The 217,407-nt window shown below is 42.9% G+C and overlaps 10 protein-coding genes and 1 pseudogene across 13 annotated transcripts; 4 read left to right on the top strand and 7 right to left on the bottom strand.

The window, feature by feature from the left end:
• Positions 1-4,191: 4,191 nt before the first annotated feature.
• On the bottom strand, positions 4,192-14,393 carry exosc10 (exosome component 10). The gene is made up of 25 exons (XM_030784056.1): positions 14,268-14,393; positions 13,964-14,100; positions 13,525-13,648; positions 12,577-12,681; positions 10,972-11,128; positions 10,737-10,845; positions 10,559-10,634; positions 10,273-10,383; positions 9,802-9,945; positions 9,128-9,318; positions 8,738-8,894; positions 8,247-8,395; positions 8,057-8,107; positions 7,697-7,808; positions 7,319-7,366; positions 7,076-7,151; positions 6,853-6,956; positions 6,608-6,697; positions 6,412-6,480; positions 6,000-6,093; positions 5,664-5,737; positions 5,327-5,564; positions 5,066-5,127; positions 4,785-4,861; positions 4,192-4,689 (listed from the first exon to the last, which is right to left on the bottom strand). Exons 1-25 carry the CDS (start codon positions 14,391-14,393, stop codon positions 4,659-4,661), a joined length of 2,712 nt encoding a protein of 903 aa, XP_030639916.1. The 3' UTR covers positions 4,192-4,658.
• An 834-nt stretch (positions 14,394-15,227) lies between these two features.
• Positions 15,228-107,741, bottom strand: mtor (mechanistic target of rapamycin kinase). 2 transcript variants are annotated; one of them, XM_030783533.1, is made up of 58 exons: positions 107,666-107,741; positions 106,474-106,628; positions 106,110-106,218; positions 105,629-105,861; positions 104,665-104,865; positions 103,996-104,130; positions 103,053-103,328; positions 102,548-102,656; positions 101,903-102,086; positions 101,390-101,518; positions 100,913-101,157; positions 100,245-100,460; positions 99,662-99,867; positions 98,787-98,909; positions 98,310-98,393; positions 97,644-97,736; positions 96,028-96,162; positions 95,504-95,633; positions 91,469-91,719; positions 90,660-90,746; positions 88,844-89,011; positions 86,340-86,452; positions 85,073-85,235; positions 84,459-84,551; positions 83,798-83,944; positions 82,137-82,279; positions 81,625-81,787; positions 80,733-80,878; positions 53,462-53,537; positions 50,269-50,408; positions 48,026-48,126; positions 44,646-44,761; positions 41,196-41,273; positions 40,201-40,308; positions 38,506-38,631; positions 36,845-36,976; positions 34,704-34,819; positions 32,171-32,288; positions 30,786-30,983; positions 29,980-30,080; positions 29,617-29,713; positions 29,216-29,314; positions 28,657-28,779; positions 26,116-26,298; positions 25,496-25,630; positions 23,897-24,071; positions 22,223-22,358; positions 20,804-20,951; positions 20,104-20,226; positions 19,758-19,840; positions 19,439-19,511; positions 18,036-18,110; positions 17,697-17,832; positions 17,407-17,472; positions 16,911-16,991; positions 15,821-15,901; positions 15,570-15,675; positions 15,228-15,474 (listed from the first exon to the last, which is right to left on the bottom strand). In XM_030783533.1, the coding sequence occupies exons 2-58, from the start codon at positions 106,591-106,593 to the stop codon at positions 15,459-15,461; spliced, it is 7,548 nt and encodes a 2,515-aa protein (XP_030639393.1). In that variant the 5' UTR covers positions 106,594-106,628; positions 107,666-107,741; the 3' UTR covers positions 15,228-15,458. The 2 variants fall into 2 exon arrangements, with proteins under 2 accessions (XP_030639393.1, XP_030639392.1); XM_030783532.1 differs by lacking the exon at positions 107,666-107,741 and having other exon boundaries at positions 106,474-106,728.
• angptl7 (angiopoietin-like 7) lies at positions 72,228-75,478 on the top strand. The gene is made up of 5 exons (XM_030783542.1): positions 72,228-72,591; positions 74,189-74,289; positions 74,436-74,630; positions 74,926-75,121; positions 75,309-75,478. Exons 1-5 carry the CDS (start codon positions 72,228-72,230, stop codon positions 75,476-75,478), a joined length of 1,026 nt encoding a protein of 341 aa, XP_030639402.1.
• A 2,990-nt stretch (positions 107,742-110,731) lies between the features above and the next one.
• qars1 (glutaminyl-tRNA synthetase 1) lies at positions 110,732-121,459 on the bottom strand. Of its 2 annotated transcripts, none has more exons than XM_030783938.1 (23): positions 121,315-121,459; positions 120,716-120,866; positions 120,482-120,591; positions 120,063-120,138; positions 119,344-119,408; positions 119,174-119,227; positions 119,028-119,085; positions 117,749-117,820; positions 117,506-117,591; positions 117,291-117,377; positions 116,472-116,571; positions 116,205-116,283; positions 115,649-115,888; positions 114,854-114,946; positions 114,110-114,247; positions 113,661-113,748; positions 113,326-113,472; positions 112,290-112,391; positions 112,018-112,110; positions 111,697-111,824; positions 111,483-111,549; positions 111,201-111,326; positions 110,732-111,084 (listed from the first exon to the last, which is right to left on the bottom strand). In XM_030783938.1, the coding sequence occupies exons 1-23, from the start codon at positions 121,423-121,425 to the stop codon at positions 111,034-111,036; spliced, it is 2,322 nt and encodes a 773-aa protein (XP_030639798.1). In that variant the 5' UTR covers positions 121,426-121,459; the 3' UTR covers positions 110,732-111,033. The 2 variants fall into 2 exon arrangements, with proteins under 2 accessions (XP_030639798.1, XP_030639799.1); XM_030783939.1 differs by having other exon boundaries at positions 120,482-120,606; positions 120,764-120,866.
• A 628-nt stretch (positions 121,460-122,087) lies between these two features.
• ogg1 (8-oxoguanine DNA glycosylase) lies at positions 122,088-126,131 on the top strand. Its single transcript, XM_030785271.1, has 8 exons — positions 122,088-122,171; positions 122,674-122,834; positions 123,157-123,521; positions 123,698-123,877; positions 124,536-124,714; positions 125,245-125,392; positions 125,771-125,820; positions 125,976-126,131. The coding sequence occupies exons 2-8, from the start codon at positions 122,725-122,727 to the stop codon at positions 126,129-126,131; spliced, it is 1,188 nt and encodes a 395-aa protein (XP_030641131.1). The 5' UTR covers positions 122,088-122,171; positions 122,674-122,724.
• Positions 126,132-131,733: 5,602 nt separating this feature from the next.
• LOC115821443 (proline-rich transmembrane protein 3) lies at positions 131,734-154,555 on the top strand. Its single transcript, XM_030785270.1, has 4 exons — positions 131,734-132,102; positions 148,356-149,100; positions 149,270-149,554; positions 152,556-154,555. The coding sequence occupies exons 1-4, from the start codon at positions 131,734-131,736 to the stop codon at positions 154,553-154,555; spliced, it is 3,399 nt and encodes a 1,132-aa protein (XP_030641130.1).
• A 3,056-nt stretch (positions 154,556-157,611) lies between these two features.
• LOC115820348 (cytosolic sulfotransferase 2) lies at positions 157,612-168,285 on the bottom strand. The gene is made up of 8 exons (XM_030783900.1): positions 168,122-168,285; positions 164,113-164,248; positions 163,371-163,499; positions 162,654-162,754; positions 161,701-161,827; positions 161,071-161,168; positions 158,861-159,035; positions 157,612-158,697 (listed from the first exon to the last, which is right to left on the bottom strand). Exons 2-8 carry the CDS (start codon positions 164,246-164,248, stop codon positions 158,585-158,587), a joined length of 879 nt encoding a protein of 292 aa, XP_030639760.1. The 5' UTR covers positions 168,122-168,285; the 3' UTR covers positions 157,612-158,584.
• A 979-nt stretch (positions 168,286-169,264) lies between these two features.
• Positions 169,265-173,459, bottom strand: LOC115820438 (cytosolic sulfotransferase 3-like; annotated as a pseudogene).
• Positions 173,460-181,405: 7,946 nt separating this feature from the next.
• LOC115820484 (cytosolic sulfotransferase 3) lies at positions 181,406-190,704 on the bottom strand. 2 transcript variants are annotated; one of them, XM_030784090.1, is made up of 8 exons: positions 190,686-190,704; positions 186,414-186,554; positions 185,750-185,878; positions 184,731-184,831; positions 182,901-183,027; positions 182,523-182,620; positions 181,671-181,845; positions 181,406-181,539 (listed from the first exon to the last, which is right to left on the bottom strand). In XM_030784090.1, exons 1-8 carry the CDS (start codon positions 190,702-190,704, stop codon positions 181,427-181,429), a joined length of 903 nt encoding a protein of 300 aa, XP_030639950.1. In that variant the 3' UTR covers positions 181,406-181,426. The 2 variants fall into 2 exon arrangements, with proteins under 2 accessions (XP_030639950.1, XP_030639949.1); XM_030784089.1 differs by lacking the exon at positions 190,686-190,704 and adding an exon at positions 187,124-187,310 and having other exon boundaries at positions 186,414-186,552.
• Positions 190,705-196,469: 5,765 nt separating this feature from the next.
• wdr46 (WD repeat domain 46) lies at positions 196,470-206,021 on the top strand. Its single transcript, XM_030783971.1, has 14 exons — positions 196,470-196,541; positions 197,292-197,477; positions 198,158-198,238; positions 198,422-198,534; positions 198,719-198,806; positions 198,912-198,973; positions 199,678-199,782; positions 199,992-200,142; positions 200,430-200,665; positions 201,140-201,293; positions 203,694-203,844; positions 204,014-204,204; positions 204,729-204,842; positions 205,049-206,021. The coding sequence occupies exons 1-14, from the start codon at positions 196,485-196,487 to the stop codon at positions 205,163-205,165; spliced, it is 1,806 nt and encodes a 601-aa protein (XP_030639831.1). The 5' UTR covers positions 196,470-196,484; the 3' UTR covers positions 205,166-206,021.
• A 1,738-nt stretch (positions 206,022-207,759) lies between these two features.
• On the bottom strand, positions 207,760-208,866 carry b3galt4 (UDP-Gal:betaGlcNAc beta 1,3-galactosyltransferase, polypeptide 4). Its single transcript, XM_030785269.1, has one exon. It carries the CDS (start codon positions 208,864-208,866, stop codon positions 207,760-207,762), a length of 1,107 nt encoding a protein of 368 aa, XP_030641129.1.
• Positions 208,867-217,407: the final 8,541 nt, after the last annotated feature.

The raw sequence follows: 217,407 nt of genomic DNA, 5'->3' as shown, positions 1-217,407 counted from the left end.
GAGTTACAAAATATACACATTTCATCAGATAGAATTTTAAATCTCCATGCAATATATGTTTTGATGGGATAAACTCTGTGAATAGTTTCATAAGAAACCTCTCACTTTATTTATTACACAGTGTTTGTTTGGTATAGTGAAAACCTTAGCTCAGTGTAGCTGTCCCAATGCTGCATTCCAATATATTTTAGCAGGAAGAGTACACTTATTCTGAGTAAGACCTTGTAAGTATTTGTTCTTGCACTTAGGATTTAAAAGTCCATTCCTTCTAAATTTAATGTAGCAATAAAATCTAGAGTGGAGGAAGGGTGTCTCCATAGTTTCTTAAAAGACTAATCATACAAAGAGGAATGGCTTCAGTTATGGTTTGAAATTGCTGCTGTGTAATAGGAACAGTAGACTTGGTTATAAAGTCTCCATAGCTATATAATTCACTCATATCAATAATAAATTGTATAACAAAGATTATGTCCTGGCTGGACAGGTTTTGGGAGAAAATTGATTTTCTTTTGTATGTTATATTCCTGTTGTTCTAAATTGTTTATGTATGTGGAGAGAAATTATGTTTGTACATGAGATTCCTAATTTGAAACAGTTGTCTATGAAAATTGGAGAATTTGATTGGGATTCTCCCAACGTCAAAAGGGCCCTTGGTTCCGTCTGAGGGGGAATCGAGGGCTGATGTCCAGTCACCGACCCCCATTCCGTCTAAAGCAGCCACCGAGGAACCCCTGCAGAGGGCTCCCCCAACACCACAGGGACTTTGTCATGGACACACGGGTTGCTGGGGACAGCTAACCAGCATTTGATTTTGCAAGCACAGAGATCTTGTCAGTGACTTCTGCTTCAACTGCAAGCTCATATGCAGAGCTGAGAGCTGAAGCTTTCTTCTCTTCATCTTGAGCTGGTCCACCTCATCTTGTACTACCTTCTGTTTCTGTGTTTGTTGTGTGTGCTCCCTCATGGTATCTCTGTCTTGCACAGCCAGCGAACTGTAATAGCTCTTTGGTTATCCCTACATTAGCTATCCCACCCACATGGTGCAGGTGGTCTACTATTACCTGCTTGGCAGTCAAGGTTCTCTCTTTTATGTTTGCGACAGTGATGTTCTTATTAACAGAAAACCCTCTTTCCACAGAAGCCCGGCCATGGGACAGCAGGATAACCTTTTGGATGTTTCCCCACCGATCTTTGAATGGATGCTCTTTGGCCAGCTGTGCTTGGAAGAAGGTGTCCAGTCTGGAGTGGGCACCAGTGTGCCACTGTGAGGCATCCTCACTCATTTTGCAGATCACAGTGAAGTCTCTGAACTGGTTGAGGCCATACTTGTTCTCTCTGATCTGTCCAGCACTGGAGATGATCCATAGTTTCTCATGTCTGGCTTCTCTGATAATTTCTGTGGATCCAGCCATGCCGAGTTTCTCACCAGTGTGCACCTCAGGGGAAATTTCTCCAGCAGCTTTGTCACAGCTGTGACAAGGAACTCCTTGGTCTCTTTTCTAACTGTGAGGTAAGGACATTTCACTCAGAAAGCTTCTTCCTTACCCTCAACTCTGAAAGTAGTTTGTCTGCAATAAATCCTGCGTTGATAAGGGAGGCATCTTTGTGATTTGCTCAATCTTTGAAGTCTTCTGAGAAGAGCTTCACTGGAGTCTTCACCCTCTTAAGTTTATCATCTGTGACAAATCTATGGAAAAGGTGCTTCAGTGTGGTGAAAAGATAATCTGCCAGGAAAGGTAGCATGGGCTTATCAGTTTGATACTTTAATAGAAAAGGCTGGCACTCTCGAGCAATGGCGAGGAAGATGTTGGCTTTTATCAAGAGCAATGGGGTCAGTGCATGCCTTTTCAACAGACTCAAAAGACTCAAAATTTTTTGGATGTGGTACTTTAGAGGCATTAACATTAGCTGCAGATGTCTGGATCTGTGGCCATATTGTAATGCCTCTTTCTAGCAGTGTGACATTTTCTAGCCATCTACGCTGACAGTACCTGAAAGGGAAAACAGTTGGACCTGTTACTTTGGCATAATCATCACGCCTGGCCTGGGAGTCCTTAGAAAGCCAATAAAGACCATTTAGAATCGGAATTCATTGCAACTGCGAAGTAGTTACCTTGTGTCGACCTGTACGATGTAGTCAAAGGCTATATAAAAATCTAAGCCTGCCATACACAGAAATAAATAATGTTAGAGTGGTCAAAAGAACGCTCACTTTCAAGTATTTGAAAGAGCCAGGGCAACGATAGCTTACTTCAGGTCAGTGATTTGATCAGTTAATTACTTAAGACAATTGTAACTTTAATTATAATTATAATAATAAAAATTACATCATCTCTGCATGGAATATTCTCCAAAGCTTGCTTAAAAAGCTATTTTTTGCAGGATTTACATCCATCTAGATTATTCTTAATTCTTTGAGAATGTTTAACAAAAGCGTGTTAAATTTCTCGCACTGTCCGTCATGTAATTCAAACTCGTCATGCACAGTAAAACGTCAATACGCCATTACTTCACACAATGAACATGCGCAGAAAGTTACAAGTGCAGAAGACAATCCGACTGAACGTTTACATGGCTAATATTTTCCTATCGATCGGATTATCAGAAATCTACACCACCTCTTTAAATCCGATTGAATTCTCGATCGGATTGGGGTATTTCATTCCGATTGTGGTGTTTACACGAGGCATTTTCATTCCAATTGAGCTTGAATCTGATTATTCATGGAATATTAGGCTCAATGCAAATGCACCTAGTGTCCCAAGTGATTGTATTGCTGCCAGCCTTAAATGCATTGTGCATTATATGTAGTCCACAGCTCCCTATGTTGGGTGTTTGGAGCCAATCTCCTCTTCGAAGTCCCGGGACAGTGTGTTGAACAGCTACCAGTTTACATTTGGTCCAACCTATGATAGCTGCAGTATTCTATGAATCCCAACATCAGCACATGCATGTCTGAGAAAATCAGAGTCAAAATACCTTGTGCTTACACAGTCTCCATCCCAAAAGCGTATGTGCACATCTAGCTGTTTTGACTTTAGGGGGCAGTTCAAACTCTCGTCAAAGAGTAGAACTAAGTCACTGGCAGATTTCATTTTTGACAAAAGCAGGGATGAGAAATGTGGTGCAATACCAAAGGTTGTCAGGTAAGCTGCCTTTTCATCCCCACAGGTGAACTTGGAGGCAATGTTGCTGTCTGGAAACATAAGATGGAAAAGGTCACCTTTCCCAGTACTGCTGTTTAGGGAGCCATACTTCTCCATGACAACGATCACCCAATACACATCTGGCCCACTCACAAAGGTCCTCATTGAGCTACTGGATGTAGCTGCAGCTATGACGCTAAAAAAGAAGGACACATTTGGCTCATTTGGTGGAGTACAAACAAAAAAACATTAACTACATAATAGCTTCACATCCAACAATTATGTATAATATATTAATCAACAGTTAGACACCAGAATACTTGCTAAATTGACATCATAGATGATAATATATGTCACATGATAATAGATCATCCGTGGTTGTGCTTGTGACCGAAGGGTTGCCGGTTCGATTCCAATTCTGAACTGGCAACCCTTTGGGCAAGGCACTTAACCCCAATGCCCCCTGGGCGCAAGGAATGCTGCCCACTGCTACTGTGTCTGGTGTGTGTTCACTACTGGTGTGTTGTATGGGTTAAGTGCAGAGGACAAATTCACTGCTCACTGTTCACAGTGTGTGTGTGTGTGTGATCACAGAGATTCACATTTATTTTAGATGGCATGTCAGTATACTATGGTGTAGCCTGGGTTAGTCGCAAAAGAGCACAGTCCACTCTGTTTACTACTGATAGATGTACAACCTGACGTGACTACAAATTGTGATCATTATCACCAAGACACACCGGAAGTACGCCAGCACCACTGTGTGCATATAGAAAATTGGCAACACTGGGAGTAGCACAGGCATAGCTAGTAAAAAAAGAGAGGCAGACGTCCATGGACCATTAAAATGGGATGACGGTTGTTAAACAGCTGTTTTCCCACATGAATGTTTTAACGTTCTCATAGTGAGGGAACCTGATCTTTTTGGACACACGTTTCTATTAACTATACTATATTTGTAAGATATGAGAAATATGAGCGTGCACAGAGAAATTAACTTCATGAAAAAGGAGGCAGGAATATTTTGTAAAACCTTTTTTTAATGAACTGGGTGTTAAGAAATTCAGAAACATGTTTCGTAACATTTTGCACAACTGCATTACCAAAAGAACAATGATTTTAATAAAGAAAAGGTTTACCTTTTTTCACTTTCTGATTTTTACCATAAAACAAAACTATTGGCAGGGACTTGGTAAATTCCACTGAAGTGATGGTTGACTTGGAGGACTTTAACAGTTTGCATCATTAGTTGGACACAAGGGGAGGCAACATCTTGGCTGGTCTGCTCCCATTAATTCTGCTGTTTCCAGCTCTGACATTAACATTAGCATCTTTGAACTATCACAGCCTGTGGAGCGCATCAGATCCTCATCAATACAACTGTTCCACAATAAAATAAAAAGAATTAACAACTGGTAAACCAGTCCTTTAACCACAGACCATTCTGGGCAAAGTGGGGGAAGCGGACCCTTGAACAGTGTGAAGTATAAAGTGTAGAGTCCAGCGTAGAGTCTATCTTTTGGGCCAGTTATGACGGAATCCTCTGAAACATGAACAAGTCAAATACTGTGAGCGAACGTGTGCCATAATAAAACACATTATAATCTGATTAAAACAAGAGATGACGCATTGTGTTACCTGTCAGACTTCCCTGTAGGCAGGTAAGACATACTCCTGTTTCCACTGGAAGTCTGCTTGTGCCCTTTTGGGTTTTTCTGCCAGAGAAACAGAGTAAAATCTTAAACACTTAAAAACAGTACAGAAGTGTATACAGTTAATCTGACTGTGGGACTGAAATCATAAATGTTCATATGAAATGTGTGAGGTCTGGCAGAACTTATCATTTGCTCATACAGACAATATAAATGTATATACATGTAGTAAATATATTAAAAATTCAGCGTAAAGTAAAACCATACCTTTCTCCTGGCATCGTGAGCTTGTCTGTTTGGATCAAACTGTGAGTTATCATTCGATTTTCCTCCTGTTAAAAAATACAGTTTAAAAAAAAAAGAGAGTTATAATTACTAAAAAAATCATTACTGTACTGTGATTTTTAATAACTAAAGTAGCAAAAAGGCTTTTGGCATGATATTGTGTTTAAATTCAACTCCAGAAAGGAAAATATCATTTCACTATTATAAAAAAAATGTCCATTTGCTAAAGGAGCCATTTCATACCAGCAAACATCTTGAAATCTGATTGGCTGTAGTCAAAGGGTTTGAAGTCTGAGGGTGGAACTTGCTGGCTGTCCTCTGGCTTTTGTGCCATTTTCTGACCCCTCTTGGTGGCTGTGGCAGACTGAACACTGTCCGATGTTTGTGCAGATTTCAGTTGTTTTTTATGTTGTTTGGGCGTGTCCCCACCTGGCTCACTCTCAACCCTCTCCCTTTTCTGTCCTCCCTTCTTTCCAGCTTCCTGCAGGTTTGAAAAATCAGTAACAGTGAGGAATTGATAGTTTTGTAACTGTTGGTCTGATGAATTATAGTGAATTGTGATGTTGATCTGTACACTCACAGTAACCTGCTCGCGAACAGTAGCCACATTCTGCAGTGACTCCTGATAGTTCTGTTTGGTCTTTTTACGCTCCTCTGAAATCGTGAGAGGAAAGAAATGACTCTACACACAATTCTCACACAATACAAATAAACAAAACATGGAATACAGCACCTGAACAAGTCATAACACAGAGTTAATATGCCACAAACAACACACCACCCCAATATTACTATATATTCATAAAATCCACACAAGAAAACAAAACTAGAAAAAGCATCCAAAGGTGAGTAAACTATTGAAAGTGTGGGGAGTGTGTGTGTGTGTAGGTGCATGTAGCTGTGTGATGGTATTGACCTCTAGCTTTCTGTGCCTCTTCTCTGGCTTTCTGTCTGGCCTGGGCCTCTCTCTGCTGCTGCTCCATGCTCTGCAACTTCCACCTGTTACTGATCTGTCCCAGACCAGAGAGGAAACAACTCAGCATAACACTTCAGTATAACAGTGCTGGACTTTATGTTTGTGTACAGGCTGAATTGTTCCAGCTCCACAAGAGGTTGCTCATAAAACTGAAACTGCTGCCTTAGTTGCTATAGTTATTGAGAATCATGACAAAACCCTTACCCTGAAACCTAAAGACTTTGACAAGTCTTCCCAAACAAATACACATTATCACAAAACTGTGATTCCATGTACGCTTTATAAAAACTAACAAGAGCCTGGACTGAAGTAGCTTCAAAAGTGCTTAAATAAATAAATTATTTTAACATACCTCATAAATCTTGGATGAGGGGTCATATTTGGCATTTTTGGAAATGTGAATATCCTTTGAAGGTAAATACTGTAAAACAAAAACAAACAAACAAACAAAAAAAGAACTGTGTATCAGTAAAACCATCTCTTAAATAATTCAACCAATCAACATGCAATGATGCAGAGCTAATCTGCTAGGCTAATGACCATCTTACCATGCGGAACGGATTCTCAAAAGACTCCATGATGCTGTTGGCTTTCTGCTGGGCCACAGTGAAATGGCCAGAGTCTTTCACCACCTCTTCCTCCTTCAACACACACAGTCCCACACCAGAATATCTCCCCAATCAATACTCCAATTCCCATTAGATACACATGTACTTACTATAACATATGTTCATAATTAGGAGGTGAATAATCAATTAAAATACAAATTAGATTGATTTAATTACAGTCTTACGTCAAACAGCATGATTTGTGGAGAGGCAAAGAGACCATTCATAGGTCCTGTTTTAATGTCAGCATCTTCATCAGAAAACAGGACTCCACGCTTGGCTGGGCTTTCTGCAGTAAGGCCAGAAACACAGTCAGGTCTTCATCATTAAGCAAAAAGCGGTTCATCAAAATATCGAAACAAAGAAAGAAACAACTGAAGAGAGAAATAAAGTGCGTTAAAGTATTACCGTGCAGGGAGAGGTCGGGGAGGTCATCCTCAGAGACGTGGGAGGAGTCATGAGGACCAAACAGGCTGCCCTCAGACTGCACAGGTTTGACAGTATTACAATTTTCATACAGTACAGTGGAATAACTCATTACACAATGTCTTTTTTCACTGCCAGAGTACAAGGGAATGTTTATGTATCAGACATTTAAGTGTCCAGTGTGTGTGAGATGTTTAAGTGTGCGATGTGTGTGAGTCAACAAACCTGTCTTTTGGGTGTCTGAGCTATCTTCTTTTCGACAAGCACTTCGGCCTAAAGACACATACACACAAAAATTATTAATGTCGGACATTTACCAAATTTTCTGGTTTTAATAAAAACAAAGGCTCAGGGGTATACCAGCCACATGCAGTCAGTCACTGGTGTTATAATGGTTAACCCCAATGCCAAAGATTCTCTGCCCCAGCTCACTCTACACGGCAAGACCATTTCATTTAAAATCATCTAACACACCTCAGTAATCTCATTAACTAATCAGAAAATCTGGCTGAGTGATGCGTGTCAGAGCCGGGTAAAACTACGTGTGCAAGCCTGACAACAGCAATCTGTCTGTGTGTATAAAATACAGAGACTGAGACTTGCCTTGAGCAGAGGGATGTCGCGAGCCTGTTTGACCAGCAGGTGGAGCTCATTGATCTGCTGCCGTACGAGTGGAGGGACAGGGTTGCAGCAGGCTAGGATGCCCTGGGGCTCTCTGTGAAGAAGACCAGTGTCTGATCAGCATCAGGACAATACACGGTGCAGGATTTAAAAGTCTTAAATCAATAAGTTCATTAAGCAAAGATGTGCTTCCAAGGGTGTCTCCAACAGTCATTAGAAAACAGGTAAGAACTCTTCACTTCTATGAACTTTACCGATATTATTGATAAGAAACTCAATGTAAGTAATCCAGATGAGAAAGAACGAAAGAACTGGAGGTAAGGAAGACTCTGATTAACTTACTTTGGCAACACCTCAGCGATCTTCATCATCATGTGGTTGGGTAAGACGTATCTGAAACACAACGTGAGGAGTTTGGGTTAGACGCCGCTGCACACAGCCCTAACCCAGAACAGTTTTCTGGTCTACAGGACTTAATCAGAGAAATAGCGGTAGAGATTTCCTTTTTATTTTATTTTTTTAACCACAGTACCCTGTGCTTTCGTCCTCTTCCCTGGCCAGTTTATCTCTCCAACCGTAAAGCAGCCTGAAGGCAGCTAGCTGCTGTGTGTTGAAGATTTTCTTCTGTTTTCTGTACAGTTCCATGTAGGAGTCCTCTGTGTAGATGGGTTTGACATATTTCTGCAGAGAGGAACATTATCCAGTCGTAAGGTACAAGAAAACAGCTAATGGGCTGCAAAATTCTACCTCTAGCTCAAGACTGCTGGATCTGTGGAATTTATTATAAACTATAAAATATTTATAAGCAATTAATTGTGATTTTCAGTGAATACTAAAAACTGAGTAGGTTACTGTAAGCGTACTTTTAAATTTTATTTAACTTCTACATGCAAACACATTGACTAGCGTTCACTAACACTACATAAATTGACTATGATTATATGAATATGAATATATGAATGCTCCCTAATCTTTGCAATAAAAAAGTGAAAAAGCCAGTGGTACAACGTGAGTAAATGGTACCTTTAGGGAAATGTCTTTGCTCTTGGTCCAGACAAGCTGTAAAAGGGCAGGCTGTCCGTTACCCGCATCAAGCAGGTCCGCCCTGAGTCTGTCATACACGTAGAGCAGATAGTGTGTATCTGCTCGGGCATACTTCAGCATCTCCTCTGGCAAAGGCCTGGAAAAAAACAAAACAAAACACAGGACCACAAAAACATCAGCACCAAAGCATCTGAGGCAATGCAGAACAGCAACAGGGTGGCACAGTTCTGCTGGATGATGTCAAATTGCCAAGAACATTCCATCAGGAACGACTGATGGATGAGGATCAGAGACAGGAGGGTAAGAGAAGAGTAGAGTAGCACAAGTGTGCTTTATAAGTATACATTACTGGACTCAGGCTGACATTACCGGATTCTCCAGTCGGCCAGCTGGTAGCGTTTGTCTGAGTCCACGTTGCAGTAGACCTTCAGAAGGTGGTCAAGAGAGTTCCTGCCCAGGTTGAGGGCCCGCGCTGCCTGATGGGTGTCAAACATGTTGACAACATAGACACTGAAGTCTTTCTGTAGCCACTCGATATCTGAATCTGCTCCATGGAAAACCTGCCAAAACATTTTAAACAGCCATTTCCATAAATGCTACAGAAAGTCTTATTCATACATTATAACACCCTACCACTGCCTGGCTCATTTCACCAGTTCATCATTTTATACTTTCATATCTGCCTCTGAGTTCCTCAACTATTTGTGTTTTTGGTGCATTGAGTACCATTTCTGATTTTAAAATAAAAAAGTAGTATTTGGATCTGATGGACCATAACTACAATTACAAAGAGAATGACTACATTTTAAATTAAAATTATACAACTGGCTTGTCAAAGTAAGTGGGAGAACTTTTCTCTCCAGGGACAATTATTAACATTTAAATTTAAATTTCAGTTCTTAGTATTTACATGAATATGCTCTCTGAACTACCAGGTTCCAGGCATCTGTTTATTTATAACACACATGCATATTACACTGCTAAATGCATGTTAACAACAACAACATCAACAATGGCGGGAAAGACAAAAGATTGTTGGTAACCTTGACAATGGTGGGGTCAGTGAAGGTCTCATTGAGGATGTACATGTTGGCACGCAGTTCCAGTGTGTCTATGATGAAGTCCTCCTCTCTGGTGGACACCTGCATCAGACAGGTGATTCCCAGGAAACTTCTGTAGGAATGATGCTGGGAAAAGAGAACAGAGAGGTAGGCTCATCACCGGAATGCTCTATGAGAGATGTGGGATGCTAAATTTAACAGACAGGCTAACTGTGCTAATGAAACTCCAGCCCCTCAAAAATCTCAAAATTACAGATTAAAGACAAAGGATAAAGAGCAAAATGCACAGGAAAATGTTCCTTTTGGTCACCCTCACAGAGCCTCCAAAAGAACCACAGCCATATACATTTGAACTAAGAAACAGATATCAATATGAGCTAAAAACTGGAACTGGCTTGCTTCTTTCCCAATACATCTGACTCATTTAATCTAGGTTCAAAAAACACTGCATACCTCCAGATCTACAGCAAATTCGGTGGTCTTGGCCAGCTTCTCATTTAAGGCCACCAGGTCCTCCAGTGTGTCAATGAAAGTACAGCTGGTCTCAGAGAGAGGTTTGTACATCTGTTTAAAAGAGTGGTAATTGGTCAAGTTGGTTTCCCATCTTTGTAGAGAAATAGTGATTGTTTTTTGGGTTTATCAGAAACAAAATACCACCCCTTACAAAAGCGGTTTATATACTCATGGCTATATATAGTACCTTGGAAATACTCCATGAAAATGTAGCACACAAACATACCTGTGGCTCTGGTTTAGCCTTCAGACTCTCTGGCATGGATAAATGGTCCAGTTCATACTGGTATGGATGACAGAACCTGTGAACAGTCATAAAAAAGAAAATTACATTTCAAATGTACAGTCCTTCACATGGACACCACGGACACTCAGCTGGGCTGGTACTATAGCTCATCCCTCACATGTCATCCATGTGCTCCTGTGTTCGCTGCTGATGGATGAAGTCAGCCAGAGCTGCCGGCACGTCCAGGTCCTCTGGCCTCTGTCTCCGCAGGTGTTTATCAGTGAAGTCTACAGACAGACAGACAGACAGACAGACAGACAGACAGACAGGGATGGGAAGCAGGCTTCATCAGATTAACATCAGTAAGACATCAGTGAGACCAAAGAGGGACTCCAGTCTAAGTGCAGACTTACACGGCTGCAGCGGTTTGATGGCATTGGGCTTGACGAAGATTTTTGAAATGAAAGGAGTGTTGGTGTTGTCGACTTTCTCCAGAAATTTCAGCTGCGGCCTCTGGATGTTTTTAGCGTGGAGCAATTGGAACGTCTCAGACCTAGAGCCAGAACTGCCCTTCTGCAAAACGAGAAAGGTTTTTTTGTAGATACTGTACTGACAAAATAAAATTTTCACCTCACTCCTGCCTCGGAAATACTTGTCAAAATTACACTGTACATGGAAAAAGTAATAATGGGATGAGAGATGAGTGTACGGGATGAGGGTACTGATGAGAGTATGGGATGAGTGTACCGACGGGATGAGTGACTGACGGGATGAGTGATGAGTGTACTGACGGGATGAGTGATGAGGGTACTGACGGGATGAGTGATGAGGGTACTGACGGGATGAGGGCACTGACGGGATGAGGGCACTGACGGGATGAGTGATGACAGTACTGACGGGATGAGTGATGAGGGTACTGACGGGATGAGGGCACTGACGGGATGAGGGCACTGACGGGATGAGTGATGACAGTACTGACGGGATGAGTGATGAGGGTACTGACGGGATGAGGGCACTGACGGGATGAGTGATGACAGTACTGACGGGATGAGTGATGAGGGCACTGACGGGATGAGGGCACTGACGGGATGAGTGATGACAGTACTGACGGGATGAGTGATGAGGGTACTGACGGGATGAGGGCACTGACGGGATGAGGGCACTGACGGGATGAGTGATGACAGTACTGACGGGATGAGTGATGACAGTACTGACGGGATGAGTGATGAGGGTACTGACGGGATGAGGGTACTGACGGGATGAGGGCACTGACGGGATGAGGGCACTGACGGGATGAGTGATGACAGTACTGACGGGATGAGTGATGAGGGTACTGACGGGATGAGGGCACTGACGGGATGAGTGATGAGGGTACTGACGGGATGAGTGATGAGGGCACTGACGGGATGAGTGATGAGGGCACTGACGGATGAGTGATGAGGGCACTGACGGGATGAGTGATGAGTGTACTGACGGGATGAGTGATGACAGTACTGACGGGATGAGTGATGAGGGTACTGACGGGATGAGTGATGAGTGTACTGACGGGATGAGTGCACTGACGGGTCGAGTGATGAGTGTACTGACGGGATGAGTGATGAGGGTACTGATGGGATGAGTGCACTGACGGGATGAGTGATGAGTGTACTGACGGGATGAGTGATGAGGGCACTGATGGGATGAGTGCACTGATGGGATGAGTGATGAGTGTACTGACGGGATGAGTGATGAGTGTACTGACGGGATGAGTGCACTGACGGGATGAGTGATGAGTGTACTGACGGGATGAGTGATGAGGGTACTGATGGGATGAGTGCACTGATGGGATGAGTGATAAGTGCACTGATGGGATGAGTGATGAGTGTACTGACGGGATGAGTGATGAGGGTACTGACGGGATGAGGGCACTGACGGGATGAGTGATGAGTGTACTGACGGGATGAATGATGAGGGTACTGACGGGATGAGTGATGAGGGTACTGACGAGATGAGGGCACTGACGGGATGAGTGTGCTGACCTTACGATTCCAGCTGGACACGACAATTTTGGGTGGCTGGTATCCTGCTGGCATCACAGGCTGTTGAGCTCTGTTCACTCCTGAAGCTTCATCCAGCAAAATACCCTAGGAGAGGCAGACATAAAAGAACAGGAAACAGTTGTGTGTCAATGACACTTTCTGGACACACCGTCTCTTTTTCAGGGCAGACACTCTCTGCATACACTGTCTCTTTTCCAGGGCAGCTGCACTAGGGTCAGAGGTCGTGGGTACTAGAGACAGAGGAAGGGCAGACACATTTCAACCAGCAGCCCACAGCAAAAACCCAATCTCCTCATTCCCCACCCAGGATTCAAACCAGCAACCTCTGGTTCCTTACATACTGCCATACTCTACTAACCCATTAACATCAACATCACTAAGGTCAGATCTGTTGGCATTGACATAAGGTGCTTTGGTCCAAAATGTCTTCAGCACCATTAAAACTCTAGTCTAACCTATTTATCACAGCTCTCAAACCAAACCAAATGGCTGTGTCTGTCTTATGGCATCAGACAAAACCAAACGGCTGTGTCTGTCTTATGGCATCAGACAAAACCAAACGGCTGTGTCTGTCTTATGGCATCAGACCAATTGGTGAACACTGATCCCATCAGTGCCATATGAGGTTTAAGGTTTAATTTGTCTGTACGATGCTGTTTTAAGGTTTAATTTGTCTGTACGATGCTGTTTTAAGGTTTAATTTGTCTGTACCATGCTGTTTTAAGGCGTAATATGTCTGCACGACACGTTGTGCAATAAACACTGTCTCAGATCAGCTTTACACAATCCCAGGCAACCAGAGCCCTGTGGACATGCCTGAAGAGATGATGCCAAAGAAAAGGTGAACTAGGCTCTAAAGGAGGCAAACATGTTAAAGGTCATTTGGAATAATACTTTGAAGGCTGCTCCCAAACAAGACATCCTTACCACTCTCTCCAAAATGGTGTCATTGGTTTCAACCACCAGGTCAAAGCGGTCCTCCAGGCCGGTCAGCTTGTTCCGGTCCCTCACGTGGGACCTGCAGCCATGGTGCTGCATGATTTGACTCATACTGTCACATAGAGAGCAGAATATTCAAATATAAAAATAAATACATATATATAAATAAATACATCTGTATAAACAGGTTAGAAAAACTGACAATCTTCTAAAAGCATGAGGGGTGGTTCTACCGGTCAGCTCAGACTGGCTGCCCTGTCAGTTGTTTTGGTGACTATAAACACCTAACCTTCAACCTGACAGTAAAGCATAAAGACTTCAAGACTAGTTGTCATGGGCGGTTTGTCATTTTGTGGGATGAACTTTTCAACACAGTACAGGCTAGATCTGATTACGCTGACAACAGGCTAAGGCATGTTACACTGACCAGGACAAGAGTCTGTCCCCTTGCGTGGCGCAGAACTCCTGGAACCCGGGGAAGCTGCGGTAAAAGTCAAATTCGTCTCCAGACTGAGGAAGACCAGCTGCTGCTTTCGTAGCAGCGACAACAGTACCCAGTCCATGCTGTTGAAAAATAGCATAGCCATCCATTATGCGGTAAAACATAAATTCAATCACTCACACTACGCTTAGCAGTATGTAGACATTAGCAGCTTTCTCCACGTTGCTGCATGCGCAGAGCTCACTTACATGTAAACAAAGGGACGTATTTACACGAGAAGTTCACGAACCTTTACAAAAGCATCCACATCCTTAAAACCAGGGCAAAACTCGGTTACTTCGGCCTCTGACCCTTCGGCTAGTGAAGAAATACTACTTTGTTTAGTGGTGCTCGCATTATTCGTAGAAGCAGCCATGTTGACTGCTACAAAGTTATCGCGAGACCTCGCGGAGAATAAAGAAATGGAAACGCCATCTCCCTGCGTCTCCTCGCCCCCTAACGAGGAAGAAGAGAATTGCACAGAGGCAAAGCGGCATAACAAATGAGACGCGTAGCGGGTCGAACACATTCGTCCTGAGAATCAGAGCTGGGGCTAGACTGACAAAAGGCTCATAAAAGGAGCTAGACAAACAAACATATTTGAATAATGTAACTGACATTTCAAAGAAGAATGAGTCTCCGGTATAGAACATTTACCGATCAGCCCTTAGCTTAAAATCAGCCCTTAGCAAAAATATAATGCAATTTCACGTAACACGAGTCTGTCGGTCTGAAAACAGATTGTTAATCACGTTCCAGTTCAGATTTCACCGCGACACAGTGAACAGTGCACACACTAACTGGTTTTGTGATGCCTTCTGCGGCATTTCCAATTTTTTCAAAGAGCAAAATTGTACACTAATTATACACTAATTTCTAGTAATGGGTGAGAGAGAGAGAGAGAGAGAGAGAGAGAGAGAGAGAGAGAGAGGGGCGGGGGGGTGGTTCTGTGATAAATTAAAAAAAAAAGTTATTAATTAAGTTACTAAGGTTTTACAGAGATCAGAAGTCAAGTTTAGAGGATTAAAGGAAGTTTGTACAGTTAAGCAAAAAGCAGAGATATGAGTTTCAGGTGCATGTTTTTATTGACAGACAATATTTGTACAAATATATAGAAGGATAACTTGTTTTGGTAATGCAGTGTAACTGTATTAATGAAATCATGACATGGACACGGCAAAATAACTTTAGTACAATTTATTCGCAAAGTTCATACAATATTCCAGATTAACACCATTATGAATCATAACTTATTTTGTGCATCAAAGAACCTTCAGTTGTGACATATTAATTATAATAAAAGTCAGACACAGGTAAAAATGTTGTCTTAATGTAACATATTTTACCCCTTAGTCTATGTAGCAGACTTTTAACAAACATGGCATAGGCAGAATACATTAGCAAACAGCAGACACCGAAGCAGGAGATCTGCAGATCCACACTACCAAAACGGACACCTGGAAAGAAAAAACAGAAAAAACCTAGTTGTTAACATTGGATTCATGCATGTGTTTCATCGTGTTTGAGTCCAGTAAAAGCTGTGGTGACTGACCATCCGATGTAGCATTGGCACAGGTTCTCATGAGACGTCGCCTGTTTGATCAGGAGCTCCACCTGGGTCGGTACGTCAAGGGTCTCATCATGAGAGAAGTCACGGCCTGAGAGAGAGGGAGAGAGAGAGAGAGAGAAAGAGAGATACTGTGACTATGTGTTATCACAGACACTGTCATAATGACAAAAGTGGCAGTCAAAACAATGCTATACCATTAGCCCTGACAGAATCAAACACAGAACAAGACTCACCGGTCAGTTTGTCTCGTACCCTGTTGATAATCTGGATTGCTTTCTTGTTCAAGGCCTCAGGCTGGACAAGACCATCTCCAACTGACAAACAAACAAAAAAAAACAGTGTTACCATAGATAATCATATACCATTCCTTCCTTCCTGGGCTGTAGTGAGAGTTTGTGCTGTGTTTAGGAGTGTGCTGTAGAGAGAGTTTGCGCTGTGAGAGTTTGTGCTGTGTGAGAGCTTGTGCTGTGTTTAGGAGCTTGTTGTAGAGAGAGTTTGTGCTGTGTTTAGGAGTTTGTTGTAGAGAGTTTGTGCTGTGTTTAGGAGTTTGCTGAAGTGAGAGTTTGTGCTGTGTTTAGGAGTTTGTTGTAGAGAGGGTTTGTGCTGTGTTTAGGAGTTTGTTGTAATGAGAGTTTGTGCTGTGTTTAGGAGTTTGTTGAAGTGAGAGTTTGTGCTGTGTTTAGGAGTTTGTTGAAGTGAGAGTTTGTGCTGTCTTTAGGAGTTTGTTGTAGAGAGAGTTTGTGCTGTGTTTAGGAGTTTGTTGAAGTGAGAGTTTGTGCTGTGTTTAGGAGTTTGTTGTAGAGAGAGTTTGTGCTGTGTTTAGGAGTTTGTTGTAATGAGAGTTTGTGCTGTGTTTAGGAGTTTGTTGAAGTGAGAGTTTGTGCTGTCTTTAGGAGTTTGTTGAAGTGAGAGTTTGTGCTGTGTTTAGGAGTTTGTTGTAATGAGAGTTTGTGCTGTGTTTAGGAGTTTGTTGTAATGAGAGTTTGTGCTGTGTTTAGGAGTTTGTTGAAGTGAGAGTTTGTGCTGTGTTTAGGAGTTGTTGAAGTGAGAGTTTGTGCTGTGTTTAGGAGTTTGTTGTAGAGAGAGTTTGTGCTGTGTTTAGGAGTTTGTTGTAGAGAGAGTTTGTGCTGTGTTTAGGAGTTTGTTCTAGAGCGTTTGTGCTGTGTTTAGGAGTTTGTTGTAGAGAGAGTTTGTGCTGTGTTTAGGAGTTTGTTGTAGAGAGAGTTTGTGCTGTGTTTAGGAGTTTGTTGTAGAGAGAGTTGTGCTGTGCATACGAGTTCATTGTAGTGAGAGTCTGTGCTGTGAACACAGATGGGGTCTTACTGAAGGAGTGAATGGACTCAGGTACAGTGGTTCCTGCTTTCTTGTGTGTGGTCTCTCCCAGGTCAATGCCATCCATGGCCTCTGCAGATGACAGTAAACCCCAGAGAAAGGCCATTAAAGGAGTCATCACAGAAAGCAGGTTTATCCTTTTTTCATATGCTTTACTAATTATTATCAAATAGACATATAACCAACTTACAATAACAAATGTTCCCTTCATTTCCCCTTACCCCCCTAACTCTTAAAACACACACATTTCTCACTATACTCACTGGTATGACATTGATATTCTGACTTGGAACTTACAAGAGCAGGATGATTTTTTTTTTACTGTGTATATTACTGGTGTTTTGATTGGTTAATGTAACAGACTACAGTATACATTACTGGTGTTTTGATTGGTTAATGCGACAGACTGCAGTGCCTGATGTAACGCTGCACACAAACTCTTCTCCTCGCTATGTCTGATGAATGACTGTGACATGTGAAGACTCACCGACCGACTGTCCGGCTGTGTATGAGTCCGTCCTAGTCCTGGAGCGTTTATTACCCTTTGTGTTAGCTGGAGGTGACAAAAAGCGCCACAAACGTTTCAAACCAAACACAAACCCTATATAAAGCTTTATGTTAACATATTCAGATAAAAGCCATCAGAGACAGGGGAAATCATTACTCCACCCTAAAACGATACTGAACATTGGACATAGAGGGGTGGGAACTCACGCTGCCCGCAGACTCAATATGTAAAAAAACATGAGCCAAACCGAATCCAAAATGACCACTCACTGTCCATTAGCCTCCAGTTGAGTAAAGGATCATAGACGAAGGCCTCTAAGACAGCCATCACGCTGTCCCTGTGCTCTCGCAGCACCTCCATCACTGTGTGACACGTAATCCTGTAGTTCCCATCCAGACCAGTGACCTGAGACACAACACACACAGACAATACTGTTAAAAAAAAAAAACATCTAATAACTTCTACTCTCCATTCTGTCTGTGTCTCTTTCCTTTAACTCCACTGAGAGGTGAAAGGTAAGTGACACGATACAGAACATCCAAATTACCATGACTGTGTTTAATCTGTGGCTACACACTGAGAGCTGAGATAGCACCGTTAAGTCTTACCTCCATGGCATTAGTCAGCATCCGGGTCAGTCGGAAAGGAATTTTCTCAGGGAATTTCTCTCTGGTCATGGCAACCTGGAGCACACAAGGGAAGGGTCAGAGTGAGATCAGTGTCCTGATTGGCTGCAGGGCATGTCTGTCCATTATGACTGTGGCTGATTCATCAGTTTAAATAATTAATCTAATCTAATCAGTTTTATTAACAGCTATGGGATGAAGTACATTGTAAAGGACAAATTGTGCTTGAATTGGCATCTGTATCAGTTAAAATCTGAGAGCGTCTGTAGTTTGGTAGAGATCAACTGTAACAACACAAACAGACAGAGCTGAGGTATAAAGAACTATGATGATTATGATGATCAGAGACTGGGATTACGACATGTCCAGAACAAGGATCACTGAGTGAAGGAAAATAAGAGAACCAGAGCTGTATTAGGCCCTGTTTACACCTTGTGTTAAGATCCAATTTTGGTGATCCGATCACAAGTGGACAGCTGGTACTGGTCTAAATGCATCCAACAGGCATTGAGGTCGCATCGAGAGCCAATCACTCAGTCCACATTCGGAGGTGGTCTGGACCGCATATGACCACATTCTTATAGCAGTGTAAATGCGAATGTGAACTCGACCACACTGAGCGACTGCCTACTCAGCTGACGCCCTCTGCTTACGCGGAGGTACGAACTCATTCACATATGTGCACATTCGCTTGCCAACGACGTCATATTTAAGTGCGACAACAGGCAACAACAACAACAACAGGCAAAATGGATATTGTTCTTCTTCTTCTTCTTCTCTTAATTTCTGACAGACTAGGCACGGAAACGTTTAACGTGAAAAAACTTAACGTGGCTTAATGTTCCAAAAACACCAAATTTCTCTTGGACATCTCTTGCCAGAAACACCTCTTGTCAAAAAATCAAAACCGAAATCCTAGGATTATGGTCGTTCTCTCATGTTAAGCATTTTCCTCTCCATGATTCTCATTATAAGGAAACAGCTTAAAGTGCCTTAATGTCCCAAAACAGCGATCAATGATCACTAAATTAGTCTGACATCTCAAATGTCATAAACACTATCTCCAATCAAAAAAGCAAAACTGAAATTCAGTGAAAGGGGTAACGTGCTGGAAATGATTTACGTGTTTATTTGCATATAGCGCGGGGAAGTGAGATCCGATCTCAAGTGCTCACTTGAGACATGGATTCTAAAGCCAGGTGTAAACGGACGTACTTAGAGCTGTCCACTTGTGATCAGTTCACCAAATTGGTTCTTAATGCAGGGTGTAAACAGGGCCTTAGTGTGACGAGTCTGAGCTGGTCCAGGCTAAGAAATGACAGAATGCTCAGAAGGATGGAAAACAATGCAAAGCAAGTCTGTTATTTACACTCTTCTTTTCTTACCTCAAAACAGTCACCAAAGTCAATGTGGAGGATCTTCCCACTGAGTCTGTCCAACATCAGATTAGACGGGTGTCTGAGTGAAAGACAACATACTTCTCATTGGTCACTTCATCCATGACAACACCAACATACAACACTATACACATACGTCAGCTAGCTACATGTAGCTAGACATGTAACTTTTAACCATTTCAAAGCTTTTATAGAGTTTCTGTGAATGTTTTAACTAAATGTCCAGCCATAATGCTCAGATTACAAACTGTATGAGAGTTTTAACTAAATGTCCAGCCAGATCAAAACACTGTATATTGGGTCTGACCTGTCTCCCAGGCCCAGGATATAGCCCACCATGGACATGACGGCTAACGAGCGAGTGTAGTTGGTTCTCCTGTCAAACCACACCTGTGAACAGACAGAACAGCAGTCTCAGAAGACAACACTGTAACTAGCTCCCATGGATGCTATTTACAATGGTTACTTTATTTTCATTTTAAACATTAAAATCTTACGCAAGTTTAACGGGTAGGCCTAACCTAAAAGGCCTACAGTGGGAACTTAAAGATGCCATTATGTTTCCATGGAGACTGATCGTTAGCTGGCAGTGTGTGTGTGTGTGTGAGAGAGAGAGAGAGAGGGGTAATGACAGCAGACAGGTGACTCCTGACCTCTGAACTTGGACTCTTGAGCCAAAGCAGCTTGGCCAGGTCGTCTCCCGCCGTGTTATTGACTGCATGCTCAAACACCTCCACCTTCTCCATCAGGGTCAGGTGGTCGTAGTCTGGGGCCATCTGAGGACCACACCACCATCAGCACACCAATGTGGAAATACACAGACAGACACAGTCTCAGTCCAACTGCATGCACTCTCATTTTTCTTTGAAAAATAGTGGAGGTGTGAGATGTAGTTTTGTTACGAGTGCTTACAAAATAAAACCAAGAATGGCTCAAGTAAAGTCAGAGTGTGAGGTGGAGGAGGACACTAAACAGAACTGAGACCAACACAAGATGAAGTGTCAAAATCATGAGAAACATGAGAGATAAATACAACACCATCAGGGGCAAAGGGTAGTGCTGGCCCCTAACATTTTAATGGCTCTCTGAAGATAATTTGCCATCTATGGAAAATCATAACAAAAACCAATGACATGGAACATTAATAAGATCCCAGCGGGGTGCTGGGACAAGACCAGTTATTTAAGACCTGGATCACTTATTAAAGTGCAAATCTGATCCAGGTCTGATGTGCACATTTGTTTTTAAGTACTCTTCTAAACTGTGTTTGGAGCCATGGTAATGAGTGGACTGTTCCAGAACGTTCCGCTGGGTCTGCGGCAAGGGCTGGTGCCTTAGCCTACGTTAGCGTACCCGCAGCATGATTCGATGCTCGATGTTGAGCAGGATCTTTTTCTTCTCCCGGTAATCTCTGATCAGGGCGTGCAACGTGTCACAGTGAGGCACCCAGCCAATCAGACCAGAGTTTGTGGACAGTGGAATCACAGCGTATCGCTGAATGCTGTAATGTTCACACAAATATAAACGTCTCATTAGATATAACCTATAACCAATGTTACAATAGAAAACAATATTACATTGAGTACTGTAAAATACACAAACACGACGCTGGAGAGAACGCATAACCTGAGAACAATGTTGAACACAGTACTGTACAATAAACATATACATGAATACACTACTGTTAAGCATGAGTACACAGGCCCATACGAACAGTTAGTTATCTTGCATCACTATTGAAAAAGTCTCAGTAAAACATAAATATCTGTTACTAACACTTCATGAGAGAGATGCTGTTCTCCCATTTAGCTCGTGTGAAACTGAGCAGTAAAGCTGTGCTAACGAGTGGAGTGAGATGTAAAGTGAGTTTGAACAGTAAAGCTCTAAAGGGTGGAGTAAAATGTAAAGTGAGTTTGAGCAGTAAAGCTCTAAGGGGTGGAGTACAATGTAAAGTGAGTTTGAACAGTAAAGCTCTAAGGGGTGGAGTGAAAGATAAAGTGAGTTTGAACAGTAAAGCTCTAAAGGGTGGAGTGAAATGTAAAGTGAGTTTGAACAGTAAAGCTCTAAGGGGTGGAGTACAATGTAAAGTGAGTTTGAACAGTAAAGCTCTAAGGGGTGGAGTGAAAGATAAAGTGAGTTTGAACAGTAAAGCTCTAAAGGGTGGAGTGAAATGTAAAGTGAGTTTGAACAGTAAAGCTCTAAGGGGTGGAGTGAAAGATAAAGTGAGTTTGAACAGTAAAGCTCTAAAGGGTGGAGTGAAATGTAAAGTGAGTTTGAACAGTAAAGCTCTAAGGGGTGGAGTACAATGTAAAGTGAGTTTGAACAGTAAAGCTCTAAAGGGTGGAGTGAAATGTAAAGTGAGTTTGAACAGTAAAGCTCTAAGGGGTGGAGTGAAAGATAAAGTGAGTTTGAACAGTAAAGCTCTAAAGGGTGGAGTTAAATGTAAAGTGAGTTTGAACAGTAAAGCTCTAAAGGGTGGAGTGAAATGTAAAGTGAGTTTGAATAGTAAAGCTCTAAAGGGTGGAGTGAAATGTAAAGTGAGTTTGAACAGTAAAGCTCTAAAGGGTGGATTGAAATGTAAAGTGAGTTTGAACAGTAAAGCTCTAACGGGTGGAGTGAAAGATAAAGTGAGTTTGAACAGTAAAGCTCTCAGGGGTGGAGTAAAATGTAAAGTGAGTTTGAACAGTAAAGCTCTAAGGGGTGGAGTGAAAGATAAAGTGAGTTTGAACAGTAAAGCTCTAAAGGGTGGAGTGAAATGTAAAGTGAGTTTGCCTGAGGTTCTTGCGTAGAGAGGCTGGGTCATTGGCGAGCAGAGTGTTGACCAGACCAAAGAGTTGCATCACCCTCTCGTCCTGCCGCAGGTCCTCATGGCCCTTCAGCAGGAACATAAACTCATGCCCATTACTGCCTGCAGGGCGCAAAAGAGAGCAACACGTCAAACACACAAACAGACAGTATGAGGGCATACACACACCTGCACAGACAGACATGCATGGACATATACACATCTATATACACGACCCACAGCACATTGCGCTCACATACATGCACGCACACATACACACACACATTCATAGACACCTTAAAACCCACTTGCACCTGCACATAAACTCTCTTTTGCACAATAAAGACCTCATTCTCACACACACTCTCTCAAACACACGCTCTATCTCGCTCTCTCACTAACACACACACACACACAGTAACACAGAGGTGCGTGTGCGCACGCGCACACACACACAGCTGACTGTTGCTGAAGCACTCAGTCCAGGCTGACGTTTATGAGACATGAGGGCTCAGGGGCACTGAATTAAACAGCTTCTCTACCTCATACAGACACATAAAACAAAAGGAAAAAGGCCCCTATTCGTCTGGGAAATGCCTTCGGCCAGTCTGGCTTTCCATGAGGTGGACATAAAAAAGGAGAACGGGAGAAAGAAAGACAAAAAGGCCCCCATCAAACTGTAGCCAACAGTCCTAGGCCAGCTCAGGTCCCAATTTCACAGTGATCCAGCTGCTAAAGTGTGTTTGGGCTGGTCACCTGCTTAAACACTATAGCAGGACTGGTGTAATGGAAGAAGGAGAGAAGAGAGAGGCTGTTGTTTGACTGAGGAGAATCGCACAGTGAACTCTCCGCGTTGCTAGGTGAGGCAAATTTTAAAAAATATATATTTGTAACTAAAACCTTTGGACCTACTGAGCAGCAGGGGGGTGCTCCACAGATGAGTCACAACAGAACCCAGTTCCAGAGCTAAGCTTCTGGATCTTTCCAGATGCCAGTCCATTAACTGTAAAATCGTCTGAAGCTGACAGAAAGTGATTAAATAAAGTCACCAAACGGGAACAGGATGTTCCAAACTCTGACGAATGTTTACATTCCCCTCCATAACCAGGGCTTTTTAAAATAAACACCCACAGGTATTTTCCTCATGAACAAATGGGAGAGGGGAAATTCTCTTGATGGAGTAGTCATAAGTAATTTTCAGAAAAAATATTAGTCCAATTTATTTGTGCTGACATCCAGGAGCAGGCTAAATGAATCCGTTTCAACATGACTCATTAAGAAAGCCCAGGAGAAGACAGAAAACTCACATGACTCATTAAGAAGATGCAGGAGAAGAGAGAAAATTCACTCTTCATATTTATATATGATATATTATCAATGTGTGGTTTCACACACACCACTGATACCATCACAGTCTCTCTCTGATTTTTTCAGGAAAACATAAAGTTTAAAACGAACAGCACTTAGTGTTCTTGCTAGCAGTGGACACACCAAACATCCAGTGTGTGTGTGTGTGTGTGTGTGTGTGTATGTACATATATATGCATGTGTATGTGTATGTATGTGTGTGAGTGCATGCGTATATATGTGTGTGTGCGTATATGAGTGTGTGTGTGACCCGTTGTGAGCGATCAGAGGGCATAGGCAGACCCCAAACTTACCCATAATGGTGAGCTTGCGTGGGCGCTGTTTGGAGGTGATGACCTGCAGAGAGGGGGCGATGGACTGGATGCGTATGATTGGCTGGTTGGGATCATACGTGCCCGGCACGGCCAGCTCCAGGTCACGACACATCAGGAGCTTGGGAGAGACATACTGGAGTTCCAGCGAGGTGAGCTGAGGACAGAGAGAGCAAACACACACACACACACACCCATTCATATACACACAGACAAACACGTTCATTCGCACATAAACTCTCACACACGTGCATAAGTAATGCTACATGAACAGTGACAAGTTCATCTGTATGCAGCTTCCTCTCTCTCTCTCTCTCTCTCTCTCTCTCTCGATTTGTCTGCCTTTGGGAGCTGTTTGACTTGGCCAGTGCAGTGTAATGCAGTGTGGAGAAGAGCAGATGAAGTGTGATGGTGCAGTAATTCAGTTCACCTGCAACAACAGACCTGACACCACACCTTGATCCACCTCTCTCTCTCTTTCTCCTCTACTGTTTCACAGCTCCGTGACATTATTTTATAACACATAAAATCACCTCTGAAGGGAATTCTGTCTGCTTTAGAGCCTTGTAAAGCAAACCACGGTATTTGTTTAACTATTTAATGGACCACAAGTTTCTATTAACACATTTGTAAGGCAGCTGTCAAATCTTCAATAGATATTCTATTACTCTTATATAACTCTATATAAGAGTATATAACTTTAAAACTGTTTCTAATACATTCATTCACATGAGTTTTACATATTACAGATTGGAGAAAGTGAATGGAGAAATGTAATGTTTTGAGCGGACAGACCTGTAGCAGTGTACTGATCAGTACTGATTAGGTTGAATAAAGGCAGACCTGTGGCAGTGTATTGATCAGTATTGATTAGGTTGAATAAAGGCAGACCTGTAGCAGTGTACTGATCAGTATTGATTAGGTTGAATAAAGGCAGACCTGTGGCAGTGTATTGATCAGTATTGATCATACTGAATAAAGACTGGTGGGAGTGTACTGATCAGTATTGATTAGGTTGAATAAAGGCAGACCTGTGGCAGTGTACTGATCAGTATTGATTAGGTTGAATAAATGCAGACCTGTGAGAGTGTATTGATCAGTATTGATTAGGTTCAATAAAGGCAGACCTGTGAGAGTGTATTGATCAGTATTGATTAGGTTGAATAAAGGCAGACCTGTAGCAGTGTACTGATCAGTATAGATTAGGTTGAATAAAGGCAGACCTGTGGCAGTGTATTGATCAGTATTGATCATACTGAATAAAGACTGGTGGGAGTGTATTGATCAGTACTGATTAGGCTGAATAAAGGAAGACCTGTGGCAGTGTACTGATCAGTATTGATTAGGTTGAATAAAGGCAGACCTGTGGCAGTGTATTGATCAGTATACATTAGGTTGAATAAAGGCAGACCTGTGAGAGTGTATTGATCAGACTGATTAAGCACAGACCTGTGGCAGTGATAAGTATTGATCAGTATTGAATACAGACAGACCTGTGGCAGTGATAAGTATTGATCAGTATTGAATACAGACAGACCTGTGGCAGTGATAAGTATTGATCAGTACTGAATACAGACAGACCTGTGGCAGTTGTTTGGAGATCCTCCTGAAGACGTGGTAATAGAGGTCCCAGGCCTGTGTCAGGTCTTTCACATTACCAGAGCGCATGTATTTCCTGCACCAGTCCTGTGCCTCCATCAGATCACGACCATACGCCTATAGAACACACACAAAGGGCTTCAGGCTCGGAAAACACACCCGCTTACTCAAAATCAAGACATTTTCTAAAGAACATGGGACTTACTCAGACACAATCGCACATAAAACACTCCTTGACTTTCCCTAACTGTGACAGGTATGAAGCACTGGACAATAGCATTGAATGTATTACTGGAGTTGGAGACCACATACATAAAACAACATCTGGACTCTTTCAAAACAAGCTAGAATGCTAAAAATAATTTACTGACAATAAAAACGGAAACACAAGGTGAGGTCTGAAACAGAAAACACGATAACACAACAAATTCACCGCCACAGGAGGAGAGAAGTTTGTACAGTTTTCAGATATAAAATGTGCAAAAAATGAGGAGACCGAAAAAAAAAAAAAACGAGTAAAGAGTGGTGCAGATGCATTTGACTTGATAGTGGAGAGGCATTGCTAGAAGAGAAGAGAAAGACAGAGACACTAGAGGATGTACCTGGTTGAAGGAGGTTTCTTTCAGCGTCTGAGGGCCTCTCTCCATCATGGCATGAAGAGGCTCCAGCACGGCAAACATGCCCTTTACGTTCCGCTCTCCAAAATACAGTCGTGACGCCTCCTCCAGTCCCTCATGCCACATCTCATGCCACAGGATAGCCACGCGGATCAGCTCCTCACTCACCTGCAAAATCACGCCCAAAAACATACGGCCAATCGGAAACCAGTACAGCAGTGTGGTCACGCAGACACACAGGGCTGCTGGGAGAATGAATTTGTCGTATAAAACGTGTTGTGATATGTTAGGGAAGATGCTGGCAAGAACAATGTGAACAAAGTCAACGCTTTGGACTCCACACTGTTCAGACCCACTGCTCTGTGCGCCTAAATCAACAACCCAAAGGTGTCCTAAAGCCTGTGACCTAAACCCAAAGGTGTCCTAATGCCTGTGACCTAAACCCAAATGTGTTATAAAGCCTGTGACCTAAACCCAAACGTGTCCTAATGTCTGTGACCTAAACCCAAAGGTGTCCTTATGCCTGTGACCTAAACCCAAACGTGTCCTAATGCCTGTGACCCAAACCCAAAGGTGTCCTAATGCCTGTGACCCAAACCCAAACGTGTCCTAATGCCTGTGAAGAGAGTAAGTGCTGTCTGCCATAAAGCATTTAGGAGTAGTTTTCGCGTGGGGTAAGTATCAGTGGTTCTCTATGGGTAAGTACCAGTGGTTTTTCTGTGGGGTAAGTATCAGTGGTTTTCTGTGGGGTAAGTATCAGTGGTTTTCTGTGGGGTAAGTATCAGTGGTTTTCTGTGGGGTAAGTGTGAGTGGTTTTCTGTGGGGTAAGTATCAGTGGTTTTCTGTGGGGTAACTGTGAGTAATTTTCTGTGGGGTAAGTATCAGTGGTTTTCTGTGGGGTAAGTGTGAGTGGTTTTCTGTGGGGTAAGTATCAGTGGTTTTCTGTGGGGTAACTGTGAGTAATTTTCTGTGGGGTAAGTATCAGTGGTTTTCTGTGGGGTAAGTATCAGTGGTTTTCTGTGGGGTAAGTATCAGTGGTTTTCTGTGGGGTAAGTGTGAGTGGTTTTCTGTGGGGTAAGTATCAGTGGTTTTCTGTGGGGTAACTGTGAGTAATTTTCTGTGGGGTAAGTATCAGTGGTTTTCTGTGGGGTAACTGTGAGTAATTTTCTGTGGGGTAAGTATCAGTGGTTTTCTGTGGGGTAAGTATCAGTGGTTTTCTGTGGGTAAGTATCAGTGGTTTTCTGCGGGGTAAGTATCAGTGGTTTTCTGTGGGTAAGTATCAGTGGTTTTCTGTGGGGTAAGTATCAGTGGTTTTCTGTGGGGTAAGTATCAGTGGTTTTCTGTGGGTAAGTATCAGTGGTTTTCTGTGGGGTAAGTATCAGTGGTTTTCTGTGGGGTAAGTATCAGTGGTTTTCTGTGGGGTAAGTGTGAGTAATTTTCTGTGGGGTAAGTATCAGTGGTTTTCTGTGGGTAAGTATCAGTGGTTTTCTGTGGGGTAACTGTGAGTTATTTTCTGTGGCGTAAGTGTGAGTGTTTTTCTGTGGGGTAAGTATCAGTGGTTTCCTGTTGGGTAAATATCAGTGGTTTTCTGTGGGGTAAGTATCAGTGGTTCTCTGTGGGTAAGTATCAGTGGTTTTCTGTGGGTAAGTATCAGTGGTTTTCTGTGGGGCAAGCGTGAGTGGTTTTCTGTGGCGTAAGTGTGAGTGTTTTTCTGTGGGGTAAGTATCAGTGGTTTCCTGTTGGGTAAATATCAGTGGTTTTCTGTGGGGTAAGTATCAGTGGTTTCCTGTTGGGTAAATATCAGTGGTTTTCTGTGGGGTAAGTATCAGTGGTTCTCTGTGGGTAAGTATCAGTGGTTTTCTGTGGGTAAGTACCAGTGGTTTTCTGTGGGGTAACTGTGAGTAATTTTCTGTGGGGTAAGTATCAGTGGTTTTCTGTGGGGTGGGTGGTTTTCTCTAAGTTAACTGTGACTGGTTTTCTGTGGGGTGGATGGTTTTCTCTAAGTTAACTGTGACTGGTTTTCTGTGGGGTGGATGGTTTTCTCTAAGTTAATTGTGACTGGTTTTCTGTGGGGCGAGTGGTTTTCTCTAAGTTAACTGTGACTGGTTTTCTGTGGGGTGAGTGGTTTTCTCTAAGTTAACTGTGAATGGTTTTCTGTGGGGTGGATGGTTTTCTCTAAGTTAACTGTGACTGGTTTTCTGTGGGGTGGATGGTTTTCTCTAAGTTAATTGTGACTGGTTTTCTGTGGGGTGAGTGGTTTTCTCTAAGTTAACTGTGACTGGTTTTCTGTGGGGTGAGTGGTTTTCTCTAAGTTAACTGTGACTGGTTTTCTGTGGGGTGAGTGGTTTTCTCTAAGTTAACTGAGACTGGTTTTCTGTGGGGTGTGTGGTTTTTTGCAGGTTAAGTGTGGGTGTTATTCTATGAGGTAAGTGAGAGTGGATTTCTGTGGGACATATTTCGGGTTTGGGGGGGGTAAGCGTGAGTGAGGCCTGTCTGTGAGGGGCAGGGCCATTGCTGTGTGCATACCATGATGGCCTGCTGGACCAGTGTGTTGCAGTGTTCACACATGTTCTTCAGGATCTTGTTGGCTGCGTTGTGGCGAGCGGTGGTTGTGGACTTGGATGCCACAGTCAGTGGGTAAATCAGAGCCTGCAACCCAGGAACCAAAAAACATCACATTACCACACATCTTTAACCACAGTCAAACATCACATTACCACACATCTTTAACCACAGTCAAACATCACATTACCACACATCTTTAACCACAGTCAAACATCACATTACCACACATCTTTAACCACAGTCAAACATCACATTACCACACATCTTTAACCACAGTCAAACATCACATTACCACACATCTTTAACCACAGTCAAACATCACATTACCACACATCTTTAACCACAGTCAAACATCCTATTAAGAAACATATTTAACCACTGTCAAACTCCAAATACCACATCTTCAACCACAGTTAAATATTGTGTGCTGGAGATTCTTACAATTCAGATATAATTTCTCTGCATGTGGTACAGCATGCATAAATGGTGCTTGTACACAGTGGTGTCATTGGGCAGTTACCTGAGGGTGGTATCGGCCAATATCGGTAAGGAGCTGATGAATGAGGCGTCCAACCAAAGCACGGGGAGTATCAATTCGGGCTATCAGCTGGGGAATTACCTGATGGAGTAGGAGAGAGAGAAGGTTCTAGAACAAGATGACACCATGTTTGTGTGTCTATGTGTGTGTGACAAAGAGAGAGAAAGCAAGGAAACCAGTAAGAGAAGAGATCAGATGAGATGAAATGAGAAGAGAAGAGACGAGACGAGAAGAGAGGAGAAGTCAACAGACAAGACAAGAAGAAGAGAGAAGAGACGAGACACGACAAGACGAGAGGAAAAGAGATGAGACGAGAACCGAAGAGAAGAGAGTGGAAGAAATGAGACCAGATGAGACCAGACGAGAGGAGAAGAGAATTTTACCTGTAGCCAGGTGTCTATCTGTATAGTTTTGATGCCCTCCACCAGTGCCTCATTGACCTCAGGCCAGTGGCCGTAGTCAAACCACAGTGTAAGCACTCTGAGGAGAGAGAAAATTTAACCACTTTCATTTCATCTTTCACTTTCTTCAGAATCAGGGAGATAATGCATAAAGCTGTTTTATTCTCCACATTCAGTCAAACATACTTCATGCACTTGGTCTATGTTATGAGACATATCCTAAGGTAAGGTCAGAGTGTTGGAAAAGAAATGTTTTGTCCATATAACATATATGCCTAATTTAGCCAGTAGGGGGCACTGTCTCCACACTGCCAGCTGAGAGCAGCAGCAGACTCTGGAGCTCACCTCAGTGTGTCCTGCAGGTTGTTTCCCCGTGACAGTGAGATAGACCTGAAGAATCCCTGGACCGCAGGAACAGTGTACAACAGCAGAGTTTTAGACAGGTCCTGTCAAACACACAGACAAACCGTCAGCCTCTAAAACAATACACACACACACACACTCGCAGGCGCGCACACACACACACACACACACACACACTCACAGGCATTCTCTGGGGAATGTCACGGAATTCCTGGGCAAACACGTCACTGATATCATAAGGATTTCTGTTTTTATCTCACCCAAAATCAATACACACCCCTACAATCTGTCAGCTGTGAGTCTGCCACACTGACAAAACGCTGCTGAGATGACGATGTGATGAAAAATAAGCCTGTGCTTTAATCACCTGTGTTTTCTTAGTTCAGTATTATTCTTAGCCACAGGGCTATTCTACCTTTTATTACACAAAGTCCTCTGTGTGGATCAGAGAGCAAACATCTCCCATACGACGAGGCCAAAAGCTTGTTTAGTCTCCTTTGGCCAAAGTCACCGCTAACACTAAACTTTCCCTGATACAGTAGCTTGACCCCCCCCCCCCCAAAAATCAGCAGACACAAAAAACTCTTTCATAACTTCTTTCTCACTGAGGTAATTGTTATTTATTAGCATTTCTGTGTTGTATTAAAGCTTTCTGCCACCTGCACGTTTAGCAATCCATCCAACCATGTGTTTCCAGTCCAAACCTAAACAAACTGAACACGGCGGATTGTGACACGGGTGTATGGATTACGGGGCAGGGGCTGGTTTTGGGAGGGGCGTGGCTTTACCTCGTTGACTTTCTTTTGTCCGGGTGAAGGCACAGGGCTGTGATCTGTACTGTCGGCCTCACTGTCGCTGTTACTGGCCTCACTGTTGCCACTGGCTCCGCTGGCGTGACGCAGTTTCTTCTTCTCGTCTCGGCCTTGGTTCTGGTGCTTATAGTGCAGCACAGCCTCAAAGTTCATCACTGCCCACGCATGCCAGGCCTGCCCCCCACACACACAACCACAGGAACCAATCAGAACACAACCACACAGTAACCAATTAGACCACCGCACCACACACACAACCACACAGTAACCAGCCAGATAACCTCTACACTAACAGTGTGTATCCTAAATCATTCCTCACCCAGGTGAATGTAACAGAGGAGAGTTAGGGGAGCTTAGATAGGAGCAGAGGACAGAACATGTTTAGCTTCATCAAAATCAACACTGACTTTAGCACCAACTGTAAGATCACTGACTGTGGATCATCTCCTCCATGTCTCACGCCGCAACAGCACAACAAATAAAAGGACTTGATACAGAGGCTAAATTTAAAGAATGTAAGAGGAGGTTTAGGATTCAGCTAGAGGGGAGTATAAGAGGAGGTTTTGGGTACAGGTGGAGGGGAGTATAAGAGGAGGTTTAGGGTACAAGTGGAGGAGAGTATAAGAGGAGGTTTAGAGTAAAGGTAGAGGGGAGTATAAAAGGAGGTTTAGAGTAAAGGTAGAGGGGAGTATAAGAGGAGGTTTAGAGTAAAGGTGGAGGGGAGTATAAGAGGAGGTTTAGAGTAAAGGTAGAGGGGAGTATAAGAGGAGGTTTAGAGTAAAGGTAGAGGGGAGTATAAAAGGAGGTTTAGAGTAAAGGTAGAGGGGAGTATAAGAGGAGGTTTTGGGTACAGGTAGAGGGGAGTATAAGAGGAGGTTTAGAGTAAAGGTGGAGGGGAGTATAAGAGGAGGTTTAGAGTAAAGGTAGAGGGGAGTATAAGAGGAGGTTTAGGGTACAGGTGGAGGGGAGTATAAGAGGAGGTTTAGAGTAAAGGTAGAGGGGAGTATAAGAGGAGGTTTAGAGTAAAGGTAGAGGGGAGTATAAGAGGAGGTTTAGAGTAAAGGTAGAGGGGAGTATAAGAGGAGGTTTAGGGTACAGGTGGAGGGGAGTATAAGAGGAGGTTTAGAGTAAAGGTAGAGGGGAGTATAAGAGGAGGTTTAGAGTAAAGGTGGAGGGGAGTATAAGAGGATGTTTAGAGTAAAGGTAGAGGGGAGTATAAGAGGAGGTTTTGGGTACAGGTAGAGGGGAGTATAAGAGGAGGTTTAGAGTAAAAGTGGAGGGGAGTATAAGAGGAGGTTTAGGATTCAGCTGGAGGGGAGTATAAGAGGAGGTTGAGAGAAAGAGGGGATGACATGTCTGACCTTGTACCAGTTGCGGTCATGTTCAGTGGAGTGACTGTAATACTGCAGCACTTTGGGAATGGTGCTCTCATTAATCCCCTGGAGACTCAACTGCCACTCACCCAACTTCAGAAAACATCTACAAACAGAGAGAGAGAGAGAGAGAGGGAGAGAGAGAGAGAGAGAGAGACAGAAAGACAAGTCAGCGCAACAAAAAGTTCTCAGTTCTTGGAAATATTTGCTTTACCGCAGTGTCAGACCAGGGTCGGCCAGGTACATGAACAGGCCTGGAAATACACCCTGACATGGCCACCTCGTGACTAGAGTAGAAGTCTAACACTCTCTTAATGAAGGTCCCACCATGCTCTGAAAAGACTACAACTCCCAGAATGCTTTAGACATGTTCATTACTGCTTTACTGCTTTCAGTGGGCAACCTGAGGATAAACATGGCTCCCAGATTTCCAGTGTTGATGATTCAGCAGCAGTGATTCAGAACAGATAAAACATTATGTAAAAGACCATTGGAGAGTTTCATGACAGGGAACTTGAGAGCTCAGTGAACTTTCAAAATGACTTGGATGTTGCACTGTGGCAGCTGATTCATCATGGTTAATAGCCATAACTAAACTTGTAGAGCATGAATTACTGAAACTTTCAGTAAGGCTGGATCCAATTACAGACACAGTAACATATTGTACTGTTGTAGAGACAGGGGTTCGTTCCCAAACCAAACTGTTCTCTTCCCATAGCCATAAATCTTTGAAGAGCCAGAATCTCTGACAGCACACTGTCAGTCAGTGTCATGCCAACAACATGGGGAAGGGCTTCTCTTCTGTCCCAAATAAAAAGACCCTCTGTCCCAGACAGACACAACTCTCTCTGACCAGACTAGTCATATTCACAAACTCCATGATGTAACCTCCCCATGCTAAACAATTATGACTACACTGCATTTTATATTCCCTCTTAATTGTTAAGCTAAACAATTCGATTGGAAGATTTCCCCAGTGAAGAAAAAGAAGAAAAAAAAGTTTCATGTCCAATATGAACCATATCCAATGTCATTTCAAGAGACACGGTTTCTGTGGTAACCCCATAACTATGTATAAACTGTTGATGGCTGGTTTTCTTGTTGCCATGTCATTGTTTTGGAGAGCTGAGGCTGGCAGGTCTTGTCATGCCTAACTGCTAAGCTCTCATCCACTGGAAACAGTTACCACTGAGACAATGATGGATTCCTCAAACACCAGGTTGCACTAAGACCAGGTGTGTGTCAGCCGTATTTAGGGGAAACTATGTCAGTTCGTCTGAAGGGAAGATGAAAAAAAAAAAAACCCTTATCAGACAGTTTTTTGTTTTTTTTTTATCCCTTGCTGGAAAACAGTTCCAGTGAGAATGAACTCATTTTTTTCTTCTTTGTCTCATAAACAGAACAGGGTTTGTGCTCAGCTGGTCTTTGTGCACTGATTTGGAAAAAAGTATTGGGAAAACATGACTGAAAAGCATTAGAAAGTCTCTCCTGCTTCTAAACTAATCTGACCAGATTTCAGAGATTTAACAACTTCACCCAATAGCATGCAGGCAACTGGGTCTGGCCTAAATGTCATGCTTCTCTCCCTTTCATTACTGTCATTTTCAACTATAAAAAAGGAGAGATTAGAATTATGAGAGTTGTGTCCTGTCTTTACAGGTACAGTGCATTGATACAGATTGCGAGAGACTGTCTTGTGCGTTGGTGCACTGATAATGCCTCAGCATCTCTTCCCCAAGTAGATGGAGCGGTGTGAAAACTGCACGTTTTGCCAGAGGGCACGGACAGGGAACGGGCAGCACGCCTGGGGTAGCATCCTTTCTTTTTTGGAAAAAAAAATATGATGTGAGCAGAGTGCATGGAAATTAAGCAAGCCCAGGACATGCCACGGCCCAGAATGGAGGCTGAGAGCGTCTGGGAGACACACCTCACTGGCCCAGGTCCTGCCGGGTCACACACAGCTGATTAGACAGTGCTCTTTAGTGAAAGTGACGAGGACAGAACCCAGCACATGGTGTGATCCAGAGCTCAATGCAAGAACACCCTGTTCCAACATGTTCTGAACATTCTGACACATCAGATCATTTTAACAGATCCATTAGAAAAATGAAATGCTCAACAGAAAAATTGGACTTGTAAAAGTGTTGCCTGCTTTTTTTCAAAAACAAAGCCAACATCAGAAGTGCTGAGACATACTGAAGGAATGATTTGTCTCCCTGATGGCTGGACTACTCTTGACCCAGGGTTGAACGCTAATTTAGTGGTGTTAATTAATCAAGAGCCAACTTCCTCCGGGGGCACAGTGTGTGTTGGTGTGAGTTTAATGCATCCAAGTGTTGGTAACTGAGATTATTTTCTGCTCCCGTACTGATGTGGGCGTGTGTGTTGGCAATGTGTGTGTGTTGGTAATGTGTGTGTGTGTGTGCGAGTGTTGGTCAGTGTGTATGTGCATGTTCATGATATGTGCGTACATTAGTGATATGTGCATGTGTGTGTGTGTGTGTGTGAGAGCGGAGCTGACCTGGCCATGAGTTTGTGGAGTTCCTGTTTGTGTTGCTGGTCCTCGGCGGCAATGGCGTGCTGGGCCTGCTGCTGCATGACCTGCACAAAGTGCTGCATGTGCTGGAAGGCGTCGATCTGAAAAACAACCAGCCTGCGTCACAGAGATCACAGAACCACCGCCTCACTTTAAACTCAGCCTGGACACTACGCCAGCAGCAACACAACAACCACTTTTTACAGAAGGGCTCTGGGGTCTGGCTATTTAGTGCTCTTTAAAATGTGTAATCAAGCCAAACTATTTAGAACAATTTACTGAAATGTTCTGGCACATTCCACATTCACCAAACTGCTTCATTACCTTTGCAATTAATAGTAACTTAAATTTTTTATAGGACTGCTCATTAGTCAGTCCAAACCATTTGTATTACAAATCGTAGAGGCCACTGGTCAACAGTGAAATTCCTCCAGCTCTTCACTGGTGATTGGACAATTAACTGAGTTGTGGTGTTTGAGTGAAATGCCACACTGTAGTGTAAGGCGCACTCTCTCCAGGAACCTGTCATTAAAGTCTGGCTCTCCTAAGTACTCCTGCGTCTGGGGTATCCCTCCAGCCACTAGTGCCCACGCACACGCATGCACGCGAATCCGCACACACACTCAAAGGCATGCGCATGCACACAGACACACATACAGGCACGCACACGCACATATTCTCTCCCTCACATAGACACACTCTCATACTTATGTAATCGCTAACAGACGTAACACTTCGTTAACGAACCCTGCTATGCAGAAGGTAAAGACTTCTCACAGAGTGGGGGGAGGGTGGGAGGGAGGGGGGGGGAGAGAGAGAAAAAAGAGAAAGAGGGAGAGAAAAAAGAGAGAAAGGTGGAGTTGGGCAAAAGAAACAGAACCTCTATTTCTCCACCGCTGGTGCTATTAACTTCATCACAGAAAGTGGAAAAAAAAGTTAAAGTCAGAAAGATCAAGAAGCAGAGAGAGAGAGAGAGAGAGAGAGAGAGAGAGAGAGAGAGAGTGATGCTGTCATTACTTTGGTATTATGTTAAACTGTTTTGGTGGCGCCTAAAAATGATTTTTGTCTTTCTTGGCTGTCCAGTGGGAGAATTTGTGCATGCGGGAAGTCTCATTCAATTCAGCTGTGTTTCTCCGAGTGTCCCCAGCCAGCACAACTCTTTCCATCTTCTCAATGAACACATGCACCATCTCCAATGTATCTCACATGTTACATAACATTAGGAAAACACTACAGCCATACAAAACCCCACTCAATTCAATGGCTCTGTTTTTACATAGTCCATTAACTAAACATCAACATAATATACTAATTGCAGCCTCATGCATTTGCCACTGCCGGACATTCTGTGTAAAGACAATGATGATCCTCATTTCCACACGTTTCTCTCTATGTTTCATAAAGTTAAAGGGATAAGAAGGTTCTACTTTTGAGTTTTGATAAACATGGAAAAAGAGGCTAAGAAGCACATCACATGCAGAGAGCATGTGCAGTCGAGCGCCAGCAAAAAACTTAGTAGGACCTCATCTACTTAAAAAACAGTGTGTGTATAAGGTTTCATCAGCACTAACATTTCATCGGCACTAAGTTTTCATTAGCACTTTGTGGTGCTTTGTGGATGTGGGGTTGGGAGACAGGCTGGTCTGTCTGGTGATTATGGTGTTGATTGTGGTGTTGATTGTGGTGTTGATTGTTGGTGTCGATTGTGGTGTTGATTGTTGGTGTTGATTGTGGTGTTGATTGTGGGGTGTTGATTGTGGGGTGTTGATTGTGGGGTGTTGATTGTGGGGTGTTGTTTGTGGTGCTGACTGTGAGGTATTGATTGTGGGGTGTGGATTATGGTGTTGATTGTGATGTGGATTGTGGTGTTGATTGTTGGTGTTGATTGTGGTGTTGATTGTGGGGTGTTGATTGTGGGGTGTTGATTGTGGGGTGTTGTTTGTGGTGCTGACTGTGAGGTATTGATTGTGGGGTGTGGATTATGGTGTTGATTGTGATGTGGATTGTGGTGTTGATTGTGGTGATGACTGTGGTGTTGACTGTGCTGTTGACTGTGGTGTTGATTGTGATGTGGATTGTGGTGTTTTGATTGTGGGGTGTTGTTGGTGGTGTTGATGGGTGCTTACCTTGCGGGTACTCTTCCACATATACTTCATGTAGGCGTAGGTGACGTGGGGGTGGGCGGTGGGTAAGGGGTGGTCCAGTTGTTTGGAAGGGTCCACTCCCAGCAGCAGCACCAGGGTCTTGTGAGCCAGGGCCTGACGAACAGAAGCAAAGACAGTTAGCCCAGAGAATTAAAGGGAGAGTTCTTAACGTTCTCTGTCTTTCTTTATTGCTTCCTTTCTTCCTGTCCTCTGTTCAGCCCATGGGAATCTTAATGACTTATAGCGACTTTCGTCTTTTTGTCTACACATTCCAGAGGTAGGCAACCCCCCTCCTCCCGGCCCCCCTGCACCCCTCCTTTATGTTCCGGAGTGTGCCAGGTACTAACAGGCCTGACTGTACAGTCCAGGAGCTCCTGGTTAATTGTAGCCAGGTGTGTTTGTCTAGGCAGTGTCTGTATAAATCGTAATTGTCTGAGACCATGCTTGCCAACTCTTTATTATCCACCTGGTCCATTAACTGATCTTATTCACAAGTGTTTGTTCTGCTTCCTGTACACCTATGACACAGAATAAACTCTACATTACAGCTAAAGACTGTTTTATATCAGAAATAAATGTTTTACTGCACTGTTTTATTGCAACATTAATGAACAGATACCAGGAAAAAACAAAAAGCCAGTATTTTTAAAAAAGGATTACAAGGATTATAGGATTTAAAAGGTTTATAAGGCATAAGAACAATGAGGGCAGTCTTTTAAAAGGCACTCATTGATGTCTGAAGCTTTACTCATCTTCCTGTCCACACACAGAGCGTTCCTGCAGGTCTCAGGGTCTGATTCTGCCCTGCATAAACAAACAGTTCAACTCAACATCTATCACAGAGCAAGTAACATGAGTCGCCCTGACCCCGGCACAGGGTCACGACCTCACAAACACTCATGCCATTCTTCAACTCTTTCATCCCTAGATTCTCTGCTGTTCTTCCAATCAATCTCCTTTAAACGGCACGTCTGCTGTCGGTCCATGAGACCAGAGCGCCTGTTTAACTGTGGGTTCATACTCCAGTGAGGTCATCTGTTTGAGAGACCAAGCTTCTGAGGGCACAGGATCAACTCTCCACTCCCACCGAATCCTGTCCAATCAGTTTCAATAATATTTACACTTTGCAGGGTTAGAGTGAGGAAGGCTCATCATAAACAGTGCTAAGTGTTTCAAGTGGTCGCTTTTATAAACAGAACAGGCACTTATCATTCATTACAGAGAGATACTGACAGAGACACACACACACAGAGACATACAGACAGAGACAGACAGAGACAGACAGAGACACACAAACAGAGACACACAGACATACAGACAGAGACAGACAGAAACACAAAAACATACAGACAGAGACACACTGACAGAGACAAACAGACAGAGACATACAGATAGAGGCACACAGATGGAGACACACACAGACACACAGACAGAGACACACAGATGGAGACACACACAGACACACAGACAAAGACATACAGATAGAGACACACAGATGGAGACACACACAGACAGAGACACACAGACAGAGACACACAGACAGAGACATACAAACAGAGCAGGAGTAGTGTGAAGACCTGCCACTGCTGGTCACAGCTGTGTGTGTGTCTGTGGACGAGCTTAGTGTGCGTTAGTCCTCTTACCAGACGGCCGCTCTTCCCACACAGGCTGGCGTACTTTAGCCAGGTGCGCATGTCTTCGTGAGGGTTGATGACCAAAGACCGAACCATGAGGATCCTCTGCCAGTCCTCCACGATTCTCTGACAGCCCTGGAGAACACACAGACCACTGCATGTCTACACTGTTTATCTGTGTTACAGCCAGCATTTACACCCTGTCTTACGCCAACACAGCCAGAGAAACGCTCTGTTCACACAGTCTGAGCTCGACCCCGGAAAACACTGTTACACATGCAGCTCTCCACTACATAGGAATTACATGGCCCATTCTGTCACACTGGCCTTTTAAATTCATGTTTATCCCCTGTGGAGGAAAAAAAACAGAATAAATGAACAAAAGATAACCATTTCTAGAGTGTTCTCTCACAGCGGCATTCATGCCTCCAGTCGACATGACAACCATTACTACAGAAGAGGGAGAAAATTTGACAAAAAAACATCATTTAACAAAAACATCAATGCCCTTCAAAAGGAAAAATACAACACGTAACACGTGTACGTATGTAACACAGGTCAGAGTTCAATCTCATGCTCTATCTGTGGCTGCATGACCTCTGCCTACAAGTCACGTGTCATGACCCTGAGTCCATACGGACTCCCTCCTCAAAACGGCACTGACAGATTTCACTGAATCCATCTTTCATTTGGAATGGCCCAGGCAGAAACCCATTGGCCGATCCCTCTGTCTGTGGGCGCTGATGGATCTCTTTTTTCGGCAGTGGCCTGAGCATGATGGGACAGGTATTCCCCGATCCGAGTTCCTTCAGAAGATGGTGTGCACAGCTCTGAGTCAGACATAAATTCATATGAAGGGATGGATGCGTTTATGACAATGGAAAAAGCCACAGGTGAAAACACTACTGTAACCTGTGGAATGTATTGGTCTCTACAGTTCAGAGCCAAGGGGATTTATACTCAACACAGGAAAGAGACATCAAAAATGTTCCCCTGTGATCTTCATGTTTGGCATCGTCAGAGGACACCACAGATGTGGTTCAGTTCCTTTTCCCCTTGAAGTCTCCACGAGAACACACCTTCAGCGATTTCTATACCTAAAATTACCACTACGTCGTTGCTCAGTTTCACACTGACAACCATAGGAGTTTGGAAGATTTGCCATATCTTCTGGTGACATAAAGCAGGTACAGTCTTTGCAGGTACAGTAAATGTTTTTCACTGACATTTAAAGGAATGAATACAGACAACACCGACTCTAAGCAACGTCCTCATGAACCACTGCCTCACAGAGCAAGGAAGTTCCTGTCAGAGATATAACTACTAATATATAATTACATATTACTACTAATATATGATTACATATAACTACTTCTGTGTAAGCCCAAGGAATAAGTCATTTCTTTATTAAAAGCGGTTTGGTAAACAGAGAGTCTTTGTGTTGCTGACTGCGCTGCAGCTGGTCTGAGTATGGTTTGAAAGGCTCTCTTGGTTATTTGGAGAGAGCTCAGACTTTGGACATCACTGACTCATTTTGCCGTTCATCCAAGCGGAACAGTGCATGCTATGGCAGCATTCTGTTCATGACAATACAGCTGTATACAATTAGAAAGTCAACAATCCACATGGCCCAGTTTGTCTCTGCTGAAAGCCACAGTCTAATGTGATCTGCCATCTCCGAAAGTGCCAAGATACCGTGTTTACCTGCAGTCTCTCCCACCACGTCTCACGGATTATGTCTCTTCTCTCAGGAACCAGTTTATACTGGATCACTTCCTCCAGTTCAGACAACATCTGACATGATACCATGGCCTGAGAGAGAGAGAGAGAGAGAGTGAGAGAGAGAGAGAGAGAGAGAGAGAGAGAGAGAGAACATGAGCACATTCTAGAGTTTTCTTACACAGTAATCTCCCACAGATTGTTGTACTTTTCCTGAAACATGCCTAAATTAACAACATTTTTGCTGTACCATATTGGTTTTGTAAACTATGTCTTCTTTTGAGTATTCATCAACACATATTTGTGAAGTTTTGTCACAACTTGAGGTTTTAAAGTAACACCAAGAGATACTTTCGCACTAAAAGCATTCTGGCTAAAACACATTGGTTGCCATGTATTTCAGCTGCAAAACGAACAACAACAAACTGTCCATTTCTCAAAAATAATTCCATTTACCACTGCATGGGATTTAGGGAGGAAAATATGCAACTGCTGTAACAATCTGGCTGCCATTGTGGCTCATCAAAGCAGATTGTAGCTGGTTTCCGTTTCTGTAATGGGAAGTGCCCCTAGCACTGACGTAACTGCAAAACGTCTCTTTCTCATCAGAACGAACATCTGTCTAGGATAGAGCCTTGTCATGTTCTTTCACCAATGGAAATTTATGGGTTTCTTACGCAAGAAGAGAAAATGACTTTCCACTGACAGCAGACGGCTAAATAAAGCCCACGTAAACACACTAAGGTGAAATTTTGTCCGTGACTAGGCTTCATCTGAGTCTGGAAAACTGGACCCAGTTGACAAGCATTGTGTAATGTTGGCTCCAGAGATGACACTCAAAAATACATTTTCTCATTTCATAGTTTTGCACTTGAGTTTGCACATTCACCCAAAAAGTTCATTACTCTGTCTGTGTGTGTGTGTGTGTGTGTGTGTGTGTGTGTGAGACAGTGTTTGATAGTATGTGACCGGACTCTTACCCCATAGGCCCGACTGTAGCTTTCTCCAGCCATGGCTGTCAATTCTGCATCCAACAGATCCCTGGCCTTGTCAATACACTGAGACAGAGAGAGAGAGAGAGAAAGAGTGAGAGAGAGTTATGACAAGCAGGAACAGTTACAGTAACAAAGAGCAGAGGACAAAAGAGAGGAAGAGAAAAGGGAAGAGAGACACACACATACAAGCACACACACATACACAAACATGCGTGTTTATCAATAGCCTTGACAGAATGTGACATTATTTAAGGCTACACAAACAGAGAGCAGGGAGGATAAGGGTGTGCGAAGGTGACAAGCGGGGCATCGGTGAACTTCATGCCAGACTTTTTCCCTCCTCTTACTGTTCTGTACCGTTCTACTCTAAACATCCCAGTGGAATAACGAGACCTGAAATGTGTTATTTCCTCTATTAAAAAACACAAGCCATCCATCAATTACTGCACATTCCCATTAAGCTTCATTTAGCTTCTCCCTGCATGGGGACAGGGCAGGCTTCCACTGAACAAAGAAATGAAGGAGTAAAGAAATGCCCCTCTCATGAGGTTACAGAACACTTGGCTCCAGCTCCTCATCCACTTTCCCTTGAGTCAGCAGCTGGTAGCTCCTTTCTAACATTGCCAAAAACAATGTGCGTGTTTGTACACACCTCTCTTACTTAACAGTCTTAACGCACAGGCCTTAATGCACATGCAATCTCTCTTTCTCTTAAAAACATGCAGACGCACGCGCGCACACACACACAAACACCCTCCTCTGTGATTTCAAGGCTGAAGGGGTGACTCCAGCGGGCAGAACATTGCATGCCCAGACTGTGCTCACACACACAGCTGCATGCCTGGGAGACACACACACACACACACACACACACACACACACACAAGGAACAACAAACACCACATCATATTTTTAAAAAATCTGTTTATGAGGTCTTATTATATAACCTCGGACTATCAGCCCAGTACAAACGTCCCTGAAAAACACCAAACAGTGCAGTGAAGCCACGGTTCCTGCAGAGCAGACAGCAGGAACACTCAGTCTCTGAGTTCTGGTTTCACAGGAATATTCTTATTCCCTGCGCCCGCACTGCAGTCATTAACTCACAGAAGAAACGGATTGGGGGTGGGGGGGGGGGGGGTGTGCGGGAGACATGTTTACTGTATGTGCTGATTAGGTGCCAGAGGCACAGCACGTGTGAGTGATGGTGGGGTGGGGGATCAGTATCCATGGATACAGTACCCGTGGATACAGTCCTGGCCTCAGGCTGACCTGCTGATGATGACAAATGAGAATTTACGGTGGAGGCATTTTTAGCGTTTTTATTTGGAGTGTTTAGGGAGCACAGAGGAGAGCATGTGTTACCAGTGTCAAGGGTGTTGTTTTAAAGGAGCTCAACAAAGACACCCCACTGTGCTCCACACAGCATGTACTTCAAGTCACAGTCAAAATGACTCAATTTCCCCTGAAGCACAACGTCCCATGTTAGTGCCCACTATGACTGAGTTTACAAGTTAATTTCTGTAGAGCCAAGCACGGCCTGTGTTGGTTGTTGACTGATAAGTAGTAAAGTTGCTAACAGTCATAATATAGGGATAACCATTCACAGTGAACATACGGGTGTGACAGTGTAGACATACACATTTACTGGGTCCAGTGTGGGACGTGTAAAGGTGTGGGTTTACTGGGTCCAGTGTGGGACATATAAAGGTGTGGGTTTACTGGGTCCAGTGTGGGACATATAAAGGTGTGGGTTTACTGGGTCCAGTGTGGGACGTATAAAGGTGTGGGTTTACTGGGTCCAGTGTGGGACGTGTAAAGGTGTGGGTTACTGGGTCCAGTGTGGGACGTATAAAGGTGTGGGTTTACTGGGTCCAGTGTGGGACGTATAAAGGTGTGGGTTTACTGGGTCCAGTGTGGGACATATAAAGGTGTGGGTTACTGGGTCCAGTGTGGGACATATAAAGGTGTGGGTTTACTGGGTCCAGTGTGGGACATATAAAGGTGTGGGTTTACTGGGTCCAGTGTGGGACGTGTAAAGGTGTGGGTTTACTGGGTCCAGTGTGGGACGTATAAAGGTGTGGGTTACTGGGTCCAGTGTGGGACGTATAAAGGTGTGGGTTTACTGGGTCCAGTGTGGGACGTATAAAGGTGTGGGTTTACTGGGTCCAGTGTGGGACATATAAAGGTGTGGGTTACTGGGTCCAGTGTGGGACATATAAAGGTGTGGGTTTACTGGGTCCAGTGTGGGACATATAAAGGTGTGGGTTTACTGGGTCCAGTGTGGGACGTATAAAGGTGTGGGTTTACTGGGTCCAGTGTGGGACATATAAAGGTGTGGGTTTACTGGGTCCAGTGTGGGACATATAAAGGTGTGGGTTTACTGGGTCCAGTGTGGGACGTATAAAGGTGTGGGTTTACTGGGTCCAGTGTGGGACGTGTAAAGGTGTGGGTTTACTGGGTCCAGTGTGGGACGTATAAAGGTGTGGGTTTACTGGGTCCAGTGTGGGACGTGTAAAGGTGTGGGTTACTGGGTCCAGTGTGGGACATATAAAGGTGTGGGTTTACTGGGTCCAGTGTGGGACATATAAAGGTGTGGGTTTACTGGGTCCAGTGTGGGACATATAAAGGTGTGAGCCAAAGCCTAAGGACAGAACCGTTCAGTGTCTTGAGTCCTTTAGGAGAATGCACTCGTTTTTGACCACATCTGGTTCTCATTGTCATTGTGACAGGAACAGGCTCACAGATGGATCGACGCCTTCCTTTTCAACTCAGACCTGCGTAGGCCTCTGGTCTGTGTTTGATTTGCCCAGTGGGGGGGTGGAAGTTGGACGGAAGAGAAAGGAGGTAGAAAGGATGCAAAGATGCAATAATTCGAGTGTAACAGTTTGACCCCTACATCATCGCCTCCGCAAGGGGGGTGGGGGGTGGGGGGTGGGGGTGGAGTCTGATGTCAGCACCGATACATGCAGATCTGTCCAATGAGAACACACACTCGTCCCCAAAAGACTATGAGCTCACTCACACAGCTGCACATTCTCTCACATACACCTACACACCTCTACACACACACACACACACACACACAGGTGACACCATACTGCATCCAAATCAAGTCAAAAAGTTTGACTCGTTCTGTGTATGGGCCAAACGTTACATGATTTAAAATTATATAACATCCGTCAGACAGCGAGGTGTGACATGAATGGATCTCCTTGTGTCAGCTCAAATCCCTCTTTTAACTCACAAGTCTTGACAACTTGCCCTTGGTTTCTGGGCAAGTTACGCACGTGGGGTGCAGTGGGAAACAGCATTACATGTGGAATCATTTTATTCCAACAGCTTACTGTCGCAGTCACTTCCTCTCCACAATGCTTCACTACGATGAACTGGCTGGCCCTTTAAGAATGATTTGACTCTAAAACTGTCACTCACCTGTTGTGCCAATGAGAAGAGGTCCTGGTGCAGTGCCAGCACCGCCCTGTAAAAGGCTCCGTCATGTGTGTCTCTGGGAATCATGCACGTGTACTCCTCCATGCTGTCCCAATGGCCTGTCAATCAAATCCATAATGCATAAAACAGCATCTTTTTAAACGTTCACCTCTCTGACAGTCAATGTCATTGCTTGGGGGCCAGAACTCTCCACTGTAAACCTCTGCTGTGTTAGGAATAGCTCAGACTGTGAAAAAGCTGGTAAAAACTAAATCGATGTTGATGCATTGTGTCAAGGATGCTAGTCCCCAGGGGTAATGTCAAACTCCATCATCAGCACCACCTTCCTCACAGGGGCCCGCAGCCTGGGAGCTCAAAGCTCCGGAACACTCTGGGATTTGTAAGGAGCTTATGAGGGATTCAGCGTGGGATTTATAAAGATCTATTTTCCGTAAAAACGCTCTGAGAGAGAGTGAGCGATGGCTCTGTGTAGACAAATACACTCAGTTAAACCAGGCCTTTTCTCACTCCTACTCATCTCCTGTCACAGTGAGTGACGGGAGGCAAGGCAAGAATTAGGATTGGCCACTGTGGGTGAAGCCTTGGCTGAAGACGCAAGCTGTGCAACCACAAGTGTGGTCAGGAGCGTGAAGGTAGTGTTCAGAAAACGTCTCTGGTTTCTGTAAGTCAGAAATGCTGGAACTGAAGTGAAACTTGGCCTGTAAGGTCAAACAGGGATGTATTTGTTTTGTTATAAATCATAAAAACACATCTAAGCCAAGCAATACACACATTCTCTTAATGATCACAGTAAATCCATACTCAGATCTGGAAATGGTGATATGTCAACTATTAAATGACTGCTATCCCTCTTTAATCTGCTCTTTAAAACACTGTTATTAATGTTAGGACATGCAGTTCTCTGTGGGTATTTTTTGTGGGTTTGGATTGGGGAGGTGGGTGGATCTACAGGGGGAAGTGCTGACAGTAAACCAGATCCACATGTCAAATTTAAATATAATAACTACACGTACACAAGACTGAGTGTTATGACACAACCAAACACTCTCTACATCACTAGTCAATCAACTCACCATAAAAATGAGCTGGTAACACAAGACCAGGGGATTCTCTATGGGGCATCCTTAATGAACAAGGTTCATGAATGTACCACAATCACTCAGGCTGATCTGTGTGTGTCTTAAGGCCTTCTCAAACTAGGCACGAAAGCGCTATGGATCAACAGTGGGCAGACCACTCACGCGAAACGATTTATCACACTAAGTAGGACGGATAGCGCATGCAAATATTTGGTTTGTGTGAAGAGAGCGAGCACAATGCAGAGACCGAGGGCAGACCGTCTCTCTGGTGGATTTCTGGTTCCCTTCAGTCAAAACAACGCTGAACAGCATGCTCGTGCGGAGAGCATGTAAAGAGCTTGGTGATGGAGGTCAGAGCTCTGTTGAGTTTGCCATTAAGACCTGACTTCCTGCAGCTGACATTGTTTATCAAACTCATTTTTGACATCGCAACTTTCGGCTGTTATTCATCCACATTTAAAAAAAATAAATAAATAAATACATGTTGAATGACAGGCTGTTTCATTGAGGAGATCTGCTGGCTACCACCTACAGGTGTTCTGCGCCTTGAATATCTGTCTGGTCTGTTTGAGTGAGCTGTGATCTACTTCCCTCGTAGGCAGGGTGAAATGTATAAATCTGGTCTGTTTGAGTGAGCTGTGATCTATTACTCTGGTCTGGCAGGGTGAAGCGTATAAATCTGGTCTGTTTGAGTGGGCTGTGATCTATTACTCTGGTCTGGCAGGGTGAAGTGTGGTGTATAAATCTTGTCTGTTCAAGAGAGCTGTGTTGGTGAGAGTGTGTTGTAGTATATTAGTGTGTTGTAGTGAGTTAGCGTGTTGTAGTGTATTAGTGTGTTGTGGTGTAATAGTGTATTGTGGTGTAATAGTGTATTGTGGTGTATTAGTAGGGGTGACCCCAAATAGTCGATTATTCGACCATTCGATCTAAGGAGCCTGATTTGACTGCCAATCTAACAGTTGAATTGTTGCAAAATGTGGTTGTGAAACAAAGTTCATTCCATTCCGGCTGTATAGGCCTGCTGTATGAAGGGGACTCGGGACTGTGATGTGCTCTGGGACAAAATGATGACTTTGTCGTGTCTGGCTCCCTCTCTTTCTCACATCTGAATTTCTTCTGACTTGCAAGGGAGCAGGGGACATTTGAATATGAAAGCAGTGTTTGAACATAAAATCGTAAGTCAGATAGAGTCGGAACAGCGCAGAATTCCATGATATGCCTAAGAAATCTACTCTGATTTAATTAAAAATAGATAAATAAGCAGAAATTAACAATCATGTCCCGAACATGCACTCCTGATAACTTATTAAAATACCTCAGGAACATTATCGAGGGTGAGCCAGGGCAATGATCGACAGATGTGGAAGTCATGCAACCAACTCCTGGACATGCTCTGATTTAAAAGGTGGATGGTGCATCCTTGATTTCAATCTCAGCTCCAGTAACACTCATTACTCTTTACGCTGATACTGCTAGTCTGCTAGTAAGACCTTGTCTTTCTGTCTATGACTGAAACATGTAAAACATGAGAGCTTGACTGGAATGCCAGAACCGTGATGTATGACTTTGTGCGCTGGTAACACAAATAATGACACAGGTGACTATTTTCATTTTATATATTTACTTACTACCGCTGATGAAGTGCAATGTAATGTTTGTTATATCTGGTGTTTGTATGTATCTCTACGTCTAAACATTTGAAATATAATGTTTGTTTAGTGATGATAATAATACAAAAATATCATTAATATAATTATATAATTATAACACGATGTGTACCATCACGTTTTTGCACCGTGATGTGTCGTGCTACGATGAATCATTACACCCTTCGTTGTGGTGTTGTAGTATGTTGGGGTGTATTAGGGTGTTGTGGTGTGTTAGGGTGTTGTGGTGTATTAGTGTTATAGTGTTGTAGTGTGCTGTGGTATATTAGTACGTTGTGGTGTATTACTGTGTTGTGGTGTATTAGTGTTATAGTGTTGTAGTGTGTTGTGGTGTATTACTGTGTTGTGGTGTATTAGTGTTATAGTGTTGTAGTGTGTTGTGGTGTATTAGTGTTATAGTGTTGTAGTGTGTTGTGGTGTGTTAGGGTGTTGTGGTGTATTAGTGTTATAGTGTTGTAGTGTGTTGTGGTGTGTTAGGGTGTTGTGGTGTATTAGTGTTATAGTGTTGTAGTGTGTTGTGGTATATTAGTACGTTGTGGTGTATTACTGTGTTGTGGTGTATTAGTGTTGTGGTGTTGTAGTGTATTACTTTGCTGTGGTGTACTGGCTTCCTTACCTAGACCCCAGGCTGCAGCTGCAGCCATGCGTGCCATCTTGGCCTGAGTCTCCTCACTGACCAGAGTCCACTCCTCACAGCACTGCTGATGTAGCTGACCCCTGGAACACAGACAGACCACAGGTTTAACCACCATGCTTTACCATCAACAAAGAATATTCATTTTACTTAGGACAGAGGAAAATTAAACAAACACACCAAAAACATGCACTGACTGGAATCTGAGTTGGGGTCCCCTCATTTTTAAAACAATTAACGTTCAAATTCAAGGTCACAGGGCATGACGACTGACAGAGATGACAACAAGCACAGTCCAATTTCTCTTCCTCATCCACTCTCATTTACAGAACAGGAGACATTTCACTGTAAAACTACTCATCCATGTGAGCCTGACTCTGATCAAACGCAGCGGCATGACATCATATCGCTGTCAGGAACGGTAAACTAATAAAACAAATGGTCCGTTCGCGGGCGACTGTACCCAGCTCATTCAGGGAAATGTGCTGGGTTGATCCAGTCAGCAGTTACAGGTTTGTGGGTTGGCGGGCCGTGCCGACCGGGGGCCAGTGTTAGCGGGGCGAGACGGCACTCACTTAAGTGCTTTCCCAGACACTTTGCGCAAATATAGTAAGTGGGGAGAAAAGAAAAACAAGGGTTCCCCTGCATCCAGCGCCTTGTGTCTATTTTAACACGCCGAGACTTAAGGAGGCAGACCGGAAATGGGACCGGCTACTGTCTCGCGCTGGCTGCCTACCGGTCCTCAGAACGGAGCCCGGCTGGAAAGCTAATAAAACCCTGGAGAAAAGAGCCATCCAACAGCCTTCCCTGCGGCACGTTTTTAACACAGGTGTGAAGAGATAAGCATGGACCCTTCTGGACTCAGGCACTGCTGTGTTCTTAAGCGCCTGTGCGTAAGGTTATTTATAGGACCCTCTGTGTGACTGAAGTAAATGCAAAAGACCGGGCTCTAAGACTGTAAACAGACATCTGTAGACTGTATTCAGTGTCATGGCCTCACAGACTCTGTCTCATGGCTCTTTTAGGAACAAGTGTCGACATAAGGTACAAACCACTGCATGTGAAACAAGTGCCCAAACATAAAACTGAGTCCTTAAAAACGATGAAAACTCACTCAGAATAATTAAATGTCTTTTCTAGAGAATGTCTTTTCTAGAGAATACTATGAAAGACGATAATGACCAAACAAATGACTGCCGTGTGTTTTCCAGTGAAGAGACATCCTGACCTGTCCTTTTTACTGAAACTCCAATGGAAAAAACCTGATTGAACTGTCAGGGTTTGCCTGTATTGAACACATCATGTCTTTTCGCTTCCCAGCACTGTTAGTTAACCACTAGTGTTACAGGATATAGTCCCCCTCTTCCTTTCTTCTGGCCCAGCCAGCGACGAACACAATGTCAGATTCCATCAGTGCAGGTTTTGGCTGCATTGTGAGCAAGTAAAGAGTGGTTCTCAGGAATGTTCCGGCACCCAACACCTTCAGCCAACCCCTCCTCCCTCGCCTGGCTCCATTAGACTCGCACCGCATGTTAATGAATCCAAACTATCATCCTTCAAATAAAAATCCTAGTTGCTTAAGCCCAGAGGAGCACGTGATTAAGAACGGGTCTGTTCTCAGAGACCACTGCAGCCACGAGCATTATCATGCTGAACAACAAACAAAAAAATCTGTTTACATTAATTGTGCCAAGCCATGATATGTCCCAGGCCATCCATGTAATGAGCCCTTCCACAGAACTGTTTGCAGATTTAAAAGAACAACAGATGAATTTTTGGCCAAAACAACAAAAATCAGGGACAAAATCATTTACCTCGACATAAAAGCTTTTTTATAAAGAGAAAACCAGGCTTTTAAGTAATGAGACTGCCTGGAGTAACGAGTGATTTGATCACTAACCGTAAATCAAAAGAACTAAAAGAACTAAAGTCAAAATAACACGATGAAAAATATGTCAGCAAAGAGAAGCAATTCCTTAACATTTTCATCTACGTGTCTGTAATGAAGAGAATGGTCAAGCTTATAAGGTATGGCCAGTTCTTCAGAGACTCAGAAATGTCACTGCCTACAAACATTTCACTGACATCTCAGCTGAGCTGTTTCAGCTGCTCAGACAAAGCATGCTGTGATACATCAGAAAAATAAACAGAGGGAGCACCTGGATATGAGGTCAATGTACTGGAGTCCAGTGTGATGTGTTTAAGAGAGCAGACAAGGCACTCACCATTCACCCAGCGCTTCCAAACAGCGCATCCGACCCAGGATGAGCTCTGGATCCTCTTTATTCATGTCTATCTTCTTATCGTAGGCCACCAAGGCATCTTCCCATTCATGCAGCTTCTCGTACCATGTCGCCTGGATCTCCTGCAGGCGACGAAGAGGAGAGGAAGAGAGAAAAGGGACAGGAAGTTTACATCCATCCCTGTTATCTTACCCTGTGACAGCATGGCTCAATGGAAACTCCCACCACAAATCAAAATCATCCCACACGGAGTCAGTGGAGTCTCATTTGATTAATGACAGGCAAACTTACGATGACAACATTCAATAACAATAGAAATATATAAATGTTTCTATTCCCCTAATACCTTCATAAGCAATACGTTCTTTTCCAAATTGGTCATGAAATACATTAAAAAGTGCCTGAAACCAAAACAATTTGATGACATGGCACATCTGTGAAGTTGTAATAAAAAACTTGATGAGAGCGGAGGCTAAGTTTCTTAATAGGACACATGGTCTGAATCATAGTCCAACGTAAGCTCGTCTTCAGTGATGACCGACCAGGAGCCCACAGCACTGATGCTGGATCAGTACACGCTTAGGGCACAGAAAAGCCAAAGCTGGAGACAAAGGAGGGTTATGATCAAAATACATGAAATAGTGATTAATAACCGGAACATATGGAGGGGCTTCACAACACATAAATGCTCTAATTTTACCACTCGGCGAGCGGTCAATCAGCGTCACTGTCAGGCCCTGTTGTAGTGAGAAAACCAAACAAGTTGGGTGATCTCTAACTGGGAGGTCCTTAGTCCCCAAGGGTCAGGTCCTGTCATCGTGTTTAAGCACAGTACCCCACGGGAAATCCAGACTTCATGACGCTCATGTGAACTCACGAGGATACTTGACAGAAACCTGCTTATTCCCCTACACAGTACATCAACATGATGCTGGATCTGTATTAAAGTCACCACTGTGTGAAGACTGGCACATAAAAAGCTCTTGGAAACACTTCATGACTCAGAGTTTGTTATATGAAGACGCACATCACACAGGATCAGAGAGCAAAGCGTGTTGTTTTCAGGAGTGAACACCACCTCATTAACCATACAGGGTCAGTTCAGTGTGTCACAGAGTCCAGACATAGACTAAAGCACTCCTTCTGGATTAAACATTTAGGAGACATTCTTGCACCTTGAATCTTTTGTAGCACCTTCATTGCAACTGTTTATACACTTCAATTCAACTTACAACTGCTTACCTCCTGGTACATAGCTTATACTATTATTTTTATTTTGTTTTACATTAATATCATTTTTACATTGTTTCTCGTTACCTTACCTGTATGTAGCTTTATATATATTTCTCTTTTTTTCTTTACTTACATTTACATTGACATTTAGCTTTATTTGAGCACAGTTACCAGAGTTGTTGCAATTCATTTCAATGCTGTTGTACTTGTACAATCAATCAAGTATGTAACAAATAAATATACTGAATCTTGAGTAGGTGAAAACACCAATCCTGCTGGTCTCTAAGGTGTTTGTCTGTGCAGTACAGATCTCTGGATAATCTCTGAAGGAACTGTAGGAGGTAATGCCACCAGATCTAGTCAAGATTGAGCCCAGATGGAGCTAATTCCACAATTAACACAGGGCCTATTTGGTAATGAGACCCCAGCAGTTCCTTAAGTCTCCCATTCGCCTGTGTAAAGGACACTCATGCGCCCCTCTACTCAGATGGCCGAGAGCTACAGTAAACTGGGTAGTTTCCTCTTCTCTGACCTCCATCACTTCTCTGATTAGGCATAATTGTCGTAAATTAATGCCTAAATTAAGCCTGTTTTGGGTAACCTCATCCTGCCTCTTGGCCTCAGAGACGGAGGCATGGCTCCTCCCCGCACCCTGCAACATCTCTCTTCACACTTCTCTTTTCAAAATGCTGCGACAGTCACTGGAAACTAGACGTGAGAGTTTTCCCGTAAACGAGAAAAGCTGCTAACGCCATGAAACAGTCAGTGGTCTAACATCAGTGGAATTCTGCTAAATGCAGACACTCAATAAAATCAATAGCAAAACCTTTAAAAAAAAAAACCCTCCAAAAAGCAGAGTTGGAATGGTGTTTCTTCTAACAGTGACGTAGGTGGGGGCTGGTTCACAGTCCTCCTGTTTTATTAAAAACACCTGTCTTTTCTTTACCTGGCAGCTAATAAACAATTCATTTTCCTGCATGTGTCAAGCTTGATGGTGATATTATGGTGACTTATTCAACCTGTTCCCACCTTGTAAAACGTCACATTAGACAAACACACACAAGGACACAAACGGAGACTGATCATAAGGTAACACAATTACATCTTACAGCTCTTTGGCATCGCAGGGGAAAGCAATCAAGTAAAACAAAGAAGTCTTGTCTACGGGCTTATGCAATGAGTGAACTGAGCCAGCTCTTCTGAGCCATCTCCAACTAAAGAACCTTACTTCATATCTGGATGGAATCTGTTTGGAGAGGTCAGGAACCTCTGAGAGTTAGAACTCAGTTTCCTGCTTTGAGGAATATGGATGAACCAGAAGGGCCAGGAAACCAAAAACACCCACTAAGAATTCCTAGGCTAAAATCCAGCAGGTCTTTATTCTTTTTAGATAATGAAACTGTGTTGTCTTTACAAATGGTGTGAGCTTTCTGTAACGGAACATTAATATGCATTACCACTTGTTCATTTAAAAAGTGTACTGTATTAATGAAATATGACACGAGAAACGGTGCTGAAGTTTCCTTTCAGACAGCCAGACGCCCCAGACAAAGGGCTCCACAAACTGAGCATTTTAAACCCTTTCACTGTTAATGTGACACAGCTCACTGCTAGTGTATAATTAAGGTCTATCTGCAAAAAGTCTTGGTGTGTTTGTTATGGGAGAAAAGGAGAAAAGAAAAAAAAGAAGAAAAAAATCAAATCTCTACAGGATTAAGACAGTCACAAAACTTGATCCTCAACCCCACGCTGAGGTCTAAAGCAGCCACATGCGGCACGTGTTTGAGAGTTAATAAAGTGTACGGAGGCATGTGTCTGAAAGGGTGCCCATCTGCCTGTTAGGAGACTGTGTCTGGATTTGACAGGGACATGTTTTGTAATGCTGTGAGATCCTTATGACCGGGAGAATGAAGGCATGGACAGTGGGAAAAAGTGCTCTTACCAGTTCGCCAAAGTGCTTCATTGCATACTCCAGAACCCCAGAAGCTGCCTCTGGCTGCTGCAGCTTGTTATTGATGCTGGAAAAGAGAAACACAGACAAAGACAAATGTTGAGGCACTTGAACGCATTATTACTCAACCTGGCAACCCTTCCCTCCCAGATTCCTGAGGAGCCTACAGTCTGCTGGACAAATGGCCGTCAGGCTCACATGGTCCTCACAATGTAAACTGGTGAGATTAAGGGAATGAGGTCTAGACAGTGCTGCCACAGTGTGAGTGATGGCACCTGGGACTGTGGAGAAACAGGAATAATATGTTGGGGGGAAAACTGAGACAGTATGTAGACTGTGCCTCTCTGGTCCGGACAGACATGACATCGCAGCGAGAAGACTAGTCCAAGCGTACCATTAGCTGTGAATGTGCATGTACTACCCTAAAGCAGGAGAAGTATGAAATCCAACATCTGCTGGGAAGTGAAGTGGGCAAAACTCAAGATTACAGATATGACCCGCAGTGAAAACTCTGAAAACAAACAGTGAACTCTAATTTGGTAAGAGTTTGATGGTTGTCAGGCTGACCATCATTGCAAGCAAAATCAATTTCATACATACTGCACATACACATATATACACACACACACGAACACATGAGTCATGAGTTGGTCTGAAATCTATCAACTTATCAATCACAAACTGGTGGTTGTCATTCTCATGACTATTATGTCTTTTCTCAACTGGAATCAATCTTATATTTAATTTCCTCAGTGAAGACCTCTGGTTTGGAGCAGCAATAAGAAGGAGCTGTAGCAACAGTGTACCCAGCAGTGGGTCTACAAGACGAACAATCCATACTCTCCTTTTCTACCAAGTCTACAGTTCCTCTAAAACAGCTCCAAAAACGTAGCATCTGGAAACGCTCCTGCAAAGCACCACTGGTTTCCTTTCACTGCAAATGCTAGATTTGCCAATCCATCTGTGAAAATACAGTATTTGCAGGAAGCTGGGGAGGGGGAGGTGTGAAATCTGATGAGGGTTATAAGTGTGGGGGTCTGTATGTCTGAAGGTTTCCCTGGGCCACTGACTGGAGATGAATATTATTGTGTAAGCGGTCACAGGCTACAGCCAATGGAGGAACCACACAACACCATGACCATTTAACATACACAAAGACAAAAACAGCACTGCTGTTCCCGCATACTTCACTTTTATTACCAAACTTCATACGCTGCACTCTTCATAACAGAATGGAGATTTTTGTACGTGAACTATTTTGTTTTATGACTTTTTTTCCCTTTTATTTGGCTCTTGCCCTTCTGTATTATTCTTCTAAAGACGCACGTGAAAAACAAATAACATCATCAGTTGTATTACTGTTACGAGAAATTGAACATTTTTTTTCACCATTTTTTCTCCTGCCCAATGATATAATCATTTACTGTTTCAGTGGAATGGCCGACCAAAGCAGCAGCACAGCTACCATGTTGTAAGGCAACTGAACGCAAGTCTGCACAAAACTACTTCAAACACAGCCATCCCTAGAGTGTTGTTTAAGTTTCCTCTATTCATGGGAACAATTAGCTATTACGATCTCCATCAGTCAGGAGAAAATTACAAATTTAACATCAAGGGCTCAATAAAAAAATGCTACTATAAGGCCGACAATGAAGAAGTTGGCTAATGATAAAACAGTGATAAATCTGCCTGGGAGAGGAGGCAGAAGTGCATCACACAGAATAACACAGACAGTTTGAAAAGCCAATAAAGACTATAAAGTCGGTGATGAAGCTGAATATTCATAAAACGGAGGCGTCTTGGGGAAACAACGTCTCAAGTTTGATTCCAACAGGCATGCCGATAGGGTTGTCAAAGAGCCTGGAGTTTACAGGAGAATAACAGAACTTCATTTGGAACCGAGATGTCAGATGAGATCATGGGAGTCAGGCATCGTGTGATTCAAGTCACAATCATCACAGTCATTTTAAACTGGACCTCACACAGACCGACCGTGGAGCCCTGCAGGAGATCTTGGATGTCTTAGGTTTACTGATATTAAGGCTCCTCTTATAGTCAGCACCAATCATTTAACACAAATTGCAACACACTCCAAATCTTCCATTAAACTACAGCTTCATTGCAAATGGATCTTTCGGCAAGAGAATAAAGTTAGAGTGAAGTTTTATATTTGATTTCCCTATTTATGTACATATATATATATATATATATATATATATATGTGTGTGTGTGTGTGTGTGTGTGTGGGTGGGTATAAGTCAGTGGTAAGTGTGGAGTGGAGCCCTGTGCTGCAGGTCCCAAATGAATTAAAAGAACACAGGTTATGTGCTGCATTAGTGAAGAACATATCTGCAATGACATGATATTCTGTATTTAGCACAGACATCCTGGATTACTTCCTATTTCTCTCAAAGACCCAGTCATATGTATCTCAGGAAAGAAGGTGACATATTCAGTGAACCATGGCAAAACTCCCACATGAGATTCCACTTTTCCCTCTTTGGAGCATGGAAATAGCTCCTCTTTCCTGGTCTTTAAGGGTCCACTGGGACGGTTTAGATGGCTTTCCTGACCCACACTGTCTCTGTCAGAGCCTTACAGACAGAAAGCCACTCTGATGGTGAGTCAGCAGACAAAAGTCTGTTAGAATATGCTGTGTTACACAACCCAATCACTGAATTAAACCCAATCTAAACCGGTCTCCATCAGTGCAACATGGGCAAAATTCAGACCATTCAGAAACCTCACACAGACAGAACTGTTCTCATTTCCCAGCTTTCTCATTTCCTGGAGCCCATTACAAGCCCTTTCTGGCATTGCATTTAAACACGGATCAAAGCTCCGGTCCAAGCAGGGGGAAAGTTCCTATGCTACACTATACAGATTAAAGACCCTCCAAAACACCACAACAGAGAAGCTTTCTGTAGCATAACGTATTCTCACTCCTTTAAACATGAACATGTGCTAATACTGCTATTTTAACTGTATCCATACAGTCAACCAGCCTGTCGCTAAGTCTGCTTCACACAGACACCAGTTTTTTTTAAGTTGAGTATGTAAGGACAATTTGGAACTGAAACTCAATGGTCAAGTGGTTCCATTCAGAAAGTTTTACGTAACAATGCTCTATAAGAATTCTGTTGAGGACCCAAAATCTACATATGCTTTTGACTTTTCAGATAGACCAGGATTCAGTTTTGACCTGACAGAGGGACTGAAGTCTCTGCCAAATAGCCCCCAGTAGCCATGGAAAGACCATTCAACTAAATGAAGGCTTAGGTAAATGAGTAAATAGTGAAAATGAGCAAATTAAGTAAATGAACACACACTCTCCCTCATTCACGTGAATGGTCTTTCTCCCAGCCCACTCGCTGCCTGTAGATGACCAGTGGGAAGACAAAAACTGCTGTTGCCTGACAGGGCTCAGGGGACCTGGCTGTGCCTCTGTCATGAGCGTCTGGAGCACAGCTCCCCCAACCCCCACCACATACACCTAAACAAAACCAGATGCTGCCCCACACAACCTGCCCTTCCAACATCCAGTCTTTCATCATCTGCAGTCAGACAGTCTTCCCCATCTGCAGTCAGACAGTCTTCCCCATCTGCAGTCAGACAGTCTTCCTCATCTGCAGTCAGCCAGTCTTCCTCATCTGCAGTCAGCCAGTCTTCCTCATCTGCAGTCAGACAGTCTTCCTCATCTGCAGTCAGACAGCAGGTCTCGTGCAGGATAACAGTCCCCTCTCATTTCATAGAGTCCAAAGCTGGAATCAATCCCCACTGTCTGCTCCCCACATCATCCTCCTCCGTCCGGGAAGATCGGCGCATTTCTTTTGATTTCATTTTATGATGAACACTTAAAAACTCTGCTGCTACTCAGAAGACTTTCGCTCATCCCTGCCTGTTCCACATCACTGGTAAAACAAACCCCACACACAACACAGTTCACTGAAAATGAGTTTAGGCACTCGTAACTTCTGTTAACCATACTGAACCAGTTAATACAAACAAACAAACAAACAAAGAAATAAAAGTTCAGGGTACAAGGGTTAAAAATATAACATCACAGCATTCTGAATCATCCAAAAAAAAAAAAAAAGTTTCAGGTTTCTCTTCACAGCTAAAATGAGGCCTGTTTCTGGTATCATGGAAGTTTCCTCTTAATTTTAATCTTTTCTCATACGGACGCCAGTGGAGCTCATCAGTCCAGCCATGACTTTACATGTCATTCTAATAAAATATGATGTTAAAATGACCATTTCTTGGACAAAGCTTACAATGCTTTCTCCCATCCTGAATAAACAAGGAGACAGCATTCTCCATGATACGCTTATATCCTTAAGGCTATGCACAAAGTAACAGAATTCCCCCCCCCCTCCCAGACTAACACTGGGAACCTGAAAGACAGCCCAAGTTAATATAAACTCCAGACAAGACTTCACAGAAGCACTGGTGACTTCTACCTTCACCAAATATTTCACTTGATCATTGGCCAGGTGAGTTGGTCAGGTGAGTTTGCCCTGAATGGAAATGGAAAGGACAGGAGATGATGAGATGATCTGACACATCTGTTTGCACTAATGGAAAATGTACACTGCAGTTTTGGAATGGTTTTTGTTGGTTCCCATTTAGCTCCACCTGGACTGAACAGTTCAACACCCCCTTGCAATTTACTAACCAATCATCAATTTTTGTTTTAAAAACGAAATTGCAAGCATGTGCCCAGAAGCGGGACAGAGCATATTTTACGGCTGGTCTTTAAGACAGGATGTACACCTGTTTTTGGCCTGTCAGGCCACGACGCTCACGCACTGAATATCAAAATATTGTTCCATCTGAATGTCAGAAACACGTTCATAGGAAGATGTTTTCAAAGAGGGGTTCAGAAACATGTTCATAGGAAGATGTTTTCAAAGAGGGGTTCAGAAACACGTTCATAGGGGGGTTCAGAAACACGTTCATAGGGGGGTTCAGAAACACGTTCATAGGGGGGTTCAGAAACACGTTCATAGGGGGGTTTAGAAACACGTTCATAGGGGGGTTCAGAAACACGTTCATAGGGGGGTTTAGAAACATGTTCATAGGGGGGTTTAGAAACACGTTCATAGGGGGGTATGTTCATAGGGGGGTTCAGAAACACGTTCGTAGGGGGGTTTAGAAACACGTTCATAGGGGGGTATGTTCAAAGGGGGGTATGTTCAAAGGGGGGTATGTTCATCGGGGGATTTGTCCATGGGGGGGGTACATTCATAGGGGGGTTTGGCACCCAAACAAGGAGCATCATGTTACTTCCATTATAACCATCTGAATCATTTAACACAGACCCTCACACCTATGTTCATCATAAATATTATGACAGAGAAGCTAAATAAATGTAAGATGAAATAACATGACAGGTAATCAACTGTAACCAGCTGTGAAGAATATCTCTTATCGCTTACAATGAAAAAAAAAAAAAACAGGCAGGGAAAAAAGATTTATGTTTACATGTGTTTACATGTATGTTTTACACCTGTATGCTCTCAGTTCAAACAGCTGTGCTAATCCAGGTGATTCTATATGAGAATAACATAATACAGTACCCTGAAGAGAACTCTTCCTCTGATACATATTACATCTTTTATCACACACACCTTAATACCAATAATTATATGTTAGAGAACCAAACCAGGAACGATTAGGGGAAACCAGTCAATCTAGTCAGAAAGAGCACTGGGGTCCAGGACACTGTTCAGGATCAGGACTCACTCTTATATATCTGATACACATACCACAGAACACACAACAGATGGAGGAGCTTTGTCAGCATACGCCTAGAGCAGCAAGAGTCCTCTTCTTTGTTTTTGCATTCATTTTATCAATCACATATTTATTCATTTATTTATTTATTTCGATACTCAAACCCTCAGTTTTCAGTGCACTCTGTCATTTCATGACAGGATCACAAATAAGTTCAGAAGATGCTGGCAGTTTCTCTTCCTGAATAAAATAAAAATTTTATCAAAGTATTAGATTTGAGTACTATATTTGACAAAGCTCTGCGCAAACTAACTGAAAGTGTTCATGGGAAATGCTCTGTGCCACACTTTGACTTCCCTCGCATGAAAAAGCAAGACCTCCATTCAATGTTAAATCCACCTTTAAATGTCCCCTTTAACAGTGAAAGTGTTGAAAATAGAAGAAAATATTCACTTGAGAAGAATGTACAGAAGAAAAAGGAAAAGATGATCAACCTGAGGAGTCTTCAAGCCTCTCTGAAAAAAAAAAAAAAAAAAAAAAATATATATATATATATATATATAGGCCTGTTTACATCCATTATGTAACAGCTTTATGTCTGTTATGGCTGAAGTTTGACACAGACATAATTCACTCATCCCATTCCACACTGTGCCAACTAATCAGCATCCATAACTAACACATTAAAGCAAAACTCTCTTTCTTTCAGCAATCAAATGCTTTCCACAGCTAAGAAACAAAGGATTATTCCAACCTGTTTTACATCACCGCAAATTAGCCTACTCATAATCGTCTGTCAAGCTATGCCTGAAAATCAGATTTAATTTGGAGCGTGGCAGGTGAAAAACTGCAGCTATTACCATCATCTCACTCGACACTAGCGCTCAGGTTATGACTATTTTCCTGTTTTTAAAATACTCTTACAGCATGTGCTATCACTAGAGGTGTGTATGTGTCCCCATTAGAGCGATTCAGAGTGTATCAATGTGCATGGCTTAAAAAATACGATTTCCACCCAAACAGGTAATGAACCAGTGTAAGGTATTCCATATTTCACAACTGGGTTTACTGATTGCAGGACCTTAATTTTGACTGCTATACAGTACAGGTTATTCGAAATTTAAGGCCAGAGAATGACAGTGGAAAACACAGACATGCTCAGCTCAAAGCCAAGTCAGAGTGTTTATCTTTATTCAGGTTTTTGGTATTGTGTTGTGGATACTGTGCGTGTGATTCAGTCTGGACTTGATGCGTTAGCTGTAGTCTTTCTACCTCTGGCCTGACCCGTTCTCCTCTGTTTAACTGACCCCATCTCACCTTGCAAATGTGCCTACAGCTTCTGCATACGGCAACACTTTTATCCAGATTCTCCTCCTCTCCATTAAAAAACAAAATTTGCTTCCAAAGTTTGGATTTCAAGCTGGTCGGCACATTAAGTATTGATTCCACAGCCAACCTTTGCAGAGGACGGACACTGAGGAAGTCTCCACGTTGTTCTCACTCAGTCTCTCACGCACACAAAATATCTTTCACTCATTCAGAGCTCACGGGTCCCCGGACTCAAAAAGTAAAGTTTCTCATTTCACATTTCATCTCATACAGATGTGACTGATCTTAGCTATTTGTAAATTAGAAACATCATTTTTTTAGTTTAGTAATTTGAAATAAGACAAAGACTTTTGAAAGCTTTTGTCAAAAATTTTGGACTCAAGTGGATACCTGGTATTCACCGATACAAACAGTCTGTCAAGCTTGCATTTAATATTCAGAAACAGAGAAAAACGAGGAATTTTAATGTGAAAAGGTTTTATGGACACAAGTGAAAAACATTACTGAGGGGAAAAGAGGGGCCCTAAGCACAGCAGTTTAAAAAAAACGCATTTTTGTTCATTCGTAAAATATTAATTAAATTTTCTGAAATATGAAAAAACTACTCAATAACAAAGAGAAATTGTAAAAGGACATGTTGGGCTTAACTGTTAAATAAACAAAAAAAATACTCAATAAGGATGAGAGATTAATCCAAAAATTAGTTAAGTAAATTTCGGGAATTTCCAGGTTCTGTTTTGGAGAAAACCTACAGTTCCTTTTTGAAAACAATGGAATTGCATGAAATTACAAAAACAGCTTCTTTGAATACAGAATTTTATTGTGAAAACCAAATCTTAACAGTCGGCTGCTTGTGAAGTCACTCGTCCAAACAAACTAAGTGGAAGTCTTAGAAAGTGCAGGTCAGGAGAGAAGTACGTGGACGCCCCTCTCGTGACGCATATGATCACAGCCTTAAGGGCAGAACCGTTTAATCGCAGCAGGTCTGAGAATAGTTCAGACTGCCAAACAAAAGTCACATATATCATCATTAGGAAAACTCGCAAAATATTTCACAATATGCGCATTTTCCAGGTAGATATACATAATGCTTCTGGGTAGTGTTGTCAAATGGCAAGTCAGGATGAGTCACATTTTTTTCTCATTTTGTATTTCACAGAATGCGTGGTCCAGTCCAGCAAATCTTGCATAATGTCGATGTGTGAGGTGACAACCTCTCACGGTTTGACACTGAGTGAAAATACCAGGGCAACAAAGCCTCCACTGCCAAAGAGGCAAGTAAATGTCACCTGTCTGACCTCATGACATAACATCCAACCACAAAGGGCTTTTTAATGACTGCTTTTAAACTCTGTTAGACCAAAGTCACTTGGACTGTGGTACTGAGGTAACAGTGTAATGGTATCGGTGATGGCTCACTGACAGGGTAAGGAGCTGGACACTGCTGCTGTACTGAAAAAACCTCCTAATGACAAACACACCAGCGGCATGCTCAGTGGAAGCAGGAGCACACACACACACACGTGTCTCACACGCCTGACCCAGCCATTACGTCTGTGCACCGCTGAGGAGGAATCCACAAACAGCCTTCATTAAAACCGCCGTCAAGTGTTCAAAGCATACCGGGGTAAATAACCAAAAGGAAAAAAAAAGTGTTTGGCCGGGTTAACAGGCTTGTAAAGTAGAAGTGGTGAAATCGTTTTCTGCGAGAGGGCATCCCAGCTGACCTTATGGCCTGTGGTCAAAGACTGGCCATGGACATGTCTCCGTTTGAAGAGACAGAGAGAGACACATACACACACACACACACACACACACACACACACACACACAACCACAAACAAACAAACAAACAAACACACACATACACACACACAGCAGCCAAGAGAAGTCTGAACAGTTGGTAACCACATGCGCTTTCAATATTTCCCTAATTACCCAAATTAAGCCGCTGGCTTCACCTTTTCTCTTTCATTGTGTCGAGTCATAAAAGCTTTGGGGAGGCCAAATGAACACACCAAAGTATGAAAGTACAGTATGCATTTAACACTGAGACACTCCCATCCTCTGGAAGCTTCTCAAACAGGAGGATCCTCCGGAGCTCTCAGAGAAGGCATTTGAGGCCACACGGAGCAGCCACAGCCAGCTCTGGAGCGCCCAGTGTTTTTGTTAGGGTCGTTTCCGATCAGACAGACAGCGTTCGCTGGAAAAATGGGCTGCACAAAGCTAGTGAACCCGTCAATGATTATGAGTAAATCCAGTCAAAACTCTCAAATGTTTGGAGAACAAAGATGAGAGGGGACCACGTATGACTACGGTCGGTCCCTCTGAGACTGTCAGACAGCGGCACATTTGTACCTCTGCCTGATTGCAATCAGTGACTGTGCTGGACAAAGGGCTGGGTCTGGGGCCAAGCGGAGCTACTTACCTAAGACACACACACACACACACCTCAGGTAGGACAGATGTCTGGTTTAGGATGATGTGATAGACGTGGTTGGGGAATAAGGTACGAGGCAGTTAGACAGTTTGGTGAGAGGCACTGCTGCAGCCCAGAGGGACAAAACTCACCTATTCTCTGAGGTTACATATCCCAGTTGAAAAGTAGTTAACTACCTACAGCCTTCTGTAATTATACACTGAACCAAACGCATTATAATGTATCTCTCTGGATTTTCCACACTTTTTGAAAACTGCCAATTTGCCAAGGCCCAGTGGGCCTCCGTGTTAAACTGACAGTCATTTTTCCCTTGTGTCTTTTGTCACATGAGTCTAAGGTAATTCACCAGGTCTGGGCAACCATCACCAGCCCGCAGCTGAATCCAGACATTTATCTGAGCTATGGCAAACACAGCACTCTCCTCTGTGCTGGAAGCAATGGAAAATTAGCAACAAAAACAAGACAAAAAAAGAATGGTACTAACAACAATAATAAAGCTTGCAAATTAAATGTTGCAATCCACACAGGAGAAAGGATTTCTACTGCCACAACCCCAGATCTGCTCAGGTCAAGGCCTTTTCACAACATGAGATTCCACATGTGTTTTAACCACCCGCAGAGATGGCTCATCTTCCAGCATCAACAAATCAAGCTATTGGCCTGTGTGTTCGTTTTTCACATACAGCCAAAGTATTACACACTTGATCATCACACAATCGGCCTGCAGGATTAGTCCATTAAGACTGGGAGAGCTGCTAGCACAGAGTGAGGGTTGTCAGGCTTATGAAAACAGCAGTTTTCCAATCCACAGTGAAAGCTCCCTCTGCCAGAGTGTTAATTCACAGAGCAGGTCGTTTTCAAACCCACGTCATTTACAGTGAAATGATGTGAAGTAAAGTGTGGTGAGTAAAGATGGTTTTGTGTTATCTTTACCTGTCTGTCTGCGGCCTCACACGGAACAGACACCATGATAAAATGATTGAGCTGAAGCATGACCCAGAACGCAAACTGATGGAAAGTCCAGCTAAGAAAACAGTTGACTGGACATGGAAGGAGGACTAGTGTAGATGACTGGGAATATAAGCATTCTGGGACCAGACCTGTCTGAAGTTCCTCTGCATGTTTTCCTTTTTAAGGTGCCTAAATGTCACAGACTAAATCAGAGACATCTGTCTCTAGTAGAGCAAACAAAATGTTTGCTCCTACATTTTGTGATTACTGACATCAGATGGGATTGGTAGACCGTTCTCTTGCCAGGTCAAGCAAATGAACACAAACCCATTTGTATTCACGAACACTTCAAATTCATAAACACACACCCCTGGCTCGTCATACACTCACAGACTTTGTTTTCGTGAAAGCTAACCCTGACCATTAGAGACTTCTCAGAAATCGGTGGTCCACATCTTTCCACTCACAGTGTCCAAAATTGCTCTCTCGTTACCAGGGCACTAAACGTCCCTGTGGTCTGTGTGTACTCACAGATGGTCTTTGAAAGAAAGGAAAAGTTCAGAGGGGGAAGGGGCTTTTCTTTCAACCCTAAAGAGGCATCACTAGTCCTTTGTTTCCGAAAAGTCCCACTCAAAGATCAACAGCACTAAAATGCCTTTTTTTCCTTTTTTTTCCCCCTGCTGCTAAGCAGATGCCTGTTGCAGTGCCGAGTGAAAACGTGTTTACCCCCTGACAGGGCCACCGACCATGTATCAGAGAAGAGATATCCACTGACAGAGAAGAGATATCCACTAACAGATGGAGGAGACATCCACTGACAGATGGAGGAGACAGCCACTGACAGAGAAGAGATATCCACTGACAGAGAAGAGATATCCACTGACAGATGGAGGAGACATCCACTGACAGAGAAGAGATATCCACTGACAGATGGAAGAGACATCCACTGACAGAGAAGAGACATCCACTGACAGAGAAGAGATATCCACTGACAGAGGAGAGACATCCACTGACAGATGGAGAGACATCCACTGACAGATGGAGGTGAATGAACCAGTTGCTACAGGCACGGCATTGTTAAACAGCATTATTAAATGTTATTATTACATACACATTATTACATATACATTAATAAATACATATTATAACAGACAAATATATATTATATTTTCAGTGTGAAAGTAGATATCCAATGTAGTGCTCTCGAACTCTCTAAAAAAACTTAACGTTATAAATATTATAAAATATTAAAAACACATGGAAATCAATAACTGTTTGTTCCTCATGCATTATCACTCCTATCCATGAACAATCACCCATAGCAGTCCAAAGGCAGTGATGTCATTTAGAGTGCTGCGTTAGTCAGCGTCCTCACCTTAAAATAACAAATTTCTTCTTTTGATTTAAAAAAAAAACCCAAAAACTTCACACTACACTAAAGAAATGAAAGGATTTTTTGAGTTTTGCAGCCATTGTATAATTTTTTACAAGTTAAATTTTTTGGTTAGAAATAGTTTTCTTTTTGTATACTTTTCCACTTTAATCAAGAACCGTTTAAAAGACAAGGGAAGGGATTCTGTGAGGAGAGGACATCAGGAGCCAATATGAGACCATTATAAATCTATTGAGTTGTGTTTTTTTCTGGCATGTCAGAATTTGAATGATGTAAGTGAGAACTTACCACAGTCTAACCAAACATCTATTAACCACTCACACAACTATTTTAACCACAGGACTATTCTAACCACACACACACACACACACACACAATTTCAAACTCACCTGCAAGTTTATGTCACTTCATTTTACATTAGACATATGGATAAAAATATTTAGCTATGTCTCCAAAGAACAATCAGGCCATAATGTGAAACACAATGCAGCAATCCCCGATGTTTCCTCACTGCTGAACCACGCTGGCGTGCAGTAATAACAACCACACAGAGAATTCAAATTCACAGACATGTGACTGATGCAGGCCCAGCGTTGTGTGTTTATGTGGTTTATTTACTCCTCTGAGCCTGCTTCAGTCTCTTTGTGTCTCTCTTCTACTGTTCCTTTTTTTTTTTTCTTTTTTTTTAACAGGGTGCATCTTTCACCTTCAGAAGGGGCCAGAAGAGGATGAAGAGGGGCCTCCACTGATGTAATGGTCATTAGAATTCAGTCCTCTATGGGGCTGTGACCTCACAGGAACTTAAAGGATGAGTGGAAGAAGGGAGAGGATGGAAGAAATGAGAGAAGCAACGTAAAAAAAACTGCATATTGATTAAATTATAGAGAAAATTAGTCTGGTGAATATCTGTTTACATATTGGACAGTTCCAATGTAGATCACGCAAAGGGTTATTCCAAATGACGACCGTTTCACTGATAAGAACTTTTGCTTTTCTTCCAGCAAGTCTTTTCTTGAAATGTGGAGAGCCAAGCTGAAAGGCTGTTTCCCACATGTCTGAATCATCAGAGAAAAGGCATAGATACAGTACTTGGCAAAGGGTCACACGAAAAGATTGTGACTAGTCTTCGTCCTGCTACATTCAAATCTTTCTTCAATTACTCTACCAATTATTAAACACCAGAGCATGACCACTATGTGAGATCAAATTTAAAAAAGGAAGAGAAAAGTTTAAAAGAACAATTTCAGAAAAATACAGAAAAAAAAGATAAAAGCTTCGCTGTTGAAAAAAGAGGCATTGTCATTTTTTTGAATAGCTACGCCAGCCACAGATAAGTAAACAAGCCCATAAAAACATTCTGTTCTCCTCTGGCTTTGTTACTCACTGAAGAGGCAAGGAAATGCCAAAGAAGACAAACGGGACTCACCTCGCTAACTTCTCTACACTAAAGGGACATATTTTTCTTTTCTCAGACAAATGTCATATACTGTCCCTTTGAAGAGAAAACCACACTTGTCTTTCTCAGAGAAGAAAAGAAAAAAAGGCTTAAGTAGGAATAGAAAAGCAGGAGAGTAAGCACTCCTGAAAAGTCCATATCTGTCTCTCTTTGAAGCACTGGTTATGTAACTGTATGGGTTGGTAACCAACAGTTTTGGCGCCCTCAGAGATCACTGGCAAGACGGGGACACAGTCAGATTTGGAGAAACCACCCCATATGACATGTGCACTCACATCAAAAGAGAAAAAAAATTATGCTTAGTTCAATTCTCAAAATAAAAATCCAAGTGGGGAATAGGTTTTCCAGAGATAACCTCTTCAAACCGGATTATGTAAAAGAGCTCAAACAGCGCTGGCTCTTAAGGAGAATAAAGTGCATTCATTGTCATGGGTGTGGATGGGCCATAAGAATGTCTGATTTGAAAAATAACTCTGAGGCCACAGGTCTGGCCAAGGGGTCATAACATCTCCCTCTCTGTTGACACTGAAAACAGCATTCCTCTCCTCAGAGACCCCTGTTCCCTCTGGCCTGAGAGAAAGACCTGTGCTGTGTCCACTCCAACCACACAGCCAAATCTCACATTCTCAGTCTATACAATCACATCAGTCACCAACGGGCCTGGCCTGACAGCTGACTGACACCCTGTCCATTAAAACCAGCCTGGCAGTCCTACCAGAGAGAGCAGGAGCAGGAGCAGAAGTCCTTTTTTTTATATTATTATTCAGCCCTGTTGAGACTGATGGTACATTCTGATCTTATAAGAGTCTGGTCCAGCCACTTCTGGATTTCTGAACAATTCCAGTCTTGGTCTGAAGTTCCGAAGCAGGAAATGGAGAGAGCCCAACAGAGTTACTGCAGATTAAAAAAAAAAGAAGAAGAAAAAAAAAGCCTTCAATAGTTCCTTGAATTGTCAGAAGCATCTTTATCAGCTTGCTTCATCGTGGCATCCAATAAAAGCAGACCCATCCATCCATCCATTTCTCCTTTGGTCCCGGGGCAGAATCTGTTCATAAAGATTACATAAGCCTCACCAATGGGTGAGGAACCCAAGAATGCTCTGGCAGCCACTCCTCATCCACTCTTCATCTCCTGAACAGTCAGAACTGAGAGCGGCAGGTTGGCTCTCCACTTAGAATATTTTCAGTTCATAAAGTCAAACTGCTTTTAGTGAAGGCATCTGGCATGAGTTACTTTGGCATGAGAGCCTTGTGGTCTGAAGCCACACCACATCTGACCACAAGTACCTTTTGGGAAGGAACATTATGTAACAGGCTGATGGAAATTAAAAAAATATTCGTTTTATGATGTTATATGTGTTCTGGTAAGAACCCGGTGGACAGTAAAATAATTATGACGTGTGTTTCGGGATGCGGCGGTGTGTTTTACGGAAGCACAGAGATCCGGAGAGAGATTCCAGAGAGGGAAGTAATGTGAGACAAAGGAACGTGAGTCTTTTCAGACGAATGTGACTCAGCACTCCGTAGGCTTTTTACACGGACACAGTAGCGTGACAGAAGCAGGCTCAGCACAGCCCCAACAATAAGCTACAGGATCACAGCAGTACCAGTGAATACAGGAAAGAGGTTTATCAACATTTCCTTGCAAAGGGTTTCTTCAAGTCTGTCTCATGGCACAGCGGAAAATCTGGGTATTGGAGAGGATATGTTTGTGGCATGGCTCTTCTACAGCTCCAAACTCGGCTGTTTATACATGTGATAACTAACCTAAGTCTGTTTTCTAAAGCCACTGAGTGTTTATTCAAGTTGTACTACTGGACGTTTGGAAAATGACATGACTTCAGGAGGGCTCCAGGGCGATGCAAGAGAGTGAAAACAGTCAGTGAATGAAGAGATAACTGTGCTTCTGCTGGTTCTGTAAGAATACTGAAAGAACTTAACAGGTCAGAATGTCATTAAGGCTTTAAAAATCCCTACCAAGCATTTTTTTATAGGTGCCTCTCTCTGCAGGTACTGTATTGTGTTGGCCCGCTGTTTACCAGTCTGTGGCGAATCTGAGTGGTACTGGAGTCTTTAGAGTAATGAAGCAGTCACAGAAAGCTCCGACCAAAGCTTCAAATGCTCGATCAGGCAACCACTGTGCACACCCACACACAAGCGCTCAGTCAGTCACACACAAACACCCACACACAAGCGCTCAGTCAGTCACACACAAACACCCGCACACAAGCGCTCAGTCAGTCACACACAAACACCCACACACAAGCGCTCAGTCAGTCACACACAAACACCCACACACAAGCGCTCAGTCAGTCACACACAAACACCCGCACACAAGCGCTCAGTCAGTCACACACAAACACCCGCACACAAGCGCTCAGTCAGTCACACACAAACACCCGCACACAAGCGCTCAGTCAGTCACACACAAACACCCGCACACAAGCGCTCAGTCAGTCATACACAAACACCCGCACACAAGCGCTCAGTCAGTCACACACAAACACCCGCACACAAGCGCTCAGTCAGTCATACACAAACACCCACACACAAGCGCTCAGTCAGTCACACACAAACACCCGCACACAAGCGCTCAGTCAGTCACACACAAACACCCACACACAAGCGCTCAGTCAGTCACACACAAACACCCGCACACAAGCGCTCAGTCAGTCACACACAAACACCCACACACAAGCGCTCAGTCAGTCACACACAAACACCTGCACACACTTGCACGCACAAACACACACACATACGCGTGTTACCCCCCAACCCCCAAGCGAGTGCGACACAAACACAAGATTATACATGCAAATTGCTAACAGTTCATCTGCTAGTGTCCAGAGGTACAGAACAGTGTTGGCTGAAACAAAACCAAAGCACATATTTAAACAGATTTCAGAGCGTCTCAGTTCCATCTCCAGGTCATTGGGGTCATTCAGAGATATCCAAACCAAGGCTATTTTTATGTCCCATGAACATGTGTGTCGATCTGGACTACAACAGATGAATCTGATGGGAGCGTGTGATGGGCACAACTGACAATTTTTTTAAATAAGTCAATGATGGATTATGGGTACCACTGTGAGCTGTGTTTACAGTAACGTATCAAGGCCAGAGCATTAACATCATGTGTCACACATACCAAAAAATCAAGAGTTAAGCCCATCCTAAACAAAATCACTCAATTTCCTCTCGCACGGCCAAGCATTGATTAGTGTTCAGTTTCATGCTTTCCCGTGTTTCCACGGTGGAGACAAACCACATAAACAAATTACAAGACATGAAAAGAGAGATATGACAGCCGTGGAACTGATATCAAAAACACATGTATGAGGATTATCACAGGACACCAAACCACACTGCCGAAAAACCATTTACCTGTTTAAAGACTCATCTCGCCTCAGGCCAAAGCCAAAGGGAGGCCAGTGTCCTTCCAAATTTTTAGCCTTTGGGAAAACTGACACGCTGAAGCAATTCCAAGCCTGACCTTTTGACACTTACGTAATAGTTGGGAGTAGGTGGACATCCCACAACAGGGCACCATTTCAGTTCCGCAACCATGGAATGGATCCATGTGGTTAGTCTGGACTCCCACACATCTCCAATGGGAACACAGCCTTAGACTTTCTATTGATAGGCTACGCAAAGAATTTATAGCAAAGCCCGCTGGTCCCCTGTGGATACACAGAGGCTGGATACAAGAGCACTCTGCGTCAGGTTTAATACAACTACATGAACCATGAGTGGATGACTGAATTTTACCCAAGACCAAAAAATGAACAGACAAATTATCTCAAACTGTAACTAAGATTTAGTCAAAAAGTACATTTCACACACTTTAGACTCTTTCAGAGCTATCAGTTCACAGTGTCTGAAAACAGTGTCCAGTGGCATGTCTCTATGTAAGAAAATCTGGCTTAGACAAACAGCTTCTCACCAGTAGTTTTCCACACTGGTGGTGAGTGCTAGGACAGAGTGTGCATGGGGTTAAAAGCGCGAGGGAAAAGAGAGAGAGAGAGAGAGAGAAAGAGAGAGAGAGAAGGAATAGCACAGAACTGAGGCAGAGCTGTAAGTGCCTGTCTGGACACCTCCACCATTCGTTGTTTCTTGGCCGTTGATAATGAAGTACTGAGGAAAAGTGTTTCCTGCCCCAACTAAAATCTCCTCCTCCTCTCGTCAAACACACACACACACAAACTGTGGCTCACTCATTCTGGCTCTCAGAGTCACACACATACAGCTGTCCTCTCTGTGGTGTGGACTCCGTGATTGTCCACAGTTTGGCTTAGACTCATTTGTGTTACTGAAGCATCTCTTGATCAGAGCAGGCTCGCGAAGCCTGCTCCCTGCCCGACATCTGTGTTCTTTTGTAGTCAACACTCCACGACACACAGGGGACCCCAGAGGCACACAGAACTATGACATCACTGGACACTCAGCACACAAAACCCAGTGTGCGATCCAACAGCTGACCCAATGTACTGACCTCAGTGATACACAGCTCAGCAGAACTACACCGATCACAACACACACCCGCAGATAAAATACATGATTTTATCATATAGCTAAATCAAGTCAGACGGACAGGTTCAAGTGTTCAAATGGTTTCCTTTATCTGTTGGATTTTCAGCTCCAAACCACAGTCATACAAAACAATAAGGCTGTTATTTTTATCTGCTAAGAAGTAAAAATTGTTTGTGTTTCTACGAACGTGAATCACCAACACTAATTACAAACATGAACTTAGAGCACAACTGACTGACTGCAGGCGAGCAATTACAAGATCAGACACAGTGAAGCATCCCACACAGAAGTGTCACTGTCAAATAAAAGGCTGTAAAAGTTGGAGGGGGTGGGCAGTACTTCCCCATTAAACCCTGACACATGACCTCTGCAGTGCTCTAAGCCGAATGTTACATTCTCTCTCAGAGAAAACAAAGTGCCTCACCACACCTGACTCAGGCTTGGCTTCTGGGTGGAACCAGCTGTGGGGGAGAGAGAGCGAGAGAGCGAGAGAGAGAGAGAAGGGGCAGAAACGCCCAGGAGTGGGGGGGGTCAGTGAGTGGATGTGAGCAGAGCCAAAAAGGGGAGGGCACACATGTAAAGATATTTAAGATGGGATCTGAGCTTGCCCTTACTCAGACAACACAGCAAGGTCGATAGAGCAACTGATCAGCTAAAAAAGAAACAGACAACAAGGAAAAGGACACGACGAAAGAAAGAAAGAAAGAAAGAAAGAAAGAAAGAAAGAAAGAAAGAAAGAAAGAAAGAAAAGAAGACAAGAAACAACCTTAAATTCGCCTAGCAACAGTCAACGCCTGAGCTCTTAACGCCAAAGACGCTAATCTCCAGAAATTCCTTCATCCCGTCGGAGAGGAAACCCTCCAGGACCCGACCACAGCTCCAACAGCATCAGAATAACCATCTCAGCTCTAAAGTCAGTCAGAATGGTGAAGAGCACAGCAGCCCCGTGTGTTGCTATCTTGTTACTGTTCCTCACAGAGACACTGGCCCAAAGACCGATGAACAAGCGTCTGGCCGCTCCACCGAAACCCGCCAAGGCTCAGTGCTGTGATGAGGTGCGCTCTCTGAAGGTACAGGTGGCTAACCTGACCAGTCTGCTGGAGGAACTGGGCAAGAAGCAGGAGGCAGACCTGAGGACCGTGGTGAAGCAGATGATGGAACTGGACCAGCAGAGTCGCCTGCAGGAAGCCCGCGTGATGGAGGCTGAGAGCAAGTACTCCGAGATCCACAATCGCGTAGAGATCATGCAGCTACAGGCCGCGCAGTCCGCCACACACACCACAACAGGTAAGACCCAAACCTCACGCCAACAAGGGACGTGTGTGTGTGCGTGCGTCTGTTCCATACTGTGAAACTTTAAACTTTGGCACACGTCTTCCTATAGGATGACTGTGTGTGTGTGTGCGTATGTGTGTGTGTGTGTGAGATTTTTTTAACGCCAAATGGCACGTGCCCCCTTATCCCTTCAGACTCAGGGCCAAAGGTCACGGGTGCAGGTTTTTGACATCTGTCACTGTTAGTCTGAAACTCAATCCACCACATCAGCGCTAAAAAATCAAGGTGACCCTAGCTTTACGTGCCTGTCTCTCTCAGATTAGCTTAGATAGAGATTAGAAAGAAAAGAATATCCCCATTAGTGCCCTTTGAAAAGAATCATCAGTTACTAGGTAACTTGTTCCTTCAGCAAAACCTTTATCAGACAGTGATTTGAAATCAAGAGAGTTGATCTGAAGGAAAGTGTAACCGATGTTCACATCCAGCATTTCAATAACTATAAAGCCTTAGTGGAGTAGATCTGTCTGTCCCCTGCCACGCTCCTGGAGTTAAAAAAAAAAAAAAAAAAATCATTCAAGTGATAATTTATAAAGTATCCCAGGCCATTCACAGATGTCTCTGATCTCCCTTGCACAGGAAAACCATGCTTTTTCTTTAGGGTGTAATAAAGACACGGCAGATAACACAGGAGAGAGGGAGATGAGTCTACAACTCAAAGACTTTGTCTGAATGATGTCATTCCTCAGAGGGTAGAGCCAAGTTAACAAACTTAAAACTGCCACTTCTTTTGGCTCAAACAAAGTTACAAACAGCCACAATGCTCAAAGCAAACAACAAGGTCTGGAATCTTTAATCTCTATATTCACCAGAACTGTGTTTGCTTCACTTACACAAAAAATTCCCAAAAGGATCCACAAGTTTTCATTTACGGAACACTGCTAACATATTTTCAGTCATCAAACACTATCATTAGGCAAAGGCTTCTCCAGTGTTGGGACATCAGTCAGCTGTAATCAGAGAGTAATGATCAGGACTTCAGTGTGTGTGTGTCCATGCTCGTCTGCTAGACACGCAGCAGCCTAAACTGTAAGCCATAATTTGTGCCCCTGCAAGGAAGAGAGCCGATAAAGCATGTCACAGTACAACCCAAGAGTTTATTTCATTCCCACGAGTAATCTGAGCCCCGTCTTTTTCAACAACCAGTAGGGAAGAAATGAAGCATGCCGTAGCGACGTATTTTATACCCAATTAGCCAGTCATCTCAGGTTTTTGACGTCTGGCTGCTTTATTTTTATGTTACTGGCACAGTGAACAAAGCACAGCTCTAAGAGGAATTTACAAATTACAGCTCCTGTAGCCAAAACAGAAAGAGGGCAGGCATGGATATGGAAAGGATATGGAGGGTTGGGTTCCAAGTCTTGATGGATTGTATTCATTTCTGTGCCGTGATCTCCAAACCCTGCTGATTAGACTCACAAACTGAGTAACCAGTTTACCATGAGCCCTGACAGGAACCAGGGCAAGTGGCCAAACCATTGTCATTTTTCATTTCCCTATTTCTCTTTCTCTCTCTGGATCTAACCTCTGTGGTGCATTCTTGCTTTTCTAGATGCCATCTATGACTGCGCATCCCTGTTTAACAAAAACTACAAGATTTCTGGAGAATACAGACTGCCAAAGGACGATTTCCTGGGAACGCCTGAGCTGTCTGTAAGTGTTAGCATTTATTGTCTGAGTCAAACGGCATCCGTCCAGCTCCACACACACTTCTCAGAGTGGATGAACCCACACACATGTCCTCAGGTGGTGTACTCATTGTCAGTTGTGCTTGTGTTCTTCCTTGCTATTCATTGCAGGTGTTCTGTGACATGGAAAACAATGGGGGAGGCTGGACTGTTATCCAGAGGAGGAAAGTGGGCCTGACAAGTTTTAACCGGGACTGGAAGCAGTATAAGCACGGTTTTGGCAACATCCGCGGAGATTTCTGGCTGGGCAATGAGCACATCTTCCGCCTAACCAGACAGCCCACAGTGTTGAGGATAGAGCTGGAGGTAAGGACATAGCAGGACTCCACATGCCAAAGCCTCAGGCTCATTCAGAACAACTCCCAGAATATGTCCAGAAAGACAGCTGATGTTTGCTTAATAAAGAACAACTGCAAGCATTAGCAGAGAAGAGTAAACTCCATAGAGAATTGTAACTGGATAGATTTAGAGCTTTATACCTCAAGCCAATACACAATGAAACTGAAAACCAAACTCCACTTTTGTTTACATTTTTTAGATTTTTTTTTTTTTAAATGTACACCGTCCTTGTGCCGTGACTGAATTTGTTGTGTGTGTTCAGGATTGGGAGGGTGAGGTGCGCTATGCTGAGTATGGCTTCTTCACTGTCAGTAATGAACTCAACAGCTACAAGCTGTTCATCGCCAACTACAGTGGAAATGCTGGAGACTCTCTGCGTTACCATAACAACACTAACTTCAGCACCAAGAACAAGGACAATGACAAGTGTGTGGATGACTGTGCCCAGCTTCGTCAAGGTAAGGGCCCAGTGGACCCAAACCCAGTTTAACATTAACAGTTCAGACCAAACCAAACCAAAATAAAAAAATTCTCCATAGAGCAAAGGCACTCCATTTTCCATCCAAAAGACTGCCAGAGAAACCCCTATCCCAGTACATCAAGCCTATATCTGTATGGGTTCTTACTGAGCTCCTTGTTTTTCAGGTGGTTACTGGTACAACTGTTGCACGGACTCCAATCTGAATGGTGTGTTCTATCGCTATGGTTCACACGCCAAGAATATGGATGGAATCACCTGGTACGCCTGGCACGGGCCAAACTACTCCCTCAAACGAGTGGAGATGAAGATAAGACCCCAGAACTTTGCTGCTTAGAGACTTTTAACCTGAAACTGCAACAGTACTCATGTTTTTCAAGAGATTTCACGCTAAAGCCTTAGCATCTAAAAGCAAATACATGCAATTGTTTTTCCCACACCCGGGAAATCTTTCTGAGAATTTTTATACGGGGAAAACTTCAGGATTGAATGTGTGACTGACGATGTCTGATTGTAAATTGTAGGTTCATTTTATATTTATCTCTTAAATATTTTATTTTCTTTAAGCTCTTACTGAAGCATTGATGCCACTGTACCATGAGACTGAGTTAACCTTTTCATTGTTTTGTTTTGTTTTGGTTTTTAAGCAAAAGGGCATATTTATCAGACATTTCACATGAACTGTTCTCACTGCCTCACCTTGTGTGAATGGTATTTGAGTCTATTTTGAAGAAAGTAAAGTTAGATTCAAGTGAATTATGTCATTTGTAAAATGTGTACAGCTCTATGAGAAACCATTGCATTGGTTGCTGAATAAAACTGTGTTTTTAAAAGGTCTATTTCTTGACAAAGAGTCACAAACAACATCTCCACATTATGACCACCACAAAACTCAACTACAAACTTATAGGTCATGTAGTTCATGCACAATTTGGTTAGAGAGTAGCACTGAAATTCTATTCTAGAGACTACAGTGGGCATGACCCTGGTGTAATGCACTTGATTTACTGACCATCAGGTTTCACCAGTTAACACACAGCCTGACCTCTGTCTGTGACCTTTACTCTCCTGGGTCACACTGACCTGCTGTTGTCCTGGTCCCATTGTTAACTACACGTAAAAACTGACCTCCAATGCCAAAGTCCCAGGCACAGTTGAATTCTCACAACTCTAACAAAGTAAAGGAACAGAGCTGACAATGCCTCCTCCACTGCCTACAAAAGCAACGCTAAAGAAACGAATGCAATAGCTCCAAACTGTTTTAAAAGTGCTTAAAATGTTCTTTGGACTACAATACAAATCTTTTGCCGAAGGACAAAAAGAAAGATAATCAAAATAAAAAGTGATTTACGCCATTTTCCAGAAAAGCGCTAAGGCTAACCAGGCTATCACACTGAAGTGAATGTGCTGAATAAGTCTCACTTTAACCTGAAGAACTAAAAAAATCAATAAAAGAGTTTATCTACATTATCATCAGAGGGAGTCATGTTGATCTTGCCAAGAAAGAAATGCTTTTTCTGCCTCCTGTGAGAAAACAAGGACAAAAGCCAAGGACAAAACATCACAACTGATATTATCAAGAAGTGTAAATTAAAGGCAACCAGGCCAACCAATGTGTGTGATATCAGCTTCACTGTAAAAACAAACCCACATGCTGCTCAGCGGTGGAACCCTGGGGGGTCCGTATGAGGTCACGGTAGCAGGATGTGTGTGGCCTGACATGACCTTTCAGTGGCGTGTTGGGTAACTCCCTAAGTCTTGATGGTTCACATGCCTGGCTTTTCAAAGCCAGTAATCACCACGTCTGTTAGGAAAAGCTTTTATTCAAACTCATTCAACACTGAACCTCCACCAGGTCATTTCCTCCAACCTCAGCCACTAATCAACTCTATAAAAAAGAAAAAAACAATCCCATTTAGAACTCTCTTTAAATAAAACAGCTTGTTATTTAGAGGCAGATTCAGCAAATGGCTATCTAGATATGCAGTCAGGGGATTACACAATCATATTTTCACCAAGTGCATCAAAGCAGAACCTATCCCACTAAACAGAAACGAGACTGGGCAGAGAGCACCCAAACCACAGTCAAGGGTTACACTGGAGAGGCCACCTTGTCGTAAAGATCACTAACCTTACTACATGTAAGGTGTCAGGGCTCCTGGGGACAGGGTGAGTGGAACTTTTTTTAAGTAATCAGTAGGTATGCATTTTGTTATCAGTGACAAAATCAGTATCTGCTATACAGAATGAAAAGAGACCAGCGGTTGATCGTCAGACAGCAGGAAAGCCATAAGGATCATTCCAACCCATAATATCATTTTAAAAGCATCACATATCGTCAGTCTGTTTAACTATCTGATCCTTTAACAGCATGAGGACTGACACATGTGTATGCAATATAAACATTTTTCTAGTGTCAAAAAAAAACCCCTCAAAGATCTATTTCGAGTTGGCCAGAGTAAGGCCTTCCATATGGTGTGTGATCCTGCTGGTTTTGCCTCTCAAAGGATGCAGAAGAAGCTGCGTCTTTAACTATTGGTTTTTAAAGATGGGACATAAAGTTAAATTTAACTGAGCCAGTTCACAAAGGTTACACACCTATCACATAACAAATCCATTAGAGCCTAATGAATAATGCACCACAGAATTAACTCAATGGGACAAAAAAACAAAAATTCACAGAGAGAGTTCAACAAGAAGGTGGCAATTTTCTGAACAAGCTCTTACACGAAAACACGACTGAACTTCCCGTTAAGCACAATCCTGACCTTGCAGACTTGATACTTTCTGCTTCACCTCCATCAAGAATACACTCCTTTCAAACTCAGTCTGTTTCAGTGGGAGATTCAGATATTGTTTTGTGTATTGGTATTCCATAAAGCTAATTCCTGTGCCTGCCCATAGGGCACATATGAAACAGATAAGAGGATCCACACACACACACACACACACACGCACACACACGCACACACACGCACACACACATGCTGGCTGTGCAGTGGCCCACAGTCTGGCTCCTGCTCAGAAGACCGCGACCTATTCCTCTAAGCATACCAGACTTTATTTGAAATTCCATTTCATGGTGCCCAGGCAATGATTTGAAGACACATCTATTATAAACAGATGGACCAGACAGGGTACCACACACACACACACACACACACACACACACACACAAGGGTGTGGTCACAGCACAGGACCTAAGCCATAGACTTAGGCACAAAAGGTAAGCCTCTGCTTACCTTCTGTCATGGGGAGCTCATAAAATGTCTCATTAAAAGAAGGAAAAAAAAAAAAAAACATCTTTTTTTTCTTTTTAAACAATCTCAATCAAATCAAAACAGTTTTGGTGTACAAAATTTTTAAATTATGTTCTAGTCAACTTTGATGAACCACAGAACTTAAATGTCTTCTACAGTCCAAACGCCAAAAAGGTATGAGACCTTCAAGGCCAAGCACTCCAGTACATCCCTGGAATCTCTACATCTCTCTTTAGTGCTCATTCACCATCTAGTGGCCAACCTGTCCATTTCTGCCATCACCATCATCATCATCATCACCATCATCACCATCCTATTCCACAACCACAGCATGCATGGCAAAAAATCCCCAGCACAGAGCAAGACATCAGTGCCATAAACTCCTTTGCCTAATCCAGCTCTCCTTCTCCATACAGTAGAAAGAGGTTCCCTAACATAACTCTCACCTGCTGTCTCTACATCCTAGCTTATGTCAGAATGAATGGTAAACATTACTGATATGGTTATCAGATATAATTCAGGATGAAACTTATTGCTGGTTTATCCAGAGGAAAGGTGGGGTTTTGGGTCAGGCCAACCGTGCTGGTGCCAGTAAGAGCATGTTATTCAGGTTAATCATAAAGACGCGTGACAGAAGGGTCTGATAATGTGTCAGAAGTGTGTGTTTTGTGAGGAACTGGCCCTGTACTGTGAGGGCTCTCTGACAGAAAGAGCCTATCACAAACCCAAGGCCCCACAGAACAACTGTTCCCGTCAGTACAAATGGAAGAAAACAGGCAAATATCCTGTTATAAATCTACAATTACACACGGCCTCTGACGCCGACCGAGAGATGACTCGTCCATGAAAGGCTCCACCAGGCAGGAGCAGACTGAACAAAACAGTGTGTTTGGTACACCAAGCATTCGGCTGGGGACTAAGCCTGTTTATGGGAAGTCCTACAGAGGTGAGAAGCAGCTGGGCACTCATCTCAAAACATCTCACTGCTGGCGTTTATCAAGGCCCGCCGCAATTGAAAACAGACGTCTGGGAGGATTCAGTAAGGCACACAATAGATGAAAGAGGGCTCAGGTCCAATTAAAAAGCCTGGAGAACAGATCTCGTTCTCTATGACCACAGCATAAAAGAAGAGTGGAAGGATCTGGAAAGGATGACAGAAGCCCTCAGACGGAGCAGGAGATGGGCAGGAGTAACACCCCACATGGAGACGGTGGCCAAGGACGTCAGCTCTAATTAAACGTGCTTTATAAAAAATGAAAATTACCATATGAAGGCCATCAAAGTTTCCACCAGGCCGTTTCCAAACCAGGCCCAATCACCACTACATGAAAAATGAGAGATTTGATGCGTGTTCCGAAGAGGTAAAAGAGTTTAACAGAGAAAATCGATCCACTTGGGAATCTCACATATTTTAAAACAAAGTGAGGAGATGTTTCAAACAACCACAGATAGGGCATCTCAACTTACCACTTTTACAGAGGAAAGATCTGAGACTGCAGCTAAAGCTGTTCAGAGAATTCTAAGCTTTTAAATTAGAAAAGAAATTGGAACTAATGTAATGTCAAAGTTACTGGTGACACGCAGGTCAGCACAAATTCAGCTTCTCAAAAGGCACAAAGCTGAACTTTTCTACTCTTGGTACGTGTGTATTCAGCCATTAAAGCAAACCAACAGAGAGCTGCTCTCAGCCTGGCAACAGGCCTAGTATCAGAGATATCACATGTCTCCAGTCTCCCCCCCAAAATCATGGGTGGCAAATGGGTAAAACCAGAAACAAGGCTTCTTTCCAGTACAATGATTTCAGTAAATTCACACACCCATAGAAACATGAAGAAGCTTTGAGGAGAACCCAACATAATCAAATCTTGAAGGAACGTCAAGGAATTTAAAACTTTCCATGGTGCAGCGGTTTAAACAGTTCTCAAAAAAGAAAGAAAGGTTTGAACAATAGATGTATTCAGGCATAACCGTCCGATGCACTGAAAATGTGGGATGCAAGGACATGAGAGACACAGTTTTCTTTCCACATCAAGGTATGCCGGTTCAGACCACCAGCGTGACCAAACACAACATGATTTCCCCATGGCAAGTCATGGCAGTGCGAGCTCTGGACGGCTTTAAACCAGGATATGAAGATAAACCTGCAGGAACTATGGTGGAAAGCATTAAAAAGGCCTTTAGGACCTGAACCTGACCTTCATCTGATCTTGATCTCTAAGACCGGAAATTATTTTGAAGCGTTTGTTCCAAATGATTTGTTTGTGTTGTATACATTGCTTATGTTAGCTTCCTACACATGCAGCCTCCGGGGCTGAAGCACTAGTCTCATACCTGATGAGAGACTCCAGAATGAGAGGAGATGGTCCCTTCTGGAACTCCAGCTCTTTGTAGTGCAGGGCTTTGGCATAGGCACGACATTTAGCTGCTCTCTCCCCCAAGAGAACGATACCATTATCATCTCTCAAAGGAAGTGGACCCTAAAATAACAGAAAGGATGTTTAAATCACTGGACATCTGAGTTTTGAATGTTAAAGCATATGAAATGTGAAAGGGTGAGGTCTTGTTACAAAATGTTAATTGCCAAATGTGCATTTGAAAGTTAAAGTGACAGAACAGCTGTCATTTTAGGAGAGCTAGAATTTTCAATGTATCCTAGGCCAATACTGCTTTTCATAAAAAATCATAAAAGTTCTATGAAGAAAAGTTGTTCAAATCAGAGAACTGATATGAAATATTAAAAAAATAACAAAAGATGATATTTTTCATACATGGATAAGTGAATTTAACCATTCCATAAAATGTGCCAGGTATGACAAAAATTCTCAATAAGTAATCTAGCCATTTCAATGAGGGGGAAAAACATCCACAGCAGAAATGGATCTCTCTCTTTGTACTCTGCTGAAAATCAATACAGCACCATATCCTCATATGTCTTAATCATTTTTCCAGAGTGCCTCTTAGTGACGAGGCAGAAAACCCCTCATATCAGAGTTCACCTCAACAGTCACAGTCTAATCACACAGGAGAATTTGCAAAAACTGGAAATTCGTAATGTCATAATGACTGTGGCAATGTGGCAGGTGTAATTTGTGTAATTAATTTCATATGATCTTGTCATTTTGATTATGCCAAAGCGTATCCCACTGATTATGTATGTTTGTTACAGAGCTAAGCGCAGAGCAAGGCCACCACTGCAGGGCTGACAGATGGACACAGCCCTGACCTTGTCACTGTGCTCCATAAACTCCGCCAGGTTCAGCAGGGTCTGGGTGACCTCTGCGATGTCCTGTGAGGTCAAAGCCAGCTCAATACTACGGATCAGCTCATCCTGCTGGTCTTCACTCAGCTCCGACCAGCACGACAGGAATGCTGCGTTGAACAGGTCTCTGAAAGAGAAAGAGAGAGAGAGAACCGCACCGCAGTTTTACATGGGTTCCTTCACTGGCTCTACTCGTGTGTTATCAGGGAGATTAAGAGTGCGTGCTGGAACACCTTGAGACAGATGCATTTAACAACAATCTTTTAATCTGCTTACTAAACACCTTAATGATACTTCAACCACTGAACTATTCAACCCCAATCTATCACCTATCCCATTCATCACCTGGCTTGAGTAACGCAAGTCTAAACAAGGTAAGAGAACAAAAGCATGACAGGTGGGCGAGACAGTCAGACAAAAGGGAGGGCAAAACGAATGACAGAGGGAGACGGAGGGTGAGAGAAGGAGGCACTCACCTGGCTAACGGAATGTACGTTTGGGCGAGGGACCAGCAGGAGCGTAAGGCAGGAGACGAAGACTCCTTTAGGAGGACCACACTCAGCCTCCTCAACCACTCCAGCCAATCATCTTTTGACACCTTTCTGGCTGCTCCCCACGCCTGAGGAGAGAAACCGACACAAGACAGGAGAACAAACCCCAGCCCTCATGTTTACTGAACAAACACCACAAGAGAAGCAAATTTCACTGATGCAAGTGGGTCTGAAAGAGTACATTTACAACAAAAATAAAGGAAAATGGTTTAAAACACTGAAAAATCGAGATATTTTCGTTCTTGAAGTTCTTTCCGAATAATTTGGGGTCATTTTTGGTTTTGATTGTATCAGTGATGTCTGTTTGACCATAGTTATGAATTGAAAGCTGAAAGTTAAAATGGGTAGGAAGAGAAATATTTGCTGAGTTACACAGAACAAAGCAGAGGGAGAAAATGGAAGGAGGGACAAAAGGGCGAATGAGTAGACGTATGATCATCAGGCTCTCTGGTGTGTCCAGTATTTCACAGGTGACGACTAAACCAGCAGTCCAGGGCAGCAGACCAACAACAGGCTACGGTCTCTCCTCATGTGAGAGTGACTAAAGGTTCGAGCAATGCGGGGAAATCAGGAGAAAAATACAATGGAAAGATTTACACGTCCTTCAGCAAACACCTGTGCAAGCGTCAGAACTCTGGATACGCTGGTCGAGCTTTCACAACTGACGACCGACTCAAGGCTGTACTGTTCATGGTCGTACAAGTTGTCATGGTTAGTAAGACCATTGACTAAACAACACTTGCGCGAATCGCACAGCCCAGCTGCGATTTCCAGCAATCCATTGAGTAACAGTGCATAAAGCTCTACCTCTGCACCGCTCTTAAGAGTTTCTCTTTAGAAACACACTGAAGTGTTTGGCTTGGCATGTCACATCCTCCTCGGCCTCACCAGCACGCAGCAAAGGAACTTTTTAATTACCTATCCACAGCATTTGATACGGTTTGGTACTTTTCACAAGCCGTCTGCTCTGTTAGTTAGGGTGTCTGGTCTCAATGTAAACCTATAATTCAGGGGGAACTTGGACAGCTTCCGAATGTTGAGTCCTGTAGCAACCGAGTTCATTCCCGAGGAAGCTGTGAATCTATCTGTGAGTATATTACGAAGAACAATAGTCTTGAAACGCTCTTAGCAGACGTAGAGAACTGTCCGTACAGTTACCTTACAAAGAGCCTTATGTCTTTTCTATGTGACTCATTTGACCTGCTTAACATAAAAATGTCATAACGCTAGGAACTACCGGAGGGAGACTGGGAGAGTTTAGAGGACACTGCTCTTGTAGTCTCGATTATTTTCAGGGACATAGTGCTCAGATTCCTAGAGAAAACTGTACAAAAATTTGCACGTCTATTTAAAAAGAAATGAAAAATAATGTGCATAGATTCCCAGTGATGCAGCTACAGAGAACTATTTTTGTACATGAAGCTGAACTGAAGCTGAGCTAGCTAAAGGACAGCCTAAAATCTAAGCTTTGCTGAGAGTGACTCAGTCGCTGTGTCTGAGAGAACCACAGTGAGCCGTGGGGATAGCAAAAGAGACGCAGAAAACACGGCGTACAGAAGATCTGGGGGCAGTGACGTGGAGCTGACCTTCTGCAGCGCCGTTGTGCTGACGTGCAGCTTCTTCATCGGGCCCGATTCCACCGGTCCGCTCACCAGCACATCACCTTGGTTACCACGCGACTGACGATGCTGAAAAATGAGGGGATCCTCTTCCTCTTCGGCCAGAGTGTACCCCTGAGAAACACACACATGCAAACGCACATCATCCCCAAAACTGGACTCAAAGCAAACTATGCATTCACAGCAAGGGGAAACGATGCAGTTTCTTCTGAAGAGCTAAATTGACCTTAGAGGATGATTCACATCTGGAACACTTCAGATCAGAGCTACAAGGAGTTACTGTAAACTCTGCATTTTGACTTTCTTTGCCGATTTGACATTAGTGAGTACCATGTGTGGGCCAGTCCATTTGTTTTCTGTGAAATAAGTAGGCCATGCGCTCTGGGCAGGCACAGTGGCCTTACTGCACACACAGAACTGGTGATTCATTTCTGGGCCCAACTCTCAGGGAACAGATACGAGCTCTTAGAAGCATCAGCCTATTTATTTTAGAGAAAACGTCAACTCTGTAGCACATCCTTCATTCCATCTCTCCGACAAATAGACATCGAACAGTGAGAGCACCTGTGGCTGAGCTGTAATGTCCCTCACAGAGGCCTGTGGGAAGGACAGAAGAGAAGACACTGACCTTGACGATTCGACAGATGAGAACATCGTAGCGTTGGTGGTTTATCCGGTGCTTCAGCATAACTTTATTCACCATGGGGATAAAAATCTGGTACTGTAAGACAAAGGAGAGATGAACTGGTTAGTCAGACCAACAGGGTGTGTGTGTGTGTGTGAACCACTTCCTCAGCTCCAGCCTGCCATGCTGTAGATGACAGAGCAGTGGCTGTCTAATTGAACCCTCTGGCTGCTTTGATCTGATGCTGGAGGCCTTATTTTCAGTGCCTATGAGCCTGTCCCATGTTCTCCGCTCCACTGAACCAGAGGTTTTGGGTGCCAGAAGATGACATCACCCCACCCCTCTATCATTACCAGCCCTCCCAGCTTAGTCCACATGGGTCTGCTCCATGAATAAGGGCTTCCATGTGAGGACAAACAGCGAATTGCAGTAAACACACTGAGACTGTCTCCAACACATGACATCATTCGTAACCTAACACCACAAATGTATGAACTCAACCATCCCCAATCTCAAACAATTTTCACCAGGGTTATGGGAATGCTGGCATTCCAATTCACAAACTGGAAAATGGTCAGTTAAAAAAGCCACTGATGGTAGTGGTTTGATGTAGGAACCTTTTTGCCAAGCTGGAAAACCAAAGAGGACAAAGTGTCCATGGCAGTGCTGCGGAGCTCCGGCGTTCCATCCAGAGTGCGCACAATGGGGTGGATGATTCTGGAAGCGTAGTCCGTGAAGTCCAGAGATTCTGTTAATCGGTCTAAGGTTTCCAAGGCAACTCTGTTAGGACACAGAAACAGAGCGAAACAAAGTGAATAAGACTAAATGAATCTCTGGCTGAAGGGTTAATGAACTGCACTGGGAACACTGGGGCTTGTAGTCAGAGTCAGGACTGATCAGGTCATTCACTGGTTTATGGATCGTGACAGCATGGCTAGCCAAAAATGACTACTCCAATCAAACATAAAGTATTGTTTACACTTCTGAATGTTTAACTGCTATATTTTGAGCTGTAAAAAAAGACTACATGCTACGAGACCACTGCAAAAATCCCTCTATTCCTAATATTCTCTTTTCCTCCAGTTTCCATCTTTGTTAAAAAAAAAACAAAACAGCTTAGCTTAAAATCACATTCATGCCCCTAGAAAGCTCCTTGCTGAATGACAGGCACATCAAATGAAAATCTGGTCTTGAAATTAGGGAAAAAAATAAAACCAAACTGATCCTGTCCAGAGACAAGAGACCAAAATCATCTGACACAACCCTTCATCCATCAGCACTCTGTGTTTTGACCATCTCTGAGATGGGGCTGTTTGGACCATCACCACAGATTTACTGTCAAGTCATCCAAGTCAGCAGATCCTGTTTTACTGAAAACCTGCTACTTGGCAAGACACTTTGCCCTGTATTGTTTGGCATGGATTTGAAACATCTGAGCAGGAAAAAGCACAGATATCCCAGTGGAATGAAAACCTGTAAAACCCAGTGGAATACGATCCTGTTACATTCTTCAGTTTCACTGCTGCGTTTTTGCTATGCTGAATCACATGGTGGTGATTGCCTGTGAGCCAAACTGTCTTAACCCACAGAGCAGTGAGTACTTTATACAAAGAGACCAGAAGAGGGCGCTATGGAGAGAGCACAGCAATAAAGAGCAGGAAAAACACATTACTTATTCATGTCAGCCCTAGGCTAAGCTAAGAGAACACATTAATAAAAAGGCTGTGTACTTCCTGAGTGAATGATAAATGACTGCACAGAGGAGAAAATGCATCCAAATGAAGAAAAAAAGGAACAGAAGTTTGGAGGAGCTTGCACATAATAGGAAGAGGAAATATCAGTGGAGTGTGAGGTGGCGGGTAGGCACAGGAGCTCTGTACTGACTTGCGAGCCTGCAAGGGGACGTCTGGAGCATCAAACAGCTTGACGATGGGAGGCAGCAGCAGGTGGAGGTAGTCGTCCAGATTGGCCCCAAACAACTGAATGGCATTGAGGAGCTAGACATTAAGGAGAGATAAACTTAGATCACTACAGGTGATCACAAGAGAAGGAGACATGTGCTTCACTGGCGATATTTCTAAATCATATTACAGGTGTCCTCTAAAAAAAATCCAGTATGAGTAACAGACTGTTCCATAACCTTCCTAACGAAAATAACCTAGACCTTTTACCCCTGAGACATGGAGACGGGCCACTCACATGTCTACGAAAACGGTGGAAGAGGTCAGTTTAGAGAAAAGCCTGGTTTGTTTTCAGATGTTCTTAAGCACTCAGCATGAAGACAGCGTAGTGTTTATCCACAAATGACTGATGACAGCGTACTGCTTACTTTTCTTTCTTTAAGTTTCCCTCAGTGGGCAACGCAGGAGCAAGAAGCCAGACCATTGCCTTTACAGGATCTATCCAGACACAAACTTCCAGCTGTGTGTCGTTAATTGTATCAGATGTCCCACTGAGAAACCACTGTGGCTGGAGGTGGAAGGGGTGGAGTGTCTGTATGATTACTGAGAAGGAGCTGAATAATTTGTGGAGAAGGCCCACGGCCCGTGTGTGTATGTGTATATGTGTGCGAGCGTGTGCGTATACGTGTGTGTGGTGTGTTTGCGTTCTGCTGACATTCGAGCAGCGCTGAGGAGAACAGGAAAACAGGAGTACAGGAGATCAGGAGATGATCTCCAGACGCTGGGCTGTGATTGAGGAAGACTGGGGGACTCTGGTATTGTTTCTGGACTTTGAAGAGAGAGGCTGGATTTTTCACTAACCTCATTCAGGCCCACGCACTCCACACTTATGAACATACTTCAGCGGCCAAAATTCACGTCTTTAAACACCACATTTGAATAAGGATACTTCTGCACAAAAAGACAAATACCTTAGTGACAGACATTCATAAAGAAGCACGAAGCCCTTTTGCTACTTTTTTTGTCATTTGTCTGTTTATGTCATAAAGCAAGACATACACCTAGAAAAATCTTGTTCTGGCAATCCATAAAGGTAACAGCAAAATCTTTCTCTCCTCAAATGCCCTCCACTGCAGTCCAAGCCTTGTGGAAAGTGAAGTGCATGAGTCAGTGGGTGTTCATTGGTCTGATTCCTATCCTCAGTGCTTTGAATTGAGGCTTCAGTATGAGCAGGACCAGGCCTGACTCAGTGTTTTGAAGTGAGGCTTCGGTATGAGCAGGACCAGGCCTGACTCAGCCCAACACAATCCCACAGAGTCCCACTACAGTTTAATAGTCTTATTGTATAATCTATTCCATTTCATTAAAACAACTGCACTCTGAGTCATATCATAAGCATGCTATACCTGCTCCGTCTGCAAATGCACTAAAGATGTTTGGGACTTTGGCCCAGGACGACTCATATAGCGGAGAATGTGTAAAAGCCTGAGCAGAAACAACATGTGTTTTCCAGCAGTCTGTCAATAAGCGCATCTCCTGCTGGATTCTCTCATCCTCCACCGCTGGGCGGGGCCACCCGGCACTGCTCAAACACACAATCACCACTACTGAAGGACATTATTCCCCAGAGATTTCCACGTCTCTGCTGGCATCCCTAAGGCTGAATTACATTAACGCTTAATGTAGAGCAGGGGATGGGACGCCTTCTTTGATTTGTAAAGTTCCCATCTGAAAATAAATGAATGCCTCTATTTGTTCAGCAGCTTCACAGATATTTCTACAGATCTGCTATCAAAAACAAAAACAAAGACACCCACTGTGAGGGGGAGAGGTAAGACATTGTGTTATGTAGATTACCTGAGCAGCGCAGAATGGAAAGGAGGTTAATATGGAAAATATGGAACATCTACTGTACCAAGCGCATTGGGGTTGAGACTGAACTGGGACTCATAAGCCCGGTTCTGAGATCATTCAGTGTGGCAGTCACGTGACCCACATGGTCAGATTTCCATATACACTAAGAATACAGGACGTGAAACAGAGGACAAGAAAACTACCACAGAACTGCTGTCTGATTCCTAAAATACGCATTTCAGGTTACAAAAAAAAACATTACTGTGTCATTTTAACACTGAACATACTGTTCTGAGGACACAGGGCAGAGCTGGAAGCAAACAGAAATAATACAGACATCAACAGCAGTCGGGTAAACCATCAAATCTGAATCACTTCATTCACGAACCTAAGATCTGTGCTCTCTAATGCAGATGATGTAAATAATAGTTGGAAAATTTGTCAGTCACTGGATTAATGGAAACCCATTACGCAATAGTTCGAGAAACACTTAAATGCAATCACATGGTGACTAACCCATATGAGTGTGCATAAGAATGAGAGGGATTATGTGTCTATATTTGTATAGGTGACCGTAGGTATACTGATCGGCCCTGGGCTCTGGGGCCAGACCGGCCGGCTCTGGGAGCTTACCTTGATGGTGACGCTGCGTCCAGTGCTGTTGTCATGCATGAAAACACGGAGCATGTGTGGGATGAGCTGAGGAAGGTAAAGTTTGAACTCTCCGCCCAAGGCTCCTACAATCTGCTCGATCAGCAGAATGATGGTGTTCTGCATAGGGTTGTTAGGGGTCCAGTACTCCTACACCAAGGAAAGAGACACTATTGTCAGTGACCTTTACTTCACCTGCAACTCAGACTTTCATTAGATCATAATTATCCAAATGACACAGATTTAGGGTCATGTAAGTTCCTTGCTTGGAGTCTGCTGTCGAATGGCCTAAAAACGATTAAAATGATTCAGGGTTTTTAGAATTTAACAGTTTATGTTGTTCCTTCACAAAATAAATCAGATTTCCTAACTGATTTGCTATTGTAAGGCTATATGATAGTCATACAACAGTAAAATACAGACAGACATTACTCTTTGTCTGATTCTGCAGTTTGGTCCATAGCAAAGTGTCACTTTTTGACCCGAATTCAGGTCATCTCAACTCAAACTGAAATCATACGTCCCTACTTTAATCCTCCCTGTCGTTATACCCGTGTAACAGGAGGTACAGACATTACCCTTCACCGAAAAATGTGCTTTTGTTCAGAACGTGGTGCATGCGTGCCCTGGATTCGTCTCTGGCCAACCGGATGTCCTGCCTGCCAAACTCTTTTAACAGTTGCAGCACTTCCAGGGGCAGAGAGAGGTCCCGTGACAGAAAACCCAAACTTTTCCAGACTGATTTAAGGCATTAAAACTGGGTCAGCCAGTGTGACGGACAGACTGACGCCCGTTTTACGTGGGTAGGGGCTGATCACAAACACACCGGTTTTCACCTTTACCCCATTCCATATAACACCATATGGCTTTAGCATGGGCAGAAAGGAAGAAAAAAACAAAAGGAAGGCAGTTGATCAATAGAAAAGACTTTCAAACTATTCGACTGCCTCCACTTCAGAGGGCGTTACTGATAAACTCTTCCCACCTGAGTGATCTGAACGGACACAGGAGATGAGGCGCCGGCTGTCACACCGCTAAGCCAGCTTCCCAGCGTCCACTGGCACAAACAGATGCCTGTGCACCTATTAGAGATAATTACTGTAACGTCCACGCAGCTGGACACTGCAAAACAGACCGTGTGTCTCACAGTTCACTGTGCTTAATGTGACATCTAGCTTTTTAATCAGGGGCGACAGGAGCGGGGAAGGTGGAAAGAGTGACTCCATCACTTCATAAAAGTGCCGGTTGCTTGGGGTTCTGGGTGCACAGTGAGGGTGTTCCATCACTGGCTCAGAGCCCTGGCCTCCATCCCTTCTGCTCTGGGACCAGTTAGGGGCTGTTAGAAGCTGCCGGCACAATTTTATACGCTCAATGGTTATTCCTGCCCTCGTCACCTTGGCAAAAGCGAAAAGAAACAATCCTTTGTTTTCATTCTCAACTTGAATGGGTACGCTGTGATTTTTCGTGTTCTCTTTCGTAAATCACCTCAGGCTCAAGCCATTCAGAGGTGATAAGTGACGTTTGGGGGAAAAAAAACAAACAGAACATTTTCTGAACACCCCAGCACACTTGAAAAGAAATGAGTGCTGTTTTTTTTTGCCAGAAAGAAATACCTCATACAACCTCCGCCACACTCTGAATGAAAACCCGTGTGTGTGTGTGTGCGTCTGTGTGCGTGCGTGTGTGTATGTGTGTAAATGGCTGGTTGGGTGGTGGGGGGTACTGGAGTCTGAAGCCAGGCCTGTGTTGTGATGATGTAAACAGTGAGAGAGAACAGAAGGTGAAGAGGGGGACTTACTCTAATCAGGGTGAAGATGTCATCCATGTACGGACGGATGTGGATCTTAACGAAGTACACCACCATCCCCATTTGCTGGAACAGAAACTGAGAGAGGGAATGAGAAAGAGAAAGAAAGAAGAGAGAGAGAGAGAGAGAGAGAGAGAGAGAAACAGGTGTAATCAAAACAACTTGATTGCAAATGAGTCACACGGAGTTCATGACACTCAGACTGAATCAGGTTTCAGGCTTGGTCTGACTGTTTACATTTGGGAGAGCAGAACTCAGTTCTAATTTCACACATCTCTGCAGTACTCTACAGGTCTGACATGCAGGCATGAGGTACAGTAACAGTACCACACCAAAACCAGACAGAAACACATGCTGCTTACTTAACCAAAGTCTCTGGCATCATACCCTCCAGGTCTACACAGTCTGAGAACAAGAGTCCGAAGACATCGTCACTTTGGTGAAAATGTGTGATGTAGACAGTTACACTAACAGCAGACAAAGAACTGAGACTCACAGTGTATGCTTGAGCTTTAAGACTTACATGCTTACATGCATCTGATTCAACTAATCAACCTTCAGAAGAGTCAGTGAGGAGAGAGAATTTCTACAGGTGAGAGTCAGGTATTCCAAAAATACAGAGTATTCTCTATAAAAACAGAAAAGTCTCCTTTATCTGGCCGAAAAAGGCTCATCTACACCTCCCTATAAAACAATTCAATTCACTAATTAAATGCATGCTCTGACACACTGGGAGAAAAGATTCAGCTAGTAGTCATTTGACTGTGTCTGAGACCAGTGATTAAAACGGGGGCTCTGACCTCTCTGATGCTGGCGTCACACATGCGTATGACGTTGAGGAAGGTGGGCATGACCTGTGGGAGGAACTGCACACACTTGAGGCCCAGGGATTTGAAGATGAAGGTGACCGCCTGCACCACCATGGTGTGGTGATTGGACAGGGAAGGGTCCCGCAGAATACGCATCAGTGTCACTATGGCAACCGCTGGGTAAAACTCATCCAGGGGCAAGTTACCCATATTCACCAACATCTCACTGGTGCTGTAGTCAGCTGGAAAACACACACATGCACACATACAAGCACACAATATTCCTCTCATTACTAATGTAAATCAACTTAAACTTTTGCCTACAGTTTTTGAAGTATGCTAAATATTCATTTGGTACTAAAAGAATGTTTATCTGTTTGATCTGGCACTAAAAGAATTTAACTAAATCTAACTTTGAATTAAATTTACAACTAGCTAATACATTTTTTTGGCTGGCTAGCAGATCTTATTTGCTATTGTTTAAGTTTAACATTATTTCTAACTGTCTTGTATCATAAGATATGCTGTTTTCACCCAGTTTTAACTACACTGCCTTGGTAAAATCCAAAAGCATGCCTGTGCTCAGGCAGCGTGTGAGGTAAATGATATCTTTTGTTATTAAACGTTGAAATATGGTTTTGTTAAAACCAGTCAAAGAGTGAGCAGGGGCCCTTATGTTCCAGGCGCCCATATTACAGCGTCTGATGTGGGGTGCAGATTCAGTGGGTGATGGCCTACTTTAAAGGGATGGGGGGGGGGGGGGGTGAAGGGGTCCTCTCTGGTTTCATTGTCCCTATACCACATTTTTTGTCTGAAAAGTTAGACACTCTCTTTCTCCTTCAACCTCTGCTTTCTCTGACCGAAAAGTCAGACAAAAATACCCAGACTGTTTCTTTTGAATCCCGTTCATAGGGTCACGCCAACGGATTTGATCGAAAGACCTATTTAACCCATTACCACTCAGTCCAAAGCTGCTACCCAATTTAATTTCTTCGTATGCTCATACTGCAGGAGATACACTCGACATGAAACGACAAACTCAATTCGTTCACTCTGCGCTTGACTAATGAAGCCCTTTAGTTAAAGCAGAGGTTCTCTGAATGAACTAATCAAGAACCACTTCTACAACTGCAACTGTGCACTTAACCCTATGTTAAACTGACTCTCTCTGGGCTTCTTGGTATTCTCATTAAACCAAGAGGTTTATCCCATAAAACAGCACCTGTATAGAATCCATTATTAAATGATAAAATTAAATATCAGCCTAAAAGCTATTTATAACATTTAGGTAGCTACACCTGCACACACATCTAGGCTTATTGCTCTCTTATTACATATAACATTCCCCACGGGTAGGTGTGTGGGTTTGAACCAGCACAGGAGCACACATCAGGTAACTCAATCAAAGCACATGAACTTTTTACATACTTTAGGGAAATAGAAACTATGTGCCGTCTGTCTGTATGTGAGCTCTGTCTGGTCCATGTGCCTTAGGAGTTCAGAGAGGCACGAAACAGGCTATTGCTCCCCAGTGAGCCCCACTCTGGATCCCACATGACCACGCCGAGATCTCCACCGCCCGGCCTGGGAGGAAGCAGAGTGGTAAAGTGGCCAGACAAAAAAAACCCCCAGTGAACAGCCATCTGAACTGTGTGCTTGTCGGACTGGATCCAGTCTTCTGTTTCCCATACCAAAACACACACAATCTCTTTCACCATCCATTCTTCATTTAAATGCCTGCTTTTCATGCCGGTTAATGAGCATGTGTTTCGGACTGTAACACTCGCATTGAGAACAGGACAAAACTACAAAAGCAGAGATTCCCAGCTCCTCAACTTACACTGGCAGACCACATCAGACACTAGGATGACGCACTGTTGGCAAGCATGTAGTGTGACAGGGGGGAGCTGTGTTACCACACTGGTGACCGTGTATTATGCTTTGTCTTGTAGACTTGAGGTGAAAACAAACTGCCCTTTGAGAAAACAGCATTAGCTGAGCGAGGACTTGGAGCCTGTGTGAAGCAGTTTCATATCGCTACAGTGGGACCAGTGACTCAGCCCACAGAACCTGAGACTGGTGGTTTTGTATCTGGGGTTGGACAAAAGAAAGGAAAGGCTGCACATTGATGAATCCTGTCAGAAATCACGGATCACATAAAGCAGCCGTGTACCATATCATCACAGCCAGAACCCAGTGGGTTTTAGTGTGCTAAAAGCAGAGCCTTTCTCCTCTTCGTTTCTCTCCGCTCACGGCTCCTTTCTCTCTGCTCACGGTTGCCTTCTCTCCGCTCACGGCTACTTTCTCTCCGCTCACGGCTACTTTCTCTCTGCTCACGGCTACTTTCTCTCCGCTTACGGCTGCCTTCTCTCCGCTCACGGCTACTTTCTCTCCGCTCACGGCTACTTTCTCTCCGCTCACGGCTGCCTTCTCTCCGCTCACGGCTGCCTTCTCTCCGCTCACGGCTGCCTTCTCTCCGCTCACGGCTACTTTCTCTCCGCTCACGGCTGCCTTCTCTCCGCTCACGGCTGCCTTCTCTCCGCTCACGGCTGCCTTCTCTCCGCTCACGGCTGCCTTCTCTCCGCTCTGAGGGAGAGCTGTTTAAGAGCAGGCCTGTAAGCAGTGGGGAGAGTCAGCAGACCCAGACAGTGTCTGCTCCAGGCTCTTTACTGTAACTTCATCCCTCAATGGGGAGAGATATCCCAGCTCCCTGTTCGCTGCCTCTTTATGGACGCACACTGGTAAAACTATCAGACTCCGTAATCCTCCGTCCTCAGACAGAGAGAGGGAGAGAGAAGACTGCCAGCCTACACGCACAGTCTGAGGACTAGAGAAGGCCTTTGATACGGAGCCCTGGTGGAATCTACAGGCTTCTAATGGAGTATGCACTTACTCTGGCTCTATGTCCAGCCAAGTCCTGCTGACCAACAGAACTACACGTTCTACATGCAGTTTGGCACAAGCACAGCCAAGTCAACGGCTGACCGATAAAAGTGAATTAAGAGATTAGGCTGGATGCTCTTAGGGGAATGACAATAAACACATTTAAAGGTCAGATATTGGATACGAGGCCTGTTAAAGGCACAGGCTGTTTTTTGCTGATCCTGTGCTCTGTCATGGGGCTGTGCAGTCAGGCAGGAGGTCACAGGGTTAAGACAGGGAGGGCAGATCACTGAAAAAAACCTGCCTTAATCAGTCATTCCCAACACACCGTTACTCTGTAATCCGACCGTTTTTCTGACGCTGGCACCTCGTCCGTCAGACATGTGGATGGAGTGTTCTGTGACAGGCTGAGTGCTCCATATGGAAGTGTGACACCTGAGGTTTGGGGTTAACACTGGAACTACACCTGGTCTAAAGCAGCACCTCTCTGACCCACACTCCAGGAGCTGTGTACACAAATCCTCAGAAGAGAGAAAGTGACAGGTCTAAGTGTGGAGGGGGTATGTGTGTGCATGTGTGTGCGCATGTGTGTGTGAGGGGAGGGAGAGAGAGAGAGAATGTGTGGATGCCACATTCCTAGTATAGGTGGGGGAGAGGCTCCAAAAAGGATTTAAAGATCAAATAAAAAACAATTGTGGGGCACTGACTATTCAAAACCTGTCATTAAAACACCACACCTAATCTCAATCTCTGACCAGCTGTCTGACCTCTGCCTCTGTTATCGCTGCCTGCCTTTGCCCTAAATCTCCCCTTTGTTCCCTTGATGCAATAATGCATTTAATATTCTTAATAATTACGTCATTAAGAGATCATTCTTTTCTTAAGTGAATGTTCTGTGGGCTTTGACAGCACAAGTCTCTCTCTGCCAAATTCTCCTCATGGACACGTCCTCACAGGCTCACAGTTCCAGGCGTCAGACAGAGGAAGTCTGAGACACAGATACAGTGTGTGTGTGAGGGCTTGTCAGAAATCCCATTATGTATTGTATGTCTATTGGAGTGCATATACACAGTTATTTCATGCGTGTGTCTATACCTACCTCACTGTAAACGTGTGTATGTAATCCTGCGTTTGTGCACTCACCAGAATCCTGGCTAGATTTGGACTCAGAGAGGCTGACAGCTGAGGCATCGCGTGATTGGTCGATCATGCCAATGTTGACCTTGTGTTTGTACGGGTCCAAGGCTCCCAGCAGCCCCAACACACGGATGGCCTGTAAGGGTATAAACAAACAGTCTCACCACTGCCCACCCAATTCACAGCAACCTCTGTTTACTTGAGCATTATGTTTTAGCCTCTTAGCCTAAGACGCGTGTAAATGGATCATTCTCATGAGTGTGAAGTGAGATTTTACCTGCAGCAGATTAAGTTTAAACCTCACAATCATTTAACTAAGATTACGACAATGCCTATTAACTGCACATAAGAGTATGTTATAATTGTTAGCATGTGTTTAAAAAAAAAAAAAAAAAAAAGAAACAAAAAGGAAAGAAAAAACAGTGCTTGCACAGCATCAAATATCAGATGTAAAGAACTTTAGTCAATAAGAGAGCCTGGAATGTACAGCAGTGAGGAAATGAAAACTGAAATATGACTGAGAAAGGCACCTCTCTCCTGATGCCCTGGTTCTGCTCCGTCTTCAGGAAGTTAAGCAGGACCTCCAGCAGAGACGGGTACTTCCTATAGGGCTCCACCACGTAGCCTGTGCTTGCCACCTGCTGGCCTAGAGTCCACAGCGCCACCTGATGGAGGAGAAAGACAAGTGTTCCATAAACAGAGAGAACCAAAAACCTACTCCAGTTTCTAAGGGAAAAACATCAGTTCAGATGAGAAGGATCTAGGAAATGAGTAAAGATGTGGCATATGGTTGTATCAGGCTCTGGAGAGCCCGATCCCATAACGAGTCAAAGGTGGATTCTGCAGAAAAGTCCATATGAAGACTTGACTATCAAGTGTTAAGGAGATCTATGAGAGTGAGTCATTAACCCATCAAAACTGAGGAAAAAATGACAGCCTGACACGACTAAGTGTCTCAGAGAACTGAAACAAGATGACTGAGCTGTGAGACAGAAGAGAAACCCACTGAGGTGAGAGGTACTGTGCGTGTGTGAATCTTCAGAAAAACAGAACCATCAAAATTCCCAGAACTTTAAAAGGTCACAGCTGATAGCTAGAGCGGGACAACACACCTTCTGTTGGGAATGAAAGACGTGTGAGGAAACGGCACATCTGTGCATCCAAAGCCGCAAATGCTCACATTTCACCACAATTCAGTCTTAAATGTCAATCTGCTGCCCCATTTTAGGCTGATAAAGCTACTGAAATGAAGCCCCTTGTTTCTGACGCTGGCCAATAGGAAAACTAGTTATCTAACGTTTCATATCTGTCATGTCCACCTACTCAACACTAATTATTTATACATGCTTCTGGACATTAAAAATATCTGGGCTTACTCAAAATAGATGGGCGTCAGAGACCAAAATTTAATCACTATAAATTAGAGAAATGAAGTGGTTTGTGGGGGCAGGGGGTGTGTGCATACTGGTTTTAAACTACAACCTGTCAGAACATTGAGAACAGACACATGGCTCTCAAAGCTCCACCTGAGCAGTCACTGGTAGTCCAGTGTGTAACATACATTTCTCTTGGTCAGTGACTGGTATGAGACCAGTCTGTTACATACCTGTCTCTTGGTCCGTGACTGGTATGAGACTAGTCTATTATGTACCTGCCTCTTGGTCCGTGACTGGTATGAGACCAGCCTGTTACATACCTGTCTCTTGGTCAGTGACTGGTATGAGACCAGCCTGTTACATACCTGTCTCTTGGTCAGTGACTGGTATGAGACCAGTCTGTTACATACCTGTCTCTTGGTCCGTGACTGGTATGAGACCAGTCTGTTACATACCTGTCTCTTGGTCAGTGACTGGTATGAGACCAGTCTGTTATGTACCTGTCTCTTGGTCAGTCACTGGTATGAGACCAGTCTGTTACATACCTGTCTCTTGGTCAGTGACTGGTATGAGACCAGTCTGTTATGTACCTGTCTGTTGGTCAGTGACTGGTATGCGATCAGTCTGTATCGTAGCTGTCTGTTGGTCAGTGATTGGTACGAAACCAGTCTGTACCATAGCTGTCTGTTGGTCAGTGACTGGTATGAGACCAGTCTGTACCGTAGCTGTCTGTTGGTCAGTGACTGGTATGAGACCAGTCTGTTACGTACCTGTCTCTTGGCCAGTGAGGAGGAGTCCTGCAGCATGTCCATGATTATGGGGAAAAGTTCATCCATCCATTTTCTCATCTCCAGACCACTCACCTAAAACACACATACATACATACACACACACACACACACACACACACGCACACACACACACACACAAGTGAATGAGACTTCATTCTCATTGTTTCTAAGCAGTATTTTTTTGTGTCTTTTTTTTTGTGAGGCTTTCTTGGCATTACACCAGTTAATCACTCAAAACACTCAAACAAATAAACTTTGGGACACTCCACTGCTTACATCCAAAGTTTATAATGTTTGTTTCACCAAACTCACCCTTACCATCCTCCTCATTCACTCACCAGTCCTCTTGTCTCTATTCACTCTCATATTCAAGTCTCGAAATCACCGTCAGTCTTTCTGTTCCACCTGTCTTACTCTCCTCTAACCTGTCTGATGCCGGCCTCTCGTCTGGCCGTCTCCGTACCTCCTGTTTCTACCCTGGCGTCTCCTGCACTCCCTCTGCGCTGGGCTGCTAGCCTGGCCCTAATCCTGACCTCCTCTCGACCTGCTGGTGCCCAGAAGGTCACCTGAACAGGGCAGCACAAAGACGTCTGTCACAGATCCCGTGTCAACGGTTCAAAGGCAGGCGTGGGAACCTTCTCTTACCTGGGCCAGCTCCCCTATCGTGGCCAAGACACTGATCACCACTCCTGGGTTTGGATCTGGATCCTTCAGCTTCAGTATGAGCGCCTAAGAAAGGGAGTGGAGACATTTACAGCCCTGGGTTAGATACGACACTATTAAGTACACAGCACAGATCAGTGGACACCAGATGATATTACTTTAGTTTAGCTCAGTGTTGTAGACATGGCACATCGCAATCTATGAGCATCACTTCAAATGTCAATGTCAGTTTGACATTTTTTGACATGTTATTACCTTAACTAGAATCCTACTGAGTTTAAAAAAACACCTTGATAGAATAAGACAAACACAACAGAAGCTGAAAAACTTTTCCTCTGACACTCTAATTAGCTTCGACACAGAGAGAGAGGTTTGTTGCCACTGATCCCTTTTGAAACCACTGATTCCTTTGAAGCCCCTGTCAGCAGTGACCCAGGGAGGAAGGGAGATGAGTGGTACCTTTAGGATGGGCTCCATGTATGGCCGGATGAGTCTGGGTGCGTTGGAGACCAGGTGGCCCAGCATCCGAGCACTCTGCTCCTTATTCCTGCCCACGCCGCTGTGTTCCAGCTCAGTCAGAATCTAAAGAGACCAACAGACAACAGCTTATAACATGCCCCTAACGGGCAACAGCTTATAACATGCCCCTAACGGACAACAGCTTATAACATGCCCCTAACGCACAACAGCTTATAACATGCCCACAACAAACAACAGCTTAAAACATGCCCCTGACGGACAACAGCTTATAACATGTCCATAACACACAATAACTTATAACATGCCCACAACAAACAACAGCTTAAAACATGCCCCTAACGGACAACAGCTTATAACATGTCCATAACACACAATAGCTTATAGCATGCCCACAACACACAACAGCTTATAACATATCAATAACACACAATAGCTTATAACATGCCCATAACAGACAACTGAGTAGACTGAAGAGTAAAGAATGACACATTCAGTTCTAATATATTGTGCTATTCCTGATCTAGCATAGCAGAGACATATCCACAGCTGAACAGATCCCTGAAGAAATCTCTCACTTACTACGTTACAGTCACAAGCATTTACTGCGCTATGTTGCAGTCACAAGCACTACTGCCACCTGCTAGTGGTTTGATGAAGCTACAACCCACGGCTGGGTAACTGTTTCGACTGCTGAGCTGCTTTTCAGTGGGTTTGATTGTTAAATGGCCAAGATGACGAGTATCTCTGGTGTCTGTCTGACAGCGTAACACTCTGACTGCTGGCTTCAGTTGTATGATCAGCCCTGCTCCTGCAGAACTAGCGGTGTTGTTGTTGTTGTTGTTGTTTTTATTTACCTGGATGAGCATTTTGCGGAGGAAGGGCATGACGAAGGCGGGGTTCATGCTGCTGAGGCGCCCGATGGTGCAGATGGCCAACTCTCTGATCTCAAACACCTCGTCGTTCAGAGCCACAAACAGGGCCTGCAGATTCTCCGCCTGGGCCAGGTGAGCATCAAATCGCTCGTCCAGGGACGCCAGCACACAGTAACGGATATCAGGGTCTGACAGGTACCATACACAAACACACGCACAATAAACACAACAAACAGCCACTTTATTAAACTGTGTGTATTTTATAGAACACCTCAACAGTGTTCACATCTATGAGCGGGTATAATGAAACATATCAATTTCCAGATCAAAAGGATAGAGAATCTACTGTTATTACATTGCACTACACAAATGAAAATAAATCAGGTGACCAACAGGGGGTATTGTGTTAATAAGTGTAATAATTAGAGAGCAGACCCACATTTCAGACTCTATACTGACACTGTAAATACCCAATCATCCTCCAAGGTGAGAACATCTCTGATGTTTCCTGTTTTAAAGGAGACTTTTGACCTCAGGTGTGGGTAAACAGGGTGAAAGGCCTCACCTGGGTCGGTGATGCCCACCACCAGCAGTTTGCTGAGGACGTCTGCCACCACCTGCACGGCCGTCTGGCTCACCACATGCCCATGGCCGCTGATCAGCTGGATGGAGGGGGTGAGGAGACGGGAGCAGGTTCTTGCCGCCTCCATACGGATCTCCTTATGCTCGCTATTCAAGAAATGATCCGCACAGTGCCTGACAAACTGTGTCAGGGAGTGACCTGGACACAGACACATGCACACACACAGATACAGACACACACGCGCATACATGCAGACACGCACACATAGGCACGCGCCAAAAAACAACACAATCCTGGTTATACAAACGCCCAAATTTCACTCACAATAGCATCACATACTAGCATCTTACTGATGATCAGAAACACAAAACTGAAATCAACTGATCTCCATCTACAGCAGCTGCACAACACCACTGACTGGTCTCTAAGTTCTCTCTATAACCAGTCAAACCTGGTCAGCTGGTCTGAGGAAAACGAGTATGGAAGCTGTTAAGACAGTTCTGCTTTGCTCTTTTCCCTGTGAATTTGATTTATTCAGTGCAGAAGTTCTCTCTGGATTCTGGCTCATAACAAAAAAAAAAAAAACAACTACAAAATAAGGGCCAAAGTTGTATAAAGTGAACACGTGCATGGTGTGAGTGACTGCTCACCCTCAAACTCGAAGCTGCCCAGCGTTCTGAGCGCCAGCGTGATGCTGCCAACGTCACTGGCCTCGGGGATGTTGGTGAGGCTGGGTGACGCCAGCTGGTGGGCCAGGCCTTTGGGCATCCCCGGGTGGCGTAAAGGTTTGTGCATCAGGACCAGGGAGAGCATCTTCAGCAGCCCATCCTGAATGTCCTTCTTCAGCTGTGGAATCTGACGACTCAGGTCGTACAGCACGGCCGTCAGCGCAGGGCTGCCACACGACAAGGCACGCACAGACACGCCGTGTTTAGTGAGCTTACCGAAGTCAGTGTGGAGGTGTGCATGGGATTTCTCACAGGAAATATCACACAAATGCAGCTTGCAAGACACAAATTCTCTTTAAAGGATTATGACCAGTTCCGTCAGATTTCATTCAGAACCCCGTTTTGGCTGTGTGTAGTCTTAATGTGTGCCTGAGCACTGTGTGGGCATGCTGTTCTTACCTGAGCCCCACTGCCAGCATGGGCTCCAGCAGCTCTTTGACATCCTGTTGGATGCTGGGGCCCATGGCCCGGGACAGCATGCTGATACATGTAAACACTGTGGCATCCACCTGCATGCTCTTCTGCCTCCTGACACATAAGAACACAAACAAACACATCAAAACATTACAAAACATCTTACACAAGCTTATATAACTTATATCATCGTAGTTCATGTTAGGACAATGCAACCAAAAGCAGCATGCATGAAGTAAAAGTTCATTTCTTCATTGCTGCGTCGGTTAAGTGAAAACAGATTTGTAAATGGGAACTGGACTTATCACACTAGCTCTGACAGCTGAGTTCCAACACACTGACATTTGCACCGTCTGTTGTAAACAAGACGTGGGCGTTAGTCCTCTTTTGGCAGACCAGCACTGTGACGGACTGACCACAGACACTGTGTGGCCCTGCCCTGGGTTAAGCAGACCCCTCTAAGAAAAAAACAAGGTTTATTAGCATGAGACTGTTTACTTGTGAGCGAAGTCTTTGGGCGGCAGAGCGGCTTTGATGATCTCCAGGATCCTGGTGAGGTAGGGCTGGATCTCCGCCCGCACGGCCACCACAAGCAGGCCCAGGGCCTGGAACGCCGCTGTCCGCTCCTTCTCCTTCTTCAGACAGCCCAGCAGATGGTTCATGGTGTCTGACAGATACTGGTCTGGGAGCGGAGAAGAGACACGCGGCCAATTACAATGACGTCCGGTCATTACCGTTTATTAAGTCGCTGTCAGCGCAGCTGTTTGTTAGAGTTTAAGGGACAGACAGAATGAAAGGGGCAAAATGAAAATAATACATTAAAAAGAGCATACAAACATGCAACCCTTCTACAGTCAGCTCACAAATTGTTCAGCCACACCTCAACATGGCGTAGGATTTTTCATTAATACATTTAGTCATTCTTTTGTGTTTCTCAAACACTAAAGAAAGGATTCACAAGGTCTTGAGGAAAAAAAAAAGATTCTGTGTCCTCAGCATAGGCAGAGCAAAAGGATGACAATGACTGAAGTCTGATGCCTTTCCAGTGGCGTGTGGTGGTAATTCTGTGTAGAGCGTGAGGCACGGGCGTGTGTGTGCTGTAATGTGACAGGTTTGCGGGGAGTTAAACGCTGCATCTTTTACCTGTGAAGGTATGAGGCTGGAAGGCAGCCAGGCGTGGCAGCAGGTTGAGAATGGTCATTTGGATCAAAGGATTCTTACTGGTCCTGTACTTCAGCACCCAGCGACACACCTACATAGACACGGGGGGGGGGGGGGGGGGAGTGAGAGAGAGAGAGAGAGAGAGAGAGAGAGAGAGAGAGAAACAGTTCCTCAGGTGGGGCAGCCACACCAGAGAGTCATCTTCAGTGTTTTGGTCCCTCATGGGATCAAAAACAGAGCTTTTATTTGGTTGGTCACTTTGGATTGAAAGGATTATTAAAAGACTGCCTTCTTTAAGCTGTAACTAATAATAGGTCTGACCACCAGGAGTATTTCACTGCCTGTTTAATCTTTCTTTCTTTTCATTTGAAGTTCTTCACATTCTCATTAGTCGAGTGATGTCTGTAATGGAGGTGTGGCTGTCTGGGAGCCCTGTAAAGGGACCATAGCAGTCAGGGTGGATGAAGCTGGGCATTCGGCTGCTCACCTGGTCAAAGCGCTCCTCCATCAGCTCTCTGCAGTAACGGCTCTCCACCAGCGTGCTTTTGGAGGGGACGGGCGTGGCTCCGAAGCTGAAGAAGCCCTGAGGCGTGCTGTATCCCAGCAGTCCTAACAGGGCGTTGGACTGGGGCGGCTGCACGGACTGGAAACTGGTGAAGGGTGTGATGTGACGTGGCTTGGTGCCAAAGCCCATCAGTTCCTTACAGTATTTATCATGGACCAGCTGCTGCTGTGTAATCTCCTCCATCTCCTCACGCATACGCTGGGTGTGGGGGTGACAGAGAGAGAGAGAGAGAGAAAGGGGGTCAGAGAGAGGATTGGACAGAGAGAGATGGGGTGAGATCAGAAGCAAATCGTCCCTGGTTTACTATCTCATTAATATTTTCATTTGTTATGCAATATTTGATTTTCATCTATATCTAAAGGTAGCTGACTAGGTTGTCGGTTTGTCCACTTCTCTTCAAATAACTTTCAATTAAATAAAGATGCATGGAAAACTTTGCACTTACACTCATGTAGCTCACTGGCATGATCTAACTGTTTATCGTACTGCATCATACATCTGCTTTAACATTAATGCTGAAAAAAGAGATTTTATCACCTTTGAGTGGCCATTTAAGGCTACAGGCTTAAGGCTACAGATACGGTGGGTTCAAACCTAATGAAAGTCTATTGTATTACACAGGTCAACACTCTAATACTTAGATTAGGTACAGCCTAAGATGATAATATCAATAAGATGATAACATTAAAAAAAAAAACAATTAGTCCAGGGCTACGGTCCATTCCAATCTTTACTGCCTGTTCTCCAGACATGCCCGAAGCCCTATTAGAGACTATATTTCACTGTTACTAGATACTGTTGATAGAACAGTGTGTGGTTGATACTAACCGTGTGTCTGAAAAACCTGACTCAGGTTGATACTCACCTCTCCCTCCATGCTACTGATCCGCACCAGTTCATTAAGAATGAGCAGAGCACCATGAACTCGGTCATCCTTATTCATGCCCTTCTCTTTAGACAGCGCCTCGTCAAAGCCCTTCTCCGCCTCCTCAAACGTTTGCTGTTGGTTTAAACACAAGCCAGTCAGCTTCCTTCACACACGCCAGGCTGAACACATTCAACTACACCAGTGAATGTGCATTAAGACCAAAGCTCCATTCTGCTGTGTGTAGTTGCATTGTGACTAAAATGGGTTACCTCAGCTGGCGTTGTAAGTTATTACAAAAGCTAAGCAGCCTACATCGATTCAGTTATACATTACAAAATCCCTAGACTGCTGATTTGCATAACTTATTTACAATGCCCTACGTGTCAGCTGCGCCACAGTACACATTTAAAATCAAAATCTTTTAAGATTTGAGATTTCATTTCTGATTGGCACCTTTACTCATACTCAAACAGAAAGATTAGACAACATTGAAGAAAAACTTGGTGAAGGATTTGAGCAGTCACTAAGTGCTTCTTGCACTGACCAAAAGCCCTCAAATCGTAATCTCTTTCTGAAACACATCAGACATGTCAGGTCAAACGTGGATCCCTGTGTTGTGTCTCCGACATGCGTGGACGTGAAGGAAGGTAGAAAATGATGACATGCCTTGTACCACTGAGGCTTCTGCATCTCTTTGGTCTCTCTCTGAGTGGTGAGGATCAGACAGGCCCTGACAGCAGACACCGCGCCCTCTCGGATGGCCTGCTTGGAATCCCACACCGCATAGAAGATGTTGTCGAAGAAAGGCTGCACCTGCTGGAAGAAAAAGGTTGGCGCGCTGACGGCCAACTCCCGCAAAACCAGCACCTGGGAGAGCAGGGGCACACAGAAATACAGAGTTTATTTTAATAAGAAGCCTGCAAGACCGGACCAGTTAAGCTCTTCTCACAGTGCACATAAAGAAACTGCCTAATCCTGCAATTCAACTTTACTGCAAGGTTTTTTCTCCAGCAACCAACAAAGTTCTGGAACATTCTGTTTACACATCCACAAAAGTGTTGTTACCACAACTCTCCTCTGTGGTAGGCAATAACCATGTAGTTAACAGTTAGTGTGTTACAGTCTGCCAGCCAAAGAGTTAGGACACTGCACCTAATATGGGGTAAACCATTTCAAAGCAGTATTTTCATAACGAGCACTTGATTTTGTCATTCCGACTAGCAGAACGGGCACATTCCCGATGTCAGATTTAGAACCTCATAATGTCCTCTGGACTAAAAGAACATTGAACTGTATCAGAGGTGAGGCATTTTGAAACACGTCAAACAGCTGGGCCAAATTTCACGGACAACTTCCTACAATCTCCACACATGTCGAATGCACTAATCATGACTGACAGTGGAGGTGTTATGTGTGGTGTCTGTGTGTATTTGCTCTGACACAGAAGGTCATCATCTGACTTCACTGACGACATCACTTCCAGATCTGAGGAGTGTAAGTCATTAGTGACATCAGGTGGTGCAGTACATGGCTGGCTCAAACAGCTTCAGACAGTACAAAGGTGTCGCTTCGACACCTTTGAGGAACAGAGTGTTGTCTTCTGTCCTGACAGTCTGGGGCTTATGCTCACCGCTGCGTGCCGTCTCCCCTCGTTCCTGTCGGCTCCCAGCCACTCCAGGGCTCGTTTCACCTCAAACTCCACATACTCTGCTGTGAAGGTGTCCCCTGCCATAGAGAGATGACCCATGGCTTTGGAGGCCATCTCCATGACAACAGGATCACTTGAGGGTAGCAGGTTGCGAAGGTAGTTGGCAAATCTGCTGATGCGAGTGGCATTGCCTCCTTCTACTCCGATCAAGCTCACTGGAAACATAGCATCAGTGTTTTAAAGAGAACAAGATTATAGGTCTGACTGTAAGACTGGACTGAAATGCATTCTTAATGGATGTTTCCATAGTCCAGGACAAGTCTTGATTGTAATCCAAGAGACTAGCCTCTGTCACAGAGCTACAGCACACAGAGCAGTCAAAGTGAGAAGAGTACAATGTTAAAAATAGTTTTACTTGTGTTAAAGGTTTTGAACTGTGGGATAACTTCAGGAGCAGACTGACCAATGGCAAGAATGCCTCCTTTTTTCTCATTCACATCTGAGCTGGAGACCATCTCAAATATGTGGTGGTTCAGCTCATCATAGAAGGTTGTCGCCTCATCTTGGCTCAGCTTGGACAAGAAAAAAATAACATTAACAGTAAGTGCCTGCTCCAGCCTGTTTAAGTGCACTTCAGTTAAATAATTTTACAGGCAACATTATTCAGCTTTTAACTAAAAAACTTTTACACAGTTGATGTGTACTGCTATTAAACTGCAGCGTGAAGGGGTGTTCAAATATTGTACCAATGCTACATTAAGGGCACTGTAACAGCTCAAGGCAATAACTGACTAAATAATAACTAAATAAATAAAGATTTTACTGACCTCTCTGAGCTCTGTAGTAACATAGTGCTGGAGGTCCTTGGCCGCTTTGGCCCGGGTGTCCTCGTTACGGCTCTTCAGGCCGCTCACGAACTGCTGCAACACGGTGGCTGTGCCGGACATGGTGGCACTGACCTGGCCGCTACCTGCTGCAGTTCCTAAAGACAAAACATGCGGCCTAACGTGTTTGACGCTCACGTATTCATACAGCAAATCCATGCTTACACGCCGGTTATAATCGTTCCTAAACGTGCTCACGCCTGATCTATGTGTTTTGTCTTCCCATTAGAGGCAGGAAATAATGTTAGATTAGAAAACGTCCAGAGTCAGATAAGGATACATAGACTGTTCAGGCAAAGTAGGGGCAGAGTTCGCGTTTGTGTATGTCTGACGGTACGATAAGAAATTTGGAAGTAAGGGATAACTAAAAGTAAACACGAAGACCGGTGTGTTCAATAGTTTGAAAACCGCTACTTTGAACAAGTCTTTAGTCTTAGCAGTTACTAACCAGCACAAAACAACGTTCCTTTGGTAGATAACAGAACATGTCCAAGTAAAGGGGAAAAACAGACAGAAATATAAGCTAAAATTAATTTCAGGGTTATTTGCTGCTCTTCCAGAAAACTGCGGTGCTGATCATGTCACGAAGGCAAAGACTGTAGTTCATGCTCGTTAACTGACAAGCAATTCATGCCTAATTTACAGCATACAAATGAGACAACTGCCAAAAACACCCATATGTGAGCCGACTACTCTCCTTTGATTGCTGTTAAATGTTTCGAGCTAACATTAACGCAACTTCACAATCGTAAATCCAGGTAACCAACAGTGCTAGCCATCTAGCTTTTGAGATCACTGTTACCCGGTTGTTGGCCGCGGCAAGCTAAAGAAGCAAGCTGTGAAGTTCTCTCACACCTGCAAGCACATAAAATGAATAAACGTGCAATACAGATATTTTATGTGACACACATTCATCAGGGACACAACACTACGGTTAATTTTGCATAAGCGCCCATGCATTTGGCCATAAGGAAATGCTAGTCTGTTGCAAATGTTAGCAGGGTGTGCTGTCTAATTTAAACTGGGTAATAGGTCGGCAAAATTATTACGAAATTTGCTATTTGTGTTCAACTATATATTTCAAACGCTGCTGATAAATCTATGTAAAAGAAGTGGTAATAGAAACTTTTCTTACTGTTAAACTATGTAATTGCTGGAGTACCCCTAGTCCTCCAGCTGTGAAGCAGCGGAAAATTTAGCTTGCATGACTGCGTGTGGAGGACAAAAGACAGAAACATACAGTTAGCCAATGGAGATTCAGATAAATTTGATTGGCAGATCCAACACCCATAGAAATTCGTTTTAAACCGGAAGAATATGGCAGAAACCTAAATGATTGGTATTACAACTGAAGACATGATGCACGTTTGTGTCTTAGAGGGTTTTTTTTTTTTTGTACGTGCTGGGAGATTCTTTAATGAAGCGCAACGTGGAATGAGTGAGGACGAAGATGTGAAAAACCAAAAGAAAAACAATATACATACGGTATGTGTTCAGGGCTTATCCAAAATAAATTTGCAAAGCTTTCGCAAAAGAAGTTTTTTGTCAGTGTCCAGTCCAAAAGTTAAGTTAGGGTTAGGTATATACATACATACAGATGTGCATGTGTATATGTATGTATGTATATATATATATATATATATATATATACACACACACACACGTGGAAATAACACATGAGGAATAATTCATTCATTCATTTTCTAAGCTGTTTATCCTAATTAGGGTCGCAGGGGGTGCTAGAGCCTATCCCAGTGCTAATTAGGACTAGCTCTCCTCAACACCTCCTGAACTCTTGCACTGTTATTGTATATGCACTATGTGGAACCACTGTGGTTTCGGTTATCACCTTCTGTGCCTCTGTATCAATCACTAATACCACATACCCTTGACCTACTTGAATCCCACATAGCATTTACCATCTAGCATTTATCTGCTCATTACACTACGCACTCTCCTGGTGTTGTCTGTTGTATTTTGTATTGTGTACTGCATACTGCAGATTGTACATTGTACTGTGTTTTTTGTTGTTGTGTCTATAGTACATATATTGCTGGTCTTGCATTGTGCATTGTATTGTATAATGGACGTCTTGTACCCACTGTTGCATTGCACACTGTATTGTATTTATTGTGTATTTATTGTGTATCCATTGCATTTTTTCTGTATTTATTGTGTATTTTGTGTACTGCACAGAGAACACCAAGAAAAATTTCAAGTACAAGTAATGTACCATGGCAAATAGAGATGATTCTGATTGGGCAAATGGCAGGAAAACACCCTGGACAGGTCACCAGTCCATCACAGGGCAGACACACAGACAAACATATTCACACCTAGGGGCAATTTAGTATCTCCAGTTTGCAGGACCTGCATGTCTTTGGACTGTGGGAGGAGACCCACACAGACACAGGGAGAACATGCAAACTCCACACAGAAAGGATATTCTAAGAAAAACATTCAGAGTGTATTTACAAATGATTGGATTTACAGGGAAAAATCTGCACATAATTTTGATAATTTTGCCCAACAAGTATCTTATTTTGTCAATAGTATGTTTATGAATCTGTGTTAGTGTAATCATACACGTTATATAATGTGAAAAATTTGGACAAAAGTACGATCGATGGCGTAACAAAATGTTTCATATTGTTGTCCCTCTCAAAAGGTTTTGTGGTATTTTGTGCAAAAAAAAAGTGCAATTATTAACATTACATAGATAGTTTCTGTCTCTCTTTCTTTGTACACAAACACTGAGTGCCACATGCTATTTCTTTGGACACAGATTTAAATCTTAGTGGTAGTCACAGATATCTTATATTTTCTCGTGAATTCATTGTAAATAGAAGCTGGACATACACATTTTTTGACTGCCTTCCTCTAGCTCCTCATAAACTTCTGTTTTTCTGTGTGTTATTATGCTGCTATTCCACACGAAACACCTGTACAGGGTATAATTGTGTTCATATAGAAGAGGCCAATAGAGAGGACCTTGCTTTCAAAAATGAGCACATTATACATAGAAACATCTAATTTTTGCAGAAGAAAAGACTTTGCTTATGAATATGAGTATGTTTATGCATACAAATATCTAAAATATCTGCAGAGGCTGCTTATGGCTTAGAGAGCCACTGAAACTGTCAATAAAGTATTGCCAAAAAAAGCTGTGTGTGACAGGGGTGATGGATGTATACTCGTTCATATCCCCATCGTGACATGTATAACTGAACATGAAACCACAGAGGAAGACATCTTCGATTAGGCCTTGCCCCAACTCCTACATGTAAGTCACATGTAACTCCTACATCTGTCACTTCCCTACACTGTGCAGAGACCAGTGCCTTGATAATGGATAATGATCCAATTATTTCTATACATCATCTTATTGTTATACTCTATACAAGCTATATTCTGTACTGTCTTACCATTGTATATGCAACTAATACACATTACTTTATGCACTTGATTCTGTGGTGGCCCACCCCATTATATTCTATTGTAAGCATCGCTGATATTCTTGTGTTTAGTGTATGTTTTATCATGACAAACAAATAAAAAGTTATCGACAAAAACAAACAAGTGGTACGGTACAACAGACCTTTGTTTAAGCAAGAGCCTTGCGACCTTGTCACTACATCCGCTGTAATTAATTTTATCTGGTATAAATGCTAAACAGTCTTAATTATTACTAATTAACATTACTTTATCTTAATTTAACATAATTAAATATTTCCATTATTAAGTATAACAGCTCTATAAGGGTTGCATAGGGCTGTTAACTCTCATTAGCAGCAAGTGTTGCAGGACAATGCAATCAGCACCACAACAGTATATACTGTTACCTTAACCTAATCCACACCAATGATTGGGTCTCAACATTTTTAGACAGTATTTAGATCAATCCTGCACAAACTGCAACTTCAGAAAAGACCAAAACTGTATATACAGTGTAAGACTGGTGTTGTATGTTTTCCTGTGAGAGTAGTGGTCTGCAGAGGAGACGAGGTGACCTGCCTCTCAGTGCATGAACTCAAACTGTAAAACCTATTGTGGTTTTACAGTAGTTCATAACAGCATGCTCTTGAATCCAAAATAATAACGGAACATTTTTCTGTAAAATACAATTATGTTTAAAATTAAAGAAAACTGAATCAGAGCCCAACAATCCAACACAAAGTTCAGTTTAGGAGAGAGGCAATTGAAGCTTTGATTAAATAAATTTTATTCCAAATTTCAAATGGATCTCCCCTCCACCATAACAAATGCCCAGAGGTATGTAAAGTGTTTATAAAAGGTGACCTGCCAGGTAAAATAAACAGCGCACCTGTGTTTGACCTGCTCAGCACACACACACCCTTCTCACATGCCTTCACAGAGAATGGGAATACATTTCATACTGATCGCAAAAAAACAGTCGCGTGAGCAGAGGTGGAGATCCAGAAACCGACACAGATATGGCTCTTTGCTCATTGGCCACATGGGCTTTACTTCTGTTTCGTCCAATCAGATCTTCCCTGGGTCCTCCTTGAGTGTCACTGTTCTGTTGAAAATGAGCTGTGTGGTAAAGGGAAGCACAAAGTTTGTTAACCGTCAGAAACAGTGTTTCATGTACTCATATGTATGCATGCGCAAAATGTGACATTGTGTGTATGTTTGATCCTGGGTTTCACCTTTTCAGCTGTACTGTCAGGATCCAAGGAGAAATAACCCAGTCGCTCAAACTGGAACTTGTCAAAGACTTTGGCCTTGGCCACTGAGAGATCCACTAAGGCACAGTCAATCACTTGCAGGGAATTCTGGGAAGGTAATAAAGATTAGTTTTGGTGTGATTTAAGTGCATGGGCAACTCACATTTTAAACCATTTATGATCCAAACTTTACATTCAAATACCATAAGCTCAGACATGAAAATGACATATATGTGTAGGTGGGGAATGTTCTAGTACACTCACAGGGTTAATGTCACTCAGGAAGCCAGCGGGGACCTCAGCTGGGTCCTCTGGGTTTTTGTGTAAGAACCTGTTTAAAAAGACATAGACAAGTGAGAAACCAACACATTTTGGCAGTCTATAGCAGAAGGCACAAGTCTTAGTGACCAAAGTGAGGTTCGCCACTGTTGCCGTCAGCACTTGTAGTACATGCACACACACACACAAACACACTCACAGTCTTTCATAAAGGCGCACTTCACACTGCAGGGGCTGGCTGACCCAGTGGATGAATGCTTTAGGTTTTTCGACAGAGTCAGAGCTGGCGCATGTCACCTCTAACTCAACCACCTTCCCACTGCCATCCTGAGAGAGAGAGAGACAGACAGAGAAAAACAGAACATGAAATAAAAGTTTAGCTTTCATCCCCCTCAGCCACCTTCCCACTGCCATCCTGAGAGAGAGAGAGAGAGAGAGAGAGAGACAGAGAAAAGAATATAAAAGTTCAGCTTTCATCCCACAGTACCAACTGAGGGACTATGCTGAGGTCAGTTCTCACCTTGATGACTCGTTGCACCGAGATGACATAACCAGCATGCCTCAAACCGACAGGCTGATCAGGTGTCAGGCGCTTGTAGCCCTTTTCTGTAACCTGCAGAGGGAGCCAAAGAGCATTGCTATGAAACACTGAAGCAGTTCTGACCAAACCTGTGATGGAAGTGTTTCTGCTCTGATTCAAAAGGTATCATTAAAATGGCTTATGCAGAATTTATTGACACTGGATCAGTGTTACTGTGACCGAGCTGTTTTAACCGCACTCGTAGTGCTCACCTCTTTAAAGTCAGTCTGCTCGATGAAGATGGTTTTTGAGAACGGAACAACATGGTTGCCCTTCGCCTCGTTAGCAGGAAAATCTGGAACTCGTACATCCCTCTGAGCAGGAAAGAACAGAGAGGTATGAGAGTGACTGTGTGTGTGTGTGTGTGTGTGTGTGTCCTCGTGCATGTATATTGGAAAGCCAGTTGTTCTCATTGTTTGAATGAGTGTGCATGTGTTTTTGAGGGAGCGTGTGCGTGTCCGTGTGCATGTGTTTTTGAAGGAGTGTGTGCGTGTCCGTGTGTGTGTGTTAGCTCTTTTCCACTAGGATGGTGCTGTTGCTGGTGCCGGTGCGGAGCCAGTGCTGCCTTGGTGCCTTTTGAGAGCCGGCCCACATTTCCACAGGTTTGGGAACTGAACGCTACGTAGCGAAAGTTTGGGTAATTTCCGCGGGAAAAAATAATGTCGGACAGAACGCATCTGCTTGCTTTTTTATAAATTTACTTTTATGCTAGGCTTCCGCACAGCGAAACACCTCAATTTTGCCCTAAAACTTTTCGCTCTGGGAGCGAAATTCACGAAAATAGTAAGCCTGTCACCTAGCTCAAAAGTTTAAATGAGTGCTCAAATGAAGCTCTACAGTGGTCTATTTGCACCAACCAGAGCCAAGAGAGAGAAAGAGTTTTTTCTACCACTCTGGGTCCGACTACGTTCATGTAACATTCTACGTTCATGGTTGCCCATACATCTTTTAATCATACGCATATTTTCATGCTACATCTAGCCGTTAGCCTACCGCTATCTTGGTCAGACTTTTTTTGTTACTCCCGCCTCTCTAGAGAACGTCACATACCAAACACATCAAACGCTCAACTGATTGGTTCTCACGTGGTTTTTATTTGCATAGCCACTGACATCAGCGGTTCCAACTTTTAGGACCAGCTATTTTACGGTGCTCTGCCAGGACCAGTATTTTTTCAGTGGAAAAGCATGGCCCTGGTGCTCGATTAGGCACGGGCACCGCATCAGTGGAAAAGGGGTGTGTGTGTACCTGTGCAGTCGGTGGTAAGTTGGTGATGGTGACTTTCAGAGGTTCGAGGACAGCCATGGCTCGGGGAGCAGTGTCGTTTAACACCTCCCTCACGCACGCCTCCAACAGGTGGGGCTCCATCGTCGTCTGAGCAACTGTCACTCCCACCTGACAGGGCGAGAGAGGGAAGAGATTTGTCTGTGAAGTGGAGTAATGTCAGCATGTGCTGCATGTCAGAAATCCCAACTCTGTTCTTTCCTTTATTCTGTTCATATCTCAGGTTATCACCCATCTCTATGAACTCTCTTTTCTCATCTTTTCTCCTCCTACTCTCTCTCTCTCTCTCTGACTCTCACCCGCGCACAGAAGTTGTTGATGGCCTGTGGAGGGAAGCCCCGCCTCCTCAGAGCAGTGAGTGTGAAGAGTCGGGGGTCGTCCCAGTCTCTGTAAACACAATCAATAACAACACAAAACCACCATATAAACAAACACAAACAGGCAAGGACATCTGAGTCATCAATGATTATACATGAATACAGGCGGGGTTGACGAGTGTGTGTTACCATGGTAACAGTCATATGGGCAAGGAGAAGCAGGGACAATAGGAAAACTGACATTGATATTGGCATTGATGCTATAGATAGTTGTGTTTCAGCTTGCATGTGTGCGAGTGAGGGGGAGCTATGGACAATTAAAGTAATATGACAAATATGATAATTATGTGTGAGTGTGTGTGAGTGTGTGTGTGTGTGTGTGCGTGAGAGAGAGAGAAAGAGAGAGAGGGGGGGGGGGTATGGAGCACTACCTGACAGCTCCAGTCTCCACCAGTTTGATGATTTTCCTCTTGGAGACGACTGTGTAAGTAAGGTTTAATCTTCCATACTCCCACTGCACAGGGCAGTACACATCCAGAGCATTACACAGCCAGAAATATGATGACCGTCTGCACAGGACAAACACACACACACAGAGTTGGTTATGACCAACTGAATACATATCTTATGACAATTCATGTTGCATCAGCCAAATCATCTCTCCCAGTGGAGGTGGTAAAATGGGTGAGGCTGTATTAGGCAGACATAATGGAAACTGAATGCTATCCCATTAGAGCTGTAGTGTTCTGACTGAAGAGCACACAGGCATCTCTCTCACTACATTGCTGTGCTCGATATTTACACCAGGGAGAGAATCTAAAGACACAAAAATCTACATGAACACTAATATCAAACACTAACACAAAACCACGTACATCAGTCTGACTAACACTGACATCGACCCACTTTAAGCTGTGTTTACACACAGTCTCTCACTTTGGTCAACACTGAATTCACTTATTGCATTATGATAAGATATGGCAACGGCGAGATCATACCTAGTCTGTGTGTTAGTGTATGGAGTAGAGGGGGTAAAGGGCGGGGCATACCCGGTCTGTGTGTTAGTGTATGGGGTAAAGGGCGGGGCATACCCGGTCTGTGTGTTAGTGTATGGGGTAAAGGGCGGGGCATACCCGGTCTGTGTGTTAGTGTATGTGGTAAAGGGTGGGGCATACCTAGCCTGGAACTCTTTGGTACAGAGCGAGTGAGTAATGTGTTCGATGGAGTCACAGAGACAGTGGGTATAGTCATACGTGGGGTATATACACCTGCAGAAGAGCAGACAGAGACAGAGAACATGATCACATAACTGACTTTGTTCTGACACAGAACAGACACCACCCTGTGTGTCAATGAGTTTCTGTTGAGTGTCTAACCATAAGACCAGGAACACTGCCTTACAAATTTTTCCAGCAATGTTGGAAGATACTGTGCATCCTTTCACGCTAGCACACCATTCCCAGATCACAGGGTTCTCTAGCTAATGTAAATCTCCCAGGTAAAGTCGCTGTGAGCAAGTCATAGGGAAAATATGTTAGCAAAAACATCATCAGCTTACCCGGCAATTTTATCGTTTTGCTCACACCTCAGTCTACCCGGAACTTTTCCGGAAAAGTTACCACATTTCATTCCAGGAAAGTGCTGGGAACAACTTTTCAATAACTTCAATTCAGGCTTGTGATAACACACAACCTTGTTCTGGAAAATCACTGTAATGCTTACAGATAAAGCTGCATGTGTAAAAGGGGTCTTCAGTAGAATGTGTTAACCAAACACCCCTATTCTGTGGTGAGCTGTGGTATTACATGCTACATTATGTGTGTGCATATCCAGTACTACTTATCTTGTAGTGAGTTGTGTATTCGAGGCTGTGTGTGTGTGTGTGTGTGTGTGTCTGTGTACCAGGTGTCGCTAGTCCTATAAAGAGGTGCACACTTGAAGCTCTGTGTGTGTGTGTTTATGCTGTATACCAGGTGTCACCAGTCCTGTGGTGAGGTGTGTATTTGATGCGGTAAGCCACTGGGTCCATCTTTCCGTCCTCCATGACCAGTTTCATCCTGAGTGTGGCCTCTCCCTCAGCGAACAGGCCTTTCCTCATCCTCTCAAACAGAACCAGTGACTCCTCCACCGGCCGCTCCCTCCACGGAGACACTGCCACATTATGACCCTTCAGCTCCTCCCCACGCTGATGACACACATACGCATGACCCCTGCAACACAAAGACCACATGACACCACACACACAGAAAAACAGACACATACAAACACACACATAAAAAAACAGATACATACAAACACACAAACCCCCCCACCACACACACAGAAAAAAAGAGCAGAGATGCACAAACACATACACAAATAAAAAGACATACAGTAAACATATACAAAGAAAAACACAAAGGAAATACACATACACATAACTGTAGAAACCCCCCCCCCCACACACACGCAGCAGTGCTGAAAGGCAGGTGAGACTTTTAATGGTCTGAAGAGACAGTGTGTGAGGACAGATCTCCATCCACTCACCTGCGAATCAGCTCCACAGCCAGTTCATAAAGACGCTGGAAATTATCAGAGGCATGAGTGATGGCATATGGCTTATAACCTGAGAAAACACACACAAACACACACACACACACACACACACGTGTCAGTTTGCCAGTGTGATGAGTCTGGGATATGAGCTCATCAGTGTGAGATTCTGACAGTGACTGTGACAGTGGCTTTGTGGATTCTGACGGCTACGTTTGCATATGAGTTTTAAATGTTTCTCTTCGTGCTGCGCTGACTTACCAAGCCACTCCACCATCTCTCTGATGGCTGTGAAGTATTTCTCCTCCTCTTTCTCTGGGTTTGTGTCGTCATAGCGCAGGAAGCAAATCCCATCATTAGCCTATAGGAATACACAAAACAACTGCATTAGTGTGGATGTGTGTGTGTGCCAGGGTTTCTGCTGGGATTTTTTCTTGCTGTCCGGAAAGAATTTATTTTACTGGACAAATTTGAAACTTACCGGTCACATTTCAATAACAGTCTATGTTTCAAACACAAATATAATATACACTTAGGTTGATGAAAGAATGACAACAATCTCCGATCAGTTTGACTATTTAATGAACAGTAGTGATTAAACAAAATTAAATTAAACAAACGTTTGAGCAAAACCTCAACATTAGCCAATAAAATGTAAGCTATTACGAAACATTTGTAGCCTGTTTTAAAAAAAGGCTAAGCCTACATGGCATCAAATATAGCCCATAGGCTACCAGGTAACATTTTATTTTCTCCTTTTTTTCATTGCGGCAAAGTCCTCTGCTGCCAACTTGAAATCAAACACATCCAATGTGTTCAATATGTTAATAGGCTGTTTCGCTGGCAAAACACAAATGTTCCTGTTCGCTATAGCTACATTTTGTATGAGCATTATTACCGGACATTTTGACAAGCAAGTTTTTAATTTTACCAGACAAATCGGTAAAACCAGTACCGGCTAACGGAAACTGGTGTGTGTGTGTGACATCCATTGTAACTGTTCAGGAGTAGAGAGGGACACGAGGCCTTTGTAAAACTGCGCGTGCGTGTGTGTGTGTGTTGAGCAGAGACGTGTGCTACCTTGGCGTAACCGAAGTTAAAGTTGATGGCTTTAGCGTGGCCGATGTGTAGAATACCGTTGGGTTCTGGAGGGAAGCGAGTGCGGACCTGTGGAGACACCGAGTGGAGACCATAAGACAATGGAAGAGAGATCTCAAGCCTGTCATCTGTTTTGATCAAAAACCTCCCCTGTCTCTCTCTCTCTCTCTCACGCACGCACACACACATAGCTTTACCTGTCCCCCAGTGATCTCCAGGTGCTGCTTCAACAGGTTCATGGTGTTTGGGGTCATGACATAGCCCTCTGTCTTGTAATTCTCACCTACAGACACACACACACACACATTATAAGCTATACAGGAGTTTGGTTCACAATAATAATACTGTATAATGTCTTTGTGCATCCCATGCTTTTTATGATATATTGTTTATCAGTGAGGTGATATTAGTCAGAACTGAATGCTGGGATACCGACTGACCTGGTTTATGAAACTTCAGGGCCTCTCCTCTCAGCTGCTCCATCAGAGACTTGCTCTCCATTTTTACTTCACCTGAAGAGGAAAAAGAAGAGACAGTTTGAGAAAAATGACTCAGTTGTGGGGGAACTGCACAGTAATTTGTTTACAGGGTACAGTGTAGTTCCTTTAACATCCTCAATCCATGCACAGATCCTCTCCAATACACAGAATTAGACACAGTCTGTCTCCTAAAAATACATACATACTCTTGCACACACATGATCTCGACAATCTGAGATACACACACAGCCTTACACACACATGATCTCGACAGTCTGAGATACACACACAGTCTTATACACACATGATCTCAACAGTCTGAGATACACACACAGTCTTACACACACATGATCTCGACAGTCTGAGATACATACACAGCCTTACACACACATGATCTGAACAGTCTGAGATACATACACAGTCTTACACACACACATGATCTCGACAGTCTGAGATACATACACAGCCTTACACACACATGATCTGAATAGTCTGAGATACATACACAGTCTTACACACACATGATCTCGACAGTCTGAGATACACACACAGTCTTACACACACATGATCTCGACAGTCTGAGATACACACACAGTCTTACACACACATGATCTCGACAGTCTGAGATACATACACAGCCTTACACACACATGATCTCGACAGTCTGAGATACATACACAGCCTTACACACACATGATCTCGACAGTCTGAGATACATACACAGCCTTACACACACATGATCTCGACAGTCTGAGATACATACACAGCCTCACACACACATGATCTCGACAGTCTGAGATATATACACAGCCTTACACACACATGATCTCGACAGTCTGAGATACATACACAGCCTTACACACACATGATCTCGACAGTCTGAGATACATACACAGCCTTACACACACATGATCTCGACAGTCTGAGATATATACACAGCCTTACACACACATGATCTCGACAGTCTGAGATACATACACAGTCTTACACACACATGATCTCAACAGTCTCTGAACCTGGAGAGGGGCTTCTGCATCCTATTGAACCCCCAACTCATTACTTTTACCAATCACAAATGACACACAAAACAACATTAAATAATGAATATCCCATACCCACACGAGAGAGAGAAACAAAGAGTGAGACTGACAGGAAGTAAAACAGGGAGAGACAATACAGTATATTTTCACATCAGACATGTCAGACATGAAATCCCTTTCACAATTTCTCCCACTCTCACCATTAACTGCCACTTGTTCCTCTTGTTTTTCCTTCTCTGGGATTTTGGCTTTGGCTACCTGCAGAAAAAGATTATTAGACATGTCTGTTCACTTTTATATTTAAAATGAATGAAATTCAGCATGTTAATGTGTGTGTGTGTATTACCTTGGGTTTCTTCTCCAGGTCTGCCTCAGTCTTTGGGCCCAGGAGGTGTAAGACCTGAAGGAGCAAACAGCTCTGTCACTTACAATGCAACACACCAGCAGTGAATGTAATACAACACAGACTAGAAAACATTCTCTCACACACACACACACACACACACACACACACACCTGCATGTCCACCTCATTCTTTATCGTCTTTCCATCAGCCCATTTCAGGGCAGTTCGGGCCTCCACTGTAAGAAGAATAGAGAGATAAACTGAGACTGATCACAGATTCAGAACATATTATCAACTAGTGTCACATCTCATGAATTCATACTGTACTGCAAACTATGCAGACCAGGTTCTGTTCACAATGTGAAGGAAATAAAGTTACTCCAAAGCATTACTCACACAGCAATATGATAACTAAGCAGTGCATACACAGCCCATAGGACAACCATCGTGACTGCTCAGACAATATGACAGCCCATGACATCACCGAGAAAATGCACATTTACTTCAAACTCAAATCCCCACAGTGCATCGTTTCAAATATTCTTTGTCCATGACAGGGAGGGAAGAGGATGAGCTTGAGTTATTCTGTCCTCCATCACTCTTCAAATCAATACTGCAAATATGCTGTGACCCAAAAACCACAGACACATCACACTGCAGGCCTGGTGTATGGTTACACCCATAATATCAATCATTAACATGATTCATTCACATACACTCTACAAGCAGCACAAAACCTGCAGGTCTGCAGTGTGTATGTGTGTGTGTTTAAGGCTGCAGGTCACAGTGAACCTAACACAAACCTGTGTTTATTTTCAGTATTAACAGTCCTCTAGGCACTTACGTTTGTTAAGATCTCTTAATAAGAGTGTGTGTGTGTTATTGCTCACCCATGAGTAGACCCATATTGAAGCGATATCTTTCTTTGAGGAGCTCATCTTTATGTTTTCTGATCACCAGCTCAACCTGCATAAACAAATAACCAAAGCAAATCACTTCATATTTCAGCATCCATCAGTCACAGTCAGTGCAAACAAACATTGCAGCACTTCACTGGTCATCAAACTGTCAATCACCTATGACTGTCAATCATCCATCACATCTACGTTGTCTAACTTAAGCTGAAAACATCACTTTGTACTGTTGTCACAAATGATCAGGGTCAACTGTGTTTCACACTGAAATTCTCTCAAACACTTCAGGTAGTCATTGGGAGCACCACAGGACCCTAAAGTAAACTCTGTTTGTCTTAGCTATCTTGGCTCTGTAGTTTGCATTGACAATCCTGTCGCACTCTGGCTTTTCGTACCGCATCTTCAATCTGCTCAGGTGTAATGACCACGCCCACACCACAGGCGGTCTCAAAGGCTTTCTGGTCCAATGGGTCTTCAGGGTGGCCCTTGATAAAGTCCAGAGCCGCTGCACAGAAAGATAAACAGAGAGAGAGAGAGAGAGAGAAAGAGAAGGACAGAGTATGAGAGGGGTCTCAAATTGTCCATGATTATTATAAAAGCCGTAGAAGACGTTTAGTGAGTTTATTTACCTGACAGCTGCAGTTCTGTGTTTATCTTGCGTTTGACTATGTGTTCCGTGAGGAAAGGCAGTCGGCGTGTATCCCGAAGCCGAGAAGCCATGCTGTACAGGAGGGTACCCATGGCCTTGTCAATAGGCGCGGATCCGAAGATGGTCTGTGCCTACGGAAAAAACACACATTACCTAAGCATGGTTACGCTGCAAACATTCCGTGGATACATCCATGGCTACATGCCTTGTCTTGTTTCTAATCCGTCAGTCCTTTCAAATGACTGAATTCTCGTGTAGATGAAAATGAAAGTTTTGCTACAGTCGGGCACTTTTCTCTCACTTCCGAGACACGCGAAACCGCTTGGCTACGTTCTGTCACATCTGTTCACACGGCTCGCAACATAACTTGTCTAAAACTGAGCTGAAGTTTAAAAACGGAGAATGATACATAATAAAAAAAAAAAAAGCTGGCTCTCCATTGCAAAGGGGATGGCTGACGTTAATTCAGTTCGGTTAACTCGGCTTGCTAGCCTAGTCAGCCTGGCTAATGATAGCTGGCTATCCACAACAGTTCAACTACTTAATTGTACAGAAGATATCTACTGTGATATAGCTTACCTGAGATATAGCGTCCTTGAGAGCCGAACTGAGGGCTTCATTTTTCAAGGTTTCTTTAGCTTTTTGCTCACTAAGACCAACTGACGTGAACAGAGCCACCAAATCTGCCATGTTTCAAACTACTCATGAAGAGTCGCACAGTGGTAGTGAGCCAGGAGAAGACAGCCAGCCGGGCAATGAGAGGAACATGGTCAAGCGTCTCCTGAGCGTAACTGTAATAACCAATAGCAAAACACTTTGCATCCGTAGACCAATCCCAACGTTCTTTGTAGAGGCGTCGAAACCTCACCTCCAAGGGTTCCACTCAGAAGCAACAGCTACGCGCAGTTCCCTTAGCCTAGTTTGCTTTGATATGTATAGCATATGCTTAACTGCAAATCATAGCAATTCAGTTTATAGTCTTGGAAACAATCATTTTAAATTCAGTTATCTGCGTAAATCGGTGCAGAGTCAAACGTGCCTCTATTAAACTTGCCGTAGAGTTGCATCAGTCACACTGTCTCTCAGCTAAATGACAACGATCTTCTCCGGATCATCGTGTCACATAAACTGAAATATGTAATAATAGATATATCAATATACATATTTTTATTGTGTGCGTTGTTATAACTGTTCAGGGGCAAATTTTAGAAGGATATATGACTTCGCTGTTAAACTCGGGGATATATTATTCTTGTCCATTTTGCAACACAGCGGCAAACTCTGCGAAAGTGATTCCATTCATTTTTGTGATAATATTGTAAACAGTAGAGAGTTACTTTCTGTCGCAGAGCTGTCAAATGAAGGCCAGTTAGTGTTGTTCCGTCCGTGCAGTGTTCAGTCCGTGTGTCATGATTAAAAGAGGTGCTTCGAGTCAGGTAACCGTATTTCCTTTTGGATACGAAAACCAACTTCTCAAATTATAGGTTTATAAGTGAATTTCCAGGTAGCCTTACAATAACTGTGATCCAGTGACAACCTAGTTCAGTTTTAGGTGGAATTGTTAGCTTACTTACTTGTAAATGTAAATGTTTCTCTTTATTACGTTCGGGGTTTGGAAATTTCCAAACCCCGAACGTGATAAATAGATACATTTACAAGTAAGGTTTGCGAGTTTTGTTTTGTTCTTAAACAGTTGATATTTCACATTTATTTCACATTTTCTGGCTCTCTGGTGACCAGAAATATTACGTTCTGCTAAATAAATAACCGATATCTCAGATTTTGCTGCCCATACAGTCTTTTCTAGTGAGTATATGTTTCCAGACAAGATTAGTTGCTTGTCCATCCATTCTGTGTAGTTCTTAGCAACATCGTTGGAATTGCTGATTATTTAAAGTCAACTGGAATACAATATGCATTGTTTTTGCACTATGCCAGGAATCCACTGCTGTCTTGTGACGCCCTCAGTGAGCTGTAAGCAGCAGCAATATGTCCCAACATGCTTTGCTGTCTGCGGGAGCCAAGGCATGGCGTTCCCTGGCCTGTCCACGGTCAGAGCTGCGACTGGACCTGACTCTTGGATGCGGACAGACCTTCAGGTAACGTCTTTGGTGTTATATTCATTTAGAATATGGATCAGATATCTTAGATTTGCATGCAGCACCCTGAGACATCTCCCAGGCTGTGAACTGAGGGGAAGTCAAATCAAGCAGGAGAGAAGAAGAGAGATCTGAGCAATTGGAAAAAACTGCAGCCGCACAGTATTATCTGTACCTGAAAAAAAGCTAATCTTTTGCTCTCCTCCTTTAAAATGGTTATGATGTTCCTATCCTTTGGTTGTTTTAAGTGTGAATTTGCCATTGATTTCCACTTAATTTTTACATACACAGAAAATGTGTCTTGACATTTTGACCTGTGTAGATGGCGTGAGACGTCTGAGGGCCACTGGACTGGAGTGATGGGTGGACGAGTGTGGACTTTAACCCAGACTGATGAGACCCTATGGTATTATGTTTACTGTCAGCGCAAAAACCAGGGAACAGAGAATGGGCGGAAAAGGAGAGCAGGGGTGGAACTAGAAGCATCAGGGAAGCGATTAAAGGGGAATCTTGAAGTGAAAGAGGAGGCAAAAGAAACAAGGCTCGGTGTGGTCACCTCGGAGCATGAGAGGAAAGAAGAGGAACTTCTGAGGGATTATTTCCAGTTGAGTGTGAAACTGAGCGATCTGTACAAAGAATGGGGCAGTGTTGACCAACACTTCAAACACATGTCTAATACCTTCACAGGTAGGACTGTGTGTGTGTGAGAGACAGAGAGAGAGAGAGAGTGTGTGTGTGTGTGTGTGTGTGTGTGTGTCTATGTTGTCAGTGAATCTGTTGAACCTAGACTATGTCATCTCATTATATTGGAGCTGTGGTCACAGCGTTGTGCGTGTTGTGTGTGTTGTGTGTGTTTGTCACAGGAGTGAGGATGTTAAGACAAGACCCTGTGGAGTGCCTCTTCTCCTTTATCTGTAGCTCCAACAACCACATCACTCGCATCCAGGGCATGGTGGACAGACTGTGCAGTACACTGGGGGATCTGCTCTGCGCACTGGACAACACACAGTACCATGATTTTCCCTCTATACATGCTCTCGCGGGTATGCACCCACACACACACGCGCACACATACGCACGCACACGCACACACACACATGCACACATACACACATACATCTTCCCCTTTATAAATGCAAACACATACTTACTGCACACCTTTTTAAACACACACACATGCATGCGCACATATGCACATGTTGCTTTGACTTTGTGCATCTCCTCACAGGCAAATATACTAAATGTAATGCATATGTAAAAGACATCAAGTTTAACTGTTGAGCATCGTTCCCTGATAAGGCTCTGCCTGGCGTTGGAATTTAGCTGTGCCACACTTGGCAAATATTCCCAGAATTCCACAGTTAGTGAAGGTGTCCATCCTCATCCCACCACCTGTGCCTCAGGGCGGGTCAGCTATAGTCAGGTACTAGTGTAGTGGTGTGTACAGTTAGGCAAGTGGTGCTCACCTCTAAACATACTTAACAGCAACACAAGACTCTGAAGAATGAGTGACTGACCTCACACATGATGGTGGTCGTGTATGCTAGCCTGACTCACTTTGACTGCAGGAGCTGCTGTGTTAGATTGTAGGTTACTGGGCACTAAACTTGAAGAAAAAGGGGACAATGAATTTGTATTTTGTGTGTCTCTGTGTCTGTATTTGTGTTTATGTATGTATGTATGTGTGTGTGTGTGTTGCAGACAGCAGTGTGGAGGCACGTCTGCGTGATCTGGGTTTTGGGTACCGTGCCCGGTTCCTGCAGCAGAGTGCACGTGTCATCCTGGACTCTCATGGGCCAGACTGGCTCTCCAGTCTCCGCAGCGCCCCCTATCTGCAGGCCAGAGACGCACTGAGAACTTTACCTGGAGTTGGTCCCAAGGTCTGTGTGGCCACAGACAAGCCTTTTTCTGTCCTTCCAACCCACTGCTTATTTACATTCAGTCTGTAGAGCTCTTTAAGAACGTAGTCACACACTCATTTTTGGGATAGAGAGGGGAGCGTGCTGTCATCTTTAAGCCCTGTCAGGTAAAACTGCCTCAGTCTTATTTAAAAGATGTTTCAGGGCATTCATTTGTCTGTTTACTTCAGCTTTCTTTTATCACCCCAGGCACTCCATCAGAAAAGTGGAGAATATGTTGTAGTCTAGTCTCCTTAAGCAGAAAAAAACAAATCTGCAGCGCTCTCAGAGGCTTAGTTCCCATTCAAATGTAATGTCATTTTACAGTCTACAGTTCAGCTTGAGTTTTGTGAAGTGATCTGGAGAATGAAAAAAAAAAACAAAAAACACTGTGACAAGAGATGTTGTTGAGGCCATCTCTGTTTTTAAGGCGTTATTGTCTCTGCTGGTTGGCAGAGTGTGACCTGTGTATGTCTGTGTTATAGGTGTGTGTTTGTGTGTGTTTTGTCCAGGTGGCAGATTGCGTGTGTCTGATGTCTCTGGATAAATCGTGTGCTGTCCCGGTTGATACTCATGTGTGGCAGATCGCGCGGAGAGACTACAGCTGTGCAGCAGGCTCAGGCCAGAAGAGTCTGACAGACAAGGTGTACAGAGACATCGGTGAGTGGACCGCCAGAACTCACCAGTCTTGGTTCAGCAGAGTCTTTTTAAAATACCCACATTTAAATTATTCTTACAGTTATCGTGTATGATCACATCCGATTGGACTGGATCTTGGCATGAGAGCGAATAAAGAGGTAGTGACTTCAGAGTATGGGGAGTGAATTTATCCAGTCACTTACACACTACTCCTTACTTTACCCAATTCCTAAAACAAGTAATAATAGTAGGATAAATGTCACAGATAAATGTTTGATAATGGTTTAACTCTTGTGAGGGAGATTAGGTAAGAGACAGGGTAGAGAGGGATGGAGAGGGATATGCTGAAAGATCCTTAAACGAGGAAATCTTCTCAGGATGCCTTTTATTTCTGTTTAGGCGATTTCTTCAGACAGCTGTGGGGTCCTTACGCTGGTTGGGCTCACTCTGTGAGTACTGTCTGTGAAATCTCCTCTTCTGATACTCCCCAGGCCTCCTTGTCTCTGGAGACATTTTAGATTTCTTTACAGTTTCACATTTGGATTGTCATACAATTTTCTCTTCATTCATCCATTCTTTAATTATTATTTATTTATCTTTACAGGTGCTGTTCTGTGCAGATCTGAAGAAGTTTCAAAAATTAAAAGAAGAGGTATCTGTCCTGGAAGAAGAGGAGCAGAATATGGTGGAGAAAAGGAATATGAAGAAAAAAAGCAAGAAGCAGCAAGTGACTGTGAAAAAAGAAGAGGAAATTGAATGAGTACAGCTAAAAATCAGTTTAAAGGTCATGTCTGCAGGTCCTAAAACTGCCCAGAGAGAGAGACAGATAGAGAGTGAGAGGGAGCAGAACCCTGTTAATGGATGCCATTTGATTATTAATACATATTTTTTAACGTGGGAAGAGGGTTGTATATAGTTCTAAATGACTTCATCTGTACGGACTCACAATATTCATGTTGACCTTCTTGGACTCTCTTATTATTTTTTTTTATTGTAAGTGCTTGAAAATGAACTGAAATATTGTTGTAAAAATGGTTTAGTAAAAGGACAATCAGAGATATTCCCACATATTTTGAATGTGAAGATTACTGTGCTGCTGTCTGCTCGGTGTACACTGGAGATATGAAACCAGACTCTGATTTCTGTGTGTAAATGAGAGCTTTTTTTCTACTTTACTGTTTTTGTGATTTGAATCGTGTGCTGCTTTTTTGTATTTTCTTAATAAATTTGTATGAAGTACTGGAAGCTTCTATTTTATGAGTGCCGGTCTCCCTTAGACAACAGATGGATAAAGAGATATTAATATAACTGAGTGAATTGGAGATTATAATATTTTATCCTCTGGGGTATCTATGGTGATCAGTGTTACAGGAACTCGTGTCCACATCAGCGAGGGTGGAAGGCAGTGTTGCTGATAAGATTCTTTATTGTCTCCATTCCGGGAATATCGCTTGTGACACTTATAATGCATAGGAGCATTTAAACAGATGTTTGCAGTCCACTGTTTGGCATAAGGCCACAGCGATAGCTTAGTCAAGGCACATATTATTTTGTGTGATGTGATCACTAGATGGTGCTGAAGATCATGTGACTGTCCAAATGCCATACTGCACTGTTGAGGCAGGTGTATGCACATGTGAATACACTCTACTTTAGCTCTGTATATTTCAGAACACTGACACAGTTTGGTTTAAACCTGACGTCTTCATCCAAATGTATCAGTGTACATTACAGAAGTGTTTGCCTGTAGTTTGCATTAATCCCCAGGGTTAAGGGTGTTCATGAAGTCATGTTGGGTATGAAACATTATCAGTAATCTTTGCCCTCTTTATTGCTGTAAACAAAACTCAAGGAGTCAAAGTTTAACAGGAGCGCAGCAGAGCTGAGTTCAAACCTTTTGCCGCACCATCACTAGCTCAAGAACGTCAAAGATAAACTAGTTTCAAAGCTTTTGGAGTCTATATTTTGGAATTACAGTCATAAAAATTGTAGTTCGTGTAAAAATCCACAGTTGTTCATTTGGCTAATTTGTAACCCTGTCTGTTTGTTTAGAGAAGAGAAATAGTCCTCATTCCTTATTCATTATCAGGGCTGTTTCTGCAAAGCTGGTCATCTATGAAACTTACACTGGAGTTTTAAACGTCCTTCAAACAAAAATATCACAGGAAACATACAGACATCAGAGGACAATACAACCTACACTAAAACAGTTCAACAAAATTCCAAAACACAGTGATAGTTTGGTCTTGAACAAAGTATGAGTTCTTCTCACAAATGGGTAATATCTCACAAGCTGTGTTTATACTGCAGATGGTTGTGTCAGAAGTCATACGCCACAGGCAGATATTTCTCCTGATTTATGGCAGTAATTTGACAATAATCTGCACTGTTCCTCCTTAAAGCTTTATTCTCTAAACCTCTCAAAAGGGACACATGGGTCTTCAAAATTTGGCATTTTCCTGTATCCAAATAGATATTTTTAATATATATTTTTAATTTTGTATGTTAATGGTTCCATAAAGTTTTTGCTTACTTGTTTAATTCATGTTGAGATAAATAAGGTAACCTGGAGTTGGTACGGCAGGGTTTGATATATCTGTCACATGTATGGACCTGGGCCTGACATGGTCTTGCCTCCAGGTGTGTAAGTTACGGTGGGCATCTGTATATAAGACACACATATCTGTCCTCTCTCTGATGGACTGCGGCGTCTGTGAGTGTGTGTAAGTCCTCTCTCTGATGGACTGCGGCGTCTGTGAGTGTGTGTAAGTCCTCTCTCTGATGGACTGTGGCATCTGTGAGTGTGTGTAAGTCCTCGCTCTAATGGACTGCGGCATCTGTGAGTGTGTGTAAGTCCTCGCTCTGATGGACTGTGGCGTCTGTGAGTGTGTGTAAGTCCTCTCTCTGATGGACTGCGGCGTCTGTGAGTGTGTGTAAGTCCTCTCTCTGATGGACTGCGGCGTCTGCGAGTGTGTGTAAGTCCTCTCTCTGATGGACTGTGGCATCTGTGAGTGTGTGTAAGTCCTCTCTCTGATGGACTGCGGCGTCTGCGAGTGTGTGTAAGTCCTCGCTCTGATGGACTGTGGCGTCTGTGAGTTTGTGTAGGTCCTCACTCTGATGGACTGCGGCATCTGTGAGTGTATCTGAAGTTATTTCTCTACTGCATCAGCACTTGTCCGTTTTATAGAGACCTTTAGCAGCCATTTGTCTGTCAGCGCATGCATGCGTGTGTGTGTGTGTGTGTGTGTGTGTGTGCAGAAGCGTATTTTAGGAGTAAATCAGTCTCAGAGTGTACGACAGCAAGTGAAAGTGGATGTGTTTTTTATAGGACATTTGACTGTTATCAGCTCTAATGATTAATATCTTATATTAATATATAATATAATGTCTGTATACTCTGGGGTGACAGTTCATGTGTTTACCATGTGTGTTATATAAAAAATGTGCAGCTTTCTGTAAGCACATGTTATGTAAATGCATGTGTGTGTGTGTGTGTGTGTGTGTGTGTGTGTGTGTGTGTGTGTGTGTTTGTGTGTGAGTTAGAGTGTTTGTGTGTGTGTGTGTGTGTGTGTGTGTGTGTGTAGTTGCTTGTGCAGATGAATGACTCAGCTTTGGTCCAGATCAGTCTGGCAGAAGAGCGAGTCCTGCTGTAGGGCACAAAGAGAGAGAGAGAAAGAGAGAGAGAGAGAGAGAGAGTTGCAAAATGGATAATGAAAGGGTAGAGAACATTGTGACTATATTAGCAACATGTCACAAAGGTCCAGAGAAACAGACCAACATTAAATCACACTGGACTGGACACTTTGAAAGATATTCACTTTATAAATAGACAACCTATTATATAAGGGAACATGCTACGACACTGTAGAGACCAAAAAAGTAACCACAAAACATGTATATCCACACAACACAGTATATCAGTGTATGTGTCCTTTCTCCAAACTTCTTTTTTTTACAATATTTTTCAACCTTGCATCTTGAAAATCTTTAGGTTGTACTATTAGTTGAATGATAGAGTTTTTCCTGGTCATTACATGTGCTCACGCTTAAGATGTTGAACTTGTCAAAGTTCCCTCACTTTTGGTCATAATCAACATATGTTTCAGGACCATGGTTGAACAGAAGAACATCGCCCTGACTTTCCCTGGGTTTTGAAAAATACCACAGTGGCTTGACCTTTTGGTTCATGGTGGTTACCCTTTGTCAAAGCGCTTGTCCACAGTTCGCTGGAGGCAGCGTGATGGAGAGTTTGAGTTCAAATGGAGTTACCATCCACTGCATCTGTCCCGTTACACGGTGAACATCTGCTGATGTCTATCAGCCGTGGAAATACCTCTGTCAGGAAGAGGTTGAAAGGGTCTGAATTCCTTAGTTCTGGGAAGAGTTATTAAGCAGCACTAATGATGTTAGTATCTGAGGATAGAAAAGAGCTGTAAAGCACAGAATTAAGGGACAGGAGGCCTCTGCTCTCAGGGTCAGCATGTGCTAGCCCAGGGATGGCTCTCACCGGTACAGTCCAAAGCCTGTCTGTATTTCCTTAAATAAGACAGAAACCATGTGTGGAACATGCTATCGACAGAAACGTCACTAAAAAAAGAAATGTTTTCATATGATCACAAGACAAACACTGGCTGCTCAGCAGACAACTTAGAATAACGCAGCTCTGGCTTTTCAAATGAGGAAAAATACTGCCTACAACTGGTTTCCAAGAAATGAGCGGAAACCTCCTTCTGCTGGCAAGAAAAGTCAGGCTACTGGCTTTCTCTGAACTCTTTAAAACAGAACAAAAGACAGGCTGTTAAATGCACAGGTGAATAAAACGGGTGTGGTCAGGAGGAGACAGAGTTTGGGCCAAGCTTAAGGTAGAGAGACGACCTTCAGTCGGGCTCTGGACTTGACCCTATCAGTGAGATCAGATCAGATAACAGACACACGTCCAGGTTCTGGCCAGTCTCAACTAAAGAAACTTAACAGCTTAGCAGGCATTACGTTTATGACAGAATTATGCCAGCAGGGACAAAGCATACGTGTCCATATCACACCACTGAATTTTCATATTCTCTATGAGTGCTTCCATTTCTCACATTTCACTATTCTACACCTTTTACTTCTTCCCCAGCAGCCCTTTCTCAAAACTCCTTACACCTCCTTGTGTCCTTTGTCTCCTTGTTTGGTCCCTGTGCTTCCTCTAACTCAACCTTTTACTTCAGTTCTTAGACCTCCTCCATACTCCTCCTTGCAGTACCATTCCATCACTAGCTCTCAAAGGCTCTACTCTGAACCCTTAAACACCTTCTTTATTTAGAAACTCTCTCCTTGCCCAGCTCCCCTCACTCCTTCCCATTACTCACTCCCTCACTACTCCTTCTTTGTCTTTGTTCTTGACCACAAGCAGTTTGGCCCTTTGCTGTATACTATTACAGCTATTCAGCCTCTTCTTCAGCTTTGCACCATGGTTCTGTCTTGCTCTCCCCTCCACCTCCTGTCAGTTACCTCCTCAATACATTTCCCTAACCCTGCTCAGCACCTCCGAACAATGTCAAACAACAAAGAGCTGTCCGTCTGTTCCAGATGGCCACACTGTGTGTTTTCCATCTGTATGTATGTGTGCGTGTGCATGTGTGTGTGCGTGTGTGTGTGTGTGCGTGCGTGCGTGCGTGTGTGTGTGCGTGCGTGTGTGTGCGTGTGTGTGCGCACCTGTATTCGTGTATATATGTGTTGGTTTTTGGTACATGTGTCAGTGTGGCCCGTGCAGCTGTTTCTTTCAGTGTGTCTCTGAATATCACTGTTTTTAATTACAAGAAAACCCTGTTCTGTCTGCCACTCACAGTCACACAACAATACCAGCCATTCATTCAATTGAATTTTATTGGCATGGCGCTTTCGACAATGGACATCAGCACAAAGCAGCTTTACAGGACGCCAGACCTGTTACCCCCAGTGAACATGGCTAGGTTGACAGCAAAGGAAAAACACCCTTAGACTGAGATAGGAAGAAACCTTGGGAGGAACCAAGACTCAACAGGGGGAGCCCATCCTCCTCTGGTTAGCCCAGTACGATTAGACTAACTGATAGAATATAGCATAAAAGCAATATAAAACAAAAAGATCTATGAAAGTTGGTCAAATGCTAAAAATGAAAGCTGTTACCTATCTGTCCAGAGAGTTAGATTAATTGACAAATTTTTGCATAAACAGAAAACAAAAGATCTATGAAAGTCTGAGTCCTTAAAATAGCAAAATGTTAATAAGTTGTTGATAAAAAAGCGTCAAAGCTGGCAGATAGACATGAAAGGTGGCATACAAATATTAGGTATCATGGCTGACAGAAGTCTCAGCTGTCCACAGCTAAGCAGAGTGGGATGAACTGGATCACGGCTGGCAGGGATCACAGGTGTACTCAGCAGGACCTGAAGAGAGGGATGAACTGGATCACGGCTGGCAGGGATCACAGGTGTACTCAGCAGGACCTGAAGAGTGGGATGAACTGGATCACGGCTGGCAGGGATCACAGGTGTACTCAGCAGGACCTGAAGAGAGGGATGAACTGGATCACGGCTGGCAGGGATCACAGGTGTACTCAGCAGGACCTGAAGAGAGGGATGAACTGGATCACGGCTGGCAGGGATCACAGGTGTACTCAGCAGGACCTGAAGAGAGGGATGAACTGGATCACGGCTGGCAGGGATCACAGGTGTACTCAGCAGGACCTGAAGAGAGGGATGAACTGGGTCAGGTGGGCTGGGTCTCAGGGAGGATCCACCCCACTGGAAGGAGAAAAAAAGAGAGAAAAGGAAACCATCAGTGATTTATTAAAGAATGAAGGTGTGTGAGTTGCACGCTTAACTGAGTGAGATATGGGACTCCAGCAGGCCTAGCGAGGGCAGCATAACTAAAATGGGGAGTCAGACGATGACACAGCGGGTTCTCTGAGACGCCAGCACCCCACCAAGACTGAGTCAATTATCAGGGGAGATCTCATGTGATGGAACATTCACAGTACTGACAGTGCAATTCACCAATAAACTCAGATAAACTCAATATCGCTCAATAACCCAAGAGGTCATTTAGCCGTAGGCTTGACCAAAAAGTTATTTCTTTAACCTGAACTTAAAAAATACGAGAACTGGTAGATCACAATATAGGACTCCTGAGCTCAAATGTAGTTCTAGGGAGAACTCAAGCAGTGGTTTTGGTGAGAATTTAGTTCTGGTGAGAACTCGAGCAGCTGCATTTTGAACCAGCTGGAGTCTGTTCAATGACTCTGAGCGACATCTAGCAAACAGGGAATTGCAAAAGCCTAGCCAAGAACTAATAAATGAATTAATGAATTAACTTTTTTGCATCCTGATGGGAGATCAGTTTTTAAGCTTAGTAATGTTTCTCAAGTGGAAAAGAGCTTGTGTAGATGTGTCTCTAATGTGAGAATTATATTAAAGATCAGCATCACTGGTAACAACTGAGTCTTTAACAGATGTCACAGGCACAATGGAAAAACTAGCAAGTTTGAGTGTGCCGTCAGTTACCCTAATTGTAGTACCTTAAAACTGAGGAACAGTACTTCTGTCTTTTCAGAATTTAACAGGAGAAAAATAACAAGTCATCTGATTTATAATTTCCTGTTAAACTGTTTTATACTGGAGAACTGAGAGATTTCATCTGGTTTGACTGATATATACAAGTGTGTGTCATCACCATAATGAAAGTTAAGAGCATGTTTGCATATAATTTCACCAAGAGGTGGCATATTCAGTGAGAAAAGCAGCGGTCCAAGCACTGAGCCTTGAGGAACACCATATTTTACTTGAGTGCACTCAGAGGACTTGGCATTTTTTGTGAACAAACTGGTAATGGTCAGTTAGATAGAATCTAAACCAGGGGGCTTCCCAGCCTGTTTAGCAGCATATCATGAACTATAGTATCAAAAGTCACACTTAAATCTAAGAACACAAGCAAAGACATGCCACCCTGCTCTGGTGAGGAATATGTTGTTCAAGAACAGTTTCTGTGCTGTGGTGTGATCTAAAGCCTGTTTAAATAACTTAATAAATAAATATTATTTCACTACAAGAATGAATGTCACTGAATGGCCACGGTCTTCTTTGAAGAAGAAACAAAAGGAAGATTTGAAATCAGCCTGTAGCTGGACAGATCATTTGGATCAAGATCTAATTTATCTTTAAGAGGTTTAATAACAGCCCCTTAAAGCACTCTGGGTATGTGTTCAAGGCTTAAGGATTAATTAACCATGTGTAACAGTGGTTTGCTAATTGATAGTAAGAGTTTTTAAAATAGGTTTGTCAGGATAGGATCAAGGATATACATTGAAGACTGAAGGCTTAGAGAATGTGATCAATGCACTAAATTAAAAAGCACATAAAGTCATTGCTGCTGCTGCCCATTGAAATAAGAGGCTCAGCTGTCATCTATTTCTGTGTTGTTTTTGAGATTGTATCAAATAAGATAGGATAGTTCTCATCATTTTCAGTCAAATCAGACAGATATGACAGCCTAGTTGTAGTAAGTGGTTGATTGTACTCTAAGACATTTTCTTTACAAGGAAAATGAAATACCTCCAATTTAGTCACTCACTGAATCTGTTTGAGCTTTTGTGTCTGTTTAAGGGCTTGAATCTGGTTAGTATACCAGGGCTGATACCTCTTCTCCCTAACTCCTTTCTTCCCATGCAATACCACCATATCCAGGGTATCATGTGAGGTAACGTTTCAGCCTTGACTCACCTGTTCAAGAGAATTAGACGGCTCTGTTATAGATAGGAAAGACTCAGGAGCTTGTGAAAGAAGTCAGTCGCTGTGGATGGAGTAATAGTGCCACCAGTACAATGTTTGGGAGCTGATACATCAAGAGATGTAGATACTATTCCATAGGTGACAATGTAGTAATCAGAGAAAACAAGGGTCTGAAGATTATGCTTTAGGAAGATACCATGTCTTAAAACTGAATCTAGAGTATGACGGTGTAGGCTGCAGCATGTGCTTTCTTACCCCCAAAAAATCGAGAAGCAAAGGCTATTCTCAGGGTGTCACTTTTACCATCTACATGCATATAAAAGTCTCCAACAACTACTGCCTTATCAGTGCTATCACTCAGGTCGGACAAGAAGGCTATAAACCCCCTGTAAGAATACAGTCAAGGGTCATTTACTCACTACTTCCTGTTTAACATTATATATCTCATCATGAAATTCTTCTGTTCTCAGCTACTTGAGCAGAATCTAAACTAACATGTCACATATACTGCATATCATAAAAATATTATATTTCATTTCTATATTCTGTATGTACTGATGAATAATTGTTCAGTATTATGAAAGTATATTTTATAAATGTATTTATATTGTATGAATGTATACTTAAGATGCAGAGCTATATCAATAAGGACGGTATTAAAGACAGTGGACTTGAGAAGTCACTCTATGCAGTGATTGTCAGAGATCAGAGGTTGATTGCACTCTATCAGTGCAATATCTGGAGTTGTTTATTAACAGTAAGAGAAGAAGCTGAGAGCAGATACAATGTAAAAGCTCACCATGGACACACACAGACAGACGGCCATTTACTCTGGCCTGAGGCCATAAGAGAGCAGTCCTCTTGCAGGCAGAGAAAGACCCATTGTCCCCAGCCCATTTAAAGGGATTTTTCTCCCCGTGTGTATAGAGGAGTTCTTCTCTTACACTGGTATTGAACAGTTAATTTCTCTTCTCACTCTACCTCTGCCTTATGAGGAACTAACACATCTCATCTCCCTCTCTTTCTCTCTCTCTCTCTCTCTCTCTCTCTCTCTCTCTCATCCCCTCATTCCTTCTCTCTCTCCCTCCCTATATATATATATATATATATATATATATATATATATATATCTTCTCCCCTCTCTTTGTGAATCTCTCTCTCTCTCGCTCTCTCTCTTTCTCTCTCTCTTTCTCTCTCATCCTCCATTTTCCAAAGCAGATGGCATCTCCTGTTTCACTCAGGCAGACAGAGAGATGGCTGCCTGCTGTAGTGTGACTCACTGGCTCCTTCTGGGTGCTCTCAGGCTCGTCAGCTAAATGGTCCCCAATGAGCAGCCAGATTAGCCTAATCTCGTTAACCCAGACAGGAATAACGTAGCGTGCTGTAAACGCATCACACGCAGACACACACACACACACAAACACAAACACAGACACACAAGAAGAATTTGACACACAGACACACCAGTACGTATACACAGCAGACACAAATAGCTCTTCATTTGAAAAAGTGGAACACCCAGCTTTCCTGCCTTTGGCCTGATGATTATGACCTAAGCAATGACCTTGACAACGCCTTCCTCAGAGCTTTCCTCAAAACTTCTTACACTGTGCCCCATGAATTCTTACGGCACTGCTGTGGTTGTCATTGATTGGGGTTAGATTCTCTTGATTGGGGATATGCCCTGGCCACTGTCAAATATCCTCTCAGACTTGATTTGGGTCGAGGGGCCATATCATGTAGTAGTCAGCATCTTGAAATTCTCAGTGTGGGTCAGAAAAAATTACCCATCATTCATGAGTCTGAATGTATATAATCACAGCCAAGGACTGTGGAATACGTAATCAAATGGATGTTGGTAATAGGGTAGAACATTTACACCTCCAAAATATGTTAATATTTTAGGATACAAACACAAACATGAACACATACACACACGCATACACACTATGAAAAGTTTCAATCTATGTATGCAAAGTGCGTGTATGAAAAGCTTCACACACACACACACATACACACACACACACACACAATCACACACACACACACACACACACACACATAAAGCTCTGCTCAATTACAGAAGATTGGCATAAAACTCTCTATCACTCAGATTGAGGATAGAGACAGGGCTACTGAAAGCTGACCACCATACGCCCTAGACACACACACACACACACCCAGAAAGAGAGAGAGAGAGAGAGAGAGAGACAATACTGCCCTTGTTGTCTTCCTCTGCGTAATACTGCCCTTTCTTTGTCTCTCTCTTTATCAATGGCAATCAGTGAGGCAGGAAAACTTCACAAATTCCTCCTTTTTTTCTTCACACACACACACACACACACACAAATATATGTGCGCTCATGCAGGCACGCACACACACACACACACACACACACACACACACACACACACACACACATACACACGCACATACGCATGCACACATACACACACACACACACACACACACACACACACACACACACACACACACACATACACAAACACATACAGAATCAAGTGGAGACATTACCCAGTTTGGTTTCTTTGTCCTACATCATGTTTGGCTTCATTAGTCTCAGAGTATTGTGTTTTATGCACTGAATTCCCATAATGCCCCATTCATACACTCCCTGTTTGTCCCAGCCTTTCTCTTTCCCTCTGTTCCTCCTCTCTGTGCTGGCTCACTAATGGTGCAATGATAATGGCCCAATCCTTATGAATAAATCGCTTACCTCAGCGCCTGTAACAACACAACAGAAGCTTGAAAATTCAACAAGTGCATCTCTCTCTGTGTATATTTGTGTGTGTGTGTGTGTGTGTGTGTGTGTGTGTGTGTGTGTGTGTGTGTGTGTGCGTGTGTGCGCGCGCACATGCATGTGTCCCATTCAGATAGGCAGTATTCTCTCCTAGAGCAGAGTTAATCTGTAATAACATGAGACTACGCAATACAAATGGAGCCTTCGTTCTAATCTGGTCTGGATTAAGCTCTGTGCAGACACAGCCAGTGGACGTGATACTGGGAGGACAGTGGACGTGATACTGCGAGGACAGTGGAGGTGATACTGGGAGGACAGTGGACGTGATACTGGGAGGACAGTGGAGGTGATACTGGGAAGGGATACCAAAGCAGCAGACAATGACACTGCACACAGCGCTGACCCAAGGCAACAGACAATGACACTGCACACAGCGCTGACCCAAGGCAACAGACAATGACACTGCACACAGCGCTGACCCAAGGCAACAGACAATGACACTGCACACAGCGCTGACCCAAAGCAACAGACAATGACACTGCACACAGCGCTGACCCAAGGCAACAGACAATGACACTGCACACAGCGCTGACCCAAGGCAACAGACAATGACACTGCACACAGCGCTGACCCAAGGCAACAGACAATGACACTGCACACAGCGCTGACCCAAGGCAACAGACAATGACAATGCACACAGCGCTGACCCAAGGCAACAGACAATGACACTGCACACAGCGCTGACCCAAGGCAACAGACAATGACACTGCACACAGTGCTGACCCAAGGCAACAGACAATGACACTGCACACAGTGCTGACCCAAGGCAACAGACAATGACACTGCACACAGTGCTGACCCAAGGCAACAGACAATGACACTGCACACAGTGCTGACCCAAGGCAACAGACAATGACACTGCACACAGTGCTGACCCAAGGCAACAGACAATGACAATGCACACAGCGCTGACCCAAAGCAGTAGTGTCTTACGGTAAACTTACAAAAGTACACGTAACTTTAGCAATATTAGATTTGGAGAAAAAGAGAACAAATATCGGGGGCTTATTTGGAAAGAGCCATTAAGTGTTTTAGTGGAGAGTTAATAAATGTTCAATTTCAGAAGTGTTGTACTCTTACAGAGCAGGAATAGGAGGGCAGTTCAGGTCAGACTGTAGCTCAGGTCAGATTGTAGTTGAGGTCAGACTGTAGTTCTCATAAGAGCTCCCTGTGTAGAGTGAACCCAGAGATGCTACTCTGTGTGACTGTGCCACTCCACTGAGGTTAAAATTTTTGTCATCAAAAACAGGTTGCAGGTGACTGCATGATGCAATAAGGTTGTGTCTATTAGTTCCAGAAACGGACTGAAAGTCAAAATATGCTTTTAACTATTTACAGAAAGTTGTGAACTCTGCTTGATGAATAAACTTTCTTTGGATTCAGTTTTCTCTCAAATTTGGAATCTCTATAGTTACTCATAGCCTCTGATCCCCTCGTGTGTGTGTGTGTGTGTGTGTGTGTGTGTGTGTGTGTGTGTGTGTGTGTGTGTGTGTAGAGGGTGGGGGGTGAGCAGTCCTAGTGAGTGAAATGAGGTCACTCCTTGTCCTCCAGTCACAGCATCTTCTCTCACTACAAGCTGCTTAGAATCACTAGCCAACGTAATACGCTTGAAAGTGAGGACTGTTTGCGTGACAGCATCCACAACTCAAAGAATCACCCTGACTGACACACCCATACCACGGAGCACGGCCAATCACCCCTCAGATGCAGCCAGAAATGCTGGAAAAAGTTGAATAAGAATCTTAAACGTAGAATGCACATGTGCACTGTGAGACACTGAATTAACCAGTCACATGGCCCAGTGGCCCATATGGAATTACTGAATTATAGAGGAGTAATGAACGGTAATGTTATAGAGCAGTGATGAAGGGGTAATGTTATAGAACAGTGGTGAGGGCGTAATGTTATAGAACAGTGATGAAGGGGTAATGTTATAGAGCAGTGATGAGGGGGTAATGTTATAGAGCAGTGATGAGGGAGTAATGTTATAGAACAGTGATGAAGGGAGTAATGTTATAGAGCAGTGATGAGGGGGTAATGTTATAGAGCAGTGATGAGGGGTAATGTTATGGAACAGTCGTGAGGGAGTAATGTTATAGAACAGTGATGAGGGGGTAATGTTATAGAGCAGTGATGAAGGGGTAAAGTTATAGAGCAGTGATGAAGGGGTAATGTTATAGAGCAGTGATGAGGGGGTAATGTTATAGAGCAGTGATGAGGGGGTAATGTTATAGAACAGCAATGAGGGGGTAATGTTATAGAGCAGTGATGAGGGGGTAATGTTATAGAACAGTGATGAGGGGGTAATGTTATAGAGCAGTAATGAGGTTAGTAATCTTATAGAGCAGTGATGAAGGGGTAATGCTATAGAACAGTGATGAGGGGGTAATGTTATGGAACAGTCGTGAGGGAGTAATGTTATAGAGCAGTGATGAGGGAGTAATGTTATAGAACAGTGATGAAGGGGTAATGTTATAGAGCAGTGATGAGGGGGTAATGTTATAGAACAGTAATGAGGGGGTAATGTTATAGAACAGTGATGAGGGGGTAATGTTATAGAACAGTAATGAGGGGGTAATGTTATAGAGCAGTGATGAGGGGGTAATGTTATAGAACAGTGATGAGGGGGTAATGTTATAGAACAGTGATGAGGGGGTAATGTTATAGAGCAGTGATGAGGGGGTAATGTTATAGAACAGTGATGAAGGGGTAATGTTATAGAGCAGTGATGAGGGGGTAATGTTATAGAGCAGTGATGAGGGAGTAATGTTATAGAACAGTGATGAAGGGAGTAATGTTATAGAGCAGTGATGAGGGGGTAATGTTATAGAGCAGTGATGAGGGGTAATGTTATGGAACAGTCGTGAGGGAGTAATGTTATAGAACAGTGATGAGGGGGTAATGTTATAGAGCAGTGATGAAGGGGTAAAGTTATAGAGCAGTGATGAAGGGGTAATGTTATAGAGCAGTGATGAGGGGGTAATGTTATAGAGCAGTGATGAGGGGGTAATGTTATAGAACAGCAATGAGGGGGTAATGTTATAGAGCAGTGATGAGGGGGTAATGTTATAGAACAGTGATGAGGGGGTAATGTTATAGAGCAGTAATGAGGTTAGTAATCTTATAGAGCAGTGATGAAGGGGTAATGCTATAGAACAGTGATGAGGGGGTAATGTTATGGAACAGTCGTGAGGGAGTAATGTTATAGAGCAGTGATGAGGGAGTAATGTTATAGAACAGTGATGAAGGGGTAATGTTATAGAGCAGTGATGAGGGGGTAATGTTATAGAACAGTAATGAGGGGGTAATGTTATAGAACAGTGATGAGGGGGTAATGTTATAGAACAGTAATGAGGGGGTAATGTTATAGAGCAGTGATGAGGGGGTAATGTTATAGAACAGTGATGAGGGGGTAATGTTATAGAACAGTGATGAGGGGGTAATGTTATAGAGCAGTGATGAGGGGGTAATGTTATAGAACAGTGATGAAGGGGTAATGTTATAGAGCAGTGATGAGGGGGTAATGTTATAGAACAGTGGTGAGGGGGTAATGTTATAGAACAGTGATGAGGGGGTAATGTTATAGAACAGTGGTGAGGGGGTAATGTTATAGAACAGTGATGAGGGGGTAATGTTATAGAACAGTGATGAGGGGGTAATGTTATAGAACAGTGGTGAGGGGGTAATGTTATAGAACAGTGATGAGGGGGTAATGTTATAGAACAGTAATGAGGGAGTAATGTTATAGAACAGTGATGAGGGGGTAATGTTATAGAACAGTGATGAGGGGGTAATGTTATAGAGCAGTGATGAAGGGGTAATGTTATAGAACAGCAATGAGGGAGTAATGTTATAGAGCAGTGATGAGGGGGTAATGTTATAGAACAGTGATGAGGGGGTAAAGTTATAGAGCAGTGCTGAGGGGGTAATGCTATAGACTACCATGTGTATGTAGGCAACATTTGTGTGCTAATCTGAAAGATTTCGCTCTCTTTCTCTCTATCTCTCTGCTCTCTCTCTCTTTGCATGTTTGTGTGTGTGTGTAAATGTGCAAGGGAGAGAGAGAGAGAGAGAGAGAGTAAGGGTTTAACAGGTAACATTATCCTTTGTTCCTGTGTGACTCACCTGAACACGCCCATGGCTGTGTGTGAGTGTGTGTGTGTGAGTGTGAGAGAGAGAGAGAGAGAGAGAGAGAGAGAGAGATTAGGAAAACTGATTGTGTGTTTGGGTGGGCTTGGTATAAGGAAGAAAGGACTGTTTTTCTTGACTTTCAAATGGAAACAGCCTGTTCGAAGTAACTACAGACGACTAACCCACACACAGGGACGGCCACGAATTCCCATCACATTTAATAAGATAGAATCAGACACGGGAGTAAAAGAGAAAAAGCGAGATCCATACGCACTGTAGAGTGTACACGTCACGCTGTTAATTTTTTCCAAATCAGCGGTAAAATGTAGTAAATAAATCTGAGTCAAGCAGTCAGTCAGGCAGGCAGTGCAGCACCACTGTACCAACATGGTTGTGTAATACTAACCGAGCGGAATCCAAGGAGATCGTGTTGATCCGCATGAGAGAGAGAGAGAGAGAGAGAGAGAGAGAGAGAGAGAGAGAGAGACGAGGGGCGTTCGTTTACAAGTGAGGCCTGGCTTTATCGAACTGTAGAGAAAGGTGGTTTCGAATGGGGAAGACTCTGGCGGCAGAAGACCAGCAGCGATTCGCTAACGGAAGCTTCATGGACAGCGAAGTCATACGATGAAAGCCCAAGTCCGAGCCCTACGGAAAGGTCGTCTCATTGCGGAGGAACTAGAGCCCACATGCAGGTACGACCGCACCGTCTCGGTTACTACGTTTCATATGCATTATATATGAGAAGTGCGTATTCTCTGTGTGTGTGTGTGTGTGTGTGTGTGGTAGCAGTACGGCAGACTATATGTCTTCGTGACGTAGTTATAGGCACCTGCGCGGGTGACTATACTGGAGCAAGCATTCTGCCTTTGAACATGGGCTGCACAGTATATTGTAGCGGTTTAAATGAGCACATCTTTGCTCTTGTGTGAAAGGATTTTCCGTCGTGCAGTAAGCTTGTCCTTGGATCTGAGAATCTGACGCAGTCTGTTATGTAGCTCAAGCTACCGACAACAGGGAAGCGGTTCGTCGCAAACCGCCGCATCGCTGGAACTGACAGCCGTGGATGCTCTAAAGGGCAGCAGGACCTAGACGAGTGATAGACGTCAGCGCTAGATGAAGTGCAGTAAACATACTGAACGACACTAGTTACAGTGGTAAGATCCAAATACAATAATTAACTAATTTGTTGCAGACTACAGTGGTCCACTGACGAAAAGCAACAAGTTGTCGTGGAGAGAGAGAGAGAATTTCAAGTCCACTGAAAGGAATATACCTAATTGTGGGTACGTTCGCTGACACGTCGTTTGTCCACCCGCTGTTGACCTGGAGATACTGGTCAAAGGCAGTGGTGTTCCCAGTCATGGATCCGCGTGTCGCTGACTGACAGGATTATTACAAACTGGTCGGAAACATGCGCCGACGTTCTCCACTCAAAGGATAACAACTAGACCTAAATCAATGTGAGTCAGACATCTGGTTCGCGACGTGGTTTCGTGCTCGCCTTTGTAGTTTTACTATATGAAAGTGAGGGATTTAGAGACCAAGAAAGACCACGTAGAGGAATATTAAATATTATTTGGTGGCACTGATGATATTTGATACCGTCATAACTTTGAGTAATATATCGAAAATCACTACTCATCAAACTTAAAGTATACAGAACTATAAGAGACGTTACAGACAAATTAATCTCACTGAGAGTTCCACAGCCACAGTACTGTAGTCAGTTGGATTTGGCAGTCCATAAGTGTTTAGGCTACTGCCGTGCTTTGGCTGAGTCCATGTAAATTATACTTTGCGCGCTGTTTTTACAGTTTGCCAACCCAGCGCACCTTGCTAGTCACGCTCATTTGTGTTCAGCAGTCAGCAGACTACCTGTGGTGTGTGTGTGTGAATGTGTGTGTGTGTGTGTGCGTGTGTGCGTGTGTGTGTTTGTGTGTGTGCTCATGTGCATTATAGCCCCGAAATTCAGCTCACTTTACTGCTCTGTGTGTGTAAATAGGGAGGGTGATTTTGCAGGTTAAAGAGCTCACATTCTTTACAGTAGTCATAATGAACTTGTGACCTCAGATTTAGGTGGCTGTTTGACAAAGATATCCTACCACACGAAGAGACAGAGGGAGAATAAGGGTGCTACAGAAGATATATGGATGTGAGGAGAGAGAAAATGAGAGAGAGAGAGAGAAAGTTCAGGATCTACTTAACCTAACCTAGGCTGCATGGTAGAGCTATGATTGAGAGGGAAAGAAGGAAAAGGAAAAAAAAGAAAGTAGGGAGGTATGCAGGGAAAACAAAGAGCAGGAGAATGGAAAAAGGGGGAGAGAATGTTGGAGTCAGGTGTGTTTTTGATGGTTTTATTAGTGTGTCATACTTGAGTTAGCACCTCACATGGTACATTATGAAAAACAGAGAACAAATCTGGCAGCAACAGCAGGACAACAGATCTGCCTCCAGTGTGTGTGTATGTGTGTGTGTGTGTCTACGCGTGTGTGTGTGTTTGGAGGTTTGTGTATGTGTGTGTGTGTATGTGTACGGGTATGTGTACGTGTATGTGTCTGTGTGTGTGCATGTGTGGTTGTGTGTGTGTACGTGCGTGTGTGTGTGTGTCTTTGTGTGTTAGTGCCGTGACAGTAGGGCCTATGTTTACATTCCGTTAGGGTTGAATCCTCCGTTCACCATCTCCTCGCTCTCATACCTTCCACAACTTTTATCAGTCTGTCTAGTTCTCACAGGCAGGCTTGCACCCACACACACACACACACACACACACACACACATTACGCAATGCAAGAATACAGACAAATGCATTTGTTGGTCTGCACACCACACACTGGCTCTTGCTTGCTGTTTTTCTTTCTGTTTTTGTCTGTTTTTTGTGCTTTTTTTCTCTCTTTGTCTCACTCACTGTTGCAGTCCCACCCCCTAATCACCTCTGCCCTATATCCCATACAGATGCCTTTTACAAATGTGTTTGAAATCCAGGGGAATGCAGTTATACCTCTGATTTAACTCCAGTACAGCTTAGTGTTGCATACATGCAAACATGCACATGCACTCACACTCACACACACACACATACGCATACACACACATACAAACAAATACGCACATACACACACACAGAAACATACACACATACACACACACACACAGAGGCCAGTATGTTACCACTGAGTCTTGAGTCTTGAGGACAGAACTCTGGTCCCTCTGTCTACAAACAGTCTTCTGTCTTTGCCTGGAAACATTCAGTGAGATTAATGGAAATGTCTGACTATTCTGACTATGGAATCTGTGAGTATGTGTGTATGTGAGAGAGAGAGAGAGAGAGAAAGAGAGAGCGAGAGAGAGAGAGAGAGCTAGCCACTCTAACCCATGAACAAACATTTCTTTCAAAATCTCAGCAGTCTTCAGGGCAGAAATGTAGGCTGCCCGTTTCTGGTGGTCATATAGAACATGTCTCAGACTGTGTGTGTGTGTGTCTGTGTGTCTGTGTGTCCGTGTGTGTGTTTATGTGGGAGAGTGTGTGTTTTTGGGCCTCTGTGTTTGGAGAAGATGTGGATTGAATCCAAATGGATCAGTGTTTCTATGGAATGTCACTGATCTTTCACTTTTACTTGCTCTCAGAGTATGATGTGGGTTATGTGTTATGTGTTGTATGTTAAGTGATGTATGTAAGTGTGGTACAGTTGGAATGAGAGCAAATTTTTATTTTGTTGACATTGTCAGTGTAATTAAATATTTCAGTTAGGTTGAAAACACCTTTATTATTGTGGCTCAGTGTGTGTGTGTGTCTATGAGTGTGGAACTGTCTTTGTGTGTTTGTGTGTGTTTGTGCCATGATGGCATATGGAGAAAACAACATAAACATCCTTGCTATTATTAGCATTTATGTTATTATGTAATATATCTGCATGTGTGTGTGTGTGTGTGCGCGTGTGTGTGTGTTTATCTGGGGCAAAGATGGCACAGGCAGGGGGTTGACTCAGTGGTGGGTCTTTTAATAAAGGTCCTACCATAATAGCCTTATACCTGCAGGTGCTCTCTTTGTATGTGTGTGTATGTGTGTGTGTGTGCATGAGAGAGAGAGAGAGAGAATTTGTTTAAATGAATACGTTTGTTGAGTGATGATGACAGTGTCTGCCGTAAGATGGGTTCTCTGCCTTAAGGGAAGTGTCAGAACAGATAGCCTGACTTCCCCAGTCATCCACTCTTGTCTTTTCTCTCTCTCTCTCTCTCTCTCTCTCTCTCTCTCTCTCTCTCTCTCTCACACACACACACACACACACACACACACACACACACACACACACACAGAGTAGGAACACCACCTATACAAACTTTTCTATCCACATGGAAGTCTGTTTTTCTCTTTCATTCATGCATTTATCTTTACTCTGTACCTTCCCTGTCTCTGTGTTCTGTTCTGTAGATCTGTAGGTCTTCATGACCTTTATGATGAAGCATACAGTGAAATATGAGCATGTCACCAAGAGAACATGAGAAACAGCCACAGACACTGACAGACGGATGAAGGTGTAGAGATAGAAAAGACAGATAAGGATAGAGGGAAATGAGTCAACCTGGAACGAGTCCACACACTCTACACATTCTTTCTTTCTTTCTTTCTTTCTTTCTTTCTTTCTTTCTTTCTTTCTTTCTTTCTTTCTTTCTTTCTTTCTTTTATTTGTTCATTCTCTCCCTCTCTCTCTCTCTCTCTCTCTCTCTCTTCGGGAGGCCTTTTGGAGGTTGGTTACAGGGTATGAGATGAAAGTACAAATATGGCAAATTGTTGAATGAATTTGATAGTTGATGGTGAAGGCCTGCCACTCTTCCTCCAGCTGTTTAACAGAGGTCATTGATGGTGAGGCACCTACCTAATCATGGCAACAGTTCGTAAGCTGACTGTGAGAGGAGCACCCATGGGATGATGGGTAGTTGGACATTCCAAAGTTGGAAAAAAAACCTTGGAAAAAAAAAACATATTCCCTATGTAAATGTTATGCTGGAGGGTGGAATGTGGCAATGTAGTTTACTGAAATAAGATAGTCGTTGTGTAAAAGAGCATCAAATGTCAGGGACTCTTTTTCTTTCTTTCTTTCTTTCTTTCTTTCTTTCTTTCTTTCTCACATATGTGTGTCTTGATATGCTGGAAACTGGCTTGTCTGACCGGCCTTCTCCTTCAGCAGACAGAGTACACACGTTCTGTATTCGGAGACACACGTTCGGATTTGAGTTCTGCATGGCTGCTGGCACTGCACGCTGTACAGAACTGTCTGCCAGACCTACACAGAACATTCAGTACCTCTGATTTTTTTTTCTTCAGAAACCCGTCTGCTGATAATGGACTCCAGACAGCATTATTCTTTAGTTGTTATGATAATTTTATCATCAGCGCTGACCTACCTTAGTGTTCTGGCTCCCTCTCAGGCAAAGGCAGTCAGAGTGTGTTAAGCATTTTATTCGACTGTTTATTGGATAATCGGTTTTCGGGAGTCCTCTGTCTCCACTCACAGTGGGGACTGTGGGGTTATTATGCAATCAAGACATTTCACATTGTATTAATCATGTTTTATTTAGCTTTCAAAAGTCGACAAAAAAACCGTCATTTCTGCAGAAGGTGGCTGAGTGTTTTGTGTGGATGGGTATGCAATCAAACAGAATACTGGTTAGATTCAGGTAACCAGCGCCAGTTTTGACTGGCATTTCGATGAAGCAATGGAGTTTTGAGTTTAAACTAAAGGAGTCTGGTTCTTGGTGAAGTGTTCTGTATGTAAAATGTAAAATGGAAGGCCAAAAAAAAATTATAAAAAATTTAGGTTTTCTACTGATACACAGAAGCAGAAGTTAGACACTCAGATGTTTGTTTGATGGGTCTTGTATATTTATGTATGATGTTTGTCTGAGTTTGTTGATGGGTCTCGTATATTTATGTATGATATTGACATATGGATCTAGAGATAGAGAAGAGAATCTAAGACATAGGCTACATCGTGGTGAAATGGAAGGGAATTTGAGTGAGTCAGAGCAGCGTCTTGTGGGGGTTGGGGGAGGGGCTTTGTGAATGACAGGTGGTCTGCGGTTGGCTTGGGAGGACCGAGTGGAATAGTCACAGTCATATCTGAGGGGTAGAAGCAGCTGTCATCTTCATTTAAACCTTACAGGAAATGTGTCATAGCATTACATTACATTCCATCACCTTAAATCACTGCATCGAGCTCTGGGCTTTCTCTTCCACTTTACCTGTCCCACACATAACTCACCTAAACGTGTGGGAAGCGAAGCCGTCTAGACATTACATGCCACAGATCCAAACATGGCTTTATGGATAACACATAACACAGAACCCAGAACTGGTGAAAAACAAAAGAGGAAATAATGACCACATAAGACCTGTGTGTGTGTGTGTGTGTGTGTGTGTGTGTGTGTGTGTGTGTGAAAGAAAAATAGAGTGAAATAAAGAGGGGGAGAGAGAGAGAGAGAGAGTTTGTGTGTGTGTGTGTGTGTGCGTGGGTACGCGCGTATGTGTGTGTATGTGTTAGAGAGAGAGAGAGAACAAAAGAAAAAAGGAGACTATATGTGCGTTTGTGTATGTGTGTGTGTGTGTGTGTGTGTGCGTGTGTGTGTGTGTGTGTGTGTGTGTGTGTGTGCGCATGCATGCGCGTGTGTGACATACAAATGCACGCGCACGCGCACACACACACACACACACACACACAAACTCTCCCTCTGTCTTTCTCTGTCTCTCTGTCTCTCTCTCGGAAAGAGAGAATCTAAGACTGGATGTGTATTTGTTAATGCCGTGACTGAGCGGGTGCCTTTGATAATGTGACTGACAGATTGTTCTGTCTGAATGGACACTTATAATAATAATTTATAATTTATAATAATAATTTTCAAAGCCATGTTAAGCAGTGTTATTGGGAGAAAAGATTGCATTTATTCGAAAAAGCTGTGACTCTGTGTGTGTGTTTTTTCATGATGAATAGATGCATACAGATATACATGCATGTACACATATACACATACACATGCATGTATTTCCATGTCTCATGAATATTCCTGTGTCTGTCTACAGAGGGAAAATGAAGTGAGAACAGCCAATCACTAAGGAGCTTGCCACTGTGGAGCCAATCAGGGTATCCGAGGATGTTAAAACACGCCCCTCAGGGACAGAGCATCCATATGGCTCCTTTGCTCACTCTCTCACTCTTACTTACACTGATCCCACTAATCACAAGCTCCTCCTCTTCAGATGACCTCAGCTTAACTCCAACTCTGCAGCCAATCACAGAGCAGAGCCATGGCTCTGACAGTCACCGTGGCCACACCCACGTGGCTGTCCAAACACCCGGTCCTGGTTTGGCTGGTGGTACAGTGTCAGTGGAAGTAACGGGGCGTCAGGGGGCCGTGACTCTGCCTGAGGAGGGGTCTACTGTCTCAGGTGGGGATACAGAGGACCAGAACAAGGGTGAAGATGTGCAGGAGACATCTATAAATACCCTACATAGAGACGGGAGATTTAAACCAGCCACTCAGACAGTGTCACCCGGTCCCACGGTCACTAATGGAATGGCCCACTCTCAGCCGGCCACGGTTACCATAGCAACCACAGGACTAAGGAGAGACCCCTCTGGAAAGGGAACCACAAAACCCCAATCCACCAACCACACTCCGGACCATATGGAGTCTCAGGGCGAAATCCCTCCGGCAGTGGGGCCAGAGTCAGTGACAAAGGGACCAGAGAAGTACACTGATTGGTCAGTGCCTAATGTGACAGCTGTAGTGGACACAGTTATCAGTACAATGGCGGTAGGTGCTGAGAGGGCGCAGTACCAGCCGGACATCCAGACTGCCCTTTATGTTCCCAACCGTCAGGCTGGCACTGGGACACACACTAAACCTACTGACAGCCTCGTTATCCAACCATCAGCCAATACCAGGCCCTCAACAAGGTCACCTGACTCTCAACCAGCGCCTGATTGGCAGGGCTCAAACTCCACAGTCAGTGGTGTCAGACATGGACCAGGTGAGAGGGAGATGAGCGGAGATTCATTAGCAGATGATGTGTTTGTATTAGTGTGTGTGTGTGTGTGTGTGTGTGTGTGTGTGTGTGTGTGTGTGCGTGTGTGTGTGTGTGTGTGTGTGAGTGTGCGCGCATGTGTGTGTCATTAATAACTTTGTTTCTCTTTGTTTAGATGGCAAACCAGTTGCTGCCACACTCATTCCAACAGAACTTAAAGAGAGCACACCTCTCATCCCAAGCACAGCCAATGAAAAAGTGAAGACAGCATCAACACAAAGGACCACTCCAAGCCCAACCATTCAACTGTCACCAAGCACAGCACAGCCAAGTGGGTCTCCAACAACCAGGCAGCAGAAGAGGGGCATATGGACAACCCTTAGCACAAGCACACCTCACAGTGAGACCACAGCAACCAGCACAGCTTCTCCCACCACAAAAGACACAGGTTACGGGACAGGTACGGCTCCCAGGAAGTGTGTTACAATGGAAATTCTATTTTTGGCCTTCTATGGAAACAATGGCAGCATTGACGGCGTGTGTGTCTGCTTTTGCCCCAGTGATTTAGAGTGGAACTATTTGGACAGCTGGGTTTTTTTACGGGAAGACTTTGGAAAAAACTCAAAGGTATTAGGGCTTTGAGACAGACAGACACACACACACACACACACAGAGAGAGAGAGAGACAAAGGGAGAATGCGTGGGTGTACATGGGAAAGAGGACAGATTGGAGAGAAAATATGAACAGAAAGGGATGGAAAAATAGTGAGGGAAAAAGGGATGAATGCATGGATGGATAGTGGAGGAGAGGTCCGAGAGCAAGTGAGCGAGGGAAAGTAAAAGAAAAAAGGGAGAGGTACAGTCTACGGAAAGATATTGTTACACAGAAAAGGGGAGAAATTGAAGGAGAGAGGGGGTGCAGAAGGGGTTTGGGGCATGATGAGAACCAGATGGGTGGAGAGGATGAGGACAGAGAAGGAAGAGGAGAAAGAGAAGTGGAGTGGGAGTTGAATTTGCCTCTTTCACTGCATTAGAACAGCCTGTGACCATTTAAAGAACTCTCCTCCAATCAGAAGGCCCCACTGCCGTTTCCTTTGGTTACCACAAAACTCCAGCAGAGCTCCATAGTACATTAAAACTAGTAGGAATAACTGAGTCATGCCAGTCGTATCACTTCAATGTGAGAGAGAAGGGTGTGTCTATGTGTGTGTCAGTCAGTCAGCTAGTGTGTGTGCACACATGTGCATGGACAATTAAGTGTGCTTGGACGCACACGCGAATGTGTGTGTGTCCGTGTGTGTGTATGCGTAAAAAGGACTCCAGCTGTGAAATGCGATAAGAACATCTGGTGAATGTCCTGTTGTGAAGGAGAAGGGTCTACAGGAAGTGGAACACATGGTACCACAAGTGTTTGGTGTGTTATTGGTGTGGACGTAGGTTAGTGTGAGAGATTCTACAGGGGCTGTGTGTGTGTGTGAGAGAGTGAGTGTGTGTATGTGTTTTGAATACAGACAGCTTATGTTGTATATTTTACTCATTATTAATTTCTCTACCTTTGTAATTGATGTGGTGCCAGTTCTTTTTAGGTGGACATTTCCTAGAGCTCCCTGTTACATGGTCTTGTTTTGGTTTAGGTTTGAGGGAAGACTTTGGGTGACAGAACAACCTTTTCTTTTCTTTAGTGTGTGGGTGTACACTGAATAATCAGGGCACCGTTGTCATAGTGACACAGTCTCTAGGCCTTGAGATCAACTAGGACTCCATGCTGGGTTAGATTACGTTATGTTACGCAACATCTGATATTTCAATTTCTCTTACACACACACACACACACACACACGCACATGCACATTCATGTTTAAATTCACAAACACATATGTACTTGTAGACATGACAAAGGACAATGCTCTAAATGAAGTGTATATCAATCATATTATTATACATTATGATGGGAGTTTTATCCATGGTCACTGATCTGAAGAAATGTTACTGCTCTGAGTGTGTGTGTGTGTGTATATGTGTGTGTGTGTCTGTATGTGTGTGTGTGTGTGTGTGTGTTTATGTGTGTGGGTTGGAGGTGGAGTGTACGAAAGGTGGCAATGATATTTACTGGTCATGATCTGCTGAGATGTTATTACTGTGATGAAGTTCAGTGGGTTTGATAAAGTTCTATCATTGTCACAGTTATTCTGAATGTGTTAAAGTTAATGGTTAATGCTGCTTTATCATACTACAGGCACGAAAACCATAACCACGGTGCTGTGCAACCATTCAGAGCCACTGTAATAAAGCTGAAATAGCGTTACTATTGCAATAATAAAAAGACCTGTTATTCAGCATTAGAGGGATACTGTGGTGAAACAGCTAATATGACACAGTGCTGTGAGACAGAGTGTTAATGTTTGTGAGCTAAGGTTCAGTAGGATAGGGATGAATCTTCAGTTTGTGCTGTTATTATAGAGCAGCCAGACCTGGACAAGCTTCAGGTAACCCACTGCCTCCCCCTGGTGGTACAGACACAGATTTTCTCTCTCTCTCTCTCTCTCTCTCTCTCTGTCTCAGTGGAGCACACTTCACCACAGTTTACTTCACTGACATGACTGTTTCAGGAACACAACACGGTCCAAATAACAGTGATAATATGGAACATTTATAACATTAGTTGACATACATGGTCACGTGAACATCCTTTTTGTTCCTGTCCCTTCATTACACCAAACATATATTTAGTGTAATGATACTAATACACTTAGTATCGTAAGCATATGAATATACTTATAAATGAAGTAGATAAACAACATAAGATCACATTATGAATAGAACATAGATCTAAAAAAATGTCAATGTTATATTTCTAGTTCAGATTAGGTTTTTGAGTTTTTGGTCTGGGACCTTGGCACTCTCTTTCTCTCTCTCTCTCTCTCTCTCTCTCTCTCTCTCTCTCTCTCTCTCTCTCTCTCTCTCTCTCTGACTCTGTCTGATGTATCTGTGAAGTGTCTTGTCTCCCACACACTGAGACCATAACAATTACAAATGTAGTGAAATAAGTAATGAGTAAAATGTAAAGCATGAGCTGTCTGTATTCAAAACACACACATACACACACACATACACACATTATTTGCCAGTATGCAACCCACTTAGCTTGTCTAACATTCAAATCATGCACACTATCCTCACAGTCAGTGCTGTGGGAAGAAACTGCATTATCTATGTTTGACTCTAAAATTTTCATTTTAGAGATTTTAATTTATGAAGCTCAAACCTAGAGACCAATCTCCCATATGGAACACACACACACACACACACACACATACACACACACATTTGGGGATAAAAAGATACTAATAACATTAGATTTGTAGCTCAGGTTTGGTGATCTTACCCATCTTGCGTGCTCTCTCTCTCTCTCTCTCTCTCTCCCCCTCTCTCACTCTCTCTCTCTCTCTCTCTGTCTCTAGGTTTTGTCAACCTGACCAGTTCTAAACCTCTTTTGCCAAATGGGCGGGGCCGCATGGAACTACCAGGGAATAACGGAAAGCATGTAGACAAGGAGTCGTCATTATCGCTAGGTTACGTCCCCTCTGAGTCCCTGGACCGAACCCCTTCCTCTCCGGCCCTACCCTCTGACCCCTGCCCCCCAGGCTCAGGCCCTTGTGTCGCCCCTAATGACTTTACCCCCATTAATGGGAGCGTCCTGGTGTGGGCTGACCTCAGTCGCACACTGTCTTTTGCCTGGGAGCTCCACGTTTTCGGCTCTGCTGCCCTTTTCCTCCTCCTCACTGCTGGCTCTGCTCTGGGCCTGTTCCTGGCTCCCAGCACCGACTGCCCCCACCGAGGAGCCCTGGCCATCGCCAACAGCCTCCTGCTTCTTACCGGAGTTCTGCGGTCCGTCCACTTCCTGCTCGACCCCTACGGGACACGACTCTTCCTGCCGCCACCCGTCGTTACGGCACTTTACACTCTCCCTCTGCCGCTGTTGCTATGGGCGCAAGCAGCCGTGGTGCTGTTGGTGCTGCAGGGGGCTGGCGTGACCGTTCTAACGCCCACCCTGGAGCAGCCCCCTCTGCTGGCGGTGCTGGCAGTACTACACTGCACACTGCTGCTGGCGGTCGACCTCCTGTCGCCGGCTCTCTCACCCGCTGTGCCCGTTGTCCTGCAGAGTCTTACCCTCACAGCTGGCCTGGTGCTGTGCCTGGGGTATCTCTGCCTGGTACTGCCACGCCTCACCAAAACACAGCCCCCCCGACGGGGCGGGGCTGACAAGGCTCTGGGAGGAGCCAAGCTACGTCTGTTGGCTCGTGTGTTGGCGGTCTGCTCCCTGCTGGGGGCGCTTTGCTGCCTGCTTCATGCTCATGCTTGTTTGTGGCTGTATGGGCTGCTTGGGAACTGGAGGAGGTTCAGCTGGGCCTGGTGGTTGGGTCAGTTCTGGGCCCGGCTGCTGGAGCTGGCCTGGTCATTCTGCTTGCTGCTGCTCTCCTCCTGGGTTTTCTGGAGGCCACGAGGTGGACCAGCTGGAAATGGGCAGGGATCAATGGGACAGGGCGGGACTACACTGGGTGACCTTCCGTCCCCCTGTCAGTCAGCCGGCTCCTCCCACAGACACACGTGCTGGGCCAAGATTGTGCAGAGCCTGAGGGGGCGGCCACATAGGAAGTCGGACAGTAACGGGCTGGGAGGAGCCAACAGTGGTAGTGTGACAGGTGAGCTGCCCAATAACTGGGCAGGACAGGAGCGCTCTGGGGCTGACATCAGCAAGAGCCTGATTCGAAACCGTGACCCGCCCAAGGAGAGCAACCGTGGGCGTAACCAGAGGGCCAACCCTGAGGGTTCCATGGGTTCGTTGCTAAGGCTGCAGACGCTGGGTCTTCCCCCACACCGTTCGCTGAGTGGCAGCTTGGACCAGGATAAAGAGTCCGCCCTTTCGCTCTACGACTTCGACCTCCGACCCCCATCGCCCATCGACCTGAGCCGCAGCATCGACAACGCCCTCCACCGCGAGCACCTCTTCAGAGGCAGCCTGTTCCGCCCCCTCGGACCCCCGTCCCCCCCACCCTCCCCGACGCCCTGGCTACGTCGGAACAGCGACCCCCAACTCACCCTAACCTCAGCGAGCAGCGACGAGCACACGCTGCTGACGGAGTCCTCAGCCGCGCTGGACCGCTCCATCCCCAGCGCTGTGCCCAGTCGACAGGTGACTGCCCCACCCACCCCGACTCATCAGGGCCCCCGCTGGACCCCCGGAGCACCCGTGCCTTCCTCCCTCTCCTGCCCCGTCTCTCTCCAGCCTTCCCCAAATTCCCATGGAACCACACTCACACCCAGCATGGACGACACGCGACCGTTCCTCACCCCAGACACGGAGGGGGCGGGGTCACAACAAGGGTGTGGGCGGCGCTACCTGAAGGTGGCCCGTCAGGACGACACGGCCAGTGTCAGCAGTGACATTATTGACCTGTGAAGTCAGTTATGTGGACATGACCTGTGAACTGTTGTTAGATATCTCTCGAGTCACAGGACATTGAAAATGAAATGAAATTAAGCGAGCAGGGAGGGAGGTGATAGGGCATGCTTTTATAATGACCACAGCTCAAGCAAACAGTCTCACTGTTTGGATCCAAAGTCCAAGGACTTAAACTCCGTCCGTCAAACGGAAAAAAAAAAAATTTGACATGAGCTACAAATTGTAGGGAATGCAGTGTACCTGGTCATATTTCCTCAGCTGGATTAATACAGGCATGAAAACACTAGACACACCCATTGCACTCAGTACCTGCACTCTCTCTCAAACCAACCATTGTATTTACCACACCACAGGAGGGAACAAGGCATTAAATAGGCACAGATCACATGCTTGACATGTGGATACAAAACTAGTCTGCGTGTGTGAGGGAGTACGCACATTGCTCAATACGTGTGAGATAGTATGTAAAGCAGTGGTGTGTGTGAGATAGCATGTAAAGCAGTGGTGTGTGTGAGATAGTATGTAAAGCAGTGGTGTGTGTGAGATAGTATGTAAAGCAGTGGTGTGTGTGAGATAGTATGTAAAGCAGTGGTGTGTGTGAGATAGCATGTAAAGCAGTGGTGTGTATGAGATAGTATGTAAAGCAGTGGTGTGTGTGAGAGAGTTTGCATGCTACTCCGTGTGTGTAAGTCAGAGTACACACTGCAATGACCAGCACGTTCATTCACAGTGAAGTTTACTATGGCCAGTTCAGATAAAACAGGTATTTACCAAAAACAATGTCAGTAGTATAAATCTGTTTGAACATTAATGAACGCGTTATCTGAGAACTACAGTTATGCATACTCTTACTTTGAGTAGAGATCTTCCAGTGTTGTCGTGTTCACTCTGACCGTAATCAATACGCATTACAATATGTATCACAGCAACCGTCGCCATGGCCGTCTCATTAAGATGTCATTCTGAAGAATCTTGTGTTTTCTGTGACAGTATCTGTAATGTGCCCTAAAAAAACGTGCAGTGTTTGATTTTGCTGTTGTGTTAATGTTGTTATGTCATTACATTTCAATATTTGTGCCAATGTATGGTTACCTCTTTTTGAAGATTTGTATATTCGTCATTGTAACCTACATTTTTAAACCCAGGAGTGTGCTGGTGGATAACCTGACCCATAACACATCTAGGTAACCCTCTCTCCATCGTCAGCCCAAAGCCATGCCTCACCCTCTTTCATATGAGATCACAGCCCCCGGCTGGTTTTGTGATGGCTGTTCATGTCAGTTTCCTCACTTTTGGTTGTTACAGGAACATTGCTCTAGATCTAGCATACACATAAGAACCCAAAGTGCTGGTCTCTCTGTCTTTCAAACCTGGTGAGAGATTTGTCAGAGGTGAGAGGATCTGACAAGTGCATGAGAGTCGCCAACCTACAGTCTGAGCCCAGTTTCCAGCAGTACAGAGAGTCAGAGAACAGAAATAATAACAACAACAACAACAACAATAATAATTAAAAAACAACAAACAATAACAATGATATTAATCTAAAATTGTAAGCATTCAGAGAACATTTGAATATCAGCATTAATGTTGAGTTTTGTGAATTCTGTGTATGTTTTATTGGTCTGTTTAGACAAATTAAAACTATATTTTGTAGTCCAGTGTTTCATTTCTCCAGTGAAGTACTGCGTACAAGTGCTTTGTAATTTTTGTTTTTTTTTCCTGTTTTGTTTTGTTTCCTGCAAGTTTAAAAATGTCTATAAATGTCTATTTAATATATCTATAAATTCTACAGCTCTTAAAAGGGAAGGATGGAGGTCACTGTAAACTGTGGACAGTGTCCAGCTGAATGAGAGCTGTAAGAACTGGACTACGCAAAATACTTTTACCTTTTACATTTTACTGACTTTAGCTGACTATGACATATATACAGCACAGCCACCGGCACAGACACACACAATGCTCTTGGAATCACTGAACAGAAAAGATTTTGAAAATGCAATAAAAGTCTATGTGTAACATAAAAGACAATGTAAATACTGCTATTTTTGATGTTTTGTACATACAGATCTATTTCAGAAGTACATGAAAACTACATGATTTGGAAGAATGACAATCTATTGGATGCATTTTTGAAGGACAGTGATTAAGGGTTTTACAGTGAAATAGACATACAGTTATCCTGCTGTTACTATAGGAACAGCAGAATGACTCAGATGACTGACAGCCATCTCTTCAGTGTTCCCACAGATGATGCCAGTAAACACACAAAACCAGTGAGGAGCATTTCAATGCACAGAGCTCTAAACTATATTTAGATCATATTTTTCACTCTATGATACATATTGCCTCATTCCTCTCCGAGTCAAGGTCTTTGTGTTTGACATAATTATCATCACTCCAGCCGAGGAGTTGATCTTCCCTCTTAATCTTCACAAGTTTTGAGACTGAATGTGGTTGTAAGAAAAATTAAAGTCTGTCTAAAATATGTTTGCACTTTGCTGTCATAATGCTTTCAGAGGTAACCAGCTGAAAATGTGCTTTAATGCTGAGAGGGCAGATGTTTTGCTCCAGAGTTACGAAAGCATTTTTTTAAAAATTCCCCGTCCAGTGGAACACAGGGCTTTTCAGGAAGCTTTCTTGTTCTGATCAGTCCGAGGGGAAAACGAAAAATTCTTTTTATTTTTTCTAGACATGAGAAGGTTTGTTTTGTTTTTGGGTTTTTTGCATTTGACGTATTGAACATTAGCAGACATAAATTTGCTTTCAGACAATCCACTCAGCTGTTGGTGCGTAACTTGTCTTTATTGTGAGGGGCGTGTCCCTGTGACAGTTCTGAGAGTGCCTGTGTTGTTTTGGTTATCTGAAGCATTCTGTGCCATAGACCAGTAGTCCTCCAGATTTACGTTATCATACCTTTAAGGCAGACGCAGGGCAATCAGAAGTGCAGCGTTTTCAGTGTGAAATCTGTTAAATCTGTTTTTCCTCTGTGTGGATGTATTTTTTGTGCTGGTGCATCACATAGGGTTTTCAATAAAACAGATGAACTGTGAAACTGCGTTTCATTGTGTTTGACTTTATTAGTACTCCTGTGAATAGTGCCCACATGGGTGGTAAAACCAGTGGCGCATATTTCAAGTCTTAGGAGCTTACAGTGTAACATGAGGTGTGTCTATAATCTTAATCCCTGACTGTAGAAACACGGTACAAACACACATTTTTGAGCTCTTACGGTCTAAAGGCGCCTACAGACTGTGAGATTTCAGAAATCTTATAAGTTTATTGCTAGCCACACTGTGCGACACGGATCTAGTAAACTTGGGTACGACATCAAGTTTGATGTATGTAGACTGTACGATGATAACACTTACTGTATCGTAGGCTATGACGTAGGTCAATATACAAAAATAAAATGTCATCAGCATTAGTAGATGTAGTATTAGTAGATCAGTAGCGTCAGTAGTTAGTTGGTTAGTTGCATGTTTAAAACTTTCATTTAATGTTCTAATTAAATGGCAAAAGCTGAGTCAGTCTGTGGTGTGTCCATTTGACAACGACAGTTTTTCACATTTAAAAAGGACAGTTTCAAATGACTCCAAAAACAGTGTTTTACTCAGTTCTCATTTTTGTAGAAAATCTTATGTTATTTTTTGAAACATCGGCTTCACACATGAATTTCATACATGAGTTTGGTTAATATCTTTACGGTTCTCATGGCAAATTTTGTGTCAATGTTCAAAGTTTCGATTAATATTTTTCCTTACTACATATTTGCTCCAAAACAGCATTAAAAGGCCTGAATAATCAGGGGCTCTTTGAGAATTCTTTGAATTCTCAAAAAAAAAAAAACCCTGAATCACCTCTGTCAGTGCAGGGTTAGAACACGAATATGTTGTCAATGGAGTGTCAACAGCTACAAAAATCATGAGAAAAGGAGAGATGTTTCCAGCTTTTACCACTAGGTGGCAACCTACTCCTCTGTTCAAAATCTGTCTCATAACATTTGAACTGATTTAGATATTATTGGCCCTAGAGCTCTGTGCGGAAGCACAAGGTGGTGTTCTTCATCTTCCTTTTGTAATCTTCATCAAATTGCTCATTCTGAGCCACAGTGAAATGGTTCTTCCAATCGCCAACTTTACCTGTGAGGACAAAAAATAACTTAAAAAGAAAGAGAAAACTGACAGAGAGTGAAATGCTGCAGTTCAAACTTGACATCTTTCATAAAAATGATTCCCACTTGCTTATGTTTATTAAATTTCTCTTTCATCATACGTCACATTTGACTCTTTTAATCTGCAGCACCTTTTCGCATGAAAGGAGAGATGTTAAAGTCCAGCACAGGGTCTGTGGAGCAGTTGGTCATTTTGTTTTCCTTCATAACATCAAACTGCACATCTGCTCTGATCTTCTCTCTCTCGTTTGCTGGTGTGGACAAACCCAGGAAGGAGCACAAACGTGCCAGCTCACGACCCGTGTCCTAGACGAGCACAGAAGAAACACTGCGACAGAGGTACGCTTACAGATTACAAAATAAAAGCCTTGAGCTAAAACTTTACTCATTTCACTCTGCCAGATAGGCCTCCCGCGCTTCATGGACAGTAACGGTGAAATGACTGCATGTTCACCGTCTTTCAGTTAACCACTTAATGTCCTTCACAGTGAGAACAGAAATGCTATTGCCTAAGCCTGCGTGGGTATTTAAGCCTGGGTGGATATTTAAGGCTGTGTGGGTATTTAAGGCTGCGTGGATATTTAAGGCTGGGTGGATATTTAAGGCTGTGTGGGTATTTAAGGCTGTGTGGACATTTAAGCCTGTGTCAGTATTTAAGCCTGTGTGGATATTTAAGCCTGTGTGGATATTTAAGGCTGTGTGGGTATTTAAGCCTGTGTGGATATTTAAGCCTGTGTCAGTATTTAAGCTTGTGCGGATATTTAAGGCTGTATGGATATTTAAGGCTGTGTGGGTATTTAAGCCTGTGTGAATATTTAAGCCTGTGTCAGTATTTAAGCTTGTGTGGATATTTAAGGCTGTATGGATATTTAAGCCTGTGTGGGTATTTAAGCTTGTGTGGATATTTAAGGCTGTGTCAGTATTTAAGCCTGTGTGGATATTTAAGCCTGTGTGGATATTTAAGGCTGTGTGGATATTTAAGCCTGTATGGATATTTACGGCTGTGTGGATATTTAAACCTGTGTCAGTATTTAAGCCTGGGTGGATATTTAAGCCTGTGTGGGTGTTTAAGCCTGTGTGGATATTTAAGCCCGTGTCAGTATTTAAGCTTGTGTGGATATTTAAGCCTGTGTCAGTATTTAAGCTTGTGTGGATATTTAAGCCTGTGTGGATATTTAAGGCTGTGTGGGTATTTAAGGCTGTGTGGGTATTTAAGGCTGTGTGGATATTTAAGCCTGTGTGGATATTTAAGGCTGTGTGGGTATTTAAGGCTGTGTGGGTATTTAAGGCTGTGTGGGTATTTAAGGCTGTGTGGATATTTAAGCCTGTGTCAGTATTTAAGCCTGTGTGGATATTTAAGCCTGGGTGGATATTTAAGGCCCTGTGGATATTTAAGGCTGTGTGGATATTTAAGCCTGTGTGAATATTTAAGGCTGTGTGGATATTTAAGGCTGTGTGGATATTTAAGGCTGTGTGGGTATTTAAGGCTGTGTGGATATTTAAGGCTGTGTGGATATTTAAGCCTGTGTGGATATTTAAGCCTGTGTGGATATTTAAGGCTGTGTGGACATTTAAGGCTGTGTGGATATTTAAGCTTGTGTGGATATTTAAGGCTGTGTGGGTATTTAAGGCTGTGTGGGTATTTAAGGCTGTGTGGGTATTTAAGGCTGTGTGGATATTTAAGCCTGTGTCAGTATTTAAGCCTGTGTGGATATTTAAGCCTGGGTGGATATTTAAGGCCCTGTGGATATTTAAGGCTGTGTGGATATTTAAGCCTGTGTGAATATTTAAGGCTGTGTGGATATTTAAGGCTGTGTGGATATTTAAGGCTGTGTGGGTATTTAAGGCTGTGTGGGTATTTAAGGCTGTGTGGATATTTAAGGCTGTGTGGATATTTAAGCCTGTGTGGATATTTAAGCCTGTGTGGATATTTAAGGCTGTGTGGACATTTAAGGCTGTGTGGGTATTTAAGCCTGTGTGGATATTTAAACCTGTGTCAGAATTTAAGCCTGGGTGGATATTTAAGGCTGTGTGGGTATTTAAGGCTGTGTGGACATTTAAGCCTGTGTCAGTATTTAAGCCTGTGTGGATATTTAAGCCTGTGTGGATATTTAAGGCTGTGTGGGTATTTAAGGCTGTGTGGATATTTAAGGCTGTGTGGGTATTTAAGCCTGTGTGGCTTGTTGCAGCTTGTTGTTGAGTCCCCCAAAGTTATGGCCTCTCTTTAGTGAGCTGTCAACATGGTGACAGCAATATATAAATAAATAAATAAAAAACAAGCAAACAAACAAACAAAAAAACAGAATAGGAGTGGGAATTTGACCACCATACATGCACCCACCTCCACCAGATCCTCAAAGAACATGTAGTGCAGGTTGGAGTATGTCTGCTTCTTCTCCCACCATCCACACACATGATCATACCAGGAACCAAACACCACTAAGACACAGATTAAAGACACACATGATTGTACCAGGAACCAAACACCACTAAGACACAGATTAAAGACACACATGATTGTACCAGGAACCAAATACCACTAAGACAAAGAGCAAAGACACACATGATCATATCAGGAACCAAACACCACTAAGACACAGATTAAAGACACACATGATCATACCAGGAACCAAATACCACTAAGACACAGATTAAAGACACACATGATCATACCAGGAACCAAATACCACTAAGACACAGAGTAAAGACACACGTGATCATACCAGGAACCAAACACCGCTGTCCACAGTGACATTCAACACTTCATCAGTGTTACACAACCAATAGCATAGCCAGAGGAAATGTGTAGATATAATTGATAACGGATACATACTTCCCCACTGACTGCATAACAGGCAGACAAAGCTGTAGGTTGTAACAGTATCCACTCCAAGAGGAAACAAAGACATGCAGAATTCACTTACTCTGTCTCTGCACTCTCACTGACTTTCTTTCGCATTCTTTTACTCACTCTTTCCTTCCATGAATCTCTTGAGGAAACTGTCCCAGTCTCCAGGTTTAGGCTGCACCTTGTTCATTCGGTCAAAGTGGAAAAAGGACACAACATTGTCCTTGGAATTACGGGCCACATAGACAATCTGGGCAAGGATATCGAGAGAGAGAGAGAGAGAGAGAGAGAGAGAGAGAGCGAAAGAGAGAGAGAGGGAGAGAGGGAGAGAGAAAAGAGCATTTCACACTGAAATCAGGAAAACCCAGTTTCCCTGTGGCTAATTAGATTATCAAAACTAGTAACTAATTAGGAGTTTTATAATCCAAGCTGAATGCCTCTGTATCCAGCTGAAACCAGATTGAGTACTCCAGATACAACTACTGGGAGCGCTGTGAACACACAGCATAGGGATTCTTAGAGTAATTCCATATCTTGCATGCAAATAATACATTAAAATTGAATGTAATAACAGACTCAAGTTCACCATGCTCTGGACCACACGTTAACCGTGACAGATAAATTAGAAGCAGCAAATAATGGAAATCAGCAGTGTCTCTTAACAATTTTGATACCTGAGAAAAGTGGGGAAAAGTGAGGGAAATATATTGTATGAGAACCAATAAAAGCAGCTGTGAATGAAAAACTATGGATGTGCAAAGCGAGCCCAGGGCACAGCGAGAGAATGGCAAACCATAGAGCTCTATATGAATGAATAGTAAGGACTGCAATGATTCCCCAAGTCATCTGATGACATACATTGCAACAATACAGGAAACACTTATTGGTGTCTGAATGGATTCCTGAATCCGTTCCAGTGAAAGGAAATATGTACGTTTCAACTCACTGTTTAATGATAATGTTGTTCCACATAAAATCGCCAACGCATGGAATTAGCCGGCAGCATTCTGACATGGCACATTTGAGATTAACAGGTAAAAAGTGCATGTGTTGAGACAAGGGTTCTCATACTGTACCTTGCAGTTCTGCTCCCAGAAGGACTTCGGCACAAACTGAACAGGTAAGTGGGTTTTAATGAGACGAGGCGAGGTAGGCAAAGCGTCCAGTGCCTCAGGTCCTGAGTAAGGAGAAGATTGAAGTAGCCTATTATGTTTGTTTTGTCTGAAGGTAAATTGTCAGTATCCATCACACTTCCTGATGATCTCCTGCAAATACTGTCCAATGCAGTGACTCTGTTCAAATGCCACACAGAGCTTATCGCAATCTCAAGAAACATTAGAATCTTTCAGTCTTTTATTCATTGGAATGGTCATGATCTTACCTCATAACCTGTGGTGGCCAAAAAACATCACATTTATTGTTCCTGTCCCTGTTTGAATATATCTAATTCATATGTGTAACACAAATTTGTCCTTGTTTGAATATATCTAATTCATATGTGTAACACAAATTTGTCCCCGTTTGAATAGATTGAATTCATATGCGTAACACAAATTTGTCCCTGTTTTAATTGATCGAATTCATATGTGTCTCTGTGTCTCTGTGCTCTAACATATTTTACATTAACTTTAAGTCATCAGTGAATGTCAAGCCCTTGATTATCTGGGTGGGGTCTGTTAGGTCAGGGAGGGCTTTAGAGTGTGCAGGGCTGTGGGGCAGCACCAGGAGCAGAGTCAAACAGGAGTGATGTGAAGTGTCTATGTTTGTCCTGCCCTCTGTGAAGGACAGCCTACCTGAGGGATAACCCTGCATAAAAAACTCCAGGAAAGGGACCCTGTCAGAGATGGGGATGGATGACTGCCGTTCAGGGCAAGTCTGGCCAAAGTGCAGCAGGTCCAAGATGTAAGACACCCAGGTAGTACCTGTTACATTTCAAAATAAAGACAGACATGTTTACATAACACATTATCTCTCAGTGTATTACAAGGAGTGTGTATGACTAGGGTTTTTTCTTTAGATATAACAAAGTTTCCTTTGAATAATTTGGAATGGACAGTTTTATTCAGATGGGAACTGGAAAGGGAAGGGATGTACCCCCCCTCCCTCATTCAACAGCTACTTTAACCTCCAACAGTGGAAACCAACAGTGCCAGTCCTGTGCTGTTATAAAACTGCTTAGAGGAGACAGCTATTCACAGTTCTGCCTGCAAATGTGCTGAAGAGCCACTAGAGAGGAGAGTTCACATTTGCGGACCAGTAGGACACAGCTGAATGGATTACCTTGAACTTTGGTTGCTATGGATGGCCAATGGGCCTTGTCAGGACTGTGACACTGTGATTGGCTGATGGAGTGTATGCCTCTGCACTGCCTGAATTAAGATCAGTGCAAAAAGAACTCAAGATCTCAACGAATTCTTCACTTGCCTTCCTGCTGCATGTGTGGAGGAATCTTTTACTTAATTAATTACTTCCTTAATCGCTGGGTTATCCTGCTGGCTCATGCATGTGCACACACACACACACACACACACACACCTGCTTTGGGGTAGGTGGCGATGAGAATATCATCTGGTCTGGCTTTGAAGTTTTGCACGTTGTCCCAGTTGTCAGTGAAATAATGAGTCATGGAGACACCGTGAAAATCAAACAGCTCAGGACGCGACAGCTCCATCTGAGAAGATTTAAAATCAGAAATGACATTTTTCACTGTAACAATCAAACAGCTCAGGACAAGAAAGCTCTGATGGAGAAGCCTGCTAATTCTTGCAGGAATTATATCATAAGCCACAACAGAGTTAACCAAACGTATATTTATATATATATATATTATATATCATTATGATTATGAACTCATGATTGAATATTATTATGTTTAAAAATCATTATACACCATTATTCCCTCATGTGTCATGGAGTTGTTGCGAATCACCCACTTAAACATTCATTTTATCCTCAACTCATATTACATTAAGCCCCAAATAATGCATTTCATGGCACTGCTTGGGATCAAAGAATGGGGAAGCATTGGCAGTTTTATATGCAGTTTTTCATTTTGTATGAAAAATTATAGCAGTTTTGAATTTTGTCCAATGTATCCAAAGTTAAAACTTTAAGTTGGATAAAAATTCAAAAGCAGATTGTGTGACTTATGTCATTTGTAGATCACTCTGAAGGTGTCATTTATCCACATCTCTTTGAGGACAATGTTGAAAAATGTGAATTTAAAGTAGTCCTGAAAAGAATTGCTTAAAATGTTAAAAAAAAAAAAAGAACAATGAATGGAATTCACTGAATTTCATTATTGGAATTCATGTAACTGGCTTTGCTTTCCCATGCGTAGTTCCACAGTGCTGGAATATAGGGGAACTGGCTGGGAAATTGAATGAGACACTGAACACTGTTAGAGACGATCTGCTGTTAGCGGTTGCATTTATGCAACAGACAGCTCCTCAGTGGCTACATGCTTCGTTTGTTTCTGCCTGTCTCAGAAGTCACTTTGGGTAAAAGCGTCTGCTGAATGAATACATGTAAATGTTAATCTGTGGTCTCTGGGGCGTGTTTCACTCCCTGTTTCTCAGGAGTCACAAGAGAAAAAAAACACAGGTAAACCACCTTGCAGATCTGAGTCATTTCTCAGCTATTGGCCACTCTAAGACCAGGGAAGACCTGGCCTTTTAATACAGGGAAAAAATAAATCAATACAAACATCAGACAAGTAATTAGTGCCACTACACTCTCAGTGGAGTAGTTTCCTTAGAAAACAGTCTTAACCAATCTGACTAAGGTCCTGCCCAAGCTTAGACTGTGGCACACAGGGCTGGTGGTTGTCTTACTTCATTATTCCCTAGAGAGATTTAAACACAGATTCAACAGTGTGTTATGACTCAGCTGTGACGTACTGAAATGTCCTGTTGGTTCACTGTTAAACTCTCGAGTTTACGAGCCTTAAATTAGTTGAGCTGTGAGTGACTGAAAACCAGCTCAATGATGTAATGTGTGTGTGACCTGATGAGGATGATAATGATTCTTTGCCAAACATCGTCACTTTGAGCCAAATTCAGGGGTGAAATCTAGTGGAAATAATGTACATGCCTACACCTCTTCTTTTGCAAAGTATGCACTGTGACAGAGTTCATCACTGCCAGTCAAGTCTTGGACTAGACTGTTAAGAAATAAAAGTGTGTGTGGTGTGTGTTAGTTGACTGCGTATCAGTGTGTGTTTAGTTAGCTGTGTGTTGGTGTGTGTTAGTTGATTATGTGTTTGTGTGTGTTAGTTGACTGTATATTGGTGTTTGTTAGCTGACTGTGTGTTTGTAGGGTGCTGGTGTGTGCTTATTGACTGTGTGCTGTTGTGTGTAAGATGATTGTGAGTCTGGTGTGTGTTAGCTGGCTGTGTTGGTGAGTGTTAATTTACTGTGTGTTGCTGGGGTGCTGTTGTGTGTAAGATGATTGTGTGTCTGGTGTATGTTACTTGGCTGTGTTGGTGAGTGTTAATTTACATTGTGCTGGTGGAGTTTTGGTGTGTGTTAGTTGTCTGTGTGTTGGTGTGGTGTTGGTGTGTATTAGTTGACTGTGTGTTGGTATGTGTAAGATGATTGTGTGTCTGGTGTGTGTTAGTTGACTGTGTTTGTGAGTGTTAGTTGACTGTGTGTTGGTGTGAGTAAGATGATTGTGTGTCTGGTGTGTGTTAGTTGGCTGTTTTGGTGAGTGTTAGTTTACTGTGTGTTAGTGGGGTGCTGGTGTGTGTGAGCTGATTGTGTGTTGGTGTGTGTTAGTTGACTTTGTGTTGGTGGGGTACTGGTGTGTGTTAATTGATCGTTTTTTGGTGTGTGTTCAGTTGGCTGTGTGTTGTTGTGCATTAGTTGACTGTGTGGTGGGGGGTGGTGGTGTGTGTTAGCTTACTGTGTTGCTGTGTGTTAGTTGGCTATGCACTGGTGTGTAATAGTTGACTGTGTGTTGGTGTGTGTTAGTAGGCGGTGTGTTGGTGGGGTGCTGTTGTGTGTTAGCTGACTGTGTGTTAACTGACTGTGTTGATATGTGTCAGTTGACTGTGTGTTGGTGGGGTTTTGGTGTGTGTTAACTGACTGTGATGGTGTGTGTTAGCTAACTTTGTGGTGGTGGGTGTTGATGTATGTTAATTGATTGTGTTGGTGTGTGTTAGTTGACTGTGCTGGTGAAATGTTGTTGTGTGTTAGGTGACTGTGTTGTTGGGGTGTTGGTGTGTGTTAGTTGACTGTGCTGGTGAAGTGTTGTTGTGTGTTAGTTGACTGTATTGTTGTGTGTTAGGTGACTGTGTGCTGGTGTGTGTTAGTTGACTGTGTATTGTTGTGTGTTAGGTGACTGTGTGTTGGTGTGTGTTAGCTGACTGTGCTGATGAAGTGTTGTGTGTTAGGTGAGTGTGTGTTGGTGTGTGTTACATGACTGTGTGTTGGTGGGTTGTTGGTGTGTGTTAGTTGACTAGGTGTTGTGGGGTGTTGTTGTGTGTTAGTTGTTGCTGTGTGTTAGTTGACTGTGCGTTGGTGGGGTGCTGCTCTGTGTTAGGTGAGTGTGTGCTGTTGTGTGTTAGTAGACTGTGTGTTGGTTGGATGCTGGTGTCTCAGGGTACTCTCACGCCAGTGTTGTCTCTGACTCTCCCACTATGCTGCCTTCTTAACTGAGTACTTCCTTTATGCAGCACTCACTCATGATCTCTGAGCTCTGTCAGTCCTGGCAAGACACAGCCCCGGATGCTGCCTACCCTCCCTGGACCAGGATCTCCCCTGATGCACTCATTTATACCTGTCTGATTCTTTTGACATTTTCCACATGAGCAGTAACACCAGTCTAACTCCTGGGACTCCGGAATCACATGACCAGTTAGCCTACAGGCAGTCCTGTAAGGTTGTTCTGTGACACGGTGTAAAATACTGTACAAACCAAACCAGACCTGACTGAAAGAGTCGGCTTCCCCTTTAAAAGAGTAACTGAGGAAAAGAGCTGCAGGACCTGTCTCTCCTGTGGTTTGGCCAGAGGCAGAAACATTGGTTCTTTAAACCACATTACTATGCATAAGCAATTTTTGTTTTGCTGTCTGAGCTGCTGTCTTAGTCTCATGATCATTACTACTCCATATCACACATATTTCCGATCAAGACTTATCAAGGCTGAGCAGACTTAAACCCACTGATCATACACAAACTGCAGAGAATCTAACTCGGCAAAGCTATGCAACCCACGTTTTCCACGACTGGACTTTACAAGCAAAAACACAAGCTGACATGAATGAACACTTGCATATCAGTGTATGTGTACACTATCAGCCACAGTGGTGGACTTTGATCCTGCAAACTGCACCTGTAGCCCCCAAAAGCTGCATTCTGTACATTCCATATGGGAAGGAAAGCTTTGCCTTTAGCGCTGTATTTTTTTTTTTTTAAATTGGAGAAGCAAGGTGAGGCAAGAGAAAATATCTAACATTCATAAATCACAGGCAAATGTATGTATGGATTTCAGCAGGCATTCCCTGAGTGAGAGAAGAGAAAACAGAGCACTGAAGCTTACTCACAGTGTAGTGTTACGACGTGAAGGGCTCAGTCAAGACTGTGTTTATCCCTCCTGTCTGTGTGTCTCTCACGTGATCAGGGCTTCTCTCTTCCTTTATATTCTTCCTCCTCTCTGAGCTTACTTCTTCACAAGAGCCAGCCTTCTCTTATACTGACTCCTGATCTCTCTCTCTCTCTGTTCTTCTCTCTCTCTCTCTCTCTCTCCTCGCTCTTTGTGCCAGAGTGTAAAGTGTAAAGGAGTGTCTCTCTGGCTTTTTTGTCAATACAGGAGTTGATCTCACTTTTCCAGTCTGTTATAGCCACATTACAGACAAGGCAGAAGAAATTCTTAGACACGCATGTACCTATGCCTGGCTTCTTATTTTAGGGTGCAGAACCTTTAGTTCAGAGAAAAGAGGAGTATGATAATTAATTTTGGAAACCCTTAAAACAGATTTATTCTGTTTTACATCAGAAGTCTGTTTTATTCCTTTTTTAAAAAATTGTACTTCAAATCATTCACCAGTGGGCCTCTCATCTGTTACACATATTAAAGTTCATTAATTCCAATGAATAAGTGCAGAGAGATAGTCATAGGGGTATGAACTCTTTTTCATATCTCTTTTTCATACACACAAAGCACTAAAGGGTAGAACAGTAAGTACAGAATAGATTGAAGATTTTAGCCTTTAATCTTCTTAACCCAGTGACTCAGTGTCCATAGTCCTGAGTGCTTCAGATACACCTGTAAACTCAGTGAAATCTATACTAATGACATAATCAAGGCTGTTACGTGAGTGGTGATACAACCAGTAAAACTACAGAGATGCAGGACTGCACATGGCCACTGGGTGGCAGTCTTTCAGAGGTAACAGGCCAGTAATGAGAGGATTAGGGTTCTACAGTCACAGCTTACTGCTAGAATGCCAGAGAGCATGGCACATAGGCGCAAAGTCTTTCAGATTCTGAAGTTCACTTAGTTTTTGGTACTTTTGGAAAAGACAGTCAATTAGATTTATGATTAGGCTACAAATGAAAATTCTACCTCTGGCCGGGCGTATAAGGTCATCTTTTTTTTTTATTTAAAAACTACATTAAATGAATAATGTTCAACACCTGTGTTCCTAACAGTCCTCTCTGATTCTCTGGACTACCCTTGGAATGGCCTAAATCACTGTACGGAACTGAAGAGTCGTATGCTTCATCTTTTGAGCTTAGTCTTCATCAAACTCTTCATTCTGAGCCACAGTGAAATGATTCTTCCAGTCGCCCACTTTTCCCGTGCGGAAGTTGAAAAAAAGAAGGAAAGAAAGAAAGACAGAGAGAATAAGAAAAAGTTTGGAAAACAACATCAACAAAAAAACGCCTACTATGGAGAGAATAGGCTATCCCTTTTTTCTTTGTTGTTAGCTCTTTATCTTTATCTTTTCTCCATCTAAATACATACACAAATACACAGACAAATACAAACTGTAACGGAGGGCTTGCGCTGCTGTCACTTAAATCATGGTAATGCGCGCCCGACATTTAGAGAAGCTTTTACTTACCTCCATGAATGGACGGGACAAAATAAATGGTTATTAGAAATGTCTGGTTAAAATACAAGTGGGTTGAACAAACCAAAGGCACTACATTCTAATGGATGAACAAACCATGACATTTTATTTGTTATTTTCAGTAAATGTGAAAAACGTTTTGTTTAACAACAGTTGAAAACTGAGTGTTGTGTGTTACTAGACTGCTATAAGTCTTGTTTCACCATCACAAACACTGGCAATAATTGTTTTTTTAAATGCTTTGATCGTGCACTTTGGCTGGACGCATCCACATTTCTAAACGAGATTTTGCGCTGTTTAGAATAGCGGTAAAAAGATGTTGTATTTACATGTCACAGTAAGTTATATTTAAATGATAGTCAAATTCTGTAATCAATGTCTAGTGAATTGTATTGCTGATGATTCTCTATGTTGCAGTTTGGTGCAAGAATGATTGTAAGTGTACATTTTGGAATGGATTAGTACGTGTGTGTGATGCAGAGACCATGTGGGGGGCGAAGCTGCTCTGGCATGAGCGTGTGCGGTTGTATGCATTATAACCAGCTGCCAAGACAAGTTCTTTGTCACTTTGAATTTTTTTTATTTTGTGTTCAGTTCTTTGTTGTTTGTTGTATTTTTTTCTGTTCACCTACTGGCAGCTTCAAACACCCAATGAAAAAATCTCCTTAACTGCAATACTTACCTGTACACTTGCCGCTTCCATCTGCCAGACACGCTACATTACACACACGCACACACCCCACACAAACACACACACACACATACACACCACACACACATACACACCACGCACACACACACACACACACACACACACACATACACACCATGCACACCCACGCACACACACACACACACACACACACACACACATACACACCACGCACACACGCACACACACACACACACACACATACACACCACGCACACACACGCACACACACACACACACACATACACACCACGCACACACGCGCGCACACACACACACACACATACACATACACAGGGCATTCTCTTTATTTTGACTTGCCTTTGCGCATGAATGGTGAGACTTCAAACTCCATGGCAGAGATGGTAGAATAGTTAGCCATGCGGTTTTGCCTCATCACATCAAATTGCACACACTCTCTGATCTGCTCTCTCTCTTCTGCTTATGTTGACAGACTTAGGAAATTGCACAAACGCTCCAGCTCACGGCCTGTGTCCTGAGGAAACACACACTTAATTCACACACATAAACGTACCATGCACACTCAATCACACTCTGCATGCATAATTATGCATGACAAATCCCTGTCATAGCCCTTTGTGTTTTAAATCCAATGCTGGTTTAGACCCTTTGTTAAAACCCTATTAACTGACATTGCACTGCAGACATGGTAAATTCTCAGTGTAATATTTTAAAGGAGACAAAAGTTGTCAAGTTGCAAGCTTTTCAGTGGTCATAGCAATTATCAACATAATGAAAACAGCTCCATGTTTCCTGAGCACCCACCTCCACCAGATCCTCAAAGAACATGTAGTGCAGGTTGGAGTACATCTGCTTCTTCTCCCACCATCCACACACATGATCGTACCAGGAACCAAACACCACTAAGACACAGATTACAGACACACATGATCGTACCAGGAACCAAACACCACTAAGACACAGAGTAAAGACACACATGATTGTACCAGGAACCAAACACCACTAAGACACAAAGTAAAGACACACATGATCATACCAGGAAGCAAACACCACTAAGACTCAAAGTAAAGACACAGTAACACAACAACACATTTCATTTTGAACAGCACATAAACAAAAACAAAAACAAAAAAGCTCTCTCTCTTTCTCTCGCTCTCTCTCTCCCTTGCTCTTTACCCTCCATCACTCACTCTTTCCCTCCATGAATGTCTTGAGGAAACTGGTCCAGTCCCTCAACTCTAGTTGTGTCTGGACACACAGGGAGAGAGAAGACAGGGCACAAAGACAGTGTGATGTTATGGCAGCATGTCCTCCCCAGAGCTCTGAACATCTTTCCTCTTTCTGTGAGACACAAGCAGATTCATTTTTGCTCTTGATAAAGAGGAAGATGAAAATAGATTACAGGAGATAAAAAAAGAGCCAGCTACATTTTGTTGTGTAATCCTGAGCCTGAGATTTTGAGGACAGGCTGAGATTATGTGGACATCTGAGATAGGCTGAGATTATGGGGATAGGTTGAAATAGCCTGAGATTATGTGGACAGGTTGAATTAGGCTGAGACTATGTGGACAGGTTGAAATAGGCTGAAATTATAGACTGAGATTATGGGGATAGGTTGAAATAGGCTGAGATTATGTGGACAGGTTGAATTAGGCTGAGACTACGTGGACAGGTTGAAATAGGCTGAAATTATAGACTGAGATTATGGGGATAGGTTGAAATAGGCTGAGATTAAGTGGACAGGTTGAATTAAACTGAGACTATGTGGACAGGTTGAAATAGGCTGAAATTATGTGGACAGCTGAGATAGGCTTAGATTGTGGGGATAGGATGAAATAGGCTGAGATTATGTGGACAGGTTAAATTAGGCTGAGATTATGGGGGCAGGTTGAAATAGGCTGACATTATGGGAACTCGGGGGTTCAGACACAGGAAAGGTGACAGACACAGTCTGGTGGATTGCACATTACACATTCAAATATACTGCACCTGGCTGTTCTCCTCCCAGTGGGATTTGGGCAAAAACTGGACTGGAAGTTTTGATAATGCGAGGAGAGGTGGGCAGCTTCTTTGCAGCTTCTACTCCTGTTTGTGGACAGATTTACGGCATTCTATTTTCTCTACTCGGCAACTGAACAGACTGTTAATTATGCAACTTTGTTTGAACTGGTAGCATTTCATATATCATCCACAAATTACTTTTGACTGAGTAGAGATTTTAACTAAGCTTGGAACAAAAATTCTTTTCCTCTTGCAAACCTGGTAACATGTAGACATTGTTAACTGAACATTGACAAAAGGAATAATTACAAGTACAAAATTATGCGATCTGAAGAAAACCACTCACATTTAGAAAACTATGTCTTCTGTGGAGTTGAGACTGTAGTTTGGTTTACTTCAGCATAAGCAGTCTTGGGGTACATGAACAGTGCGTTAAGGCATTTTTTTTTTTTTCAAATTCTCCAGTTTTATTAAAATCAGCAGCACAAAGTGTTGAAGCTGTAGGGTGATGAAGGAATGACATAACCTCTGACTGGCACGTAAGGGTCAGGGACAAGCCAGTGAAAAAGGTTGTAGTGTCAGACAGATGGGAAAAACATGCCTTCCTTCATACGTACCTGACTGGAAGGAGGGAAGGTGGAGCTCCAGGAAGGGCACTCTGATGCTCAGGCAGTATCTCACCGAAATACAGCAGGTCCAGGATGTACGACACCCAGGTCATGCCTGAGAGTGAGAGAGACAGAGAGAGAGAGGGAGAGAGAGAGAGAGAGTTTATGAAAGATCATGCTAAAACTTGTGTGATAAGAGAAGACAAGCGTGTGTAATACACAGACATTATCTGAACCACTAACACATCAAAGTGCATAAAGAGGAAACACACACCACACATGTCATACAACCCACATCATCAACCTACCTCTTGCTCTCTCTCTCTCTCTAACTCTCTCTCTCACACATACACACACACACAAACCTGCTTTGGGGTAGTTGGCGATGAGAATATCATCTGGTCTGGCTTTGAAGTTTTGCACGTTGTCCCAGTTGTCCGTGAAATAATGAGTCATGGAGACAACGTGAAATTTCAAACAGCTCAGGACGAGACAGCTCCATCTGAGAAGATTTAAAATCAGAAATTACATTTTTCACCATGCAAATCAAACAGCTAAGGACAAGACAGTTGAGAATGTTTCAAATTAGAACAAACATTCTGTGAGAAACTAGAAATACCTTAAGAAAGCAAAGACTGCACGAAATAAGAGCTTATGAGTAATATTCTACTGAGTTATCAGACGGTAACTGGTCTGCACTAGGACTTTCAGCTTTCAGTCTATCCTCCTTTAAATCCTACTTTGTGTTTTATTCTGGCTTTAACATTTTTAGTCAAACTCTTTCTCCTCTTCTCAGTGCAGCGTTTAGCAAACAGACACAGGCAGTGTTGTCTCTGTGCAAACCCATAGTTATAGAGTAGACGGTTTCTATTGAATTCTGGCTATGTGTGCTATCTTTACCCAGTGGTCTGGAGCCATGACAATCATAGCTGTATATTGCCTTTGTACATATTACTACCAGTGTTTTATCTTTATTTGTCAACAATCAAAAGAGGAGTAATATCTTTGAATCTTAAGGCACACTACATGCCTCCTTAAACGGCACTATTTTTAATTAAATCTGATACTAAATGAACAATGACAAGAACACAGCAAAGATAAGAAAGATAATATGTGTTTACAACAATTTCTATATGAATTAAAATTGGCCATCGGTTCTTTTATAGTTAATACCACTCTTTTAAGAGATAGTTAAGGTAAACCAGGTTGTTTACAATGGGTTATTACAGTTAAGTAGATCTGATGCACCATTATTTGTTTTACAGTAACACATGTGATTCGCCTCCTTCTCCTGTTTTCACTCTGATAAGCCAGCAGCCAGTGGACTCTGCCTGTATGCAAGTCTTTTCATTCTGATAGGAGACTGTCAATCACAAAGCAGTCAGGGCGACATCCCTACAAAAAATTATTTGTATCAATGTCCATAGGAGAGTAACCTGATCAGTGCTGTGGAAGATGACACTGGTCAACTCAGTCTGAAAATACTACTGGTGAAGGAGAAGTGGAGGTCAGTTTTTGTGCTGGGCTAATGTATCAGGGCAGGAAAGCTTTATTACAACACTCCAGAGAATTGTTGAAAATCTGTGTGAAGATTATCAAATAGGCAGAGTACGCTAAGAAGCCAAGGCATGTTTTTGAGCTAGAAGAGATCTCCAAGGAAAATTGGGGATGGATGCCAAAATCAGAAGAAGGCAGAATCTGGGCTGGCTACAGAGCGTGTGTTTGGAAGCTGTTTCGTACAGAAGTGTTCCTAATGACTTGTGGCCTTATAAATCTCAGAGCCCTATAAAATCTGTTTTATTTTTCCCCTTTACAAGTTTGTGGGTTTTGGATGTTTTTAGACTGCTTGTTTTCAGAGTACCCCGTGTCTCATTTCTGACAGCTGTGTTGGTCTGAAGAATAATAATAATAATATAAAATAAAGATAATTCAATAAAGGGCTTTCTTCATTTTTACTGTGGCCTCTGGGTCACATGTGACTTTTTGCGTTGGCAAGACTTCCAGACCAGTTGTATCCCAGATGCAGGAGTAACTAAGGTTCTGCTCTGCCCTAGAACTGAGCAGATTCTGTGCTCTGTAGTTTTCTGGGCAATTTAGCACATTAATGGTCATTTTCACACTGGATTTTACTCTATCCAGGAGTAAAGCCAGACAGTTCCATTCATTTACTCTGCACATACAGAGCACAAGCCTTCCTCTTACACACCGAGACAAAACAAAGGGGTATGCTGCTTTTGTGTGATGTATATTACACATTACTCATACACACATTCTGTTAGTCTTTTTTACTAGTGCTCCCCTGTGGATTCCAATAGCTGGCCTATTATATCTTTATGTATGTTGAGTGTTATCTAATAGTAAAGACAATGGAAAATCTATTTTTTCCAATGAATTTCACTGTTTTTCCTTTAAACTCTTACTGGATCCCTCCCACTGGCTGGGCAAATCTGGGAACCTGACTGTTCTTAATGACATTTGGATGTGATGAATGACAGGTAAGAAAATCTACTCAGGCTCAGATTTTTCATGGAAAAGAAAGCAGTGGAATAATGCTGAGGCCAGACTGGATTACGGGATTACGTATCACAGTTCATCCCGACCCAGAGCTGAGTGTCACAGACAGACACTGGATTACGGGATTATGTATCACAGTTCATCCCGACCCAGAGTTGAGGGTCACAGTTGTTTTCTCCTATATAGTGACAGTGGAGTATGGTTTGCCTCAAAACACTAAAAAATTACGCTGTCAAAATGACAAAACAGATGGTACTGCTGTTTATAAATTAGAGCATGTCACATCAGAAAATGAAAAGTTGCATTACATTAAATTGCTTATTTTATTCAGATTTCAGATGAGAAATAGGCATATCTCTGACAACATCTGGTTGGTTCTGATTAAAATAAACTTGTTCAAAAAGTCAGTAAACTGCACTTTAGGTTAGCTGTTGACAAGCTCTTTAATTTCATTTAGCAAAAGGCAGTGCGCTGTAAAATGACAAACAAACAATGTGTTATCAGCACAGATGAACATGATGGTCTTTATTATCTTATACCTACAGACGTTGTAGGAGTGAGGCAGGTGGTATGGGGAGGGAGGGATGACCAGGATATATTCTGTATAATAGCAAATATTTACAATATGGAAGTCGGGTTCAATAATCATATACCTTTGCTGTATCAGTGATTTAATGAGGGGTTATTACTGACTTATTCCTTAAAAAAATGTATGCAATGTGATGGCAGAATCTTCCACACCACTGTTACCTGTAATTATGGGTCACCTCTGTTCTCCGACAGGTGACCACTGACGACACAATTCAGGACCCTGGACAGCAGCTGTCTGCCAAATTCCAGCACCGTCACTGTGAATAGCACCAAAACAGGCTGAGTATGCAAGTAGAGAAGGCTTGTTTTTCATGCCTGGCAGGGGTGCTCGGTCCGTGCTGAACCTGTGAGATTGTGCCGTTTTTTGTAGATGGGGCAGCAGTGCATTCAGTCTGTTTCTCCATTTGGGTTGAGGTCTGGGAGACTGGTCACAGATTTGGGTTGAGGTCTGGGAGACTGGTCACAGATTTGGGTTGAGGTCTGGGAGACTGGTCACAGATTTGGGTTGAGGTCTGGGAGACTGGTCACAGATTTGGGTTGAGGTCTGGAGGACTGGTCACAGATGACTCAGGTCAAGAGAACTCTCTGTCATGTTCCTGTAAACATTCTGAAACCTGTGCTGTGTGCCGTGCTGCAGAGCTGTAGTCAAGACCAAGACCAGGACTAGTCGAGTCCAAAGCAGAGGCATTACTAGGATGTCATCTTTAGGTGGGCATTTGGATTATTTGGTTGGGCAACAACAAATATGTTGCTTTCCCTAAATAGGCTATGTAAACAAGGGTGTAGTTTAATTTCGAAAAGGGGGGTATACAATTACAGTATCCAGTTTTTGTAGGGAGGTTCAGGGCCATGACCCTGCAAAAAAAAATTAAACACTGTAAATTTTAGATTTTGGTTTTATGATGAGCATTTGTATGATGAACCAGAGAGGAAAACTTCGGAGCAAATTTTGGTTTGGATCTTGAGTAGGCTACAATAGAATGGAATGCACACGGTCAGGCAGCAGTGCCTATATGATGAACATTTGTATGGTGAACTACGATAGTTCTGCCTAGGAAGAAACGATGTTTAGGCCCAATGTGATTAGCAGATGCAATGTAACATTTTTAAAAAATTTTCATTTTATATACAGTCACGCGCCTCATAACGTCCGGGCAAGGTCCGACCGCATATAGGCTACAAGGTTAGCCTATATAGGTCCCACAAGGTTATAATGGGCTAGGTTCACACTGTTGGTCCAAATTCGATTCTTTTGCGTTTGCTGACTTGCAAAAATGCGATTCGAATCGGATTTCAAACCACGTACGATCTCTGAATTTTGGCTGTTCAGACTTGCTACATATGATCGGACTCCAATTAGATATGAGCATAAATCGGGCTTACACAGTGTGAACATAGCCATAGAATTCAGAAATCTCGATCGGAGAACGGGACATAGAACATGCAACCGGACATAGCGAGCACAACAGCGTCCTAAACGCAACACATGTATCTCATGTCTCTTGCATACAAAGCGATTGCGCTACCCGACGTAATGGTACAGTACATGTGTAACCTATAATACATATGTCTTGATAGTCATAATAAGCGCATGTGTTACTGGCTGCACTTATCGTTATTTTAATGTGAACTTTCCCAACTCACAAATAAAAAGTTTATCGTATAACAACATGTGCTTCGACCTGTTGGCAGAAGCATCCAATCCCGTGTATCGCGCGTCTCTTGAGCGTTGTACCGTTATCTCGCTGTTTAAATTTCTTTCAAAAACATTACCGTGAACTGCATCATGGCTCCCAAACTTAGCAAAACCAGTGCTAGTGATAGCAGCGACAAGAGGCAAAGGAGAAGTATCAATTTGGAGGTGAATCAAAAGATTATTACGCAACACGAAGGTGCAAAATCAGTGAATGATATTGCTGAGTGTATATTGTAATATGGTATTCGCACAATGCCCAAATCACATAACATCCTGTTTCACAAAAGGTATCGTGAACGTGAAGCGATTATGAATGCTGCAAAAAATAGCTATAACGATTTTTCCCCAGAGTTTTCATTGGATGGTAAGATGATTCCTCTGGGTGGGCAACGCCCACCTTAGCCCACTCGTAGACACGCCCCCGGTCCAAAGAGGTTCGAGTCCAAGTCAAGGCAGAGTCCAAAGAGGTTCAAGTCCAAGTCAAGACCGAGTCCAAATGAGAGAGAGAGAGAGACAGAGTCAGGCGCGTACCCAAAGGACGGGCCTGATAGGTCTAGGCACACCTAAAAGATGTATAGGCTCCCCGAGTTATGATGAAATTATTTAATTTAATACTAACAAATAATACGTTATTGTTTGTAAAATTGGTTGATATTATAATTGAAATATCATCACAAATGCCCCTGAAATAAAGAAAATGTGTTCTAATTTTTTATTTGTACAATGCTTGATGGGTTTGACTGATATCTATATAAGCCAGTTAACAAGTTTGGTTTTTACTTCATAGTTCCAGTGATGTAATCCCTCAACAGGAGATAAGAGCCGGTTTCCACCCAACACATTCGCATATTTTAAGCGCATTCATGAAAATTCGGCTAAGGAAATGTCTGTGCGCGTTTCGATCAGCTGTGTTATACGGATTTAAAATGTACATTCTCCTCATCGCGGGAGGAGATGTGAACAGTTGTGGGTTTAAAATTTGTCTAGGGCAACTTTAACGGAAATAGGCTACGTGATAAAAACCCGCAACAAACCATTTGTTGATGCGACTAAACCTGTTCCCTCAACCAGTATCATTTTACCCTGCTTATCACCTCTTTCCAGCGAATAAATTTCTATTGCGACTTAAAAGATTTGATGCGAAGTTTAAGCGTTAATTTGCATTAAATAGTTGAATGGAGACCCAGCTAATATTGTAACACCATTATATTGTGCGTTTGTTGTGACAGGGCATGTGTTCTACGTTACTTCTGGTTAAAGTGTGCTTGATGAATAAAAGTGTGGCAGTATTCAATGCAAACAAAGAACGGAAGATTGGACTGAGTATAATACAGCTGCGATACGGGGTGTCTGACCTGTCATTCAGTTCAGCAGTAGGTTATAAAGAATGTGTAAGCTAGTGATGAACTGCCCTCTCATTTTTGCCGAGGCCCTTCTGAAAATAAATGTCTGGCTACTGGACAAGACCCAGACAGAAAAAAAGAATCCTTTTCGAGACCACTTACTTACCTGTTTATAATTTTTGTGTGATGCCGGAGACACAGTAGGCCTGTATCTTCTATGAAAATGATGAGCATGGATGCATCGCGCGCAGAGCTCGCGAATATGAGTTTTGGCAGGCGTCCGATTGGTTACCAGGCGACCAATATCAATGCCCGTTCTAGATGCATTTTGAATGAATTAGACCAATGCCCGTTTTCTGAACAAGCTCGCTTAATCACTGATTTAGTTTTTAAGGTGGAGATACTTGAGGAAAAAACCAACATATATTTTTTCAAGACCAACTAGAATATTTGGCGAGACCAATGGCCAAGACCAAGACAGGTCTGAGTGCAAATACCGACAAGACCAAGACAAGTCCGAGACAACAGAAAAACCGCCTGGAGACCGGACTCGAGTACTGCAGCCCTGGTGTGGTGCTTGATCCTTGTGTAATCATCCATGTGATAGAGAGTAAACTACAGGAGATGCAGTCGATCAGCCACAGTGTTCAGATGCAGATTTGGTATCAGTAGGATCTGATGTGTGGCATGAAAACATTTCCCCCTTGGTTACACCACTGCCGCCGATCTGTACCAACAAAACCAGACAGGACGAATCCATTCTACTTGTTGACTTTGCCAGCAGCACATGACAACAGGAACCTGGACTCTTTGGAATGGACAATAATTTCCAGTCCTCAGAGGTTTAGTGTCCGTAAAGGCATGTCCATTAGAGACACCTCCTGTCTTTAGTTGGTAGGAGTATAACGTTGTGTGACCCTGTGACCCTGTGTGAACCCTGTGTGTCTGATAGGAGTATGACGTTGTGTGACCCTGTGACCCTTTGTGAACACTGTGTGTCTGATATGTATGGAATGCTGTTGTGCTTTTGTGGCTGGCTTTTGATAAGGACCAATGTGCCTCTAACCCTGACAGTTCGCTAATTCTAAACCTGACAGATTAAGAGTAAATGTCAAATTTTCCTGAATGCAAAGTTCAAAATAAACATGATTCCTTGATGATCATCATAGTGCTGTGAACCAAAAGGCTCATCACTGTCTCTACCTCTAAGTATCAGCCTGGCTTTCAGACATACATATATATATATGCATAAAGTCTCAATTCTGAGGTAAATATGAAGATCTATTCATTAACTTTTGCCTTATGCCTTTCTCATGACTATCCTGCCACCCAGTTTTGTGTTCTATATGTTTATGGTATGTACTCTGTGTGTGTGTGCAGGGAGAATGTGGAGAGATGTTTCTCATCTGTCCGAGATGAATGAATAAGAAAAACCACACTGCTGCCTCCTGCCCATGTGTGCTATATGAACCCATGTGTGCAATGTGAACCCATGCGTGCTATATGAACCCCTGAGTGCTGAATATGTGATGTGCTCTCACATTGTAATGCAGGCTCTCTGTCAGATCTGCTGAATACATGCACTGACACTTTGGCCAGATCAGTCTTTGTGTCTTTGTTGAATGAAATTTCACCAACAGCCCAAGTAATTCGATCATTAAAAAACAGAAATTCAGTTTGCAGTTTTTCTCTACACACTGATATTCAGTATGTCCACTGATTCAGAGCTGATGGAGTGGATTCTGACATGAGATCGAAGAAGCCTAATGTCCTGTCTGAAAAACCAGCAGAAAAGGAAGCAGCATCGTTCTAACTGCTGTAAGGGCAAAAGGTAACAGTATCAACACAACACTCTGAAAACTTTGCTCTGACAAAATTGTTTATTTTTTGTTTTGCGTGTTTGCATGTTAGCTTCTTACAAAAAATGAGTGTTTTTTTTGCCAAAAATACAAAAAGAAACCCATGGCATCCAAGTTTGGATTCAGAAAGTCATCTGAGGTGTAAACAAATGTAAGGGTTAGAATAAGGACATACAGTATATAAAGAGATAAATCCTTCCACCTCAGAACAGATTTGTCATAAAATTTAATCTCTTTGCCATGTCAAGTATGGCACAAATATCATTATTTTTGATCATATAATTATTCATATAAGATGAATAGTAAAGGTCACTAAAAGGCACTGTGTGATTATCAAAAACAAAACTCATCTATGACATGAGTCAGCTGACCGATTCATCTGACAAGAGAGATGGCAGCTTGTTTTTTTTTTTTTTGACTGAATTTTCATTATCCTTTATGATTATCACAGCATCCATCTGCTAGTTTAAAGTTCTGTTCGAAACCGGAGTGTGGTGTTCTTCATCTTGTTTTTGTAGTCTTCATCGAACTCCTCGTTCTGAGCCACCGTGAAGTGATTCTTCCAGTCACCGACTTTACCTGCAGGGAGGAGAGGAAGAGAACGGAAGAGAGGAGGTGTGTGAGGGAAAGAGGGGACGTTAATCTTCTCCAGCAGTCGAACTGTTAGTAAACACTGTCTTTGTCTGACATCTGTCTCCGTGGTTACCCACCTTTACGCATGAATGGTGAAACTTTGAAGTCCATAACTGAAACGGTAGAGTAGTTGGTCATTTTGTTTTTCTTCATAGCATCAAACTGGACCCCTGTTCTGATCTGTTCCCTCTCTTCTACTGATGTAGACAGACCCAGGAAGGAGCACAAGCGTTCCAACTCACGGCCTGTGTCCTGCAGAAGCGAGAAAAACCCTTCATGTGTGCCTACAATATAAACAATGAACGAGTGTCCTGAATATGCACAGGAAACCCCTGTGTCTTTCAGTCCTCATACATTCTGATATCGGTGCATTGCAGAAACAGAAAATGTGTATAGATGAATCCTGAAAACCCATAAATCCCAGGGGTGTTTGGACAAGACCCACAACCACACAAACGTGATCCTACTATCCTCGTACACTATCATTAAAAAAAACCATAACCAGACCTCAGTGCCTACTCTGGCACTCCTTTGGGCCCGTGTGAGGAACTGAGCTGACAGTTCTTTAGTTCCCTGCTGTGGCTGGGACATGACATCTCCCTGCTGCATGACCAAAGATGCAGCAGTTTCTTCACTGCATATACAATGCCAGTGTTTTTGAAATCAAACACTGCTCTAATTCAAAATATGTAAGGTGAGCAAAAGTGGTAAGTTATTTTAAATATCAAAATCATAGGACAAGTGTCTGTCTTTGAGAAGTAATTTTGTTGTCTTGCAACAAATCAATTTCCAGTTTTGCTGGCAATACTGTTGTCGTGGCAACCAGGTTTTCAGACAAATTCTAAACCTGAAGATCAGGGTTAAGAAGGACAAGTTATAGTTTTTCCCAGTGGGTTGGTTTTATGGGCTTATTTCCATACTGTGCTCACCTCCACCAGATCCTCAAAGAACATGTAGTGCAGGTTGGAGTATGTCTGCTTCTTCTCCCACCATCCACACACATGATCATACCAGGAACCAAACACCACTAAGACACAGAGTAAAGACACACATGATTGTACCAGGAACCAAATACCACTAAGACACAGTAAAGACGTTAGACATGAACTCTCAGAAGAGGCTCTGAGCAGTGAGGAAAACCAGGATTACGCCAGTACAAGAGTAAGTGAACTGACACTGAGCTCCTGCCACATGACATTTATAAATGTCTTCTACATAACTTTTACAACAGGAAAAAGATAAACAATGCAGGTAGAATCACTTCATAATGAAAAATATGTCATACATCCATGGTCAGTATCACTCACCCTTTCCTTCCATGAATCTCTTTATGAAGCTGTTCCAGTCCCCAGGTTCAGGCTGGGCCATGTTCATTCGGTCAAAGTGGAAATAAGACACAGCGTTATCTTTGGCGTTTCGAGCTACATAAATCACCTGGAGAGACAGAGAACAGCATGAGTGAATGAATGAATGAATGAAAACTTATAGAATAACAAAAAATCCATGATGTGTCCTGACCCTTGCCTTGTCAAGCTCTCATCTGTCGACATGTCTCTCACACTGTAAAATGTATTGTATTTAGTGTTGTGTGTGTTTGGTGCTCCATTAACAATAAAACAGCAGAAAAAAGGAGTTAAAGTGTGAGAATGAGTAATGTAGTTCTCCCAGATCACTGTTATGTTCTGTTAGTGACATCAGTATGTGTGTGCAATCACAGAGACTTAAACTTAAACAGAATTTTGGCCTTGTGACAGTTCTTCCACTTCATTCCAAAGATCGTCTAAGAGAACAGTGCTGGAGCATTAGGCAGGGCTGTGCCCTTCTCCTTTGGTAAAACCCCACACTCTAACCCTTTGCTTTAAGACAAGTAGCATCACTGTGGTGGTTAGTGTAAGGGTGCCATGACAGTATTACTCTGTTGGGCTCATAGAAATAAAAAGAACAGGACTGAGAGTTCATGGATCCAAGCACTGGACTACTACACAAGGTCCATGCAACTGCATCAGATCAGAGTAAAACCGGCCCATGTTCCATCTGCCCAGTTAATACTCCTCTCTGAAGGACTCCCCAGACTCAAGAGCTGCTCTCTGCTCAGGTCTGGGCCAGGCAGAATGTACAGCTGCACAGCTCAGTAAGAGTCTATGTTTACAGGATCCAGTGCTAGTCTGGGCCCTTATGAATTGTTTGTTGGCTGCTATCTCTACTATTCTACACTCATGGAACGCAGGATCTAACTGCATGACTGCGAGAAAAGCAACCCAAACCATGTCAGAACAACTTCCATCTCAGACACACACACACACACACACCTGGCTGAGTGCCACAAAGCTGACCATTGTCTGTGTGGTTCAAACTCTATACACCATTCTGTGGATAGTGACTTTGAGACTGTCATGCGACCGGAAACAAACAAAACTGGTCACAAAAATGCCTTGTCCTATAGTAACCTCAGAGGGAAGCCCTTAGGGACTGGTATACCAGCAGTACCCACAGGTGATGTTCAGAGGTTTTTCATCTGTGCCACCCTTCTGAGATGACCTTCAGATGCCCCTGCAGACAGGAAATGTATTCCATTGGCAGCAATACCTCTGAGTTCTGAGTTTTTAGCATCCCTGGCTAGAGAAGGTGTAAATTGGACTACGATTTAAACAAGCCCCTCATGTCATACTCCAGCCCTTTTAACAGCAGTGTGGCTCAGTCTCCTGCTCAGCCCTAGCCATTGTTGTCTCTTTTATTTTAGATAGACCTGATCTCAGATCTGCCAGAGGAGCAGAGGTTGGGGAGGAGGGGATGTTTTGGATTAGAGCCATGTGCTCTCTCTGGCAGCCAAACTCTTCATTTGCATGAACTATGTACTTCTTATTTTCCACAGTCCCTAGAAAAGACTGATCAGACTCACAATGGCAGGCCTCAAGACTGGGCTGGACAGATCAGGACAGCCACTTCCCTCTGTGAGGTACAGGAATCAGCCACCAGCAGGCTGAATGTGTAAACAGAACCAAACAGGGCACTATTGCCACAGTACACAGAGAAGAAAGCATGAACTACAGAGCGAAAGCAAAGACACACAGCCCATTCAGGCAACACTCAGAAAGCACCCCCCCTCCCTTCAGAAAATGAAAGTGCTGTATGCCTACCCTGGAGTTCTGCTCCCAGAAGGACTTGGGCACAAACTGGATAGGCAGGTGAGTTTTAATGAGACGAGGTGAGGTGGGGAGTTTGTCCGCCAGCTCCTTTCCTATGACACCGAAAAATACAGATGTTAATGAAATAATTAACATTAGTACTGCATAAGAAAACAATTACGGTTCTCACAGGGAAAACCTGCACATCACATTGTGTGGTATGTGTGTCCACAGATAAAAACAAACAGGTGCTGTTTGTTTCTAAAGGACGGATCTGTGTCTGAGGTGAAGAGATCCACACAGTGTGTCAGTTGCTCCCAAACATAGATGTTGTAACAGGACACCAGTCAATAGAATTAAACAGATAATCAACACCTCCAGGTTGATGTAGGATTACAGATCAGAAACAAATACTGACCTGAACAGGTTGATGCAAACAGTGTGCTTGAAAGCTATCCATAAGCATATACATAAACAGTGTGCTTGAAAGCTATCCATAAGCATATAGATAAACAGTACGCCTGAAAACTATCCATAAGCATATACATAAACAGTGTGCTTGAAAGCTATCCATAAGCATATACATAAACAGTGTGCTTGAAAACTATCTGTAAGCATATAGATAAACAGTACGCCTGAAAACTATCCATAAGCATATACATAAACAGTATACCTGAAAACTTTCCGTAAGTATATACATAAACTGTGACCTGAATTTTTTGAGGTGGTTTTAATATTCATTTCAATATGACAATGCAAAGGAGAAGGGAGAAAATCATCAGTGTGTAGAATGCATTATTACTCTGCATCTGTTGTATTAGAATATTCGCACAGAATGAAACTGATTACCTCTGCCAGTTTCAACTGTCAAAAATATTGTGAATGTCAAATATAGTATCAATAACAAATAGGTGAAAAACAATCTAATACTAATTTAATGTGTTTCACTTTTAGCAGTATGAAATAATTGGATGTATTCTGTTAGGATGTGAAAGCTAAGGGCCGACAGAGAGCAGCGACCCCTCCCTGACCTGGAGGGAGAACAGGGATGGTCATCTCCAGGAAGGGCACTCTCATATAGATGGGTAGGCTGGTCTGACGCTCAGGGCACGTCTTCCCAAAATACAGCAGGTCCAGGATGTATGACACCCAAGTGGTTCCTAAGGAAGTAGGGTGTGTGTGTGTGTGTGTGTGTGTGACAGAGAGAGAGAGAGAGAGAGAATGAGAGGAGACATGGAAAAATATTTAAATGTCTAGAATGAGCCATCTTAGATATAATGCTGAGCTGGACAGACCTAAATATGTAATTCACAGATATTAATGTTTTGTATCAACAGATGGAATTGGGTAGGTATTGATCTCACATTCAGGTATAATTACTCTCACATTCAGGTATAAGCACAGTCTTATTCAGGTATAAGTACTCTCTGTTATTCAGTCATAACAGTCACTCTCTCGTAGTCTGACTCCCCGCATGCAGGGACCATCAGACTAGGAAACCTAAATGTTTTTAAAACATATTTTAAATAACTTCAAGTAGTTTTTTTTTTTCAGCCAAAGTAGAAACAAATGAAGAAGTTCCATGTTCGATTTTGTTTTACAATACGCTAAATTCGTTGACTTAAACCAATCAATAAGTATGTTACTGCGTTGGTTGCTGTGTCAGATCGGGAGGAATCTGATGCATAAACGCACCTGCTTTGGGGTACGTGGCTATGAGGATGTCATCTGGTCTTGCCTGGAAGTTCTGTATATTGTCCCAATTATCGGTAAAATAATTGATCATAGTGACACCCTTGAATTCAAACATCTCTGGCCGTTTGAAAGATTTCATCTGAAAAAGTAAAGAAAAAACAGCAGAAAAAGAGAGAAAAGAACATTTTAGAGCCGGACACTGTGTCACGCTTGCCCAGTCTCAGTTGCCATGGAAGGAACGCTTCACGTTCTTCAGTGTCAGCATCCCGATTTCGTGCAATTTAGTTTGGCTGTTAGTTAACCCATTTCGATACATGCGGTTCAGTCCTTAGAGGGGTTTTATTTTATTTAATTTAGGGATATATTCAGGCCCCCTTCCTGTGTTTATTTTTGGGCGATTTCGCAGATGTCACAAGAAACAAGTCGGCCGAAAAAAAAGGAACCGAATGTCAGCCTGCAGATTCGTTGTAGTTCAACTATAAGGCGCGAATCGCAAAACTACTGATTTTTAAAAAATCTAACCGTCATAGCTTTCGTAGAATTTATGATTGAAGCATAGGTCTGCAGGAATGTGCACTCTTCGGCATGTGTTTAGATTTGAGAACACTGATAGTAAAGCAGCCATAGCACATTAAACATATCTTAAAGGTCACATAATGTATCTTACAACCTTAAAGGTTGTGCTAATCACGCATTTCTTGCTGACTCACCTCCTCCAGGTTTTCCATGGCTTTGTTTAGACCTGTCCACCACCTGTGTCCTTCTTCTGATATGCACTGCTCTGCTTCTCTCCTCCACTGTGGTTTTCCTCCGTTGTGGTTTTTCTTTCTGTCTAGTGAACTGACACCTCCTGAACTGTCATGCCTCCCTCTGTGCCTGAACTTATCTCACCTCTCTCTCTCTCTCTCTCTCTCTCTCTCTCTCAATTGCTCTCACGCTCTCTCGCTCTCTCTACACTGTTCTCTCTTTATCTCTGTCGCTCTCTCTCTGACACACAAAATCTAGTATTGAGTTACATAACCACTGCTGCACCCTCCCTATTCCCTCCCTCTATTTCTACTTCCCTCATGGACAGCATATAGGACAGCCATAATGACCCATTTCCTATCAAAGGCTTCTGAGCTTGATTGCTCTCTCTCTCACTCTCTCTCTCTTTCTCTCTCTATCTCTCCCCACTCTCTCTCTCTTTCTCAGTCTCTCATTGTCACACACAGTCACATAATTCTAATAACTTCTAATAACTTTCTTGAACTTTTCTACATCAGTTCAAATCTGTGATTGCAGAGCACTGAAGCTTGTGTCTTTATGGTATGATTTGAGAAGGCTATGATAATCATGTGTCCAAACAGTATCAATTCTTTACACTCTGTCATTTGTCTGTCACATGATTTAATCATTGTCAGATCAGTGCAAACTGTATTTCCAGGAAAAGCAAACTGGCTCATCCTTTCCTGGGAGAAACTTGAGCTCCTGGTTTACGAACATCTTTTTAGAATCAGAGTCAAAGAAAGTTATTAAATATTTTGCCAAGCTGGGAATTCCAAGGAAGACATTTTTTTCTCCAGTTTTCGGTGTCTCATAAGATCTGTGTGCTCTGTGTTATTTCAGGTGAAAAGTCTCTCCTTTCACGCTAGAGAGAGATGTCTCAAAAACCATAAAGACATCTCCACATCTCTATCCTCACCTGAGCCTTGTACAGGACAATTTTCCTTCTCATTCCCCTTCCTTATATACCTGTGCTGAGTTGCACATGTCAATGAGTTTTTATCAATGATTGTTATAGAGTGGATATTTTTTCATTGGTCGATCTTTGAGAAATGAGAGAAATGAGAGAGAGAGAAAGAGAGATAAGAGTTCAAATAGTTGAGTTCCTCATTCCTTGATATCACAGTTAGACGAGTGTGTCAGGTTTCATGGTATAATTGAAACTGTATCCAAACCTATTTCAGAAAGGCTGTTTAGTATGATCAGTGATGAGTTCAGAAAAAGTTCAAGAAAAATCTCCTTCATTTCTGTACCATTTCCACACCCATTCACTGCTATTTCAGCACAGTCATTTATTGTGTTAATCGTTTCTTCCAAAATTTACCAGTTATTACATGGAATTTGCAAATGATGCTGAAAATATCCTCGTTTTGCCAAGCCTCATTTCTTGTCTGTGTCATGTGCAGCAGTGCGATATTTGTGTGAAGGAACATAAATGATTTATTGTACAGAACAGAAATTCTTCATCTGTGGGATTTTGTCCCTTTGACAACTGGGTTTGTCTCCATGTGAATGACTTTAACCTTTGGATTTTGATAACTGGGTTTGTGTCTGTGAGAAAGACTTCAGTATTGACAACTGGGTTTGTGTCTTTCCCAGAATGCAGACGCATTGAAGTGTCCAGTAGTCAAAGGGGGTGCTGGGGGGTTGGGGGATTTAATGCCCACTCAGGTGTTTCTGGTCACTCTGCTCCCCTGGTTGACCCCCATGTTCCTCCAAACCATTGGTATAGTGCATTTTGAGGTAAAGTTAACCAGACTCAGTCCTGACCACATGAACAGTTGTGGAAGTAACCACATTCACTTCAAACAAAGAAGAAAAAGGGAATTTGCTTCTTTTTCTCTTTCCTTCTTGTTGTTTTCTTTTTTAAAAAACTTTTTTCTTTTTTTCTTTTTTGTTCCTTGACCTATTTTGTCACTTGGTCACAGTTGCTGTTACCTTATTATCACTGTATCTGTTGTCTTAGGGGTAATGGAATGGTGCTTGTGTCAGTGCATTGAGGGGGTGGGTGTGCTGTATGCCTTTGCTTCTCTTTTTGTGTGGATTTAGGATCCAACAACTGGGACCCTAAGACCTGTGACAAAGGGGGGAATGTAGGATACAAAGGCATTGCCTCTCTTAGAATGCCAGCCCTCATCACTGATGAGAAACTTCATGATTTGCCCGACAACTTGTAAGCGAACAGAGGGCCAGCGCCCACACCTCATTGAATTTTCAAACTTTGGCCCAAGACCAAGATGAGGTCAATTACCTTCCGAGGTTGAGAAGAAGGAACCCCAATGATCACTATGTGATGAGCTGATGGACCATCTTATAACAATGACCTGACACTGAACTGGCATCCACCACCTGTGAATATATGAAGCATGGAGTTATGCTCCTGTTCTGCTGGGTTACGGCTGCCCTGGCACCACCTTGCATGGGATAAAAGTTGATGGAAAAGATTTGTTCAGTTAACAACTGCGCCTGAGGCGAACCTTGCAGTCTGCTTCACCAAAGTATCTGATCCCACACCGATTTCAGACACCATCCAGTGAAGTCTGCTGTGACTCCAGAAAAAGACTTTCTGTGACTTCAGTCTTCGTGACTCTTGGGACCCAGAACTCTATGCGTCTCATCAACCTCCAACGTCTCAATTCCAGAGCTGGAGACGATTATCTTCACTTAGCCAGAGAGGCTCAATCTCCTGGTGACTGTAGTCCTTAAATTCTGTTTGAATGGAACACACTGAGAAATCTGGACTGTGTTAACCCAGCAGGAACTGCTATTTTTGTTATTGTTTTGCAAACTATTTATGATCCCTTCGCATTACAAGGGCTCACTCCATACTGTAAAAAAAAAAAAAAATCTGTTGTTTTTATGGAAAAAAACTGGCAGCTTTAGTTGCCAGAGCAATTCTGTAAAAAATACAGTAAAAATCTAAACAACTTTACAGAACAACCTGTAAATTTTACAGTTTAAAACTGTTATAATTTACAAAAAGTTACAATTTAAACCAGTAAATCCAACAGCCTTTAAACCAGAAAGCGTAGGTGTAACCTGTGTTGCATAGACCAGTGGTTCTCAACTTCAGGCCTGACGACCCCTTGTACTGCACCTCTTTGTTTTAACTCTTTACTATCACAGTTAATTTAGTTAATCAAGGGCTTTATAATTAATTAATCAGCAGAATCAGGTGTGTTAGTCCTGAGCAAAGTCCCACACCGGACTCCAACTCATGACTTTGGACATGGGAGGCAGGCGTGCTAGCAAGTACGCTAAAACCCATGGCGGTTTGCCTCTGTCGCTAGCACTTTTCTTCAGGTGTCACTGAGTGAGTTCGAGGCCGACACAGGACTGTGCTTGTCTACACAGCGTAGGTTACACTACTGCTATTATAGTTTTACTTCTAACCTACTGATATATTGCTAAATATAGGCCTACTCAATTCTAAACAGACACATCACCTGCATTTTTAAACCCTTCATATTAACATAATTTTACTTTAGGCCTAGTTGTACATATTCTTATCTGTAAAGTGTAACATATGAATTTGTAAAATGTAATCTGGTTTCTTTCTGTATAAAAAAAATCTACTTGACAAAAAACATCATTTCAACACTGTCATGTTATAATTTTAACTGTATTGTACTGTTTTTTGTATCTCAGTTTTTCTGTGCTTAAACTACAGTAATCTGTAAATTCTACAAAGAAACATGATTCTTTCAACATATTCTTACTTTAAAATTAACAGCTGTGTTTTGGTTCAGTATTTTGCTGTAGTATACTGTAAATTAAACACTGCTTCACTGTTTTTCTACTTACAGTTTTTGATGTCACGATTTTACAGCACTTCACTGTTTATTTCACAGACATTTTCTGCAGTGCATATAAGTCTGTTTCTCCTGTCGTAGTTGTGCTTATTCTGTTTCAAAGAATTCATTTTTTTTGTTTTTTTGATGTGTTGTTTCCATTCTTTTATTACTGCTCTGAATATATCATCACATTCATTTTAAAACATTCACCTGTGTGATACTGTTTCTCTTATGTCATATCTGCTCTACAAACTCTATTTACATCCTTCAGTAAATGTCTGATTGAGTTGCATTTAAGGACTGGTGCCCTGTAATTACAACTAGTAGAGTTTTAACTACTGCCACCTCTCCAACATCACCTAAAACTTTAATATTGAGAGCTGATTTTGTGTCTGTGAGAATGACTCTAACGTTGAGAGCTGATTTTGTGTCTGTGAGAATGACTCTAACATTGAGAGCTAGGTTTGTGTCTGTGAGAATGACTCTAACGTTAAAGCTGATTTTGTGTCTGTGAGAATGACTCTGACATTGTACACAGCTGAGAGTGGCATTGTGTAAGTTGTCAGATGTATTTATGGCTGAGAAGGGACAGAGCCCAAGCCGTTCTCTCATTATGCACGCTGATTCCATGTCATTTTATGATTATTTTTATAATGTCGATTATAACGAGGCGCCATGAATTAGCCTACAGAATTTTCCAAATGTCTGACTATTGTATGATATCATCTCGGGAGTGTGTGCCAAATAAAAATGAGAGTTTAATGAGTTTAGGACCCATTGTGTCTAAATAATGCTTAAGACTGACCCAGTGAGAAAGACATGAGCCATCATTGGCCTTTTGGTGACCTGCCTCAGTCTGCTCTTTTCACCCAGCGGCCTGATCAATACTTCTCTCAGGAGAAACCCACTCTGAGAAATTTCTCTGTACTGAAGGTCATCTCCAGGTGTGTTTCTGACGTGACACATCTTTGGTTTTATATCAGAGATCCTGATCAAACACTTCACCAGGCCCAGTCATCTCAGAGAACCAGAGGTCATGTGAACCAGAAGGAGAGGTAACTGTCGCTGCATTTCCTGGTGTCACCTTGAGAGAGGAGCGTGGTGTCAATCAGCAGCTGCACAATATATCTTCTGTGGCTCTTCCCTCCTATTTTATGCCACTGTTTTGTGCTAGTCATATTTTTGAGCTCTCATGAACATGGTTGGAAACATAATGTCAGTCACCTTCAACTTTGGACCTCTTCAATACTTGATATAATCCCTCATTAGTGCGGCTCAGTTGCTCCTGTTGAGGTTTGGAAGTCTTTTTCGGGGAGTGAGGTAGCCCTCTGTCAGAGTGAAGGCTCAGCCTTATGCCGGTCCTAACAGTTTCCATAAGCAGTTGTTACATCCATCATAACATTCTCGTGCCTGTTTGTGATTTCTGCTGTCACAGGCATAATGAGATACACATGTGTTTATGACTGAGGGTTTGTGATTGACATCACTCTCCAGTGCGACAGGGATGACTGGAAATAATTTGATTTGGGACACGTTGTCTGACAGTGGTAGATGACAGGTATTGGACAACAGGATAAATGGAATAACAATTTAAATTGAGTTTTGGATTCTCGTGGTTGTAAAAAACATCTCCCTTCTAAACTATTTCATCTGTCAGTCTTATATGTGTCAGATTTCTACCATTTTCAAAATATTCTCTTTCTTCTGTTAAAGCTTATTTTAAAACAGTGTCAAAACCCCTTTAATGTTCACCAAACTCCTTCTCCCTCTCTCTCTCTCTCTCTCTCTCTCTCTCTCTCTCTCTCTCTCTCTCTCTCTCTCTTGCTCCTACTGGGATACATTCTTGGCTGATGTTCAGAATGTTCTGGAAGACTGGCCAAAGAGGCTGCATAAGAATGACCTCATTAACAGGCACTCAGGCCAACATCAGATTAAGGTCCATTCAGTTTGTGCATTTAGTCTGTACATATGGAAGTGAGAGGGAATTAGGGCAGTGTGCCTTTGCATGGAAAAGAGAACAATGTTAACATTTAAGACAGACTGTGATAGTGTGACAGTGTATACCTGCATGTTTGTGCATGTTTGTGTGCGTGAGAGAGAAGCTGTTACACAAGAAAGTGTGCGTGAGAGGGAATGTGCGTGAGAGTGAGTGGGTGGAGCTGTCACGCAAGTATGTGTCTGTTAGGCGTATGTATGGACAGGGAAAAAAGACATTTCCTGTCTTTCTCTCTCTCTCTCTCTCTCTCTCTCTCTCTCACATCTCCGCCCCTCACTCCCTCTTTGTCACGGGAGTAAAGTAGATTCAGAATCAGTGACAGGCAAACCAACAGCTCATGGCCTTCTCTTTATGGTCTTCTCTTTTCTCTGTAACTTTGTCCCAGAACTAAACACAACAGCAGGTTTGAAAATCATTTTTTCTTCAGCTGTCATTCCACACATTCTCAAAACTCGATGTAACACATACTACACCACATTTAACCCTTTCCTTTCTGTCTTTTTCATGTCACATGCCACCCCCCCCCACACACACACGCACACGCAAGCGCACACACACACACACACACATGCACTCACACACACACACGCACACACACACACTCCAGGTATTTCTTATAAATACTTGTAGATACACAGTCAGGATGTATCTTTAGCTTATTCTTACTTTCAAAATATTTTCACTCCATTCAAAACCACACAATTATAACTCTACACACGTGTCAAAACAGTGTTTCCTGAAACTGTGTTAACTGAAATGAAGTTACCGTGATACTATACACTGCAGGAATGCTGTACCAGTTACCTCTCCTATCAGTATTAAAGTCTACACACACAGCTGGGTCCTATGATCTGTTTGATTTGTCTTACACACACAACTGGCTCCCATGATCTGTTTGATTGGTCTTACATACACAACTGGCTCCTATGATCTGTTTGATTGGTCTTACACACACAGTTGGCTCCTATGATCTGTTTGATTGGTCTTACACACACAACTGGCTCCCATGATCTGTTTGATTGGTCTTACACACACAACTGGCTCCTATGATCTGTTTGATTGGTCTTACACACACAGTTGGCTCCTACAATCTGTTTAATTGGTCTTACACACACAGTTGGCTCCTATGATCTGTTTGATTGGTCTTACACGAGATGAAGTGTTTATGAACCTAGCATTTATGAGGCTAGACAAAGCAATTTTTATATTAACCTAAAATGTATTTTCATACATAACAGTCATCACCTTATGTTTCAGGAATTTTACAGTTCACTGTTCCAAACAGTGTTCAACTGGCAGTTTGGAAAATGCCCATCTTTAATGGGGTTGGGGAAATCTCCCCAAATTTTCAGTGAAAACTCCAAGACGTTTTAAGCTGGCTTCCCTTGTGTGTCAAGTGTCAAAATGAGGTCTATTTCCAAAGCTCCCTCTAAATGCTGCTGATGTTGTGTCTCTAAATGTATGTTTCTGTCTTATGTAACCTTTGTGTTTTTGTTTCTTTACTGCTGTAATTGAAGGCCTGTACATATGAGGGCTTACCGATATCTGATTATTGATATTTGATTGTTGATTAAGATCTTCAGGATGACGCTGTAACTCAAAATGGTCTTTGGGTTGAGTACACATTGAAAGTATTTAAATGTTAAGACTGGTTCACATTTAAATGTCATAATTCTCATATGGTTTGACTGTGAAATGTATGCTTCGTTTACAGGCAGAGTGAGAGAGAGTGAAATTGAAATAGTGTTATCTCCTTCTTTTGTTTACTGTTTATTGGGTGCAAACATGATTAAATATGGGGGCATTGGGTGATTATTCATGTCTTGACTATTTCTCACAGCAGCATAACCACAGACTGACCTACAAAAGCCTCCCAATCCATCTCTAATCCGTTTGTATGCAGGCTCACATATCAGGCTGTTCGCAGATCAGACGACATGGTCATGAAGCACGAAAAATTTCTAGGAACATTAGAGAAACACAGAGGAACATTTCATGAGATCATTCCACTGTGTGCTTCACATGGTTCTGGGGACAGAAACACCCCCCAGATGAGAGAGAGAGAGAGAAAATATGATAGTCATGAGTGGCATGCTAATTAACATTAATTTCAGACTGACAATACAAACATTTTGTGATTGGGGCAGTGGTTGAAACAGTGTCTTGATGCTTGAGTGGTCTGATGGTTGCTCGACTGACTGGCTCTGTACGATTATACCATTATCAGTCATGCGTAGCAGCGTTAGGGGCGCTTGGAAACCTGCATGTCATGCCCACGCTGCCAGCTCCAGATAGCCCTGCTGGCTCCTCCCCGCTGCACTGCTGGACTCTGGACTGTTGAGCAAGATTTGTGATAATACCCATGAGAAAGCAATGTTTTTTGAGGTAAACATTTCCATTTCTAGGAAGTACTTTGCTGCTCTTTCTGGCCTTGCCATTGTCTGAATAGGGGGTCAGAGGTAAGGAAGTGCGCTGATTACAATCTAGATAAAAAAAAACAAAAATACTTTCCACGCTATGGAACACAGGCAGCCTATTGGACAGTCAGGAATGCACTCAACCTCAGACAACCCAGGCAGCGGCAATTGCAACAGCCTGTAATAGTCCAGAGTACAGAACTGTCCTGTGTGTCTGACAAATGCTAAAGTCACAGTGATGTGAGCATTTCTAGTGTTGGACAGATTCCATTCACCATGATTTTCTTATCACACAAACCTCTTTAAACCATTCAGAGACTCTCCTCAACCTGAATTTAGCTGAATCTTGTGTGTTTGGGTGCAGGAGAAGGGTCGCTGGCTGCAGACAAAACTTCACTGAGGTGTTTCTTTTGCTGCTCTGTGCATACTTCAGAAAGGCAAACTGTGTTCGATACAGAACCACTCAGAACCAGCAAAGAATGAGAGTGAGGAGAACAGTATTAAAATCCCAGCAGTACAGGATCCTCTTCCCCTAGTGCAGAGACACAGTAAACTTTACCCTACGTCAGTAACAGCAGCAGGATGTTCGAAATATAGGAAGACGTGTTTATTCATCCGCAGTGAGACAAACATGAAGGTGCCCGAGGTATCACGTCATTACTAAGACACGTCGCGGAAATTTGTGCAGGGACAGGTTAATGCAGAGGTGCCGTGTGCTTATAGCCTTTCAATGCATCCTTAATCCACTCACACTGTTTTCTGTGGTGCACAGGTCCACCAGGGTCTTACAGCTGAGAAAGCTGTTATTTATTAGGGTTGGGGCTAAGCTGAATCAGGAAAAATTCCCTCGTGATGTTTCACATTGTGAAGAGAGGCGAATTGTATTGAGTTTGTTGTGTGTTTCTTTTTGCACTGCTAAAGAGAGCTCTGAGCACAATCCAACGGGCAGCGGTAAGGCAGCACAGTTGGCGAAGAACAAATTTTTGAGCCCACAAAACAAGTGAAGGGGGCGGGGAGCAAAGCGGCTCAAACAGTAGGTGGCGGTATCCGCGTTTAAGCGTTCAAAACTCTGCAGACGAAGAAGGAGTGCACAACAAAAATGGCGGCGTCCGAAGAGGTAGCATTGGGATCAGAACACGTGGAAAAAAAGAAAAAGGTTTATAAACTGAGGAATTGATTCTAACCAAAAATACCGAGTCTTGTAATTGAGCAGATCTAAGAGTTTTTTTCAGCTGTAAGGTGATAAGTTTGATGTAACGGTAGTCTTAGTGTTTAGCCTTGCTCAGTTAGAGTGTGAGATTCTATGGGGAACGATTATGTAGATCTGATGGTTTCTTTGCCAGGTTACCGTCTGTGTTTTCTTCCAAACCAAACTCTGTTTGTTTATCAGATGGAACGGTGCTGTTTCTTGGATTGATACAGTTGTGAATGTGACCGTTTGGATTTCTTGAACAGTAGCGTAATGTTTACTTGACCATTCCAAGTTTATCTCGTAAGTCTCGGTGTCAAGACTTCGTTTGGGTTTAAAAACCACATGTACATTTCTCAGAGTTTAGAGGCAGTGTTTGCATGCCGATAGAAATGGATGTAAAATATATCATGCGTTTTATACGAATAATACCCTCTGGAATAACTCAGAGAAGTGCATGTTGACATCCACCATCTAGGACTGTCCTCGCATTACCTTACGTGTTTCTGTAAATCATTTTAGAACTGTGTGAGATGGGTGTGTGTCATGGTGTGTGGTGGAGGGTTTTTCAAACACAGGATTTTAAAGCTCCAGCTACATTATAAGTTAACCAGACTCACACATATGTAGGCTGCATGTGTGACAGTGTATGACTGAAATGACGTATTACAGTGTGTAGCTAATGTCTGTTTCTTTGTCTTCTCACTGTCGTCTCAGCCTCCTAAACGTTACTGGGAAAGTGCAGACACGGCGGAACCTGAAGATGTACAGAACGACCAAGAAGGAAAGAGAGCTGAGGGAGAAAGCAAAGATGTGAGTGAGAAAGAGGAGGAAGTGGATGAAACAATAAAGGAATCTTTTAAAAAGAAGAGACAAAAACATGGGACAGAAGTCATATCAGGGGTAAGAGTCCCTTTATTTTATTCTGTGAATTGAAGTTAAACAGTTTTCTTAGTTCTCTGACGTATTAGGTTGAACTATCAAAGCTCTCTGGAGACAGAATCCTGTGTAAAGCCCATACCCTGCAGTGAAACAGCAGTGAGATTTAGTGCCATGTTTTAACTGAGCGTAATTAGGCCGACAGTGAAGTTAGAAGTCTTAATTAGGCTGACAGTCAAGTTAAAAGGAGTCTTATTTGTTCACAGGCAGACAGAGAGCTTAGATAAATGAGGGTGTAAATGAATATTTCTGCGTATTTTGGACACAGTTTTATGCATACTTTTGACTTCCCTTTGAAGTGTCATTCTTCAGTAACTTACCCTTCAACCATAAGACCTTTTTACACAGTACAGATAGTCTCACTTACAGCTGCTCCTCCGTAAACGTCCAGGACTCTGTCCATAATGCATAGATTACAAAGCCGGGCAGAGCAGTCGCTTCCTGTCTGTCATTTGTCTGAGGTGCTCTAGGCATTTGAAGAGTAAGAGTAAATTTCTGTAAATGTCACAGACCATCCCACTTGGCATTCTAAATGTCAGTGCCTGTCAGTTGACCTGTGTGTCAGCTCCCGGTCCTCAGTCAGATATGAATGAAGCGCATGACCAAAATTCAGTGACTGAACTCATCTTCCCATCATTTCTCAGAGAGAGGACCCTTTTGTTGGCGATGCTCCTGTTCCAGAGGAAAGACTGAAGAAATTCAAGAGAGGACAGGGTGTTAAACCTGTGAGTCCCACAGTGCTCTGTCTGTAGGGCCCCTCTGTCTGTGTGACTGTCTCTCGCTGTTTTTTGCACATCAAGTTGTTTCATATTAATGAAAGAATTAGCACTGTTGTGAGTGGGATGTTCTATAACATATGGAGGAGATTTCTGAGTGAGCTGTTTTGGCCTTTTGTTTGGGTTCTGCAGTCGTCAGGGTTACGACGGAGGTTGAAAGAGGCCATCACACGCTCTGAGGCAGCTTCTGATCTAGCTCAGAAACAAGCTGCACGATATGATCTGCTGCTTCCAGAGGATGCTGGGTGATGTAGTTTAACTGATCATTTATGTTCTTGCATAGACTGCATTCCTTATCCCATGTACTATAATTCAATCTGGTCACTCTAAACATGCACATGGTCTCAGACTTGTCTACACTCAAACACACACACACGCACGCACACACACTCATGCCAGCGGCTGTGGTCTCTGTGTTTGTGCGATTAGGTTTCTGGAGGGAGACGAGGATGAGGACACATGTACGATCTCTCAGGACGACATCGCCGCGGCTGTTGACATCACAGCTGGGTCTAAGGTGACGTATTAAAAACGCACACACACTCACCACTGAGACATGGTTTAGCCTAAGTGATTACTCTTTTTTTCAATTCTCTGACACATTTTCTGTCTCTCTCCACAGTACTTTAACCTGGTCTTGTCCCAGTTTGGTCCATACAGATTGGATTACAGCAGAACAGGCAGGTCAGTGGCAGTACCTGTCTAGTCTTTGGGAGAGCAGTCTTCCTACTGAAAGACCAAGGCACTCTGTGTCAGTCCAGACTAACACACCTCACTCTAAAGTACAAAGGTGCTTTGTGTCAGGGTTATTATAGTAAATGAAAACTGAGACTAAGACTAAAACTAGCAGTGAAAAAATTATTTCATTAACTGGAATAAAAATAAAAACAACAGTTTTCAAAAAGACGAAAACTGAATAAAAACTGCAATGAACAATGCAATACAAACTAAAAAGAAATAGAATTGCAGGTACAATCAGCTTTATTTTCCTTTTCGTCCTGTTTCATTTTCTTTATTCCTTTTTCAGCTTCTATAAATCAACGTTTTCCTCATAATACCTGAAAAACTAAAACTAATTAAAAAACTAAACTAAAACTAGTCAACTCCTCAAAATAAAACTAAAAATACATCTACTTATGCACTTGTAAAACTAACTGAAACTAAACTGAAATCAAAGACCAAACTGAAAGACTAAATAAAAATAAAAATTAATGAAAATATCAAAACTATAATAACCCTTCTTTGTGTCAGTCCTAACTAACAGTAGCCCTGCATGAAGTGGTTTACCCATTATCAGTCTAATCTGAGGTGCTTTTAATTGTCTGAATAACTCTCTCTGTCTTCTTTGTGTGTATCTGTGTGTGTGTAACTTGTTTTGTTTGTTTCAGGCATCTCCTGTTGGTGGGAAAGAGAGGGCATCTTTCCTGTATAGAATGGCAGTCCAAAAAGCTGATGTGTGAGATGAATGTCATGGAAACAGTTAATGATGTCAAGTAAGAGTCTGTCTGTCTCTCTCTCTCTCTCTATATATATATATATATATATGTATGTCTCTCTCTCTCTTTCTCTCTGTCTGTCTCTCTCTCTTTCTGTCTCCAACTCTCTCGTGTGTGTTCACAGGGACACAGTAGTGTATGTGTTGGGGTAGCAGGATGATAAGAGCTGTTCTCACACTCACTTCTGTCCTCGTTCTGTCCTCTAGGTGGCTCCATACAGAGGCTATGTTTGCAGTGGCTCAGAGGAAGTGGTTGTATATCTATGACAATAAAGGAGTTGAGCTGCACTGTATTCGACGTTTTAATGATGTTCTACGTATGCAGTTCTTACCCTACCATTTCCTGCTGGCAACCGCGGTATGCATCTGTAAACACCCATCCTCTCAGTGCAAAGAGAGCCTTTTGACCATAGGCCGTAGTTGTTCAGGATTTATGTTTGCGCTATGTTTATTTGGTTCCTTGTATAAGGGTGTGTGTGTGGTAAGGTGTTGGATTGTCTGTATGCATACTTGACACAGTCTTTGCCCTGTATATGTTATCCTGTGTTTGAGTGTGTAAACCCTCTCAAGCTGTCACAGTAGAGAGAGAAAGAGTACAGGCGTGTGGGTTTGTGTGTACCTCACATGCGCTCTCTTTCGTGTCAGAGTGCAACAGGGTTCCTGCAGTATTTAGACGTGTCAGTGGGGAAGCAGGTGGCAGCAATATGTACGAAGTCGGGTCGTTTGGATGTGATGACACAGAACCCCCAGAATGCAGTTATCCACCTGGGCCACCCCAACGGCACCGTCAGCCTCTGGTCGCCCAATCAGAGAGAGCCGCTGGTGAAAATGCTGTGTCATAAAGGAGGCGTACGCTCCATCACGGTTGACCAGACTGGAACGTGAGTGGACGTTACACACCAAGATAGGAGGCCCTTAGGACACTAATAAATGGAGTGATTAACCCAGAATTCACAATTTCATTTGACTGTTTTCCATTGGGGAATCATGCTTTTGGTTCCCCTCTTTGGCTCTAGCTGTAACTGTTGCTATGGAGATAAGGTCTTTACAGTGTCTAACTGTAACTATGGTGATATCTACTTAACAGTGCTCCAATTTTATGATACACTTTACTCTAGTGTTTACCACATTACTGATATTTTCCTTAACTGAAGCAATACACTCACTCGAAACATCAAAATGATTTGAACTAAACTTGAGAAATTATCCAAAAAAAGTGATTTGTGAGGTAAATGGGACCCTTTTTTAATGATGAATTTTGATGTTGGATGCCAGAGATGGGAATATCTGAACCAAGCCTATGATTTGTATTTACACACGTCCAAAACATGGGGTGTTTGTTTGTATGTGTGTAGGTACATGGTGACATCAGGACTGGATAAGAAACTGAAGGTGTATGACATCCGGGCGTTTAAACCTGTGCAGTCATATTTTCTGCCTGCAGGGGCCTCCTGTCTCTCCCTCAGTCAGAGGGGACTACTGAGCGCTGCTACAGGAGATGTTGTACAGGTAACACACACACACATATACATGCACACAAACACGCGCATACATGACCGAGCAAACACAGCTTACCACAACATGATAATGTCCAGGGTAAAGAGAAGAGGACACAAAACACACAGGCAGAAAAGTCCCCCGCAGCCAGACCAAAAATAAAGAAATAATTAAATAAAACAAAAACTGGTCCACTAAAAACTCTAATCAAAACTTAAGAAAGAAAAATATATATATAGAGAGGACAAACATAAAACACAAAAAGTATAAGAACAACAGCTTAGTTTTCTACATAGCATGCACTCAACTCTGTCCTGCAATTTACTCTGTATTACATGCATATACTTTATACTGAATATACTCTACACTGCAAATGCTCTATACTCAGTATACTCTGTACTTGATATTGAATATACTCTACAGTATACTTAATATACTCCATATGTAACGGTAGCAAGCGAGTAGAGTGCTGCGCAGTGAGTATACCTCACTCCCCATAGTGCGCCCCTGGGTTTTAGCCTCCTCGCTAGCACGCCCGCCTCTCATCCCGAGGGTCGCCGGTTCGAGCCCAGTGGTAAACACAACACAGAGCGGTAACACATACTCTATACTGAATATACTTCATACTCTATACTAAATATACTCTATACTGGATATACGCCGTTCTCTATAGTAAATATACTCTATACTAGAGCCCGACCGATATATCAGCAAGCCAATATGAGCTACTTGCCGATAAATTGGTATCGGCGTTTACAACCACAATTAATAAGTATATTACCCTATAGCTGTGTCAAATTCTTTTCCGGAGACTTGACTAGTTTCCTCTCAGTGGCCAACAGTACATTCTCTGAGTCAAAGCACTTCCAGTCAGCCAGTTCACTTTGTCATACCAGGATAGGTGAAATGATCGGTCTTTGCTCCCTGACTTTTGAACTAAATTAACGTTGGGCGTTGATCTGCCCTGCCGTTTAATTTTGAGTCCCTCCTCGTAAGGAAGACTATCAAAGGACTTCGCCAAAATCAGGTTGACAGCATTAGCAACATCTGCCATTTTGAACCTGCTAGCTTGCTAGCTGGCTAGATTTTCACTCTATGACCTAGCCTAGTTTAAAACAACCTTTAATAAAATTAAACGAAAGCAAGTATCAAACTCAAGAACTCTATATTTACAATTTTATTTACAGTATATACGAATAGAAACGGTATAGCAAATAACAGAGAAAATGAGCGGAAGCTTATGTCTCACGACTTCACAGCCAACACTCCATATAGATCGATGCCGGTGTATAATTTTAAAACGCTGTCAGTCATGTTCTTTGCCATGACGTTTTAAAGAGTTCCTCCAATCATCATAAACAGCAGCCCGGCGTCCGGGCGGCACAAAATGAAGCCCACTGTCCAATAAATGTGCAGATTTTTTTTCTATGCAAAAATTGCTCTCAACAGTCTCACTCCCATGGAAGCCGTGCGTCCGGAAATGATGTTTTAAAAGCAGGTTGTCCAATAAATGTTTAGATTTGTTGCACTGAAAACAAAGTGTATTCTGAGGTGCCATTGAACCCCAGAGATGCACAGCGTCAATGGGTTTAAATGGGTCGTGCTTCCACGGGTTTCTATGGGGGAAAAATCACGTTAGATAATGACGACCTGCAAGAAATTACGGCTGAACGAATTAGCCATTAAGTTGAACACTTCCTATCCCAAAATATTGATTTGTAATAAGAGAGTTAAGTAATGTAAATACAATATTACATATTTGTTTGACGAACTTTTTTCGTGAAACTTCAGAGGAAGCTCAGCTTCCCGTGTAGTCTTAGAGCAGTCGCCTCTGATCTATCTATCTATCTATCTATACACACATACACAAATGTATTTTTATACATTTGACTTATTTATCAAGACTTAAATATATTTTGTTGTACCTTTGTTCAAAGTACTATTTATGGCAACAAAACAAGTTTATTTTTAAACTGCATTATGTTTCATTATTTTGGTGAGGACTCTTAAATAACTACATTACAAATGTTTGTTTGTTTATGTTATGGGTTTCTGGGGGGGAAAGAATAAATGTCGGCTGATATATCATTATCAGGTTTTTAAATCCTCAAATGTTGAAATCGGCATTGGTCTTAAAAATCCTAATTCGGTGAGGCTCTACTAAGTAAATTCTATGCTGAATATATTCCATTCTCTATACTTAATATACTCTATACTGAATATACTCCATACCCTATACTAAATATACTCTATACTGAATAAACTCCATACTCTATAGTAAATATACTCTGTACTGAATAAACTCCATGCTCTATACTAAATATATTCTTTACTGAATATACTACTCTTGGTGTAGATGATTTCTGGGATCACCATATGCATGTGTTTGTGTGTGTGTGTGTGTGTGTGTAGGTGTACCGTGATGTGTGGGGAAGCACTCCCATGTCTAAGCCCTACATGGCTCACCGTGTGAGGGGTTCTGTGTGGGGAGTTGGGTTCTGTCCGTTTGAAGATGTCCTTGGAATCGGACACGGAGAAGGATTCACCAGCATGATCGTACCAGGTCAGAATATACACACATAACCACAGATTATTACAGACATACACACACACAAAACATGTAATGTTTAACTCTGTCAGAGAAATCAGACTGCGCAAACAAGCGTAAGGCAAAGGAAATTATTAATGTTTTGGGGGGGGGGTTTGGAAAAACTCTCTCTCTGTCTGTGTAGGTGCGGGTGAACCGAATTTTGATGCTCTGGATGCCAACCCATACCGCAGTGCCAGACAGAGGCAGGAATGGGAGGTCAAGGCACTCCTGGAGAAAGTGCAGCCAGAGCTGATTGGTCTGGACCCGGGTCAGTTAGGCAAAGTGGACCGGGCCAGCTGGGAGCAGAGACACCAGGAAAGAGTAGAGAGACTGGTCAGTGGAAGATACACACACATCCATCACACAAACACAGAGAAAACATAAAACACCCACAGACGCACACATACATCCATCAAACAAACACAGAGAAAACATAAAACACCCACAGACGCACACATACATCCATTCCACCTGTACATAGACACACCTGTCCCTCCCATACACACAGACAAATACGCATCCCAGTTCAGGGTCAGTATTTTGGCCTCTCCATAGGAATACTTTATAGAACATTATCTTTAAAATAATGCCCAAAAATGAATGTTGCTCATTCGGATGAGCACAAAATCTCTTGACACAATTTTTCTTTTTAAACTGTTTGAAAAATGCTCAGTTACTTTTTTTTTTTTTAACACGACCCGTAGAGCCACATGTTGGCATGGTGCGAGTGATGTCACAGTACCACACCTAAGAGAATGAGACAACAGTAAACATGAATTCTCAAATTTCAGAGAGTTTTCGGACTCAGATTTGTTTTTGTGCGTGTTTGTCTGGGTGTGTGTGTGTGTTTGGTTCAGGGCTTTGATCCTCTGGCGAAGGAGAAGTTTAAGCCGAGGACGAGGACCAAAGGTCGGAGTTCAAGTGGAGCAGTCGAGAAAAGAAAGAAGAAAGTGGCTCATGAGGATCAGAGGGTACACATCTACTCCCGCTCTCTCTTTTTCTCTCTCCCTTTCTCAGAGTTTCACTCACTTTCCCTCACTTCCTGTTTTCCCCTGTAGAGCTCACAGAATCACTAGTAATGAGTTCTTTGTGGTGTTGTCTAGCTTCTGCTCAATCTCTCTTTCTTCTTTTCTCTCCTGTCTCTCGTTCACTCCCTCTATTCCTCTGCCCACTGCAGGACGTGATCCGGAAAACTGTGGAGCAAAACATGGAGAAAGAGAGAGAGAAGAAGGAGGCTGCCCGAAAAGCAGCTAGTCACAGTGAAAGATCAGCACTGGACAGGTTCAGGAAATAAACACAGAGACAAAGGACTGGGCCGACACTCCTGTCAAACAAAGGGCTCATTCTGCTCTGGCTCACAGCAGGCGGGGAAGACTGCGAACATCCAAGCTGCTGTGTTCCACTTTTGATTTCCTGTTTCAGTTCTTGTTCTTGTTCATGGTCAGAATTACATGTTCAACTTTGTAACTTTTTGACTGCATACAACGAACCCCACAAGCCTCAAAGTTGTAGCTTATTTGTTTTGAATGCCGACGTGTTTGGTTCAGCTGAGCCGTTATACATGTGTTACTGACTGTCTAAAACACTGTGGTTACACACAAATCTGTCTGGCCCTTCAGACTCTCACTATCAGTGCTGGACCAACCAGACCACATACACGCTGAATCTGAATTTTTGCCTTTGGACAGTGACCTCTGGAAAAAAGGAGAAAAAAACATATTCTGAAATATGCTGCATTTCTTTACTGGGTACACTGAGATTAAAGGACATGTGTACAGCACAAAACTCAAATTGTCACGTAGCTTTTAGGTGGGAAGAAATGTTTATTGGAGAGTGAAGGGTGAGTGATGACATTTTTACACAGTTTTCAGGTCAAACACAGCCTGTTTCATAATCACACTAACACAGTGATAAATCATAGGTACACATTACATCAGGTGTATTCATTTAAACATTGCTTTCATTAACCTCCATTTTAAATTGAATTTTTGTACATTGTGAAAGCCGAACCACTAGAGAACAGTCAGTGTGCCTAGTTACATAATCCTATTACATCCCAAACTAAAGCAAGAGAGTACTCGGAGTAAACAAAACCAATTTCAGCAACATATTAGCATTTTCGCACTGTCCCTTGTGCCAGCTGTGCCCCTGTGTCTGTGTGGTAACAGCCAGTCCATAGAGGGGAAAGGTGGAGTCTCAAATGCTTATAATGAGTTATCTTACATAAGTTCTTATCAATAAAAGATGAATACATGAATAAATAAATACAAAGTCAGTTACTCATACCACTCCCAAATCATACAGATGGTAGACTTCGGGTGATTTGCTGTTGAAAAAGTGAAAATGCCACGCATGATGACATATTCATTTATTGGTGTTTTGCCTGTGTACTGTTTAGTGGAGCGGTGACTTCATTGCTGCATTTCAACACACAGGAACAAATGAGTTTCTCACATAAAGCTTTATCAGAAAAATCAGGTCTTTCACAGACCAGCTACTAGAGATTAAGTTTGACTAGCTGCAGTATGAAAGTCATGTGATCTACCACACAGTCTTTATTGTGTTCATTTTTCACTGCCATTTTTGACCTGACAGCAATGGGCCCTAGATTGATGCTTTCTTCCAGCCATTATTAGTTAATTATTATATTATTCAGCATCAGTCTCCAGGTTTCAGCACTGTCTCTCCTGTTATCCACCAGGAAGTGTACTTTGCTACTGGTGGGACATAAAGTAGGACTTTTTTTTTTTTCTTCAAATAATATTGAAAACCTGGGTTGGCCATTTGATGAAAATCCCATTAAAGGCCTGGAAGGGCAGAATCGAGTATGCTTAGAGTGCTAAAACACTTAGTCGTCGTGGTGACCTTACCATAACCAGTCATGGATCCACAATGATGTGACTAATGTTTACACCAGTGTTAATGTTTTACCTCAATACAAACTGAAAACAAGAACATGAAAAATAACCAATCCCCCATAAAATTGTCTTTTGTGGTATTAGTTATGATGTTGACTGTCAAAACTATTTTTAAGCACTTTTTTAACCACTCTACATAGTAGGACTATTGCTGGACTAGTAACTTCTGCTAATGAAGCACCCTACCGCAAAGCAAGGGAGGCTGAAAAAGCCAGCTCATTAAGAGAGTATTACTGGGAGGCCAGTCTAAACAATTCCACACATTTTCTCCATCAAGTGTTTCTGGGTCCTTCCATTTGGACAAAAAATTTTTTTAAACGTCCCCTTTTGATTTAAACAAAACCCCTGACAAACACTAATTATATGTCCTGATTCGTCATTGGTAACCACACATAGCAACCCTGCTCAGGGCTCCCTTCTCTACCGAGTCTGTGTGGTTGGTAATGTTGGCTGCGTACACAACAAGCCTGACAGAAACTCTGAATTTTTATGGTTTTGTCCCTGTAAGAGTCAGTGTGGAGAGCCCGGCCCTTACGTCCCACCTGATATCTCCACAGGTCTGACACTCATCTGCAGCGTCTCCTTCGCCTGACCTTCAGGAACACTGCTCTTTTACCCGAGCCACTGTAAGTTCTCCACACTGGTACTGGGGCTCTCTCCCACTATTAGGACATTTCATAGACTGTGGATTTCACATTAAATGACCCTCATACACCCACGTAAATAAATACATTCAATTATTTTGTGGTCAGAGTAATTAAAAAAAATAAAGCTACATAATAGCACTGCATAAGGAATCCTCTGGAATGAAGAGGGTCCTTTTTAGTCTCCCAAAGTTGCTTCTTCTGTGTATGTGTGTGTGCGTTTGTTTCCGTGTGTAAATGTATCTGCACTCCACCATCAATAAACAGGGTCTAACCTTTCTTCCTGGCTCCCAGGGAAGAGTCAGGTACCCCTCAAGTCTATGTATCTATCTATATAACAGGTTTCTCACAAATGCTTTCACCTTGCAGAAACCCAGAGAGACCCGCACACCCAACCAGGAGCAGGGAGCTGAGTTGTGGACATCTTCCCAGAAATGTAACATCTCCCTGGGCATGATGTGATGGACAGACACCATGGTCTGGTAACAGCAGCGTCCATAGGGCACAGCAGGTCCGCCTGAGAAAAGGGGGCAGTGGGTTGGCGTGATGCCAGCCATGTGGGCACACAGACCTACAAACACATCTTCAGGAGGCAGCGGCTTGGGCAAAGCTGTGGCGGCCGCAGCTAATGAGATTTTTAACACGGCCGACCGAGAAAGCACGTAAGCTGTTCCACTGCAGTAGTCGGGAAACACAGTCCCTCTGAAAGCTGATTCGGAGAGGTAGTGTTTGCTGTTGGGGTTTCGATCTGGCATCACTTGCATGTGGACACGCCCAAGGTAGAGGTCTACTTTATTGTTCACGGGTTCCCCTTGGCTGTGGTTCAGGTACCGAAGCAAGGCAGCAGGGTTGAACAGGACATCGTCATCTACTTTAGCCAGAAAGCGAGTCTGAGAGCAGAAGCGCCGTGCCCAGCCCAGCATAGAGAGAGTCTTCAGAGTCAGGTTAGCATAGGTGTCCTGGAATCGTCCCTGGATCAGATCTCCTCGCTCTCGGGCCTCCTGTATTAACTCTTTGGCCAGAACAGGGTCGGAAGCCTGGCCCACCATGAAAAGAGTCAGAACCCGGTGGCCTCGGACCTGGATCTCCCCGCCCCAAGTGTCCCGGATGGCCTGGCGAGCCCTCTGATTGGCTGGGGCTGAGGTCACCAGAGTGATGAGGTAGGGTTTGGCACGCTGGCAGACAAGGGGACTGGGCATGAGGAGGTACTCCTCAGGGCGAGTGGGGGGTATGCTTTGAGGTAGGACCCCCCCATGGGCAGGTCCTGTGTGGCTCATGCCCAGGGAAGTGGCCCAAAACTCAATGGAATCAAAAAACAGAATGGCTAACAGCAGGGCACAACAGATGAGAAAACATAAGGGCGAGGCAATGCCAAATCGGCCCCCTCTTTTCCACGCACGGACTTTACAGAGTCCGAAACCGCAGCCCACCATCTCTGGACTTATCCCAGGGTTCTGCTACTCACCTCTTCCTCCTCTGCCACTCCTCTTATCTCTAAATGTACCTCCTTCAGTTTTTTTCATCCTCTGCTCCTCAGACCTTCACCTTTAACTTCAGTCCCATTCTGTCTTGGTGACTGTGAAGTGTGGATCAGTCCATAAGACAAACAAGATTCTCCAGAGGTGATGCGGCTTCACATATGCTCATCTGAACATATGCCTCGTACAGCGGCTTCTTCAACTTGATGTAAAAACAAACAAACAAACAAACAAACAAAACACATAGTTCTTCAATACATATCTATTCCTTTCAACAGCATCATACTATGAGGATAAAAAGTAGCAGATTTTTTTTTTGTACAAAACACCTTCAAAAACAATGAGCAATATGTTTCTCCAGGTAAATTTTGGAGGAGGCTAAATGAACATTTTCATAATGTCAAACACACCTAGTTCTAGAGGCCAAGGCCTCAGTAGTCGGTGGTTACGTTCAAGCGGATGTGGTACTGTGGGGCTATAAACATTTGCGACACCAGGACTACAGATATAGGCCTAGTACCTAAACGCCTCATCCCCCGCATCTTTTTTTTGTTCTTCAAGCCTTTAGTTTTCCCCTCCCACTAACAGACAAAGAGCGAAGACATTTGACAATCAGTAATGTGCAAACTTGTAAAATGCTATTATTATATATCAATGATAATAAACACAGCTGCCTAAGGACTAGATCGTCACCATCCTAACCCCAGTGGTAATGTCCTGTGCTATAAATGTGACACACAACACTGCAGTAACTGTGGCTTATAGTCAGAAAACTGATACTGGCATACAGGCTACACCTCTGCCGAAAACGTTTAAATACGTCGTACCAGATTTTTAAAAATATATTAATTCAATGATTTAAAATTATTATTAATGACATTACTATCAGAAACATTCAATGGTGAGACCAGGGAAAGTATTTTAGCAAACAAAATTTTGGACTGACCATTCCACCGCCAGTTCATCCTCGTTCCCTTTCGTGTGGTTCTGAGAATGGGACGAGCTCAAACGCACAGACACCGACCATGGAATTACGCTGCTGCGCGCGCGAGCCTACTGGTTATCCAGCCGATTCATTGATAGTGACAAAATATTACGTGAAGAATTCTGAAAATTTTTGGTTACGAAGCGGATGAGTCCCATGTTCGAATTATGTTATTAACACGCCGTGGACTAGTATGTTGAAAGTGGTCTGCTGCCAGAGTATTTTTTTCACAAACTGTCCTCTTCATCAGTTCAGCAATCCTTCAAGTTAAAGGAGTCAGAAATAATAACGGGCCCTATAAAAATATTGAAAATATCTACATCTGGAAGATCTCCGTCCGCAAGATTTCTACGTTCGGAGATTAAAAATCCCCTGCTACAAAATAAATGTGTCCATTCAGCCTTAGACGGTAACTGAAAAGCAACCAATTAAAAAAAAAAAAAAAAAAAAAACAGTGGACGCATCGTCATTTCCCGAGGTCGTATGAGAGTGCACACTGCTTACTGAACGCCATCTAGTGGATTCGTTTAGTAAAATCATCAAATAGCGGTTAAAAAAGAAGACCGCCAATCCCACTGTGAGGTCTCAAAGCCCAGCCCTGGTTTCCTGATTTTAAGTGCATTTACTTAAACAGTAATTTCAGCACATGATAAGACCACTTTGAACATTTCTGGTGGTTGCAAACATGTTCACTGAAGTTTTTCATAACAGCCCGTTGTACAATATAGCCTGGAAAGTTCTTTAAATTCTTTAAGCGATTAATTCAGTGTTCTCTGTGCGCTGCTCTTTTTGTTATATAGCTTTATAGCTTTATATAGCTTTATGTGTCAGACTCTTGGTGGAAAAAAAAATATATATATATACTTTTTGCTCTAGCAGATCTCAGATACGCAGTCACCACACGAAGACATGTGTGTATGTGTGTGTGTGTCCTCATCAGGTAGCCTAAGTAGATTTCCATTGGAGTGTAGCCTATATGATAGTTATACAGTAATGTACCTACAGTATTCTTTTTGTAGTATAATGTTTGTTAGTAAGAAATATTTAAAAAATAGTCCTGCTGGGAATTCTCTTGACTGTTGAATTATGTTACAGGCAACAATTCACATACTGTAAGCTGGATGTTTGGTTGCTGGCGATCTTAGTAGTACAATTTTACAGTGATATATGCTATATTTAATTATGAGGACCTTTTACGGACCGTTTACGGACCTTTTATCCGAAGTGAAAAGGGGATTTCCTGCGCTTTACGAGCAACTGTTACCAATTTTCATAACCTACACCTGCGCTGAAATATTAAGTATCATGTTGTAGCTTGTGCAGCAAAAAAAAAAAAAAAAAAACAGAAACGAGAGAGAAAGTATGTTTTCTTGGAATTGTTCTGCCCTGATCTTTGCAAAGATGCTTTATTTAATAATGTATAATAATTAATTATTAAATACAAAATAATATATTTAATAATAGGTCCTACTTTTGGGAAGAACACCCACCCCTTCTGGTAGGTTGCTCACAAGCCTGTGTAGGTGGAATGCCAGAGAAAGTTCATGCTGTGTAGAATAATAGAAAAACAATAATAACATGTGGAACAAATATAACATTTTTGAAATATCACAAAAATATGGCTTTGTACTCTTGCAGCGTACTGCTTGGCACACAGTTAATTTTGTTACTCTGAAAATTAAATATTAGGCAAAATCTGTTCTATTTCCATTTGATTTTAATTGGCAGGAGACATGTGGAATCCTGATCAAAAGTACTGTGGCATACTTTGGCACTATAATATATAGTCTAAAGGTGAGAACATGCGTTATAATTGAAATTCAACCAAATTATTCATGAAACTAAACACAAATACAATATGTGATTGCAAAGGAATGTCAGTGAATGGGAGGGTTCTTTTATCAAAAGCTGAAACAATTTCTAGGTTAGTTTATGTATCTTTATTGCTTGATATGCCTTCAAAATCAGTTCAGTTGACAAAATACCTATTAAATTAGCAATTAATTTCATCATCAAGCTCTCTTGCCATGGACACATATTTTTCCCCTGAATAGATATTATATGCAGTTATGTAAATATTGTTCATTTAAATATAAAAGGACTTCTAGACATTGTGAAAATCATACATCATGTATTAATTTAATACTTTTATTGTAATCTATAAGGTTGTATGAGGTGTAAACTCACTGACTTATGTTCAGGCTTTAGCTGATACTGGTTTTCAGTAGTGCTTTAGAAGGGTTGACACAGCTGAAGATTGTGTGGAGAATTGTTCAGTGCTTTGAAGAATTTGATAGCTAGCTCCCTACTGACACCTGCTGGTATCAAAATTCCCTACAATGTATTTGACAACTTCTTTTTCTTTTCCTTTTTTTTAATCATTACTATGCTGATCAGTTTGGTCCTGTGTTTACAGACCTTTTCAGCCACTCTCTGCACTCTTGTAAAATGCATGGTTGCCCTTAAAATGTCCATCATTGTTCCTGTGCCGAAAAAGAAGAAAATATCTGAGCTACATGAGCACAGGCCTGTAGCTTTGCCACCAACAGTGATGAAAACCTCTGAATGACTGGTGCTGACCCACCTCACAGACAACACAACCCCCATCCTTAATCCTATACAGTGCAGGCTCCCATACACAACCCACTCAGCCAAGGATACAGTCAACCTGTGCCTTTACAATCCTGATACACCTGGACTCACCCAACACCTCTATAGGGATTGCTTTTTTCAATGACAGCTTGTCATTTAACACCATCATGCCTGAGCTGCTTCACAAGTTGTTCCAGCTGTCTGTGGGTCCCAAAATATGTCACTGGATTTCTGTCTTCCTGACCTATCTGTCTGGCCCACTGGACAGCAGCAACGGGTGCTATCTTCCTTCCTATATTATATCTACACAAATGACTCCACCTCCAGCGAACCTGCCACCAAACTCCTGACGTTCTCAGATGACATTGATAGTGCTTGGTCTCATCTCTAACAATGATGAGACTGCTGAAATGAAAGAGGTGAATTGTCTTGTGTCATGATTTTTCTGCAGTAACATGAAGCCCAATGCACAAAAGACAGTGGAGATGGTGATAGATTTCCACAAGCAGTCATCTGCCTGTCTTTCCTCAGGAATCAAAGACACAGCTGTGTGCAGAGTTGACTAATTAGGATTCCTTGGGACCACTATCTCCAGCACACTCAAGTGGGATGAACAGAGCAGAGGATGTCCCTCCTGTGACAACTCAGGAAGCCCAGTGTCTCCCATCAGAACTAAATTCTATTCTCCCATGCCACTGAATGCATCCTGAACTCCTCTATTACCATCTGGTTCCGTTCTTCTTCCCCTTCCTGCTACACAAGGCAGGCTGTAGCGTGTTGTCCGCTCAGCAGAGAGGATCATAGGCTGCCTGCAACCAACTATCAACACTCATTACATGGCAAAAGTGAGAAAGAGAGCTGGAACGATCTCTGTTGACTCCATGATGTTACAGAGCAGCAGTCATGACTCGCATGACACGAAACCTCTGCACCCCTAAATCACTCCCCTGTCCATTTTTTTTTCCTGTCACCAATTCTTACCTGTGTCACCACTACCAATGACTATGCCTATGTGCACATACACTGAACATTGAACATATCACATTTGTTTTACCCTGTCTGTGACCCCTGTTTATTATTATGCCTGTTGCTTATTTGCACATAGGTAGAATGTTGAATTTGTTATAGTGTTTTTACCCTGTTTGTTGTCCTGTGCAAAATGTTGTTGACTATTGTGTGTTCTTGTACTGCCTACCTGGACAAATCCAAATGAATCTTTTACATTTGGCGAATAAAGTGATTTTGAATCCGATTCTGATATTTGGAATAACAGGGATATTCAGCATGAAAAGAAATCAATATTTTTAGACAAATGTTTTGATAATAATATTATCTTAGTGAGACAGGTATTAAAAAATGATGGTTTTTATTATCATATACTGAATTTCTCAACAAATCTAACATAGCGATGAGACCTAAAGAATGCACCATTGTATTTGATACCAAAAACAGTGTTAATATTCCATAAGAACTTGTGTAACAATAACCCTCATACTGAAAACACTATTTATGGGTTGCATTAATAATTTACAGTTACAACTGCATTAGAACTATGATAAAAAATCAATTATTCACCAGCTCAGGTTATTGGTTTATTTTGTTGTTATTATTATTATTATTTTGGTCCTCAGTATATGGACAGTTGAATGGACATAAAGGTTGGAGGACATCTAATAAATTCTATATAACCAATAAAGTAAAGGAGGCTTGATTTAAAATAATGCATTTAATTTATCCTCAGAAACATGTATAGAAATGCTTTAAATCAAATATTGAATATTCTGGTGGCTTCTGTTACAGTGTGAAGGGAACAATTTTCCTCTAATTTTATACTGAGTGAGATATTTTGGACTGATTTTGGGGGATTTTATTCAGTAGAAACTAAATTAGCTTGCACAGATTAGTGGAGCTGATATAATGATATACCTTTACAGAAATGAAATGGATGAAGATAAACTGTTTACAACACAATAGCTAATATTAATGGGCAAGTTTTACAGAGATTAACTGAAATGAAACCAAATGAAACAATCTGGCTCCAAACAAAACGTCTTTCATTTCATAAATGACTTTAAGCAATTACATATTAAAATTTATTTTCAATTCCACAAAAGTTTAGTTGATAACAAAGAATGGTGTGTTTTTACATTTGCTTTACTTTTAATAAAAATATTACTTTCATTTCTTTCTTACTTCTTTTTCTATCATTAACTTTAACACACAAAATGTCCTGCAGTGTAATGAAACTTACTGTTATGTTGGAAATGGAAACATGGGTAAGAAAAAAAAAGTTATCACAGAATTCTGTTCTATCCTCCTGAATGATGCTCCACGACATTGCTGCATTTGAAATGTGGATGTGGAGGTAAAAGGGTGAGTTGTCACCTTCCATTAATTTGATTATGTCATACTTGTCATTCTAGGTGGACCACTGACATGTCCATTTTCTTCTGTTAACTGTGTAGGTGTAAACAGATTTTAAAGAAAAAAATAACTGATTATATCAGAAATAGAACAGATATCCAGCTATCTATGGGTGAAATACTAACTATTAGCAATAAGGCCTCAAAATGTCCACAAAGCTGTAAATGTCCTGTTGGATGACAACACCATCCTGTGGTGTGACAGGATAGTGTAGCCTCAATGCCTTTAGAAAAATCATAGTTACTCAATTATGTGGTTACAAGTATACACTCTGGGGCTACATGTTTCCCTTTTTATTTAATTGATGTGTATGTTGGATGGACAATGCCACTGAAATGTATATTAAAGTTTTTCATCAGTTTACAAGGACATGAGGATATGTCTTGGAGAGTATAGAACAAGATGAAAGCATGAGATGGGAAATCCTTAGAGAAAGATGGAGAAGTGTTAATGTCATAAGGAGAGGCAGTTAGTGAGGCTATTGCTTTTTTGACTTCACAAGTTAAATGAACTTTGCACTCACTTTGTCTTGAATGCATTTTATGAGAACTGACTCTGGATTTTATTAACAGATCAAATGAAAAGAGGGCCAGATGTGAAGAAAGAAAGAAGGACAGAAGTGGAATAGGAGGAGAACCGAGTGGAGAAGTGGGGGAAAGATGAGATGGGCATAAAAGGAATGGGGAGAAAAACAGGTGAGGAGGGAAGGGGAGGATAGCAAATGAAAACAGCTGAAAAATTAAAACAACAATGAAAACTACAGAAACTACAGCAAATCAATCATTTTTATCTTCATTGCTCATTTTTTTACACAAATAATTAATGGTTTTGTGATACTTTTTATTGATACCAAGATCCCAGACCGAATGACACTGTTTCTGTTCTTAATACATTATATAAACTCTACTGTATTCTACTTGTCTCCTCTTCTGTCATGTGACGTTATGTCCTGCGTTGTGATGCCAGTAGAACAGGAAACAAAAAAAGCTTCCTTTAAAAAGCTTCAGTTTGTTTACTTTTCAATTATTTATTAAAAGATCATTTCATTACATTAAGAATATAACCGATTTTAATCAGGATTTGTACGTATTACAATTTTGTACAGGTTTGAGAAGCAAAAATCCAGGCGTGTAAAGAAATCTTTGAGACACAGCTAAAAATTGTATAGATATGTGAAATATATGTGATGATGCATTAAAAATGGTATCTATACTTTTACAGTGGCCATAAACAGTATTTATCCTGAAAAAATATTTTCCTGAAAAACTGTTCCTGAAAAGTTCGTGAAAATTAACAACTTATAGTGCACTCGTATATAGATTTCTTCTCGAACAAAAACGGACAAGGTTGTGTTTCACCTTCGCTCGTCAACTATATATACATTAAAGTTACGCGGCTCGCGATTTTATGGCGCATGACTCATTAAGTAATTGCCTTAAGTAATTAAGTAAGTAAGTTCTGTCGTTTGTTTTTCCAACCCTTATTAGAACAATAGTGAATCCGCAAAATAATTGACAAAATGTACATTGAACACTAAACTATATAAATATATATGAAAATTACATCGCAGTATTGGGCTATAGAATTGTTTAATGACAAAACAAGATTTACGGGTTCATGTTCAAGGAACCTGAAAGTATTCAATCAATCGGCTTGTCAGGGGTCATTGTAGAAAATGTTGACACCAGTAGGTGTCAGTACGGACCTGGCTATTAAATGGTTCAGCAACTGTAACAACTGTATCAACGCTTCCAACGAAATACTGAGAACCAGTACAATCGAAAGCCTTACTGAATGTCAGTAGTTTTCACCTCATTCAACATTTTACATTGCAATAAAGTTAATTCCCGACATATTATTTCGTGCCTTCTAATGTGTGCAATGCATCATTTATACATATAAGAACAAATTAAGCAGTGCACACTAACGAGGAAAAATAAACATAGGCATCTCAGTTATCGATGATTCCAGCTTACGCGGTTAAAAAGTGGTTTCTTGCACATTTTACCACGGGTTGTAAAGTGTCATTTGCAAACCACAAAACGTTACACTCATGGAATAATTCACCAAAAACGGACAAAGATATATAGACACTCGACTCTTCCAATCAGCGTCTTCCTTATCTCCGGCAGACATGCTGACGTCAGCGGCGTCTGGTTCGCAACGCACCCGTACAGAAAAAAGGGGGAAGAGCGCGAGCACGAGAGGGAGGAAGAGGAAAAAACTCCCAGCACGCTGGCGGAGTGGGGTCACGAACTATGACCTTTCACAGGAGAAAAACAATAACAAATATTTTTTAACAGACGCGACGAGCAAAATCTACGTTCTTGAATCTTACAGGTAAGCCTACTTTTACGCATTCGTGTCGCACAATACAACTTGAAAAACGGTCGCGGTGAAATGGATTTTTTCGGTACTTTTCGACTCCATTGAGATCAGAAGACAACCCGGTAGGCAAGAAAGCTAACGTTAAGGCCTGAGAAGGGTTTCAAGTA

This window comes from Chanos chanos, chromosome 9 (genome assembly GCF_902362185.1).
Source record: "Chanos chanos chromosome 9, fChaCha1.1, whole genome shotgun sequence".
NCBI classification, from domain to species: domain Eukaryota; kingdom Metazoa; phylum Chordata; class Actinopteri; order Gonorynchiformes; family Chanidae; genus Chanos; species Chanos chanos.
This window is presented reverse-complemented; position numbering and strand designations above follow the sequence as displayed.

Coding starts and splice junctions, on each gene's coding strand:
- exosc10 (XM_030784056.1), bottom strand. CDS start 14,393: ATGGCTGCTTCTACGAATAATGCGAGCACCACTAAACAAAGTAGTATT. Junction 14,101..14,267: donor ATGTGGATGCTTTTGTAAAG/GTTCGTGAACTT, acceptor ATTTTTCAACAG/CATGGACTGGGTACTGTTGT. Junction 10,846..10,971: donor CATCAAACCGCTGCAGCCGT/GTAAGTCTGCAC, acceptor GTCTGTCTGTAG/ACTTCACTGATAAACACCTG.
- angptl7 (XM_030783542.1), top strand. CDS start 72,228: ATGGTGAAGAGCACAGCAGCCCCGTGTGTTGCTATCTTGTTACTGTTC. Junction 74,631..74,925: donor TGTTGAGGATAGAGCTGGAG/GTAAGGACATAG, acceptor GTGTGTGTTCAG/GATTGGGAGGGTGAGGTGCG. Junction 75,122..75,308: donor CTGTGCCCAGCTTCGTCAAG/GTAAGGGCCCAG, acceptor CTTGTTTTTCAG/GTGGTTACTGGTACAACTGT.
- mtor (XM_030783532.1), bottom strand. CDS start 106,689: ATGGATTTGCTGTATGAATACGTGAGCGTCAAACACGTTAGGCCGCAT. Junction 104,866..105,628: donor AGGGGAGACGGCACGCAGCG/GTGAGCATAAGC, acceptor CTGCTCTCCCAG/GTGCTGGTTTTGCGGGAGTT. Junction 30,081..30,785: donor GACAAAAGAAAGTCAACGAG/GTAAAGCCACGC, acceptor TGTGTTTGACAG/GACCTGTCTAAAACTCTGCT.
- qars1 (XM_030783938.1), bottom strand. CDS start 121,425: ATGGCAGATTTGGTGGCTCTGTTCACGTCAGTTGGTCTTAGTGAGCAA. Junction 117,592..117,748: donor CCTGAAGTTTCATAAACCAG/GTCAGTCGGTAT, acceptor GTGTGTCTGTAG/GTGAGAATTACAAGACAGAG. Junction 113,749..114,109: donor GTGGAGACTGGAGCTGTCAG/GTAGTGCTCCAT, acceptor TTGTGTTTACAG/AGACTGGGACGACCCCCGAC.
- ogg1 (XM_030785271.1), top strand. CDS start 122,725: ATGTCCCAACATGCTTTGCTGTCTGCGGGAGCCAAGGCATGGCGTTCC. Junction 122,835..123,156: donor GGATGCGGACAGACCTTCAG/GTAACGTCTTTG, acceptor TGACCTGTGTAG/ATGGCGTGAGACGTCTGAGG. Junction 125,393..125,770: donor CAAGGTGTACAGAGACATCG/GTGAGTGGACCG, acceptor ATTTCTGTTTAG/GCGATTTCTTCAGACAGCTG.
- LOC115821443 (XM_030785270.1), top strand. CDS start 131,734: ATGAACTGGATCACGGCTGGCAGGGATCACAGGTGTACTCAGCAGGAC. Junction 149,101..149,269: donor TGGTGTCAGACATGGACCAG/GTGAGAGGGAGA, acceptor CTCTTTGTTTAG/ATGGCAAACCAGTTGCTGCC. Junction 149,555..152,555: donor AGACACAGGTTACGGGACAG/GTACGGCTCCCA, acceptor CTCTGTCTCTAG/GTTTTGTCAACCTGACCAGT.
- LOC115820348 (XM_030783900.1), bottom strand. CDS start 164,248: ATGGAGCTGTCGCGTCCTGAGCTGTTTGATTTTCACGGTGTCTCCATG. Junction 161,828..162,653: donor TCTGGGAGCAGAACTGCAAG/GTACAGTATGAG, acceptor ATCCTTGCCCAG/ATTGTCTATGTGGCCCGTAA. Junction 161,169..161,700: donor GAGATTCATGGAAGGAAAGA/GTGAGTAAAAGA, acceptor TCTGTGTCTTAG/TGGTGTTTGGTTCCTGGTAT.
- LOC115820484 (XM_030784090.1), bottom strand. Junction 184,832..185,749: donor CATCCCTGTTCTCCCTCCAG/GTCAGGGAGGGG, acceptor TCGGTGTCATAG/GAAAGGAGCTGGCGGACAAA. Junction 181,540..181,670: donor TTCACCATTCATGCGTAAAG/GTGGGTAACCAC, acceptor TCCTCCCTGCAG/GTAAAGTCGGTGACTGGAAG.
- wdr46 (XM_030783971.1), top strand. CDS start 196,485: ATGGCGGCGTCCGAAGAGGTAGCATTGGGATCAGAACACGTGGAAAAA. Junction 197,478..198,157: donor GGACAGAAGTCATATCAGGG/GTAAGAGTCCCT, acceptor ATCATTTCTCAG/AGAGAGGACCCTTTTGTTGG. Junction 204,205..204,728: donor AGGAAAGAGTAGAGAGACTG/GTCAGTGGAAGA, acceptor TGTTTGGTTCAG/GGCTTTGATCCTCTGGCGAA.
- b3galt4 (XM_030785269.1), bottom strand. CDS start 208,866: ATGGTGGGCTGCGGTTTCGGACTCTGTAAAGTCCGTGCGTGGAAAAGA.